This window comes from Strix aluco, chromosome 11 (genome assembly GCF_031877795.1).
Source record: "Strix aluco isolate bStrAlu1 chromosome 11, bStrAlu1.hap1, whole genome shotgun sequence".
NCBI classification, from domain to species: domain Eukaryota; kingdom Metazoa; phylum Chordata; class Aves; order Strigiformes; family Strigidae; genus Strix; species Strix aluco.
The window spans coordinates 26,320,428-26,597,823 of NC_133941.1; positions in this window are offsets into that span (position 1 = coordinate 26,320,428).

Genomic DNA, 277,396 nt, shown 5'->3' on the forward strand with positions numbered 1-277,396 from the left:
TTCTCTGCCTGCCTTTCCCCAGTGCTCTGCAAGCTCTCCAGAACAACAGAAAATCTGGGGCTCTGTGCTTTCTTTTGTTCTGAACAAGTGTTAGTGTTTTCTGCAGAAAAGCGATTCTGCGAAGCAATGTGAACACTTGTGCTTCCCAGACATAGAGAAGGTGCTAGCAGGGAATTCTCTGCCTGCCTTTCCCCAGTGCTCTGCAAGCTCTCCAGGACAACATAGAATCTGGGGCTCTGTGCTTTCTTTTGTTCTGAACAAGTGTTAGTGTTTTCTGCACAAAGGCGATTCTGCGAAGTAATGTGAACACTTCTGCTTCCCAGGCACAGAGAAGGTGCTAGCAGGGAATTCTCTGCCTGCCTTTCCCCAGTGCTCTGCAAGCTCTCCAGAACAACAGAAAATCTGGGGCTCTGTGCTTTCTTTTGTTCTGAACAAGTGTTAGTGTTTTCTGCACAAAGGCGATTCTGCGAAGCAATGTGAACACTTCTGCTTCCCAGGCACAGAGAAGGTGCTAGCAGGGAATTCTCTGCCTGCCTTTCCCCAGTGCTCTGCAAGCTCTCCAGGACAACATAGAATCTGGGGCTCTGTGCTTTCTTTTGTTCTGAACAAGTGTTAGTGTTTTCTGCACAAAGGCGATTCTGCGAAGCAATGTGAACACTTCTGCTTCCCAGGCACAGAGAAGGTGCTAGCAGGGAATTCTCTGCCTGCCTTTCCCCAGTGCTCTGCAAGCTCTCCAGAACAACAGCAAATCTGGGGCTCTGTGCTTTCTTTTGTTCTGAACAAGTGTTAGTGTTTTCTGCACAAAGGCAATTCTGCGAAGCAATGTGAACACTTCTGCTTCCCAGGCACAGAGAAGGTGCTATCAGGGAATTCTCTGCCTGCCTTTCCCCAGTGCTCTGCAAGCTCTCCGGAACAACAGCAAATCTGGGGCTCTGTGCTTTCTTTTGTTCTGAACAAGTGTTAGTGTTTTCTGCAGAAAAGCGATTCTGCGAAGCAATGTGAACACTTCTGCTTCCCAGACATAGAGAAGGTGCTAGCAGGGAATTCTCTGCCTGCCTTTCCCCAATGCTCTGCAAGCTCTCCAGGACAACATAGAATCTGGGGCTCTGTGCTTTCTTTTGTTCTGAACAAGTGTTAGTGTTTTCTGCACAAAGGCGATTCTGCGAAGTAATGTGAACACTTCTGCTTCCCAGGCACAGAGAAGGTGCTAGCAGGGAATTCCCTGCCTGCCTTTCCCCAGTGCTCTGCAAGCTCTCCAGAACAACAGCAAATCTGGGGCTCTGTGCTTTCTTTTGTTCTGAACAAGTGTTAGTGTTTTCTGCACAAAGGCAATTCTGCGAAGCAATGTGAACACTTCTGCTTCCCAGGCACAGAGAAGGTGCTATCAGGGAATTCTCTGCCTGCCTTTCCCCAGTGCTCTGCAAGCTCTCCAGAACAACAGAAAATCTGGGGCTCTGTGCTTTCTTTTGTTCTGAACAAGTGTTAGTGTTTTCTGCAGAAAAGCGATTCTGCGAAGCAATGTGAACACTTGTGCTTCCCAGACATAGAGAAGGTGCTAGCAGGGAATTCTCTGCCTGCCTTTCCCCAGTGCTCTGCAAGCTCTCCAGGACAACATAGAATCTGGGGCTCTGTGCTTTCTTTTGTTCTGAACAAGTGTTAGTGTTTTCTGCACAAAGGCGATTCTGCGAAGTAATGTGAACACTTCTGCTTCCCAGGCACAGAGAAGGTGCTAGCAGGGAATTCTCTGCCTGCCTTTCCCCAGTGCTCTGCAAGCTCTCCAGAACAACAGCAAATCTGGGGCTCTGTGCTTTCTTTTGTTCTGAACAAGTGTTAGTGTTTTCTGCACAAAGGCGATTCTGCGAAGCAATGTGAACACTTCTGCTTCCCAGGCACAGAGAAGGTGCTAACAGGGAATTCTCTGCCTGCCTTTCCCCAGTGCTCTGCAAGCTCTCCAGGACAACAGCAAATCTGGGGCTCCGTGCTTTCTTTTGTTCTGAACAAGTGTTAGTGTTTTCTGCAGAAAAGCGATTCTGCGAAGCAATGTGAACACTTCTGCTTCCCAGGCACAGAGAAGGTGCTAACAGGGAATTCTCTGCCTGCCTTTCCCCAGTGCTCTGCAAGCTCTCCAGGACAACATAGAATCTGGGGCTCTGTGCTTTCTTTTGTTCTGAACAAGTGTTAGTGTTTTCTGCACAAAAGCGATTCTGCGAACTAATGTGAACACTTCTGCTTCCCAGGCACAGAGAAGGTGCTAGCAGGGAATTCTCTGCCTGCCTTTCCCCAGTGCTCTGCAAGCTCTCCAGGACAACAGCAAATCTGGGGCTCTGTGCTTTCTTTTGTTCTGAACAAGTGTTAGTGTTTTCTGCACAAAGGCGATTCTGCGAACTAATGTGAACACTTCTGCTTCCCAGGCACAGAGAAGGTGCTAGCAGGGAATTCTCTGCCTGCCTTTCCCCAGTGCTCTGCAAGCTCTCCAGGACAACAGCAAATCTGGGGCTCTGTGCTTTCTTTCCTTCTGAACAAGTGTTAGTGTTTTCTGCACAAAGGCGATTCTGCGAAGCAATGTGAACACTTCTGCTTCCCAGGCACAGAGAAGGTGCTAGCAGGGAATTCCCTGCCTGCCTTTCCCCAGTGCTCTGCAAGCTCTCCAGGACAACATAGAATCTGGGGCTCTGTGCTTTCTTTTGTTCTGAACAAGTGTTAGTGTTTTCTGCACAAAGGCGATTCTGCGAAGCAATGTGAACACTTCTGCTTCCCAGGCACAGAGAAGGTGCTAACAGGGAATTCTCTGCCTGCCTTTCCCCAGTGCTCTGCAAGCTCTCCAGGACAACAGCAAATCTGGGGCTCTGTGCTTTCTTTTGTTCTGAACAAGTGTTAGTGTTTTCTGCAGAAAAGCGATTCTGCGAAGCAATGTGAACACTTCTGCTTCCCAGGCACAGAGAAGGTGCTAGCAGGGAATTCTCCGCCTGCCTTTCCCCAGTGCTCTGCAAGCTCTCCAGGACAACAGCAAATCTGGGGCTCTGTGCTTTCTTTTGTTCTGAACAAGTGTTAGTGTTTTCTGCAGAAAAGCGATTCTGCGAAGCAATGTGAACACTTCTGCTTCCCAGGCACAGAGAAGGTGCTAGCAGGGAATTCTCCGCCTGCCTTTCCCCAGTGCTCTGCAAGCTCTCCAGAACAACAGAAAATCTGGGGCTCTGTGCTTTCTTTTGTTCTGAACAAGTGTTAGTGTTTTCTGCACAAAGGCGATTCTGCGAACTAATGTGAACACTTCTGCTTCCCAGGCACAGAGAAGGTGCTAGCAGGGAATTCTCTGCCTGCCTTTCCCCAGTGCTCTGCAAGCTCTCCAGGACAACATAGAATCTGGGGCTCTGTGCTTTCTTTTGTTCTGAACAAGTGTTAGTGTTTTCTGCACAAAGGCGATTCTGCGAAGCAATGTGAACACTTCTGCTTCCCAGGCACAGAGAAGGTGCTAGCAGGGAATTCTCTGCCTGCCTTTCCCCAGTGCTCTGCAAGCTCTCCAGGACAACAGCAAATCTGGGGCTCTGTGCTTTCTTTTGTTCTGAACAAGTGTTAGTGTTTTCTGCACAAAGGCAATTCTGCGAAGCAATGTGAACACTTCTGCTTCCCAGGCACAGAGAAGGTGCTATCAGGGAATTCTCTGCCTGCCTTTCCCCAGTGCTCTGCAAGCTCTCCAGAACAACAGCAAATCTGGGGCTCTGTGCTTTCTTTTGTTCTGAACAAGTGTTAGTGTTTTCTGCAGAAAAGCGATTCTGCGAAGCAATGTGAACACTTCTGCTTCCCAGACATAGAGAAGGTGCTAGCAGGGAATTCTCTGCCTGCCTTTCCCCAGTGCTCTGCAAGCTCTCCAGGACAACATAGAATCTGGGGCTCTGTGCTTTCTTTTGTTCTGAACAAGTGTTAGTGTTTTCTGCACAAAGGCGATTCTGCGAAGTAATGTGAACACTTCTGCTTCCCAGGCACAGAGAAGGTGCTAGCAGGGAATTCCCTGCCTGCCTTTCCCCAGTGCTCTGCAAGCTCTCCAGAACAACAGCAAATCTGGGGCTCTGTGCTTTCTTTTGTTCTGAACAAGTGTTAGTGTTTTCTGCACAAAGGCAATTCTGCGAAGCAATGTGAACACTTCTGCTTCCCAGGCACAGAGAAGGTGCTATCAGGGAATTCTCTGCCTGCCTTTCCCCAGTGCTCTGCAAGCTCTCCAGAACAACAGAAAATCTGGGGCTCTGTGCTTTCTTTTGTTCTGAACAAGTGTTAGTGTTTTCTGCAGAAAAGCGATTCTGCGAAGCAATGTGAACACTTGTGCTTCCCAGACATAGAGAAGGTGCTAGCAGGGAATTCTCTGCCTGCCTTTCCCCAGTGCTCTGCAAGCTCTCCAGGACAACAGCAAATCTGGGGCTCTGTGCTTTCTTTTGTTCTGAACAAGTGTTAGTGTTTTCTGCACAAAGGCGATTCTGCGAAGTAATGTGAACACTTCTGCTTCCCAGGCACAGAGAAGGTGCTAGCAGGGAATTCTCTGCCTGCCTTTCCCCAGTGCTCTGCAAGTTCTCCAGAACAACAGAAAATCTGGGGCTCTGTGCTTTCTTTTGTTCTGAACAAGTGTTAGTGTTTTCTGCACAAAGGCGATTCTGCGAAGCAATGTGAACACTTCTGCTTCCCAGGCACAGAGAAGGTGCTAGCAGGGAATTCTCTGCCTGCCTTTCCCCAGTGCTCTGCAAGCTCTCCAGGACAACATAGAATCTGGGGCTCTGTGCTTTCTTTTGTTCTGAACAAGTGTTAGTGTTTTCTGCACAAAGGCGATTCTGCGAAGCAATGTGAACACTTCTGCTTCCCAGGCACAGAGAAGGTGCTAGCAGGGAATTCTCTGCCTGCCTTTCCCCAGTGCTCTGCAAGCTCTCCAGAACAACAGCAAATCTGGGGCTCTGTGCTTTCTTTTGTTCTGAACAAGTGTTAGTGTTTTCTGCACAAAGGCAATTCTGCGAAGCAATGTGAACACTTCTGCTTCCCAGGCACAGAGAAGGTGCTATCAGGGAATTCTCTGCCTGCCTTTCCCCAGTGCTCTGCAAGCTCTCCAGAACAACAGCAAATCTGGGGCTCTGTGCTTTCTTTTGTTCTGAACAAGTGTTAGTGTTTTCTGCAGAAAAGCGATTCTGCGAAGCAATGTGAACACTTCTGCTTCCCAGACATAGAGAAGGTGCTAGCAGGGAATTCTCTGCCTGCCTTTCCCCAGTGCTCTGCAAGCTCTCCAGGACAACATAGAATCTGGGGCTCTGTGCTTTCTTTTGTTCTGAACAAGTGTTAGTGTTTTCTGCACAAAGGCGATTCTGCGAAGTAATGTGAACACTTCTGCTTCCCAGGCACAGAGAAGGTGCTAGCAGGGAATTCCCTGCCTGCCTTTCCCCAGTGCTCTGCAAGCTCTCCAGAACAACAGCAAATCTGGGGCTCTGTGCTTTCTTTTGTTCTGAACAAGTGTTAGTGTTTTCTGCACAAAGGCAATTCTGCGAAGCAATGTGAACACTTCTGCTTCCCAGGCACAGAGAAGGTGCTATCAGGGAATTCTCTGCCTGCCTTTCCCCAGTGCTCTGCAAGCTCTCCAGAACAACAGAAAATCTGGGGCTCTGTGCTTTCTTTTGTTCTGAACAAGTGTTAGTGTTTTCTGCAGAAAAGCGATTCTGCGAAGCAATGTGAACACTTGTGCTTCCCAGACATAGAGAAGGTGCTAGCAGGGAATTCTCTGCCTGCCTTTCCCCAGTGCTCTGCAAGCTCTCCAGGACAACATAGAATCTGGGGCTCTGTGCTTTCTTTTGTTCTGAACAAGTGTTAGTGTTTTCTGCACAAAGGCGATTCTGCGAAGCAATGTGAACACTTCTGCTTCCCAGGCACAGAGAAGGTGCTAACAGGGAATTCTCTGCCTGCCTTTCCCCAGTGCTCTGCAAGCTCTCCAGGACAACATAGAATCTGGGGCTCTGTGCTTTCTTTTGTTCTGAACAAGTGTTAGTGTTTTCTGCACAAAAGCGATTCTGCGAACTAATGTGAACACTTCTGCTTCCCAGGCACAGAGAAGGTGCTAGCAGGGAATTCTCTGCCTGCCTTTCCCCAGTGCTCTGCAAGCTCTCCAGGACAACAGCAAATCTGGGGCTCTGTGCTTTCTTTTGTTCTGAACAAGTGTTAGTGTTTTCTGCAGAAAAGCGATTCTGCGAAGCAATGTGAACACTTCTGCTTCCCAGGCACAGAGAAGGTGCTAGCAGGGAATTCTCTGCCTGCCTTTCCCCAGTGCTCTGCAAGCTCTCCAGGACAACATAAACTCTGAGGCTCTGTGCTTTCTTTTGTTCTGAACAAGTGTTAGTGTTTTCTGCACAAAGGCGATTCTGCGAAGCAATGTGAACGCTTCTGCTTCCCAGGCACAGAGAAGGTGCTAGCAGGGAATTCTCTGCCTGCCTTTCCCCAGTGCTCTGCAAGCTCTCCAGAACAACAGAAAATCTGGGGCTCTGTGCTTTCTTTCGTTCTGAACAAGTGTTAGTGTTTTCTGCACAAAAGCGCTTCTGCGAAGCAATGTAAACACTTCTGCTTCCCAGGCACAGAGAAGGTGCTAGCAGGGAATTCTCTGCCTGCCTTTCCCCAGTGCTCTGCAAGCTCTCCAGAACAACAGCAAATCTGGGGCTCTGTGCTTTCTTTTGTTCTGAACAAGTGTTAGTGTTTTCTGCACCAAAGCGATTCTACGAAGCAATGTGAACACTTCTGCTTCCCAGGCACAGAGAAGGTGCTAGCAGGGAATTCTCTGCCTGCCTTTCCCCAGTGCTCTGCAAGCTCTCCAGGACAACATAAACTCTGAGGCTCTGTGCTTTCTTTTGTTCTGAACAAGTGTTAGTGTTTTCTGCACAAAGGCGATTCTGCGAAGCAATGTGAACGCTTCTGCTTCCCAGGCACAGAGAAGGTGCTAGCAGGGAATTCTCTGCCTGCCTTTCCCCAGTGCTCTGCAAGCTCTCCAGAACAACAGAAAATCTGGGGCTCTGTGCTTTCTTTCGTTCTGAACAAGTGTTACTGTTTTCTGCACAAAAGCGCTTCTGCGAAGCAATGTAAACACTTCTGCTTCCCAGGCACAGAGAAGGTGCTAGCAGGGAATTCTCTGCCTGCCTTTCCCCAGTGCTCTGCAAGCTCTCCAGAACAACAGCAAATCTGGGGCTCTGTGCTTTCTTTTGTTCTGAACAAGTGTTAGTGTTTTCTGCACCAAAGCGATTCTACGAAGCAATGTGAACACTTCTGCTTCCCAGGCACAGAGAAGGTGCTAGCAGGGAATTCTCTGCCTGCCTTTCCCCAGTGCTCTGCAAGCTCTCCAGGACAACATAAAATCTGGGGCTCTGTGCTTTCTTTTGTTCTGAACAAGTGTTAGTGTTTTCTGCACAAAGGCGATTCTGCGAAGCAATGTGAACACTTCTGCTTCCCAGGCACAGAGAAGGTGCTAGCAGGGAATTCTCTGCCTGCCTTTCCCCAGTGCTCTGCAAGCTCTCCAGGACAACATAGAATCTGGGGCTCTGTGCTTTCTTTTGTTCTGAACAAGTGTTAGTGCTTTCTGCACAAAAGCGATTCTGCGAAGCAATGTGAACACTTCTGCTTCCCAGGCACAGAGAAGGTGCTAGCAGGGAATTCCCTGCCTGCCTTTCCCCAGTGCTCTGCAAGCTCTCCAGGACAACATAGAATCTGGGGCTCTGTGCTTTCTTTTGTTCTGAACAAGTGTTAGTGTTTTCTGCACAAAGGCGATTCTGCGAACTAATGTGAACACTTCTGCTTCCCAGGCACAGAGAAGGTGCTAGCAGGGAATTCTCTGCCTGCCTTTCCCCAGTGCTCTGCAAGCTCTCCAGGACAACATAGAATCTGGGGCGCTGTGCTTTCTTTTGTTCTGAACAAGTGTTAGTGTTTTCTGCACAAAGGCGATTCTGCGAAGCAATGTGAACACTTCTGCTTCCCAGGCACAGAGAAGGTGCTAGCAGGGAATTCTCTGCCTGCCTTTCCCCAGTGCTCTGCAAGCTCTCCAGAACAACAGAAAATCTGGGGCTCTGTGCTTTCTTTTGTTCTGAACAAGTGTTAGTGTTTTCTGCAGAAAAGCGATTCTGCGAAGCAATGTGAACACTTGTGCTTCCCAGACATAGAGAAGGTGCTAGCAGGGAATTCTCTGCCTGCCTTTCCCCAGTGCTCTGCAAGCTCTCCAGGACAACATAGAATCTGGGGCTCTGTGCTTTCTTTTGTTCTGAACAAGTGTTAGTGTTTTCTGCACAAAGGCGATTCTGCGAAGTAATGTGAACACTTCTGCTTCCCAGGCACAGAGAAGGTGCTAGCAGGGAATTCTCTGCCTGCCTTTCCCCAGTGCTCTGCAAGCTCTCCAGAACAACAGAAAATCTGGGGCTCTGTGCTTTCTTTTGTTCTGAACAAGTGTTAGTGTTTTCTGCACAAAGGCGATTCTGCGAAGCAATGTGAACACTTCTGCTTCCCAGGCACAGAGAAGGTGCTAGCAGGGAATTCTCTGCCTGCCTTTCCCCAGTGCTCTGCAAGCTCTCCAGGACAACATAGAATCTGGGGCTCTGTGCTTTCTTTTGTTCTGAACAAGTGTTAGTGTTTTCTGCACAAAGGCGATTCTGCGAAGCAATGTGAACACTTCTGCTTCCCAGGCACAGAGAAGGTGCTAGCAGGGAATTCTCTGCCTGCCTTTCCCCAGTGCTCTGCAAGCTCTCCAGAACAACAGCAAATCTGGGGCTCTGTGCTTTCTTTTGTTCTGAACAAGTGTTAGTGTTTTCTGCACAAAGGCAATTCTGCGAAGCAATGTGAACACTTCTGCTTCCCAGGCACAGAGAAGGTGCTATCAGGGAATTCTCTGCCTGCCTTTCCCCAGTGCTCTGCAAGCTCTCCAGAACAACAGAAAATCTGGGGCTCTGTGCTTTCTTTTGTTCTGAACAAGTGTTAGTGTTTTCTGCAGAAAAGCGATTCTGCGAAGCAATGTGAACACTTGTGCTTCCCAGACATAGAGAAGGTGCTAGCAGGGAATTCTCTGCCTGCCTTTCCCCAGTGCTCTGCAAGCTCTCCAGGACAACATAGAATCTGGGGCTCTGTGCTTTCTTTTGTTCTGAACAAGTGTTAGTGTTTTCTGCACAAAGGCGATTCTGCGAAGTAATGTGAACACTTCTGCTTCCCAGGCACAGAGAAGGTGCTAGCAGGGAATTCTCTGCCTGCCTTTCCCCAGTGCTCTGCAAGCTCTCCAGAACAACAGCAAATCTGGGGCTCTGTGCTTTCTTTTGTTCTGAACAAGTGTTAGTGTTTTCTGCACAAAGGCGATTCTGCGAAGCAATGTGAACACTTCTGCTTCCCAGGCACAGAGAAGGTGCTAACAGGGAATTCTCTGCCTGCCTTTCCCCAGTGCTCTGCAAGCTCTCCAGGACAACATAGAATCTGGGGCTCTGTGCTTTCTTTTGTTCTGAACAAGTGTTAGTGTTTTCTGCACAAAAGCGATTCTGCGAACTAATGTGAACACTTCTGCTTCCCAGGCACAGAGAAGGTGCTAGCAGGGAATTCTCTGCCTGCCTTTCCCCAGTGCTCTGCAAGCTCTCCAGGACAACAGCAAATCTGGGGCTCTGTGCTTTCTTTTGTTCTGAACAAGTGTTAGTGTTTTCTGCAGAAAAGCGATTCTGCGAAGCAATGTGAACACTTCTGCTTCCCAGGCACAGAGAAGGTGCTAGCAGGGAATTCTCTGCCTGCCTTTCCCCAGTGCTCTGCAAGCTCTCCAGGACAACATAAACTCTGAGGCTCTGTGCTTTCTTTTGTTCTGAACAAGTGTTAGTGTTTTCTGCACAAAGGCGATTCTGCGAAGCAATGTGAACGCTTCTGCTTCCCAGGCACAGAGAAGGTGCTAGCAGGGAATTCTCTGCCTGCCTTTCCCCAGTGCTCTGCAAGCTCTCCAGAACAACAGAAAATCTGGGGCTCTGTGCTTTCTTTCGTTCTGAACAAGTGTTAGTGTTTTCTGCACAAAAGCGCTTCTGCGAAGCAATGTAAACACTTCTGCTTCCCAGGCACAGAGAAGGTGCTAGCAGGGAATTCTCTGCCTGCCTTTCCCCAGTGCTCTGCAAGCTCTCCAGAACAACAGCAAATCTGGGGCTCTGTGCTTTCTTTTGTTCTGAACAAGTGTTAGTGTTTTCTGCACCAAAGCGATTCTACGAAGCAATGTGAACACTTCTGCTTCCCAGGCACAGAGAAGGTGCTAGCAGGGAATTCTCTGCCTGCCTTTCCCCAGTGCTCTGCAAGCTCTCCAGGACAACATAAACTCTGAGGCTCTGTGCTTTCTTTTGTTCTGAACAAGTGTTAGTGTTTTCTGCACAAAGGCGATTCTGCGAAGCAATGTGAACGCTTCTGCTTCCCAGGCACAGAGAAGGTGCTAGCAGGGAATTCTCTGCCTGCCTTTCCCCAGTGCTCTGCAAGCTCTCCAGAACAACAGAAAATCTGGGGCTCTGTGCTTTCTTTCGTTCTGAACAAGTGTTACTGTTTTCTGCACAAAAGCGCTTCTGCGAAGCAATGTAAACACTTCTGCTTCCCAGGCACAGAGAAGGTGCTAGCAGGGAATTCTCTGCCTGCCTTTCCCCAGTGCTCTGCAAGCTCTCCAGAACAACAGCAAATCTGGGGCTCTGTGCTTTCTTTTGTTCTGAACAAGTGTTAGTGTTTTCTGCACCAAAGCGATTCTACGAAGCAATGTGAACACTTCTGCTTCCCAGGCACAGAGAAGGTGCTAGCAGGGAATTCTCTGCCTGCCTTTCCCCAGTGCTCTGCAAGCTCTCCAGGACAACATAAAATCTGGGGCTCTGTGCTTTCTTTTGTTCTGAACAAGTGTTAGTGTTTTCTGCACAAAGGCGATTCTGCGAAGCAATGTGAACACTTCTGCTTCCCAGGCACAGAGAAGGTGCTAGCAGGGAATTCTCTGCCTGCCTTTCCCCAGTGCTCTGCAAGCTCTCCAGGACAACATAGAATCTGGGGCTCTGTGCTTTCTTTTGTTCTGAACAAGTGTTAGTGCTTTCTGCACAAAAGCGATTCTGCGAAGCAATGTGAACACTTCTGCTTCCCAGGCACAGAGAAGGTGCTAGCAGGGAATTCCCTGCCTGCCTTTCCCCAGTGCTCTGCAAGCTCTCCAGGACAACATAGAATCTGGGGCTCTGTGCTTTCTTTTGTTCTGAACAAGTGTTAGTGTTTTCTGCACAAAGGCGATTCTGCGAACTAATGTGAACACTTCTGCTTCCCAGGCACAGAGAAGGTGCTAGCAGGGAATTCTCTGCCTGCCTTTCCCCAGTGCTCTGCAAGCTCTCCAGGACAACATAGAATCTGGGGCGCTGTGCTTTCTTTTGTTCTGAACAAGTGTTAGTGTTTTCTGCACAAAGGCGATTCTGCGAAGCAATGTGAACACTTCTGCTTCCCAGGCACAGAGAAGGTGCTAGCAGGGAATTCTCTGCCTGCCTTTCCCCAGTGCTCTGCAAGCTCTCCAGAACAACATAAAATCTGGGGCTCTGTGCTTTCTTTTGTTCTGAACAAGTGTTAGTGTTTTCTGCACAAAGGCGATTCTGCGAAGCAATGTGAACACTTCTGCTTCCCAGGCACAGAGAAGGTGCTAGCAGGGAATTCTCTGCCTGCCTTTCCCCAGTGCTCTGCAAGCTCTCCAGAACAACAGCAAATCTAGGGCTCTGTGCTTTCTTTTGTTCTGAACAAGTGTTAGTGTTTTCTGCAGAAAAGCGATTCTGCGAAGCAATGTGAACACTTCTGCTTCCCAGGCACAGAGAAGGTGCTAGCAGGGAATTCTCTGCCTGCCTTTCCCCAGTGCTCTGCAAGCTCTCCAGGACAACATAGAATCTGGGGCTCTGTGCTTTCTTTTGTTCTGAACAAGTGTTAGTGCTTTCTGCACAAAAGCGATTCTGCGAAGCAATGTGAACACTTCTGCTTCCCAGGCACAGAGAAGGTGCTAGCAGGGAATTCTCTGCCTGCCTTTCCCCAGTGCTCTGCAAGCTCTCCAGGACAACATAGAATCTGGGGCTCTGTGCTTTCTTTTGTTCTGAACAAGTGTTAGTGTTTTCTGCACAAAGGCGATTCTGCGAAGCAATGTGAACACTTCTGCTTCCCAGGCACAGAAAAGGTGCTAACAGGGAATTCTCTGCCTGCCTTTCCCCAGTGCTCTGCAAGCTCTCCAGGACAACATAGAATCTGGGGCTCTGTGCTTTCTTTTGTTCTGAACAAGTGTTAGTGTTTTCTGCACAAAGGCGATTCAGCGAAGCAAAGTGAACACTTCTGCTTCCCAGGCACAGAGAAGGTGCTAGCAGGGAATTCTCTGCCTGCCTTTCCCCAGTGCTCTGCAAGCTCTCCAGGACAACATAAAATCTGAGGCTCTGTGCTTTCTTTTGTTCTGAACAAGTGTTACTGTTTTCTGCACAAAGGCAATTCTGCGAAGCAATGTGAACACTTCTGCTTCCCAGGCACAGAGAAGGTGCTAGCAGGGAATTCTCTGCCTGCCTTTCCCCAGTGCTCTGCAAGCTCTCCAGAACAACAGCAAATCTGGGGCTCTGTGCTTTCTTTTGTTCTGAACAAGTGTTAGTGTTTTCTGCACAAAAGCGATTCTGCGAAGTAATGTGAACACTTCTGCTTCCCAGGCACAGAGAAGGTGCTAGCAGGGAATTCTCTGCCTGCCTTTCCCCAGTGCTCTGCAAGCTCTCCAGAACAACATCAAATCTGGGGCTCTGTGCTTTCTTTTGTTCTGAACAAGTGTTAGTGTTTTCTGCACAAAGGCGATTCTGCGAAGCAATGTGAACACTTCTGCTTCCCAGGCACAGAGAAGGTGCTATCAGGGAATTCTCTGCCTGCCTTTCCCCAGTGCTCTGCAAGCTCTCCAGGACAACAGCAAATCTGGGGCTCTGTGCTTTCTTTTGTTCTGAACAAGTGTTAGTGTTTTCTGCAGAAAAGCGATTCTGCGAAGCAATGTGAACACTTCTGCTTCCCAGGCACAGAGAAGGTGCTAGCAGGGAATTCTCTGCCTGCCTTTCCCCAGTGCTCTGGAAGCTCTCCAGGACAACATAGAATCTGGGGCTCTGTGCTTTCTTTTGTTCTGAACAAGTGTTAGTGCTTTCTGCACAAAAGCGATTCTGCGAAGCAATGTGAACACTTCTGCTTCCCAGGCACAGAGAAGGTGCTAGCAGGGAATTCTCTGCCTGCCTTTCCCCAGTGCTCTGCAAGCTCTCCAGGACAACATAGAATCTGGGGCTCTGTGCTTTCTTTTGTTCTGAACAAGTGTTAGTGTTTTCTGCACAAAGGCGATTCTGCGAAGCAATGTGAACACTTCTGCTTCCCAGGCACAGAAAAGGTGCTAACAGGGAATTCTCTGCCTGCCTTTCCCCAGTGCTCTGCAAGCTCTCCAGGACAACATAAAATCTGGGGCTCTGTGCTTTCTTTTGTTCTGAACAAGTGTTAGTGTTTTCTGCACAAAGGCGATTCTGCGAAGCAAAGTGAACACTTCTGCTTCCCAGGCACAGAGAAGGTGCTAGCAGGGAATTCTCTGCCTGCCTTTCCCCAGTGCTCTGCAAGCTCTCCAGGACAACATAAAATCTGAGGCTCTGTGCTTTCTTTTGTTCTGAACAAGTGTTACTGTTTTCTGCACAAAGGCAATTCTGCGAAGCAATGTGAACACTTCTGCTTCCCAGGCACAGAGAAGGTGCTAGCAGGGAATTCTCTGCCTGCCTTTCCCCAGTGCTCTGCAAGCTCTCCAGAACAACAGCAAATCTGGGGCTCTGTGCTTTCTTTTGTTCTGAACAAGTGTTAGTGTTTTCTGCACAAAAGCGATTCTGCGAAGTAATGTGAACACTTCTGCTTCCCAGGCACAGAGAAGGTGCTAGCAGGGAATTCTCTGCCTGCCTTTCCCCAGTGCTCTGCAAGCTCTCCAGAACAACAGCAAATCTGGGGCTCTGTGCTTTCTTTTGTTCTGAACAAGTGTTAGTGTTTTCTGCACAAAGGCGATTCTGCGAAGCAATGTGAACACTTCTGCTTCCCAGGCACAGAGAAGGTGCTAGCAGGGAATTCTCTGCCTGCCTTTCCCCAGTGCTCTGCAAGCTCTCCAGAACAACAGCAAATCTGGGGCTCTGTGCTTTCTTTTGTTCTGAACAAGTGTTAGTGTTTTCTGCACAAAGGCGATTCTGCGAAGCAATGTGAACACTTCTGCTTCCCAGGCACAGAGAAGGTGCTAGCAGGGAATTCTCTGCCTGCCTTTCCCCAGTGCTCTGCAAGCTCTCCAGGACAACAGCAAATCTGGGGCTCTGTGCTTTCTTTTGTTCTGAACAAGTGTTAGTGTTTTCTGCACAAAGGCGATTCTGCGAAGCAATGTGAACACTTCTGCTTCCCAGGCACAGAGAAGGCGATAGCAAGGAATTCTCTGCCTGCCTTTCCCCAGTGCTCTGCAAGCTCTCCAGAACAACAGCAAATCTGGGGCTCTGTGCTTTCTTTCCTTCTGAACAAGTGTTAGTGTTTTCTGCAGAAAAGCGATTCTGCGAAGCAATGTGAACACTTCTGCTTCCCAGGCACAGAGAAGGTGCTAGCAGGGAATTCTCTGCCTGCCTTTCCCCAGTGCTCTGCAAGCTCTCCAGGACAACATAGAATCTGGGGCTCTGTGCTTTCTTTTGTTCTGAACAAGTGTTAGTGTTTTCTGCACAAAGGCGATTCTGCGAAGCAATGTGAACACTTCTGCTTCCCAGGCACAGAGAAGGTGCTAGCAGGGAATTCTCTGCCTGCCTTTCCCCAGTGCTCTGCAAGCTCTCCAGGACAACATAGAATCTGGGGCTCTGTGTTTTTTTTTGTTCTGAACAAGTGTTAGTGCTTTCTGCACAAAAGCGATTCTGCGAAGCAATGTGAACACTTCTGCTTCCCAGGCACAGAGAAGGTGCTAGCAGGGAATTCCCTGCCTGCCTTTCCCCAGTGCTCTGCAAGCTCTCCAGGACAACAGCAAATCTGGGGCTCTGTGCTTTCTTTTGTTCTGAACAAGTGTTAGTGTTTTCTGCACAAAGGCGATTCTGCGAACTAATGTGAACACTTCTGCTTCCCAGGCACAGAGAAGGTGCTAGCAGGGAATTCTCTGCCTGCCTTTCCCCAGTGCTCTGCAAGCTCTCCAGAACAACAGCAAATCTGGGGCTCTGTGCTTTCTTTTGTTCTGAACAAGTGTTAGTGTTTTCTGCACAAAGGCGATTCTGCGAAGCAATGTGAACACTTCTGCTTCCCAGGCACAGAGAAGGTGCTAGCAGGGAATTCTCTGCCTGCCTTTCCCCAGTGCTCTGCAAGCTCTCCAGGACAACAGCAAATCTGGGGCTCTGTGCTTTCTTTTGTTCTGAACAAGTGTTAGTGTTTTCTGCACAAAGGCGATTCTGCGAAGCAATGTGAACACTTCTGCTTCCCAGGCACAGAGAAGGTGCTAGCAGGGAATTCTCTGCCTGCCTTTCCCCAGTGCTCTGCAAGCTCTCCAGAACAACAGCAAATCTGGGGCTCTGTGCTTTCTTTTGTTCTGAACAAGTGTTAGTGTTTTCTGCACAAAGGCAATTCTGCGAAGCAATGTGAACACTTCTGCTTCCCAGGCACAGAGAAGGTGCTATCAGGGAATTCTCTGCCTGCCTTTCCCCAGTGCTCTGCAAGCTCTCCAGAACAACAGCAAATCTGGGGCTCTGTGCTTTCTTTTGTTCTGAACAAGTGTTAGTGTTTTCTGCAGAAAAGCGATTCTGCGAAGCAATGTGAACACTTCTGCTTCCCACACATAGAGAAGGTGCTAGCAGGGAATTCTCTGCCTGCCTTTCCCCAGTGCTCTGCAAGCTCTCCAGGACAACATAGAATCTGGGGCTCTGTGCTTTCTTTTGTTCTGAACAAGTGTTAGTGTTTTCTGCACAAAGGCGATTCTGCGAAGTAATGTGAACACTTCTGCTTCCCAGGCACAGAGAAGGTGCTAGCAGGGAATTCCCTGCCTGCCTTTCCCCAGTGCTCTGCAAGCTCTCCAGAACAACAGCAAATCTGGGGCTCTGTGCTTTCTTTTGTTCTGAACAAGTGTTAGTGTTTTCTGCACAAAGGCGATTCTGCGAAGCAATGTGAACACTTCTGCTTCCCAGGCACAGAGAAGGTGCTAACAGGGAATTCTCTGCCTGCCTTTCCCCAGTGCTCTGCAAGCTCTCCAGGACAACATAGAATCTGGGGCTCTGTGCTTTCTTTTGTTCTGAACAAGTGTTAGTGTTGTCTGCACAAAGGCGATTCTGCGAAGCAATGTGAACACTTCTGCTTCCCAGGCACAGAGAAGGTGCTAGCAGGGAATTCTCTGCCTGCCTTTCCCCAGTGCTCTGCAAGCTCTCCAGAACAACAGCAGATCTGGGGCTCTGTGCTTTCTTTTGTTCTGAACAAGTGTTAGTGTTTTCTGCACAAAGGCGATTCTGCGAACTAATGTGAACACTTCTGCTTCCCAGGCACAGAGAAGGTGCTAGCAGGGAATTCTCTGCCTGCCTTTCCCCAGTGCTCTGCAAGCTCTCCAGGACAACATAAACTCTGAGGCTCTGTGCTTTCTTTTGTTCTGAACAAGTGTTAGTGTTTTCTGCACAAAGGCGATTCTGCGAAGCAATGTGAACGCTTCTGCTTCCCAGGCACAGAGAAGGTGCTAGCAGGGAATTCCCTGCCTGCCTTTCCCCAGTGCTCTGCAAGCTCTCCAGAACAACAGCAAATCTGGGGCTCTGTGCTTTCTTTTGTTCTGAACAAGTGTTAGTGTTTTCTGCACAAAGGCGATTCTGCGAAGCAATGTGAACACTTCTGCTTCCCAGGCACAGAGAAGGTGCTAACAGGGAATTCTCTGCCTGCCTTTCCCCAGTGCTCTGCAAGCTCTCCAGAACAACAGCAAATCTGGGGCTCTGTGCTTTCTTTTGTTCTGAACAAGTGTTAGTGTTTTCTGCAGAAAAGCGATTCTGCGAAGCAATGTGAACACTTCTGCTTCCCAGGCACAGAGAAGCTGCTAACAGGGAATTCTCTGCCTGCCTTTCCCCAGTGCTCTGCAAGCTCTCCAGGACAACATAGAATCTGGGGCTCTGTGCTTTCTTTTGTTCTGAACAAGTGTTAGTGTTTTCTGCACAAAAGCGATTCTGCGAACTAATGTGAACACTTCTGCTTCCCAGGCACAGAGAAGGTGCTAGCAGGGAATTCTCTGCCTGCCTTTCCCCAGTGCTCTGCAAGCTCTCCAGGACAACAGCAAATCTGGGGCTCTGTGCTTTCTTTTGTTCTGAACAAGTGTTAGTGTTTTCTGCAGAAAAGCGATTCTGCGAAGCAATGTGAACACTTCTGCTTCCCAGGCACAGAGAAGGTGCTAGCAGGGAATTCTCTGCCTGCCTTTCCCCAGTGCTCTGCAAGCTCTCCAGGACAACATAAACTCTGAGGCTCTGTGCTTTCTTTTGTTCTGAACAAGTGTTAGTGTTTTCTGCACAAAGGCGATTCTGCGAAGCAATGTGAACGCTTCTGCTTCCCAGGCACAGAGAAGGTGCTAGCAGGGAATTCTCTGCCTGCCTTTCCCCAGTGCTCTGCAAGCTCTCCAGAACAACAGAAAATCTGGGGCTCTGTGCTTTCTTTCGTTCTGAACAAGTGTTACTGTTTTCTGCACAAAAGCGCTTCCGCGAAGCAATGTAAACACTTCTGCTTCCCAGGCACAGAGAAGGTGCTAGCAGGGAATTCTCTGCCTGCCTTTCCCCAGTGCTCTGCAAGCTCTCCAGAACAACAGCAAATCTGGGGCTCTGTGCTTTCTTTTGTTCTGAACAAGTGTTAGTGTTTTCTGCACCAAAGCGATTCTACGAAGCAATATGAACACTTCTGCTTCCCAGGCACAGAGAAGGTGCTAGCAGGGAATTCTCTGCCTGCCTTTCCCCAGTGCTCTGCAAGCTCTCCAGGACAACATAAACTCTGAGGCTCTGTGCTTTCTTTTGTTCTGAACAAGTGTTAGTGTTTTCTGCACAAAGGCGATTCTGCGAAGCAATGTGAACGCTTCTGCTTCCCAGGCACAGAGAAGGTGCTAGCAGGGAATTCTCTGCCTGCCTTTCCCCAGTGCTCTGCAAGCTCTCCAGAACAACAGAAAATCTGGGGCTCTGTGCTTTCTTTCGTTCTGAACAACTGTTACTGTTTTCTGCACAAAAGCGCTTCTGCGAAGCAATGTAAACACTTCTGCTTCCCAGGCACAGAGAAGGTGCTAGCAGGGAATTCTCTGCCTGCCTTTCCCCAGTGCTCTGCAAGCTCTCCAGAACAACAGCAAATCTGGGGCTCTGTGCTTTCTTTTGTTCTGAACAAGTGTTAGTATTTTCTGCACCAAAGCGATTCTACGAAGCAATGTGAACACTTCTGCTTCCCAGGCACAGAGAAGGTGCTAGCAGGGAATTCTCTGCCTGCCTTTCCCCAGTGCTCTGCAAGCTCTCCAGAACAACATAAAATCTGGGGCTCTGTGCTTTCTTTTGTTTTGAACAAGTGTTAGTGTTTTCTGCACAAAGGCGATTCTGCGAAGCAATGTGAACACTTCTGCTTCCCAGGCACAGAGAAGGTGCTAGCAGGGAATTCTCTGCCTGCCTTTCCCCAGTGCTCTGCAAGCTCTCCAGGACAACAGCAAATCTGGGGCTCTGTGCTTTCTTTTGTTCTGAACAAGTGTTAGTGTTTTCTGCACAAAGGCGATTCTGCGAAGCAATGTGAACACTTCTGCTTCCCAGGCACAGAGAAGGTGCTAGCAGGGAATTCTCTGCCTGCCTTTCCCCAGTGCTCTACAAGCTCTCCAGGACAACAGCAAATCTGGGGCTCTGTGCTTTCTTTCCTTCTGAACAAGTGTTAGTGTTTTCTGCACAAAGGCGATTCTGCGAAGCAATGTGAACACTTCTGCTTCCCAGGCACAGAGAAGGTGCTAGCAGGGAATTCCCTGCCTGCCTTTCCCCAGTGCTCTGCAAGCTCTCCAGGACAACATAGAATCTGGGGCTCTGTGCTTTCTTTTGTTGTGAACAAGTGTTAGTGTTGTCTGCACAAAGGCGATTCTGCGAAGCAATGTGAACACTTCTGCTTCCCAGGCACAGAGAAGGTGCTAGCAGGGAATTCTCTGCCTGCCTTTCCCCAGTGCTCTGCAAGCTCTCCAGAACAACAGCAGATCTGGGGCTCTGTGCTTTCTTTTGTTCTGAACAAGTGTTAGTGTTTTCTGCACAAAGGCGATTCTGCGAACTAATGTGAACACTTCTGCTTCCCAGGCACAGAGAAGGTGCTAGCAGGGAATTCTCTGCCTGCCTTTCCCCAGTGCTCTGCAAGCTCTCCAGGACAACAGCAAATCTGGGGCTCTGTGCTTTCTTTCGTTCTGAACAAGTGTTACTGTTTTCTGCACAAAGGCGATTCTGCGAACTAATGTGAACACTTCTGCTTCCCAGGCACAGAGAAGGTGCTAGCAGGGAATTCTCTGCCTGCCTTTCCCCAGTGCTCTGCAAGCTCTCCAGGACAACATAGAATCTGGGGCGCTGTGCTTTCTTTTGTTCTGAACAAGTGTTAGTGTTTTCTGCACAAAGGCGATTCTGCGAAGCAATGTGAACACTTCTGCTTCCCAGGCACAGAGAAGGTGCTAGCAGGGAATTCTCTGCCTGCCTTTCCCCAGTGCTCTGCAAGCTCTCCAGAACAACATAGAATCTGGGGCTCTGTGCTTTCTTTTGTTCTGAACAAGTGTTAGTGTTTTCTGCACAAAGGCGATTCTGCGAAGCAATGTGAACACTTCTGCTTCCCAGGCACAGAGAAGGTGCTAGCAGGGAATTCTCTGCCTGCCTTTCCCCAGTGCTCTGCAAGCTCTCCAGAACAACAGCAAATCTAGGGCTCTGTGCTTTCTTTTGTTCTGAACAAGTGTTAGTGTTTTCTGCAGAAAAGCGATTCTGCGAAGCAATGTGAACACTTCTGCTTCCCAGGCACAGAGAAGGTGCTAGCAGGGAATTCTCTGCCTGCCTTTCCCCAGTGCTCTGCAAGCTCTCCAGGACAACATAGAATCTGGGGCTCTGTGCTTTCTTTTGTTCTGAACAAGTGTTAGTGCTTTCTGCACAAAAGCGATTCTGTGAAGCAATGTGAACACTTCTGCTTCCCAGGCACAGAGAAGGTGCTAGCAGGGAATTCTCTGCCTGCCTTTCCCCAGTGCTCTGCAAGCTCTCCAGGACAACATAGAATCTGGGGCTCTGTGCTTTCTTTTGTTCTGAACAAGTGTTAGTGTTTTCTGCACAAAGGCGATTCTGCGAAGCAATGTGAACACTTCTGCTTCCCAGGCACAGAGAAGGTGCTAACAGGGAATTCTCTGCCTGCCTTTCCCCAGTGCTCTGCAAGCTCTCCAGGACAACAGCAAATCTGGGGCTCTGTGCTTTCTTTCGTTCTGAACAAGTGTTAGTGTTTTCTGCAGAAAAGCGATTCTGCGAAGCAATGTGAACACTTCTGCTTCCCAGGCACAGAGAAGGTGCTAGCAGGGAATTCTCTGCCTGCCTTTCCCCAGTGCTCTGCAAGCTCTCCAGGACAACATAAAATCGGGGGCTCTGTGCTTTCTTTTGTTCTGAACAAGTGTTAGTGTTTTCTGCACAAAGGCGATTCTGCGAAGCAAAGTGAACACTTCTGCTTCCCAGGCACAGAGAAGGTGCTAGCAGGGAATTCTCTGCCTGCCTTTCCCCAGTGCTCTGCAAGCTCTCCAGAACAACAGCAAATCTGGGGCTCTGTGCTTTCTTTTGTTCTGAACAAGTGTTAGTGTTTTCTGCACAAAGGCGATTCTGCGAAGCAATGTGAACACTTCTGCTTCCCAGGCACAGAGAAGGTGCTAGCAGGGAATTCTCTGCCTGCCTTTCCCCAGTGCTCTGCAAGCTCTCCAGGACAACATAAAATCTGAGGCTCTGTGCTTTCTTTTGTTCTGAACAAGTGTTACTGTTTTCTGCACAAAGGCAATTCTGCGAAGCAATGTGAACACTTCTGCTTCCCAGGCACAGAGAAGGTGCTAGCAGGGAATTCTCTGCCTGCCTTTCCCCAGTGCTCTGCAAGCTCTCCAGGACAACAGCAAATCTGGGGCTCTGTGCTTTCTTTTGTTCTGAACAAGTGTTAGTGTTTTCTGCACAAAAGCGATTCTGCGAAGTAATGTGAACACTTCTGCTTCCCAGGCACAGAGAAGGTGCTAGCAGGGAATTCTCTGCCTGCCTTTCCCCAGTGCTCTGCAAGCTCTCCAGAACAACAGCAAATCTGGGGCTCTGTGCTTTCTTTTGTTCTGAACAAGTGTTAGTGTTTTCTGCACAAAGGCGATTCTGCGAAGCAATGTGAACACTTCTGCTTCCCAGGCACAGAGAAGGTGCTAGCAGGGAATTCTCTGCCTGCCTTTCCCCAGTGCTCTGCAAGCTCTCCAGGACAACATAGAATCTGGGGCTCTGTGCTTTCTTTTGTTCTGAACAAGTGTTAGTGCTTTCTGCACAAAAGCGATTCTGCGAAGCAATGTGAACACTTCTGCTTCCCAGGCACAGAGAAGGTGCTAGCAGGGAATTCTCTGCCTGCCTTTCCCCAGTGCTCTGCAAGCTCTCCAGGACAACATAGAATCTGGGGCTCTGTGCTTTCTTTTGTTCTGAACAAGTGTTAGTGCTTTCTGCACAAAAGCGATTCTGCGAAGCAATGTGAACACTTCTGCTTCCCAGGCACAGAGAAGGTGCTAGCGGGGAATTCTCTGCCTGCCTTTCCCCAGTGCTCTGCAAGCTCTCCAGGACAACATAGAATCTGGGGCTCTGTGCTTTCTTTTGTTCTGAACAAGTGTTAGTGCTTTCTGCACAAAAGCGATTCTGCGAAGCAATGTGAACACTTCTGCTTCCCAGGCACAGAGAAGGTGCTAGCAGGGAATTCTCTGCCTGCCTTTCCCCAGTGCTCTGCAAGCTCTCCAGGACAACATAGAATCTGGGGCTCTGTGCTTTCTTTTGTTCTGAACAAGTGTTAGTGTTTTCTGCACAAAGGCGATTCTGCGAAGCAATGTGAACACTTCTGCTTCCCAGGCACAGAGAAGGTGCTAACAGGGAATTCTCTGCCTGCCTTTCCCCAGTGCTCTGCAAGCTCTCCAGGACAACAGCAAATCTGGGGCTCTGTGCTTTCTTTCGTTCTGAACAAGTGTTAGTGTTTTCTGCAGAAAAGCGATTCTGCGAAGCAATGTGAACACTTCTGCTTCCCAGGCACAGAGAAGGTGCTAGCAGGGAATTCTCTGCCTGCCTTTCCCCAGTGCTCTGCAAGCTCTCCAGGACAACATAAAATCTGGGGCTCTGTGCTTTCTTTTGTTCTGAGCAAGTGTTAGTGTTTTCTGCACAAAGGCGATTCTGCGAAGCAAAGTGAACACTTCTGCTTCCCAGGCACAGAGAAGGTGCTAGCAGGGAATTCTCTGCCTGCCTTTCCCCAGTGCTCTGCAAGCTCTCCAGAACAACAGCAAATCTGGGGCTCTGTGCTTTCTTTTGTTCTGAACAAGTGTTACTGTTTTCTGCACAAAGGCGATTCTGCGAAGCAATGTGAACACTTCTGGTTCCCAGGCACAGAGAAGGTGCTAGCAGGGAATTCTCTGCCTGCCTTTCCCCAGTGCTCTGCAAGCTCTCCAGGACAACATAAAATCTGAGGCTCTGTGCTTTCTTTTGTTCTGAACAAGTGTTACTGTTTTCTGCACAAAGGCAATTCTGCGAAGCAATGTGAACACTTCTGCTTCCCAGGCACAGAGAAGGTGCTAGCAGGGAATTCTCAGCCTGCCTTTCCCCAGTGCTCTGCAAGCTCTCCAGAACAACAGCAAATCTGGGGCTCTGTGCTTTCTTTCGTTCTGAACAAGTGTTAGTGTTTTCTGCACAAAGGCGATTATGCGAAGCAATGTGAACACTTCTGCTTCGCAGGCACAGAGAAGGTGCTAGCAGGGAATTCCCTGCCTGCCTTTCCCCAGTGCTCTGCAAGCTCTCCAGGACAACATAGAATCTGGGGCTCTGTGCTTTCTTTTGTTCTGAACAAGTGTTAGTGTTTTCTGCACAAAGGCGATTCTGCGAAGCAATGTGAACACTTCTGCTTCCCAGGCACAGAGAAGGTGCTAGCAGGGAATTCTCTGCCTGCCTTTCCCCAGTGCTCTGCAAGCTCTCCAGAACAACAGCAAATCTAGGGCTCTGTGCTTTCTTTTGTTCTGAACAAGTGTTAGTGTTTTCTGCAGAAAAGCGATTCTGCGAAGCAATGTGAACACTTCTGCTTCCCAGGCACAGAGAAGGTGCTAGCAGGGAATTCTCTGCCTGCCTTTCCCCAGTGCTCTGCAAGCTCTCCAGGACAACATAGAATCTGGGGCTCTGTGCTTTCTTTTGTTCTGAACAAGTGTTAGTGTTTTCTGCACAAAGGCGATTCTGCGAAGCAATGTGAACACTTCTGCTTCCCAGGCACAGAGAAGGTGCTAACAGGGAATTCTCTGCCTGCCTTTCCCCAGTGCTCTGCAAGCTCTCCAGGACAACAGCAAATCTGGGGCTCTGTGCTTTCTTTCGTTCTGAACAAGTGTTAGTGTTTTCTGCAGAAAAGCGATTCTGCGAAGCAATGTGAACACTTCTGCTTCCCAGGCACAGAGAAGGTGCTAGCAGGGAATTCTCTGCCTGCCTTTCCCCAGTGCTCTGCAAGCTCTCCAGGACAACATAAAATCTGAGGCTCTGTGCTTTCTTTTGTTCTGAACAAGTGTTACTGTTTTCTGCACAAAGGCAATTCTGCGAAGCAATGTGAACACTTCTGCTTCCCAGGCACAGAGAAGGTGCTAGCAGGGAATTCTCTGCCTGCCTTTCCCCAGTGCTCTGCAAGCTCTCCAGAACAACAGCAAATCTGGGGCTCTGTGCTTTCTTTTGTTCTGAACAAGTGTTAGTGTTTTCTGCACAAAAGCGATTCTGCGAACTAATGTGAACACTTCTGCTTCCCAGGCACAGAGAAGGTGCTAGCAGGGAATTCTCTGCCTGCCTTTCCCCAGTGCTCTGCAAGCTCTCCAGAACAACAGCAAATCTGGGGCTCTGTGCTTTCTTTTGTTCTGAACAAGTGCTAGTGTTTTCTGCACAAAAGCGATTCTGCGAACTAATGTGAACACTTCTGCTTCCCAGGCACAGAGAAGGTGCTAGCAGGGAATTCTCTGCCTGCCTTTCCCCAGTGCTCTGCAAGCTCTCCAGGACAACAGCAAATCTGGGGCTCTGTGCTTTCTTTCGTTCTGAACAAGTGTTAGTGTTTTCTGCACAAAAGCGATTCTGCGAAGCAATGTGAACACTTCTGCTTCCCAGGCACAGAGAAGGTGCTAGCAGGGAATTCTCTGCCTGCCTTTCCCCAGTGCTCTGCAAGCTCTCCAGAACAACAGCAGATCTGGGGCTCTGTGCTTTCTTTTGTTCTGAACAAGTGTTAGTGTTTTCTGCACAAAGGCGATTCTGCGAACTAATGTGAACACTTCTGCTTCCCAGGCACAGAGAAGGTGCTAGCAGGGAATTCTCTGCCTGCCTTTCCCCAGTGCTCTGCAAGCTCTCCAGGACAACAGCAAATCTGGGGCTCTGTGCTTTCTTTCGTTCTGAACAAGTGTTACTGTTTTCTGCACAAAGGCGATTCTGCGAACTAATGTGAACACTTCTGCTTCCCAGGCACAGAGAAGGTGCTAGCAGGGAATTCTCTGCCTGCCTTTCCCCAGTGCTCTGCAAGCTCTCCAGGACAACATAGAATCTGGGGCGCTGTGCTTTCTTTTGTTCTGAACAAGTGTTAGTGTTTTCTGCACAAAGGCGATTCTGCGAAGCAATGTGAACACTTCTGCTTCCCAGGCACAGAGAAGGTGCTAGCAGGGAATTCTCTGCCTGCCTTTCCCCAGTGCTCTGCAAGCTCTCCAGAACAACATAGAATCTGGGGCTCTGTGCTTTCTTTTGTTCTGAACAAGTGTTAGTGTTTTCTGCACAAAGGCGATTCTGCGAAGCAATGTGAACACTTCTGCTTCCCAGGCACAGAGAAGGTGCTAGCAGGGAATTCTCTGCCTGCCTTTCCCCAGTGCTCTGCAAGCTCTCCAGAACAACAGCAAATCTAGGGCTCTGTGCTTTCTTTTGTTCTGAACAAGTGTTAGTGTTTTCTGCAGAAAAGCGATTCTGCGAAGCAATGTGAACACTTCTGCTTCCCAGGCACAGAGAAGGTGCTAGCAGGGAATTCTCTGCCTGCCTTTCCCCAGTGCTCTGCAAGCTCTCCAGGACAACATAGAATCTGGGGCTCTGTGCTTTCTTTTGTTCTGAACAAGTGTTAGTGCTTTCTGCACAAAAGCGATTCTGTGAAGCAATGTGAACACTTCTGCTTCCCAGGCACAGAGAAGGTGCTAGCAGGGAATTCTCTGCCTGCCTTTCCCCAGTGCTCTGCAAGCTCTCCAGGACAACATAGAATCTGGGGCTCTGTGCTTTCTTTTGTTCTGAACAAGTGTTAGTGTTTTCTGCACAAAGGCGATTCTGCGAAGCAATGTGAACACTTCTGCTTCCCAGGCACAGAGAAGGTGCTAACAGGGAATTCTCTGCCTGCCTTTCCCCAGTGCTCTGCAAGCTCTCCAGGACAACAGCAAATCTGGGGCTCTGTGCTTTCTTTCGTTCTGAACAAGTGTTAGTGTTTTCTGCAGAAAAGCGATTCTGCGAAGCAATGTGAACACTTCTGCTTCCCAGGCACAGAGAAGGTGCTAGCAGGGAATTCTCTGCCTGCCTTTCCCCAGTGCTCTGCAAGCTCTCCAGGACAACATAAAATCGGGGGCTCTGTGCTTTCTTTTGTTCTGAACAAGTGTTAGTGTTTTCTGCACAAAGGCGATTCTGCGAAGCAAAGTGAACACTTCTGCTTCCCAGGCACAGAGAAGGTGCTAGCAGGGAATTCTCTGCCTGCCTTTCCCCAGTGCTCTGCAAGCTCTCCAGAACAACAGCAAATCTGGGGCTCTGTGCTTTCTTTTGTTCTGAACAAGTGTTAGTGTTTTCTGCACAAAGGCGATTCTGCGAAGCAATGTGAACACTTCTGCTTCCCAGGCACAGAGAAGGTGCTAGCAGGGAATTCTCTGCCTGCCTTTCCCCAGTGCTCTGCAAGCTCTCCAGGACAACATAAAATCTGAGGCTCTGTGCTTTCTTTTGTTCTGAACAAGTGTTACTGTTTTCTGCACAAAGGCAATTCTGCGAAGCAATGTGAACACTTCTGCTTCCCAGGCACAGAGAAGGTGCTAGCAGGGAATTCTCTGCCTGCCTTTCCCCAGTGCTCTGCAAGCTCTCCAGGACAACAGCAAATCTGGGGCTCTGTGCTTTCTTTTGTTCTGAACAAGTGTTAGTGTTTTCTGCACAAAAGCGATTCTGCGAAGTAATGTGAACACTTCTGCTTCCCAGGCACAGAGAAGGTGCTAGCAGGGAATTCTCTGCCTGCCTTTCCCCAGTGCTCTGCAAGCTCTCCAGAACAACAGCAAATCTGGGGCTCTGTGCTTTCTTTTGTTCTGAACAAGTGTTAGTGTTTTCTGCACAAAGGCGATTCTGCGAAGCAATGTGAACACTTCTGCTTCCCAGGCACAGAGAAGGTGCTAGCAGGGAATTCTCTGCCTGCCTTTCCCCAGTGCTCTGCAAGCTCTCCAGGACAACATAGAATCTGGGGCTCTGTGCTTTCTTTTGTTCTGAACAAGTGTTAGTGCTTTCTGCACAAAAGCGATTCTGCGAAGCAATGTGAACACTTCTGCTTCCCAGGCACAGAGAAGGTGCTAGCAGGGAATTCTCTGCCTGCCTTTCCCCAGTGCTCTGCAAGCTCTCCAGGACAACATAGAATCTGGGGCTCTGTGCTTTCTTTTGTTCTGAACAAGTGTTAGTGCTTTCTGCACAAAAGCGATTCTGCGAAGCAATGTGAACACTTCTGCTTCCCAGGCACAGAGAAGGTGCTAGCGGGGAATTCTCTGCCTGCCTTTCCCCAGTGCTCTGCAAGCTCTCCAGGACAACATAGAATCTGGGGCTCTGTGCTTTCTTTTGTTCTGAACAAGTGTTAGTGCTTTCTGCACAAAAGCGATTCTGCGAAGCAATGTGAACACTTCTGCTTCCCAGGCACAGAGAAGGTGCTAGCAGGGAATTCTCTGCCTGCCTTTCCCCAGTGCTCTGCAAGCTCTCCAGGACAACATAGAATCTGGGGCTCTGTGCTTTCTTTTGTTCTGAACAAGTGTTAGTGTTTTCTGCACAAAGGCGATTCTGCGAAGCAATGTGAACACTTCTGCTTCCCAGGCACAGAGAAGGTGCTAACAGGGAATTCTCTGCCTGCCTTTCCCCAGTGCTCTGCAAGCTCTCCAGGACAACAGCAAATCTGGGGCTCTGTGCTTTCTTTCGTTCTGAACAAGTGTTAGTGTTTTCTGCAGAAAAGCGATTCTGCGAAGCAATGTGAACACTTCTGCTTCCCAGGCACAGAGAAGGTGCTAGCAGGGAATTCTCTGCCTGCCTTTCCCCAGTGCTCTGCAAGCTCTCCAGGACAACATAAAATCTGGGGCTCTGTGCTTTCTTTTGTTCTGAGCAAGTGTTAGTGTTTTCTGCACAAAGGCGATTCTGCGAAGCAAAGTGAACACTTCTGCTTCCCAGGCACAGAGAAGGTGCTAGCAGGGAATTCTCTGCATGCCTTTCCCCAGTGCTCTGCAAGCTCTCCAGAACAACAGCAAATCTGGGGCTCTGTGCTTTCTTTTGTTCTGAACAAGTGTTACTGTTTTCTGCACAAAGGCGATTCTGCGAAGCAATGTGAACACTTCTGCTTCCCAGGCACAGAGAAGGTGCTAGCAGGGAATTCTCTGCCTGCCTTTCCCCAGTGCTCTGCAAGCTCTCCAGGACAACATAAAATCTGAGGCTCTGTGCTTTCTTTTGTTCTGAACAAGTGTTACTGTTTTCTGCACAAAGGCAATTCTGCGAAGCAATGTGAACACTTCTGCTTCCCAGGCACAGAGAAGGTGCTAGCAGGGAATTCTCAGCCTGCCTTTCCCCAGTGCTCTGCAAGCTCTCCAGAACAACAGCAAATCTGGGGCTCTGTGCTTTCTTTCGTTCTGAACAAGTGTTAGTGTTTTCTGCACAAAGGCGATTATGCGAAGCAATGTGAACACTTCTGCTTCGCAGGCACAGAGAAGGTGCTAGCAGGGAATTCCCTGCCTGCCTTTCCCCAGTGCTCTGCAAGCTCTCCAGGACAACATAGAATCTGGGGCTCTGTGCTTTCTTTTGTTCTGAACAAGTGTTAGTGTTTTCTGCACAAAGGCGATTCTGCGAAGCAATGTGAACACTTCTGCTTCCCAGGCACAGAGAAGGTGCTAGCAGGGAATTCTCTGCCTGCCTTTCCCCAGTGCTCTGCAAGCTCTCCAGAACAACAGCAAATCTAGGGCTCTGTGCTTTCTTTTGTTCTGAACAAGTGTTAGTGTTTTCTGCAGAAAAGCGATTCTGCGAAGCAATGTGAACACTTCTGCTTCCCAGGCACAGAGAAGGTGCTAGCAGGGAATTCTCTGCCTGCCTTTCCCCAGTGCTCTGCAAGCTCTCCAGGACAACATAGAATCTGGGGCTCTGTGCTTTCTTTTGTTCTGAACAAGTGTTAGTGTTTTCTGCACAAAGGCGATTCTGCGAAGCAATGTGAACACTTCTGCTTCCCAGGCACAGAGAAGGTGCTAACAGGGAATTCTCTGCCTGCCTTTCCCCAGTGCTCTGCAAGCTCTCCAGGACAACAGCAAATCTGGGGCTCTGTGCTTTCTTTCGTTCTGAACAAGTGTTAGTGTTTTCTGCAGAAAAGCGATTCTGCGAAGCAATGTGAACACTTCTGCTTCCCAGGCACAGAGAAGGTGCTAGCAGGGAATTCTCTGCCTGCCTTTCCCCAGTGCTCTGCAAGCTCTCCAGGACAACATAAAATCTGAGGCTCTGTGCTTTCTTTTGTTCTGAACAAGTGTTACTGTTTTCTGCACAAAGGCAATTCTGCGAAGCAATGTGAACACTTCTGCTTCCCAGGCACAGAGAAGGTGCTAGCAGGGAATTCTCTGCCTGCCTTTCCCCAGTGCTCTGCAAGCTCTCCAGAACAACAGCAAATCTGGGGCTCTGTGCTTTCTTTTGTTCTGAACAAGTGTTAGTGTTTTCTGCACAAAAGCGATTCTGCGAACTAATGTGAACACTTCTGCTTCCCAGGCACAGAGAAGGTGCTAGCAGGGAATTCTCTGCCTGCCTTTCCCCAGTGCTCTGCAAGCTCTCCAGAACAACAGCAAATCTGGGGCTCTGTGCTTTCTTTTGTTCTGAACAAGTGCTAGTGTTTTCTGCACAAAAGCGATTCTGCGAACTAATGTGAACACTTCTGCTTCCCAGGCACAGAGAAGGTGCTAGCAGGGAATTCTCTGCCTGCCTTTCCCCAGTGCTCTGCAAGCTCTCCAGGACAACAGCAAATCTGGGGCTCTGTGCTTTCTTTCGTTCTGAACAAGTGTTAGTGTTTTCTGCACAAAAGCGATTCTGCGAAGCAATGTGAACACTTCTGCTTCCCAGGCACAGAGAAGGTGCTAGCAGGGAATTCCCTGCCTGCCTTTCCCCAGTGCTCTGCAAGCTCTCCAGGACAACATAGAATCTGGGGCTCTGTGCTTTCTTTTGTTCTGAACAAGTGTTAGTGTTTTCTGCACAAAGGCGATTATGCGAAGCAATGTGAACACTTCTGCTTCGCAGGCACAGAGAAGGTGCTAGCAGGGAATTCTCTGCCTGCCTTTCCCCAGTGCTCTGCAAGCTCTCCAGGACAACATAGAATCTGGGGCTCTGTGCTTTCTTTTGTTCTGAACAAGTGTTAGTGTTTTCTGCACAAAGGCGATTCTGCGAAGCAATGTGAACACTTCTGCTTCCCAGGCACAGAGAAGGTGCTAGCAGGGAATTCTCTGCCTGCCTTTCCCCAGTGCTCTGCAAGCTCTCCAGAACAACAGCAAATCTAGGGCTCTGTGCTTTCTTTTGTTCTGAACAAGTGTTAGTGTTTTCTGCAGAAAAGCGATTCTGCGAAGCAATGTGAACACTTCTGCTTCCCAGGCACAGAGAAGGTGCTAGCAGGGAATTCTCTGCCTGCCTTTCCCCAGTGCTCTGCAAGCTCTCCAGGACAACATAGAATCTGGGGCGCTGTGCTTTCTTTTGTTCTGAACAAGTGTTAGTGTTTTCTGCACAAAGGCGATTCTGCGAAGCAATGTGAACACTTCTGCTTCCCAGGCACAGAGAAGGTGCTAGCAGGGAATTCTCTGCCTGCCTTTCCCCAGTGCTCTGCAAGCTCTCCAGGACAACATAAAATCTGGGGCTCTGTGCTTTCTTTTGTTCTGAACAAGTGTTAGTGTTTTCTGCACAAAGGCGATTCTGCGAAGCAATGTGAACACTTCTGCTTCCCAGGCACAGAGAAGGTGCTAGCAGGGAATTCTCTGCCTGCCTTTCCCCAGTGCTCTGCAAGCTCTCCAGGACAACATAGAATCTGGGGCTCTGTGCTTTCTTTTGTTCTGAACAAGTGTTAGTGCTTTCTGCACAAAAGCGATTCTGCGAAGCAATGTGAACACTTCTGCTTCCCAGGCACAGAGAAGGTGCTAGCAGGGAATTCCCTGCCTACCTTTCCCCAGTGCTCTGCAAGCTCTCCAGGACAACAGCAAATCTGGGGCTCTGTGCTTTCTTTTGTTCTGAACAAGTGTTAGTGTTTTCTGCACAAAGGCGATTCTGCGAAGCAATGTGAACACTTCTGCTTCCCAGGCACAGAGAAGGTGCTAACAGGGAATTCTCTGCCTGCCTTTCCCCAGTGCTCTGCAAGCTCTCCAGGACAACATAGAATCTGGGGCTCTGTGCTTTCTTTCGTTCTGAACAAGTGTTAGTGTTTTCTGCAGAAAAGCGATTCTGCGAAGCAATGTGAACACTTCTGCTTCCCAGGCACAGAGAAGGTGCTAGCAGGGAATTCTCTGCCTGCCTTTCCCCAGTGCTCTGCAAGCTCTCCAGAACAACAGCAAATCTGGGGCTCTGTGCTTTCTTTTGTTCTGAACAAGTGTTAGTGTTTTCTGCACAAAGGCGATTCTGCGAAGCAAAGTGAACACTTCTGCTTCCCAGGCACAGAGAAGGTGCTAACAGGGAATTCTCTGCCTGCCTTTCCCCAGTGCTCTGCAAGCTCTCCAGAACAACAGCAAATCTGGGGCTCTGTGCTTTCTTTTGTTCTGAACAAGTGTTACTGTTTTCTGCACAAAGGCGATTCTGCGAACTAATGTGAACACTTCTGCTTCCCAGGCACAGAGAAGGTGCTAGCAGGGAATTCTCTGCCTGCCTTTCCCCAGTGCTCTGCAAGCTCTCCAGGACAACATAAAATCTGAGGCTCTGTGCTTTCTTTTGTTCTGAACAAGTGTTACTGTTTTCTGCACAAAGGCAATTCTGCGAAGCAATGTGAACACTTCTGCTTCCCAGGCACAGAGAAGGTGCTAGCAGGGAATTCTCTGCCTGCCTTTCCCCAGTGCTCTGCAAGCTCTCCAGAACAACAGCAAATCTGGGGCTCTGTGCTTTCTTTTGTTCTGAACAAGTGTTAGTGTTTTCTGCACAAAAGCGATTCTGCGAACTAATGTGAACACTTCTGCTTCCCAGGCACAGAGAAGGTGCTAGCAGGGAATTCTCTGCCTGCCTTTCCCCAGTGCTCTGCAAGCTCTCCAGGACAACATAGAATCTGGGGCTCTGTGCTTTCTTTTGTTCTGAACAAGTGTTAGTGTTTTCTGCACAAAGGCGATTCTGCGAAGCAATGTGAACACTTCTGCTTCCCAGGCACAGAGAAGGTGCTAGCGGGGAATTCTCTGCCTGCCTTTCCCCAGTGCTCTGCAAGCTCTCCAGAACAACAGCAAATCTGGGGCTCTGTGCTTTCTTTTGTTCTGAACAAGTGTTAGTGTTTTCTGCAGAAAAGCGATTCTGCGAAGCAATGTGAACACTTCTGCTTCCCAGGCACAGAGAAGGTGCTAGCAGGGAATTCTCTGCCTGCCTTTCCCCAGTGCTCTGCAAGCTCTCCAGGACAACATAGAATCTGGGGCTCTGTGCTTTCTTTTGTTCTGAACAAGTGTTAGTGCTTTCTGCACAAAAGCGATTCTGCGAAGCAATGTGAACACTTCTGCTTCCCAGGCACAGAGAAGGTGCTAGCAGGGAATTCCCTGCCTGCCTTTCCCCAGTGCTCTGCAAGCTCTCCAGGACAACAGCAAATCTGGGGCTCTGTGCTTTCTTTTGTTCTGAACAAGTGTTAGTGTTTTCTGCACAAAGGCGATTCTGCGAACTAATGTGAACACTTCTGCTTCCCAGGCACAGAGAAGGTGCTAGCAGGGAATTCTCTGCCTGCCTTTCCCCAGTGCTCTGCAAGCTCTCCAGGACAACATAGAATCTGGGGCGCTGTGCTTTCTTTTGTTCTGAACAAGTGTTAGCGTTTTCTGCACAAAGGCGATTCTGCGAAGCAATGTGAACACTTCTGCTTCCCAGGCACAGAGAAGGTGCTAGCAGGGAATTCTCTGCCTGCCTTTCCCCAGTGCTCTGCAAGCTCTCCAGAACAACATCAAATCTGGGGCTCTGTGCTTTCTTTTGTTCTGAACAAGTGTTAGTGTTTTCTGCACAAAGGCGATTCTGCGAAGCAATGTGAACACTTCTGCTTCCCAGGCACAGAGAAGGTGCTAGCAGGGAATTCTCTGCCTGCCTTTCCCCAGTGCTCTGCAAGCTCTCCAGAACAACAGCAAATCTAGGGCTCTGTGCTTTCTTTTGTTCTGAACAAGTGTTAGTGTTTTCTGCAGAAAAGCGATTCTGCGAAGCAATGTGAACACTTCTGCTTCCCAGGCACAGAGAAGGTGCTAGCAGGGAATTCTCTGCCTGCCTTTCCCCAGTGCTCTGCAAGCTCTCCAGGACAACATAGAATCTGGGGCTCTGTGCTTTCTTTTGTTCTGAACAAGTGTTAGTGCTTTCTGCACAAAAGCGATTCTGCGAAGCAATGTGAACACTTCTGCTTCCCAGGCACAGAGAAGGTGCTAGCAGGGAATTCTCTGCCTGCCTTTCCCCAGTGCTCTGCAAGCTCTCCAGGACAACATAGAATCTGGGGCTCTGTGCTTTCTTTTGTTCTGAACAAGTGTTAGTGTTTTCTGCACAAAGGCGATTCTGCGAAGCAATGTGAACACTTCTGCTTCCCAGGCACAGAAAAGGTGCTAACAGGGAATTCTCTGCCTGCCTTTCCCCAGTGCTCTGCAAGCTCTCCAGGACAACAGCAAATCTGGGGCTCTGTGCTTTCTTTCGTTCTGAACAAGTGTTAGTGTTTTCTGCAGAAAAGCGATTCTGCGAAGCAATGTGAACACTTCTGCTTCCCAGGCACAGAGAAGGTGCTAGCAGGGAATTCTCTGCCTGCCTTTCCCCAGTGCTCTGCAAGCTCTCCAGAACAACAGCAAATCTGGGGCTCTGTGCTTTCTTTTGTTCTGAACAAGTGTTAGTGTTTTCTGCACAAAAGCGATTCTGCGAAGTAATGTGAACACTTCTGCTTCCCAGGCACAGAGAAGGTGCTAGCAGGGAATTCTCTGCCTGCCTTTCCCCAGTGCTCTGCAAGCTCTCCAGAACAACAGCAAATCTGGGGCTCTGTGCTTTCTTTCGTTCTGAACAAGTGTTAGTGTTTTCTGCACAAAGGCGATTCTGCGAAGCAATGTGAACACTTCTGCTTCCCAGGCACAGAGAAGGTGCTAGCAGGGAATTCTCTGCCTGCCTTTCCCCAGTGCTCTGCAAGCTCTCCAGAACAACAGCAAATCTGGGGCTCTGTGCTTTCTTTTGTTCTGAACAAGTGTTAGTGTTTTCTGCACAAAGGCGATTCTGCGAAGCAATGTGAACACTTCTGCTTCCCAGGCACAGAGAAGGTGCTAGCAGGGAATTCTCTGCCTGCCTTTCCCCAGTGCTCTGCAAGCTCTCCAGGACAACAGCAAATCTGGGGCTCTGTGCTTTCTTTCGTTCTGAACAAGTGTTACTGTTTTCTGCACAAAAGCGATTCTGCGAAGCAATGTGAACACTTCTGCTTCCCAGGCACAGAGAAGGTGCTAGCAGGGAATTCCCTGCCTGCCTTTCCCCAGTGCTCTGCAAGCTCTCCAGGACAACATAGAATCTGGGGCTCTGTGCTTTCTTTTGTTCTGAACAAGTGTTAGTGTTTTCTGCACAAAGGTGATTATGCGAAGCAATGTGAACACTTCTGCTTCGCAGGCACAGAGAAGGTGCTAGCAGGGAATTCTCTGCCTGCCTTTCCCCAGTGCTCTGCAAGCTCTCCAGGACAACATAGAATCTGGGGCTCTGTGCTTTCTTTTGTTCTGAACAAGTGTTAGTGTTTTCTGCACAAAGGCGATTCTGCGAAGCAATGTGAACACTTCTGCTTCCCAGGCACAGAGAAGGTGCTAGCAGGGAATTCTCTGCCTGCCTTTCCCCACTGCTCTGCAAGCTCTCCAGAACAACAGCAAATCTGGGGCTCTGTGCTTTCTTTTGTTCTGAACAAGTGTTAGTGTTTTCTGCACAAAGGCGATTCTGCGAAGCAATGTGAACACTTCTGCTTCCCAGGCACAGAGAAGGTGCTAGCAGGGAATTCTCTGCCTGCCTTTCCCCAGTGCTCTGCAAGCTCTCCAGAACAACAGCAAATCTAGGGCTCTGTGCTTTCTTTTGTTCTGAACAAGTGTTAGTGTTTTCTGCAGAAAAGCGATTCTGCGAAGCAATGTGATCACTTCTGCTTCCCAGGCACAGAGAAGGTGCTAGCAGGGAATTCTCTGCCTGACTTTCCCCAGTGCTCTGCAAGCTCTCCAGGACAACATAGAATCTGGGGCTCTGTGCTTTCTTTTGTTCTGAACAAGTGTTAGTGTTTTCTGCACAAAGGCGATTCTGCGAAGCAATGTGAACACTTCTGCTTCCCAGGCACAGAGAAGGTGCTAACAGGGAATTCTCTGCCTGCCTTTCCCCAGTGCTCTGCAAGCTCTCCAGGACAACATAGAATCTGGGGCTCTGTGCTTTCTTTCGTTCTGAACAAGTGTTAGTGTTTTCTGCAGAAAAGCGATTCTGCGAAGCAATGTGAACACTTCTGCTTCCCAGGCACAGAGAAGGTGCTAGCAGGGAATTCTCTGCCTGCCTTTCCCCAGTGCTCTGCAAGCTCTCCAGAACAACAGCAAATCTGGGGCTCTGTGCTTTCTTTTGTTCTGAACAAGTGTTAGTGTTTTCTGCACAAAGGCGATTCTGCGAAGCAAAGTGAACACTTCTGCTTCCCAGGCACAGAGAAGGTGCTAACAGGGAATTCTCTGCCTGCCTTTCCCCAGTGCTCTGCAAGCTCTCCAGAACAACAGCAAATCTGGGGCTCTGTGCTTTCTTTTGTTCTGAACAAGTGTTACTGTTTTCTGCACAAAGGCGATTCTGCGAAGCAATGTGAACACTTCTGCTTCCCAGGCACAGAGAAGGTGCTAGCAGGGAATTCTCTGCCTGCCTTTCCCCAGTGCTCTGCAAGCTCTCCAGGACAACATAAAATCTGAGGCTCTGTGCTTTCTTTTGTTCTGAACAAGTGTTACTGTTTTCTGCACAAAGGCAATTCTGCGAAGCAATGTGAACACTTCTGCTTCCCAGGCACAGAGAAGGTGCTAGCAGGGAATTCTCTGCCTGCCTTTCCCCAGTGCTCTGCAAGCTCTCCAGAACAACAGCAAATCTGGGGCTCTGTGCTTTCTTTTGTTCTGAACAAGTGTTAGTGTTTTCTGCACAAAAGCGATTCTGCGAACTAATGTGAACACTTCTGCTTCCCAGGCACAGAGAAGGTGCTAGCAGGGAATTCTCTGCCTGCCTTTCCCCAGTGCTCTGCAAGCTCTCCAGGACAACATAGAATCTGGGGCTCTGTGCTTTCTTTTGTTCTGAACAAGTGTTAGTGTTTTCTGCACAAAGGCGATTCTGCGAAGCAATGTGAACACTTCTGCTTCCCAGGCACAGAGAAGGTGCTAGCGGGGAATTCTCTGCCTGCCTTTCCCCAGTGCTCTGCAAGCTCTCCAGAACAACAGCAAATCTGGGGCTCTGTGCTTTCTTTTGTTCTGAACAAGTGTTAGTGTTTTCTGCAGAAAAGCGATTCTGCGAAGCAATGTGAACACTTCTGCTTCCCAGGCACAGAGAAGGTGCTAGCAGGGAATTCCCTGCCTGCCTTTCCCCAGTGCTCTGCAAGCTCTCCAGGACAACATAGAATCTGGGGCTCTGTGCTTTCTTTTGTTCTGAACAAGTGTTAGTGTTTTCTGCACAAAGGCGATTCTGCGAAGCAATGTGAACACTTCTGCTTCCCAGGCACAGAGAAGGTGCTAGCAGGGAATTCTCTGCCTGCCTTTCCCCAGTGCTCTGCAAGCTCTCCAGGACAACAGCAAATCTGGGGCTCTGTGCTTTCTTTCGTTCTGAACAAGTGTTAGTGTTTTCTGCAGAAAAGCGATTCTGCGAAGCAATGTGAACACTTCTGCTTCCCAGGCACAGAGAAGGTGCTAGCAGGGAATTCTCTGCCTGCCTTTCCCCAGTGCTCTGCAAGCTCTCCAGGACAACAGCAAATCTGGGGCTCTGTGCTTTCTTTTGTTCTGAACAAGTGTTAGTGTTTTCTGCACAAAGGCGATTCTGCGAAGCAATGTGAACACTTCTGCTTCCCAGGCACAGAGAAGGTGCTAGCAGGGAATTCTCTGCCTGACTTTCCCCAGTGCTCTGCAAGCTCTCCAGGACAACATAGAATCTGGGGCTCTGTGCTTTCTTTTGTTCTGAACAAGTGTTAGTGTTTTCTGCACAAAAGCGATTCTGCGAACTAATGTGAACACTTCTGCTTCCCAGGCACAGAGAAGGTGCTAGCAGGGAATTCTCTGCCTGCCTTTCCCCAGTGCTCTGCAAGCTCTCCAGGACAACATAGAATCTGGGGCTCTGTGCTTTCTTTTGTTCTGAACAAGTGTTAGTGTTTTCTGCACAAAGGCGATTCTGCGAAGTAATGTGAACACTTCTGCTTCCCAGGCACAGAGAAGGTGCTAGCAGGGAATTCTCTGCCTGCCTTTCCCCAGTGCTCTGCAAGCTCTCCAGGACAACATCGAATCTGGGGCTCTGTGCTTTCTTTTGTTCTGAACAAGTGTTAGTGTTTTCTGCACAAAGGCGATTCTGCGAAGCAATGTGAACACTTCTGCTTCCCAGGCACAGAGAAGGTGCTAACAGGGAATTCTCTGCCTGCCTTTCCCCAGTGCTCTGCAAGCTCTCCAGGACAACAGCAAATCTGGGGCTCTGTGCTTTCTTTTGTTCTGAACAAGTGTTAGTGTTTTCTGCAGAAAAGCGATTCTGCGAAGCAATGTGAACACTTCTGCTTCCCAGGCACAGAGAAGCTGCTAACAGGGAATTCTCTGCCTGCCTTTCCCCAGTGCTCTGCAAGCTCTCCAGGACAACATAGAATCTGGGGCTCTGTGCTTTCTTTTGTTCTGAACAAGTGTTAGTGTTTTCTGCACAAAAGCGATTCTGCGAACTAATGTGAACACTTCTGCTTCCCAGGCACAGAGAAGGTGCTAGCAGGGAATTCTCTGCCTGCCTTTCCCCAGTGCTCTGCAAGCTCTCCAGAACAACAGAAAATCTGGGGCTCTGTGCTTTCTTTCGTTCTGAACAAGTGTTACTGTTTTCTGCACAAAAGCGCTTCTGTGAAGCAATGTAAACACTTCTGCTTCCCAGGCACAGAGAAGGTGCTAGCAGGGAATTCTCTGCCTGCCTTTCCCCAGTGCTCTGCAAGCTCTCCAGAACAACAGCAAATCTGGGGCTCTGTGCTTTCTTTTGTTCTGAACAAGTGTTAGTGTTTTCTGCACCAAAGCGATTCTACGAAGCAATGTGAACACTTCTGCTTCCCAGGCACAGAGAAGGTGCTAGCAGGGAATTCTCTGCCTGCCTTTCCCCAGTGCTCTGCAAGCTCTCCAGGACAACATAAAATCTGGGGCTCTGTGCTTTCTTTTGTTCTGAACAAGTGTTAGTGTTTTCTGCACAAAGGCGATTCTGCGAAGCAATGTGAACACTTCTGCTTCCCAGGCACAGAGAAGGTGCTAGCAGGGAATTCTCTGCCTGCCTTTCCCCAGTGCTCTGCAAGCTCTCCAGGACAACATAGAATCTGGGGCTCTGTGCTTTCTTTTGTTCTGAACAAGTGTTAGTGCTTTCTGCACAAAAGCGATTCTGCGAAGCAATGTGAACACTTCTGCTTCCCAGGCACAGAGAAGGTGCTAGCAGGGAATTCCCTGCCTGCCTTTCCCCAGTGCTCTGCAAGCTCTCCAGGACAACAGCAAATCTGGGGCTCTGTGCTTTCTTTTGTTCTGAACAAGTGTTAGTGTTTTCTGCACAAAGGCGATTCTGCGAACTAATGTGAACACTTCTGCTTCCCAGGCACAGAGAAGGTGCTAGCAGGGAATTCTCTGCCTGCCTTTCCCCAGTGCTCTGCAAGCTCTCCAGGACAACATAGAATCTGGGGCGCTGTGCTTTCTTTTGTTCTGAACAAGTGTTAGCGTTTTCTGCACAAAGGCGATTCTGCGAAGCAATGTGAACACTTCTGCTTCCCAGGCACAGAGAAGGTGCTAGCAGGGAATTCTCTGCCTGCCTTTCCCCAGTGCTCTGCAAGCTCTCCAGAACAACATCAAATCTGGGGCTCTGTGCTTTCTTTTGTTCTGAACAAGTGTTAGTGTTTTCTGCACAAAGGCGATTCTGCGAAGCAATGTGAACACTTCTGCTTCCCAGGCACAGAGAAGGTGCTAGCAGGGAATTCTCTGCCTGCCTTTCCCCAGTGCTCTGCAAGCTCTCCAGAACAACAGCAAATCTAGGGCTCTGTGCTTTCTTTTGTTCTGAACAAGTGTTAGTGTTTTCTGCAGAAAAGCGATTCTGCGAAGCAATGTGAACACTTCTGCTTCCCAGGCACAGAGAAGGTGCTAGCAGGGAATTCTCTGCCTGCCTTTCCCCAGTGCTCTGCAAGCTCTCCAGGACAACATAGAATCTGGGGCTCTGTGCTTTCTTTTGTTCTGAACAAGTGTTAGTGCTTTCTGCACAAAAGCGATTCTGCGAAGCAATGTGAACACTTCTGCTTCCCAGGCACAGAGAAGGTGCTAGCAGGGAATTCTCTGCCTGCCTTTCCCCAGTGCTCTGCAAGCTCTCCAGGACAACATAGAATCTGGGGCTCTGTGCTTTCTTTTGTTCTGAACAAGTGTTAGTGTTTTCTGCACAAAGGCGATTCTGCGAAGCAATGTGAACACTTCTGCTTCCCAGGCACAGAAAAGGTGCTAACAGGGAATTCTCTGCCTGCCTTTCCCCAGTGCTCTGCAAGCTCTCCAGGACAACAGCAAATCTGGGGCTCTGTGCTTTCTTTTGTTCTGAACAAGTGTTAGTGTTTTCTGCACAAAGGCGATTCTGCGAAGCAAAGTGAACACTTCTGCTTCCCAGGCACAGAGAAGGTGCTAGCAGGGAATTCTCTGCCTGCCTTTCCCCAGTGCTCTGCAAGCTCTCCAGGACAACATAAAATCTGAGGCTCTGTGCTTTCTTTTGTTCTGAACAAGTGTTACTGTTTTCTGCACAAAGGCAACTCTGCGAAGCAATGTGAACACTTCTGCTTCCCAGGCACAGAGAAGGTGCTAGCAGGGAATTCTCTGCCTGCCTTTCCCCAGTGCTCTGCAAGCTCTCCAGAACAACAGCAAATCTGGGGCTCTGTGCTTTCTTTTGTTCTGAACAAGTGTTAGTGTTTTCTGCACAAAAGCGATTCTGCGAAGTAATGTGAACACTTCTGCTTCCCAGGCACAGAGAAGGTGCTAGCAGGGAATTCTCTGCCTGCCTTTCCCCAGTGCTCTGCAAGCTCTCCAGAACAACAGCAAATCTGGGGCTCTGTGCTTTCTTTTGTTCTGAACAAGTGTTAGTGTTTTCTGCACAAAGGCGATTCTGCGAAGCAATGTGAACACTTCTGCTTCCCAGGCACAGAGAAGGTGCTAGCAGGGAATTCTCTGCCTGCCTTTCCCCAGTGCTCTGCAAGCTCTCCAGAACAACAGCAAATCTGGGGCTCTGTGCTTTCTTTTGTTCTGAACAAGTGTTAGTGTTTTCTGCACAAAGGCGATTCTGCGAAGCAATGTGAACACTTCTGCTTCCCAGGCACAGAGAAGGTGCTAGCAGGGAATTCTCTGCCTGCCTTTCCCCAGTGCTCTGCAAGCTCTCCAGGACAACAGCAAATCTGGGGCTCTGTGCTTTCTTTCGTTCTGAACAAGTGTTACTGTTTTCTGCACAAAAGCGATTCTGCGAAGCAATGTGAACACTTCTGCTTCCCAGGCACAGAGAAGGTGCTAGCAGGGAATTCCCTGCCTGCCTTTCCCCAGTGCTCTGCAAGCTCTCCAGGACAACATAGAATCTGGGGCTCTGTGCTTTCTTTTGTTCTGAACAAGTGTTAGTGTTTTCTGCACAAAGGCGATTATGCGAAGCAATGTGAACACTTCTGCTTCGCAGGCACAGAGAAGGTGCTAGCAGGGAATTCTCTGCCTGCCTTTCCCCAGTGCTCTGCAAGCTCTCCAGAACAACAGAAAATCTGGGGCTCTGTGCTTTCTTTTGTTCTGAACAAGTGTTAGTGTTTTCTGCACAAAGGCGATTCTGCGAAGCAATGTGAACACTTCTGCTTCCCAGGCACAGAGAAGGTGCTAGCAGGGAATTCTCTGCCTGCCTTTCCCCACTGCTCTGCAAGCTCTCCAGAACAACATCAAATCTGGGGCTCTGTGCTTTCTTTTGTTCTGAACAAGTGTTAGTGTTTTCTGCACAAAGGCGATTCTGCGAAGCAATGTGAACACTTCTGCTTCCCAGGCACAGAGAAGGTGCTAGCAGGGAATTCTCTGCCTGCCTTTCCCCAGTGCTCTGCAAGCTCTCCAGAACAACAGCAAATCTAGGGCTCTGTGCTTTCTTTTGTTCTGAACAAGTGTTAGTGTTTTCTGCAGAAAAGCGATTCTGCGAAGCAATGTGAACACTTCTGCTTCCCAGGCACAGAGAAGGTGCTAGCAGGGAATTCTCTGCCTGCCTTTCCCCAGTGCTCTGCAAGCTCTCCAGGACAACAGCAAATCTGGGGCTCTGTGCTTTCTTTTGTTCTGAACAAGTGTTAGTGTTTTCTGCACAAAGGCGATTCTGCGAAGCAATGTGAACACTTCTGCTTCCCAGGCACAGAGAAGGTGCTAACAGGGAATTCTCTGCCTGCCTTTCCCCAGTGCTCTGCAAGCTCTCCAGGACAACAGCAAATCTGGGGCTCTGTGCTTTCTTTCGTTCTGAACAAGTGTTAGTGTTTTCTGCAGAAAAGCGATTCTGCGAAGCAATGTGAACACTTCTGCTTCCCAGGCACAGAGAAGGTGCTAGCAGGGAATTCTCTGCCTGCCTTTCCCCAGTGCTCTGCAAGCTCTCCAGAACAACACAAATCTGGGGCTCTGTGCTTTCTTTTGTTCTGAACAAGTGTTAGTGTTTTCTGCACAAAGGCGATTCTGCGAAGCAAAGTGAACACTTCTGCTTCCCAGGCACAGAGAAGGTGCTAGCAGGGAATTCTCTGCCTGCCTTTCCCCAGTGCTCTGCAAGCTCTCCAGAACAACAGCAAATCTGGGGCTCTGTGCTTTCTTTTGTTCTGAACAAGTGTTACTGTTTTCTGCACAAAGGCGATTCTGCGAAGCAATGTGAACACTTCTGCTTCCCAGGCACAGAGAAGGTGCTAGCAGGGAATTCTCTGCCTGCCTTTCCCCAGTGCTCTGCAAGCTCTCCAGGACAACATAAAATCTGAGGCTCTGTGCTTTCTTTTGTTCTGAACAAGTGTTACTGTTTTCTGCACAAAGGCAATTCTGCGAAGCAATGTGAACACTTCTGCTTCCCAGGCACAGAGAAGGTGCTAGCAGGGAATTCTCTGCCTGCCTTTCCCCAGTGCTCTGCAAGCTCTCCAGAACAACAGCAAATCTGGGGCTCTGTGCTTTCTTTTGTTCTGAACAAGTGTTAGTGTTTTCTGCACAAAGGCGATTCTGCGAACTAATGTGAACACTTCTGCTTCCCAGGCACAGAGAAGGTGCTAGCAGGGAATTCTCTGCCTGCCTTTCCCCAGTGCTCTGCAAGCTCTCCAGGACAACAGCAAATCTGGGGCTCTGTGCTTTCTTTTGTTCTGAACAAGTGTTAGTGTTTTCTGCACAAAGGCGATTCTGCGAACTAATGTGAACACTTCTGCTTCCCAGGCACAGAGAAGGTGCTAGCGGGGAATTCTCTGCCTGCCTTTCCCCAGTGCTCTGCAAGCTCTCCAGAACAACAGCAAATCTGGGGCTCTGTGCTTTCTTTTGTTCTGAACAAGTGTTAGTGTTTTCTGCAGAAAAGCGATTCTGCGAAGCAATGTGAACACTTCTGCTTCCCAGGCACAGAGAAGGTGCTAGCAGGGAATTCCCTGCCTGCCTTTCCCCAGTGCTCTGCAAGCTCTCCAGGACAACATAGAATCTGGGGCTCTGTGCTTTCTTTTGTTCTGAACAAGTGTTAGTGTTTTCTGCACAAAGGCGATTCTGCGAAGCAATGTGAACACTTCTGCTTCCCAGGCACAGAGAAGGTGCTAGCAGGGAATTCTCTGCCTGCCTTTCCCCAGTGCTCTGCAAGCTCTCCAGGACAACAGCAAATCTGGGGCTCTGTGCTTTCTTTCGTTCTGAACAAGTGTTAGTGTTTTCTGCAGAAAAGCGATTCTGCGAAGCAATGTGAACACTTCTGCTTCCCAGGCACAGAGAAGGTGCTAGCAGGGAATTCTCTGCCTGCCTTTCCCCAGTGCTCTGCAAGCTCTCCAGGACAACAGCAAATCTGGGGCTCTGTGCTTTCTTTTGTTCTGAACAAGTGTTAGTGTTTTCTGCACAAAGGCGATTATGCGAAGCAATGTGAACACTTCTGCTTCGCAGGCACAGAGAAGGTGCTAGCAGGGAATTCTCTGCCTGCCTTTCCCCAGTGCTCTGCAAGCTCTCCAGAACAACAGCAAATCTGGGGCTCTGTGCTTTCTTTTGTTCTGAACAAGTGTTAGTGTTTTCTGCACAAAGGCGATTCTGCGAAGCAATGTGAACACTTCTGCTTCCCAGGCACAGAGAAGGTGCTAGCAGGGAATTCTCTGCCTGCCTTTCCCCACTGCTCTGCAAGCTCTCCAGAACAACATCAAATCTGGGGCTCTGTGCTTTCTTTTGTTCTGAACAAGTGTTAGTGTTTTCTGCACAAAGGCGATTCTGCGAAGCAATGTGAACACTTCTGCTTCCCAGGCACAGAGAAGGTGCTAGCAGGGAATTCTCTGCCTGCCTTTCCCCAGTGCTCTGCAAGCTCTCCAGAACAACAGCAAATCTAGGGCTCTGTGCTTTCTTTTGTTCTGAACAAGTGTTAGTGTTTTCTGCAGAAAAGCGATTCTGCGAAGCAATGTGAACACTTCTGCTTCCCAGGCACAGAGAAGGTGCTAGCAGGGAATTCTCTGCCTGCCTTTCCCCAGTGCTCTGCAAGCTCTCCAGGACAACAGCAAATCTGGGGCTCTGTGCTTTCTTTTGTTCTGAACAAGTGTTAGTGTTTTCTGCACAAAGGCGATTCTGCGAAGCAATGTGAACACTTCTGCTTCCCAGGCACAGAGAAGGTGCTAACAGGGAATTCTCTGCCTGCCTTTCCCCAGTGCTCTGCAAGCTCTCCAGGACAACAGCAAATCTGGGGCTCTGTGCTTTCTTTCGTTCTGAACAAGTGTTAGTGTTTTCTGCAGAAAAGCGATTCTGCGAAGCAATGTGAACACTTCTGCTTCCCAGGCACAGAGAAGGTGCTAGCAGGGAATTCTCTGCCTGCCTTTCCCCAGTGCTCTGCAAGCTCTCCAGAACAACACAAATCTGGGGCTCTGTGCTTTCTTTTGTTCTGAACAAGTGTTAGTGTTTTCTGCACAAAGGCGATTCTGCGAAGCAAAGTGAACACTTCTGCTTCCCAGGCACAGAGAAGGTGCTAGCAGGGAATTCTCTGCCTGCCTTTCCCCAGTGCTCTGCAAGCTCTCCAGAACAACAGCAAATCTGGGGCTCTGTGCTTTCTTTTGTTCTGAACAAGTGTTACTGTTTTCTGCACAAAGGCGATTCTGCGAAGCAATGTGAACACTTCTGCTTCCCAGGCACAGAGAAGGTGCTAGCAGGGAATTCTCTGCCTGCCTTTCCCCAGTGCTCTGCAAGCTCTCCAGGACAACATAAAATCTGAGGCTCTGTGCTTTCTTTTGTTCTGAACAAGTGTTACTGTTTTCTGCACAAAGGCAATTCTGCGAAGCAATGTGAACACTTCTGCTTCCCAGGCACAGAGAAGGTGCTAGCAGGGAATTCTCTGCCTGCCTTTCCCCAGTGCTCTGCAAGCTCTCCAGAACAACAGCAAATCTGGGGCTCTGTGCTTTCTTTTGTTCTGAACAAGTGTTAGTGTTTTCTGCACAAAGGCGATTCTGCGAACTAATGTGAACACTTCTGCTTCCCAGGCACAGAGAAGGTGCTAGCAGGGAATTCTCTGCCTGCCTTTCCCCAGTGCTCTGCAAGCTCTCCAGGACAACAGCAAATCTGGGGCTCTGTGCTTTCTTTTGTTCTGAACAAGTGTTAGTGTTTTCTGCACAAAGGCGATTCTGCGAACTAATGTGAACACTTCTGCTTCCCAGGCACAGAGAAGGTGCTAGCGGGGAATTCTCTGCCTGCCTTTCCCCAGTGCTCTGCAAGCTCTCCAGAACAACAGCAAATCTGGGGCTCTGTGCTTTCTTTTGTTCTGAACAAGTGTTAGTGTTTTCTGCAGAAAAGCGATTCTGCGAAGCAATGTGAACACTTCTGCTTCCCAGGCACAGAGAAGGTGCTAGCAGGGAATTCCCTGCCTGCCTTTCCCCAGTGCTCTGCAAGCTCTCCAGGACAACATAGAATCTGGGGCTCTGTGCTTTCTTTTGTTCTGAACAAGTGTTAGTGTTTTCTGCACAAAGGCGATTCTGCGAAGCAATGTGAACACTTCTGCTTCCCAGGCACAGAGAAGGTGCTAGCAGGGAATTCTCTGCCTGCCTTTCCCCAGTGCTCTGCAAGCTCTCCAGGACAACAGCAAATCTGGGGCTCTGTGCTTTCTTTCGTTCTGAACAAGTGTTAGTGTTTTCTGCAGAAAAGCGATTCTGCGAAGCAATGTGAACACTTCTGCTTCCCAGGCACAGAGAAGGTGCTAGCAGGGAATTCTCTGCCTGCCTTTCCCCAGTGCTCTGCAAGCTCTCCAGGACAACAGCAAATCTGGGGCTCTGTGCTTTCTTTTGTTCTGAACAAGTGTTAGTGTTTTCTGCACAAAGGCGATTCTGCGAAGCAATGTGAACACTTCTGCTTCCCAGGCACAGAGAAGGTGCTAGCAGGGAATTCTCTGCCTGCCTTTCCCCAGTGCTCTGCAAGCTCTCCAGGACAACATAGAATCTGGGGCTCTGTGCTTTCTTTTGTTCTGAACAAGTGTTAGTGTTTTCTGCACAAAAGCGATTCTGCGAACTAATGTGAACACTTCTGCTTCCCAGGCACAGAGAAGGTGCTAGCAGGGAATTCTCTGCCTGCCTTTCCCCAGTGCTCTGCAAGCTCTCCAGGACAACATAGAATCTGGGGCTCTGTGCTTTCTTTTGTTCTGAACAAGTGTTAGTGTTTTCTGCACAAAGGCGATTCTGCGAAGTAATGTGAACACTTCTGCTTCCCAGGCACAGAGAAGGTGCTAGCAGGGAATTCTCTGCCTGCCTTTCCCCAGTGCTCTGCAAGCTCTCCAGGACAACATCAAATCTGGGGCTCTGTGCTTTCTTTTGTTCTGAACAAGTGTTAGTGTTTTCTGCACAAAGGCGATTCTGCGAAGCAATGTGAACACTTCTGCTTACCAGGCACAGAGAAGGTGCTAACAGGGAATTCTCTGCCTGCCTTTCCCCAGTGCTCTGCAAGCTCTCCAGGACAACAGCAAATCTGGGGCTCTGTGCTTTCTTTTGTTCTGAACAAGTGTTAGTGTTTTCTGCAGAAAAGCGATTCTGCGAAGCAATGTGAACACTTCTGCTTCCCAGGCACAGAGAAGCTGCTAACAGGGAATTCTCTGCCTGCCTTTCCCCAGTGCTCTGCAAGCTCTCCAGGACAACATAGAATCTGGGGCTCTGTGCTTTCTTTTGTTCTGAACAAGTGTTAGTGTTTTCTGCAGAAAAGCGATTCTGCGAAGCAATGTGAACACTTCTGCTTCCCAGGCACAGAGAAGCTGCTAACAGGGAATTCTCTGCCTGCCTTTCCCCAGTGCTCTGCAAGCTCTCCAGGACAACATAGAATCTGGGGCTCTGTGCTTTCTTTTGTTCTGAACAAGTGTTAGTGTTTTCTGCACAAAAGCGATTCTGCGAACTAATGTGAACACTTCTGCTTCCCAGGCACAGAGAAGGTGCTAGCAGGGAATTCTCTGCCTGCCTTTCCCCAGTGCTCTGCAAGCTCTCCAGGACTACAGCAAATCTGGGGCTCTGTGCTTTCTTTTGTTCTGAACAAGTGTTAGTGTTTTCTGCACAAAAGCGATTCTGCGAAGCAATGTGAACACTTCTGCTTCCCAGGCACAGAGAAGGTGCTAACAGGGAATTCTCTGCCTGCCTTTCCCCAGTGCTCTGCAAGCTCTCCAGGACAACAGCAAATCTGGGGCTCTGTGCTTTCTTTCGTTCTGAACAAGTGTTAGTGTTTTCTGCAGAAAAGCGATTCTGCGAAGCAATGTGAACACTTCTGCTTCCCAGGCACAGAGAAGGTGCTAGCAGGGAATTCTCTGCCTGCCTTTCCCCAGTGCTCTGCAAGCTCTCCAGGACAACAGCAAATCTGGGGCTCTGTGCTTTCTTTTGTTCTGAACAAGTGTTAGTGTTTTCTGCACAAAGGCGATTCTGCGAAGCAATGTGAACACTTCTGCTTCCCAGGCACAGAGAAGGTGCTAGCAGGGAATTCTCTGCCTGCCTTTCCCCAGTGCTCTGCAAGCTCTCCAGGACAACATAAAATCTGAGGCTCTGTGCTTTCTTTTGTTCTGAACAAGTGTTAGTGTTTTCTGCACAAAGGCAATTCTGCGAAGCAATGTGAACACTTCTGCTTCCCAGGCACAGAGAAGGTGCTAGCAGGGAATTCTCTGCCTGCCTTTCCCCAGTGCTCTGCAAGCTCTCCAGAACAACAGCAAATCTGGGGCTCTGTGCTTTCTTTTGTTCTGAACAAGTGTTAGTATTTTCTGCACAAAAGCGATTCTGCGAACTAATGTGAACACTTCTGCTTCCCAGGCACAGAGAAGGTGCTAGCAGGGAATTCTCTGCCTGCCTTTCCCCAGTGCTCTGCAAGCTCTCCAGAACAACAGCAAATCTGGGGCTCTGTGCTTTCTTTTGTTCTGAACAAGTGTTAGTGTTTTCTGCACAAAGGCGATTCTGCGAAGCAATGTGAACACTTCTGCTTCCCAGGCACAGAGAAGGTGCTAGCAGGGAATTCTCTGCCTGCCTTTCCCCAGTGCTCTGCAAGCTCTCCAGAACAACAGCAAATCTGGGGCTCTCTGCTTTCTTTTGTTCTGAACAAGTGTTAGTGTTTTCTGCACAAAGGCGATTCTGCGAACTAATGTGAACACTTCTGCTTCCCAGGCACAGAGAAGGTGCTAGCGGGGAATTCTCTGCCTGCCTTTCCCCAGTGCTCTGCAAGCTCTCCAGAACAACAGCAAATCTGGGGCTCTGTGCTTTCTTTCATTCTGAACAAGTGTTACTGTTTTCTGCACAAAAGCGATTCTGCGAAGCAATGTGAACACTTCTGCTTCCCAGGCACAGAGAAGGTGCTAGCTGGGAATTCCCTGCCTGCCTTTCCCCAGTGCTCTGCAAGCTCTCCAGGACAACATAGAATATGGGGCTCTGTGCTTTCTTTTGTTCTGAACAAGTGTTAGTGTTTTCTGCACAAAGGCGATTCTGCGAAGCAATGTGAACACTTCTGCTTCCCAGGCACAGAGAAGGTGCTAGCAGGGAATTCTCTGCCTGCCTTTCCCCAGTGCTCTGCAAGCTCTCCAGGACAACAGCAAATCTGGGGCTCTGTGCTTTCTTTCGTTCTGAACAAGTGTTACTGTTTTCTGCACAAAGGCGATTCTGCGAAGCAATGTGAACACTTCTGCTTCCCAGGCACAGAGAAGGTGCTAGCAGGGAATTCTCTGCCTGCCTTTCCCCAGTGCTCTGCAAGCTCTCCAGAACAACAGCAAATCTGGGGCTCTGTGCTTTCTTTCGTTCTGAACAAGTGTTACTGTTTTCTGCACAAAGGCGATTCTGCGAAGCAATGTGAACACTTCTGCTTCCCAGGCACAGAGAAGGTGCTAGCAGGGAATTCTCTGCCTGCCTTTCCCCAGTGCTCTGCAAGCTCTCCAGGACAACATAAAATCTGGGGCTCTGTGCTTTCTTTTGTTCTGAACAAGTGTTAGTGTTTTCTGCACAAAGGCGATTCTGCGAAGCAATGTGAACACTTCTGCTTCCCAGGCACAGAGAAGGCGATAGCAAGGAATTCTCTGCCTGCCTTTCCCCAGTGCTCTGCAAGCTCTCCAGAACAACAGCAAATCTGGGGCTCTGTGCTTTCTTTTGTTCTGAACAAGTGTTACTGTTTTCTGCAGAAAAGCGATTCTGCGAAGCAATGTGAACACTTCTGCTTCCCAGGCACAGAGAAGCTGCTAACAGGGAATTCTCTGCCTGCCTTTCCCCAGTGCTCTGCAAGCTCTCCAGGACAACATAGAATCTGGGGCTCTGTGCTTTCTTTTGTTCTGAACAAGTGTTAGTGTTTTCTGCAGAAAAGCGATTCTGCGAAGCAATGTGAACACTTCTGCTTCCCAGGCACAGAGAAGCTGCTAACAGGGAATTCTCTGCCTGCCTTTCCCCAGTGCTCTGCAAGCTCTCCAGGACAACATAGAATCTGGGGCTCTGTGCTTTCTTTTGTTCTGAACAAGTGTTAGTGTTTTCTGCACAAAAGCGATTCTGCGAACTAATGTGAACACTTCTGCTTCCCAGGCACAGAGAAGGTGCTAGCAGGGAATTCTCTGCCTGCCTTTCCCCAGTGCTCTGCAAGCTCTCCAGGACAACAGCAAATCTGGGGCTCTGTGCTTTCTTTTGTTCTGAACAAGTGTTAGTGTTTTCTGCACAAAGGCGATTCTGCGAAGCAATGTGAACACTTCTGCTTCCCAGGCACAGAGAAGGTGCTAGCAGGGAATTCTCTGCCTGCCTTTCCCCAGTGCTCTGCAAGCTCTCCAGAACAACAGCAAATCTGGGGCTCTGTGCTTTCTTTTGTTCTGAACAAGTGTTACTGTTTTCTGCACAAAGGCGATTCTGTGAAGCAATGTGAACACTTCTGCTTCCCAGGCACAGAGAAGGTGCTAGCAGGGAATTCTCTGCCTGCCTTTCCCCAGTGCTCTGCAAGCTCTCCAGGACAACAGCAAATCTGGGGCTCTGTGCTTTCTTTTGTTCTGAACAAGTGTTAGTGTTTTCTGCACAAAGGCGATTCTGCGAAGCAATGTGAACACTTCTGCTTCCCAGGCACAGAGAAGGCGATAGCAAGGAATTCTCTGCCTGCCTTTCCCCAGTGCTCTGCAAGCTCTCCAGAACAACAGCAAATCTGGGGCTCTGTGCTTTCTTTTGTTCTGAACAAGTGTTACTGTTTTCTGCAGAAAAGCGATTCTGCGAAGCAATGTGAACACTTCTGCTTCCCAGGCACAGAGAAGGTGCTAGCAGGGAATTCTCTGCCTGCCTTTCCCCAGTGCTCTGCAAGCTCTCCAGGACAACATAGAATCTGGGGCTCTGTGCTTTCTTTTGTTCTGAACAAGTGTTAGTGTTTTCTGCACAAAGGCGATTCTGCGAAGTAATGTGAACACTTCTGCTTCCCAGGCACAGAGAAGGTGCTAGCAGGGAATTCTCTGCCTGCCTTTCCCCAGTGCTCTGCAAGCTCTCCAGGACAACATAGAATCTGGGGCTCTGTGCTTTCTTTTGTTCTGAACAAGTGTTAGTGTTTTCTGCACAAAGGCGATTCTGCGAAGCAATGTGAACACTTCTGCTTCCCAGGCACAGAGAAGGTGCTAACAGGGAATTCTCTGCCTGCCTTTCCCCAGTGCTCTGCAAGCTCTCCAGGACAACAGCAAATCTGGGGCTCTGTGCTTTCTTTTGTTCTGAACAAGTGTTAGTGTTTTCTGCAGAAAAGCGATTCTGCGAAGCAATGTGAACACTTCTGCTTCCCAGGCACAGAGAAGGTGCTAGCAGGGAATTCTCTGCCTGCCTTTCCCCAGTGCTCTGCAAGCTCTCCAGGACAACATAAAATCTGAGGCTCTATGCTTTCTTTTGTTCTGAACAAGTGTTACTGTTTTCTGCACAAAGGAAATTCTGCGAAGCAATGTGAACACTTCTGCTTCCCAGGCACAGAGAAGGTGCTAGCAGGGAATTCTCTGCCTGCCTTTCCCCAGTGCTCTGCAAGCTCTCCAGAACAACAGCAAATCTGGGGCTCTGTGCTTTCTTTTGTTCTGAACAAGTGTTAGTGTTTTCTGCACAAAAGCGATTCTGCGAACTAATGTGAACACTTCTGCTTCCCAGGCACAGAGAAGGTGCTAGCAGGGAATTCTCTGCCTGCCTTTCCCCAGTGCTCTGCAAGCTCTCCAGGACAACAGCAAATCTGGGGCTCTGTGCTTTCTTTTGTTCTGAACAAGTGTTAGTGTTTTCTGCACAAAGGCGATTCTGCGAACTAATGTGAACACTTCTGCTTCCCAGGCACAGAGAAGGTGCTAGCGGGGAATTCTCTGCCTGCCTTTCCCCAGTGCTCTGCAAGCTCTCCAGAACAACAGCAAATCTGGGGCTCTGTGCTTTCTTTCGTTCTGAACAAGTGTTACTGTTTTCTGCACAAAAGCGATTCTGCGAAGCAATGTGAACACTTCTGCTTCCCAGGCACAGAGAAGGTGCTAGCAGGGAATTCCCTGCCTGCCTTTCCCCAGTGCTCTGCAAGCTCTCCAGGACAACAGCAAATCTGGGGCTCTGTGCTTTCTTTTGTTCTGAACAAGTGTTAGTGTTTTCTGCACAAAGGCGATTCTGCGAAGCAATGTGAACACTTCTGCTTCCCAGGCACAGAGAAGGTGCTAGCAGGGAATTCTCTGCCTGCCTTTCCCCAGTGCTCTGCAAGCTCTCCAGAACAACAGCAAATCTGGGGCTCTGTGCTTTCTTTTGTTCTGAACAAGTGTTACTGTTTTCTGCACAAAGGCGATTCTGTGAAGCAATGAGAACACTTCTGCTTCCCAGGCACAGAGAAGGTGCTAGCAGGGAATTCTCTGCCTGCCTTTCCCCAGTGCTCTGCAAGCTCTCCAGGACAACATAAAATCTGGGGCTCTGTGCTTTCTTTTGTTCTGAACAAGTGTTAGTGTTTTCTGCACAAAGGCGATTCTGCGAAGTAATGTGAACACTTCTGCTTCCCAGGCACAGAGAAGGTGCTAGCAGGGAATTCTCTGCCTGCCTTTCCCCAGTGCTCTGCAAGCTCTCCAGGACAACATAGAATCTGGGGCTCTGTGCTTTCTTTTGTTCTGAACAAGTGTTAGTGTTTTCTGCACAAAGGCGATTCTGCGAAGCAATGTGAACACTTCTGCTTCCCAGGCACAGAGAAGGTGCTAACAGGGAATTCTCTGCCTGCCTTTCCCCAGTGCTCTGCAAGCTCTCCAGGACAACAGCAAATCTGGGGCTCTGTGCTTTCTTTTGTTCTGAACAAGTGTTAGTGTTTTCTGCAGAAAAGCGATTCTGCGAAGCAATGTGAACACTTCTGCTTCCCAGGCACAGAGAAGCTGCTAACAGGGAATTCTCTGCCTGCCTTTCCCCAGTGCTCTGCAAGCTCTCCAGGACAACAGCAAATCTGGGGCTCTGTGCTTTCTTTCGTTCTGAACAAGTGTTACTGTTTTCTGCACAAAAGCGATTCTGCGAAGCAATGTGAACACTTCTGCTTCCCAGGCACAGAGAAGGTGCTAGCAGGGAATTCCCTGCCTGCCTTTCCCCAGTGCTCTGCAAGCTCTCCAGGACAACATAGAATCTGGGGCTCTGTGCTTTCTTTTGTTCTGAACAAGTGTTAGTGTTTTCTGCACAAAGGCGATTCTGCGAAGCAATGTGAACACTTCTGCTTCGCAGGCACAGAGAAGGTGCTAGCAGGGAATTCTCTGCCTGCCTTTCCCCAGTGCTCTGCAAGCTCTCCAGGACAACATAGAATCTGGGGCTCTGTGCTTTCTTTTGTTCTGAACAAGTGTTAGTGTTTTCTGCACAAAGGCGATTCTGCGAAGCAATGTGAACACTTCTGCTTCCCAGGCACAGAGAAGGTGCTAGCAGGGAATTCTCTGCCTGCCTTTCCCCAGTGCTCTGCAAGCTCTCCAGGACAACAGCAAATCTGGGGCTCTGTGCTTTCTTTTGTTCTGAACAAGTGTTAGTGTTTTCTGCACAAAAGCGATTCTGCGAAGCAACGTAAACACTTCTGCTTCCCAGGCACAGAGAAGGTGCTAGCAGGGAATTCTCTGCCTGCCTTTCCCCAGTGCTCTGCAAGCTCTCCAGGACAACATAGAATCTGGGGCTCTGTGCTTTCTTTTGTTCTGAACAAGTGTTAGTGCTTTCTGCACAAAAGCGATTCTGCGAAGCAATGTGAACACTTCTGCTTCCCAGGCACAGAGAAGGTGCTAGCAGGGAATTCTCTGCCTGCCTTTCCCCAGTGCTCTGCAAGCTCTCCAGGACAACATAAAATCTGGGGCTCTGTGCTTTCTTTTGTTCTGAGCAAGTGTTAGTGTTTTCTGCACAAAGGCGATTCTGCGAAGCAAAGTGAACACTTCTGCTTCCCAGGCACAGAGAAGGTGCTAGCAGGGAATTCTCTGCCTGCCTTTCCCCAGTGCTCTGCAAGCTCTCCAGAACAACAGCAAATCTGGGGCTCTGTGCTTTCTTTTGTTCTGAACAAGTGTTAGTGTTTTCTGCACAAAGGCGATTCTGCGAAGCAATGTGAACACTTCTGCTTCCCAGGCACAGAGAAGGTGCTAGCAGGGAATTCTCTGCCTGCCTTTCCCCAGTGCTCTGCAAGCTCTCCAGGACAACATAAAATCTGAGGCTCTGTGCTTTCTTTTGTTCTGAACAAGTGTTACTGTTTTCTGCACAAAGGCAATTCTGCGAAGCAATGTGAACACTTCTGCTTCCCAGGCACAGAGAAGGTGCTAGCAGGGAATTCTCTGCCTGCCTTTCCCCAGTGCTCTGCAAGCTCTCCAGAACAACAGCAAATCTGGGGCTCTGTGCTTTCTTTTGTTCTGAACAAGTGTTAGTGTTTTCTGCACAAAAGCGATTCTGCGAAGTAATATGAACACTTCTACTTCCCAGGCACAGAGAAGGTGCTAGCAGGGAATTCTCTGCCTGCCTTTCCCCAGTGCTCTGCAAGCTCTCCAGAACAACAGCAAATCTGGAGCTCTGTGCTTTCTTTTGTTCTGAACAAGTGTTAGTGTTTTCTGCACAAAGGCGATTCTGCGAAGCAATGTGAACACTTCTGCTTCCCAGGCACAGAGAAGGTGCTAGCAGGGAATTCTCTGCCTGCCTTTCCCCAGTGCTCTGCAAGCTCTCCAGAACAACAGCAAATCTGGGGCTCTGTGCTTTCTTTTGTTCTGAACAAGTGTTAGTGTTTTCTGCACAAAGGCGATTCTGCGAAGCAATGTGAACACTTCTGCTTCCCAGGCACAGAGAAGGTGCTAACAGGGAATTCTCTGCCTGCCTTTCCCCAGTGCTCTGCAAGCTCTCCAGGACAACAGCAAATCTGGGGCTCTGTGCTTTCTTTCGTTCTGAACAAGTGTTAGTGTTTTCTGCACAAAAGCGATTCTGCGAAGCAATGTGAACACTTCTGCTTCCCAGGCACAGAGAAGGTGCTAGCAGGGAATTCCCTGCCTGCCTTTCCCCAGTGCTCTGCAAGCTCTCCAGGACAACATAGAATCTGGGGCTCTGTGCTTTCTTTTGTTCTGAACAAGTGTTAGTGTTTTCTGCACAAAGGCGATTATGCGAAGCAATGTGAACACTTCTGCTTCGCAGGCACAGAGAAGGTGCTAGCAGGGAATTCTCTGCCTGCCTTTCCCCAGTGCTCTGCAAGCTCTCCAGGACAACATAGAATCTGGGGCGCTGTGCTTTCTTTTGTTCTGAACAAGTGTTAGTGTTTTCTGCACAAAGGCGATTCTGCGAAGCAATGTGAACACTTCTGCTTCCCAGGCACAGAGAAGGTGCTAGCAGGGAATTCTCTGCCTGCCTTTCCCCAGTGCTCTGCAAGCTCTCCAGAACAACAGCAAATCTAGGGCTCTGTGCTTTCTTTTGTTCTGAACAAGTGTTAGTGTTTTCTGCAGAAAAGCGATTCTGCGAAGCAATGTGAACACTTCTGCTTCCCAGGCACAGAGAAGGTGCTAGCAGGGAATTCTCTGCCTGCCTTTCCCCAGTGCTCTGCAAGCTCTCCAGGACAACATAGAATCTGGGGCTCTGTGCTTTCTTTTGTTCTGAACAAGTGTTAGTGTTTTCTGCACAAAGGCGATTCTGCGAAGCAATGTGAACACTTCTGCTTCCCAGGCACAGAGAAGGTGCTAACAGGGAATTCTCTGCCTGCCTTTCCCCAGTGCTCTGCAAGCTCTCCAGGACAACAGCAAATCTGGGGCTCTGTGCTTTCTTTCGTTCTGAACAAGTGTTAGTGTTTTCTGCAGAAAAGCGATTCTGCGAAGCAATGTGAACACTTCTGCTTCCCAGGCACAGAGAAGGTGCTAGCAGGGAATTCTCTGCCTGCCTTTCCCCAGTGCTCTGCAAGCTCTCCAGGACAACATAAAATCTGGGGCTCTGTGCTTTCTTTTGTTCTGAACAAGTGTTAGTGTTTTCTGCACAAAGGCGATTCTGCGAAGCAAAGTGAACACTTCTGCTTCCCAGGCACAGAGAAGGTGCTAGCAGGGAATTCTCTGCCTGCCTTTCACCAGTGCTCTGCAAGCTCTCCAGAACAACAGCAAATCTGGGGCTCTGTGCTTTCTTTTGTTCTGAACAAGTGTTACTGTTTTCTGCACAAAGGCGATTCTGCGAAGCAATGTGAACACTTCTGCTTCCCAGGCACAGAGAAGGTGCTAGCAGGGAATTCTCTGCCTGCCTTTCCCCAGTGCTCTGCAAGCTCTCCAGGACAACATAAAATCTGAGGCTCTGTGCTTTCTTTTGTTCTGAACAAGTGTTACTGTTTTCTGCACAAAGGCAATTCTGCGAAGCAATGTGAACACTTCTGCTTCCCAGGCACAGAGAAGGTGCTAGCAGGGAATTCTCTGCCTGCCTTTCCCCAGTGCTCTGCAAGCTCTCCAGAACAACAGCAAATCTGGGGCTCTGTGCTTTCTTTTGTTCTGAACAAGTGTTAGTGTTTTCTGCACAAAAGCGATTCTGCGAACTAATGTGAACACTTCTGCTTCCCAGGCACAGAGAAGGTGCTAGCAGGGAATTCTCTGCCTGCCTTTCCCCAGTGCTCTGCAAGCTCTCCAGGACAACATAGAATCTGGGGCTCTGTGCTTTCTTTTGTTCTGAACAAGTGTTAGTGTTTTCTGCACAAAGGCGATTCTGCGAAGCAATGTGAACACTTCTGCTTCCCAGGCACAGAGAAGGTGCTAGCAGGGAATTCTCTGCCTGCCTTTCCCCAGTGCTCTGCAAGCTCTCCAGAACAACAGCAAATCTGGGGCTCTGTGCTTTCTTTTGTTCTGAACAAGTGTTAGTGTTTTCTGCACAAAGGCGATTCTGCGAACTAATGTGAACACTTCTGCTTCCCAGGCACAGAGAAGGTGCTAGCGGGGAATTCTCTGCCTGCCTTTCCCCAGTGCTCTGCAAGCTCTCCAGAACAACAGCAAATCTGGGGCTCTGTGCTTTCTTTCATTCTGAACAAGTGTTACTGTTTTCTGCACAAAAGCGATTCTGCGAAGCAATGTGAACACTTCTGCTTCCCAGGCACAGAGAAGGTGCTAGCAGGGAATTCCCTGCCTGCCTTTCCCCAGTGCTCTGCAAGCTCTCCAGGACAACAGCAAATCTGGGGCTCTGTGCTTTCTTTTGTTCTGAACAAGTGTTAGTGTTTTCTGCACAAAGGCGATTCTGCGAAGCAATGTGAACACTTCTGCTTCCCAGGCACAGAGAAGGTGCTAGCAGGGAATTCTCTGCCTGCCTTTCCCCAGTGCTCTGCAAGCTCTCCAGAACAACAGCAAATCTGGGGCTCTGTGCTTTCTTTTGTTCTGAACAAGTGTTACTGTTTTCTGCACAAAGGCGATTCTGTGAAGCAATGTGAACACTTCTGCTTCCCAGGCACAGAGAAGGTGCTAGCAGGGAATTCTCTGCCTGCCTTTCCCCAGTGCTCTGCAAGCTCTCCAGGACAACATAAAATCTGGGGCTCTGTGCTTTCTTTTGTTCTGAACAAGTGTTAGTGTTTTCTGCACAAAGGCGATTCTGCGAACTAATGTGAACACTTCTGCTTCCCAGGCACAGAGAAGGCGATAGCAAGGAATTCTCTGCCTGCCTTTCCCCAGTGCTCTGCAAGCTCTCCAGAACAACAGCAAATCTGGGGCTCTGTGCTTTCTTTTGTTCTGAACAAGTGTTACTGTTTTCTGCAGAAAAGCGATTCTGCGAAGCAATGTGAACACTTCTGCTTCCCAGGCACAGAGAAGGTGCTAGCAGGGAATTCTCTGCCTGCCTTTCCCCAGTGCTCTGCAAGCTCTCCAGGACAACATAGAATCTGGGGCTCTGTGCTTTCTTTTGTTCTGAACAAGTGTTAGTGTTTTCTGCACAAAGGCGATTCTGCGAAGTAATGTGAACACTTCTGCTTCCCAGGCACAGAGAAGGTGCTAGCAGGGAATTCTCTGCCTGCCTTTCCCCAGTGCTCTGCAAGCTCTCCAGGACAACATAGAATCTGGGGCTCTGTGCTTTCTTTTGTTCTGAACAAGTGTTAGTGTTTTCTGCACAAAGGCGATTCTGCGAAGCAATGTGAACACTTCTGCTTCCCAGGCACAGAGAAGGTGCTAACAGGGAATTCTCTGCCTGCCTTTCCCCAGTGCTCTGCAAGCTCTCCAGGACAACAGCAAATCTGGGGCTCTGTGCTTTCTTTTGTTCTGAACAAGTGTTAGTGTTTTCTGCACAAAGGCGATTCTGCGAAGCAATGTGAACACTTCTGCTTCCCAGGCACAGAGAAGGTGCTAGCAGGGAATTCTCTGCCTGCCTTTCCCCAGTGCTCTGCAAGCTCTCCAGGACAACAGCAAATCTGGGGCTCTGTGCTTTCTTTCGTTCTGAACAAGTGTTACTGTTTTCTGCACAAAAGCGATTCTGCGAAGCAATGTGAACACCTCTGCTTCCCAGGCACAGAGAAGGTGCTAGCAGGGAATTCTCTGCCTGCCTTTCCCCAGTGCTCTGCAAGCTCTCCAGGACAACATAGAATCTGGGGCTCTGTGCTTTCTTTTGTTCTGAACAAGTGTTAGTGTTTTCTGCACAAAGGCGATTCTGCGAAGTAATGTGAACACTTCTGCTTCCCAGGCACAGAGAAGGTGCTAGCAGGGAATTCTCTGCCTGCCTTTCCCCAGTGCTCTGCAAGCTCTCCAGGACAACATAGAATCTGGGGCTCTGTGCTTTCTTTTGTTCTGAACAAGTGTTAGTGTTTTCTGCACAAAGGCGATTCTGTGAAGCAATGTGAACACTTCTGCTTCCCAGGCACAGAGAAGGTGCTAACAGGGAATTCTCTGCCTGCCTTTCCCCAGTGCTCTGCAAGCTCTCCAGGACAACAGCAAATCTGGGGCTCTGTGCTTTCTTTCGTTCTGAACAAGTGTTAGTGTTTTCTGCAGAAAAGCGATTCTGCGAAGCAATGTGAACACTTCTGCTTCCCAGGCACAGAGAAGCTGCTAACAGGGAATTCTCTGCCTGCCTTTCCCCAGTGCTCTGCAAGCTCTCCAGGACAACAGCAAATCTGGGGCTCTGTGCTTTCTTTCGTTCTGAACAAGTGTTACTGTTTTCTGCACAAAAGCGATTCTGCGAAGCAATGTGAACACTTCTGCTTCCCAGGCACAGAGAAGGTGCTAGCAGGGAATTCCCTGCCTGCCTTTCCCCAGTGCTCTGCAAGCTCTCCAGGACAACATAGAATCTGGGGCTCTGTGCTTTCTTTTGTTCTGAACAAGTGTTAGTGTTTTCTGCACAAAGGCGATTATGCGAAGCAATGTGAACACTTCTGCTTCGCAGGCACAGAGAAGGTGCTAGCAGGGAATTCTCTGCCTGCCTTTCCCCAGTGCTCTGCAAGCTCTCCAGGACAACATAGAATCTGGGGCTCTGTGCTTTCTTTTGTTCTGAACAAGTGTTAGTGTTTTCTGCACAAAGGCGATTCTGCGAAGCAATGTGAACACTTCTGCTTCCCAGGCACAGAGAAGGTGCTAGCAGGGAATTCTCTGCCTGCCTTTCCCCAGTGCTCTGCAAGCTCTCCAGAACAACAGCAAATCTAGGGCTCTGTGCTTTCTTTTGTTCTGAACAAGTGTTAGTGTTTTCTGCAGAAAAGCGATTCTGCGAAGCAATGTGAACACTTCTGCTTCCCAGGCACAGAGAAGGTGCTAGCAGGGAATTCTCTGCCTGCCTTTCCCCAGTGCTCTGCAAGCTCTCCAGGACAACATAGAATCTGGGGCTCTGTGCTTTCTTTTGTTCTGAACAAGTGTTAGTGTTTTCTGCACAAAGGCGATTCTGCGAAGCAATGTGAACACTTCTGCTTCCCAGGCACAGAGAAGGTGCTAACAGGGAATTCTCTGCCTGCCTTTCCCCAGTGCTCTGCAAGCTCTCCAGAACAACAGCAAATCTGGGGCTCTGTGCTTTCTTTTGTTCTGAACAAGTGTTACTGTTTTCTGCACAAAGGCGATTCTGCGAAGCAATGTGAACACTTCTGCTTCCCAGGCACAGAGAAGGTGCTAGCAGGGAATTCTCTGCCTGCCTTTCCCCAGTGCTCTGCAAGCTCTCCAGGACAACATAAAATCTGAGGCTCTGTGCTTCCTTTTGTTCTGAACAAGTGTTACTGTTTTCTGCAAAAAGGCAATTCTGCGAAGCAATGTGAACACTTCTGCTTCCCAGGCACAGAGAAGGTGCTAGCAGGGAATTCTCTGCCTGCCTTTCCCCAGTGCTCTGCAAGCTCTCCAGAACAACAGCAAATCTGGGGCTCTGTGCTTTCTTTTGTTCTGAACAAGTGTTAGTGTTTTCTGCACAAAAGCGATTCTGCGAACTAATGTGAACACTTCTGCTTCCCAGGCACAGAGAAGGTGCTAGCAGGGAATTCTCTGCCTGCCTTTCCCCAGTGCTCTGCAAGCTCTCCAGGACAACATAGAATCTGGGGCTCTGTGCTTTCTTTTGTTCTGAACAAGTGTTAGTGTTTTCTGCACAAAGGCGATTCTGCGAAGCAATGTGAACACTTCTGCTTCCCAGGCACAGAGAAGGTGCTAGCAGGGAATTCTCTGCCTGCCTTTCCCCAGTGCTCTGCAAGCTCTCCAGAACAACAGCAAATCTGGGGCTCTGTGCTTTCTTTTGTTCTGAACAAGTGTTAGTGTTTTCTGCACAAAGGCGATTCTGCGAACTAATGTGAACACTTCTGCTTCCCAGGCACAGAGAAGGTGCTAGCGGGGAATTCTCTGCCTGCCTTTCCCCAGTGCTCTGCAAGCTCTCCAGAACAACAGCAAATCTGGGGCTCTGTGCTTTCTTTCGTTCTGAACAAGTGTTACTGTTTTCTGCACAAAAGCGATTCTGCGAAGCAATGTGAACACTTCTGCTTCCCAGGCACAGAGAAGGTGCTAGCAGGGAATTCCCTGCCTGCCTTTCCCCAGTGCTCTGCAAGCTCTCCAGGACAACAGCAAATCTGGGGCTCTGTGCTTTCTTTTGTTCTGAACAAGTGTTAGTGTTTTCTGCACAAAGGCGATTCTGCGAAGCAATGTGAACACTTCTGCTTCCCAGGCACAGAGAAGGTGCTAGCAGGGAATTCTCTGCCTGCCTTTCCCCAGTGCTCTGCAAGCTCTCCAGAACAACAGCAAATCTGGGGCTCTGTGCTTTCTTTTGTTCTGAACAAGTGTTACTGTTTTCTGCACAAAGGCGATTCTGTGAAGCAATGTGAACACTTCTGCTTCCCAGGCACAGAGAAGGTGCTAGCAGGGAATTCTCTGCCTGCCTTTCCCCAGTGCTCTGCAAGCTCTCCAGGACAACATAAAATCTGGGGCTCTGTGCTTTCTTTTGTTCTGAACAAGTGTTAGTGTTTTCTGCACAAAGGCGATTCTGCGAAGCAATGTGAACACTTCTGCTTCCCAGGCACAGAGAAGGCGATAGCAAGGAATTCTCTGCCTGCCTTTCCCCAGTGCTCTGCAAGCTCTCCAGAACAACAGCAAATCTGGGGCTCTGTGCTTTCTTTTGTTCTGAACAAGTGTTACTGTTTTCTGCAGAAAAGCGATTCTGCGAAGCAATGTGAACACTTCTGCTTCCCAGGCACAGAGAAGGTGCTAGCAGGGAATTCTCTGCCTGCCTTTCCCCAGTGCTCTGCAAGCTCTCCAGGACAACATAGAATCTGGGGCTCTGTGCTTTCTTTTGTTCTGAACAAGTGTTAGTGTTTTCTGCACAAAGGCGATTCTGCGAAGTAATGTGAACACTTCTGCTTCCCAGGCACAGAGAAGGTGCTAGCAGGGAATTCTCTGCCTGCCTTTCCCCAGTGCTCTGCAAGCTCTCCAGGACAACATAGAATCTGGGGCTCTGTGCTTTCTTTTGTTCTGAACAAGTGTTAGTGTTTTCTGCACAAAGGCGATTCTGCGAAGCAATGTGAACACTTCTGCTTCCCAGGCACAGAGAAGGTGCTAGCAGGGAATTCTCTGCCTGCCTTTCCCCAGTGCTCTGCAAGCTCTCCAGGACAACAGCAAATCTGGGGCTCTGTGCTTTCTTTTGTTCTGAACAAGTGTTAGTGTTTTCTGCAGAAAAGCGATTCTGCGAAGCAATGTGAACACTTCTGCTTCCCAGGCACAGAGAAGCTGCTAACAGGGAATTCTCTGCCTGCCTTTCCCCAGTGCTCTGCAAGCTCTCCAGGACAACATAGAATCTGGGGCTCTGTGCTTTCTTTTGTTCTGAACAAGTGTTAGTGTTTTCTGCAGAAAAGCGATTCTGCGAAGCAATGTGAACACTTCTGCTTCCCAGGCACAGAGAAGCTGCTAACAGGGAATTCTCTGCCTGCCTTTCCCCAGTGCTCTGCAAGCTCTCCAGGACAACATCAAATCTGGGGCTCTGTGCTTTCTTTTGTTCTGAACAAGTGTTAGTGTTTTCTGCACAAAAGCGATTCTGCGAACTAATGTGAACACTTCTGCTTCCCAGGCACAGAGAAGGTGCTAGCAGGGAATTCTCTGCCTGCCTTTCCCCAGTGCTCTGCAAGCTCTCCAGAACAACAGCAAATCTGGGGCTCTGTGCTTTCTTTTGTTCTGAACAAGTGTTAGTGTTTTCTGCACAAAGGCGATTCTGCGAAGCAATGTGAACACTTCTGCTTCCCAGGCACAGAGAAGGCGATAGCAAGGAATTCTCTGCCTGCCTTTCCCCAGTGCTCTGCAAGCTCTCCAGAACAACAGCAAATCTGGGGCTCTGTGCTTTCTTTTGTTCTGAACAAGTGTTAGTGTTTTCTGCAGAAAAGCGATTCTGCGAAGCAATGTGAACACTTCTGCTTCCCAGGCACAGAGAAGGTGCTAGCAGGGAATTCTCTGCCTGCCTTTCCCCAGTGCTCTGCAAGCTCTCCAGGACAACATAGAATCTGGGGCTCTGTGCTTTCTTTTGTTCTGAACAAGTGTTAGTGTTTTCTGCACAAAGGCGATTCTGCGAAGCAATGTGAACACTTCTGCTTCCCAGGCACAGAGAAGGTGCTAGCAGGGAATTCTCTGCCTGCCTTTCCCCAGTGCTCTGCAAGCTCTCCAGAACAACAGCAAATCTGGGGCTCTGTGCTTTCTTTTGTTCTGAACAAGTGTTAGTGTTTTCTGCACAAAGGCAATTCTGCGAAGCAATGTGAACACTTCTGCTTCCCAGGCACAGAGAAGGTGCTATCAGGGAATTCTCTGCCTGCCTTTCCCCAGTGCTCTGCAAGCTCTCCAGAACAACAGAAAATCTGGGGCTCTGTGCTTTCTTTCGTTCTGAACAAGTGTTAGTGTTTTCTGCAGAAAAGCGATTCTGCGAAGCAATGTGAACACTTGTGCTTCCCAGACATAGAGAAGGTGCTAGCAGGGAATTCTCTGCCTGCCTTTCCCCAGTGCTCTGCAAGCTCTCCAGGACAACATAGAATCTGGGGCTCTGTGCTTTCTTTTGTTCTGAACAAGTGTTAGTGTTTTCTGCACAAAGGCGATTCTGCGAAGTAATGTGAACACTTCTGCTTCCCAGGCACAGAGAAGGTGCTAGCAGGGAATTCCCTGCCTGCCTTTCCCCAGTGCTCTGCAAGCTCTCCAGAACAACAGCAAATCTGGGGCTCTGTGCTTTCTTTTGTTCTGAACAAGTGTTAGTGTTTTCTGCACAAAGGCGATTCTGCGAAGCAATGTGAACACTTCTGCTTCCCAGGCACAGAGAAGGTGCTAACAGGGAATTCTCTGCCTGCCTTTCCCCAGTGCTCTGCAAGCTCTCCAGGACAACATAAACTCTGAGGCTCTGTGCTTTCTTTTGTTCTGAACAAGTGTTAGTGTTTTCTGCACAAAGGCGATTCTGCGAAGCAATGTGAACGCTTCTGCTTCCCAGGCACAGAGAAGGTGCTAGCAGGGAATTCTCTGCCTGCCTTTCCCCAGTGCTCTGCAAGCTCTCCAGAACAACAGAAAATCTGGGGCTCTGTGCTTTCTTTCGTTCTGAACAAGTGTTACTGTTTTCTGCACAAAAGCGCTTCTGCGAAGCAATGTAAACACTTCTGCTTCCCAGGCACAGAGAAGGTGCTATCAGGGAATTCTCTGCCTGCCTTTCCCCAGTGCTCTGCAAGCTCTCCAGAACAACAGAAAATCTGGGGCTCTGTGCTTTCTTTCGTTCTGAACAAGTGTTAGTGTTTTCTGCAGAAAAGCGATTCTGCGAAGCAATGTGAACACTTGTGCTTCCCAGACATAGAGAAGGTGCTAGCAGGGAATTCTCTGCCTGCCTTTCCCCAGTGCTCTGCAAGCTCTCCAGGACAACATAGAATCTGGGGCTCTGTGCTTTCTTTTGTTCTGAACAAGTGTTAGTGTTTTCTGCACAAAAGCGATTCTGCGAAGTAATGTGAACACTTCTGCTTCCCAGGCACAGAGAAGGTGCTAGCAGGGAATTCCCTGCCTGCCTTTCCCCAGTGCTCTGCAAGCTCTCCAGAACAACAGCAAATCTGGGGCTCTGTGCTTTCTTTTGTTCTGAACAAGTGTTAGTGTTTTCTGCACAAAGGCGATTCTGCGAAGCAATGTGAACACTTCTGCTTCCCAGGCACAGAGAAGGTGCTAACAGGGAATTCTCTGCCTGCCTTTCCCCAGTGCTCTGCAAGCTCTCCAGGACAACATAAACTCTGAGGCTCTGTGCTTTCTTTTGTTCTGAACAAGTGTTAGTGTTTTCTGCACAAAGGCGATTCTGCGAAGCAATGTGAACGCTTCTGCTTCCCAGGCACAGAGAAGGTGCTAGCAGGGAATTCTCTGCCTGCCTTTCCCCAGTGCTCTGCAAGCTCTCCAGAACAACAGAAAATCTGGGGCTCTGTGCTTTCTTTTGTTCTGAACAAGTGTTACTGTTTTCTGCACAAAAGCGCTTCTGCGAAGCAATGTAAACACTTCTGCTTCCCAGGCACAGAGAAGGTGCTAGCAGGGAATTCTCTGCCTGCCTTTCCCCAGTGCTCTGCAAGCTCTCCAGAACAACAGCAAATCTGGGGCTCTGTGCTTTCTTTTGTTCTGAACAAGTGTTAGTGTTTTCTGCACCAAAGCGATTCTACGAAGCAATGTGAACACTTCTGCTTCCCAGACATAGAGAAGGTGCTAGCAGGGAATTCTCTGCCTGCCTTTCCCCAGTGCTCTGCAAGCTCTCCAGGACAACATAGAATCTGGGGCTCTGTGCTTTCTTTTGTTCTGAACAAGTGTTAGTGTTTTCTGCACAAAGGCGATTCTGCGAAGCAATGTGAACGCTTCTGCTTCCCAGGCACAGAGAAGGTGCTAGCAGGGAATTCTCTGCCTGCCTTTCCCCAGTGCTCTGCAAGCTCTCCAGAACAACAGAAAATCTGGGGCTCTGTGCTTTCTTTCGTTCTGAACAAGTGTTACTGTTTTCTGCACAAAAGCGCTTCTGCGAAGCAATGTAAACACTTCTGCTTCCCAGGCACAGAGAAGGTGCTAGCAGGGAATTCTCTGCCTGCCTTTCCCCAGTGCTCTGCAAGCTCTCCAGAACAACAGCAAATCTGGGGCTCTGTGCTTTCTTTTGTTCTGAACAAGTGTTAGTGTTTTCTGCACCAAAGCGATTCTACGAAGCAATGTGAACACTTCTGCTTCCCAGGCACAGAGAAGGTGCTAGCAGGGAATTCTCTGCCTGCCTTTCCCCAGTGCTCTGCAAGCTCTCCAGGACAACATAAAATCTGGGGCTCTGTGCTTTCTTTTGTTCTGAACAAGTGTTAGTGTTTTCTGCACAAAGGCGATTCTGCGAAGCAATGTGAACACTTCTGCTTCCCAGGCACAGAGAAGGTGCTAGCAGGGAATTCTCTGCCTGCCTTTCCCCAGTGCTCTGCAAGCTCTCCAGGACAACATAGAATCTGGGGCTCTGTGCTTTCTTTTGTTCTGAACAAGTGTTAGTGCTTTCTGCACAAAGGCGATTCTGCGAACTAATGTGAACACTTCTGCTTCCCAGGCACAGAGAAGGTGCTAGCAGGGAATTCTCTGCCTGCCTTTCCCCAGTGCTCTGCAAGCTCTCCAGGACAACATAGAATCTGGGGCGCTGTGCTTTCTTTTGTTCTGAACAAGTGTTAGCGTTTTCTGCACAAAGGCGATTCTGCGAAGCAATGTGAACACTTCTGCTTCCCAGGCACAGAGAAGGTGCTAGCAGGGAATTCTCTGCCTGCCTTTCCCCAGTGCTCTGCAAGCTCTCCAGAACAACATCAAATCTGGGGCTCTGTGCTTTCTTTTTTTCTGAACAAGTGTTAGTGTTTTCTGCACAAAGGCGATTCTGCGAAGCAATGTGAACACTTCTGCTTCCCAGGCACAGAGAAGGTGCTAGCAGGGAATTCTCTGCCTGCCTTTCCCCAGTGCTCTGCAAGCTCTCCAGAACAACAGCAAATCTAGGGCTCTGTGCTTTCTTTTGTTCTGAACAAGTGTTAGTGTTTTCTGCAGAAAAGCGATTCTGCGAAGCAATGTGAACACTTCTGCTTCCCAGGCACAGAGAAGGTGCTAGCAGGGAATTCTCTGCCTGCCTTTCCCCAGTGCTCTGCAAGCTCTCCAGGACAACATAGAATCTGGGGCTCTGTGCTTTCTTTTGTTCTGAACAAGTGTTAGTGCTTTCTGCACAAAAGCAATTCTGCGAAGCAATGTGAACACTTCTGCTTCCCAGGCACAGAGAAGGTGCTAGCAGGGAATTCTCTGCCTGCCTTTCCCCAGTGCTCTGCAAGCTCTCCAGGACAACATAGAATCTGGGGCTCTGTGCTTTCTTTTGTTCTGAACAAGTGTTAGTGTTTTCTGCACAAAGGCGATTCTGCGAAGCAATGTGAACACTTCTGCTTCCCAGGCACAGAAAAGGTGCTAACAGGGAATTCTCTGCCTGCCTTTCCCCAGTGCTCTGCAAGCTCTCCAGGACAACAGCAAATCTGGGGCTCTGTGCTTTCTTTCGTTCTGAACAAGTGTTAGTGTTTTCTGCAGAAAAGCGATTCTGCGAAGCAATGTGAACACTTCTGCTTCCCAGGCACAGAGAAGGTGCTAGCAGGGAATTCTCTGCCTGCCTTTCCCCAGTGCTCTGCAAGCTCTCCAGGACAACATAAAATCTGGGGCTCTGTGCTTTCTTTTGTTCTGAACAAGTGTTAGTGTTTTCTGCACAAAGGCGATTCTGCGAAGCAAAGCGAACACTTCTGCTTCCCAGGCACAGAGAAGGTGCTAGCAGGGAATTCTCTGCCTGCCTTTCCCCAGTGCTCTGCAAGCTCTCCAGGACAACATAAAATCTGAGGCTCTGTGCTTTCTTTTGTTCTGAACAAGTGTTACTGTTTTCTGCACAAAGGCAATTCTGCGAAGCAATGTGAACACTTCTGCTTCCCAGGCACAGAGAAGGTGCTAGCAGGGAATTCTCTGCCTGCCTTTCCCCAGTGCTCTGCAAGCTCTCCAGAACAACAGCAAATCTGGGGCTCTGTGCTTTCTTTTGTTCTGAACAAGTGTTAGTGTTTTCTGCACAAAGGCGATTCTGCGAAGCAATGTGAACACTTCTGCTTCCCAGGCACAGAGAAGGTGCTAGCAGGGAATTCTCTGCCTGCCTTTCCCCAGTGCTCTGCAAGCTCTCCAGGACAACATAGAATCTGGGGCTCTGTGCTTTCTTTTGTTCTGAACAAGTGTTAGTGCTTTCTGCACAAAGGCGATTATGCGAACTAATGTGAACACTTCTGCTTCCCAGGCACAGAGAAGGTGCTAGCAGGGAATTCTCTGCCTGCCTTTCCCCAGTGCTCTGCAAGCTCTCCAGGACAACATAGAATCTGGGGCGCTGTGCTTTCTTTTGTTCTGAACAAGTGTTAGTGTTTTCTGCACAAAGGCGATTCTGCGAAGCAATGTGAACACTTCTGCTTCCCAGGCACAGAGAAGGTGCTAGCAGGGAATTCTCTGCCTGCCTTTCCCCAGTGCTCTGCAAGCTCTCCAGAACAACATCAAATCTGGGGCTCTGTGCTTTCTTTTGTTCTGAACAAGTGTTAGTGTTTTCTGCACAAAGGCGATTCTGCGAAGCAATGTGAACACTTCTGCTTCCCAGGCACAGAGAAGGTGCTAGCAGGGAATTCTCTGCCTGCCTTTCCCCAGTGCTCTGCAAGCTCTCCAGAACAACAGCAAATCTAGGGCTCTGTGCTTTCTTTTGTTCTGAACAAGTGTTAGTGTTTTCTGCAGAAAAGCGATTCTGCGAAGCAATGTGAACACTTCTGCTTCCCAGGCACAGAGAAGGTGCTAGCAGGGAATTCTCTGCCTGCCTTTCCCCAGTGCTCTGCAAGCTCTCCAGGACAACATAGAATCTGGGGCTCTGTGCTTTCTTTTGTTCTGAACAAGTGTTAGTGCTTTCTGCACAAAAGCAATTCTGCGAAGCAATGTGAACACTTCTGCTTCCCAGGCACAGAGAAGGTGCTAGCAGGGAATTCTCTGCCTGCCTTTCCCCAGTGCTCTGCAAGCTCTCCAGGACAACATAAAATCTGAGGCTCTGTGCTTTCTTTTGTTCTGAACAAGTGTTAGTGTTTTCTGCACAAAGGCAATTCTGCGAAGCAATGTGAACACTTCTGCTTCCCAGGCACAGAGAAGGTGCTAGCAGGGAATTCTCTGCCTGCCTTTCCCCAGTGCTCTGCAAGCTCTCCAGGACAACAGCAAATCTGGGGCTCTGTGCTTTCTTTTGTTCTGAACAAGTGTTAGTGTTTTCTGCACAAAGGCGATTCTGCGAAGCAATGTGAACACTTCTGCTTCCCAGGCACAGAGAAGGCGATAGCAAGGAATTCTCTGCCTGCCTTTCCCCAGTGCTCTGCAAGCTCTCCAGGACAACAGCAAATCTGGGGCTCTGTGCTTTCTTTTGTTCTGAACAAGTGTTAGTGTTTTCTGCACAAAGGCGATTCTGCGAAGCAATGTGAACACTTCTGCTTCCCAGGCACAGAGAAGGCGATAGCAAGGAATTCTCTGCCTGCCTTTCCCCAGTGCTCTGCAAGCTCTCCAGAACAACAGCAAATCTGGGGCTCTGTGCTTTCTTTTGTTCTGAACAAGTGTTAGTGTTTTCTGCAGAAAAGCGATTCTGCGAAGCAATGTGAACACTTCTGCTTCCCAGGCACAGAGAAGGTGCTAGCAGGGAATTCTCTGCCTGCCTTTCCCCAGTGCTCTGCAAGCTCTCCAGGACAACATAGAATCTGGGGCTCTGTGCTTTCTTTTGTTCTGAACAAGTGTTAGTGTTTTCTGCACAAAGGCGATTCTGCGAAGCAATGTGAACACTTCTGCTTCCCAGGCACAGAGAAGGTGCTAGCAGGGAATTCTCTGCCTGCCTTTCCCCAGTGCTCTGCAAGCTCTCCAGGACAACATAGAATCTGGGGCTCTGTGTTTTTTTTTGTTCTGAACAAGTGTTAGTGCTTTCTGCACAAAAGCGATTCTGCGAAGCAATGTGAACACTTCTGCTTCCCAGGCACAGAGAAGGTGCTAGCAGGGAATTCCCTGCCTGCCTTTCCCCAGTGCTCTGCAAGCTCTCCAGGACAACAGCAAATCTGGGGCTCTGTGCTTTCTTTTGTTCTGAACAAGTGTTAGTGTTTTCTGCACAAAGGCGATTCTGCGAAGCAATGTGAACACTTCTGCTTCCCAGGCACAGAGAAGGTGCTAGCAGGGAATTCTCTGCCTGCCTTTCCCCAGTGCTCTGCAAGCTCTCCAGGACAACAGCAAATCTGGGGCTCTGTGCTTTCTTTCCTTCTGAACAAGTGTTAGTGTTTTCTGCACAAAGGCGATTCTGCGAAGCAATGTGAACACTTCTGCTTCCCAGGCACAGAGAAGGTGCTAGCAGGGAATTCCCTGCCTGCCTTTCCCCAGTGCTCTGCAAGCTCTCCAGGACAACATAGAATCTGGGGCTCTGTGCTTTCTTTTGTTCTGAACAAGTGTTAGTGTTTTCTGCACAAAGGCGATTCTGCGAAGCAATGTGAACACTTCTGCTTCCCAGGCACAGAGAAGGTGCTAACAGGGAATTCTCTGCCTGCCTTTCCCCAGTGCTCTGCAAGCTCTCCAGAACAACAGCAAATCTGGGGCTCTGTGCTTTCTTTCGTTCTGAACAAGTGTTAGTGTTTTCTGCAGAAAAGCGATTCTGCGAAGCAATGTGAACACTTCTGCTTCCCAGGCACAGAGAAGGTGCTAGCAGGGAATTCTCCGCCTGCCTTTCCCCAGTGCTCTGCAAGCTCTCCAGAACAACAGAAAATCTGGGGCTCTGTGCTTTCTTTTGTTCTGAACAAGTGTTAGTGTTTTCTGCACAAAGGCGATTCTGCGAAGCAATGTGAACACTTCTGCTTCCCAGGCACAGAGAAGGTGCTAGCAGGGAATTCTCTGCCTGCCTTTCCCCAGTGCTCTGCAAGCTCTCCAGGACAACATAGAATCTGGGGCTCTGTGCTTTCTTTTGTTCTGAACAAGTGTTAGTGTTTTCTGCACAAAGGCGATTCTGAGAAGCAATGTGAACACTTCTGCTTCCCAGGCACAGAGAAGGTGCTAGCAGGAAATTCTCTGCCTGCCTTTCCCCAGTGCTCTGCAAGCTCTCCAGAACAACAGCAAATCTGGGGCTCTGTGCTTTCTTTTGTTCTGAACAAGTGTTAGTGTTTTCTGCACAAAGGCAATTCTGCGAAGCAATGTGAACACTTCTGCTTCCCAGGCACAGAGAAGGTGCTATCAGGGAATTCTCTGCCTGCCTTTCCCCAGTGCTCTGCAAGCTCTCCAGAACAACAGCAAATCTGGGGCTCTGTGCTTTCTTTTGTTCTGAACAAGTGTTAGTGTTTTCTGCAGAAAAGCGATTCTGCGAAGCAATGTGAACACTTCTGCTTCCCAGACATAGAGAAGGTGCTAGCAGGGAATTCTCTGCCTGCCTTTCCCCAGTGCTCTGCAAGCTCTCCAGGACAACATAGAATCTGGGGCTCTGTGCTTTCTTTTGTTCTGAACAAGTGTTAGTGTTTTCTGCACAAAGGCGATTCTGCGAAGTAATGTGAACACTTCTGCTTCCCAGGCACAGAGAAGGTGCTAGCAGGGAATTCCCTGCCTGCCTTTCCCCAGTGCTCTGCAAGCTCTCCAGAACAACAGCAAATCTGGGGCTCTGTGCTTTCTTTTGTTCTGAACAAGTGTTAGTGTTTTCTGCACAAAGGCAATTCTGCGCAGCAATGTGAACACTTCTGCTTCCCAGGCACAGAGAAGGTGCTAAGAGGGAATTCTCTGCCTGCCTTTCCCCAGTGCTCTGCAAGCTCTCCAGAACAACAGAAAATCTGGGGCTCTGTGCTTTCTTTTGTTCTGAACAAGTGTTAGTGTTTTCTGCAGAACAGCGATTCTGCGAAGCAATGTGAACACTTGTGCTTCCCAGACATAGAGAAGGTGCTAGCAGGGAATTCTCTGCCTGCCTTTCCCCAGTGCTCTGCAAGCTCTCCAGGACAACATAGAATCTGGGGCTCTGTGCTTTCTTTTGTTCTGAACAAGTGTTAGCGTTTTCTGCACAAAGGCGATTCTGCGAAGCAATGTGAACACTTCTGCTTCCCAGGCACAGAGAAGGTGCTAGCAGGGAATTCTCTGCCTGCCTTTCCCCAGTGCTCTGCAAGCTCTCCAGAACAACATCAAATCTGGGGCTCTGTGCTTTCTTTTGTTCTGAACAAGTGTTAGTGTTTTCTGCACAAAGGCGATTCTGCGAAGCAATGTGAACACTTCTGCTTCCCAGGCACAGAGAAGGTGCTAGCAGGGAATTCTCTGCCTGCCTTTCCCCAGTGCTCTGCAAGCTCTCCAGAACAACAGCAAATCTAGGGCTCTGTGCTTTCTTTCCTTCTGAACAAGTGTTAGTGTTTTCTGCACAAAGGCGATTCTGCGAAGCAATGTGAACACTTCTGCTTCCCAGGCACAGAGAAGGTGCTAGCAGGGAATTCCCTGCCTGCCTTTCCCCAGTGCTCTGCAAGCTCTCCAGGACAACATAGAATCTGGGGCTCTGTGCTTTCTTTCGTTCTGAACAAGTGTTAGTGTTTTCTGCACAAAGGCGATTCTGCGAACTAATGTGAACACTTCTGCTTCCCAGGCACAGAGAAGGTGCTAACAGGGAATTCTCTGCCTGCCTTTCCCCAGTGCTCTGCAAGCTCTCCAGGACAACAGCAAATCTGGGGCTCTGTGCTTTCTTTCGTTCTGAACAAGTGTTAGTGTTTTCTGCAGAAAAGCGATTCTGCGAAGCAATGTGAACACTTCTGCTTCCCAGGCACAGAGAAGGTGCTAGCAGGGAATTCTCCGCCTGCCTTTCCCCAGTGCTCTGCAAGCTCTCCAGAACAACAGAAAATCTGGGGCTCTGTGCTTTCTTTTGTTCTGAACAAGTGTTAGTGTTTTCTGCACAAAGGCGATTCTGCGAAGCAATGTGAACACTTCTGCTTCCCAGGCACAGAGAAGGTGCTAGCAGGGAATTCTCTGCCTGCCTTTCCCCAGTGCTCTGCAAGCTCTCCAGGACAACATAGAATCTGGGGCTCTGTGCTTTCTTTTGTTCTGAACAAGTGTTAGTGTTTTCTGCACAAAGGCGATTCTGAGAAGCAATGTGAACACTTCTGCTTCCCAGGCACAGAGAAGGTGCTAGCAGGGAATTCTCTGCCTGCCTTTCCCCAGTGCTCTGCAAGCTCTCCAGAACAACAGCAAATCTGGGGCTCTGTGCTTTCTTTTGTTCTGAACAAGTGTTAGTGTTTTCTGCACAAAGGCAATTCTGCGAAGCAATGTGAACACTTCTGCTTCCCAGGCACAGAGAAGGTGCTATCAGGGAATTCTCTGCCTGCCTTTCCCCAGTGCTCTGCAAGCTCTCCAGAACAACAGCAAATCTGGGGCTCTGTGCTTTCTTTTGTTCTGAACAAGTGTTAGTGTTTTCTGCAGAAAAGCGATTCTGCGAAGCAATGTGAACACTTGTGCTTCCCAGACATAGAGAAGGTGCTAGCAGGGAATTCTCTGCCTGCCTTTCCCCAGTGCTCTGCAAGCTCTCCAGGACAACATAGAATCTGGGGCGCTGTGCTTTCTTTTGTTCTGAACAAGTGTTAGCGTTTTCTGCACAAAGGCGATTCTGCGAAGCAATGTGAACACTTCTGCTTCCCAGGCACAGAGAAGGTGCTAGCAGGGAATTCTCTGCCTGCCTTTCCCCAGTGCTCTGCAAGCTCTCCAGAACAACATCAAATCTGGGGCTCTGTGCTTTCTTTTGTTCTGAACAAGTGTTAGTGTTTTCTGCACAAAGGCGATTCTGCGAAGCAATGTGAACACTTCTGCTTCCCAGGCACAGAGAAGGTGCTAGCAGGGAATTCTCTGCCTGCCTTTCCCCAGTGCTCTGCAAGCTCTCCAGAACAACAGCAAATCTAGGGCTCTGTGCTTTCTTTTGTTCTGAACAAGTGTTAGTGTTTTCTGCAGAAAAGCGATTCTGCGAAGCAAAGTGAACACTTCTGCTTCCCAGGCACAGAGAAGGTGCTAGCAGGGAATTCTCTGCCTGCCTTTCCCCAGTGCTCTGCAAGCTCTCCAGGACAACATAGAATCTGGGGCTCTGTGCTTTCTTTTGTTCTGAACAAGTGTTAGTGCTTTCTGCACAAAAGCAATTCTGCGAAGCAATGTGAACACTTCTGCTTCCCAGGCACAGAGAAGGTGCTAGCAGGGAATTCTCTGCCTGCCTTTCCCCAGTGCTCTGCAAGCTCTCCAGGACAACATAGAATCTGGGGCTCTGTGCTTTCTTTTGTTCTGAACAAGTGTTAGTGTTTTCTGCACAAAGGCGATTCTGCGAAGCAATGTGAACACTTCTGCTTCCCAGGCACAGAAAAGGTGCTAACAGGGAATTCTCTGCCTGCCTTTCCCCAGTGCTCTGCAAGCTCTCCAGGACAACAGCAAATCTGGGGCTCTGTGCTTTCTTTCGTTCTGAACAAGTGTTAGTGTTTTCTGCAGAAAAGCGATTCTGCGAAGCAATGTGAACACTTCTGCTTCCCAGGCACAGAGAAGGTGCTAGCAGGGAATTCTCTGCCTGCCTTTCCCCAGTGCTCTGCAAGCTCTCCAGGACAACATAAAATCTGGGGCTCTGTGCTTTCTTTTGTTCTGAACAAGTGTTAGTGTTTTCTGCACAAAGGCGATTCTGCGAAGCAAAGCGAACACTTCTGCTTCCCAGGCACAGAGAAGGTGCTAGCAGGGAATTCTCTGCCTGCCTTTCCCCAGTGCTCTGCAAGCTCTCCAGGACAACATAAAATCTGAGGCTCTGTGCTTTCTTTTGTTCTGAACAAGTGTTACTGTTTTCTGCACAAAGGCAATTCTGCGAAGCAATGTGAACACTTCTGCTTCCCAGGCACAGAGAAGGTGCTAGCAGGGAATTCTCTGCCTGCCTTTCCCCAGTGCTCTGCAAGCTCTCCAGAACAACAGCAAATCTGGGGCTCTGTGCTTTCTTTTGTTCTGAACAAGTGTTAGTGTTTTCTGCACAAAAGCGATTCTGCGAAGTAATGTGAACACTTCTGCTTCCCAGGCACAGAGAAGGTGCTAGCAGGGAATTCTCTGCCTGCCTTTCCCCAGTGCTCTGCAAGCTCTCCAGAACAACAGCAAATCTGGGGCTCTGTGCTTTCTTTTGTTCTGAACAAGTGTTAGTGTTTTCTGCACAAAGGCGATTCTGCGAAGCAATGTGAACACTTCTGCTTCCCAGGCACAGAGAAGGTGCTAGCAGGGAATTCTCTGCCTGCCTTTCCCCAGTGCTCTGCAAGCTCTCCAGAACAACAGCAAATCTGGGGCTCTGTGCTTTCTTTTGTTCTGAACAAGTGTTAGTGTTTTCTGCACAAAGGCGATTCTGCGAAGCAATGTGAACACTTCTGCTTCCCAGGCACAGAGAAGGTGCTAGCAGGGAATTCTCTGCCTGCCTTTCCCCAGTGCTCTGCAAGCTCTCCAGGACAACAGCAAATCTGGGGCTCTGTGCTTTCTTTTGTTCTGAACAAGTGTTAGTGTTTTCTGCACAAAGGCGATTCTGCGAAGCAATGTGAACACTTCTGCTTCCCAGGCACAGAGAAGGCGATAGCAAGGAATTCTCTGCCTGCCTTTCCCCAGTGCTCTGCAAGCTCTCCAGAACAACAGCAAATCTGGGGCTCTGTGCTTTCTTTTGTTCTGAACAAGTGTTAGTGTTTTCTGCAGAAAAGCGATTCTGCGAAGCAATGTGAACACTTCTGCTTCCCAGGCACAGAGAAGGTGCTAGCAGGGAATTCTCTGCCTGCCTTTCCCCAGTGCTCTGCAAGCTCTCCAGGACAACATAGAATCTGGGGCTCTGTGCTTTCTTTTGTTCTGAACAAGTGTTAGTGTTTTCTGCACAAAGGCGATTCTGCGAAGCAATGTGAACACTTCTGCTTCCCAGGCACAGAGAAGGCGATAGCAAGGAATTCTCTGCCTGCCTTTCCCCAGTGCTCTGCAAGCTCTCCAGAACAACAGCAAATCTGGGGCTCTGTGCTTTCTTTTGTTCTGAACAAGTGTTAGTGTTTTCTGCAGAAAAGCGATTCTGCGAAGCAATGTGAACACTTCTGCTTCCCAGGCACAGAGAAGGTGCTAGCAGGGAATTCTCTGCCTGCCTTTCCCCAGTGCTCTGCAAGCTCTCCAGGACAACATAGAATCTGGGGCTCTGTGCTTTCTTTTGTTCTGAACAAGTGTTAGTGTTTTCTGCACAAAGGCGATTCTGCGAAGCAATGTGAACACTTCTGCTTCCCAGGCACAGAGAAGGTGCTAGCAGGGAATTCTCTGCCTGCCTTTCCCCAGTGCTCTGCAAGCTCTCCAGGACAACATAGAATCTGGGGCTCTGTGTTTTTTTTTGTTCTGAACAAGTGTTAGTGCTTTCTGCACAAAAGCGATTCTGCGAAGCAATGTGAACACTTCTGCTTCCCAGGCACAGAGAAGGTGCTAGCAGGGAATTCCCTGCCTGCCTTTCCCCAGTGCTCTTCAAGCTCTCCAGGACAACAGCAAATCTGGGGCTCTGTGCTTTCTTTTGTTCTGAACAAGTGTTAGTGTTTTCTGCACAAAGGCGATTCTGCGAACTAATGTGAACACTTCTGCTTCCCAGGCACAGAGAAGGTGCTAGCAGGGAATTCTCTGCCTGCCTTTCCCCAGTGCTCTGCAAGCTCTCCAGGACAACAGCAAATCTGGGGCTCTGTGCTTTCTTTCCTTCTGAACAAGTGTTAGTGTTTTCTGCACAAAGGCGATTCTGCGAAGCAATGTGAACACTTCTGCTTCCCAGGCACAGAGAAGGTGCTAGCAGGGAATTCCCTGCCTGCCTTTCCCCAGTGCTCTGCAAGCTCTCCAGGACAACATAGAATCTGGGGCTCTGTGCTTTCTTTTGTTCTGAACAAGTGTTAGTGTTTTCTGCACAAAGGCGATTCTGCGAAGCAATGTGAACACTTCTGCTTCCCAGGCACAGAGAAGGTGCTAACAGGGAATTCTCTGCCTGCCTTTCCCCAGTGCTCTGCAAGCTCTCCAGGACAACAGCAAATCTGGGGCTCTGTGCTTTCTTTCGTTCTGAACAAGTGTTAGTGTTTTCTGCAGAAAAGCGATTCTGCGAAGCAATGTGAACACTTCTGCTTCCCAGGCACAGAGAAGGTGCTAGCAGGGAATTCTCCGCCTGCCTTTCCCCAGTGCTCTGCAAGCTCTTCAGAACAACAGAAAATCTGGGGCTCTGTGCTTTCTTTTGTTCTGAACAAGTGTTAGTGTTTTCTGCACAAAGGCGATTCTGCGAAGCAATGTGAACACTTCTGCTTCCCAGGCACAGAGAAGGTGCTAGCAGGGAATTCTCTGCCTGCCTTTCCCCAGTGCTCTGCAAGCTCTCCAGGACAACATAGAATCTGGGGCTCTGTGCTTTCTTTTGTTCTGAACAAGTGTTAGTGTTTTCTGCACAAAGGCGATTCTGCGAAGCAATGTGAACACTTCTGCTTCCCAGGCACAGAGAAGGTGCTAGCAGGGAATTCTCTGCCTGCCTTTCCCCAGTGCTCTGCAAGCTCTCCAGAACAACAGCAAATCTGGGGCTCTGTGCTTTCTTTTGTTCTGAACAAGTGTTAGTGTTTTCTGCACAAAGGCAATTCTGCGAAGCAATGTGAACACTTCTGCTTCCCAGGCACAGAGAAGGTGCTATCAGGGAATTCTCTGCCTGCCTTTCCCCAGTGCTCTGCAAGCTCTCCAGAACAACAGCAAATCTGGGGCTCTGTGCTTTCTTTTGTTCTGAACAAGTGTTAGTGTTTTCTGCAGAAAAGCGATTCTGCGAAGCAATGTGAACACTTCTGCTTCCCAGACATAGAGAAGGTGCTAGCAGGGAATTCTCTGCCTGCCTTTCCCCAGTGCTCTGCAAGCTCTCCAGGACAACATAGAATCTGGGGCTCTGTGCTTTCTTTTGTTCTGAACAAGTGTTAGTGTTTTCTGCACAAAGGCGATTCTGCGAAGTAATGTGAACACTTCTGCTTCCCAGGCACAGAGAAGGTGCTAGCAGGGAATTCCCTGCCTGCCTTTCCCCAGTGCTCTGCAAGCTCTCCAGAACAACAGCAAATCTGGGGCTCTGTGCTTTCTTTTGTTCTGAACAAGTGTTAGTGTTTTCTGCACAAAGGCGATTCTGCGAAGCAATGTGAACACTTCTGCTTCCCAGGCACAGAGAAGGTGCTATCAGGGAATTCTCTGCCTGCCTTTCCCCAGTGCTCTGCAAGCTCTCCAGAACAACAGAAAATCTGGGGCTCTGTGCTTTCTTTTGTTCTGAACAAGTGTTAGTGTTTTCTGCAGAAAAGCGATTCTGCGAAGCAATGTGAACACTTGTGCTTCCCAGACATAGAGAAGGTGCTAGCAGGGAATTCTCTGCCTGCCTTTCCCCAGTGCTCTGCAAGCTCTCCAGGACAACATAGAATCTGGGGCTCTGTGCTTTCTTTTGTTCTGAACAAGTGTTAGTGTTTTCTGCACAAAGGCGATTCTGCGAAGTAATGTGAACACTTCTGCTTCCCAGGCACAGAGAAGGTGCTAGCAGGGAATTCTCTGCCTGCCTTTCCCCAGTGCTCTGCAAGCTCTCCAGAACAACAGAAAATCTGGGGCTCTGTGCTTTCTTTTGTTCTGAACAAGTGTTAGTGTTTTCTGCACAAAGGCGATTCTGCGAAGCAATGTGAACACTTCTGCTTCCCAGGCACAGAGAAGGTGCTAGCAGGGAATTCTCTGCCTGCCTTTCCCCAGTGCTCTGCAAGCTCTCCAGGACAACATAGAATCTGGGGCTCTGTGCTTTCTTTTGTTCTGAACAAGTGTTAGTGTTTTCTGCACAAAGGCGATTCTGCGAAGCAATGTGAACACTTCTGCTTCCCAGGCACAGAGAAGGTGCTAGCAGGGAATTCTCTGCCTGCCTTTCCCCAGTGCTCTGCAAGCTCTCCAGAACAACAGCAAATCTGGGGCTCTGTGCTTTCTTTTGTTCTGAACAAGTGTTAGTGTTTTCTGCACAAAGGCAATTCTGCGAAGCAATGTGAACACTTCTGCTTCCCAGGCACAGAGAAGGTGCTATCAGGGAATTCTCTGCCTGCCTTTCCCCAGTGCTCTGCAAGCTCTCCAGAACAACAGCAAATCTGGGGCTCTGTGCTTTCTTTTGTTCTGAACAAGTGTTAGTGTTTTCTGCAGAAAAGCGATTCTGCGAAGCAATGTGAACACTTCTGCTTCCCAGACATAGAGAAGGTGCTAGCAGGGAATTCTCTGCCTGCCTTTCCCCAATGCTCTGCAAGCTCTCCAGGACAACATAGAATCTGGGGCTCTGTGCTTTCTTTTGTTCTGAACAAGTGTTAGTGTTTTCTGCACAAAGGCGATTCTGCGAAGTAATGTGAACACTTCTGCTTCCCAGGCACAGAGAAGGTGCTAGCAGGGAATTCCCTGCCTGCCTTTCCCCAGTGCTCTGCAAGCTCTCCAGAACAACAGCAAATCTGGGGCTCTGTGCTTTCTTTTGTTCTGAACAAGTGTTAGTGTTTTCTGCACAAAGGCAATTCTGCGAAGCAATGTGAACACTTCTGCTTCCCAGGCACAGAGAAGGTGCTATCAGGGAATTCTCTGCCTGCCTTTCCCCAGTGCTCTGCAAGCTCTCCAGAACAACAGAAAATCTGGGGCTCTGTGCTTTCTTTTGTTCTGAACAAGTGTTAGTGTTTTCTGCAGAAAAGCGATTCTGCGAAGCAATGTGAACACTTGTGCTTCCCAGACATAGAGAAGGTGCTAGCAGGGAATTCTCTGCCTGCCTTTCCCCAGTGCTCTGCAAGCTCTCCAGGACAACATAGAATCTGGGGCTCTGTGCTTTCTTTTGTTCTGAACAAGTGTTAGTGTTTTCTGCACAAAGGCGATTCTGCGAAGTAATGTGAACACTTCTGCTTCCCAGGCACAGAGAAGGTGCTAGCAGGGAATTCTCTGCCTGCCTTTCCCCAGTGCTCTGCAAGCTCTCCAGAACAACAGCAAATCTGGGGCTCTGTGCTTTCTTTTGTTCTGAACAAGTGTTAGTGTTTTCTGCACAAAGGCGATTCTGCGAAGCAATGTGAACACTTCTGCTTCCCAGGCACAGAGAAGGTGCTAACAGGGAATTCTCTGCCTGCCTTTCCCCAGTGCTCTGCAAGCTCTCCAGGACAACAGCAAATCTGGGGCTCCGTGCTTTCTTTTGTTCTGAACAAGTGTTAGTGTTTTCTGCAGAAAAGCGATTCTGCGAAGCAATGTGAACACTTCTGCTTCCCAGGCACAGAGAAGGTGCTAACAGGGAATTCTCTGCCTGCCTTTCCCCAGTGCTCTGCAAGCTCTCCAGGACAACATAGAATCTGGGGCTCTGTGCTTTCTTTTGTTCTGAACAAGTGTTAGTGTTTTCTGCACAAAAGCGATTCTGCGAACTAATGTGAACACTTCTGCTTCCCAGGCACAGAGAAGGTGCTAGCAGGGAATTCTCTGCCTGCCTTTCCCCAGTGCTCTGCAAGCTCTCCAGGACAACAGCAAATCTGGGGCTCTGTGCTTTCTTTTGTTCTGAACAAGTGTTAGTGTTTTCTGCACAAAGGCGATTCTGCGAACTAATGTGAACACTTCTGCTTCCCAGGCACAGAGAAGGTGCTAGCAGGGAATTCTCTGCCTGCCTTTCCCCAGTGCTCTGCAAGCTCTCCAGGACAACAGCAAATCTGGGGCTCTGTGCTTTCTTTCCTTCTGAACAAGTGTTAGTGTTTTCTGCACAAAGGCGATTCTGCGAAGCAATGTGAACACTTCTGCTTCCCAGGCACAGAGAAGGTGCTAGCAGGGAATTCCCTGCCTGCCTTTCCCCAGTGCTCTGCAAGCTCTCCAGGACAACATAGAATCTGGGGCTCTGTGCTTTCTTTTGTTCTGAACAAGTGTTAGTGTTTTCTGCACAAAGGCGATTCTGCGAAGCAATGTGAACACTTCTGCTTCCCAGGCACAGAGAAGGTGCTAACAGGGAATTCTCTGCCTGCCTTTCCCCAGTGCTCTGCAAGCTCTCCAGGACAACAGCAAATCTGGGGCTCTGTGCTTTCTTTTGTTCTGAACAAGTGTTAGTGTTTTCTGCAGAAAAGCGATTCTGCGAAGCAATGTGAACACTTCTGCTTCCCAGGCACAGAGAAGGTGCTAGCAGGGAATTCTCCGCCTGCCTTTCCCCAGTGCTCTGCAAGCTCTCCAGGACAACAGCAAATCTGGGGCTCTGTGCTTTCTTTTGTTCTGAACAAGTGTTAGTGTTTTCTGCAGAAAAGCGATTCTGCGAAGCAATGTGAACACTTCTGCTTCCCAGGCACAGAGAAGGTGCTAGCAGGGAATTCTCCGCCTGCCTTTCCCCAGTGCTCTGCAAGCTCTCCAGAACAACAGAAAATCTGGGGCTCTGTGCTTTCTTTTGTTCTGAACAAGTGTTAGTGTTTTCTGCACAAAGGCGATTCTGCGAACTAATGTGAACACTTCTGCTTCCCAGGCACAGAGAAGGTGCTAGCAGGGAATTCTCTGCCTGCCTTTCCCCAGTGCTCTGCAAGCTCTCCAGGACAACATAGAATCTGGGGCTCTGTGCTTTCTTTTGTTCTGAACAAGTGTTAGTGTTTTCTGCACAAAGGCGATTCTGCGAAGCAATGTGAACACTTCTGCTTCCCAGGCACAGAGAAGGTGCTAGCAGGGAATTCTCTGCCTGCCTTTCCCCAGTGCTCTGCAAGCTCTCCAGGACAACAGCAAATCTGGGGCTCTGTGCTTTCTTTTGTTCTGAACAAGTGTTAGTGTTTTCTGCACAAAGGCAATTCTGCGAAGCAATGTGAACACTTCTGCTTCCCAGGCACAGAGAAGGTGCTATCAGGGAATTCTCTGCCTGCCTTTCCCCAGTGCTCTGCAAGCTCTCCAGAACAACAGCAAATCTGGGGCTCTGTGCTTTCTTTTGTTCTGAACAAGTGTTAGTGTTTTCTGCAGAAAAGCGATTCTGCGAAGCAATGTGAACACTTCTGCTTCCCAGACATAGAGAAGGTGCTAGCAGGGAATTCTCTGCCTGCCTTTCCCCAGTGCTCTGCAAGCTCTCCAGGACAACATAGAATCTGGGGCTCTGTGCTTTCTTTTGTTCTGAACAAGTGTTAGTGTTTTCTGCACAAAGGCGATTCTGCGAAGTAATGTGAACACTTCTGCTTCCCAGGCACAGAGAAGGTGCTAGCAGGGAATTCCCTGCCTGCCTTTCCCCAGTGCTCTGCAAGCTCTCCAGAACAACAGCAAATCTGGGGCTCTGTGCTTTCTTTTGTTCTGAACAAGTGTTAGTGTTTTCTGCACAAAGGCAATTCTGCGAAGCAATGTGAACACTTCTGCTTCCCAGGCACAGAGAAGGTGCTATCAGGGAATTCTCTGCCTGCCTTTCCCCAGTGCTCTGCAAGCTCTCCAGAACAACAGAAAATCTGGGGCTCTGTGCTTTCTTTTGTTCTGAACAAGTGTTAGTGTTTTCTGCAGAAAAGCGATTCTGCGAAGCAATGTGAACACTTGTGCTTCCCAGACATAGAGAAGGTGCTAGCAGGGAATTCTCTGCCTGCCTTTCCCCAGTGCTCTGCAAGCTCTCCAGGACAACAGCAAATCTGGGGCTCTGTGCTTTCTTTTGTTCTGAACAAGTGTTAGTGTTTTCTGCACAAAGGCGATTCTGCGAAGTAATGTGAACACTTCTGCTTCCCAGGCACAGAGAAGGTGCTAGCAGGGAATTCTCTGCCTGCCTTTCCCCAGTGCTCTGCAAGTTCTCCAGAACAACAGAAAATCTGGGGCTCTGTGCTTTCTTTTGTTCTGAACAAGTGTTAGTGTTTTCTGCACAAAGGCGATTCTGCGAAGCAATGTGAACACTTCTGCTTCCCAGGCACAGAGAAGGTGCTAGCAGGGAATTCTCTGCCTGCCTTTCCCCAGTGCTCTGCAAGCTCTCCAGGACAACATAGAATCTGGGGCTCTGTGCTTTCTTTTGTTCTGAACAAGTGTTAGTGTTTTCTGCACAAAGGCGATTCTGCGAAGCAATGTGAACACTTCTGCTTCCCAGGCACAGAGAAGGTGCTAGCAGGGAATTCTCTGCCTGCCTTTCCCCAGTGCTCTGCAAGCTCTCCAGAACAACAGCAAATCTGGGGCTCTGTGCTTTCTTTTGTTCTGAACAAGTGTTAGTGTTTTCTGCACAAAGGCAATTCTGCGAAGCAATGTGAACACTTCTGCTTCCCAGGCACAGAGAAGGTGCTATCAGGGAATTCTCTGCCTGCCTTTCCCCAGTGCTCTGCAAGCTCTCCAGAACAACAGCAAATCTGGGGCTCTGTGCTTTCTTTTGTTCTGAACAAGTGTTAGTGTTTTCTGCAGAAAAGCGATTCTGCGAAGCAATGTGAACACTTCTGCTTCCCAGACATAGAGAAGGTGCTAGCAGGGAATTCTCTGCCTGCCTTTCCCCAGTGCTCTGCAAGCTCTCCAGGACAACATAGAATCTGGGGCTCTGTGCTTTCTTTTGTTCTGAACAAGTGTTAGTGTTTTCTGCACAAAGGCGATTCTGCGAAGTAATGTGAACACTTCTGCTTCCCAGGCACAGAGAAGGTGCTAGCAGGGAATTCCCTGCCTGCCTTTCCCCAGTGCTCTGCAAGCTCTCCAGGACAACAGCAAATCTGGGGCTCTGTGCTTTCTTTTGTTCTGAACAAGTGTTAGTGTTTTCTGCACAAAGGCAATTCTGCGAAGCAATGTGAACACTTCTGCTTCCCAGGCACAGAGAAGGTGCTATCAGGGAATTCTCTGCCTGCCTTTCCCCAGTGCTCTGCAAGCTCTCCAGAACAACAGAAAATCTGGGGCTCTGTGCTTTCTTTTGTTCTGAACAAGTGTTAGTGTTTTCTGCAGAAAAGCGATTCTGCGAAGCAATGTGAACACTTGTGCTTCCCAGACATAGAGAAGGTGCTAGCAGGGAATTCTCTGCCTGCCTTTCCCCAGTGCTCTGCAAGCTCTCCAGGACAACATAGAATCTGGGGCTCTGTGCTTTCTTTTGTTCTGAACAAGTGTTAGTGTTTTCTGCACAAAGGCGATTCTGCGAAGTAATGTGAACACTTCTGCTTCCCAGGCACAGAGAAGGTGCTAGCAGGGAATTCTCTGCCTGCCTTTCCCCAGTGCTCTGCAAGCTCTCCAGAACAACAGCAAATCTGGGGCTCTGTGCTTTCTTTTGTTCTGAACAAGTGTTAGTGTTTTCTGCACAAAGGCGATTCTGCGAAGCAATGTGAACACTTCTGCTTCCCAGGCACAGAGAAGGTGCTAACAGGGAATTCTCTGCCTGCCTTTCCCCAGTGCTCTGCAAGCTCTCCAGGACAACATAGAATCTGGGGCTCTGTGCTTTCTTTTGTTCTGAACAAGTGTTAGTGTTTTCTGCACAAAAGCGATTCTGCGAAGCAATGTGAACACTTCTGCTTCCCAGGCACAGAGAAGGTGCTAGCAGGGAATTCTCTGCCTGCCTTTCCCCAGTGCTCTGCAAGCTCTCCAGGACAACAGCAAATCTGGGGCTCTGTGCTTTCTTTTGTTCTGAACAAGTGTTAGTGTTTTCTGCAGAAAAGCGATTCTGCGAAGCAATGTGAACACTTCTGCTTCCCAGGCACAGAGAAGGTGCTAGCAGGGAATTCTCTGCCTGCCTTTCCCCAGTGCTCTGCAAGCTCTCCAGGACAACAGCAAATCTGGGGCTCTGTGCTTTCTTTTGTTCTGAACAAGTGTTAGTGTTTTCTGCACAAAGGCGATTCTGCGAAGCAATGTGAACGCTTCTGCTTCCCAGGCACAGAGAAGGTGCTAGCAGGGAATTCTCTGCCTGCCTTTCCCCAGTGCTCTGCAAGCTCTCCAGAACAACAGAAAATCTGGGGCTCTGTGCTTTCTTTCGTTCTGAACAAGTGTTAGTGTTTTCTGCACAAAAGCGCTTCTGCGAAGCAATGTAAACACTTCTGCTTCCCAGGCACAGAGAAGGTGCTAGCAGGGAATTCTCTGCCTGCCTTTCCCCAGTGCTCTGCAAGCTCTCCAGAACAACAGCAAATCTGGGGCTCTGTGCTTTCTTTTGTTCTGAACAAGTGTTAGTGTTTTCTGCACCAAAGCGATTCTACGAAGCAATGTGAACACTTCTGCTTCCCAGGCACAGAGAAGGTGCTAGCAGGGAATTCTCTGTCTGCCTTTCCCCAGTGCTCTGCAAGCTCTCCAGGACAACATAAACTCTGAGGCTCTGTGCTTTCTTTTGTTCTGAACAAGTGTTAGTGTTTTCTGCACAAAGGCGATTCTGCGAAGCAATGTGAACGCTTCTGCTTCCCAGGCACAGAGAAGGTGCTAGCAGGGAATTCTCTGCCTGCCTTTCCCCAGTGCTCTGCAAGCTCTCCAGAACAACAGAAAATCTGGGGCTCTGTGCTTTCTTTTGTTCTGAACAAGTGTTACTGTTTTCTGCACAAAAGCGCTTCTGCGAAGCAATGTAAACACTTCTGCTTCCCAGGCACAGAGAAGGTGCTAGCAGGGAATTCTCTGCCTGCCTTTCCCCAGTGCTCTGCAAGCTCTCCAGAACAACAGCAAATCTGGGGCTCTGTGCTTTCTTTTGTTCTGAACAAGTGTTAGTGTTTTCTGCACCAAAGCGATTCTACGAAGCAATGTGAACACTTCTGCTTCCCAGGCACAGAGAAGGTGCTAGCAGGGAATTCTCTGCCTGCCTTTCCCCAGTGCTCTGCAAGCTCTCCAGGACAACATAAAATCTGGGGCTCTGTGCTTTCTTTTGTTCTGAACAAGTGTTAGTGTTTTCTGCACAAAGGCGATTCTGCGAAGCAATGTGAACACTTCTGCTTCCCAGGCACAGAGAAGGTGCTAGCAGGGAATTCTCTGCCTGCCTTTCCCCAGTGCTCTGCAAGCTCTCCAGGACAACATAGAATCTGGGGCTCTGTGCTTTCTTTTGTTCTGAACAAGTGTTAGTGCTTTCTGCACAAAAGCGATTCTGCGAAGCAATGTGAACACTTCTGCTTCCCAGGCACAGAGAAGGTGCTAGCAGGGAATTCCCTGCCTGCCTTTCCCCAGTGCTCTGCAAGCTCTCCAGGACAACATAGAATCTGGGGCTCTGTGCTTTCTTTTGTTCTGAACAAGTGTTAGTGTTTTCTGCACAAAGGCGATTCTGCGAACTAATGTGAACACTTCTGCTTCCCAGGCACAGAGAAGGTGCTAGCAGGGAATTCTCTGCCTGCCTTTCCCCAGTGCTCTGCAAGCTCTCCAGGACAACATAGAATCTGGGGCGCTGTGCTTTCTTTTGTTCTGAACAAGTGTTAGTGTTTTCTGCACAAAGGCGATTCTGCGAAGCAATGTGAACACTTCTGCTTCCCAGGCACAGAGAAGGTGCTAGCAGGGAATTCTCTGCCTGCCTTTCCCCAGTGCTCTGCAAGCTCTCCAGAACAACAGAAAATCTGGGGCTCTGTGCTTTCTTTTGTTCTGAACAAGTGTTAGTGTTTTCTGCAGAAAAGCGATTCTGCGAAGCAATGTGAACACTTGTGCTTCCCAGACATAGAGAAGGTGCTAGCAGGGAATTCTCTGCCTGCCTTTCCCCAGTGCTCTGCAAGCTCTCCAGGACAACATAGAATCTGGGGCTCTGTGCTTTCTTTTGTTCTGAACAAGTGTTAGTGTTTTCTGCACAAAGGCGATTCTGCGAAGTAATGTGAACACTTCTGCTTCCCAGGCACAGAGAAGGTGCTAGCAGGGAATTCTCTGCCTGCCTTTCCCCAGTGCTCTGCAAGCTCTCCAGAACAACAGAAAATCTGGGGCTCTGTGCTTTCTTTTGTTCTGAACAAGTGTTAGTGTTTTCTGCACAAAGGCGATTCTGCGAAGCAATGTGAACACTTCTGCTTCCCAGGCACAGAGAAGGTGCTAGCAGGGAATTCTCTGCCTGCCTTTCCCCAGTGCTCTGCAAGCTCTCCAGGACAACATCGAATCTGGGGCTCTGTGCTTTCTTTTGTTCTGAACAAGTGTTAGTGTTTTCTGCACAAAGGCGATTCTGCGAAGCAATGTGAACACTTCTGCTTCCCAGGCACAGAGAAGGTGCTAGCAGGGAATTCTCTGCCTGCCTTTCCCCAGTGCTCTGCAAGCTCTCCAGAACAACAGCAAATCTGGGGCTCTGTGCTTTCTTTTGTTCTGAACAAGTGTTAGTGTTTTCTGCACAAAGGCAATTCTGCGAAGCAATGTGAACACTTCTGCTTCCCAGGCACAGAGAAGGTGCTATCAGGGAATTCTCTGCCTGCCTTTCCCCAGTGCTCTGCAAGCTCTCCAGAACAACAGCAAATCTGGGGCTCTGTGCTTTCTTTTGTTCTGAACAAGTGTTAGTGTTTTCTGCAGAAAAGCGATTCTGCGAAGCAATGTGAACACTTCTGCTTCCCAGACATAGAGAAGGTGCTAGCAGGGAATTCTCTGCCTGCCTTTCCCCAGTGCTCTGCAAGCTCTCCAGGACAACATAGAATCTGGGGCTCTGTGCTTTCTTTTGTTCTGAACAAGTGTTAGTGTTTTCTGCACAAAGGCGATTCTGCGAAGTAATGTGAACACTTCTGCTTCCCAGGCACAGAGAAGGTGCTAGCAGGGAATTCCCTGCCTGCCTTTCCCCAGTGCTCTGCAAGCTCTCCAGAACAACAGCAAATCTGGGGCTCTGTGCTTTCTTTTGTTCTGAACAAGTGTTAGTGTTTTCTGCACAAAGGCAATTCTGCGAAGCAATGTGAACACTTCTGCTTCCCAGGCACAGAGAAGGTGCTATCAGGGAATTCTCTGCCTGCCTTTCCCCAGTGCTCTGCAAGCTCTCCAGAACAACAGAAAATCTGGGGCTCTGTGCTTTCTTTTGTTCTGAACAAGTGTTAGTGTTTTCTGCAGAAAAGCGATTCTGCGAAGCAATGTGAACACTTGTGCTTCCCAGACATAGAGAAGGTGCTAGCAGGGAATTCTCTGCCTGCCTTTCCCCAGTGCTCTGCAAGCTCTCCAGGACAACATAGAATCTGGGGCTCTGTGCTTTCTTTTGTTCTGAACAAGTGTTAGTGTTTTCTGCACAAAGGCGATTCTGCGAAGTAATGTGAACACTTCTGCTTCCCAGGCACAGAGAAGGTGCTAGCAGGGAATTCTCTGCCTGCCTTTCCCCAGTGCTCTGCAAGCTCTCCAGAACAACAGCAAATCTGGGGCTCTGTGCTTTCTTTTGTTCTGAACAAGTGTTAGTGTTTTCTGCACAAAGGCGATTCTGCGAAGCAATGTGAACACTTCTGCTTCCCAGGCACAGAGAAGGTGCTAACAGGGAATTCTCTGCCTGCCTTTCCCCAGTGCTCTGCAAGCTCTCCAGGACAACATAGAATCTGGGGCTCTGTGCTTTCTTTTGTTCTGAACAAGTGTTAGTGTTTTCTGCACAAAAGCGATTCTGCGAACTAATGTGAACACTTCTGCTTCCCAGGCACAGAGAAGGTGCTAGCAGGGAATTCTCTGCCTGCCTTTCCCCAGTGCTCTGCAAGCTCTCCAGGACAACAGCAAATCTGGGGCTCTGTGCTTTCTTTTGTTCTGAACAAGTGTTAGTGTTTTCTGCAGAAAAGCGATTCTGCGAAGCAATGTGAACACTTCTGCTTCCCAGGCACAGAGAAGGTGCTAGCAGGGAATTCTCTGCCTGCCTTTCCCCAGTGCTCTGCAAGCTCTCCAGGACAACATAAACTCTGAGGCTCTGTGCTTTCTTTTGTTCTGAACAAGTGTTAGTGTTTTCTGCACAAAGGCGATTCTGCGAAGCAATGTGAACGCTTCTGCTTCCCAGGCACAGAGAAGGTGCTAGCAGGGAATTCTCTGCCTGCCTTTCCCCAGTGCTCTGCAAGCTCTCCAGAACAACAGAAAATCTGGGGCTCTGTGCTTTCTTTCGTTCTGAACAAGTGTTAGTGTTTTCTGCACAAAAGCGCTTCTGCGAAGCAATGTAAACACTTCTGCTTCCCAGGCACAGAGAAGGTGCTAGCAGGGAATTCTCTGCCTGCCTTTCCCCAGTGCTCTGCAAGCTCTCCAGAACAACAGCAAATCTGGGGCTCTGTGCTTTCTTTTGTTCTGAACAAGTGTTAGTGTTTTCTGCACCAAAGCGATTCTACGAAGCAATGTGAACACTTCTGCTTCCCAGGCACAGAGAAGGTGCTAGCAGGGAATTCTCTGCCTGCCTTTCCCCAGTGCTCTGCAAGCTCTCCAGGACAACATAAACTCTGAGGCTCTGTGCTTTCTTTTGTTCTGAACAAGTGTTAGTGTTTTCTGCACAAAGGCGATTCTGCGAAGCAATGTGAACGCTTCTGCTTCCCAGGCACAGAGAAGGTGCTAGCAGGGAATTCTCTGCCTGCCTTTCCCCAGTGCTCTGCAAGCTCTCCAGAACAACAGAAAATCTGGGGCTCTGTGCTTTCTTTCGTTCTGAACAAGTGTTACTGTTTTCTGCACAAAAGCGCTTCTGCGAAGCAATGTAAACACTTCTGCTTCCCAGGCACAGAGAAGGTGCTAGCAGGGAATTCTCTGCCTGCCTTTCCCCAGTGCTCTGCAAGCTCTCCAGAACAACAGCAAATCTGGGGCTCTGTGCTTTCTTTTGTTCTGAACAAGTGTTAGTGTTTTCTGCACCAAAGCGATTCTACGAAGCAATGTGAACACTTCTGCTTCCCAGGCACAGAGAAGGTGCTAGCAGGGAATTCTCTGCCTGCCTTTCCCCAGTGCTCTGCAAGCTCTCCAGGACAACATAAAATCTGGGGCTCTGTGCTTTCTTTTGTTCTGAACAAGTGTTAGTGTTTTCTGCACAAAGGCGATTCTGCGAAGCAATGTGAACACTTCTGCTTCCCAGGCACAGAGAAGGTGCTAGCAGGGAATTCTCTGCCTGCCTTTCCCCAGTGCTCTGCAAGCTCTCCAGGACAACATAGAATCTGGGGCTCTGTGCTTTCTTTTGTTCTGAACAAGTGTTAGTGCTTTCTGCACAAAAGCGATTCTGCGAAGCAATGTGAACACTTCTGCTTCCCAGGCACAGAGAAGGTGCTAGCAGGGAATTCCCTGCCTGCCTTTCCCCAGTGCTCTGCAAGCTCTCCAGGACAACATAGAATCTGGGGCTCTGTGCTTTCTTTTGTTCTGAACAAGTGTTAGTGTTTTCTGCACAAAGGCGATTCTGCGAACTAATGTGAACACTTCTGCTTCCCAGGCACAGAGAAGGTGCTAGCAGGGAATTCTCTGCCTGCCTTTCCCCAGTGCTCTGCAAGCTCTCCAGGACAACATAGAATCTGGGGCGCTGTGCTTTCTTTTGTTCTGAACAAGTGTTAGTGTTTTCTGCACAAAGGCGATTCTGCGAAGCAATGTGAACACTTCTGCTTCCCAGGCACAGAGAAGGTGCTAGCAGGGAATTCTCTGCCTGCCTTTCCCCAGTGCTCTGCAAGCTCTCCAGAACAACAGAAAATCTGGGGCTCTGTGCTTTCTTTTGTTCTGAACAAGTGTTAGTGTTTTCTGCACAAAGGCGATTCTGCGAAGCAATGTGAACACTTCTGCTTCCCAGGCACAGAGAAGGTGCTAGCAGGGAATTCTCTGCCTGCCTTTCCCCAGTGCTCTGCAAGCTCTCCAGAACAACAGCAAATCTAGGGCTCTGTGCTTTCTTTTGTTCTGAACAAGTGTTAGTGTTTTCTGCAGAAAAGCGATTCTGCGAAGCAATGTGAACACTTCTGCTTCCCAGGCACAGAGAAGGTGCTAGCAGGGAATTCTCTGCCTGCCTTTCCCCAGTGCTCTGCAAGCTCTCCAGGACAACATAGAATCTGGGGCTCTGTGCTTTCTTTTGTTCTGAACAAGTGTTAGTGCTTTCTGCACAAAAGCGATTCTGCGAAGCAATGTGAACACTTCTGCTTCCCAGGCACAGAGAAGGTGCTAGCAGGGAATTCTCTGCCTGCCTTTCCCCAGTGCTCTGCAAGCTCTCCAGGACAACATAGAATCTGGGGCTCTGTGCTTTCTTTTGTTCTGAACAAGTGTTAGTGTTTTCTGCACAAAGGCGATTCTGCGAAGCAATGTGAACACTTCTGCTTCCCAGGCACAGAAAAGGTGCTAACAGGGAATTCTCTGCCTGCCTTTCCCCAGTGCTCTGCAAGCTCTCCAGGACAACATAGAATCTGGGGCTCTGTGCTTTCTTTTGTTCTGAACAAGTGTTAGTGTTTTCTGCACAAAGGCGATTCAGCGAAGCAAAGTGAACACTTCTGCTTCCCAGGCACAGAGAAGGTGCTAGCAGGGAATTCTCTGCCTGCCTTTCCCCAGTGCTCTGCAAGCTCTCCAGGACAACATAAAATCTGAGGCTCTGTGCTTTCTTTTGTTCTGAACAAGTGTTACTGTTTTCTGCACAAAGGCAATTCTGCGAAGCAATGTGAACACTTCTGCTTCCCAGGCACAGAGAAGGTGCTAGCAGGGAATTCTCTGCCTGCCTTTCCCCAGTGCTCTGCAAGCTCTCCAGAACAACAGCAAATCTGGGGCTCTGTGCTTTCTTTTGTTCTGAACAAGTGTTAGTGTTTTCTGCACAAAAGCGATTCTGCGAAGTAATGTGAACACTTCTGCTTCCCAGGCACAGAGAAGGTGCTAGCAGGGAATTCTCTGCCTGCCTTTCCCCAGTGCTCTGCAAGCTCTCCAGAACAACATCAAATCTGGGGCTCTGTGCTTTCTTTTGTTCTGAACAAGTGTTAGTGTTTTCTGCACAAAGGCGATTCTGCGAAGCAATGTGAACACTTCTGCTTCCCAGGCACAGAGAAGGTGCTATCAGGGAATTCTCTGCCTGCCTTTCCCCAGTGCTCTGCAAGCTCTCCAGGACAACAGCAAATCTGGGGCTCTGTGCTTTCTTTTGTTCTGAACAAGTGTTAGTGTTTTCTGCAGAAAAGCGATTCTGCGAAGCAATGTGAACACTTCTGCTTCCCAGGCACAGAGAAGGTGCTAGCAGGGAATTCTCTGCCTGCCTTTCCCCAGTGCTCTGGAAGCTCTCCAGGACAACATAGAATCTGGGGCTCTGTGCTTTCTTTTGTTCTGAACAAGTGTTAGTGCTTTCTGCACAAAAGCGATTCTGCGAAGCAATGTGAACACTTCTGCTTCCCAGGCACAGAGAAGGTGCTAGCAGGGAATTCTCTGCCTGCCTTTCCCCAGTGCTCTGCAAGCTCTCCAGGACAACATAGAATCTGGGGCTCTGTGCTTTCTTTTGTTCTGAACAAGTGTTAGTGTTTTCTGCACAAAGGCGATTCTGCGAAGCAATGTGAACACTTCTGCTTCCCAGGCACAGAAAAGGTGCTAACAGGGAATTCTCTGCCTGCCTTTCCCCAGTGCTCTGCAAGCTCTCCAGGACAACATAAAATCTGGGGCTCTGTGCTTTCTTTTGTTCTGAACAAGTGTTAGTGTTTTCTGCACAAAGGCGATTCTGCGAAGCAAAGTGAACACTTCTGCTTCCCAGGCACAGAGAAGGTGCTAGCAGGGAATTCTCTGCCTGCCTTTCCCCAGTGCTCTGCAAGCTCTCCAGGACAACATAAAATCTGAGGCTCTGTGCTTTCTTTTGTTCTGAACAAGTGTTACTGTTTTCTGCACAAAGGCAATTCTGCGAAGCAATGTGAACACTTCTGCTTCCCAGGCACAGAGAAGGTGCTAGCAGGGAATTCTCTGCCTGCCTTTCCCCAGTGCTCTGCAAGCTCTCCAGAACAACAGCAAATCTGGGGCTCTGTGCTTTCTTTTGTTCTGAACAAGTGTTAGTGTTTTCTGCACAAAAGCGATTCTGCGAAGTAATGTGAACACTTCTGCTTCCCAGGCACAGAGAAGGTGCTAGCAGGGAATTCTCTGCCTGCCTTTCCCCAGTGCTCTGCAAGCTCTCCAGAACAACAGCAAATCTGGGGCTCTGTGCTTTCTTTTGTTCTGAACAAGTGTTAGTGTTTTCTGCACAAAGGCGATTCTGCGAAGCAATGTGAACACTTCTGCTTCCCAGGCACAGAGAAGGTGCTAGCAGGGAATTCTCTGCCTGCCTTTCCCCAGTGCTCTGCAAGCTCTCCAGAACAACAGCAAATCTGGGGCTCTGTGCTTTCTTTTGTTCTGAACAAGTGTTAGTGTTTTCTGCACAAAGGCGATTCTGCGAAGCAATGTGAACACATCTGCTTCCCAGGCACAGAGAAGGTGCTAGCAGGGAATTCTCTGCCTGCCTTTCCCCAGTGCTCTGCAAGCTCTCCAGGACAACAGCAAATCTGGGGCTCTGTGCTTTCTTTTGTTCTGAACAAGTGTTAGTGTTTTCTGCACAAAGGCGATTCTGCGAAGCAATGTGAACACTTCTGCTTCCCAGGCACAGAGAAGGCGATAGCAAGGAATTCTCTGCCTGCCTTTCCCCAGTGCTCTGCAAGCTCTCCAGAACAACAGCAAATCTGGGGCTCTGTGCTTTCTTTCCTTCTGAACAAGTGTTAGTGTTTTCTGCAGAAAAGCGATTCTGCGAAGCAATGTGAACACTTCTGCTTCCCAGGCACAGAGAAGGTGCTAGCAGGGAATTCTCTGCCTGCCTTTCCCCAGTGCTCTGCAAGCTCTCCAGGACAACATAGAATCTGGGGCTCTGTGCTTTCTTTTGTTCTGAACAAGTGTTAGTGTTTTCTGCACAAAGGCGATTCTGCGAAGCAATGTGAACACTTCTGCTTCCCAGGCACAGAGAAGGTGCTAGCAGGGAATTCTCTGCCTGCCTTTCCCCAGTGCTCTGCAAGCTCTCCAGGACAACATAGAATCTGGGGCTCTGTGTTTTTTTTTGTTCTGAACAAGTGTTAGTGCTTTCTGCACAAAAGCGATTCTGCGAAGCAATGTGAACACTTCTGCTTCCCAGGCACAGAGAAGGTGCTAGCAGGGAATTCCCTGCCTGCCTTTCCCCAGTGCTCTGCAAGCTCTCCAGGACAACAGCAAATCTGGGGCTCTGTGCTTTCTTTTGTTCTGAACAAGTGTTAGTGTTTTCTGCACAAAGGCGATTCTGCGAACTAATGTGAACACTTCTGCTTCCCAGGCACAGAGAAGGTGCTAGCAGGGAATTCTCTGCCTGCCTTTCCCCAGTGCTCTGCAAGCTCTCCAGAACAACAGCAAATCTGGGGCTCTGTGCTTTCTTTTGTTCTGAACAAGTGTTAGTGTTTTCTGCACAAAGGCGATTCTGCGAAGCAATGTGAACACTTCTGCTTCCCAGGCACAGAGAAGGTGCTAGCAGGGAATTCTCTGCCTGCCTTTCCCCAGTGCTCTGCAAGCTCTCCAGGACAACAGCAAATCTGGGGCTCTGTGCTTTCTTTTGTTCTGAACAAGTGTTAGTGTTTTCTGCACAAAGGCGATTCTGCGAAGCAATGTGAACACTTCTGCTTCCCAGGCACAGAGAAGGTGCTAGCAGGGAATTCTCTGCCTGCCTTTCCCCAGTGCTCTGCAAGCTCTCCAGAACAACAGCAAATCTGGGGCTCTGTGCTTTCTTTTGTTCTGAACAAGTGTTAGTGTTTTCTGCACAAAGGCAATTCTGCGAAGCAATGTGAACACTTCTGCTTCCCAGGCACAGAGAAGGTGCTATCAGGGAATTCTCTGCCTGCCTTTCCCCAGTGCTCTGCAAGCTCTCCAGAACAACAGCAAATCTGGGGCTCTGTGCTTTCTTTTGTTCTGAACAAGTGTTAGTGTTTTCTGCAGAAAAGCGATTCTGCGAAGCAATGTGAACACTTCTGCTTCCCACACATAGAGAAGGTGCTAGCAGGGAATTCTCTGCCTGCCTTTCCCCAGTGCTCTGCAAGCTCTCCAGGACAACATAGAATCTGGGGCTCTGTGCTTTCTTTTGTTCTGAACAAGTGTTAGTGTTTTCTGCACAAAGGCGATTCTGCGAAGTAATGTGAACACTTCTGCTTCCCAGGCACAGAGAAGGTGCTAGCAGGGAATTCCCTGCCTGCCTTTCCCCAGTGCTCTGCAAGCTCTCCAGAACAACAGCAAATCTGGGGCTCTGTGCTTTCTTTTGTTCTGAACAAGTGTTAGTGTTTTCTGCACAAAGGCGATTCTGCGAAGCAATGTGAACACTTCTGCTTCCCAGGCACAGAGAAGGTGCTAACAGGGAATTCTCTGCCTGCCTTTCCCCAGTGCTCTGCAAGCTCTCCAGGACAACATAGAATCTGGGGCTCTGTGCTTTCTTTTGTTCTGAACAAGTGTTAGTGTTTTCTGCACAAAGGCGATTCTGCGAAGCAATGTGAACACTTCTGCTTCCCAGGCACAGAGAAGGTGCTAGCAGGGAATTCTCTGCCTGCCTTTCCCCAGTGCTCTGCAAGCTCTCCAGAACAACAGCAGATCTGGGGCTCTGTGCTTTCTTTTGTTCTGAACAAGTGTTAGTGTTTTCTGCACAAAGGCGATTCTGCGAACTAATGTGAACACTTCTGCTTCCCAGGCACAGAGAAGGTGCTAGCAGGGAATTCTCTGCCTGCCTTTCCCCAGTGCTCTGCAAGCTCTCCAGGACAACATAAACTCTGAGGCTCTGTGCTTTCTTTTGTTCTGAACAAGTGTTAGTGTTTTCTGCACAAAGGCGATTCTGCGAAGCAATGTGAACGCTTCTGCTTCCCAGGCACAGAGAAGGTGCTAGCAGGGAATTCCCTGCCTGCCTTTCCCCAGTGCTCTGCAAGCTCTCCAGAACAACAGCAAATCTGGGGCTCTGTGCTTTCTTTTGTTCTGAACAAGTGTTAGTGTTTTCTGCACAAAGGCGATTCTGCGAAGCAATGTGAACACTTCTGCTTCCCAGGCACAGAGAAGGTGCTAACAGGGAATTCTCTGCCTGCCTTTCCCCAGTGCTCTGCAAGCTCTCCAGAACAACAGCAAATCTGGGGCTCTGTGCTTTCTTTTGTTCTGAACAAGTGTTAGTGTTTTCTGCAGAAAAGCGATTCTGCGAAGCAATGTGAACACTTCTGCTTCCCAGGCACAGAGAAGCTGCTAACAGGGAATTCTCTGCCTGCCTTTCCCCAGTGCTCTGCAAGCTCTCCAGGACAACATAGAATCTGGGGCTCTGTGCTTTCTTTTGTTCTGAACAAGTGTTAGTGTTTTCTGCACAAAAGCGATTCTGCGAACTAATGTGAACACTTCTGCTTCCCAGGCACAGAGAAGGTGCTAGCAGGGAATTCTCTGCCTGCCTTTCCCCAGTGCTCTGCAAGCTCTCCAGGACAACAGCAAATCTGGGGCTCTGTGCTTTCTTTTGTTCTGAACAAGTGTTAGTGTTTTCTGCAGAAAAGCGATTCTGCGAAGCAATGTGAACACTTCTGCTTCCCAGGCACAGAGAAGGTGCTAGCAGGGAATTCTCTGCCTGCCTTTCCCCAGTGCTCTGCAAGCTCTCCAGGACAACATAAACTCTGAGGCTCTGTGCTTTCTTTTGTTCTGAACAAGTGTTAGTGTTTTCTGCACAAAGGCGATTCTGCGAAGCAATGTGAACGCTTCTGCTTCCCAGGCACAGAGAAGGTGCTAGCAGGGAATTCTCTGCCTGCCTTTCCCCAGTGCTCTGCAAGCTCTCCAGAACAACAGAAAATCTGGGGCTCTGTGCTTTCTTTCGTTCTGAACAAGTGTTACTGTTTTCTGCACAAAAGCGCTTCCGCGAAGCAATGTAAACACTTCTGCTTCCCAGGCACAGAGAAGGTGCTAGCAGGGAATTCTCTGCCTGCCTTTCCCCAGTGCTCTGCAAGCTCTCCAGAACAACAGCAAATCTGGGGCTCTGTGCTTTCTTTTGTTCTGAACAAGTGTTAGTGTTTTCTGCACCAAAGCGATTCTACGAAGCAATATGAACACTTCTGCTTCCCAGGCACAGAGAAGGTGCTAGCAGGGAATTCTCTGCCTGCCTTTCCCCAGTGCTCTGCAAGCTCTCCAGGACAACATAAACTCTGAGGCTCTGTGCTTTCTTTTGTTCTGAACAAGTGTTAGTGTTTTCTGCACAAAGGCGATTCTGCGAAGCAATGTGAACGCTTCTGCTTCCCAGGCACAGAGAAGGTGCTAGCAGGGAATTCTCTGCCTGCCTTTCCCCAGTGCTCTGCAAGCTCTCCAGAACAACAGAAAATCTGGGGCTCTGTGCTTTCTTTCGTTCTGAACAACTGTTACTGTTTTCTGCACAAAAGCGCTTCTGCGAAGCAATGTAAACACTTCTGCTTCCCAGGCACAGAGAAGGTGCTAGCAGGGAATTCTCTGCCTGCCTTTCCCCAGTGCTCTGCAAGCTCTCCAGAACAACAGCAAATCTGGGGCTCTGTGCTTTCTTTTGTTCTGAACAAGTGTTAGTATTTTCTGCACCAAAGCGATTCTACGAAGCAATGTGAACACTTCTGCTTCCCAGGCACAGAGAAGGTGCTAGCAGGGAATTCTCTGCCTGCCTTTCCCCAGTGCTCTGCAAGCTCTCCAGAACAACATAAAATCTGGGGCTCTGTGCTTTCTTTTGTTTTGAACAAGTGTTAGTGTTTTCTGCACAAAGGCGATTCTGCGAAGCAATGTGAACACTTCTGCTTCCCAGGCACAGAGAAGGTGCTAGCAGGGAATTCTCTGCCTGCCTTTCCCCAGTGCTCTGCAAGCTCTCCAGGACAACAGCAAATCTGGGGCTCTGTGCTTTCTTTTGTTCTGAACAAGTGTTAGTGTTTTCTGCACAAAGGCGATTCTGCGAAGCAATGTGAACACTTCTGCTTCCCAGGCACAGAGAAGGTGCTAGCAGGGAATTCTCTGCCTGCCTTTCCCCAGTGCTCTACAAGCTCTCCAGGACAACAGCAAATCTGGGGCTCTGTGCTTTCTTTCCTTCTGAACAAGTGTTAGTGTTTTCTGCACAAAGGCGATTCTGCGAAGCAATGTGAACACTTCTGCTTCCCAGGCACAGAGAAGGTGCTAGCAGGGAATTCCCTGCCTGCCTTTCCCCAGTGCTCTGCAAGCTCTCCAGGACAACATAGAATCTGGGGCTCTGTGCTTTCTTTTGTTCTGAACAAGTGTTAGTGTTGTCTGCACAAAGGCGATTCTGCGAAGCAATGTGAACACTTCTGCTTCCCAGGCACAGAGAAGGTGCTAGCAGGGAATTCTCTGCCTGCCTTTCCCCAGTGCTCTGCAAGCTCTCCAGAACAACAGCAGATCTGGGGCTCTGTGCTTTCTTTTGTTCTGAACAAGTGTTAGTGTTTTCTGCACAAAGGCGATTCTGCGAACTAATGTGAACACTTCTGCTTCCCAGGCACAGAGAAGGTGCTAGCAGGGAATTCTCTGCCTGCCTTTCCCCAGTGCTCTGCAAGCTCTCCAGGACAACAGCAAATCTGGGGCTCTGTGCTTTCTTTCGTTCTGAACAAGTGTTACTGTTTTCTGCACAAAGGCGATTCTGCGAACTAATGTGAACACTTCTGCTTCCCAGGCACAGAGAAGGTGCTAGCAGGGAATTCTCTGCCTGCCTTTCCCCAGTGCTCTGCAAGCTCTCCAGGACAACATAGAATCTGGGGCGCTGTGCTTTCTTTTGTTCTGAACAAGTGTTAGTGTTTTCTGCACAAAGGCGATTCTGCGAAGCAATGTGAACACTTCTGCTTCCCAGGCACAGAGAAGGTGCTAGCAGGGAATTCTCTGCCTGCCTTTCCCCAGTGCTCTGCAAGCTCTCCAGAACAACATAGAATCTGGGGCTCTGTGCTTTCTTTTGTTCTGAACAAGTGTTAGTGTTTTCTGCACAAAGGCGATTCTGCGAAGCAATGTGAACACTTCTGCTTCCCAGGCACAGAGAAGGTGCTAGCAGGGAATTCTCTGCCTGCCTTTCCCCAGTGCTCTGCAAGCTCTCCAGAACAACAGCAAATCTAGGGCTCTGTGCTTTCTTTTGTTCTGAACAAGTGTTAGTGTTTTCTGCAGAAAAGCGATTCTGCGAAGCAATGTGAACACTTCTGCTTCCCAGGCACAGAGAAGGTGCTAGCAGGGAATTCTCTGCCTGCCTTTCCCCAGTGCTCTGCAAGCTCTCCAGGACAACATAGAATCTGGGGCTCTGTGCTTTCTTTTGTTCTGAACAAGTGTTAGTGCTTTCTGCACAAAAGCGATTCTGTGAAGCAATGTGAACACTTCTGCTTCCCAGGCACAGAGAAGGTGCTAGCAGGGAATTCTCTGCCTGCCTTTCCCCAGTGCTCTGCAAGCTCTCCAGGACAACATAGAATCTGGGGCTCTGTGCTTTCTTTTGTTCTGAACAAGTGTTAGTGTTTTCTGCACAAAGGCGATTCTGCGAAGCAATGTGAACACTTCTGCTTCCCAGGCACAGAGAAGGTGCTAACAGGGAATTCTCTGCCTGCCTTTCCCCAGTGCTCTGCAAGCTCTCCAGGACAACAGCAAATCTGGGGCTCTGTGCTTTCTGTCGTTCTGAACAAGTGTTAGTGTTTTCTGCAGAAAAGCGATTCTGCGAAGCAATGTGAACACTTCTGCTTCCCAGGCACAGAGAAGGTGCTAGCAGGGAATTCTCTGCCTGCCTTTCCCCAGTGCTCTGCAAGCTCTCCAGGACAACATAAAATCGGGGGCTCTGTGCTTTCTTTTGTTCTGAACAAGTGTTAGTGTTTTCTGCACAAAGGCGATTCTGCGAAGCAAAGTGAACACTTCTGCTTCCCAGGCACAGAGAAGGTGCTAGCAGGGAATTCTCTGCCTGCCTTTCCCCAGTGCTCTGCAAGCTCTCCAGGACAACATAGAATCTGGGGCTCTGTGCTTTCTTTTGTTCTGAACAAGTGTTAGTGTTTTCTGCACAAAGGCGATTCTGCGAAGCAATGTGAACACTTCTGCTTCCCAGGCACAGAGAAGGTGCTAACAGGGAATTCTCTGCCTGCCTTTCCCCAGTGCTCTGCAAGCTCTCCAGGACAACAGCAAATCTGGGGCTCTGTGCTTTCTTTCGTTCTGAACAAGTGTTAGTGTTTTCTGCAGAAAAGCGATTCTGCGAAGCAATGTGAACACTTCTGCTTCCCAGGCACAGAGAAGGTGCTAGCAGGGAATTCTCTGCCTGCCTTTCCCCAGTGCTCTGCAAGCTCTCCAGGACAACATAAAATCGGGGGCTCTGTGCTTTCTTTTGTTCTGAACAAGTGTTAGTGTTTTCTGCACAAAGGCGATTCTGCGAAGCAAAGTGAACACTTCTGCTTCCCAGGCACAGAGAAGGTGCTAGCAGGGAATTCTCTGCCTGCCTTTCCCCAGTGCTCTGCAAGCTCTCCAGAACAACAGCAAATCTGGGGCTCTGTGCTTTCTTTTGTTCTGAACAAGTGTTAGTGTTTTCTGCACAAAGGCGATTCTGCGAAGCAATGTGAACACTTCTGCTTCCCAGGCACAGAGAAGGTGCTAGCAGGGAATTCTCTGCCTGCCTTTCCCCAGTGCTCTGCAAGCTCTCCAGAACAACAGCAAATCTGGGGCTCTGTGCTTTCTTTTGTTCTGAACAAGTGTTAGTGTTTTCTGCACAAAGGCAATTCTGCGAAGCAATGTGAACACTTCTGCTTCCCAGGCACAGAGAAGGTGCTATCAGGGAATTCTCTGCCTGCCTTTCCCCAGTGCTCTGCAAGCTCTCCAGAACAACAGCAAATCTGGGGCTCTGTGCTTTCTTTTGTTCTGAACAAGTGTTAGTGTTTTCTGCAGAAAAGCGATTCTGCGAAGCAATGTGAACACTTCTGCTTCCCACACATAGAGAAGGTGCTAGCAGGGAATTCTCTGCCTGCCTTTCCCCAGTGCTCTGCAAGCTCTCCAGGACAACATAGAATCTGGGGCTCTGTGCTTTCTTTTGTTCTGAACAAGTGTTAGTGTTTTCTGCACAAAGGCGATTCTGCGAAGTAATGTGAACACTTCTGCTTCCCAGGCACAGAGAAGGTGCTAGCAGGGAATTCCCTGCCTGCCTTTCCCCAGTGCTCTGCAAGCTCTCCAGAACAACAGCAAATCTGGGGCTCTGTGCTTTCTTTTGTTCTGAACAAGTGTTAGTGTTTTCTGCACAAAGGCGATTCTGCGAAGCAATGTGAACACTTCTGCTTCCCAGGCACAGAGAAGGTGCTAACAGGGAATTCTCTGCCTGCCTTTCCCCAGTGCTCTGCAAGCTCTCCAGGACAACATAGAATCTGGGGCTCTGTGCTTTCTTTTGTTCTGAACAAGTGTTAGTGTTGTCTGCACAAAGGCGATTCTGCGAAGCAATGTGAACACTTCTGCTTCCCAGGCACAGAGAAGGTGCTAGCAGGGAATTCTCTGCCTGCCTTTCCCCAGTGCTCTGCAAGCTCTCCAGAACAACAGCAGATCTGGGGCTCTGTGCTTTCTTTTGTTCTGAACAAGTGTTAGTGTTTTCTGCACAAAGGCGATTCTGCGAACTAATGTGAACACTTCTGCTTCCCAGGCACAGAGAAGGTGCTAGCAGGGAATTCTCTGCCTGCCTTTCCCCAGTGCTCTGCAAGCTCTCCAGGACAACATAAACTCTGAGGCTCTGTGCTTTCTTTTGTTCTGAACAAGTGTTAGTGTTTTCTGCACAAAGGCGATTCTGCGAAGCAATGTGAACGCTTCTGCTTCCCAGGCACAGAGAAGGTGCTAGCAGGGAATTCCCTGCCTGCCTTTCCCCAGTGCTCTGCAAGCTCTCCAGAACAACAGCAAATCTGGGGCTCTGTGCTTTCTTTTGTTCTGAACAAGTGTTAGTGTTTTCTGCACAAAGGCGATTCTGCGAAGCAATGTGAACACTTCTGCTTCCCAGGCACAGAGAAGGTGCTAACAGGGAATTCTCTGCCTGCCTTTCCCCAGTGCTCTGCAAGCTCTCCAGAACAACAGCAAATCTGGGGCTCTGTGCTTTCTTTTGTTCTGAACAAGTGTTAGTGTTTTCTGCAGAAAAGCGATTCTGCGAAGCAATGTGAACACTTCTGCTTCCCAGGCACAGAGAAGCTGCTAACAGGGAATTCTCTGCCTGCCTTTCCCCAGTGCTCTGCAAGCTCTCCAGGACAACATAGAATCTGGGGCTCTGTGCTTTCTTTTGTTCTGAACAAGTGTTAGTGTTTTCTGCACAAAAGCGATTCTGCGAACTAATGTGAACACTTCTGCTTCCCAGGCACAGAGAAGGTGCTAGCAGGGAATTCTCTGCCTGCCTTTCCCCAGTGCTCTGCAAGCTCTCCAGGACAACAGCAAATCTGGGGCTCTGTGCTTTCTTTTGTTCTGAACAAGTGTTAGTGTTTTCTGCAGAAAAGCGATTCTGCGAAGCAATGTGAACACTTCTGCTTCCCAGGCACAGAGAAGGTGCTAGCAGGGAATTCTCTGCCTGCCTTTCCCCAGTGCTCTGCAAGCTCTCCAGGACAACATAAACTCTGAGGCTCTGTGCTTTCTTTTGTTCTGAACAAGTGTTAGTGTTTTCTGCACAAAGGCGATTCTGCGAAGCAATGTGAACGCTTCTGCTTCCCAGGCACAGAGAAGGTGCTAGCAGGGAATTCTCTGCCTGCCTTTCCCCAGTGCTCTGCAAGCTCTCCAGAACAACAGAAAATCTGGGGCTCTGTGCTTTCTTTCGTTCTGAACAAGTGTTACTGTTTTCTGCACAAAAGCGCTTCCGCGAAGCAATGTAAACACTTCTGCTTCCCAGGCACAGAGAAGGTGCTAGCAGGGAATTCTCTGCCTGCCTTTCCCCAGTGCTCTGCAAGCTCTCCAGAACAACAGCAAATCTGGGGCTCTGTGCTTTCTTTTGTTCTGAACAAGTGTTAGTGTTTTCTGCACCAAAGCGATTCTACGAAGCAATATGAACACTTCTGCTTCCCAGGCACAGAGAAGGTGCTAGCAGGGAATTCTCTGCCTGCCTTTCCCCAGTGCTCTGCAAGCTCTCCAGGACAACATAAACTCTGAGGCTCTGTGCTTTCTTTTGTTCTGAACAAGTGTTAGTGTTTTCTGCACAAAGGCGATTCTGCGAAGCAATGTGAACGCTTCTGCTTCCCAGGCACAGAGAAGGTGCTAGCAGGGAATTCTCTGCCTGCCTTTCCCCAGTGCTCTGCAAGCTCTCCAGAACAACAGAAAATCTGGGGCTCTGTGCTTTCTTTCGTTCTGAACAACTGTTACTGTTTTCTGCACAAAAGCGCTTCTGCGAAGCAATGTAAACACTTCTGCTTCCCAGGCACAGAGAAGGTGCTAGCAGGGAATTCTCTGCCTGCCTTTCCCCAGTGCTCTGCAAGCTCTCCAGAACAACAGCAAATCTGGGGCTCTGTGCTTTCTTTTGTTCTGAACAAGTGTTAGTATTTTCTGCACCAAAGCGATTCTACGAAGCAATGTGAACACTTCTGCTTCCCAGGCACAGAGAAGGTGCTAGCAGGGAATTCTCTGCCTGCCTTTCCCCAGTGCTCTGCAAGCTCTCCAGAACAACATAAAATCTGGGGCTCTGTGCTTTCTTTTGTTTTGAACAAGTGTTAGTGTTTTCTGCACAAAGGCGATTCTGCGAAGCAATGTGAACACTTCTGCTTCCCAGGCACAGAGAAGGTGCTAGCAGGGAATTCTCTGCCTGCCTTTCCCCAGTGCTCTGCAAGCTCTCCAGGACAACAGCAAATCTGGGGCTCTGTGCTTTCTTTTGTTCTGAACAAGTGTTAGTGTTTTCTGCACAAAGGCGATTCTGCGAAGCAATGTGAACACTTCTGCTTCCCAGGCACAGAGAAGGTGCTAGCAGGGAATTCTCTGCCTGCCTTTCCCCAGTGCTCTACAAGCTCTCCAGGACAACAGCAAATCTGGGGCTCTGTGCTTTCTTTCCTTCTGAACAAGTGTTAGTGTTTTCTGCACAAAGGCGATTCTGCGAAGCAATGTGAACACTTCTGCTTCCCAGGCACAGAGAAGGTGCTAGCAGGGAATTCCCTGCCTGCCTTTCCCCAGTGCTCTGCAAGCTCTCCAGGACAACATAGAATCTGGGGCTCTGTGCTTTCTTTTGTTCTGAACAAGTGTTAGTGTTGTCTGCACAAAGGCGATTCTGCGAAGCAATGTGAACACTTCTGCTTCCCAGGCACAGAGAAGGTGCTAGCAGGGAATTCTCTGCCTGCCTTTCCCCAGTGCTCTGCAAGCTCTCCAGAACAACAGCAGATCTGGGGCTCTGTGCTTTCTTTTGTTCTGAACAAGTGTTAGTGTTTTCTGCACAAAGGCGATTCTGCGAACTAATGTGAACACTTCTGCTTCCCAGGCACAGAGAAGGTGCTAGCAGGGAATTCTCTGCCTGCCTTTCCCCAGTGCTCTGCAAGCTCTCCAGGACAACAGCAAATCTGGGGCTCTGTGCTTTCTTTCGTTCTGAACAAGTGTTACTGTTTTCTGCACAAAGGCGATTCTGCGAACTAATGTGAACACTTCTGCTTCCCAGGCACAGAGAAGGTGCTAGCAGGGAATTCTCTGCCTGCCTTTCCCCAGTGCTCTGCAAGCTCTCCAGGACAACATAGAATCTGGGGCGCTGTGCTTTCTTTTGTTCTGAACAAGTGTTAGTGTTTTCTGCACAAAGGCGATTCTGCGAACTAATGTGAACACTTCTGCTTCCCAGGCACAGAGAAGGTGCTAGCAGGGAATTCTCTGCCTGCCTTTCCCCAGTGCTCTGCAAGCTCTCCAGAACAACATAGAATCTGGGGCTCTGTGCTTTCTTTTGTTCTGAACAAGTGTTAGTGTTTTCTGCACAAAGGCGATTCTGCGAAGCAATGTGAACACTTCTGCTTCCCAGGCACAGAGAAGGTGCTAGCAGGGAATTCTCTGCCTGCCTTTCCCCAGTGCTCTGCAAGCTCTCCAGAACAACAGCAAATCTAGGGCTCTGTGCTTTCTTTTGTTCTGAACAAGTGTTAGTGTTTTCTGCAGAAAAGCGATTCTGCGAAGCAATGTGAACACTTCTGCTTCCCAGGCACAGAGAAGGTGCTAGCAGGGAATTCTCTGCCTGCCTTTCCCCAGTGCTCTGCAAGCTCTCCAGGACAACATAGAATCTGGGGCTCTGTGCTTTCTTTTGTTCTGAACAAGTGTTAGTGCTTTCTGCACAAAAGCGATTCTGTGAAGCAATGTGAACACTTCTGCTTCCCAGGCACAGAGAAGGTGCTAGCAGGGAATTCTCTGCCTGCCTTTCCCCAGTGCTCTGCAAGCTCTCCAGGACAACATAGAATCTGGGGCTCTGTGCTTTCTTTTGTTCTGAACAAGTGTTAGTGTTTTCTGCACAAAGGCGATTCTGCGAAGCAATGTGAACACTTCTGCTTCCCAGGCACAGAGAAGGTGCTAACAGGGAATTCTCTGCCTGCCTTTCCCCAGTGCTCTGCAAGCTCTCCAGGACAACAGCAAATCTGGGGCTCTGTGCTTTCTTTCGTTCTGAACAAGTGTTAGTGTTTTCTGCAGAAAAGCGATTCTGCGAAGCAATGTGAACACTTCTGCTTCCCAGGCACAGAGAAGGTGCTAGCAGGGAATTCTCTGCCTGCCTTTCCCCAGTGCTCTGCAAGCTCTCCAGGACAACATAAAATCGGGGGCTCTGTGCTTTCTTTTGTTCTGAACAAGTGTTAGTGTTTTCTGCACAAAGGCGATTCTGCGAAGCAAAGTGAACACTTCTGCTTCCCAGGCACAGAGAAGGTGCTAGCAGGGAATTCTCTGCCTGCCTTTCCCCAGTGCTCTGCAAGCTCTCCAGAACAACAGCAAATCTGGGGCTCTGTGCTTTCTTTTGTTCTGAACAAGTGTTAGTGTTTTCTGCACAAAGGCGATTCTGCGAAGCAATGTGAACACTTCTGCTTCCCAGGCACAGAGAAGGTGCTAGCAGGGAATTCTCTGCCTGCCTTTCCCCAGTGCTCTGCAAGCTCTCCAGGACAACATAAAATCTGAGGCTCTGTGCTTTCTTTTGTTCTGAACAAGTGTTACTGTTTTCTGCACAAAGGCAATTCTGCGAAGCAATGTGAACACTTCTGCTTCCCAGGCACAGAGAAGGTGCTAGCAGGGAATTCTCTGCCTGCCTTTCCCCAGTGCTCTGCAAGCTCTCCAGGACAACAGCAAATCTGGGGCTCTGTGCTTTCTTTTGTTCTGAACAAGTGTTAGTGTTTTCTGCACAAAAGCGATTCTGCGAAGTAATGTGAACACTTCTGCTTCCCAGGCACAGAGAAGGTGCTAGCAGGGAATTCTCTGCCTGCCTTTCCCCAGTGCTCTGCAAGCTCTCCAGAACAACAGCAAATCTGGGGCTCTGTGCTTTCTTTTGTTCTGAACAAGTGTTAGTGTTTTCTGCACAAAGGCGATTCTGCGAAGCAATGTGAACACTTCTGCTTCCCAGGCACAGAGAAGGTGCTAGCAGGGAATTCTCTGCCTGCCTTTCCCCAGTGCTCTGCAAGCTCTCCAGGACAACATAGAATCTGGGGCTCTGTGCTTTCTTTTGTTCTGAACAAGTGTTAGTGCTTTCTGCACAAAAGCGATTCTGCGAAGCAATGTGAACACTTCTGCTTCCCAGGCACAGAGAAGGTGCTAGCAGGGAATTCTCTGCCTGCCTTTCCCCAGTGCTCTGCAAGCTCTCCAGGACAACATAGAATCTGGGGCTCTGTGCTTTCTTTTGTTCTGAACAAGTGTTAGTGCTTTCTGCACAAAAGCGATTCTGCGAAGCAATGTGAACACTTCTGCTTCCCAGGCACAGAGAAGGTGCTAGCGGGGAATTCTCTGCCTGCCTTTCCCCAGTGCTCTGCAAGCTCTCCAGGACAACATAGAATCTGGGGCTCTGTGCTTTCTTTTGTTCTGAACAAGTGTTAGTGCTTTCTGCACAAAAGCGATTCTGCGAAGCAATGTGAACACTTCTGCTTCCCAGGCACAGAGAAGGTGCTAGCAGGGAATTCTCTGCCTGCCTTTCCCCAGTGCTCTGCAAGCTCTCCAGGACAACATAGAATCTGGGGCTCTGTGCTTTCTTTTGTTCTGAACAAGTGTTAGTGTTTTCTGCACAAAGGCGATTCTGCGAAGCAATGTGAACACTTCTGCTTCCCAGGCACAGAGAAGGTGCTAACAGGGAATTCTCTGCCTGCCTTTCCCCAGTGCTCTGCAAGCTCTCCAGGACAACAGCAAATCTGGGGCTCTGTGCTTTCTTTCGTTCTGAACAAGTGTTAGTGTTTTCTGCAGAAAAGCGATTCTGCGAAGCAATGTGAACACTTCTGCTTCCCAGGCACAGAGAAGGTGCTAGCAGGGAATTCTCTGCCTGCCTTTCCCCAGTGCTCTGCAAGCTCTCCAGGACAACATAAAATCTGGGGCTCTGTGCTTTCTTTTGTTCTGAGCAAGTGTTAGTGTTTTCTGCACAAAGGCGATTCTGCGAAGCAAAGTGAACACTTCTGCTTCCCAGGCACAGAGAAGGTGCTAGCAGGGAATTCTCTGCCTGCCTTTCCCCAGTGCTCTGCAAGCTCTCCAGAACAACAGCAAATCTGGGGCTCTGTGCTTTCTTTTGTTCTGAACAAGTGTTACTGTTTTCTGCACAAAGGCGATTCTGCGAAGCAATGTGAACACTTCTGCTTCCCAGGCACAGAGAAGGTGCTAGCAGGGAATTCTCTGCCTGCCTTTCCCCAGTGCTCTGCAAGCTCTCCAGGACAACATAAAATCTGAGGCTCTGTGCTTTCTTTTGTTCTGAACAAGTGTTACTGTTTTCTGCACAAAGGCAATTCTGCGAAGCAATGTGAACACTTCTGCTTCCCAGGCACAGAGAAGGTGCTAGCAGGGAATTCTCAGCCTGCCTTTCCCCAGTGCTCTGCAAGCTCTCCAGAACAACAGCAAATCTGGGGCTCTGTGCTTTCTTTCATTCTGAACAAGTGTTAGTGTTTTCTGCACAAAGGCGATTATGCGAAGCAATGTGAACACTTCTGCTTCGCAGGCACAGAGAAGGTGCTAGCAGGGAATTCCCTGCCTGCCTTTCCCCAGTGCTCTGCAAGCTCTCCAGGACAACATAGAATCTGGGGCTCTGTGCTTTCTTTTGTTCTGAACAAGTGTTAGTGTTTTCTGCACAAAGGCGATTCTGCGAAGCAATGTGAACACTTCTGCTTCCCAGGCACAGAGAAGGTGCTAGCAGGGAATTCTCTGCCTGCCTTTCCCCAGTGCTCTGCAAGCTCTCCAGAACAACAGCAAATCTAGGGCTCTGTGCTTTCTTTTGTTCTGAACAAGTGTTAGTGTTTTCTGCAGAAAAGCGATTCTGCGAAGCAATGTGAACACTTCTGCTTCCCAGGCACAGAGAAGGTGCTAGCAGGGAATTCTCTGCCTGCCTTTCCCCAGTGCTCTGCAAGCTCTCCAGGACAACATAGAATCTGGGGCTCTGTGCTTTCTTTTGTTCTGAACAAGTGTTAGTGTTTTCTGCACAAAGGCGATTCTGCGAAGCAATGTGAACACTTCTGCTTCCCAGGCACAGAGAAGGTGCTAACAGGGAATTCTCTGCCTGCCTTTCCCCAGTGCTCTGCAAGCTCTCCAGGACAACAGCAAATCTGGGGCTCTGTGCTTTCTTTCGTTCTGAACAAGTGTTAGTGTTTTCTGCAGAAAAGCGATTCTGCGAAGCAATGTGAACACTTCTGCTTCCCAGGCACAGAGAAGGTGCTAGCAGGGAATTCTCTGCCTGCCTTTCCCCAGTGCTCTGCAAGCTCTCCAGGACAACATAAAATCTGAGGCTCTGTGCTTTCTTTTGTTCTGAACAAGTGTTACTGTTTTCTGCACAAAGGCAATTCTGCGAAGCAATGTGAACACTTCTGCTTCCCAGGCACAGAGAAGGTGCTAGCAGGGAATTCTCTGCCTGCCTTTCCCCAGTGCTCTGCAAGCTCTCCAGAACAACAGCAAATCTGGGGCTCTGTGCTTTCTTTTGTTCTGAACAAGTGTTAGTGTTTTCTGCACAAAAGCGATTCTGCGAACTAATGTGAACACTTCTGCTTCCCAGGCACAGAGAAGGTGCTAGCAGGGAATTCTCTGCCTGCCTTTCCCCAGTGCTCTGCAAGCTCTCCAGAACAACAGAAAATCTGGGGCTCTGTGCTTTCTTTTGTTCTGAACAAGTGCTAGTGTTTTCTGCACAAAAGCGATTCTGCGAACTAATGTGAACACTTCTGCTTCCCAGGCACAGAGAAGGTGCTAGCAGGGAATTCTCTGCCTGCCTTTCCCCAGTGCTCTGCAAGCTCTCCAGGACAACAGCAAATCTGGGGCTCTGTGCTTTCTTTCGTTCTGAACAAGTGTTAGTGTTTTCTGCACAAAAGCGATTCTGCGAAGCAATGTGAACACTTCTGCTTACCAGGCACAGAGAAGGTGCTAGCAGGGAATTCCCTGCCTGCCTTTCCCCAGTGCTCTGCAAGCTCTCCAGGACAACATAGAATCTGGGGCTCTGTGCTTTCTTTTGTTCTGAACAAGTGTTAGTGTTTTCTGCACAAAGGCGATTATGCGAAGCAATGTGAACACTTCTGCTTCGCAGGCACAGAGAAGGTGCTAGCAGGGAATTCCCTGCCTGCCTTTCCCCAGTGCTCTGCAAGCTCTCCAGAACAACATCAAATCTGGGGCTCTGTGCTTTCTTTTGTTCTGAACAAGTGTTAGTGTTTTCTGCAGAAAAGCGATTCTGCGAAGCAATGTGAACACTTCTGCTTCCCAGGCACAGAGAAGGTGCTAGCAGGGAATTCTCTGCCTGCCTTTCCCCAGTGCTCTGCAAGCTCTCCAGGACAACATAGAATCTGGGGCTCTGTGCTTTCTTTTGTTCTGAACAAGTGTTAGTGCTTTCTGCACAAAAGCGATTCTGCGAAGCAATGTGAACACTTCTGCTTCCCAGGCACAGAGAAGGTGCTAGCAGGGAATTCTCTGCCTGCCTTTCCCCAGTGCTCTGCAAGCTCTCCAGGACAACATAGAATCTGGGGCTCTGTGCTTTCTTTTGTTCTGAACAAGTGTTAGTGTTTTCTGCACAAAGGCGATTCTGCGAAGCAATGTGAACACTTCTGCTTCCCAGGCACAGAAAAGGTGCTAACAGGGAATTCTCTGCCTGCCTTTCCCCAGTGCTCTGCAAGCTCTCCAGGACAACAGCAAATCTGGGGCTCTGTGCTTTCTTTCGTTCTGAACAAGTGTTAGTGTTTTCTGCAGAAAAGCGATTCTGCGAAGCAATGTGAACACTTCTGCTTCCCAGGCACAGAGAAGGTGCTAGCAGGGAATTCTCTGCCTGCCTTTCCCCAGTGCTCTGCAAGCTCTCCAGGACAACATAAAATCTGGGGCTCTGTGCTTTCTTTTGTTCTGAACAAGTGTTAGTGTTTTCTGCACAAAGGCGATTCTGCGAAGCAAAGTGAACACTTCTGCTTCCCAGGCACAGAGAAGGTGCTAGCAGGGAATTCTCTGCCTGCCTTTCCCCAGTGCTCTGCAAGCTCTCCAGGACAACATAAAATCTGAGGCTCTGTGCTTTCTTTTGTTCTGAACAAGTGTTACTGTTTTCTGCACAAAGGCAACTCTGCGAAGCAATGTGAACACTTCTGCTTCCCAGGCACAGAGAAGGTGCTAGCAGGGAATTCTCTGCCTGCCTTTCCCCAGTGCTCTGCAAGCTCTCCAGAACAACAGCAAATCTGGGGCTCTGTGCTTTCTTTTGTTCTGAACAAGTGTTAGTGTTTTCTGCACAAAAGCGATTCTGCGAAGTAATGTGAACACTTCTGCTTCCCAGGCACAGAGAAGGTGCTAGCAGGGAATTCTCTGCCTGCCTTTCCCCAGTGCTCTGCAAGCTCTCCAGAACAACAGCAAATCTGGGGCTCTGTGCTTTCTTTTGTTCTGAACAAGTGTTAGTGTTTTCTGCACAAAGGCGATTCTGCGAAGCAATGTGAACACTTCTGCTTCCCAGGCACAGAGAAGGTGCTAGCAGGGAATTCTCTGCCTGCCTTTCCCCAGTGCTCTGCAAGCTCTCCAGAACAACAGCAAATCTGGGGCTCTGTGCTTTCTTTTGTTCTGAACAAGTGTTAGTGTTTTCTGCAGAAAAGCGATTCTGCGAAGCAATGTGAACACTTCTGCTTCCCAGGCACAGAGAAGGTGCTAGCAGGGAATTCTCTGCCTGCCTTTCCCCAGTGCTCTGCAAGCTCTCCAGGACAACAGCAAATCTGGGGCTCTGTGCTTTCTTTCGTTCTGAACAAGTGTTAGTGTTTTCTGCACAAAAGCGATTCTGCGAAGCAATGTGAACACTTCTGCTTCCCAGGCACAGAGAAGGTGCTAGCAGGGAATTCCCTGCCTGCCTTTCCCCAGTGCTCTGCAAGCTCTCCAGAACAACAGCAAATCTGGGGCTCTGTGCTTTCTTTTGTTCTGAACAAGTGTTAGTGTTTTCTGCACAAAGGCGATTCTGCGAAGCAATGTGAACACTTCTGCTTCCCAGGCACAGAGAAGGTGCTAACAGGGAATTCTCTGCCTGCCTTTCCCCAGTGCTCTGCAAGCTCTCCAGGACAACAGCAAATCTGGGGCTCCGTGCTTTCTTTTGTTCTGAACAAGTGTTAGTGTTTTCTGCAGAAAAGCGATTCTGCGAAGCAATGTGAACACTTCTGCTTCCCAGGCACAGAGAAGGTGCTAACAGGGAATTCTCTGCCTGCCTTTCCCCAGTGCTCTGCAAGCTCTCCAGGACAACATAGAATCTGGGGCTCTGTGCTTTCTTTTGTTCTGAACAAGTGTTAGTGTTTTCTGCACAAAAGCGATTCTGCGAACTAATGTGAACACTTCTGTTTCCCAGGCACAGAGAAGGTGCTAGCAGGGAATTCTCTGCCTGCCTTTCCCCAGTGCTCTGCAAGCTCTCCAGGACAACAGCAAATCTGGGGCTCTGTGCTTTCTTTTGTTCTGAACAAGTGTTAGTGTTTTCTGCAGAAAAGCGATTCTGCGAAGCAATGTGAACACTTCTGCTTCCCAGGCACAGAGAAGGTGCTAGCAGGGAATTCTCTGCCTGCCTTTCCCCAGTGCTCTGCAAGCTCTCCAGGACAACATAAACTCTGAGGCTCTGTGCTTTCTTTTGTTCTGAACAAGTGTTAGTGTTTTCTGCAGAAAAGCGATTCTGCGAAGCAATGTGAACGCTTCTGCTTCCCAGGCACAGAGAAGGTGCTAGCAGGGAATTCTCTGCCTGCCTTTCCCCAGTGCTCTGCAAGCTCTCCAGAACAACAGAAAATCTGGGGCTCTGTGCTTTCTTTCGTTCTGAACAAGTGTTACTGTTTTCTGCACAAAAGCGCTTCTGCGAAGCAATGTAAACACTTCTGCTTCCCAGGCACAGAGAAGGTGCTAGCAGGGAATTCTCTGCCTGCCTTTCCCCAGTGCTCTGCAAGCTCTCCAGAACAACAGCAAATCTGGGGCTCTGTGCTTTCTTTTGTTCTGAACAAGTGTTAGTGTTTTCTGCACCAAAGCGATTCTACGAAGCAATGTGAACACTTCTGCTTCCCAGGCACAGAGAAGGTGCTAGCAGGGAATTCTCTGCCTGCCTTTCCCCAGTGCTCTGCAAGCTCTCCAGGACAACATAAACTCTGAGGCTCTGTGCTTTCTTTTGTTCTGAACAAGTGTTAGTGTTTTCTGCACAAAGGCGATTCTGCGAAGCAATGTGAACGCTTCTGCTTCCCAGGCACAGAGAAGGTGCTAGCAGGGAATTCTCTGCCTGCCTTTCCCCAGTGCTCTGCAAGCTCTCCAGAACAACAGAAAATCTGGGGCTCTGTGCTTTCTTTCGTTCTGAACAAGTGTTACTGTTTTCTGCACAAAAGCGCTTCTGCGAAGCAATGTGAACACTTCTGCTTCCCAGGCACAGAGAAGGTGCTAGCAGGGAATTCTCTGCCTGCCTTTCCCCAGTGCTCTGCAAGCTCTCCAGAACAACAGCAAATCTGGGGCTCTGTGCTTTCTTTTGTTCTGAACAAGTGTTAGTGTTTTCTGCACCAAAGCGATTCTACGAAGCAATGTGAACACTTCTGCTTCCCAGGCACAGAGAAGGTGCTAGCAGGGAATTCTCTGCCTGCCTTTCCCCAGTGCTCTGCAAGCTCTCCAGGACAACAGCAAATCTGGGGCTCTGTGCTTTCTTTTGTTCTGAACAAGTGTTAGTGTTTTCTGCACAAAGGCGATTCTGCGAAGCAATGTGAACACTTCTGCTTCCCAGGCACAGAGAAGGTGCTAGCAGGGAATTCTCTGCCTGCCTTTCCCCAGTGCTCTGCAAGCTCTCCAGGACAACATAGAATCTGGGGCTCTGTGCTTTCTTTTGTTCTGAACAAGTGTTAGTGCTTTCTGCACAAAAGCGATTCTGCGAAGCAATGTGAACACTTCTGCTTCCCAGGCACAGAGAAGGTGCTAGCAGGGAATTCTCTGCCTGCCTTTCCCCAGTGCTCTGCAAGCTCTCCAGAACAACAGCAAATCTGGGGCTCTGTGCTTTCTTTTGTTCTGAACAAGTGTTAGTGTTTTCTGCACAAAGGCGATTCTGCGAAGCAATGTGAACACTTCTGCTTCCCAGGCACAGAGAAGGTGCTAGCAGGGAATTCTCTGCCTGCCTTTCCCCAGTGCTCTGCAAGCTCTCCAGAACAACAGCAAATCTAGGGCTCTGTGCTTTCTTTTGTTCTGAACAAGTGTTAGTGTTTTCTGCAGAAAAGCGATTCTGCGAAGCAATGTGAACACTTCTGCTTCCCAGGCACAGAGAAGGTGCTAGCAGGGAATTCTCTGCCTGCCTTTCCCCAGTGCTCTGCAAGCTCTCCAGGACAACATAGAATCTGGGGCTCTGTGCTTTCTTTTGTTCTGAACAAGTGTTAGTGTTTTCTGCACAAAGGCGATTCTGCGAAGCAATGTGAACACTTCTGCTTCCCAGGCACAGAAAAGGTGCTAACAGGGAATTCTCTGCCTGCCTTTCCCCAGTGCTCTGCAAGCTCTCCAGGACAACAGCAAATCTGGGGCTCTGTGCTTTCTTTCGTTCTGAACAAGTGTTAGTGTTTTCTGCAGAAAAGCGATTCTGCGAAGCAATGTGAACACTTCTGCTTCCCAGGCACAGAGAAGGTGCTAGCAGGGAATTCTCTGCCTGCCTTTCCCCAGTGCTCTGCAAGCTCTCCAGGACAACATAAAATCTGGGGCTCTGTGCTTTCTTTTGTTCTGAACAAGTGTTAGTGTTTTCTGCACAAAGGCGATTCTGCGAAGCAAAGTGAACACTTCTGCTTCCCAGGCACAGAGAAGGTGCTAGCAGGGAATTCTCTGCCTGCCTTTCCCCAGTGCTCTGCAAGCTCTCCAGGACAACATAAAATCTGAGGCTCTGTGCTTTCTTTTGTTCTGAACAAGTGTTACTGTTTTCTGCACAAAGGCAACTCTGCGAAGCAATGTGAACACTTCTGCTTCCCAGGCACAGAGAAGGTGCTAGCAGGGAATTCTCTGCCTGCCTTTCCCCAGTGCTCTGCAAGCTCTCCAGAACAACAGCAAATCTGGGGCTCTGTGCTTTCTTTTGTTCTGAACAAGTGTTAGTGTTTTCTGCACAAAAGCGATTCTGCGAAGTAATGTGAACACTTCTGCTTCCCAGGCACAGAGAAGGTGCTAGCAGGGAATTCTCTGCCTGCCTTTCCCCAGTGCTCTGCAAGCTCTCCAGAACAACAGCAAATCTGGGGCTCTGTGCTTTCTTTTGTTCTGAACAAGTGTTAGTGTTTTCTGCACAAAGGCGATTCTGCGAAGCAATGTGAACACTTCTGCTTCCCAGGCACAGAGAAGGTGCTAGCAGGGAATTCTCTGCCTGCCTTTCCCCAGTGCTCTGCAAGCTCTCCAGAACAACAGCAAATCTGGGGCTCTGTGCTTTCTTTTGTTCTGAACAAGTGTTAGTGTTTTCTGCACAAAGGCGATTCTGCGAAGCAATGTGAACACTTCTGCTTCCCAGGCACAGAGAAGGTGCTAGCAGGGAATTCTCTGCCTGCCTTTCCCCAGTGCTCTGCAAGCTCTCCAGGACAACAGCAAATCTGGGGCTCTGTGCTTTCTTTCGTTCTGAACAAGTGTTACTGTTTTCTGCACAAAAGCGATTCTGCGAAGCAATGTGAACACTTCTGCTTCCCAGGCACAGAGAAGGTGCTAGCAGGGAATTCCCTGCCTGCCTTTCCCCAGTGCTCTGCAAGCTCTCCAGGACAACATAGAATCTGGGGCTCTGTGCTTTCTTTTGTTCTGAACAAGTGTTAGTGTTTTCTGCACAAAGGCGATTATGCGAAGCAATGTGAACACTTCTGCTTCGCAGGCACAGAGAAGGTGCTAGCAGGGAATTCTCTGCCTGCCTTTCCCCAGTGCTCTGCAAGCTCTCCAGGACAACATAGAATCTGGGGCTCTGTGCTTTCTTTTGTTCTGAACAAGTGTTAGTGTTTTCTGCACAAAGGCGATTCTGCGAAGCAATGTGAACACTTCTGCTTCCCAGGCACAGAGAAGGTGCTAGCAGGGAATTCTCTGCCTGCCTTTCCCCACTGCTCTGCAAGCTCTCCAGAACAACAGCAAATCTGGGGCTCTGTGCTTTCTTTTGTTCTGAACAAGTGTTAGTGTTTTCTGCACAAAGGCGATTCTGCGAAGCAATGTGAACACTTCTGCTTCCCAGGCACAGAGAAGGTGCTAGCAGGGAATTCTCTGCCTGCCTTTCCCCAGTGCTCTGCAAGCTCTCCAGAACAACAGCAAATCTAGGGCTCTGTGCTTTCTTTTGTTCTGAACAAGTGTTAGTGTTTTCTGCAGAAAAGCGATTCTGCGAAGCAATGTGATCACTTCTGCTTCCCAGGCACAGAGAAGGTGCTAGCAGGGAATTCTCTGCCTGCCTTTCCCCAGTGCTCTGCAAGCTCTCCAGGACAACATAGAATCTGGGGCTCTGTGCTTTCTTTTGTTCTGAACAAGTGTTAGTGTTTTCTGCACAAAGGCGATTCTGCGAAGCAATGTGAACACTTCTGCTTCCCAGGCACAGAGAAGGTGCTAACAGGGAATTCTCTGCCTGCCTTTCCCCAGTGCTCTGCAAGCTCTCCAGGACAACATAGAATCTGGGGCTCTGTGCTTTCTTTCGTTCTGAACAAGTGTTAGTGTTTTCTGCAGAAAAGCGATTCTGCGAAGCAATGTGAACACTTCTGCTTCCCAGGCACAGAGAAGGTGCTAGCAGGGAATTCTCTGCCTGCCTTTCCCCAGTGCTCTGCAAGCTCTCCAGAACAACAGCAAATCTGGGGCTCTGTGCTTTCTTTTGTTCTGAACAAGTGTTAGTGTTTTCTGCACAAAGGCGATTCTGCGAAGCAAAGTGAACACTTCTGCTTCCCAGGCACAGAGAAGGTGCTAACAGGGAATTCTCTGCCTGCCTTTCCCCAGTGCTCTGCAAGCTCTCCAGAACAACAGCAAATCTGGGGCTCTGTGCTTTCTTTTGTTCTGAACAAGTGTTACTGTTTTCTGCACAAAGGCGATTCTGCGAACTAATGTGAACACTTCTGCTTCCCAGGCACAGAGAAGGTGCTAGCAGGGAATTCTCTGCCTGCCTTTCCCCAGTGCTCTGCAAGCTCTCCAGGACAACATAAAATCTGAGGCTCTGTGCTTTCTTTTGTTCTGAACAAGTGTTACTGTTTTCTGCACAAAGGCAATTCTGCGAAGCAATGTGAACACTTCTGCTTCCCAGGCACAGAGAAGGTGCTAGCAGGGAATTCTCTGCCTGCCTTTCCCCAGTGCTCTGCAAGCTCTCCAGAACAACAGCAAATCTGGGGCTCTGTGCTTTCTTTTGTTCTGAACAAGTGTTAGTGTTTTCTGCACAAAAGCGATTCTGCGAACTAATGTGAACACTTCTGCTTCCCAGGCACAGAGAAGGTGCTAGCAGGGAATTCTCTGCCTGCCTTTCCCCAGTGCTCTGCAAGCTCTCCAGGACAACATAGAATCTGGGGCTCTGTGCTTTCTTTTGTTCTGAACAAGTGTTAGTGTTTTCTGCACAAAGGCGATTCTGCGAAGCAATGTGAACACTTCTGCTTCCCAGGCACAGAGAAGGTGCTAGCGGGGAATTCTCTGCCTGCCTTTCCCCAGTGCTCTGCAAGCTCTCCAGAACAACAGCAAATCTGGGGCTCTGTGCTTTCTTTTGTTCTGAACAAGTGTTAGTGTTTTCTGCAGAAAAGCGATTCTGCGAAGCAATGTGAACACTTCTGCTTCCCAGGCACAGAGAAGGTGCTAGCAGGGAATTCCCTGCCTGCCTTTCCCCAGTGCTCTGCAAGCTCTCCAGGACAACATAGAATCTGGGGCTCTGTGCTTTCTTTTGTTCTGAACAAGTGTTAGTGTTTTCTGCACAAAGGCGATTCTGCGAAGCAATGTGAACACTTCTGCTTCCCAGGCACAGAGAAGGTGCTAACAGGGAATTCTCTGCCTGCCTTTCCCCAGTGCTCTGCAAGCTCTCCAGGACAACAGCAAATCTGGGGCTCTGTGCTTTCTTTCGTTCTGAACAAGTGTTAGTGTTTTCTGCAGAAAAGCGATTCTGCGAAGCAATGTGAACACTTCTGCTTCCCAGGCACAGAGAAGGTGCTAGCAGGGAATTCTCTGCCTGCCTTTCCCCAGTGCTCTGCAAGCTCTCCAGGACAACAGCAAATCTGGGGCTCTGTGCTTTCTTTTGTTCTGAACAAGTGTTAGTGTTTTCTGCACAAAGGCGATTCTGCGAAGCAATGTGAACACTTCTGCTTCCCAGGCACAGAGAAGGTGCTAGCAGGGAATTCTCTGCCTGACTTTCCCCAGTGCTCTGCAAGCTCTCCAGGACAACATAGAATCTGGGGCTCTGTGCTTTCTTTTGTTCTGAACAAGTGTTAGTGTTTTCTGCACAAAAGCGATTCTGCGAACTAATGTGAACACTTCTGCTTCCCAGGCACAGAGAAGGTGCTAGCAGGGAATTCTCTGCCTGCCTTTCCCCAGTGCTCTGCAAGCTCTCCAGGACAACATAGAATCTGGGGCTCTGTGCTTTCTTTTGTTCTGAACAAGTGTTAGTGTTTTCTGCACAAAGGCGATTCTGCGAAGTAATGTGAACACTTCTGCTTCCCAGGCACAGAGAAGGTGCTAGCAGGGAATTCTCTGCCTGCCTTTCCCCAGTGCTCTGCAAGCTCTCCAGGACAACATCGAATCTGGGGCTCTGTGCTTTCTTTTGTTCTGAACAAGTGTTAGTGTTTTCTGCACAAAGGCGATTCTGCGAAGCAATGTGAACACTTCTGCTTCCCAGGCACAGAGAAGGTGCTAACAGGGAATTCTCTGCCTGCCTTTCCCCAGTGCTCTGCAAGCTCTCCAGGACAACAGCAAATCTGGGGCTCTGTGCTTTCTTTTGTTCTGAACAAGTGTTAGTGTTTTCTGCAGAAAAGCGATTCTGCGAAGCAATGTGAACACTTCTGCTTCCCAGGCACAGAGAAGCTGCTAACAGGGAATTCTCTGCCTGCCTTTCCCCAGTGCTCTGCAAGCTCTCCAGGACAACATAGAATCTGGGGCTCTGTGCTTTCTTTTGTTCTGAACAAGTGTTAGTGTTTTCTGCAGAAAAGCGATTCTGCGAAGCAATGTGAACACTTCTGCTTCCCAGGCACAGAGAAGCTGCTAACAGGGAATTCTCTGCCTGCCTTTCCCCAGTGCTCTGCAAGCTCTCCAGGACAACATAGAATCTGGGGCTCTGTGCTTTCTTTTGTTCTGAACAAGTGTTAGTGTTTTCTGCACAAAAGCGATTCTGCGAACTAATGTGAACACTTCTGCTTCCCAGGCACAGAGAAGGTGCTAGCAGGGAATTCTCTGCCTGCCTTTCCCCAGTGCTCTGCAAGCTCTCCAGAACAACAGAAAATCTGGGGCTCTGTGCTTTCTTTCGTTCTGAACAAGTGTTACTGTTTTCTGCACAAAAGCGCTTCTGTGAGGCAATGTAAACACTTCTGCTTCCCAGGCACAGAGAAGGTGCTAGCAGGGAATTCTCTGCCTGCCTTTCCCCAGTGCTCTGCAAGCTCTCCAGAACAACAGCAAATCTGGGGCTCTGTGCTTTCTTTTGTTCTGAACAAGTGTTAGTGTTTTCTGCACCAAAGCGATTCTACGAAGCAATGTGAACACTTCTGCTTCCCAGGCACAGAGAAGGTGCTAGCAGGGAATTCTCTGCCTGCCTTTCCCCAGTGCTCTGCAAGCTCTCCAGAACAACAGCAAATCTGGGGCTCTGTGCTTTCTTTTGTTCTGAACAAGTGTTAGTGTTTTCTGCACAAAGGCGATTCTGCGAAGCAATGTGAACACTTCTGCTTCCCAGGCACAGAGAAGGTGCTAGCAGGGAATTCTCTGCCTGCCTTTCCCCAGTGCTCTGCAAGCTCTCCAGGACAACATAGAATCTGGGGCTCTGTGCTTTCTTTTGTTCTGAACAAGTGTTAGTGCTTTCTGCACAAAAGCGATTCTGCGAAGCAATGTGAACACTTCTGCTTCCCAGGCACAGAGAAGGTGCTAGCAGGGAATTCCCTGCCTGCCTTTCCCCAGTGCTCTGCAAGCTCTCCAGGACAACAGCAAATCTGGGGCTCTGTGCTTTCTTTTGTTCTGAACAAGTGTTAGTGTTTTCTGCACAAAGGCGATTCTGCGAAGTAATGTGAACACTTCTGCTTCCCAGGCACAGAGAAGGTGCTAGCAGGGAATTCTCTGCCTGCCTTTCCCCAGTGCTCTGCAAGCTCTCCAGGACAACATAGAATCTGGGGCGCTGTGCTTTCTTTTGTTCTGAACAAGTGTTAGCGTTTTCTGCACAAAGGCGATTCTGCGAAGCAATGTGAACACTTCTGCTTCCCAGGCACAGAGAAGGTGCTAGCAGGGAATTCTCTGCCTGCCTTTCCCCAGTGCTCTGCAAGCTCTCCAGAACAACATCAAATCTGGGGCTCTGTGCTTTCTTTTGTTCTGAACAAGTGTTAGTGTTTTCTGCACAAAGGCGATTCTGCGAAGCAATGTGAACACTTCTGCTTCCCAGGCACAGAGAAGGTGCTAGCAGGGAATTCTCTGCCTGCCTTTCCCCAGTGCTCTGCAAGCTCTCCAGAACAACAGCAAATCTAGGGCTCTGTGCTTTCTTTTGTTCTGAACAAGTGTTAGTGTTTTCTGCAGAAAAGCGATTCTGCGAAGCAATGTGAACACTTCTGCTTCCCAGGCACAGAGAAGGTGCTAGCAGGGAATTCTCTGCCTGCCTTTCCCCAGTGCTCTGCAAGCTCTCCAGGACAACATAGAATCTGGGGCTCTGTGCTTTCTTTTGTTCTGAACAAGTGTTAGTGCTTTCTGCACAAAAGCGATTCTGCGAAGCAATGTGAACACTTCTGCTTCCCAGGCACAGAGAAGGTGCTAGCAGGGAATTCTCTGCCTGCCTTTCCCCAGTGCTCTGCAAGCTCTCCAGGACAACATAGAATCTGGGGCTCTGTGCTTTCTTTTGTTCTGAACAAGTGTTAGTGTTTTCTGCACAAAGGCGATTCTGCGAAGCAATGTGAACACTTCTGCTTCCCAGGCACAGAAAAGGTGCTAACAGGGAATTCTCTGCCTGCCTTTCCCCAGTGCTCTGCAAGCTCTCCAGGACAACAGCAAATTTGGGGCTCTGTGCTTTCTTTCGTTCTGAACAAGTGTTAGTGTTTTCTGCAGAAAAGCGATTCTGCGAAGCAATGTGAACACTTCTGCTTCCCAGGCACAGAGAAGGTGCTAGCAGGGAATTCTCTGCCTGCCTTTCCCCAGTGCTCTGCAAGCTCTCCAGAACAACAGCAAATCTGGGGCTCTGTGCTTTCTTTTGTTCTGAACAAGTGTTAGTGTTTTCTGCACAAAAGCGATTCTGCGAAGTAATGTGAACACTTCTGCTTCCCAGGCACAGAGAAGGTGCTAGCAGGGAATTCTCTGCCTGCCTTTCCCCAGTGCTCTGCAAGCTCTCCAGAACAACAGCAAATCTGGGGCTCTGTGCTTTCTTTCGTTCTGAACAAGTGTTAGTGTTTTCTGCACAAAGGCGATTCTGCGAAGCAATGTGAACACTTCTGCTTCCCAGGCACAGAGAAGGTGCTAGCAGGGAATTCTCTGCCTGCCTTTCCCCAGTGCTCTGCAAGCTCTCCAGAACAACAGCAAATCTGGGGCTCTGTGCTTTCTTTTGTTCTGAACAAGTGTTAGTGTTTTCTGCACAAAGGCGATTCTGCGAAGCAATGTGAACACTTCTGCTTCCCAGGCACAGAGAAGGTGCTAGCAGGGAATTCTCTGCCTGCCTTTCCCCAGTGCTCTGCAAGCTCTCCAGGACAACAGCAAATCTGGGGCTCTGTGCTTTCTTTCGTTCTGAACAAGTGTTACTGTTTTCTGCACAAAAGCGATTCTGCGAAGCAATGTGAACACTTCTGCTTCCCAGGCACAGAGAAGGTGCTAGCAGGGAATTCCCTGCCTGCCTTTCCCCAGTGCTCTGCAAGCTCTCCAGGACAACATAGAATCTGGGGCTCTGTGCTTTCTTTTGTTCTGAACAAGTGTTAGTGTTTTCTGCACAAAGGCGATTATGCGAAGCAATGTGAACACTTCTGCTTCGCAGGCACAGAGAAGGTGCTAGCAGGGAATTCTCTGCCTGCCTTTCCCCAGTGCTCTGCAAGCTCTCCAGGACAACATAGAATCTGGGGCTCTGTGCTTTCTTTTGTTCTGAACAAGTGTTAGTGTTTTCTGCACAAAGGCGATTCTGCGAAGCAATGTGAACACTTCTGCTTCCCAGGCACAGAGAAGGTGCTAGCAGGGAATTCTCTGCCTGCCTTTCCCCACTGCTCTGCAAGCTCTCCAGAACAACAGCAAATCTGGGGCTCTGTGCTTTCTTTTGTTCTGAACAAGTGTTAGTGTTTTCTGCACAAAGGCGATTCTGCGAAGCAATGTGAACACTTCTGCTTCCCAGGCACAGAGAAGGTGCTAGCAGGGAATTCTCTGCCTGCCTTTCCCCAGTGCTCTGCAAGCTCTCCAGAACAACAGCAAATCTAGGGCTCTGTGCTTTCTTTTGTTCTGAACAAGTGTTAGTGTTTTCTGCAGAAAAGCGATTCTGCGAAGCAATGTGATCACTTCTGCTTCCCAGGCACAGAGAAGGTGCTAGCAGGGAATTCTCTGCCTGACTTTCCCCAGTGCTCTGCAAGCTCTCCAGGACAACATAGAATCTGGGGCTCTGTGCTTTCTTTTGTTCTGAACAAGTGTTAGTGTTTTCTGCACAAAGGCGATTCTGCGAAGCAATGTGAACACTTCTGCTTCCCAGGCACAGAGAAGGTGCTAACAGGGAATTCTCTGCCTGCCTTTCCCCAGTGCTCTGCAAGCTCTCCAGGACAACATAGAATCTGGGGCTCTGTGCTTTCTTTCGTTCTGAACAAGTGTTAGTGTTTTCTGCAGAAAAGCGATTCTGCGAAGCAATGTGAACACTTCTGCTTCCCAGGCACAGAGAAGGTGCTAGCAGGGAATTCTCTGCCTGCCTTTCCCCAGTGCTCTGCAAGCTCTCCAGAACAACAGCAAATCTGGGGCTCTGTGCTTTCTTTTGTTCTGAACAAGTGTTAGTGTTTTCTGCACAAAGGCGATTCTGCGAAGCAAAGTGAACACTTCTGCTTCCCAGGCACAGAGAAGGTGCTAACAGGGAATTCTCTGCCTGCCTTTCCCCAGTGCTCTGCAAGCTCTCCAGAACAACAGCAAATCTGGGGCTCTGTGCTTTCTTTTGTTCTGAACAAGTGTTACTGTTTTCTGCACAAAGGCGATTCTGCGAAGCAATGTGAACACTTCTGCTTCCCAGGCACAGAGAAGGTGCTAGCAGGGAATTCTCTGCCTGCCTTTCCCCAGTGCTCTGCAAGCTCTCCAGGACAACATAAAATCTGAGGCTCTGTGCTTTCTTTTGTTCTGAACAAGTGTTACTGTTTTCTGCACAAAGGCAATTCTGCGAAGCAATGTGAACACTTCTGCTTCCCAGGCACAGAGAAGGTGCTAGCAGGGAATTCTCTGCCTGCCTTTCCCCAGTGCTCTGCAAGCTCTCCAGAACAACAGCAAATCTGGGGCTCTGTGCTTTCTTTTGTTCTGAACAAGTGTTAGTGTTTTCTGCACAAAAGCGATTCTGCGAACTAATGTGAACACTTCTGCTTCCCAGGCACAGAGAAGGTGCTAGCAGGGAATTCTCTGCCTGCCTTTCCCCAGTGCTCTGCAAGCTCTCCAGGACAACATAGAATCTGGGGCTCTGTGCTTTCTTTTGTTCTGAACAAGTGTTAGTGTTTTCTGCACAAAGGCGATTCTGCGAAGCAATGTGAACACTTCTGCTTCCCAGGCACAGAGAAGGTGCTAGCGGGGAATTCTCTGCCTGCCTTTCCCCAGTGCTCTGCAAGCTCTCCAGAACAACAGCAAATCTGGGGCTCTGTGCTTTCTTTTGTTCTGAACAAGTGTTAGTGTTTTCTGCAGAAAAGCGATTCTGCGAAGCAATGTGAACACTTCTGCTTCCCAGGCACAGAGAAGGTGCTAGCAGGGAATTCCCTGCCTGCCTTTCCCCAGTGCTCTGCAAGCTCTCCAGGACAACATAGAATCTGGGGCTCTGTGCTTTCTTTTGTTCTGAACAAGTGTTAGTGTTTTCTGCACAAAGGCGATTCTGCGAAGCAATGTGAACACTTCTGCTTCCCAGGCACAGAGAAGGTGCTAGCAGGGAATTCTCTGCCTGCCTTTCCCCAGTGCTCTGCAAGCTCTCCAGGACAACAGCAAATCTGGGGCTCTGTGCTTTCTTTCGTTCTGAACAAGTGTTAGTGTTTTCTGCAGAAAAGCGATTCTGCGAAGCAATGTGAACACTTCTGCTTCCCAGGCACAGAGAAGGTGCTAGCAGGGAATTCTCTGCCTGCCTTTCCCCAGTGCTCTGCAAGCTCTCCAGGACAACAGCAAATCTGGGGCTCTGTGCTTTCTTTTGTTCTGAACAAGTGTTAGTGTTTTCTGCACAAAGGCGATTCTGCGAAGCAATGTGAACACTTCTGCTTCCCAGGCACAGAGAAGGTGCTAGCAGGGAATTCTCTGCCTGACTTTCCCCAGTGCTCTGCAAGCTCTCCAGGACAACATAGAATCTGGGGCTCTGTGCTTTCTTTTGTTCTGAACAAGTGTTAGTGTTTTCTGCACAAAAGCGATTCTGCGAACTAATGTGAACACTTCTGCTTCCCAGGCACAGAGAAGGTGCTAGCAGGGAATTCTCTGCCTGCCTTTCCCCAGTGCTCTGCAAGCTCTCCAGGACAACATAGAATCTGGGGCTCTGTGCTTTCTTTTGTTCTGAACAAGTGTTAGTGTTTTCTGCACAAAGGCGATTCTGCGAAGTAATGTGAACACTTCTGCTTCCCAGGCACAGAGAAGGTGCTAGCAGGGAATTCTCTGCCTGCCTTTCCCCAGTGCTCTGCAAGCTCTCCAGGACAACATCGAATCTGGGGCTCTGTGCTTTCTTTTGTTCTGAACAAGTGTTAGTGTTTTCTGCACAAAGGCGATTCTGCGAAGCAATGTGAACACTTCTGCTTCCCAGGCACAGAGAAGGTGCTAACAGGGAATTCTCTGCCTGCCTTTCCCCAGTGCTCTGCAAGCTCTCCAGGACAACAGCAAATCTGGGGCTCTGTGCTTTCTTTTGTTCTGAACAAGTGTTAGTGTTTTCTGCAGAAAAGCGATTCTGCGAAGCAATGTGAACACTTCTGCTTCCCAGGCACAGAGAAGCTGCTAACAGGGAATTCTCTGCCTGCCTTTCCCCAGTGCTCTGCAAGCTCTCCAGGACAACATAGAATCTGGGGCTCTGTGCTTTCTTTTGTTCTGAACAAGTGTTAGTGTTTTCTGCAGAAAAGCGATTCTGCGAAGCAATGTGAACACTTCTGCTTCCCAGGCACAGAGAAGCTGCTAACAGGGAATTCTCTGCCTGCCTTTCCCCAGTGCTCTGCAAGCTCTCCAGGACAACATAGAATCTGGGGCTCTGTGCTTTCTTTTGTTCTGAACAAGTGTTAGTGTTTTCTGCACAAAAGCGATTCTGCGAACTAATGTGAACACTTCTGCTTCCCAGGCACAGAGAAGGTGCTAGCAGGGAATTCTCTGCCTGCCTTTCCCCAGTGCTCTGCAAGCTCTCCAGAACAACAGAAAATCTGGGGCTCTGTGCTTTCTTTCGTTCTGAACAAGTGTTACTGTTTTCTGCACAAAAGCGCTTCTGTGAAGCAATGTAAACACTTCTGCTTCCCAGGCACAGAGAAGGTGCTAGCAGGGAATTCTCTGCCTGCCTTTCCCCAGTGCTCTGCAAGCTCTCCAGAACAACAGCAAATCTGGGGCTCTGTGCTTTCTTTTGTTCTGAACAAGTGTTAGTGTTTTCTGCACCAAAGCGATTCTACGAAGCAATGTGAACACTTCTGCTTCCCAGGCACAGAGAAGGTGCTAGCAGGGAATTCTCTGCCTGCCTTTCCCCAGTGCTCTGCAAGCTCTCCAGGACAACATAAAATCTGGGGCTCTGTGCTTTCTTTTGTTCTGAACAAGTGTTAGTGTTTTCTGCACAAAGGCGATTCTGCGAAGCAATGTGAACACTTCTGCTTCCCAGGCACAGAGAAGGTGCTAGCAGGGAATTCTCTGCCTGCCTTTCCCCAGTGCTCTGCAAGCTCTCCAGGACAACATAGAATCTGGGGCTCTGTGCTTTCTTTTGTTCTGAACAAGTGTTAGTGCTTTCTGCACAAAAGCGATTCTGCGAAGCAATGTGAACACTTCTGCTTCCCAGGCACAGAGAAGGTGCTAGCAGGGAATTCTCTGCCTGCCTTTCCCCAGTGCTCTGCAAGCTCTCCAGGACAACAGCAAATCTGGGGCTCTGTGCTTTCTTTTGTTCTGAACAAGTGTTAGTGTTTTCTGCACAAAGGCGATTCTGCGAACTAATGTGAACACTTCTGCTTCCCAGGCACAGAGAAGGTGCTAGCAGGGAATTCTCTGCCTGCCTTTCCCCAGTGCTCTGCAAGCTCTCCAGGACAACATAGAATCTGGGGCGCTGTGCTTTCTTTTGTTCTGAACAAGTGTTAGCGTTTTCTGCACAAAGGCGATTCTGCGAAGCAATGTGAACACTTCTGCTTCCCAGGCACAGAGAAGGTGCTAGCAGGGAATTCTCTGCCTGCCTTTCCCCAGTGCTCTGCAAGCTCTCCAGAACAACATCAAATCTGGGGCTCTGTGCTTTCTTTTGTTCTGAACAAGTGTTAGTGTTTTCTGCACAAAGGCGATTCTGCGAAGCAATGTGAACACTTCTGCTTCCCAGGCACAGAGAAGGTGCTAGCAGGGAATTCTCTGCCTGCCTTTCCCCAGTGCTCTGCAAGCTCTCCAGAACAACAGCAAATCTAGGGCTCTGTGCTTTCTTTTGTTCTGAACAAGTGTTAGTGTTTTCTGCAGAAAAGCGATTCTGCGAAGCAATGTGAACACTTCTGCTTCCCAGGCACAGAGAAGGTGCTAGCAGGGAATTCTCTGCCTGCCTTTCCCCAGTGCTCTGCAAGCTCTCCAGGACAACATAGAATCTGGGGCTCTGTGCTTTCTTTTGTTCTGAACAAGTGTTAGTGCTTTCTGCACAAAAGCGATTCTGCGAAGCAATGTGAACACTTCTGCTTCCCAGGCACAGAGAAGGTGCTAGCAGGGAATTCTCTGCCTGCCTTTCCCCAGTGCTCTGCAAGCTCTCCAGGACAACATAGAATCTGGGGCTCTGTGCTTTCTTTTGTTCTGAACAAGTGTTAGTGTTTTCTGCACAAAGGCGATTCTGCGAAGCAATGTGAACACTTCTGCTTCCCAGGCACAGAAAAGGTGCTAACAGGGAATTCTCTGCCTGCCTTTCCCCAGTGCTCTGCAAGCTCTCCAGGACAACAGCAAATCTGGGGCTCTGTGCTTTCTTTTGTTCTGAACAAGTGTTAGTGTTTTCTGCACAAAGGCGATTCTGCGAAGCAAAGTGAACACTTCTGCTTCCCAGGCACAGAGAAGGTGCTAGCAGGGAATTCTCTGCCTGCCTTTCCCCAGTGCTCTGCAAGCTCTCCAGGACAACATAAAATCTGAGGCTCTGTGCTTTCTTTTGTTCTGAACAAGTGTTACTGTTTTCTGCACAAAGGCAACTCTGCGAAGCAATGTGAACACTTCTGCTTCCCAGGCACAGAGAAGGTGCTAGCAGGGAATTCTCTGCCTGCCTTTCCCCAGTGCTCTGCAAGCTCTCCAGAACAACAGCAAATCTGGGGCTCTGTGCTTTCTTTTGTTCTGAACAAGTGTTAGTGTTTTCTGCACAAAAGCGATTCTGCGAAGTAATGTGAACACTTCTGCTTCCCAGGCACAGAGAAGGTGCTAGCAGGGAATTCTCTGCCTGCCTTTCCCCAGTGCTCTGCAAGCTCTCCAGAACAACAGCAAATCTGGGGCTCTGTGCTTTCTTTTGTTCTGAACAAGTGTTAGTGTTTTCTGCACAAAGGCGATTCTGCGAAGCAATGTGAACACTTCTGCTTCCCAGGCACAGAGAAGGTGCTAGCAGGGAATTCTCTGCCTGCCTTTCCCCAGTGCTCTGCAAGCTCTCCAGAACAACAGCAAATCTGGGGCTCTGTGCTTTCTTTTGTTCTGAACAAGTGTTAGTGTTTTCTGCACAAAGGCGATTCTGCGAAGCAATGTGAACACTTCTGCTTCCCAGGCACAGAGAAGGTGCTAGCAGGGAATTCTCTGCCTGCCTTTCCCCAGTGCTCTGCAAGCTCTCCAGGACAACAGCAAATCTGGGGCTCTGTGCTTTCTTTCGTTCTGAACAAGTGTTACTGTTTTCTGCACAAAAGCGATTCTGCGAAGCAATGTGAACACTTCTGCTTCCCAGGCACAGAGAAGGTGCTAGCAGGGAATTCCCTGCCTGCCTTTCCCCAGTGCTCTGCAAGCTCTCCAGGACAACATAGAATCTGGGGCTCTGTGCTTTCTTTTGTTCTGAACAAGTGTTAGTGTTTTCTGCACAAAGGCGATTATGCGAAGCAATGTGAACACTTCTGCTTCGCAGGCACAGAGAAGGTGCTAGCAGGGAATTCTCTGCCTGCCTTTCCCCAGTGCTCTGCAAGCTCTCCAGGACAACATAGAATCTGGGGCTCTGTGCTTTCTTTTGTTCTGAACAAGTGTTAGTGTTTTCTGCACAAAGGCGATTCTGCGAAGCAATGTGAACACTTCTGCTTCCCAGGCACAGAGAAGGTGCTAGCAGGGAATTCTCTGCCTGCCTTTCCCCACTGCTCTGCAAGCTCTCCAGAACAACATCAAATCTGGGGCTCTGTGCTTTCTTTTGTTCTGAACAAGTGTTAGTGTTTTCTGCACAAAGGCGATTCTGCGAAGCAATGTGAACACTTCTGCTTCCCAGGCACAGAGAAGGTGCTAGCAGGGAATTCTCTGCCTGCCTTTCCCCAGTGCTCTGCAAGCTCTCCAGAACAACAGCAAATCTAGGGCTCTGTGCTTTCTTTTGTTCTGAACAAGTGTTAGTGTTTTCTGCAGAAAAGCGATTCTGCGAAGCAATGTGAACACTTCTGCTTCCCAGGCACAGAGAAGGTGCTAGCAGGGAATTCTCTGCCTGCCTTTCCCCAGTGCTCTGCAAGCTCTCCAGGACAACAGCAAATCTGGGGCTCTGTGCTTTCTTTTGTTCTGAACAAGTGTTAGTGTTTTCTGCACAAAGGCGATTCTGCGAAGCAATGTGAACACTTCTGCTTCCCAGGCACAGAGAAGGTGCTAACAGGGAATTCTCTGCCTGCCTTTCCCCAGTGCTCTGCAAGCTCTCCAGGACAACAGCAAATCTGGGGCTCTGTGCTTTCTTTCGTTCTGAACAAGTGTTAGTGTTTTCTGCAGAAAAGCGATTCTGCGAAGCAATGTGAACACTTCTGCTTCCCAGGCACAGAGAAGGTGCTAGCAGGGAATTCTCTGCCTGCCTTTCCCCAGTGCTCTGCAAGCTCTCCAGAACAACACAAATCTGGGGCTCTGTGCTTTCTTTTGTTCTGAACAAGTGTTAGTGTTTTCTGCACAAAGGCGATTCTGCGAAGCAAAGTGAACACTTCTGCTTCCCAGGCACAGAGAAGGTGCTAGCAGGGAATTCTCTGCCTGCCTTTCCCCAGTGCTCTGCAAGCTCTCCAGAACAACAGCAAATCTGGGGCTCTGTGCTTTCTTTTGTTCTGAACAAGTGTTACTGTTTTCTGCACAAAGGCGATTCTGCGAAGCAATGTGAACACTTCTGCTTCCCAGGCACAGAGAAGGTGCTAGCAGGGAATTCTCTGCCTGCCTTTCCCCAGTGCTCTGCAAGCTCTCCAGGACAACATAAAATCTGAGGCTCTGTGCTTTCTTTTGTTCTGAACAAGTGTTACTGTTTTCTGCACAAAGGCAATTCTGCGAAGCAATGTGAACACTTCTGCTTCCCAGGCACAGAGAAGGTGCTAGCAGGGAATTCTCTGCCTGCCTTTCCCCAGTGCTCTGCAAGCTCTCCAGAACAACAGCAAATCTGGGGCTCTGTGCTTTCTTTTGTTCTGAACAAGTGTTAGTGTTTTCTGCACAAAGGCGATTCTGCGAACTAATGTGAACACTTCTGCTTCCCAGGCACAGAGAAGGTGCTAGCAGGGAATTCTCTGCCTGCCTTTCCCCAGTGCTCTGCAAGCTCTCCAGGACAACAGCAAATCTGGGGCTCTGTGCTTTCTTTTGTTCTGAACAAGTGTTAGTGTTTTCTGCACAAAGGCGATTCTGCGAACTAATGTGAACACTTCTGCTTCCCAGGCACAGAGAAGGTGCTAGCGGGGAATTCTCTGCCTGCCTTTCCCCAGTGCTCTGCAAGCTCTCCAGAACAACAGCAAATCTGGGGCTCTGTGCTTTCTTTTGTTCTGAACAAGTGTTAGTGTTTTCTGCAGAAAAGCGATTCTGCGAAGCAATGTGAACACTTCTGCTTCCCAGGCACAGAGAAGGTGCTAGCAGGGAATTCCCTGCCTGCCTTTCCCCAGTGCTCTGCAAGCTCTCCAGGACAACATAGAATCTGGGGCTCTGTGCTTTCTTTTGTTCTGAACAAGTGTTAGTGTTTTCTGCACAAAGGCGATTCTGCGAAGCAATGTGAACACTTCTGCTTCCCAGGCACAGAGAAGGTGCTAGCAGGGAATTCTCTGCCTGCCTTTCCCCAGTGCTCTGCAAGCTCTCCAGGACAACAGCAAATCTGGGGCTCTGTGCTTTCTTTCGTTCTGAACAAGTGTTAGTGTTTTCTGCAGAAAAGCGATTCTGCGAAGCAATGTGAACACTTCTGCTTCCCAGGCACAGAGAAGGTGCTAGCAGGGAATTCTCTGCCTGCCTTTCCCCAGTGCTCTGCAAGCTCTCCAGGACAACAGCAAATCTGGGGCTCTGTGCTTTCTTTTGTTCTGAACAAGTGTTAGTGTTTTCTGCACAAAGGCGATTCTGCGAAGCAATGTGAACACTTCTGCTTCCCAGGCACAGAGAAGGTGCTAGCAGGGAATTCTCTGCCTGCCTTTCCCCAGTGCTCTGCAAGCTCTCCAGGACAACATAGAATCTGGGGCTCTGTGCTTTCTTTTGTTCTGAACAAGTGTTAGTGTTTTCTGCACAAAAGAGATTCTGCGAACTAATGTGAACACTTCTGCTTCCCAGGCACAGAGAAGGTGCTAGCAGGGAATTCTCTGCCTGCCTTTCCCCAGTGCTCTGCAAGCTCTCCAGGACAACATAGAATCTGGGGCTCTGTGCTTTCTTTTGTTCTGAACAAGTGTTAGTGTTTTCTGCACAAAGGCGATTCTGCGAAGTAATGTGAACACTTCTGCTTCCCAGGCACAGAGAAGGTGCTAGCAGGGAATTCTCTGCCTGCCTTTCCCCAGTGCTCTGCAAGCTCTCCAGGACAACATCAAATCTGGGGCTCTGTGCTTTCTTTTGTTCTGAACAAGTGTTAGTGTTTTCTGCACAAAGGCGATTCTGCGAAGCAATGTGAACACTTCTGCTTACCAGGCACAGAGAAGGTGCTAACAGGGAATTCTCTGCCTGCCTTTCCCCAGTGCTCTGCAAGCTCTCCAGGACAACAGCAAATCTGGGGCTCTGTGCTTTCTTTTGTTCTGAACAAGTGTTAGTGTTTTCTGCAGAAAAGCGATTCTGCGAAGCAATGTGAACACTTCTGCTTCCCAGGCACAGAGAAGCTGCTAACAGGGAATTCTCTGCCTGCCTTTCCCCAGTGCTCTGCAAGCTCTCCAGGACAACATAGAATCTGGGGCTCTGTGCTTTCTTTTGTTCTGAACAAGTGTTAGTGTTTTCTGCAGAAAAGCGATTCTGCGAAGCAATGTGAACACTTCTGCTTCCCAGGCACAGAGAAGCTGCTAACAGGGAATTCTCTGCCTGCCTTTCCCCAGTGCTCTGCAAGCTCTCCAGGACAACATAGAATCTGGGGCTCTGTGCTTTCTTTTGTTCTGAACAAGTGTTAGTGTTTTCTGCACAAAAGCGATTCTGCGAACTAATGTGAACACTTCTGCTTCCCAGGCACAGAGAAGGTGCTATCAGGGAATTCTCTGCCTGCCTTTCCCCAGTGCTCTGCAAGCTCTCCAGGACTACAGCAAATCTGGGGCTCTGTGCTTTCTTTTGTTCTGAACAAGTGTTAGTGTTTTCTGCACAAAAGCGATTCTGCGAAGCAATGTGAACACTTCTGCTTCCCAGGCACAGAGAAGGTGCTAACAGGGAATTCTCTGCCTGCCTTTCCCCAGTGCTCTGCAAGCTCTCCAGGACAACAGCAAATCTGGGGCTCTGTGCTTTCTTTCGTTCTGAACAAGTGTTAGTGTTTTCTGCAGAAAAGCGATTCTGCGAAGCAATGTGAACACTTCTGCTTCCCAGGCACAGAGAAGGTGCTAGCAGGGAATTCTCTGCCTGCCTTTCCCCAGTGCTCTGCAAGCTCTCCAGGACAACAGCAAATCTGGGGCTCTGTGCTTTCTTTTGTTCTGAACAAGTGTTAGTGTTTTCTGCACAAAGGCGATTCTGCGAAGCAATGTGAACACTTCTGCTTCCCAGGCACAGAGAAGGTGCTAGCAGGGAATTCTCTGCCTGCCTTTCCCCAGTGCTCTGCAAGCTCTCCAGGACAACATAAAATCTGAGGCTCTGTGCTTTCTTTTGTTCTGAACAAGTGTTAGTGTTTTCTGCACAAAGGCAATTCTGCGAAGCAATGTGAACACTTCTGCTTCCCAGGCACAGAGAAGGTGCTAGCAGGGAATTCTCTGCCTGCCTTTCCCCAGTGCTCTGCAAGCTCTCCAGAACAACAGCAAATCTGGGGCTCTGTGCTTTCTTTTGTTCTGAACAAGTGTTAGTATTTTCTGCACAAAAGCGATTCTGCGAACTAATGTGAACACTTCTGCTTCCCAGGCACAGAGAAGGTGCTAGCAGGGAATTCTCTGCCTGCCTTTCCCCAGTGCTCTGCAAGCTCTCCAGAACAACAGCAAATCTGGGGCTCTGTGCTTTCTTTTGTTCTGAACAAGTGTTAGTGTTTTCTGCACAAAGGCGATTCTGCGAAGCAATGTGAACACTTCTGCTTCCCAGGCACAGAGAAGGTGCTAGCAGGGAATTCTCTGCCTGCCTTTCCCCAGTGCTCTGCAAGCTCTCCAGAACAACAGCAAATCTGGGGCTCTCTGCTTTCTTTTGTTCTGAACAAGTGTTAGTGTTTTCTGCACAAAGGCGATTCTGCGAACTAATGTGAACACTTCTGCTTCCCAGGCACAGAGAAGGTGCTAGCGGGGAATTCTCTGCCTGCCTTTCCCCAGTGCTCTGCAAGCTCTCCAGAACAACAGCAAATCTGGGGCTCTGTGCTTTCTTTCATTCTGAACAAGTGTTACTGTTTTCTGCACAAAAGCGATTCTGCGAAGCAATGTGAACACTTCTGCTTCCCAGGCACAGAGAAGGTGCTAGCAGGGAATTCCCTGCCTGCCTTTCCCCAGTGCTCTGCAAGCTCTCCAGGACAACATAGAATATGGGGCTCTGTGCTTTCTTTTGTTCTGAACAAGTGTTAGTGTTTTCTGCACAAAGGCGATTCTGCGAAGCAATGTGAACACTTCTGCTTCCCAGGCACAGAGAAGGTGCTAGCAGGGAATTCTCTGCCTGCCTTTCCCCAGTGCTCTGCAAGCTCTCCAGGACAACAGCAAATCTGGGGCTCTGTGCTTTCTTTCGTTCTGAACAAGTGTTACTGTTTTCTGCACAAAGGCGATTCTGCGAAGCAATGTGAACACTTCTGCTTCCCAGGCACAGAGAAGGTGCTAGCAGGGAATTCTCTGCCTGCCTTTCCCCAGTGCTCTGCAAGCTCTCCAGAACAACAGCAAATCTGGGGCTCTGTGCTTTCTTTCGTTCTGAACAAGTGTTACTGTTTTCTGCACAAAGGCGATTCTGCGAAGCAATGTGAACACTTCTGCTTCCCAGGCACAGAGAAGGTGCTAGCAGGGAATTCTCTGCCTGCCTTTCCCCAGTGCTCTGCAAGCTCTCCAGGACAACATAAAATCTGGGGCTCTGTGCTTTCTTTTGTTCTGAACAAGTGTTAGTGTTTTCTGCACAAAGGCGATTCTGCGAAGCAATGTGAACACTTCTGCTTCCCAGGCACAGAGAAGGCGATAGCAAGGAATTCTCTGCCTGCCTTTCCCCAGTGCTCTGCAAGCTCTCCAGAACAACAGCAAATCTGGGGCTCTGTGCTTTCTTTTGTTCTGAACAAGTGTTACTGTTTTCTGCAGAAAAGCGATTCTGCGAAGCAATGTGAACACTTCTTCTTCCCAGGCACAGAGAAGGTGCTAGCAGGGAATTCTCTGCCTGCCTTTCCCCAGTGCTCTGCAAGCTCTCCAGGACAACATAGAATCTGGGGCTCTGTGCTTTCTTTTGTTCTGAACAAGTGTTAGTGTTTTCTGCACAAAAGCGATTCTGCGAACTAATGTGAACACTTCTGCTTCCCAGGCACAGAGAAGGTGCTAGCAGGGAATTCTCTGCCTGCCTTTCCCCAGTGCTCTGCAAGCTCTCCAGGACAACATAGAATCTGGGGCTCTGTGCTTTCTTTTGTTCTGAACAAGTGTTAGTGTTTTCTGCACAAAGGCGATTCTGCGAAGTAATGTGAACACTTCTGCTTCCCAGGCACAGAGAAGGTGCTAGCAGGGAATTCTCTGCCTGCCTTTCCCCAGTGCTCTGCAAGCTCTCCAGGACAACAGCAAATCTGGGGCTCTGTGCTTTCTTTTGTTCTGAACAAGTGTTAGTGTTTTCTGCAGAAAAGCGATTCTGCGAAGCAATGTGAACACTTCTGCTTCCCAGGCACAGAGAAGCTGCTAACAGGGAATTCTCTGCCTGCCTTTCCCCAGTGCTCTGCAAGCTCTCCAGGACAACATAGAATCTGGGGCTCTGTGCTTTCTTTTGTTCTGAACAAGTGTTAGTGTTTTCTGCAGAAAAGCGATTCTGCGAAGCAATGTGAACACTTCTGCTTCCCAGGCACAGAGAAGCTGCTAACAGGGAATTCTCTGCCTGCCTTTCCCCAGTGCTCTGCAAGCTCTCCAGGACAACATAGAATCTGGGGCTCTGTGCTTTCTTTTGTTCTGAACAAGTGTTAGTGTTTTCTGCACAAAAGCGATTCTGCGAACTAATGTGAACACTTCTGCTTCCCAGGCACAGAGAAGGTGCTAGCAGGGAATTCTCTGCCTGCCTTTCCCCAGTGCTCTGCAAGCTCTCCAGGACAACAGCAAATCTGGGGCTCTGTGCTTTCTTTTGTTCTGAACAAGTGTTAGTGTTTTCTGCAGAAAAGCGATTCTGCGAAGCAATGTGAACACTTCTGCTTCCCAGGCACAGAGAAGGTGCTAGCAGGGAATTCTCTGCCTGCCTTTCCCCAGTGCTCTGCAAGCTCTCCAGGACAACATAAACTCTGAGGCTCTGTGCTTTCTTTTGTTCTGAACAAGTGTTAGTGTTTTCTGCACAAAGGCGATTCTGCGAAGCAATGTGAACGCTTCTGCTTCCCAGGCACAGAGAAGGTGCTAGCAGGGAATTCTCTGCCTGCCTTTCCCCAGTGCTCTGCAAGCTCTCCAGAACAACAGCAAATCTGGGGCTCTGTGCTTTCTTTTGTTCTGAACAAGTGTTAGTGTTTTCTGCACAAAGGCGATTCTGCGAACTAATGTGAACACTTCTGCTTCCCAGGCACAGAGAAGGTGCTAGCAGGGAATTCTCTGCCTGCCTTTCCCCAGTGCTCTGCAAGCTCTCCAGAACAACAGCAAATCTGGGGCTGTGTGCTTTCTTTCGTTCTGAACAAGTGTTACTGTTTTCTGCACAAAAGCGATTCTGCGAAGCAATGTGAACACTTCTGCTTCCCAGGCACAGAGAAGGTGCTAGCAGGGAATTCCCTGCCTGCCTTTCCCCAGTGCTCTGCAAGCTCTCCAGGACAACATAGAATATGGGGCTCTGTGCTTTCTTTTGTTCTGAACAAGTGTTAGTGTTTTCTGCACAAAGGCGATTCTGCGAAGCAATGTGAACACTTCTGCTTCCCAGGCACAGAGAAGGTGGTAGCAGGGAATTCTCTGCCTGCCTTTCCCCAGTGCTCTGCAAGCTCTCCAGAACAACAGCAAATCTGGGGCTCTGTGCTTTCTTTTGTTCTGAACAAGTGTTAGTGTTTTCTGCACAAAGGCAATTCTGCGAAGCAATGTGAACACTTCTGCTTCCCAGGCACAGAGAAGGTGCTAGCAGGGAATTCTCTGCCTGCCTTTCCCCAGTGCTCTGCAAGCTCTCCAGAACAACAGCAAATCTGGGGCTCTGTGCTTTCTTTTGTTCTGAACAAGTGTTAGTGTTTTCTGCAGAAAAGCAATTCTGCGAAGCAATGTGAACACTTCTGCTTCCCAGGCACAGAGAAGCTGCTAACAGGGAATTCTCTGCCTGCCTTTCCCCAGTGCTCTGCAAGCTCTCCAGGACAACATAGAATCTGGGGCTCTGTGCTTTCTTTTGTTCTGAACAAGTGTTAGTGTTTTCTGCACAAAAGTGATTCTGCGAACTAATGTGAACACTTCTGCTTCCCAGGCACAGAGAAGGTGCTAGCAGGGAATTCTCTGCCTGCCTTTCCCCAGTGCTCTGCAAGCTCTCCAGGACAACAGCAAATCTGGGGCTCTGTGCTTTCTTTTGTTCTGAACAAGTGTTAGTGTTTTCTGCAGAAAAGCGATTCTGCGAAGCAATGTGAACACTTCTGCTTCCCAGGCACAGAGAAGGTGCTAGCAGGGAATTCTCTGCCTGCCTTTCCCCAGTGCTCTGCAAGCTCTCCAGGACAACATAAACTCTGAGGCTCTGTGCTTTCTTTTGTTCTGAACAAGTGTTAGTGTTTTCTGCACAAAGGCGATTCTGCGAAGCAATGTGAACGCTTCTGCTTCCCAGGCACAGAGAAGGTGCTAGCAGGGAATTCTCTGCCTGCCTTTCCCCAGTGCTCTGCAAGCTCTCCAGAACAACAGAAAATCTGGGGCTCTGTGCTATCTTTCGATCTGAACAAGTGTTACTGTTTTCTGCACAAAAGCGCTTCTGCGAAGCAATGTAAACACTTCTGCTTCCCAGGCACAGAGAAGGTGCTAGCAGGGAATTCTCTGCCTGCCTTTCCCCAGTGCTCTGCAAGCTCTCCAGAACAACAGCAAATCTGGGGCTCTGTGCTTTCTTTCATTCTGAACAAGTGTTAGTGTTTTCTGCACAAAAGCGATTCTACGAAGCAATGTGAACACTTCTGCTTCCCAGGCACAGAGAAGGCGCTAGCAGGGAATTCTCTGCCTGCCTTTCCCCAGTGCTCTGCAAGCTCTCCAGGACAACATAAAATCTGGGGCTCTGTGCTTTCTTTCGTTCTGAACAAGTGTTAGTGTTTTCTGCAGAAAAGCGATTCTGCGAAGCAATGTGAACACTTCTGCTTCCCAGGCACAGAGAAGGTGCTAGCAGGGAATTCTCTGCCTGCCTTTCCCCAGTGCTCTGCAAGCTCTCCAGGACAACAGCAAATCTGGGGCTCTGTGCTTTCTTTTGTTCTGAACAAGTGTTAGTGTTTTCTGCAGAAAAGCGATTCCGCGAAGCAATGTGAACACTTCTGCTTCCCAGGCACAGAGAAGCTGCTAACAGGGAATTCTCTGCCTGCCTTTCCCCAGTGCTCTGCAAGCTCTCCAGGACAACATAGAATCTGGGGCTCTGTGCTTTCTTTTGTTCTGAACAAGTGTTAGTGTTTTCTGCACAAAAGCGATTCTGCGAAGCAATGTGAACACTTCTGCTTCCCAGGCACAGAGAAGCTGCTAACAGGGAATTCTCTGCCTGCCTTTCCCCAGTGCTCTGCAAGCTCTCCAGGACAACATAGAATCTGGGGCTCTGTGCTTTCTTTTGTTCTGAACAAGTGTTAGTGTTTTCTGCACAAAAGCGATTCTGCGAACTAATGTGAACACTTCTGCTTCCCAGGCACAGAGAAGGTGCTAGCAGGGAATTCTCTGCCTGCCTTTCCCCAGTGCTCTGCAAGCTCTCCAGGACAACATCAAATCTGGGGCTCTGTGCTTTCTTTTGTTCTGAACAAGTGTTAGTGTTTTCTGCACAAAGGCGATTCTGCGAAGCAATGTGAACACTTCTGCTTACCAGGCACAGAGAAGGTGCTAACAGGGAATTCTCTGCCTGCCTTTCCCCAGTGCTCTGCAAGCTCTCCAGGACAACAGCAAATCTGGGGCTCTGTGCTTTCTTTTGTTCTGAACAAGTGTTAGTGTTTTCTGCAGAAAAGCGATTCTGCGAAGCAATGTGAACACTTCTGCTTCCCAGGCACAGAGAAGCTGCTAACAGGGAATTCTCTGCCTGCCTTTCCCCAGTGCTCTGCAAGCTCTCCAGGACAACATAGAATCTGGGGCTCTGTGCTTTCTTTTGTTCTGAACAAGTGTTAGTGTTTTCTGCAGAAAAGCGATTCTGCGAAGCAATGTGAACACTTCTGCTTCCCAGGCACAGAGAAGCTGCTAACAGGGAATTCTCTGCCTGCCTTTCCCCAGTGCTCTGCAAGCTCTCCAGGACAACATAGAATCTGGGGCTCTGTGCTTTCTTTTGTTCTGAACAAGTGTTAGTGTTTTCTGCACAAAAGCGATTCTGCGAACTAATGTGAACACTTCTGCTTCCCAGGCACAGAGAAGGTGCTAGCAGGGAATTCTCTGCCTGCCTTTCCCCAGTGCTCTGCAAGCTCTCCAGGACTACAGCAAATCTGGGGCTCTGTGCTTTCTTTTGTTCTGAACAAGTGTTAGTGTTTTCTGCACAAAAGCGATTCTGCGAAGCAATGTGAACACTTCTGCTTCCCAGGCACAGAGAAGGTGCTAACAGGGAATTCTCTGCCTGCCTTTCCCCAGTGCTCTGCAAGCTCTCCAGGACAACAGCAAATCTGGGGCTCTGTGCTTTCTTTCGTTCTGAACAAGTGTTAGTGTTTTCTGCAGAAAAGCGATTCTGCGAAGCAATGTGAACACTTCTGCTTCCCAGGCACAGAGAAGGTGCTAGCAGGGAATTCTCTGCCTGCCTTTCCCCAGTGCTCTGCAAGCTCTCCAGGACAACAGCAAATCTGGGGCTCTGTGCTTTCTTTTGTTCTGAACAAGTGTTAGTGTTTTCTGCACAAAGGCGATTCTGCGAAGCAATGTGAACACTTCTGCTTCCCAGGCACAGAGAAGGTGCTAGCAGGGAATTCTCTGCCTGCCTTTCCCCAGTGCTCTGCAAGCTCTCCAGGACAACATAAAATCTGAGGCTCTGTGCTTTCTTTTGTTCTGAACAAGTGTTAGTGTTTTCTGCACAAAGGCAATTCTGCGAAGCAATGTGAACACTTCTGCTTCCCAGGCACAGAGAAGGTGCTAGCAGGGAATTCTCTGCCTGCCTTTCCCCAGTGCTCTGCAAGCTCTCCAGAACAACAGCAAATCTGGGGCTCTGTGCTTTCTTTTGTTCTGAACAAGTGTTAGTATTTTCTGCACAAAAGCGATTCTGCGAACTAATGTGAACACTTCTGCTTCCCAGGCACAGAGAAGGTGCTAGCAGGGAATTCTCTGCCTGCCTTTCCCCAGTGCTCTGCAAGCTCTCCAGAACAACAGCAAATCTGGGGCTCTGTGCTTTCTTTTGTTCTGAACAAGTGTTAGTGTTTTCTGCACAAAGGCGATTCTGCGAAGCAATGTGAACACTTCTGCTTCCCAGGCACAGAGAAGGTGCTAGCAGGGAATTCTCTGCCTGCCTTTCCCCAGTGCTCTGCAAGCTCTCCAGAACAACAGCAAATCTGGGGCTCTCTGCTTTCTTTTGTTCTGAACAAGTGTTAGTGTTTTCTGCACAAAGGCGATTCTGCGAACTAATGTGAACACTTCTGCTTCCCAGGCACAGAGAAGGTGCTAGCGGGGAATTCTCTGCCTGCCTTTCCCCAGTGCTCTGCAAGCTCTCCAGAACAACAGCAAATCTGGGGCTCTGTGCTTTCTTTCATTCTGAACAAGTGTTACTGTTTTCTGCACAAAAGCGATTCTGCGAAGCAATGTGAACACTTCTGCTTCCCAGGCACAGAGAAGGTGCTAGCAGGGAATTCCCTGCCTGCCTTTCCCCAGTGCTCTGCAAGCTCTCCAGGACAACATAGAATATGGGGCTCTGTGCTTTCTTTTGTTCTGAACAAGTGTTAGTGTTTTCTGCACAAAGGCGATTCTGCGAAGCAATGTGAACACTTCTGCTTCCCAGGCACAGAGAAGGTGCTAGCAGGGAATTCTCTGCCTGCCTTTCCCCAGTGCTCTGCAAGCTCTCCAGGACAACAGCAAATCTGGGGCTCTGTGCTTTCTTTCGTTCTGAACAAGTGTTACTGTTTTCTGCACAAAGGCGATTCTGCGAAGCAATGTGAACACTTCTGCTTCCCAGGCACAGAGAAGGTGCTAGCAGGGAATTCTCTGCCTGCCTTTCCCCAGTGCTCTGCAAGCTCTCCAGAACAACAGCAAATCTGGGGCTCTGTGCTTTCTTTCGTTCTGAACAAGTGTTACTGTTTTCTGCACAAAGGCGATTCTGCGAAGCAATGTGAACACTTCTGCTTCCCAGGCACAGAGAAGGTGCTAGCAGGGAATTCTCTGCCTGCCTTTCCCCAGTGCTCTGCAAGCTCTCCAGGACAACATAAAATCTGGGGCTCTGTGCTTTCTTTTGTTCTGAACAAGTGTTAGTGTTTTCTGCACAAAGGCGATTCTGCGAAGCAATGTGAACACTTCTGCTTCCCAGGCACAGAGAAGGCGATAGCAAGGAATTCTCTGCCTGCCTTTCCCCAGTGCTCTGCAAGCTCTCCAGAACAACAGCAAATCTGGGGCTCTGTGCTTTCTTTTGTTCTGAACAAGTGTTACTGTTTTCTGCAGAAAAGCGATTCTGCGAAGCAATGTGAACACTTCTTCTTCCCAGGCACAGAGAAGGTGCTAGCAGGGAATTCTCTGCCTGCCTTTCCCCAGTGCTCTGCAAGCTCTCCAGGACAACATAGAATCTGGGGCTCTGTGCTTTCTTTTGTTCTGAACAAGTGTTAGTGTTTTCTGCACAAAAGCGATTCTGCGAACTAATGTGAACACTTCTGCTTCCCAGGCACAGAGAAGGTGCTAGCAGGGAATTCTCTGCCTGCCTTTCCCCAGTGCTCTGCAAGCTCTCCAGGACAACATAGAATCTGGGGCTCTGTGCTTTCTTTTGTTCTGAACAAGTGTTAGTGTTTTCTGCACAAAGGCGATTCTGCGAAGTAATGTGAACACTTCTGCTTCCCAGGCACAGAGAAGGTGCTAGCAGGGAATTCTCTGCCTGCCTTTCCCCAGTGCTCTGCAAGCTCTCCAGGACAACAGCAAATCTGGGGCTCTGTGCTTTCTTTTGTTCTGAACAAGTGTTAGTGTTTTCTGCAGAAAAGCGATTCTGCGAAGCAATGTGAACACTTCTGCTTCCCAGGCACAGAGAAGCTGCTAACAGGGAATTCTCTGCCTGCCTTTCCCCAGTGCTCTGCAAGCTCTCCAGGACAACATAGAATCTGGGGCTCTGTGCTTTCTTTTGTTCTGAACAAGTGTTAGTGTTTTCTGCAGAAAAGCGATTCTGCGAAGCAATGTGAACACTTCTGCTTCCCAGGCACAGAGAAGCTGCTAACAGGGAATTCTCTGCCTGCCTTTCCCCAGTGCTCTGCAAGCTCTCCAGGACAACATAGAATCTGGGGCTCTGTGCTTTCTTTTGTTCTGAACAAGTGTTAGTGTTTTCTGCACAAAAGCGATTCTGCGAACTAATGTGAACACTTCTGCTTCCCAGGCACAGAGAAGGTGCTAGCAGGGAATTCTCTGCCTGCCTTTCCCCAGTGCTCTGCAAGCTCTCCAGGACAACAGCAAATCTGGGGCTCTGTGCTTTCTTTTGTTCTGAACAAGTGTTAGTGTTTTCTGCAGAAAAGCGATTCTGCGAAGCAATGTGAACACTTCTGCTTCCCAGGCACAGAGAAGGTGCTAGCAGGGAATTCTCTGCCTGCCTTTCCCCAGTGCTCTGCAAGCTCTCCAGGACAACATAAACTCTGAGGCTCTGTGCTTTCTTTTGTTCTGAACAAGTGTTAGTGTTTTCTGCACAAAGGCGATTCTGCGAAGCAATGTGAACGCTTCTGCTTCCCAGGCACAGAGAAGGTGCTAGCAGGGAATTCTCTGCCTGCCTTTCCCCAGTGCTCTGCAAGCTCTCCAGAACAACAGCAAATCTGGGGCTCTGTGCTTTCTTTTGTTCTGAACAAGTGTTAGTGTTTTCTGCACAAAGGCGATTCTGCGAACTAATGTGAACACTTCTGCTTCCCAGGCACAGAGAAGGTGCTAGCAGGGAATTCTCTGCCTGCCTTTCCCCAGTGCTCTGCAAGCTCTCCAGAACAACAGCAAATCTGGGGCTGTGTGCTTTCTTTCGTTCTGAACAAGTGTTACTGTTTTCTGCACAAAAGCGATTCTGCGAAGCAATGTGAACACTTCTGCTTCCCAGGCACAGAGAAGGTGCTAGCAGGGAATTCCCTGCCTGCCTTTCCCCAGTGCTCTGCAAGCTCTCCAGGACAACATAGAATATGGGGCTCTGTGCTTTCTTTTGTTCTGAACAAGTGTTAGTGTTTTCTGCACAAAGGCGATTCTGCGAAGCAATGTGAACACTTCTGCTTCCCAGGCACAGAGAAGGTGGTAGCAGGGAATTCTCTGCCTGCCTTTCCCCAGTGCTCTGCAAGCTCTCCAGAACAACAGCAAATCTGGGGCTCTGTGCTTTCTTTTGTTCTGAACAAGTGTTAGTGTTTTCTGCACAAAGGCAATTCTGCGAAGCAATGTGAACACTTCTGCTTCCCAGGCACAGAGAAGGTGCTAGCAGGGAATTCTCTGCCTGCCTTTCCCCAGTGCTCTGCAAGCTCTCCAGAACAACAGCAAATCTGGGGCTCTGTGCTTTCTTTTGTTCTGAACAAGTGTTAGTGTTTTCTGCAGAAAAGCAATTCTGCGAAGCAATGTGAACACTTCTGCTTCCCAGGCACAGAGAAGCTGCTAACAGGGAATTCTCTGCCTGCCTTTCCCCAGTGCTCTGCAAGCTCTCCAGGACAACATAGAATCTGGGGCTCTGTGCTTTCTTTTGTTCTGAACAAGTGTTAGTGTTTTCTGCACAAAAGTGATTCTGCGAACTAATGTGAACACTTCTGCTTCCCAGGCACAGAGAAGGTGCTAGCAGGGAATTCTCTGCCTGCCTTTCCCCAGTGCTCTGCAAGCTCTCCAGGACAACAGCAAATCTGGGGCTCTGTGCTTTCTTTCGTTCTGAACAAGTGTTAGTGTTTTCTGCAGAAAAGCGATTCTGCGAAGCAATGTGAACACTTCTGCTTCCCAGGCACAGAGAAGGTGCTAGCAGGGAATTCTCTGCCTGCCTTTCCCCAGTGCTCTGCAAGCTCTCCAGGACAACATAAACTCTGAGGCTCTGTGCTTTCTTTTGTTCTGAACAAGTGTTAGTGTTTTCTGCACAAAGGCGATTCTGCGAAGCAATGTGAACGCTTCTGCTTCCCAGGCACAGAGAAGGTGCTAGCAGGGAATTCTCTGCCTGCCTTTCCCCAGTGCTCTGCAAGCTCTCCAGAACAACAGAAAATCTGGGGCTCTGTGCTATCTTTCGATCTGAACAAGTGTTACTGTTTTCTGCACAAAAGCGCTTCTGCGAAGCAATGTAAACACTTCTGCTTCCCAGGCACAGAGAAGGTGCTAGCAGGGAATTCTCTGCCTGCCTTTCCCCAGTGCTCTGCAAGCTCTCCAGAACAACAGCAAATCTGGGGCTCTGTGCTTTCTTTCATTCTGAACAAGTGTTAGTGTTTTCTGCACAAAAGCGATTCTACGAAGCAATGTGAACACTTCTGCTTCCCAGGCACAGAGAAGGCGCTAGCAGGGAATTCTCTGCCTGCCTTTCCCCAGTGCTCTGCAAGCTCTCCAGGACAACATAAAATCTGGGGCTCTGTGCTTTCTTTCGTTCTGAACAAGTGTTAGTGTTTTCTGCAGAAAAGCGATTCTGCGAAGCAATGTGAACACTTCTGCTTCCCAGGCACAGAGAAGGTGCTAGCAGGGAATTCTCTGTCTGCCTTTCCCCAGTGCTCTGCAAGCTCTCCAGGACAACAGCAAATCTGGGGCTCTGTGCTTTCTTTTGTTCTGAACAAGTGTTAGTGTTTTCTGCAGAAAAGCGATTCCGCGAAGCAATGTGAACACTTCTGCTTCCCAGGCACAGAGAAGCTGCTAACAGGGAATTCTCTGCCTGCCTTTCCCCAGTGCTCTGCAAGCTCTCCAGGACAACATAGAATCTGGGGCTCTGTGCTTTCTTTTGTTCTGAACAAGTGTTAGTGTTTTCTGCACAAAAGCGATTCTGCGAAGCAATGTGAACACTTCTGCTTCCCAGGCACAGAGAAGCTGCTAACAGGGAATTCTCTGCCTGCCTTTCCCCAGTGCTCTGCAAGCTCTCCAGGACAACATAGAATCTGGGGCTCTGTGCTTTCTTTTGTTCTGAACAAGTGTTAGTGTTTTCTGCACAAAAGCGATTCTGCGAACTAATGTGAACACTTCTGCTTCCCAGGCACAGAAAAGGTGCTAGCAGGGAATTCTCTGCCTGCCTTTCGCCAGTGCTCTGCAAGCTCTCCAGGACAACAGCAAATCTGGGGCTCTGTGCTTTCTTTTGTTCTGAACAAGTGTTAGTGTTTTCTGCACAAAAGCGATTCTGCGAAGCAATGTGAACACTTCTGCTTCCCAGGCACAGAGAAGGTGCTAGCAGGGAATTCTCTGCCTGCCTTTCCCCAGTGCTCTGCAAGCTCTCCAGGACAACATAGAATCTGGGGCTCTGTGCTTTCTTTTGTTCTGAACAAGTGTTAGTGTTTTCTGCACAAAGGCGATTCTGCGAAGCAATGTGAACACTTCTGCTTCCCAGGCACAGAGAAGGTGCTAACAGGGAATTCTCTGCCTGCCTTTCCCCAGTGCTCTGCAAGATCTCCAGGACAACAGCAAATCTGGGGCTCTGTGCTTTCTTTCGTTCTGAACAAGTGTTAGTGTTTTCTGCAGAAAAGCGATTCTGCGAAGCAATGTGAACACTTCTGCTTCCCAGGCACAGAGAAGGTGGTAGCAGGGAATTCTCTGCCTGCCTTTCCCCAGTGCTCTGCAAGCTCTCCAGGACAACAGCAAATCTGGGGCTCTGTGCTTTCTTTTGTTCTGAACAAGTGTTAGTGTTTTCTGCACAAAGGCAATTCTGCGAAGCAATGTGAACACTTCTGCTTCCCAGGCACAGAGAAGGTGCTAGCAGGGAATTCTCTGCCTGCCTTTCCCCAGTGCTCTGCAAGCTCTCCAGAACAACAGCAAATCTGGGGCTCTGTGCTTTCTTTTGTTCTGAACAAGTGTTAGTGTTTTCTGCACAAAGGCGATTCTGCGAACTAATGTGAACACTTCTGCTTCCCAGGCACAGAGAAGGTGCTAGCGGGGAATTCTCTGCCTGCCTTTCCCCAGTGCTCTGCAAGCTCTCCAGAACAACAGCAAATCTGGGGCTCTGTGCTTTCTTTCGTTCTGAACAAGTGTTACTGTTTTCTGCACAAAAGCGATTCTGCGAAGCAATGTGAACACTTCTGCTTCCCAGGCACAGAGAAGGTGCTAGCAGGGAATTCCCTGCCTGCCTTTCCGCAGTGCTCTGCAAGCTCTCCAGGACAACATAGAATCTGGGGCTCTGTGCTTTCTTTCGTTCTGAACAAGTGTTAGTGTTTTCTGCACAAAGGCGATTCTGCGAAGCAAAGTGAACACTTCTGCTTCCCAGGCACAGAGAAGGTGCTAGCAGGGAATTCTCTGCCTGCCTTTCCCCAGTGCTCTGCAAGCTCTCCAGAACAACAGCAAATCTGGGGCTCTGTGCTTTCTTTTGTTCTGAACAAGTGTTAGTGTTTTCTGCACAAAGGCGATTCTGCGAAGCAATGTGAACACTTCTGCTTCCCAGGCACAGAGAAGGTGCTAGCAGGGAATTCTCTGCCTGCCTTTCCCCAGTGCTCTGCAAGCTCTCCAGGACAACATAGAATCTGGGGCTCTGTGCTTTCTTTTGTTCTGAACAAGTGTTAGTGTTTTCTGCACAAAAGCGATTCTGCGAAGCAATGTGAACACTTCTTCTTCCCAGGCACAGAGAAGCTGCTAACAGGGAATTCTCTGCCTGCCTTTCCCCAGTGCTCTGCAAGCTCTCCAGGACAACATAGAATCTGGGGCTCTGTGCTTTCTTTTGTTCTGAACAAGTGTTAGTGTTTTCTGCACAAAAGCGATTCTGCGAACTAATGTGAACACTTCTGCTTCCCAGGCACAGAGAAGGTGCTAGCAGGGAATTCTCTGCCTGCCTTTCCCCAGTGCTCTGCAAGCTCTCCAGGACAACAGCAAATCTGGGGCTCTGTGCTTTCTTTTGTTCTGAACAAGTGTTAGTGTTTTCTGCAGAAAAGCGATTCTGCGAAGCAATGTGAACACTTCTGCTTCCCAGGCACAGAGAAGGTGCTAGCAGGGAATTCTCTGCCTGCCTTTCCCCAGTGCTCTGCAAGCTCTCCAGGACAACATAGAATCTGGGGCTCTGTGCTTTCTTTTGTTCTGAACAAGTGTTAGTGTTTTCTGCACAAAGGCGATTCTGCGAAGCAATGTGAACACTTCTGCTTCCCAGGCACAGAGAAGGTGCTAACAGGGAATTCTCTGCCTGCCTTTCCCCAGTGCTCTGCAAGCTCTCCAGGACAACATAAAATCTGGGGCTCTGTGCTTTCTTTCGTTCTGAACAAGTGTTAGTGTTTTCTGCAGAAAAGCGATTCTGCGAAGTAATGTGAACACTTCTGCTTCCCAGGCACAGAGAAGGTGCTAGCAGGGAATTCTCTGTCTGCCTTTCCCCAGTGCTCTGCAAGCTCTCCAGGACAACAGCAAATCTGGGGCTCTGTGCTTTCTTTTGTTCTGAACAAGTGTTAGTGTTTTCTGCAGAAAAGCGATTCCGCGAAGCAATGTGAACACTTCTGCTTCCCAGGCACAGAGAAGCTGCTAACAGGGAATTCTCTGCCTGCCTTTCCCCAGTGCTCTGCAAGCTCTCCAGGACAACATAGAATCTGGGGCTCTGTGCTTTCTTTTGTTCTGAACAAGTGTTAGTGTTTTCTGCACAAAAGCGATTCTGCGAAGCAATGTGAACACTTCTGCTTCCCAGGCACAGAGAAGCTGCTAACAGGGAATTCTCTGCCTGCCTTTCCCCAGTGCTCTGCAAGCTCTCCAGGACAACATAGAATCTGGGGCTCTGTGCTTTCTTTTGTTCTGAACAAGTGTTAGTGTTTTCTGCACAAAAGCGATTCTGCGAACTAATGTGAACACTTCTGCTTCCCAGGCACAGAAAAGGTGCTAGCAGGGAATTCTCTGCCTGCCTTTCGCCAGTGCTCTGCAAGCTCTCCAGGACAACAGCAAATCTGGGGCTCTGTGCTTTCTTTTGTTCTGAACAAGTGTTAGTGTTTTCTGCACAAAAGCGATTCTGCGAAGCAATGTGAACACTTCTGCTTCCCAGGCACAGAGAAGGTGCTAGCAGGGAATTCTCTGCCTGCCTTTCCCCAGTGCTCTGCAAGCTCTCCAGGACAACATAGAATCTGGGGCTCTGTGCTTTCTTTTGTTCTGAACAAGTGTTAGTGTTTTCTGCACAAAGGCGATTCTGCGAAGCAATGTGAACACTTCTGCTTCCCAGGCACAGAGAAGGTGCTAACAGGGAATTCTCTGCCTGCCTTTCCCCAGTGCTCTGCAAGATCTCCAGGACAACAGCAAATCTGGGGCTCTGTGCTTTCTTTCGTTCTGAACAAGTGTTAGTGTTTTCTGCAGAAAAGCGATTCTGCGAAGCAATGTGAACACTTCTGCTTCCCAGGCACAGAGAAGGTGCTAGCAGGGAATTCTCTGCCTGCCTTTCCCCAGTGCTCTGCAAGCTCTCCAGGACAACAGCAAATCTGGGGCTCTGTGCTTTCTTTTGTTCTGAACAAGTGTTAGTGTTTTCTGCACAAAGGCAATTCTGCGAAGCAATGTGAACACTTCTGCTTCCCAGGCACAGAGAAGGTGCTAGCAGGGAATTCTCTGCCTGCCTTTCCCCAGTGCTCTGCAAGCTCTCCAGAACAACAGCAAATCTGGGGCTCTGTGCTTTCTTTTGTTCTGAACAAGTGTTAGTGTTTTCTGCACAAAGGCGATTCTGCGAACTAATGTGAACACTTCTGCTTCCCAGGCACAGAGAAGGTGCTAGCGGGGAATTCTCTGCCTGCCTTTCCCCAGTGCTCTGCAAGCTCTCCAGGACAACATAGAATCTGGGGCTCTGTGCTTTCTTTCGTTCTGAACAAGTGTTACTGTTTTCTGCACAAAAGCGATTCTGCGAAGCAATGTGAACACTTCTGCTTCCCAGGCACAGAGAAGGTGCTAGCAGGGAATTCCCTGCCTGCCTTTCCCCAGTGCTCTGCAAGCTCTCCAGGACAACATAGAATCTGGGGCTCTGTGCTTTCTTTCGTTCTGAACAAGTGTTAGTGTTTTCTGCACAAAGGCGATTCTGCGAAGCAAAGTGAACACTTCTGCTTCCCAGGCACAGAGAAGGTGCTAGCAGGGAATTCTCTGCCTGCCTTTCCCCAGTGCTCTGCAAGCTCTCCAGAACAACAGCAAATCTGGGGCTCTGTGCTTTCTTTTGTTCTGAACAAGTGTTAGTGTTTTCTGCACAAAGGCGATTCTGCGAAGCAATGTGAACACTTCTGCTTCCCAGGCACAGAGAAGGTGCTAGCAGGGAATTCTCTGCCTGCCTTTCCCCAGTGCTCTGCAAGCTCTCCAGGACAACATAAAATCTGAGGCTCTGTGCTTTCTTTTGTTCTGAACAAGTGTTACTGTTTTCTGCACAAAGGCAATTCTGCGAAGCAATGTGAACACTTCTGCTTCCCAGGCACAGAGAAGGTGCTAGCAGGGAATTCTCTGCCTGCCTTTCCCCAGTGCTCTGCAAGCTCTCCAGAACAACAGCAAATCTGGGGCTCTGTGCTTTCTTTTGTTCTGAACAAGTGTTAGTGTTTTCTGCACAAAAGCGATTCTGCGAAGTAATGTGAACACTTCTGCTTCCCAGGCACAGAGAAGGTGCTAGCAGGGAATTCTCTGCCTGCCTTTCCCCAGTGCTCTGCAAGCTCTCCAGAACAACAGCAAATCTGGGGCTCTGTGCTTTCTTTTGTTCTGAACAAGTGTTAGTGTTTTCTGCACAAAGGCGATTCTGCGAAGCAATGTGAACACTTCTGCTTCCCAGGCACAGAGAAGGTGCTAGCAGGGAATTCTCTGCCTGCCTTTCCCCAGTGCTCTGCAAGCTCTCCAGAACAACAGCAAATCTGGGGCTCTGTGCTTTCTTTTGTTCTGAACAAGTGTTAGTGTTTTCTGCACAAAGGCGATTCTGCGAAGCAATGTGAACACTTCTGCTTCCCAGGCACAGAGAAGGCGATAGCAAGGAATTCTCTGCCTGCCTTTCCCCAGTGCTCTGCAAGCTCTCCAGAACAACAGAAAATCTGGGGCTCTGTGCTATCTTTCGATCTGAACAAGTGTTAGTGTTTTCTGCAGAAAAGCGATTCTGCGAAGCAATGTGAACACTTCTGCTTCCCAGGCACAGAGAAGGTGCTAGCAGGGAATTCTCTGCCTGCCTTTCCCCAGTGCTCTGCAAGCTCTCCAGGACAACAGCAAATCTGGGGCTCTGTGCTTTCTTTTGTTCTGAACAAGTGTTAGTGTTTTCTGCACAAAGGCGATTCTGCGAAGCAATGTGAACACTTCTGCTTCCCAGGCACAGAGAAGGTGCTAGCAGGGAATTCTCTGCCTGCCTTTCCCCAGTGCTCTGCAAGCTCTCCAGGACAACATAAAATCTGAGGCTCTGTGCTTTCTTTTGTTCTGAACAAGTGTTAGTGTTTTCTGCACAAAGGCAATTCTGCGAAGCAATGTGAACACTTCTGCTTCCCAGGCACAGAGAAGGTGCTAGCAGGGAATTCTCTGCCTGCCTTTCCCCAGTGCTCTGCAAGCTCTCCAGAACAACAGCAAATCTGGGGCTCTGTGCTTTCTTTTGTTCTGAACAAGTGTTAGTGTTTTCTGCACAAAGGCGATTCTGCGAACTAATGTGAACACTTCTGCTTCCCAGGCACAGAGAAGGTGCTAGCGGGGAATTCTCTGCCTGCCTTTCCCCAGTGCTCTGCAAGCTCTCCAGGACAACATAGAATCTGGGGCTCTGTGCTTTCTTTCGTTCTGAACAAGTGTTAGTGTTTTCTGCACAAAGGCGATTCTGCGAAGCAAAGTGAACACTTCTGCTTCCCAGGCACAGAGAAGGTGCTAGCAGGGAATTCTCTGCCTGCCTTTCCCCAGTGCTCTGCAAGCTCTCCAGAACAACATAAAATCTGAGGCTCTGTGCTTTCTTTTGTTCTGAACAAGTGTTACTGTTTTCTGCACAAAGGCAATTCTGCGAAGCAATGTGAACACTTCTGCTTCCCAGGCACAGAGAAGGTGCTAGCAGGGAATTCTCTGCCTGCCTTTCCCCAGTGCTCTGCAAGCTCTCCAGGACAACATAAAATCTGGGGCTCTGTGCTTTCTTTTGTTCTGAACAAGTGTTAGTGTTTTCTGCACAAAAGCGATTCTGCGAAGTAATGTGAACACTTCTGCTTCCCAGGCACAGAGAAGGTGCTAGCAGGGAATTCTCTGCCTGCCTTTCCCCAGTGCTCTGCAAGCTCTCCAGAACAACAGCAAATCTGAGGCTCTGTGCTTTCTTTTGTTCTGAACAAGTGTTAGTGTTTTCTGCACAAAGGCGATTCTGCGAAGCAATGTGAACACTTCTGCTTCCCAGGCACAGAGAAGGTGCTAGCAGGGAATTCTCTGCCTGCCTTTCCCCAGTGCTCTGCAAGCTCTCCAGAACAACAGCAAATCTGGGGCTCTGTGCTTTCTTTTGTTCTGAACAAGTGTTAGTGTTTTCTGCACAAAGGCGATTCTGCGAAGCAATGTGAACACTTCTGCTTCCCAGGCACAGAGAAGGCGATAGCAAGGAATTCTCTGCCTGCCTTTCCCCAGTGCTCTGCAAGCTCTCCAGAACAACAGAAAATCTGGGGCTCTGTGCTATCTTTCGATCTGAACAAGTGTTACTGTTTTCTGCACAAAAGCGCTTCTGCGAAGCAATGTAAACACTTCTGCTTCCCAGGCACAGAGAAGGTGCTAGCAGGGAATTCTCTGCCTGCCTTTCCCCAGTGCTCTGCAAGCTCTCCAGAACAACAGCAAATCTGGGGCTCTGTGCTTTCTTTTGTTCTGAACAAGTGTTAGTGTTTTCTGCACCAAAGCGATTCTACGAAGCAATGTGAACACTTCTGCTTCCCAGGCACAGAGAAGGCGCTAGCAGGGAATTCTCTGCCTGCCTTTCCCCAGTGCTCTGCAAGCTCTCCAGGACAACATAAAATCTGGGGCTCTGTGCTTTCTTTTGTTCTGAACAAGTGTTAGTGTTTTCTGCACAAAGGCGATTCTGCGAAGCAATGTGAACACTTCTGCTTCCCAGGCACAGAGAAGGTGCTAGCAGGGAATTCTCTGCCTGCCTTTCCCCAGTGCTCTGCAAGCTCTCCAGGACAACATAGAATCTGGGGCTCTGTGCTTTCTTTTGTTCTGAACAAGTGTTAGTGCTTTCTGCACAAAAGCGATTCTGCGAAGCAATGTGAACACTTCTGCTTCCCAGGCACAGAGAAGGTGCTAGCAGGGAATTCCCTGCCTGCCTTTCCCCAGTGCTCTGCAAGCTCTCCAGGACAACAGCAAATCTGGGGCTCTGTGCTTTCTTTTGTTCTGAACAAGTGTTAGTGTTTTCTGCACAAAAGCGATTCTGCGAAGCAATGTGAACACTTCTGCTTCCCAGGCACAGAGAAGGTGCTAGCAGGGAATTCTCTGCCTGCCTTTCCCCAGTGCTCTGCAAGCTCTCCAGGACAACAGCAAATCTGGGGCTCTGTGCTTTCTTTCGTTCTGAACAAGTGTTAGTGTTTTCTGCACAAAGGCGATTCTGCGAAGCAATGTGAACACTTCTGCTTCCCAGGCACAGAGAAGGTGCTAGCAGGGAATTCCCTGCCTGCCTTTCCCCAGTGCTCTGCAAGCTCTCCAGGACAACATAGAATCTGGGGCTCTGTGCTTTCTTTTGTTCTGAACAAGTGTTAGTGTTTTCTGCACAAAGGCGATTCTGCGAAGCAATGTGAACACTTCTGCTTCCCAGGCACAGAGAAGGTGCTAACAGGGAATTCTCTGCCTGCCTTTCCCCAGTGCTCTGCAAGCTCTCCAGGACAACAGCAAATCTGGGGCTCTGTGCTTTCTTTCGTTCTGAACAAGTGTTAGTGTTTTCTGCAGAAAAGCGATTCTGCGAAGCAATGTGAACACTTCTGCTTCCCAGGCACAGAGAAGGTGCTAGCAGGGAATTCTCCGCCTGCCTTTCCCCAGTGCTCTGCAAGCTCTCCAGAACAACATAGAATCTGGGGCTCTGTGCTTTCTTTTGTTCTGAACAAGTGTTAGTGTTTTCTGCACAAAGGCGATTCTGCGAAGCAAAGTGAACACTTCTGCTTCCCAGGCACAGAGAAGGTGCTAGCAGGGAATTCTCTGCCTGCCTTTCCCCAGTGCTCTGCAAGCTCTCCAGGACAACATAGAATCTGGGGCTCTGTGCTTTCTTTTGTTCTCAACAATTGTTAGTGTTTTCTGCACAAAGGCGATTCTGCGAAGCAATGTGAACACTTCTGCTTCCCAGGCACAGAGAAGGTGCTAGCAGGGAATTCTCTGCCTGCCTTTCCCCAGTGCTCTGCAAGCTCTCCAGGACAACATAAAATCTGAGGCTCTGTGCTTTCTTTTGTTCTGAACAAGTGTTAGTGTTTTCTGCACAAAGGCAATTCTGCGAAGCAATGTGAACACTTCTGCTTCCCAGGCACAGAGAAGGTGCTAGCAGGGAATTCTCTGCCTGCCTTTCCCCAGTGCTCTGCAAGCTCTCCAGAACAACAGCAAATCTGGGGCTCTGTGCTTTCTTTTGTTCTGAACAAGTGTTAGTGTTTTCTGCACCAAAGCGATTCTACGAAGCAATGTGAACACTTCTGCTTCCCAGGCACAGAGAAGGCGCTAGCAGGGAATTCTCTGCCTGCCTTTCCCCAGTGCTCTGCAAGCTCTCCAGGACAACATAAAATCTGGGGCTCTGTGCTTTCTTTTGTTCTGAACAAGTGTTAGTGTTTTCTGCACAAAGGCGATTCTGCGAAGCAATGTGAACACTTCTGCTTCCCAGGCACAGAGAAGGTGCTAGCAGGGAATTCTCTGCCTGCCTTTCCCCAGTGCTCTGCAAGCTCTCCAGGACAACATAGAATCTGGGGCTCTGTGCTTTCTTTTGTTCTGAACAAGTGTTAGTGCTTTCTGCACAAAAGCGATTCTGCGAAGCAATGTGAACACTTCTGCTTCCCAGGCACAGAGAAGGTGCTAGCAGGGAATTCCCTGCCTGCCTTTCCCCAGTGCTCTGCAAGCTCTCCAGGACAACAGCAAATCTGGGGCTCTGTGCTTTCTTTTGTTCTGAACAAGTGTTAGTGTTTTCTGCACAAAAGCGATTCTGCGAACTAATGTGAACACTTCTGCTTCCCAGGCACAGAGAAGGTGCTAGCAGGGAATTCTCTGCCTGCCTTTCCCCAGTGCTCTGCAAGCTCTCCAGGACAACAGCAAATCTGGGGCTCTGTGCTTTCTTTCGTTCTGAACAAGTGTTAGTGTTTTCTGCACAAAGGCGATTCTGCGAAGCAATGTGAACACTTCTGCTTCCCAGGCACAGAGAAGGTGCTAGCAGGGAATTCCCTGCCTGCCTTTCCCCAGTGCTCTGCAAGCTCTCCAGGACAACATAGAATCTGGGGCTCTGTGCTTTCTTTTGTTCTGAACAAGTGTTAGTGTTTTCTGCACAAAGGCGATTCTGCGAAGCAATGTGAACACTTCTGCTTCCCAGGCACAGAGAAGGTGCTAGCAGGGAATTCTCTGCCTGCCTTTCCCCAGTGCTCTGCAAGCTCTCCAGGACAACAGCAAATCTGGGGCTCTGTGCTTTCTTTCGTTCTGAACAAGTGTTAGTGTTTTCTGCAGAAAAGCGATTCTGCGAAGCAATGTGAACACTTCTGCTTCCCAGGCACAGAGAAGGTGCTAGCAGGGAATTCTCCGCCTGCCTTTCCCCAGTGCTCTGCAAGCTCTCCAGAACAACATAGAATCTGGGGCTCTGTGCTTTCTTTTGTTCTGAACAAGTGTTAGTGTTTTCTGCACAAAGGCGATTCTGCGAAGCAAAGTGAACACTTCTGCTTCCCAGGCACAGAGAAGGTGCTAGCAGGGAATTCTCTGCCTGCCTTTCCCCAGTGCTCTGCAAGCTCTCCAGGACAACAGCAAATCTGGGGCTCTGTGCTTTCTTTTGTTCTCAACAATTGTTAGTGTTTTCTGCACAAAGGCGATTCTGCGAAGCAATGTGAACACTTCTGCTTCCCAGGCACAGAGAAGGTGCTAGCAGGGAATTCTCTGCCTGCCTTTCCCCAGTGCTCTGCAAGCTCTCCAGGACAACATAAAATCTGAGGCTCTGTGCTTTCTTTTGTTCTGAACAAGTGTTACTGTTTTCTGCACAAAGGCAATTCTGCGAAGCAATGTGAACACTTCTGCTTCCCAGGCACAGAGAAGGTGCTAGCAGGGAATTCTCTGCCTGCCTTTCCCCAGTGCTCTGCAAGCTCTCCAGAACAACAGCAAATCTGGGGCTCTGTGCTTTCTTTTGTTCTGAACAAGTGTTAGTGTTTTCTGCACAAAGGCGATTCTGCGAAGCAATGTGAACACTTCTGCTTCCCAGGCACAGAGAAGGTGCTAGCAGGGAATTCTCTGCCTGCCTTTCCCCAGTGCTCTGCAAGCTCTCCAGAACAACAGCAAATCTGGGGCTCTGTGCTTTCTTTTGTTCTGAACAAGTGTTAGTGTTTTCTGCACAAAGGCGATTCTGCGAACTAATGTGAACACTTCTGCTTCCCAGGCACAGAGAAGGTGCTAGCGGGGAATTCTCTGCCTGCCTTTCCCCAGTGCTCTGCAAGCTCTCCAGAACAACAGCAAATCTGGGGCTCTGTGCTTTCTTTCGTTCTGAACAAGTGTTACTGTTTTCTGCACAAAAGCGATTCTGCGAAGCAATGTGAACACTTCTGCTTCCCAGGCACAGAGAAGGTGCTAGCAGGGAATTCTCTGCCTGCCTTTCCCCAGTGCTCTGCAAGCTCTCCAGGACAACATAGAATATGGGGCTCTGTGCTTTCTTTTGTTCTGAACAAGTGTTAGTGTTTTCTGCACAAAGGCGATTCTGCGAAGCAATGTGAACACTTCTGCTTCCCAGGCACAGAGAAGGTGCTAGCAGGGAATTCTCTGCCTGCCTTTCCCCAGTGCTCTGCAAGCTCTCCAGAACAACAGCAAATCTGGGGCTCTGTGCTTTCTTTTGTTCTGAACAAGTGTTAGTGTTTTCTGCACAAAGGCAATTCTGCGAAGCAATGTGAACACTTCTGCTTCCCAGGCACAGAGAAGGTGCTAGCAGGGAATTCTCTGCCTGCCTTTCCCCAGTGCTCTGCAAGCTCTCCAGGACAACAGCAAATCTGGGGCTCTGTGCTTTCTTTTGTTCTGAACAAGTGTTAGTGTTTTCTGCACAAAGGCGATTCTGCGAACTAATGTGAACACTTCTGCTTCCCAGGCACAGAGAAGGTGCTAGCAGGGAATTCTCTGCCTGCCTTTCCCCAGTGCTCTGCAAGCTCTCCAGGACAACATAGAATCTGGGGCTCTGTGCTTTCTTTCCTTCTGAACAAGTGTTAGTGTTTTCTGCACAAAGGCGATTCTGCGAAGCAATGTGAACACTTCTGCTTCCCAGGCACAGAGAAGGTGCTAGCAGGGAATTCCCTGCCTGCCTTTCCCCAGTGCTCTGCAAGCTCTCCAGGACAACATAGAATATGGGGCTCTGTGCTTTCTTTTGTTCTGAACAAGTGTTAGTGCTTTCTGCAGAAAGGCGATTCTGCGAAGCAATGTGAACACTTCTGCTTCCCAGGCACAGAGAAGGTGCTAACAGGGAATTCTCTGCCTGCCTTTCCCCAGTGCTCTGCAAGCTCTCCAGGACAACAGCAAATCTGGGGCTCTGTGCTTTCTTTCGTTCTGAACAAGTGTTAGTGTTTTCTGCAGAAAAGCGATTCTGCGAAGCAATGTGAACACTTCTGCTTCCCAGGCACAGAGAAGGTGCTAGCAGGGAATTCTCCGCCTGCCTTTCCCCAGTGCTCTGCAAGCTCTCCAGAACAACAGCAAATCTGGGGCTCTGTGCTTTCTTTTGTTCTGAACAAGTGTTAGTGTTTTCTGCACAAAGGCGATTCTGCGAAGTAATGTGAACACTTCTGCTTCCCAGGCACAGAGAAGGTGCTAGCAGGGAATTCTCTGCCTGCCTTTCCCCAGTGCTCTGCAAGCTCTCCAGGACAACATAGAATCTGGGGCTCTGTGCTTTCTTTTGTTCTGAACAAGTGTTAGTGTTTTCTGCACAAAGGCGATTCTGCGAAGCAATGTGAACACTTCTGCTTCCCAGGCACAGAGAAGGTGCTAGCAGGGAATTCTCTGCCTGCCTTTCCCCAGTGCTCTGCAAGCTCTCCAGAACAACAGCAAATCTGGGGCTCTGTGCATTCTTTCGTTCTGAACAAGTGTTACTGTTTTCTGCACAAAGGCGATTCTGCGAAGCAATGTGAACACTTCTGCTTCCCAGGCACAGAGAAGGTGCTAGCAGGGAATTCTCTGCCTGCCTTTCCCCAGTGCTCTGCAAGCTCTCCAGGACAACAGCAAATCTGGGGCTCTGTGCTTTCTTTTGTTCTGAACAAGTGTTAGTGTTTTCTGCACAAAGGCGATTCTGCGAAGCAATGTGAACACTTCTGCTTCCCAGGCACAGAGAAGGTGCTAGCAGGGAATTCTCTGCCTGCCTTTCCCCAGTGCTCTGCAAGCTCTCCAGAACAACAGCAAATCTGGGGCTCTGTGCTTTCTTTTGTTCTGAACAAGTGTTAGTGTTTTCTGCACAAAGGCGATTCTGCGAACTAATGTGAACACTTCTGCTTCCCAGGCACAGAGAAGGTGCTAGCGGGGAATTCTCTGCCTGCCTTTCCCCAGTGCTCTGCAAGCTCTCCAGAACAACAGCAAATCTGGGGCTCTGTGCTTTCTTTCGTTCTGAACAAGTGTTACTGTTTTCTGCACAAAAGCGATTCTGCGAAGCAATGTGAACACTTCTGCTTCCCAGGCACAGAGAAGGTGCTAGCAGGGAATTCCCTGCCTGCCTTTCCCCAGTGCTCTGCAAGCTCTCCAGGACAACATAGAATATGGGGCTCTGTGCTTTCTTTTGTTCTGAACAAGTGTTAGTGTTTTCTGCACAAAGGCGATTCTGCGAAGCAATGTGAACACTTCTGCTTCCCAGGCACAGAGAAGGTGCTAGCAGGGAATTCTCTGCCTGCCTTTCCCCAGTGCTCTGCAAGCTCTCCAGAACAACAGCAAATCTGGGGCTCTGTGCTTTCTTTTGTTCTGAACAAGTGTTAGTGTTTTCTGCACAAAGGCAATTCTGCGAAGCAATGTGAACACTTCTGCTTCCCAGGCACAGAGAAGGTGCTAGCAGGGAATTCTCTGCCTGCCTTTCCCCAGTGCTCTGCAAGCTCTCCAGGACAACAGCAAATCTGGGGCTCTGTGCTTTCTTTTGTTCTGAACAAGTGTTAGTGTTTTCTGCACAAAGGCGATTCTGCGAACTAATGTGAACACTTCTGCTTCCCAGGCACAGAGAAGGTGCTAGCAGGGAATTCTCTGCCTGCCTTTCCCCAGTGCTCTGCAAGCTCTCCAGGACAACAGCAAATCTGGGGCTCTGTGCTTTCTTTCCTTCTGAACAAGTGTTAGTGTTTTCTGCACAAAGGCGATTCTGCGAAGCAATGTGAACACTTCTGCTTCCCAGGCACAGAGAAGGTGCTAGCAGGGAATTCCCTGCCTGCCTTTCCCCAGTGCTCTGCAAGCTCTCCAGGACAACATAGAATATGGGGCTCTGTGCTTTCTTTTGTTCTGAACAAGTGTTAGTGCTTTCTGCAGAAAGGCGATTCTGCGAAGCAATGTGAACACTTCTGCTTCCCAGGCACAGAGAAGGTGCTAACAGGGAATTCTCTGCCTGCCTTTCCCCAGTGCTCTGCAAGCTCTCCAGGACAACAGCAAATCTGGGGCTCTGTGCTTTCTTTCGTTCTGAACAAGTGTTAGTGTTTTCTGCAGAAAAGCGATTCTGCGAAGCAATGTGAACACTTCTGCTTCCCAGGCACAGAGAAGGTGCTAGCAGGGAATTCTCCGCCTGCCTTTCCCCAGTGCTCTGCAAGCTCTCCAGAACAACAGCAAATCTGGGGCTCTGTGCTTTCTTTTGTTCTGAACAAGTGTTAGTGTTTTCTGCACAAAGGCGATTCTGCGAAGCAAAGTGAACACTTCTGCTTCCCAGGCACAGAGAAGGTGCTAGCAGGGAATTCTCTGCCTGCCTTTCCCCAGTGCTCTGCAAGCTCTCCAGGACAACATAAAATCTGGGGCTCTGTGCTTTCTTTTGTTCTCAACAAGTGTTAGTGTTTTCTGCACAAAGGCGATTCTGCGAAGCAATGTGAACACTTCTGCTTCCCAGGCACAGAGAAGGTGCTAGCAGGGAATTCTCTGCCTGCCTTTCCCCAGTGCTCTGCAAGCTCTCCAGGACAACATAAAATCTGAGGCTCTGTGCTTTCTTTTGTTCTGAACAAGTGTTACTGTTTTCTGCACAAAGGCAATTCTGCGAAGCAATGTGAACACTTCTGCTTCCTAGGCACAGAGAAGGTGCTAGCAGGGAATTCTCTGCCTGCCTTTCCCCAGTGCTCTGCAAGCTCTCCAGAACAACAGCAAATCTGGGGCTCTGTGCTTTCTTTTGTTCTGAACAAGTGTTAGTGTTTTCTGCACAAAAGCGATTCTGCGAAGTAATGTGAACACTTCTGCTTCCCAGGCACAGAGAAGGTGCTAGCAGGGAATTCCCTGCCTGCCTTTCCCCAGTGCTCTGCAAGCTCTCCAGGACAACAGCAAATCTGGGGCTCTGTGCTTTCTTTTGTTCTGAACAAGTGTTAGTGTTTTCTGCACAAAGGCGATTCTGCGAAGCAATGTGAACACTTCTGCTTCCCAGGCACAGAGAAGGTGCTAGCAGGGAATTCTCTGCCTGCCTTTCCCCAGTGCTCTGCAAGCTCTCCAGAACAACAGCAAATCTGGGGCTCTGTGCTTTCTTTCGTTCTGAACAAGTGTTACTGTTTTCTGCACAAAGGCGATTCTGCGAAGCAATGTGAACACTTCTGCTTCCCAGGCACAGAGAAGGTGCTAGCAGGGAATTCTCTGCCTGCCTTTCCCCAGTGCTCTGCAAGCTCTCCAGGACAACATAAAATCTGGGGCTCTGTGCTTTCTTTTGTTCTGAACAAGTGTTAGTGTTTTCTGCACAAAAGCGATTCTGCGAAGTAATGTGAACACTTCTGCTTCCCAGGCACAGAGAAGGTGCTAGCAGGGAATTCCCTGCCTGCCTTTCCCCAGTGCTCTGCAAGCTCTCCAGGACAACATAGAATCTGGGGCTCTGTGCTTTCTTTTGTTCTGAACAAGTGTTAGTGTTTTCTGCACAAAGGCGATTCTGCGAAGCAATGTGAACACTTCTGCTTCCCAGGCACAGAGAAGGTGCTAGCAGGGAATTCTCTGCCTGCCTTTCCCCAGTGCTCTGCAAGCTCTCCAGAACAACAGCAAATCTGGGGCTCTGTGCTTTCTTTCGTTCTGAACAAGTGTTACTGTTTTCTGCACAAAGGCGATTCTGCGAAGCAATGTGAACACTTCTGCTTCCCAGGCACAGAGAAGGTGCTAGCAGGGAATTCTCTGCCTGCCTTTCCCCAGTGCTCTGCAAGCTCTCCAGGACAACATAAAATCTGGGGCTCTGTGCTTTCTTTTGTTCTGAACAAGTGTTAGTGTTTTCTGCACAAAGGCGATTCTGCGAAGCAATGTGAACACTTCTGCTTCCCAGGCACAGAGAAGGCGATAGCAAGGAATTCTCTGCCTGCCTTTCCCCAGTGCTCTGCAAGCTCTCCAGGACAACAGCAAATCTGGGGCTCTGTGCTTTCTTTTGTTCTGAACAAGTGTTACTGTTTTCTGCAGAAAAGCGATTCTGCGAAGCAATGTGAACACTTCTGCTTCCCAGGCACAGAGAAGGTGCTAGCAGGGAATTCTCTGCCTGCCTTTCCCCAGTGCTCTGCAAGCTCTCCAGGACAACATAGAATCTGGGGCTCTGTGCTTTCTTTTGTTCTGAACAAGTGTTAGTGTTTTCTGCACAAAGGCGATTCTGCGAAGCAATGTGAACACTTCTGCTTCCCAGGCACAGAGAAGGTGCTAGCAGGGAATTCTCTGCCTGCCTTTCCCCAGTGCTCTGCAAGCTCTCCAGGACAACAGCAAATCTGGGGCTCTGTGCTTTCTTTTGTTCTGAACAAGTGTTAGTGTTTTCTGCACAAAGGCGATTCTGCGAAGCAATGTGAACACTTCTGCTTCCCAGGCACAGAGAAGGTGCTAACAGGGAATTCTCTGCCTGCCTTTCCCCAGTGCTCTGCAAGCTCTCCAGGACAACAGCAAATCTGGGGCTCTGTGCTTTCTTTTGTTCTGAACAAGTGTTAGTGTTTTCTGCAGAAAAGCGATTCTGCGAAGCAATGTGAACACTTCTGCTTCCCAGGCACAGAGAAGCTGCTAACAGGGAATTCTCTGCCTGCCTTTCCCCAGTGCTCTGCAAGCTCTCCAGGACAACATAGAATCTGGGGCTCTGTGCTTTCTTTTGTTCTGAACAAGTGTTAGTGTTTTCTGCAGAAAAGCGATTCTGCGAAGCAATGTGAACACTTCTGCTTCCCAGGCACAGAGAAGCTGCTAACAGGGAATTCTCTGCCTGCCTTTCCCCAGTGCTCTGCAAGCTCTCCAGGACAACATAGAATCTGGGGCTCTGTGCTTTCTTTTGTTCTGAACAAGTGTTAGTGTTTTCTGCACAAAAGCGATTCTGTGAACTAATGTGAACACTTCTGCTTCCCAGGCACAGAGAAGGTGCTAGCAGGGAATTCTCTGCCTGCCTTTCCCCAGTGCTCTGCAAGCTCTCCAGGACAACAGCAAATCTGGGGCTCTGTGCTTTCTTTTGTTCTGAACAAGTGTTAGTGTTTTTTGCAGAAAAGCGATTCTGCGAAGCAATGTGAACACTTCTGCTTCCCAGGCACAGAGAAGGTGCTAGCAGGGAATTCTCTGCCTGCCTTTCCCCAGTGCTCTGCAAGCTCTCCAGGACAACATAGAATCTGGGGCTCTGTGCTTTCTTTTGTTCTGAACAAGTGTTAGTGTTTTCTGCACAAAGGCGATTCTGCGAAGCAATGTGAACACTTCTGCTTCCCAGGCACAGAGAAGGTGCTAACAGGGAATTCTCTGCCTGCCTTTCCCCAGTGCTCTGCAAGCTCTCCAGGACAACATAAAATCTGGGGCTCTGTGCTTTCTTTCGTTCTGAACAAGTGTTAGTGTTTTCTGCAGAAAAGCGATTCTGCGAAGTAATGTGAACACTTCTGCTTCCCAGGCACAGAGAAGGTGCTAGCAGGGAATTCTCTGTCTGCCTTTCCCCAGTGCTCTGCAAGCTCTCCAGGACAACAGCAAATCTGGGGCTCTGTGCTTTCTTTTGTTCTGAACAAGTGTTAGTGTTTTCTGCAGAAAAGCGATTCCGCGAAGCAATGTGAACACTTCTGCTTCCCAGGCACAGAGAAGCTGCTAACAGGGAATTCTCTGCCTGCCTTTCCCCAGTGCTCTGCAAGCTCTCCAGGACAACATAGAATCTGGGGCTCTGTGCTTTCTTTTGTTCTGAACAAGTGTTAGTGTTTTCTGCACAAAAGCGATTCTGCGAACTAATGTGAACACTTCTGCTTCCCAGGCACAGAGAAGGTGCTAGCAGGGAATTCTCTGCCTGCCTTTCCCCAGTGCTCTGCAAGCTCTCCAGGACAACAGCAAATCTGGGGCTCTGTGCTTTCTTTTGTTCTGAACAAGTGTTAGTGTTTTCTGCACAAAAGCGATTCTGCGAAGCAATGTGAACACTTCTGCTTCCCAGGCACAGAGAAGGTGCTAGCAGGGAATTCTCTGCCTGCCTTTCCCCAGTGCTCTGCAAGCTCTCCAGGACAACATAGAATCTGGGGCTCTGTGCTTTCTTTTGTTCTGAACAAGTGTTAGTGTTTTCTGCACAAAGGCGATTCTGCGAAGCAATGTGAACACTTCTGCTTCCCAGGCACAGAGAAGGTGCTAACAGGGAATTCTCTGCCTGCCTTTCCCCAGTGCTCTGCAAGATCTCCAGGACAACAGCAAATCTGGGGCTCTGTGCTTTCTTTCGTTCTGAACAAGTGTTAGTGTTTTCTGCAGAAAAGCGATTCTGCGAAGCAATGTGAACACTTCTGCTTCCCAGGCACAGAGAAGGTGCTAGCAGGGAATTCTCTGTCTGCCTTTCCCCAGTGCTCTGCAAGCTCTCCAGGACAACAGCAAATCTGGGGCTCTGTGCTTTCTTTTGTTCTGAACAAGTGTTAGTGTTTTCTGCACAAAGGCGATTCTGCGAAGCAATGTGAACACTTCTGCTTCCCAGGCACAGAGAAGGTGCTAGCAGGGAATTCTCTGCCTGCCTTTCCCCAGTGCTCTGCAAGCTCTCCAGGAAAACATAAAATCTGAGGCTCTGTGCTTTCTTTTGTTCTGAACAAGTGTTAGTGTTTTCTGCACAAAGGCAATTCTGCGAAGCAATGTGAACACTTCTGCTTCCCAGGCACAGAGAAGGTGCTAGCAGGGAATTCTCTGCCTGCCTTTCCCCAGTGCTCTGCAAGCTCTCCAGAACAACAGCAAATCTGGGGCTCTGTGCTTTCTTTTGTTCTGAACAAGTGTTAGTGTTTTCTGCACAAAAGCGATTCTGCGAACTAATGTGAACACTTCTGCTTCCCAGGCACAGAGAAGGTGCTAGCAGGGAATTCTCTGCCTGCCTTTCCCCAGTGCTCTGCAAGCTCTCCAGAACAACAGCAAATCTGGGGCTCTGTGCTTTCTTTTGTTCTGAACAAGTGTTAGTGTTTTCTGCACAAAGGCGATTCTGCGAAGCAAAGTGAACACTTCTGCTTCCCAGGCACAGAGAAGGTGCTAGCAGGGAATTCTCTGCCTGCCTTTCCCCAGTGCTCTGCAAGCTCTCCAGAACAACAGCAAATCTGGGGCTCTGTGCTTTCTTTTGTTCTGAACAAGTGTTAGTGTTTTCTGCACAAAGGCGATTCTGCGAAGCAATGTGAACACTTCTGCTTCCCAGGCACAGAGAAGGTGCTAGCAGGGAATTCTCTGCCTGCCTTTCCCCAGTGCTCTGCAAGCTCTCCAGGACAACATAAAATCTGAGGCTCTGTGCTTTCTTTTGTTCTGAACAAGTGTTACTGTTTTCTGCACAAAGGCAATTCTGCGAAGCAATGTGAACACTTCTGCTTCCCAGGCACAGAGAAGGTGCTAGCAGGGAATTCTCTGCCTGCCTTTCCCCAGTGCTCTGCAAGCTCTCCAGAACAACAGCAAATCTGGGGCTCTGTGCTTTCTTTTGTTCTGAACAAGTGTTAGTGTTTTCTGCACAAAAGCGATTCTGCGAAGTAATGTGAACACTTCTGCTTCCCAGGCACAGAGAAGGTGCTAGCAGGGAATTCTCTGCCTGCCTTTCCCCAGTGCTCTGCAAGCTCTCCAGAACAACAGCAAATCTGAGGCTCTGTGCTTTCTTTTGTTCTGAACAAGTGTTAGTGTTTTCTGCACAAAGGCGATTCTGCGAAGCAATGTGAACACTTCTGCTTCCCAGGCACAGAGAAGGTGCTAGCAGGGAATTCTCTGCCTGCCTTTCCCCAGTGCTCTGCAAGCTCTCCAGAACAACAGCAAATCTGGGGCTCTGTGCTTTCTTTTGTTCTGAACAAGTGTTAGTGTTTTCTGCACAAAGGCGATTCTGCGAACTAATGTGAACACTTCTGCTTCCCAGGCACAGAGAAGGTGCTAGCAGGGAATTCTCTGCCTGCCTTTCCCCAGTGCTCTGCAAGCTCTCCAGGACAACAGCAAATCTGGGGCTCTGTGCTTTCTTTCCTTCTGAACAAGTGTTAGTGTTTTCTGCACAAAGGCGATTCTGCGAAGCAATGTGAACACTTCTGCTTCCCAGGCACAGAGAAGGTGCTAGCAGGGAATTCCCTGCCTGCCTTTCCCCAGTGCTCTGCAAGCTCTCCAATACAACATAGAATATGGGGCTCTGTGCTTTCTTTTGTTCTGAACAAGTGTTAGTGCTTTCTGCAGAAAGGCGATTCTGCGAAGCAATGTGAACACTTCTGCTTCCCAGGCACAGAGAAGGTGCTAACAGGGAATTCTCTGCCTGCCTTTCCCCAGTGCTCTGCAAGCTCTCCAGAACAACAGCAAATCTGGGGCTCTGTGCTTTCTTTTGTTCTGAACAAGTGTTACTGTTTTCTGCACAAAGGCAATTCTGCGAAGCAATGTGAACACTTCTGCTTCCCAGGCACAGAGAAGGTGCTAGCAGGGAATTCTCTGCCTGCCTTTCCCCAGTGCTCTGCAAGCTCTCCAGAACAACAGCAAATCTGGGGCTCTGTGCTTTCTTTTGTTCTGAACAAGTGTTAGTGTTTTCTGCACAAAAGCGATTCTGCGAAGTAATGTGAACACTTCTGCTTCCCAGGCACAGAGAAGGTGCTAGCAGGGAATTCCCTGCCTGCCTTTCCCCAGTGCTCTGCAAGCTCTCCAGGACAACATAGAATCTGGGGCTCTGTGCTTTCTTTTGTTCTGAACAAGTGTTAGTGTTTTCTGCACAAAGGCGATTCTGCGAAGCAATGTGAACACTTCTGCTTCCCAGGCACAGAGAAGGTGCTAGCAGGGAATTCTCTGCCTGCCTTTCCCCAGTGCTCTGCAAGCTCTCCAGAACAACAGCAAATCTGGGGCTCTGTGCTTTCTTTCGTTCTGAACAAGTGTTACTGTTTTCTGCACAAAGGCGATTCTGCGAAGCAATGTGAACACTTCTGCTTCCCAGGCACAGAGAAGGTGCTAGCAGGGAATTCTCTGCCTGCCTTTCCCCAGTGCTCTGCAAGCTCTCCAGGACAACATAAAATCTGGGGCTCTGTGCTTTCTTTTGTTCTGAACAAGTGTTAGTGTTTTCTGCACAAAGGCGATTCTGCGAAGCAATGTGAACACTTCTGCTTCCCAGGCACAGAGAAGGCGATAGCAAGGAATTCTCTGCCTGCCTTTCCCCAGTGCTCTGCAAGCTCTCCAGAACAACAGCAAATCTGGGGCTCTGTGCTTTCTTTTGTTCTGAACAAGTGTTACTGTTTTCTGCAGAAAAGCGATTCTGCGAAGCAATGTGAACACTTCTGCTTCCCAGGCACAGAGAAGGTGCTAGCAGGGAATTCTCTGCCTGCCTTTCCCCAGTGCTCTGCAAGCTCTCCAGGACAACATAGAATCTGGGGCTCTGTGCTTTCTTTTGTTCTGAACAAGTGTTAGTGTTTTCTGCACAAAAGCGATTCCGCGAACTAATGTGAACACTTCTGCTTCCCAGGCACAGAGAAGGTGCTAGCAGGGAATTCTCTGCCTGCCTTTCCCCAGTGCTCTGCAAGCTCTCCAGGACAACAGCAAATCTGGGGCTCTGTGCTTTCTTTTGTTCTGAACAAGTGTTAGTGTTTTCTGCACAAAGGCGATTCTGCGAAGCAATGTGAACACTTCTGCTTCCCAGGCACAGAGAAGGTGCTAACAGGGAATTCTCTGCCTGCCTTTCCCCAGTGCTCTGCAAGCTCTCCAGGACAACAGCAAATCTGGGGCTCTGTGCTTTCTTTTGTTCTGAACAAGTGTTAGTGTTTTCTGCAGAAAAGCGATTCTGCGAAGCAATGTGAACACTTCTGCTTCCCAGGCACAGAGAAGGTGCTAACAGGGAATTCTCTGCCTGCCTTTCCCCAGTGCTCTGCAAGCTCTCCAGGACAACATAGAATCTGGGGCTCTGTGCTTTCTTTCGTTCTGAACAAGTGTTACTGTTTTCTGCACAAAAGCGATTCTTGCGAAGCAATGTGAACACTTCTGCTTCCCAGGCACAGAGAAGGTGCTAGCAGGGAATTCTCTGCCTGCCTTTCCCCAGTGCTCTGCAAGCTCTCCAGGACAACATAAAATCTGGGGCTCTGTGCTTTCTTTCCTTCTGAACAAGTGTTACTGTTTTCTGCACAAAAGCGATTCTGCGAAGCAATGTGAACACTTCTGCTTCCCAGGCACAGAGAAGGTGCTAGCAGGGAATTCTCTGCCTGCCTTTCCCCAGTGCTCTGCAAGCTCTCCAGGACAACATAAAATCTGGGGCTCTGTGCTTTCTTTCGTTCTGAACAAGTGTTACTGTTTTCTGCACAAAAGCGATTCTGCGAAGCAATGTGAACAGGCACAGAGAAGGTGCTAGCAGGGAATTCTCTGCCTGCCTTTCCCTAGTGCTCTGCAAGCTCTCCAGGACAACATAGAATCTGGGGCTCTGTGCTTTCTTTCGTTCTGAACAAGTGTTACTGTTTTCTGCACAAAAGCGATTCTGCGAAGCAATGTGAACAGGCACAGAGAAGGTGCTAGCAGGGAATTCTCTGCCTGCCTTTCCCCAGTGCTCTGCAAGCTCTCCAGGACAACATAAAATCTGGGGCTCTGTGCTTTCTTTCCTTCTGAACAAGTGTTAGTGTTATCTGCACAAAAGCGATTCTGCGAAGCAATGTGAACACTTCTGCTTCCCAGGCACAGAGAAGGTGCTAGCAGGGAATTCTCTGCCTGCCTTTCCCCAGTGCTCTGCAAGCTCTCCAGGACAACATAAAATCTGGGGCTCTGTGCTTTCTTTCGTTCTGAACAAGTGTTACTGTTTTCTGCACAAAAGCGATTCTTGCGAAGCAATGTGAACACTTCTGCTTCCCAGGCACAGAGAAGGTGCTAGCAGGGAATTCTCTGCCTGCCTTTCCCCAGTGCTCTGCAAGCTCTCCAAGACAACATAGAATCTGGGGCTCTGTGCTTTCTTTCCTTCTGAACAAGTGTTACTGTTTTCTGCACAAAAGCGATTCTGCGAAGCAATGTGAACAGGCACAGAGAAGGTGCTATCAGGGAATTCTCTGCCTGTCTTTCCCCAGTGCTCTGCAAGCTCTCCAGGACAACATAAAATCTGGGGCTCTGTTCTTTCTTTCGTTCTGAACAAGTGTTACTGTTTTCTGCACAAAAGCGATTCTTGCGAAGCAATGTGAACACTTCTGCTTCCCAGGCACAGAGAAGGTGCTAGCAGGGAATTCTCTGCCTGCCTTTCCCCAGTGCTCTGCAAGCTCTCCAGGACAACATAGAATCTGGGGCTCTGTGCTTTCTTTCCTTCTGAACAAGTGTTACTGTTTTCTGCACAAATGCGATTCTGCGAAGCAATGTGAACAATTCTGCTTCCCAGGCACAGAGAAGGTGCTAGCAAGGAATTCTCTGCCTGCCTTTCCCCAGTGCTCTGCAAGCTCTCCAGGACAACATAGAATCTGGGGCTCTGTGCTTTCTTTCGTTCTGAACAAGTGTTACTGTTTTCTGCACAAAAGCGATTCTGCGAAACAATGTGAACAGGCACAGAGAAGGTGCTATCAGGGAATTGTCTGCCTGCCTTTCCCCAGTGCTCTGCAAGCTCTCCAGGACAACATAAAATCTGGGGCTCTGTGCTTTCTTTCGTTCTGAACAAGTATTACTGTTTTCTGCACAAAAGCGACTCTTGCGAAGCAATGTGAACACTTCTGCTTCCCAGGCACAGAGAAGGTGCTAGCAGGGAATTCTCTGCCTGCCTTTCCCCAGTGCTCTGCAAGCTCTCCAGGACAACATAAAATCTGGGGCTCTGTGCTTTCTTTCCTTCTGAAAAAGTGTTAGTGTTTTCTGCACAAAAGCGATTCTGCGAAGCAATGTGAACACTTCTGCTTCCCAGGCACAGAGAAGGTGCTATCAGGGAATTCTCTGCCTGCCTTTCCCCAGTGCTCTGCAAGCTCTCCAGGACAACATAAAATCTGGGGCTCTGTGCTTTCTTTCGTTCTGAACAAGTGTTACTGTTTTCTGCACAAAAGCGATTCTGCGAAACAATGTGAACAGGCACAGAGAAGGTGCTAGCAGGGAATTCTCTGCCTGCCTTTCCCCAGTGCTCTGCAAGCTCTCCAGGACAACATAGAATCTGGGGCTCTGTGCTTTCTTTCGTTCTGAACAAGTGTTACTGTTTTCTGCACAAAAGCGATTCTTGCGAAGCAATGTGAACACTTCTGCTTCCCAGGCACAGAGAAGGTGCTAGCAGGGAATTCTCTGCCTGCCTTTCCCCAGTGCTCTGCAAGCTCTCCAGGACAACATAAAATCTGGGGCTCTGTGCTTTCTTTCCTTCTGAACAAGTGTTACTGTTTTCTGCACAAAAGCGATTCTGCGAAGCAATGTGAACACTTCTGCTTCCCAGGCACAGAGAAGGTGCTAGCAGGGAATTCTCTGCCTGCCTTTCCCCAGTGCTCTGCAAGCTCTCCAGGACAACATAAAATCTGGGGCTCTGTGCTTTCTTTCGTTCTGAACAAGTGTTACTGTTTTCTGCACAAAAGCGATTCTGCGAAACAATGTGAACAGGCACAGAGAAGGTGCTAGCAGGGAATTCTCTGCCTGCCTTTCCCCAGTGCTCTGCAAGCTCTCCAGGACAACATAGAATCTGGGGCTCTGTGCTTTCTTTCGTTCTGAACAAGTGTTACTGTTTTCTGCACAAAAGCGATTCTTGCGAAGCAATGTGAACACTTCTGCTTCCCAGGCACAGAGAAGGTGCTAGCAGGGAATTCTCTGCCTGCCTTTCCCAGTGCTCTGCAAGCTCTCCAGGACAACATAAAATCTGGGGCTCTGTGCTTTCTTTCGTTCTGAACAAGTGTTACTGTTTTCTGCACAAAAGCGATTCTTGCGAAGCAATGTGAACACTTCTGCTTCCCAGGCACAGAGAAGGTGCTAGCAGGGAATTCTCTGCCTGCCTTTCCCCAGTGCTCTGCAAGCTCTCCAGGACAACATAGAATCTGGGGCTCTGTGCTTTCTTTTGTTCTGAACAAGTGTTACTGTTTTCTGCACAAAAGCGATTCTGCGAAGCAATGTGAACAGGCACAGAGAAGGTGCTAGCAGGGAATTCTCTGCCTGCCTTTCCCCAGTGCTCTGCAAGCTCTCCAGGACAACATAGAATCTGGGGCTCTGTGCTTTCTTTCCTTCTGAACAAGTGTTACTGTTTTCTGCACAAATGCGATTCTGCGAAGCAATGTGAACAATTCTGCTTCCCAGGCACAGAGAAGGTGCTAGCAAGGAATTCTCTGCCTGCCTTTCCCCAGTGCTCTGCAAGCTCTCCAGGACAACATAAAATCTGGGGCTCTGTGCTTTCTTTCCTTCTGAACAAGTGTTACTGTTTTCTGCACAAAAGCGATTCTGCGAAGCAATGTGAACACTTCTGCTTCCCAGGCACAGAGAAGGTGCTAGCAAGGAATTCTCTGCCTGCCTTTCCCCAGTGCTCTGCAAGTTCTCCAGGACAACATTAAATCTGGGGCTCTGTGCTTTCTTTCGTTCTGAACAAGTGTTACTGTTTTCTGCACAAAAGCGATTCTGCGAAGCAATGTGAACACTTCTGCTTCCCAGGCACAGAGAAGGTGCTAGCAAGGAATTCTCTGCCTGCCTTTCCCCAGTGCTCTGCAAGCTCTCCAGGACAACATAGAATCTGGGGCTCTGTGCTGTCTTTCGTTCTGAACAAGTGTTACTGTTTTCTGCACAAAAGCGATTCTGCGAAGCAATGTGAACAGGCACAGAGAAGGTGCTAGCAGGGAATTCTCTGCCTGCCTTTCCCTAGTGCTCTGCAAGCTCTCCAGGACAACATAGAATCTGGGGCTCTGTGCTTTCTTTCGTTCTGAACAAGTGTTACTGTTTTCTGCACAAAAGCGATTCTGCGAAGCAATGTGAACAGGCACAGAGAAGGTGCTAGCAGGGAATTCTCTGCCTGCCTTTCCCCAGTGCTCTGCAAGCTCTCCAGGACAACATAAAATCTGGGGCTCTGTGCTTTCTTTCCTTCTGAACAAGTGTTAGTGTTATCTGCACAAAAGCGATTCTGCGAAGCAATGTGAACACTTCTGCTTCCCAGGCACAGAGAAGGTGCTAGCAGGGAATTCTCTGCCTGCCTTTCCCCAGTGCTCTGCAAGCTCTCCAGGACAACATAAAATCTGGGGCTCTGTGCTTTCTTTCGTTCTGAACAAGTGTTACTGTTTTCTGCACAAAAGCGATTCTGCGAAGCAATGTGAACACTTCTGCTTCCCAGGCACAGAGAAGGTGCTATCAGGGAATTCTCTGCCTGCCTTTCCCTAGTGCTCTGCAAGCTCTCCAGGACAACATAAAATCTGGGGCTCTGTGCTTTCTTTCCTTCTGAACAAGTGTTACTGTTTTCTGCACAAAAGCGATACAGCGAAGCAATGTGAACAGGCACAGAGAAGGTGCTATCAGGGAATTCTCTGCCTGCCTTTCCCCAGTCCTCTGCAAGCTCTCCAGGACAACATAAAATCTGGGGCTCTGTGCTTTCTTTCCTTCTGAACAAGTGTTACTGTTTTCTGCACAAAAGCGATTCTTGCGAAGCAATGTGAACACTTCTGCTTCCCAGGCACAGAGAAGGTGCTAGCAGGGAATTCTCTGCCTGCCTTTCCCCAGTGCTCTGCAAGCTCTCCAAGACAACATAGAATCTGGGGCTCTGTGCTTTCTTTCCTTCTGAACAAGTGTTACTGTTTTCTGCACAAAAGCGATTCTGCGAAGCAATGTGAACAGGCACAGAGAAGGTGCTATCAGGGAATTCTCTGCCTGCCTTTCCCCAGTGCTCTGCAAGCTCTCCAGGACAACATAAAATCTGGGGCTCTGTTCTTTCTTTCGTTCTGAACAAGTGTTACTGTTTTCTGCACAAAAGCGATTCTTGCGAAGCAATGTGAACACTTCTGCTTCCCAGGCACAGAGAAGGTGCTAGCAGGGAATTCTCTGCCTGCCTTTCCCCAGTGCTCTGCAAGCTCTCCAGGACAACATAGAATCTGGGGCTCTGTGCTTTCTTTCCTTCTGAACAAGTGTTACTGTTTTCTGCACAAAAGCGATTCTGCGAAGCAATGTGAACAATTCTGCTTCCCAGGCACAGAGAAGGTGCTAGCAAGGAATTCTCTGCCTGCCTTTCCCCAGTGCTCTGCAAGCTCTCCAGGACAACATAAAATCTGGGGCTCTGTGCTTTCTTTCGTTCTGAACAAGTGTTACTGTTTTCTGCACAAAAGCGATTCTGCGAAGCAATGTGAACACTTCTGCTTCCCAGGCACAGAGAAGGTGCTAGCAAGGAATTCTCTGCCTGCCTTTCCCCAGTGCTCTGCAAGCTCTCCAGGACAACATAAAATCTGGGGCTCTGTGCTTTCTTTCGTTCTGAACAAGTGTTACTGTTTTCTGCACAAAAGCGATTCTGCGAAGCAGTGTGAACAGGCACAGAGAAGGTGCTAGCAGGGAATTCTCTGCCTGCCTTTCCCCAGTGCTCTGCAAGCTCTCCAGGACAACATAAAATCTGGGGCTCTGTGCTTTCTTTCCTTCTGAACAAGTGTTACTGTTTTCTGCACAAAAGCGATTCTTGCGAAGCAATGTGAACACTTCTGCTTCCCAGGCACAGAGAAGGTGCTATCAGGGAATTCTCTGCCTGCCTTTCCCCAGTGCTCTGCAGGCTCTCCAGGACAACATAAAATCTGGGGCTCTGTGCTTTCTTTCCTTCTGATCAAGTGTTACTGTTTTCTGCACAAAAGCGATTCTGCGAAGCAATGTGAACACTTCTGCTTCCCAGGCACAGAGAAGGTGCTAGCAGGGAATTCTCTGCCTGCCTTTCCCCAGTGCTCTGCAAGCTCTCCAGGACAACATAGAATCTGGGGCTCTGTGCTTTCTTTCGTTCTGAACAAGTGTTACTGTTTTCTGCACAAAAGCGATTCTGCGAAGCAATGTGAACAGGCACAGAGAAGGTGCTATCAGGGAATTCTCTGCCTGCCTTTCCCCAGTGCTCTGCAAGCTCTCCAGGACAACATAAAATCTGGGGCTCTGTGCTTTCTTTCCTTCTGAACAAGTATTACTGTTTTCTGCACAAAAGCGACTCTTGCGAAGCAATGTGAACACTTCTGCTTCCCAGGCACAGAGAAGGTGCTAGCAGGGAATTCTCTGCCTGCCTTTCCCCAGTGCTCTGCAAGCTCTCCAGGACAACATAAAATCTGGGGCTCTGTGCTTTCTTTCCTTCTGAACAAGTGTTAGTGTTTTCTGCACAAAAGCGATTCTGCGAAGCAATGTGAACAATTCTGCTTCCCAGGCACAGAGAAGGTGCTATCAGGGAATTCTCTGCCTGCCTTTCCCCAGTGCTCTGCAAGCTCTCCAGGACAACATAAAATCTGGGGCTCTGTGCTTTCTTACGTTCTGAACAAGTGTTACTGTTTTCTGCACAAAAGCGATTCTGCGAAACAATGTGAACAGGCACAGAGAAGGTGCTAGCAGGGAATTCTCTGCCTGCCTTTCCCCAGTGCTCTGCAAGCTCTCCAGGACAACATAGAATCTGGGGCTCTGTGCTTTCTTTCGTTCTGAACAAGTGTTACTGTTTTCTGCACAAAAGCGATTCTTGCGAAGCAATGTGAACACTTCTGCTTCCCAGGCACAGAGAAGGTGCTAGCAGGGAATTCTCTGCCTGCCTTTCCCCAGTGCTCTGCAAGCTCTCCAGGACAACATAAAATCTGGGGCTCTGTGCTTTCTTTCCTTCTGAACAAGTGTTACTGTTTTCTGCACAAAAGCGATTCTGCGAAGCAATGTGAACACTTCTGCTTCCCAGGCACAGAGAAGGTGCTAGCAGGGAATTCTCTGCCTGCCTTTCCCCAGTGCTCTGCAAGCTCTCCAGGACAACATAAAATCTGGGGCTCTGTGCTTTCTTTCGTTCTGAACAAGTGTTAGTGTTTTCTGCACAAAAGCGATTCTGCGAAACAATGTGAACAGGCACAGAGAAGGTGCTAGCAGGGAATTCTCTGCCTGCCTTTCCCCAGTGCTCTGCAAGCTCTCCAGGACAACATAGAATCTGGGGCTCTGTGCTTTCTTTCGTTCTGAACAAGTGTTACTGTTTTCTGCACAAAAGCGATTCTTGCGAAGCAATGTGAACACTTCTGCTTCCCAGGCACAGAGAAGGTGCTAGCAGGGAATTCTCTGCCTGCCTTTCCCCAGTGCTCTGCAAGCTCTCCAGGACAACATAGAATCTGGGGCTCTGTGCTTTCTTTCCTTCTGAACAAGTGTTACTGTTTTCTGCAAAAAAGCGATTCTGCGAAGCAATGTGAACAGGCACAGAGAAGGTGCTAGCAGGGAATTCTCTGCCTGCCTTTCCCCAGTGCTCTGCAAGCTCTCCAGGACAACATAAAATCTGGGGCTCTGTGCTTTCTTTCCTTCTGAACAAGTGTTACTGTTTTCTGCACAAAAGCGATTCTGCGAAGCAATGTGAACACTTCTGCTTCCCAGGCACAGAGAAGGTGCTAGCAAGGAATTCTCTGCCTGCCTTTCCCCAGTGCTCTGCAAGCTCTCCAGGACAACATAGAATCTGGGGCTCTGTGCTTTCTTTCGTTCTGAACAAGTGTTACTGTTTTCTGCACAAAAGCGATTCTTGCGAAGCAATGTGAACACTTCTGCTTCCCAGGCACAGAGAAGGTGCTAGCAGGGAATTCTCTGCCTGCCTTTCCCCAGTGCTCTGCAAGCTCTCCAGGACAACATAGAATCTGGGGCTCTGTGCTTTCTTTCCTTCTGAACAAGTGTTACTGTTTTCTGCACAAAAGCGATTCTGCGAAGCAATGTGAACAGGCACAGAGAAGGTGCTAGCAGGGAATTCTCTGCCTGCCTTTCCCCAGTGCTCTGCAAGTTCTCCAGGACAACATAAAATCTGGGGCTCTGTGCTTTCTTTCCTTCTGAACAAGTGTTACTGTTTTCTGCACAAAAGCGATTCTGCGAAGCAATGTGAACACTCCTGCTTCCCAGGCACAGAGAAGGTGCTAGCAAGGAATTCTCTGCCTGCCTTTCCCCAGTGCTCTGCAAGCTCTCCAGGACAACATAGAATCTGGGGCTCTGTGCTTTCTTTCGTTCTGAACAAGTGTTACTGTTTTCTGCACAAAAGCGATTCTGCGAAGCAATGTGAACAGGCACAGAGAAGGTGCTAGCAGGGAATTCTCTGCCTGCCTTTCCCCAGTGCTCTGCAAGCTCTCCAGGACAACATAGAATCTGGGGCTCTGTGCTTTCTTTCGTTTTGAACAAGTGTTACTGTTTTCTGCACAAAAGCGATTCTTGCGAAGCAATGTGAACACTTCTGCTTCCCAGGCACAGAGAAGGTGCTAGCAGGGAATTCTCTGCCTGCCTTTCCCAGTGCTCTGCAAGCTCTCCAGGACAACATAAAATCTGGGGCTCTGTGCTTTCTTTCGTTCTGAACAAGTGTTACTGTTTTCTGCACAAAAGCGATTCTTGCGAAGCAATGTGAACACTTCTGCTTCCCAGGCACAGAGAAGGTGCTAGCAGGGAATTCTCTGCCTGCCTTTCCCCAGTGCTCTGCAAGCTCTCCAAGACAACATAGAATCTGGGGCTCTGTGCTTTCTTTCGTTCTGAACAAGTGTTACTGTTTTCTGCACAAAAGCGATTCTGCGAAGCAATGTGAACAGGCACAGAGAAGGTGCTATCAGGGAATTCTCTGCCTGCCTTTCCCCAGTGCTCTGCAAGCTCTCCAGGACAACATAAAATCTGGGGCTCTGTGCTTTCTTTCGTTCTGAACAAGTGTTACTGTTTTCTGCACAAAAGCGACTCTTGCGAAGCAATGTGAACACTTCTGCTTCCCAGGCACAGAGAAGGTGCTAGCAGGGAATTCTCTGCCTGCCTTTCCCCAGTGCTCTGCAAGCTCTCCAGGACAACATAAAATCTGGGGCTCTGTGCTTTCTTTCCTTCTGAACAAGTGTTAGTGTTTTCTGCACAAAAGCGATTCTGCGAAGCAATGTGAACAATTCTGCTTCCCAGGCACAGAGAAGGTGCTATCAGGGAATTCTCTGCCTGCCTTTCCCCAGTGCTCTGCAAGCTCTCCAGGACAACATAAAATCTGGGGCTCTGTGCTTTCTTACGTTCTGAACAAGTGTTACTGTTTTCTGCACAAAAGCGATTCTGCGAAACAATGTGAACAGGCACAGAGAAGGTGCTAGCAGGGAATTCTCTGCCTGCCTTTCCCCAGTGCTCTGCAAGCTCTCCAGGACAACATAGAATCTGGGGCTCTGTGCTTTCTTTCCTTCTGAACAAGTGTTACTGTTTTCTGCACAAAAGCGATTCTTGCGAAGCAATGTGAACACTTCTGCTTCCCAGGCACAGAGAAGGTGCTAGCAGGGAATTCTCTGCCTGCCTTTCCCCAGTGCTCTGCAAGCTCTCCAGGACAACATAAAATCTGGGGCTCTGTGCTTTCTTTCCTTCTGAACAAGTGTTACTGTTTTCTGCACAAAAGCGATTCTGCGAAGCAATGTGAACACTTCTGCTTCCCAGGCACAGAGAAGGTGCTAGCAGGGAATTCTCTGCCTGCCTTTCCCCAGTGCTCTGCAAGCTCTCCAGGACAACATAAAATCTGGGGCTCTGTGCTTTCTTTCGTTCTGAACAAGTGTTACTGTTTTCTGCACAAAAGCGATTCTGCGAAACAATGTGAACAGGCACAGAGAAGGTGCTAGCAGGGAATTCTCTGCCTGCCTTTCCCCAGTGCTCTGCAAGCTCTCCAGGACAACATAGAATCTGGGGCTCTGTGCTTTCTTTCGTTCTGAACAAGTGTTACTGTTTTCTGCACAAAAGCGATTCTTGCGAAGCAATGTGAACACTTCTGCTTCCCAGGCACAGAGAAGGTGCTAGCAGGGAATTCTCTGCCTGCCTTTCCCCAGTGCTCTGCAAGCTCTCCAGGACAACATAGAATCTGGGGCTCTGTGCTTTCTTTCCTTCTGAACAAGTGTTACTGTTTTCTGCACAAAAGCGATTCTGCGAAGCAATGTGAACAGGCACAGAGAAGGTGCTAGCAGGGAATTCTCTGCCTGCCTTTCCCCAGTGCTCTGCAAGCTCTCCAGGACAACATAAAATCTGGGGCTCTGTGCTTTCTTTCCTTCTGAACAAGTGTTACTGTTTTCTGCACAAAAGCGATTCTGCGAAGCAATGTGAACACTTCTGCTTCCCAGGCACAGAGAAGGTGCTAGCAAGGAATTCTCTGCCTGCCTTTCCCCAGTGCTCTGCAAGCTCTCCAGGACAACATAGAATCTGGGGCTCTGTGCTTTCTTTCGTTCTGAACAAGTGTTACTGTTTTCTGCACAAAAGCGATTCTTGCGAAGCAATGTGAACACTTCTGCTTCCCAGGCACAGAGAAGGTGCTAGCAGGGAATTCTCTGCCTGCCTTTCCCCAGTGCTCTGCAAGCTCTCCAGGACAACATAGAATCTGGGGCTCTGTGCTTTCTTTCGTTCTGAACAAGTGTTACTGTTTTCTGCACAAAAGCGATTCTGCGAAGCAATGTGAACAGGCACAGAGAAGGTGCTAGCAGGGAATTCTCTGCCTGCCTTTCCCCAGTGCTCTGCAAGTTCTCCAGGACAACATTAAATCTGGGGCTCTGTGCTTTCTTTCCTTCTGAACAAGTGTTACTGTTTTCTGCACAAAAGCGATTCTGCGAAGCAATGTGAACACTCCTGCTTCCCAGGCACAGAGAAGGTGCTAGCAAGGAATTCTCTGCCTGCCTTTCCCCAGTGCTCTGCAAGCTCTCCAGGACAACATAGAATCTGGGGCTCTGTGCTTTCTTTCGTTCTGAACAAGTGTTACTGTTTTCTGCACAAAAGCGATTCTGCGAAGCAATGTGAACAGGCACAGAGAAGGTGCTAGCAGGGAATTCTCTGCCTGCCTTTCCCTAGTGCTCTGCAAACTCTCCAGGACAACATAGAATCTGGGGCTCTGTGCTTTCTTTCCTTCTGAACAAGTGTTACTGTTTTCTGCACAAAAGCGATTCTGCGAAGCAATGTGAACAGGCACAGAGAAGGTGCTAGCAGGGAATTCTCTGCCTGCCTTTCCCCAGTGCTCTGCAAGCTCTCCAGGACAACATAGAATCTGGGGCTCTGTGCTTTCTTTCGTTCTGAACAAGTGTTACTGTTTTCTGCACAAAAGCGATTCTTGCGAAGCAATGTGAACACTTCTGCTTCCCAGGCACAGAGAAGGTGCTAGCAGGGAATTCTCTGCCTGCCTTTCCCAGTGCTCTGCAAGCTCTCCAGGACAACATAAAATCTGGGGCTCTGTGCTTTCTTTCGTTCTGAACAAGTGTTACTGTTTTCTGCACAAAAGCGATTCTTGCGAAGCAATGTGAACACTTCTGCTTCCCAGGCACAGAGAAGGTGCTAGCAGGGAATTCTCTGCCTGCCTTTCCCCAGTGCTCTGCAAGCTCTCCAAGACAACATAGAATCTGGGGCTCTGTGCTTTCTTTCGTTCTGAACAAGTGTTACTGTTTTCTGCACAAAAGCGATTCTGCGAAGCAAAGTGAACAGGCACAGAGAAGGTGCTAGCAGGGAATTCTCTGCCTGCCTTTCCCCAGTGCTCTGCAAGCTCTCCAGGACAACATAAAATCTGGGGCTCTGTTCTTTCTTTCGTTCTGAACAAGTGTTACTGTTTTCTGCACAAAAGCGATTCTTGCGAAGCAATGTGAACACTTCTGCTTCCCAGGCACAGAGAAGGTGCTAGCAGGGAATTCTCTGCCTGCCTTTCCCCAGTGCTCTGCAAGCGCTCCAGGACAACATAGAATCTGGGGCTCTGTGCTTTCTTTCCTTCTGAACAAGTGTTACTGTTTTCTGCACAAAAGCGATTCTGCGAAGCAATGTGAACAGGCACAGAGAAGGTGCTATCAGGGAATTCTCTGCCTGCCTTTCCCCAGTGCTCTGCAAGCTCTCCAGGACAACATAAAATCTGGGGCTCTGTGCTTTCTTTCCTTCTGAACAAGTGTTACTGTTTTCTGCACAAATGCGATTCTGCGAAGCAATGTGAACACTTCTGCTTCCCAGGCACAGAGAAGGTGCTAGCAAGGAATTCTCTGCCTGCCTTTCCCCAGTGCTCTGCAAGCTCTCCAGGACAACATAGAATCTGGGGCTCTGTGCTTTCTTTCCTTCTGAACAAGTGTTACTGTTTTCTGCACAAAAGCGATTCTGCGAAGCAATGTGAACAGGCACAGAGAAGGTGCTATCAGGGAATTGTCTGCCTGCCTTTCCCCAGTGCTCTGCAAGCTCTCCAGGACAACATAAAATCTGGGGCTCTGTGCTTTCTTTCGTTCTGAACAAGTATTACTGTTTTCTGCACAAAAGCGATTCTTGCGAAGCAATGTGAACACTTCTGCTTCCCAGGCACAGAGAAGGTGCTAGCAGGGAATTCTCTGCCTGCCTTTCCCCAGTGCTCTGCAAGCTCTCCAGGACAACATAGAATCTGGGGCTCTGTGCTTTCTTTCCTTCTGAACAAGTGTTACTGTTTTCTGCACAAATGCGATTCTGCGAAGCAATGTGAACAATTCTGCTTCCCAGGCACAGAGAAGGTGCTAGCAAGGAATTCTCTGCCTGCCTTTCCCCAGTGCTCTGCAAGCTCTCCAGGACAACATAAAATCTGGGGCTCTGTGCTTTCTTTCGTTCTGAACAAGTGTTACTGTTTTCTGCACAAAAGCGATTCTGCGAAGCAATGTGAACACTTCTGCTTCCCAGGCACAGAGAAGGTGCTAGCAAGGAATTCTCTGCCTGCCTTTCCCCAGTGCTCTGCAAGCTCTCCAGGACAACATAAAATCTGGGGCTCTGTGCTTTCTTCCGTTCTGAACAAGTGTTACTGTTTTCTGCACAAAAGCGATTCTGCGAAGCAGTGTGAACAGGCACAGAGAAGGTGCTAGCAGGGAATTCTCTGCCTGCCTTTCCCTAGTGCTCTGCAAGCTCTCCAGGACAACATAGAATCTGGGGCTCTGTGCTTTCTTTCCTTCTGAACAAGTGTTAGTGTTTTCTGCACAAAAGCGATTCTGCGAAGCAATGTGAACAGGCACAGAGAAGGTGCTATCAGGGAATTCTCTGCCTGCCTTTCCCCAGTGCTCTGCAAGCTCTCCAGGACAACATAAAATCTGGGGCTCTGTGCTTTCTTTCCTTCTGAACAAGTGTTAGTGTTTTCTGCACAAAAGCGATTCTGCGAAGCAATGTGAACACTTCTGCTTCCCAGGCACAGAGAAGGTGCTAGCAGGGAATTCTCTGCCTGCCTTTCCCCAGTGCTCTGCAAGCTCTCCAGGACAACATAAAATCTGGGGCTCTGTGCTTTCTTTCCTTCTGAACAAGTGTTACTGTTTTCTGCACAAAAGCGATTCTTGCGAAGCAATGTGAACACTTCTGCTTCCCAGGCACAGAGAAGGTGCTAGCAGGGAATTCTCTGCCTGCCTTTCCCCAGTGCTCTGCAGGCTCTCCAGGACAACATAAAATCTGGGGCTCTGTGCTTTCTTTCCTTCTGAACAAGTGTTACTGTTTTCTGCACAAAAGCGATTCTGCGAAGCAATGTGAACACTTCTGCTTCCCAGGCACAGAGAAGGTGCTAGCAGGGAATTCTCTGCCTGCCTTTCCCCAGTGCTCTGCAAGCTCTCCAGGACAACATAAAATCTGGGGCTCTGTGCTTTCTTTCGTTCTGAACAAGTGTTACTGTTTTCTGCACAAAAGCGATTCTGCGAAACAATGTGAACAGGCACAGAGAAGGTGCTAGCAGGGAACTCTCTGCCTGCCTTTCCCCAGTGCTCTGCAAGCTCTCCAGGACAACATAGAATCTGGGGCTCTGTGCTTTCTTTCCTTCTGAACAACTGTTACTGTTTTCTGCACAAAAGCGATTCTTGCGAAGCAATGTGAACACTTCTGCTTCCCAGGCACAGAGAAGGTGCTAGCAGGGAATTCTCTGCCTGCCTTTCCCAGTGCTCTGCAAGCTCTCCAGGACAACAGCAAATCTGGGGCTCTGTGCTTTCTTTCGTTCTGAACAAGTGTTACTGTTTTCTGCACAAAAGCGATTCTTGCGAAGCAATGTGAACACTTCTGCTTCCCAGGCACAGAGAAGGTGCTAGCAGGGAATTCTCTGCCTGCCTTTCCCCAGTGCTCTGCAAGCTCTCCAGGACAACATAGAATCTGGGGCTCTGTGCTTTCTTTCCTTCTGAACAAGTGTTACTGTTTTCTGCACAAAAGCGATTCTGCGAAGCAATGTGAACAGGCACAGAGAAGGTGCTATCAGGGAATTGTCTGCCTGCCTTTCCCCAGTGCTCTGCAAGCTCTCCAGGACAACATAAAATCTGGGGCTCTGTGCTTTCTTTCCTTCTGAACAAGTGTTACTGTTTTCTGCACAAAAGCGATTCTGCGAAGCAATGTGAACACTTCTGCTTCCCAGGCACAGACAAGGTGCTAGCAAGGAATTCTCTGCCTGCCTTTCCCCAGTGCTCTGCAAGCTCTCCAGGACAACATTAAATCTGGGGCTCTGTGCTTTCTTTCGTTCTGAACAAGTGTTACTGTTTTCTGCACAAAAGCGATTCTGCGAAGCAACGTAAACACTTCTGCTTCCCAGGCACAGAGAAGGTGCTAGCAGGGAATTCTCTGCCTGCCTTTCCCCAGTGCTCTGCAAGCTCTCCAGGACAACATAGAATCTGGGGCTCTGTGCTTTCTTTCCTTCTGAACAAGTGTTACTGTTTTCTGCACAAAAGCGATTCTGCGAAGCAATGTGAACAGGCACAGAGAAGGTGCTAGCAGGGAATTCTCTGCCTGCCTTTCCCCAGTGCTCTGCAAGCTCTCCAGGACAACATAAAATCTGGGGCTCTGTGCTTTCTTTCCTTCTGAACAAGTGTTACTGTTTTCTGCACAAAAGCGATTCTGCGAAGCAATGTGAACACTTCTGCTTCCCAGGCACAGAGAAGGTGCTAGCAGGGAATTCTCTGCCTGCCTTTCCCCAGTGCTCTGCAAGCTCTCCAGGACAACATAGAATCTGGGGCTCTGTGCTTTCTTTCGTTCTGAACAAGTGTTACTGTTTTCTGCACAAAAGCGATTCTGCGAAGCAATGTGAACACTTCTGCTTCCCAGGCACAGAGAAGGTGCTAGCAAGGAATTCTCTGCCTGCCTTTCCCCAGTGCTCTGCAAGCTCTCCAGGACAACATAGAATCTGGGGCTCTGTGCTTTCTTTCCTTCTGAACAAGTGTTACTGTTTTCTGCACAAAAGCGATTCTGCGAAGCAATGTGAACAGGCACAGAGAAGGTGCTAGCAGGGAATTCTCTGCCTGCCTTTCCCTAGTGCTCTGCAAGCTCTCCAGGACAACATAGAATCTGGGGCTCTGTGCTTTCTTTCGTTCTGAACAAGTGTTACTGTTTTCTGCACAAAAGCGATTCTGCGAAGCAATGTGAACAGGCACAGAGAAGGTGCTAGCAAGGAATTCTCTGCCTGCCTTTCCCCAGTGCTCTGCAAGCTCTCCAGGACAACATAAAATCTGGGGCTCTGTGCTTTCTTTCCTTCTGAACAAGTGTTAGTGTTTTCTGCACAAAAGCGATTCTGCGAAGCAATGTGAACACTTCTGCTTCCCAGGCACAGAGAAGGTGCTAGCAGGGAATTCTCTGCCTGCCTTTCCCCAGTGCTCTGTAAGCTCTCCAGGACAACATAGAATCTGGGGCTCTGTGCTTTCTTTCCTTCTGAACAAGTGTTACTGTTTTCTGCACAAAAGCGATTCTTGCGAAGCAATGTGAACACTTCTGCTTCCCAGGCACAGAGAAGGTGCTATCAGGGAATTCTCTGCCTGCCTTTCCCTAGTGCTCTGCAAGCTCTCCAGGACAACATAGAATCTGGGGCTCTGTGCTTTCTTTCCTTCTGAACAAGTGTTAGTGTTTTCTGCACAAAAGCGATTCTGCGAAGCAATGTGAACAGGCACAGAGAAGGTGCTATCAGGGAATTCTCTGCCTGCCTTTCCCCAGTGCTCTGCAAGCTCTCCAGGACAACATAAAATCTGGGGCTCTGTGCTTTCTTTCCTTCTGAACAAGTGTTACTGTTTTCTGCACAAAAGCGATTCTTGCGAAGCAATGTGAACACTTCTGCTTCCCAGGCACAGAGAAGGTGCTATCAGGGAATTCTCTGCCTGCCTTTCCCCAATGCTCTGCAAGCTCTCCAAGACAACATAGAATCTGGGGCTCTGTGCTTTCTTTCCTTCTGAACAAGTGTTACTGTTTTCTGCACAAAAGCGATTCTGCGAAGCAATGTGAACAGGCATAGAGAAGGTGCTATCAGGGAATTCTCTGCCTGCCTTTCCCCAGTGCTCTGCAAGCTCTCCAGGACAACATAAAATCTGGGGCTCTGTTCTTTCTTTCGTTCTGAACAAGTGTTACTGTTTTCTGCACAAAAGCGATTCTTGCGAAGCAATGTGAACACTTCTGCTTCCCAGGCACAGAGAAGGTGCTAGCAGGGAATTCTCTGCCTGCCTTTCCCCAGTGCTCTGCAAGCTCTCCAGGACAACATAGAATCTGGGGCTCTGTGCTTTCTTTCCTTCTGAACAAGTGTTACTGTTTTCTGCACAAAAGCGATTCTGCGAAGCAATGTGAACAGGCACAGAGAAGGTGCTAGCAGGGAATTGTCTGCCTGCCTTTCCCCAGTGCTCTGCAAGCTCTCCAGGACAACATAAAATCTGGGGCTCTGTGCTTTCTTTCGTTCTGAACAAGTATTACTGTTTTCTGCACAAAAGCGATTCTTGCGAAGCAATGTGAACACTTCTGCTTCCCATGCACAGAGAAGGTGCTAGCAGGGAATTCTCTGCCTGCCTTTCCCCAGTGCTCTGCAAGCTCTCCAGGACAACATAGAATCTGGGGCTCTGTGCTTTCTTTCCTTCTGAACAAGTGTTACTGTTTTCTGCACAAAAGCGATTCTGCGAAGCAATGTGAACAATTCTGCTTCCCAGGCACAGAGAAGGTGCTAGCAAGGAATTCTCTGCCTGCCTTTCCCCAGTGCTCTGCAAGCTCTCCAGGACAACATTAAATCTGGGGCTCTGTGCTTTCTTTCGTTCTGAACAAGTGTTACTGTTTTCTGCACAAAAGCGATTCTGCGAAGCAATGTGAACACTTCTGCTTCCCAGGCACAGAGAAGGTGCTAGCAAGGAATTCTCTGCCTGCCTTTCCCCAGTGCTCTGCAAGCTCTCCAGGACAACATAAAATCTGGGGCTCTGTGCTTTCTTTCGTTCTGAACAAGTGTTACTGTTTTCTGCACAAAAGCGATTCTGCGAAGCAGTGTGAACAGGCACAGAGAAGGTGCTAGGAGGGAATTCTCTGCCTGCCTTTCCCTAGTGCTCTGCAAGCTCTCCAGGACAACATAGAATCTGGGGCTCTGTGCTTTCTTTCCTTCTGAACAAGTGTTAGTGTTTTCTGCACAAAAGCGATTCTGCGAAGCAATGTGAACAGGCACAGAGAAGGTGCTATCAGGGAATTCTCTGCCTGCCTTTCCCCAGTGCTCTGCAAGCTCTCCAGGACAACATAAAATCTGGGGCTCCGTGCTTTCTTTCCTTCTGAACAAGTGTTAGTGTTTTCTGCACAAAAGCGATTCTGCGAAGCAATGTGAACACTTCTGCTTCCCAGGCACAGAGAAGGTGCTAGCAGGGAATTCTCTGCCTGCCTTTCCCCAGTGCTCTGCAAGCTCTCCAGGACAACATAGAATCTGGGGCTCTGTGCTTTCTTTCGTTCTGAACAAGTGTTACTGTTTTCTGCACAAAAGCGATTCTTGCGAAGCAATGTGAACACTTCTGCTTCCCAGGCACAGAGAAGGTGCTAGCAGGGAATTCTCTGCCTGCCTTTCCCAGTGCTCTGCAAGCTCTCCAGGACAACATAAAATCTGGGGCTCTGTGCTTTCTTTCGTTCTGAACAAGTGTTACTGTTTTCTGCACAAAAGCGATTCTTGCGAAGCAATGTGAACACTTCTGCTTCCCAGGCACAGAGAAGGTGCTAGCAGGGAATTCTCTGCCTGCCTTTCCCCAGTGCTCTGCAAGCTCTCCAAGACAACATAGAATCTGGGGCTCTGTGCTTTCTTTCCTTCTGAACAAGTGTTACTGTTTTCTGCACAAAAGCGATTCTGCGAAGCAATGTGAACAGGCACAGAGAAGGTGCTATCAGGGAATTCTCTGCCTGCCTTTCCCCAGTGCTCTGCAAGCTCTCCAGGACAACATAAAATCTGGGGCTCTGTGCTTTCTTTCGTTCTGAACAAGTGTTACTGTTTTCTGCACAAAAGCGATTCTTGCGAAGCAATGTGAACACTTCTGCTTCCCAGGCACAGAGAAGGTGCTAGCAGGGAATTCTCTGCCTGCCTTTCCCCAGTGCTCTGCAAGCTCTCCAGGACAACATAGAATCTGGGGCTCTGTGCTTTCTTTCCTTCTGAACAAGTGTTACTGTTTTCTGCACAAAAGCGATTCTGCGAAGCAATGTGAACAGGCACAGAGAAGGTGCTATCAGGGAATTGTCTGCCTGCCTTTCCCCAGTGCTCTGCAAGCTCTCCAGGACAACATAAAATCTGGGGCTCTGTGCTTTCTTTCGTTCTGAACAAGTATTACTGTTTTCTGCACAAAAGCGATTCTTGCGAAGCAATGTGAACACTTCTGCTTCCCATGCACAGAGAAGGTGCTAGCAGGGAATTCTCTGCCTGCCTTTCCCCAGTGCTCTGCAAGCTCTCCAGGACAACATAGAATCTGGGGCTCTGTGCTTTCTTTCCTTCTGAACAAGTGTTACTGTTTTCTGCACAAAAGCGATTCTGCGAAGCAATGTGAACAATTCTGCTTCCCAGGCACAGAGAAGGTGCTAGCAAGGAATTCTCTGCCTGCCTTTCCCCAGTGCTCTGCAAGCTCTCCAGGACAACATAAAATCTGGGGCTCTGTGCTTTCTTTCGTTCTGAACAAGTGTTACTGTTTTCTGCACAAAAGCGATTCTGCGAAGCAATGTGAACACTTCTGCTTCCCAGGCACAGAGAAGGTGCTAGCAAGGAATTCTCTGCCTGCCTTTCCCCAGTGCTCTGCAAGCTCTCCAGGACAACATAAAATCTGGGGCTCTGTGCTTTCTTTCGTTCTGAACAAGTGTTACTGTTTTCTGCACAAAAGCGATTCTGCGAAGCAGTGTGAACAGGCACAGAGAAGGTGCTAGGAGGGAATTCTCTGCCTGCCTTTCCCTAGTGCTCTGCAAGCTCTCCAGGACAACATAGAATCTGGGGCTCTGTGCTTTCTTTCCTTCTGAACAAGTGTTAGTGTTTTCTGCACAAAAGCGATTCTGCGAAGCAATGTGAACAGGCACAGAGAAGGTGCTATCAGGGAATTCTCTGCCTGCCTTTCCCCAGTGCTCTGCAAGCTCTCCAGGACAACATAAAATCTGGGGCTCTGTGCTTTCTTTCCTTCTGAACAAGTGTTAGTGTTTTCTGCACAAAAGCGATTCTGCGAAGCAATGTGAACACTTCTGCTTCCCAGGCACAGAGAAGGTGCTAGCAGGGAATTCTCTGCCTGCCTTTCCCCAGTGCTCTGCAAGCTCTCCAGGACAACATAAAATCTGGGGCTCTGTGCTTTCTTTCCTTCTGAACAAGTGTTACTGTTTTCTGCACAAAAGCGATTCTTGCGAAGCAATGTGAACACTTTGCTTCCCAGGCACAGAGAAGGTGCTATCAGGGAATTCTCTGCCTGCCTTTCCCCAGTGCTCTGCAGGCTCTCCAGGACAACATAAAATCTGGGGCTCTGTGCTTTCTTTCCTTCTGAACAAGTGTTACTGTTTTCTGCACAAAAGCGATTCTGCGAAGCAATGTGAACACTTCTGCTTCCCAGGCACAGAGAAGGTGCTAGCAGGGAATTCTCTGCCTGCCTTTCCCCAGTGCTCTGCAAGCTCTCCAGGACAACATAAAATCTGGGGCTCTGTGCTTTCTTTCCTTCTGAACAAGTGTTACTGTTTTCTGCACAAAAGCGATTCTGCGAAGCAATGTGAACAGGCACAGAGAAGGTGCTAGCAGGGAATTCTCTGCCTGCCTTTCCCCAGTGCTCTGCAAGCTCTCCAGGACAACATAGAATCTGGGGCTCTGTGCTTTCTTTCGTTCTGAACAAGTGTTACTGTTTTCTGCACAAAAGCGATTCTTGCGAAGCAATGTGAACACTTCTGCTTCCCAGGCACAGAGAAGGTGCTAGCAGGGAATTCTCTGCCTGCCTTTCCCAGTGCTCTGCAAGCTCTCCAGGACAACATAAAATCTGGGGCTCTGTGCTTTCTTTCGTTCTGAACAAGTGTTACTGTTTTCTGCACAAAAGCGATTCTTGCGAAGCAATGTGAACACTTCTGCTTCCCAGGCACAGAGAAGGTGCTAGCAGGGAATTCTCTGCCTGCCTTTCCCCAGTGCTCTGCAAGCTCTCCAAGACAACATAGAATCTGGGGCTCTGTGCTTTCTTTCGTTCTGAACAAGTGTTACTGTTTTCTGCACAAAAGCGATTCTGCGAAGCAAAGTGAACAGGTACAGAGAAGGTGCTAGCAGGGAATTCTCTGCCTGCCTTTCCCCAGTGCTCTGCAAGCTCTCCAGGACAACATAAAATCTGGGGCTCTGTTCTTTCTTTCGTTCTGAACAAGTGTTACTGTTTTCTGCACAAAAGCGATTCTTGCGAAGCAATGTGAACACTTCTGCTTCCCAGGCACAGAGAAGGTGCTAGCAGGGAATTCTCTGCCTGCCTTTCCCCAGTGCTCTGCAAGCTCTCCAGGACAACATAAAATCTGGGGCTCTGTGCTTTCTTTCCTTCTGAACAAGTGTTACTGTTTTCTGCACAAAAGCGATTCTGCGAAGCAATGTGAACAGGCACAGAGAAGGTGCTATCAGGGAATTCTCTGCCTGCCTTTCCCCAGTGCTCTGCAAGCTCTCCAGGACAACATAGAATCTGGGGCTCTGTGCTTTCTTTCCTTCTGAACAAGTGTTACTGTTTTCTGCACAAATGCGATTCTGCGAAGCAATGTGAACAATTCTGCTTCCCAGGCACAGAGAAGGTGCTAGCAAGGAATTCTCTGCCTGCCTTTCCCCAGTGCTCTGCAAGCTCTCCAGGACAACATAAAATCTGGGGCTCTGTGCTTTCTTTCGTTCTGAACAAGTGTTACTGTTTTCTGCACAAAAGCGATTCTGCGAAGCAATGTGAACACTTCTGCTTCCCAGGCACAGAGAAGGTGCTAGCAAGGAATTCTCTGCCTGCCTTTCCCCAGTGCTCTGCAAGCTCTCCAGGACAACATAAAATCTGGGGCTCTGTGCTTTCTTCCGTTCTGAACAAGTGTTACTGTTTTCTGCACAAAAGCGATTCTGCGAAGCAGTGTGAACAGGCACAGAGAAGGTGCTAGCAGGGAATTCTCTGCCTGCCTTTCCCTAGTGCTCTGCAAGCTCTCCAGGACAACATAGAATCTGGGGCTCTGTGCTTTCTTTCGTTCTGAACAAGTGTTACTGTTTTCTGCACAAAAGCGATTCTGCGAAGCAATGTGAACAGGCACAGAGAAGGTGCTATCAGGGAATTCTCTGCCTGCCTTTCCCCAGTGCTCTGCAAGCTCTCCAGGACAACATAAAATCTGGGGCTCTGTGCTTTCTTTCCTTCTGAACAAGTGTTAGTGTTTTCTGCACAAAAGCGATTCTGCGAAGCAATGTGAACACTTCTGCTTCCCAGGCACAGAGAAGGTGCTAGCAGGGAATTCTCTGCCTGCCTTTCCCCAGTGCTCTGCAAGCTCTCCAGGACAACATAAAATCTGGGGCTCTGTGCTTTCTTTCGTTCTGAACAAGTGTTACTGTTTTCTGCACAAAAGCGATTCTTGCGAAGCAATGTGAACACTTCTGCTTCCCAGGCACAGAGAAGGTGCTAGCAGGGAATTCTCTGCCTGCCTTTCCCCAGTGCTCTGCAAGCTCTCCAGGACAACATAGAATCTGGGGCTCTGTGCTTTCTTTCCTTCTGAACAAGTGTTACTGTTTTCTGCACAAAAGCGATTCTGCGAAGCAATGTGAACAGGCACAGAGAAGGTGCTATCAGGGAATTCTCTGCCTGCCTTTCCCCAGTGCTCTGCAAGCTCTCCAGGACAACATAAAATCTGGGGCTCTGTGCTTTCTTTCCTTCTGAACAAGTGTTACTGTTTTCTGCACAAAAGCGATTCTGCGAAGCAATGTGAACACTTCTGCTTCCCAGGCACAGACAAGGTGCTAGCAAGGAATTCTCTGCCTGCCTTTCCCCAGTGCTCTGCAAGCTCTCCAGGACAACATTAAATCTGGGGCTCTGTGCTTTCTTTCGTTCTGAACAAGTGTTACTGTTTTCTGCACAAAAGCGATTCTGCGAAGCAACGTAAACACTTCTGCTTCCCAGGCACAGAGAAGGTGCTAGCAGGGAATTCTCTGCCTGCCTTTCCCCAGTGCTCTGCAAGCTCTCCAGGACAACATAGAATCTGGGGCTCTGTGCTTTCTTTCCTTCTGAACAAGTGTTACTGTTTTCTGCACAAAAGCGATTCTGCGAAGCAATGTGAACAGGCACAGAGAAGGTGCTAGCAGGGAATTCTCTGCCTGCCTTTCCCCAGTGCTCTGCAAGCTCTCCAGGACAACATAAAATCTGGGGCTCTGTGCTTTCTTTCCTTCTGAACAAGTGTTACTGTTTTCTGCACAAAAGCGATTCTGCGAAGCAATGTGAACACTTCTGCTTCCCAGGCACAGAGAAGGTGCTAGCAGGGAATTCTCTGCCTGCCTTTCCCCAGTGCTCTGCAAGCTCTCCAGGACAACATAGAATCTGGGGCTCTGTGCTTTCTTTCGTTCTGAACAAGTGTTACTGTTTTCTGCACAAAAGCGATTCTGCGAAGCAATGTGAACACTTCTGCTTCCCAGGCACAGAGAAGGTGCTAGCAAGGAATTCTCTGCCTGCCTTTCCCCAGTGCTCTGCAAGCTCTCCAGGACAACATAGAATCTGGGGCTCTGTGCTTTCTTTCGTTCTGAACAAGTGTTACTGTTTTCTGCACAAAAGCGATTCTGCGAAGCAATGTGAACAGGCACAGAGAAGGTGCTAGCAGGGAATTCTCTGCCTGCCTTTCCCTAGTGCTCTGCAAGCTCTCCAGGACAACATAGAATCTGGGGCTCTGTGCTTTCTTTCGTTCTGAACAAGTGTTACTGTTTTCTGCACAAAAGCGATTCTGCGAAGCAATGTGAACAGGCACAGAGAAGGTGCTAGCAAGGAATTCTCTGCCTGCCTTTCCCCAGTGCTCTGCAAGCTCTCCAGGACAACATAAAATCTGGGGCTCTGTGCTTTCTTTCCTTCTGAACAAGTGTTAGTGTTTTCTGCACAAAAGCGATTCTGCGAAGCAATGTGAACACTTCTGCTTCCCAGGCACAGAGAAGGTGCTAGCAGGGAATTCTCTGCCTGCCTTTCCCCAGTGCTCTGTAAGCTCTCCAGGACAACATAGAATCTGGGGCTCTGTGCTTTCTTTCCTTCTGAACAAGTGTTACTGTTTTCTGCACAAAAGCGATTCTTGCGAAGCAATGTGAACACTTCTGCTTCCCAGGCACAGAGAAGGTGCTATCAGGGAATTCTCTGCCTGCCTTTCCCTAGTGCTCTGCAAGCTCTCCAGGACAACATAGAATCTGGGGCTCTGTGCTTTCTTTCCTTCTGAACAAGTGTTAGTGTTTTCTGCACAAAAGCGATTCTGCGAAGCAATGTGAACAGGCACAGAGAAGGTGCTATCAGGGAATTCTCTGCCTGCCTTTCCCCAGTGCTCTGCAAGCTCTCCAGGACAACATAAAATCTGGGGCTCTGTGCTTTCTTTCCTTCTGAACAAGTGTTACTGTTTTCTGCACAAAAGCGATTCTTGCGAAGCAATGTGAACACTTCTGCTTCCCAGGCACAGAGAAGGTGCTATCAGGGAATTCTCTGCCTGCCTTTCCCCAATGCTCTGCAAGCTCTCCAAGACAACATAGAATCTGGGGCTCTGTGCTTTCTTTCCTTCTGAACAAGTGTTACTGTTTTCTGCACAAAAGCGATTCTGCGAAGCAATGTGAACAGGCATAGAGAAGGTGCTATCAGGGAATTCTCTGCCTGCCTTTCCCCAGTGCTCTGCAAGCTCTCCAGGACAACATAAAATCTGGGGCTCTGTTCTTTCTTTCGTTCTGAACAAGTGTTACTGTTTTCTGCACAAAAGCGATTCTTGCGAAGCAATGTGAACACTTCTGCTTCCCAGGCACAGAGAAGGTGCTAGCAGGGAATTCTCTGCCTGCCTTTCCCCAGTGCTCTGCAAGCTCTCCAGGACAACATAGAATCTGGGGCTCTGTGCTTTCTTTCCTTCTGAACAAGTGTTACTGTTTTCTGCACAAAAGCGATTCTGCGAAGCAATGTGAACAGGCACAGAGAAGGTGCTATCAGGGAATTGTCTGCCTGCCTTTCCCCAGTGCTCTGCAAGCTCTCCAGGACAACATAAAATCTGGGGCTCTGTGCTTTCTTTCGTTCTGAACAAGTATTACTGTTTTCTGCACAAAAGCGATTCTTGCGAAGCAATGTGAACACTTCTGCTTCCCAGGCACAGAGAAGGTGCTAGCAGGGAATTCTCTGCCTGCCTTTCCCCAGTGCTCTGCAAGCTCTCCAGGACAACATAGAATCTGGGGCTCTGTGCTTTCTTTCCTTCTGAACAAGTGTTACTGTTTTCTGCACAAAAGCGATTCTGCGAAGCAATGTGAACAATTCTGCTTCCCAGGCACAGAGAAGGTGCTAGCAAGGAATTCTCTGCCTGCCTTTCCCCAGTGCTCTGCAAGCTCTCCAGGACAACATAAAATCTGGGGCTCTGTGCTTTCTTTCGTTCTGAACAAGTGTTACTGTTTTCTGCACAAAAGCGATTCTGCGAAGCAATGTGAACACTTCTGCTTCCCAGGCACAGAGAAGGTGCTAGCAAGGAATTCTCTGCCTGCCTTTCCCCAGTGCTCTGCAAGCTCTCCAGGACAACATAAAATCTGGGGCTCTGTGCTTTCTTTCGTTCTGAACAAGTGTTACTGTTTTCTGCACAAAAGCGATTCTGCGAAGCAGTGTGAACAGGCACAGAGAAGGTGCTAGGAGGGAATTCTCTGCCTGCCTTTCCCTAGTGCTCTGCAAGCTCTCCAGGACAACATAGAATCTGGGGCTCTGTGCTTTCTTTCCTTCTGAACAAGTGTTAGTGTTTTCTGCACAAAAGCGATTCTGCGAAGCAATGTGAACAGGCACAGAGAAGGTGCTATCAGGGAATTCTCTGCCTGCCTTTCCCCAGTGCTCTGCAAGCTCTCCAGGACAACATAAAATCTGGGGCTCTGTGCTTTCTTTCCTTCTGAACAAGTGTTAGTGTTTTCTGCACAAAAGCGATTCTGCGAAGCAATGTGAACACTTCTGCTTCCCAGGCACAGAGAAGGTGCTAGCAGGGAATTCTCTGCCTGCCTTTCCCCAGTGCTCTGCAGGCTCTCCAGGACAACATAAAATCTGGGGCTCTGTGCTTTCTTTCCTTCTGAACAAGTGTTACTGTTTTCTGCACAAAAGCGATTCTGCGAAGCAATGTGAACACTTCTGCTTCCCAGGCACAGAGAAGGTGCTAGCAGGGAATTCTCTGCCTGCCTTTCCCCAGTGCTCTGCAAGCTCTCCAGGACAACATAAAATCTGGGGCTCTGTGCTTTCTTTCCTTCTGAACAAGTGTTACTGTTTTCTGCACAAAAGCGATTCTTGCGAAGCAATGTGAACACTTCTGCTTCCCAGGCACAGAGAAGGTGCTAGCAGGGAATTCTCTGCCTGCCTTTCCCCAGTGCTCTGCAGGCTCTCCAGGACAACATAAAATCTGGGGCTCTGTGCTTTCTTTCCTTCTGAACAAGTGTTACTGTTTTCTGCACAAAAGCGATTCTGCGAAGCAATGTGAACACTTCTGCTTCCCAGGCACAGAGAAGGTGCTAGCAGGGAATTCTCTGCCTGCCTTTCCCCAGTGCTCTGCAAGCTCTCCAGGACAACATAAAATCTGGGGCTCTGTGCTTTGTTTCGTTCTGAACAAGTGTTACTGTTTTCTGCACAAAAGCGATTCTGCGAAACAATGTGAACAGGCACAGAGAAGGTGCTATCAGGGAATTCTCTGCCTGCCTTTCCCCAGTGCTCTGCAAGCTCTCCAGGACAACATAGAATCTGGGGCTCTGTGCTTTCTTTCGTTCTGAACAACTGTTACTGTTTTCTGCACAAAAGCGATTCTTGCGAAGCAATGTGAACACTTCTGCTTCCCAGGCAGAGAGAAGGTGCTAGCAGGGAATTCTCTGCCTGCCTTTCCCAGTGCTCTGCAAGCTCTCCAGGACAACATAAAATCTGGGGCTCTGTGCTTTCTTTCGTTCTGAACAAGTGTTACTGTTTTCTGCACAAAAGCGATTCTTGCGAAGCAATGTGAACACTTCTGCTTCCCAGGCACAGAGAAGGTGCTAGCAGGGAATTCTCTGCCTGCCTTTCCCCAGTGCTCTGCAAGCTCTCCAGGACAACATAGAATCTGGGGCTCTGTGCTTTCTTTCCTTCTGAACAAGTGTTACTGTTTTCTGCACAAAAGCGATTCTGCGAAGCAATGTGAACAGGCACAGAGAAGGTGCTAGCAGGGAATTCTCTGCCTGCCTTTCCCCAGTGCTCTGCAAGCTCTCCAGGACAACATAAAATCTGGGGCTCTGTGCTTTCTTTCCTTCTGAACAAGTGTTACTGTTTTCTGCACAAAAGCGATTCTGCGAAGCAATGTGAACACTTCTGCTTCCCAGGCACAGACAAGGTGCTAGCAAGGAATTCTCTGCCTGCCTTTCCCCAGTGCTCTGCAAGCTCTCCAGGACAACATTAAATCTGGGGCTCTGTGCTTTCTTTCGTTCTGAACAAGTGTTACTGTTTTCTGCACAAAAGCGATTCTGCGAAGCAACGTAAACACTTCTGCTTCCCAGGCACAGAGAAGGTGCTAGCAGGGAATTCTCTGCCTGCCTTTCCCCAGTGCTCTGCAAGCTCTCCAGAACAACAGCAAATCTGGGGCTCTGTGCTTTCTTTTGTTCTGAACAAGTGTTAGTGTTTTCTGCACAAAAGCGATTCTGCGAAGCAATGTGAACACTTCTGCTTCCCAGGCACAGAGAAGGTGCTAGCAGGGAATTCTCTGCCTGCCTTTCCCCAGTGCTCTGCAAGCTCTCCAGGACAACAGCAAATCTGGGGCTCTGTGCTTTCTTTTGTTCTGAACAAGTGTTAGTGTTTTCTGCAGAAAAGCGATTCTGCGAAGCAATGTGAACACTTCTGCTTCCCAGGCACAGAGAAGGTGCTAGCAGGGAATTCTCTGCCTGCCTTTCCCCAGTGCTCTGCAAGCTCTCCAGGACAACATAAACTCTGAGGCTCTGTGCTTTCTTTTGTTCTTAACAAGTGTTAGTGTTTTCTGCACAAAGGCGATTCTGCGAAGCAATGTGAACACTTCTGCTTCCCAGGCACAGAGAAGGTGCTAGCAGGGAATTCTCTGCCTGCCTTTCCCCAGTGCTCTGCAAGCTCTCCAGGACAACATAAAATCTGGGGCTCTGTGCTTTCTTTCGTTCTGAACAAGTGTTACTGTTTTCTACACAAAAGCGCTTCTGCGAAGCAATGTAAACACTTCTGCTTCCCAGGCACAGAGAAGGTGCTAGCAGGGAATTCTCTGCCTGCCTTTCCCCAGTGCTCTGCAAGCTCTCCAGAACAACAGCAAATCTGGGGCTCTGTGCTTTCTTTTGTTCTGAACAAGTGTTAGTGTTTTCTGCACCAAAGCGATTCTGCGAAGCAATGTGAACACTTCTGCTTCCCAGGCACAGAGAAGGTGCTAGCAGGGAATTCTCTGCCTGCCTTTCCCCAGTGCTCTGCAAGCTCTCCAGGACAACATAAAATCTGGGGCTCTGTGCTTTCTTTTGTTCTGAACAAGTGTTAGTGTTTTCTGCACAAAAGCGATTCTGCGAAGCAATGTGAACACTTCTGCTTCCCAGGCACAGAGAAGGTGCTAGCAGGGAATTCTCTGCCTGCCTTTCCCCAGTGCTCTGCAAGCTCTCCAGGACAACATAAAATCTGGGGCTCTGTGCTTTCTTTCCTTCTGAACAAGTGTTACTGTTTTCTGCACAAAAGCGATTCTGCGAAGCAATGTGAACAGGCACAGAGAAGGTGCTAGCAGGGAATTCTCTGCCTGCCTTTCCCCAGTGCTCTGCAAGCTCTCCAGGACAACATAGAATCTGGGGCTCTGTGCTTTCTTTCGTTCTGAACAAGTGTTACTGTTTTCTGCACAAAAGCGATTCTTGCGAAGCAATGTGAACACTTCTGCTTCCCAGGCACAGAGAAGGTGCTAGCAGGGAATTCTCTGCCTGCCTTTCCCAGTGCTCTGCAAGCTCTCCAGGACAACATAAAATCTGGGGCTCTGTGCTTTCTTTCGTTCTGAACAAGTGTTACTGTTTTCTGCACAAAAGCGATTCTTGCGAAGCAATGTGAACACTTCTGCTTCCCAGGCACAGAGAAGGTGCTAGCAGGGAATTCTCTGCCTGCCTTTCCCCAGTGCTCTGCAAGCTCTCCAAGACAACATAGAATCTGGGGCTCTGTGCTTTCTTTCGTTCTGAACAAGTGTTACTGTTTTCTGCACAAAAGCGATTCTGCGAAGCAAAGTGAACAGGTACAGAGAAGGTGCTAGCAGGGAATTCTCTGCCTGCCTTTCCCCAGTGCTCTGCAAGCTCTCCAGGACAACATAAAATCTGGGGCTCTGTTCTTTCTTTCGTTCTGAACAAGTGTTACTGTTTTCTGCACAAAAGCGATTCTTGCGAAGCAATGTGAACACTTCTGCTTCCCAGGCACAGAGAAGGTGCTAGCAGGGAATTCTCTGCCTGCCTTTCCCCAGTGCTCTGCAAGCTCTCCAGGACAACATAGAATCTGGGGCTCTGTGCTTTCTTTCCTTCTGAACAAGTGTTACTGTTTTCTGCACAAAAGCGATTCTGCGAAGCAATGTGAACAGGCACAGAGAAGGTGCTATCAGGGAATTCTCTGCCTGCCTTTCCCCAGTGCTCTGCAAGCTCTCCAGGACAACATAGAATCTGGGGCTCTGTGCTTTCTTTCCTTCTGAACAAGTGTTACTGTTTTCTGCACAAATGCGATTCTGCGAAGCAATGTGAACAATTCTGCTTCCCAGGCACAGAGAAGGTGCTAGCAAGGAATTCTCTGCCTGCCTTTCCCCAGTGCTCTGCAAGCTCTCCAGGACAACATAAAATCTGGGGCTCTGTGCTTTCTTTCGTTCTGAACAAGTGTTACTGTTTTCTGCACAAAAGCGATTCTGCGAAGCAATGTGAACACTTCTGCTTCCCAGGCACAGAGAAGGTGCTAGCAAGGAATTCTCTGCCTGCCTTTCCCCAGTGCTCTGCAAGCTCTCCAGGACAACATAAAATCTGGGGCTCTGTGCTTTCTTCCGTTCTGAACAAGTGTTACTGTTTTCTGCACAAAAGCGATTCTGCGAAGCAGTGTGAACAGGCACAGAGAAGGTGCTAGCAGGGAATTCTCTGCCTGCCTTTCCCTAGTGCTCTGTAAGCTCTCCAGGACAACATAGAATCTGGGGCTCTGTGCTTTCTTTCGTTCTGAACAAGTGTTACTGTTTTCTGCACAAAAGCGATTCTGCGAAGCAATGTGAACAGGCACAGAGAAGGTGCTATCAGGGAATTCTCTGCCTGCCTTTCCCCAGTGCTCTGCAAGCTCTCCAGGACAACATAAAATCTGGGGCTCTGTGCTTTCTTTCCTTCTGAACAAGTGTTAGTGTTTTCTGCACAAAAGCGATTCTGCGAAGCAATGTGAACACTTCTGCTTCCCAGGCACAGAGAAGGTGCTAGCAGGGAATTCTCTGCCTGCCTTTCCCCAGTGCTCTGCAAGCTCTCCAGGACAACATAAAATCTGGGGCTCTGTGCTTTCTTTCGTTCTGAACAAGTGTTACTGTTTTCTGCACAAAAGCGATTCTTGCGAAGCAATGTGAACACTTCTGCTTCCCAGGCACAGAGAAGGTGCTAGCAGGGAATTCTCTGCCTGCCTTTCCCCAGTGCTCTGCAAGCTCTCCAGGACAACATAGAATCTGGGGCTCTGTGCTTTCTTTCCTTCTGAACAAGTGTTACTGTTTTCTGCACAAAAGCGATTCTGCGAAGCAATGTGAACAGGCACAGAGAAGGTGCTATCAGGGAATTCTCTGCCTGCCTTTCCCCAGTGCTCTGCAAGCTCTCCAGGACAACATAAAATCTGGGGCTCTGTGCTTTCTTTCCTTCTGAACAAGTGTTACTGTTTTCTGCACAAAAGCGATTCTGCGAAGCAATGTGAACACTTCTGCTTCCCAGGCACAGACAAGGTGCTAGCAAGGAATTCTCTGCCTGCCTTTCCCCAGTGCTCTGCAAGCTCTCCAGGACAACATTAAATCTGGGGCTCTGTGCTTTCTTTCGTTCTGAACAAGTGTTACTGTTTTCTGCACAAAAGCGATTCTGCGAAGCAACGTAAACACTTCTGCTTCCCAGGCACAGAGAAGGTGCTAGCAGGGAATTCTCTGCCTGCCTTTCCCCAGTGCTCTGCAAGCTCTCCAGGACAACATAGAATCTGGGGCTCTGTGCTTTCTTTCCTTCTGAACAAGTGTTACTGTTTTCTGCACAAAAGCGATTCTGCGAAGCAATGTGAACAGGCACAGAGAAGGTGCTAGCAGGGAATTCTCTGCCTGCCTTTCCCCAGTGCTCTGCAAGCTCTCCAGGACAACATAAAATCTGGGGCTCTGTGCTTTCTTTCCTTCTGAACAAGTGTTACTGTTTTCTGCACAAAAGCGATTCTGCGAAGCAATGTGAACACTTCTGCTTCCCAGGCACAGAGAAGGTGCTAGCAGGGAATTCTCTGCCTGCCTTTCCCCAGTGCTCTGCAAGCTCTCCAGGACAACATAGAATCTGGGGCTCTGTGCTTTCTTTCGTTCTGAACAAGTGTTACTGTTTTCTGCACAAAAGCGATTCTGCGAAGCAATGTGAACACTTCTGCTTCCCAGGCACAGAGAAGGTGCTAGCAAGGAATTCTCTGCCTGCCTTTCCCCAGTGCTCTGCAAGCTCTCCAGGACAACATAGAATCTGGGGCTCTGTGCTTTCTTTCGTTCTGAACAAGTGTTACTGTTTTCTGCACAAAAGCGATTCTGCGAAGCAATGTGAACAGGCACAGAGAAGGTGCTAGCAGGGAATTCTCTGCCTGCCTTTCCCTAGTGCTCTGCAAGCTCTCCAGGACAACATAGAATCTGGGGCTCTGTGCTTTCTTTCGTTCTGAACAAGTGTTACTGTTTTCTGCACAAAAGCGATTCTGCGAAGCAATGTGAACAGGCACAGAGAAGGTGCTAGCAAGGAATTCTCTGCCTGCCTTTCCCCAGTGCTCTGCAAGCTCTCCAGGACAACATAAAATCTGGGGCTCTGTGCTTTCTTTCCTTCTGAACAAGTGTTAGTGTTTTCTGCACAAAAGCGATTCTGCGAAGCAATGTGAACACTTCTGCTTCCCAGGCACAGAGAAGGTGCTAGCAGGGAATTCTCTGCCTGCCTTTCCCCAGTGCTCTGTAAGCTCTCCAGGACAACATAGAATCTGGGGCTCTGTGCTTTCTTTCCTTCTGAACAAGTGTTACTGTTTTCTGCACAAAAGCGATTCTTGCGAAGCAATGTGAACACTTCTGCTTCCCAGGCACAGAGAAGGTGCTATCAGGGAATTCTCTGCCTGCCTTTCCCTAGTGCTCTGCAAGCTCTCCAGGACAACATAGAATCTGGGGCTCTGTGCTTTCTTTCCTTCTGAACAAGTGTTAGTGTTTTCTGCACAAAAGTGATTCTGCGAAGCAATGTGAACAGGCACAGAGAAGGTGCTATCAGGGAATTCTCTGCCTGCCTTTCCCCAGTGCTCTGCAAGCTCTCCAGGACAACATAAAATCTGGGGCTCTGTGCTTTCTTTCCTTCTGAACAAGTGTTACTGTTTTCTGCACAAAAGCGATTCTTGCGAAGCAATGTGAACACTTCTGCTTCCCAGGCACAGAGAAGGTGCTATCAGGGAATTCTCTGCCTGCCTTTCCCCAATGCTCTGCAAGCTCTCCAAGACAACATAGAATCTGGGGCTCTGTGCTTTCTTTCCTTCTGAACAAGTGTTACTGTTTTCTGCACAAAAGCGATTCTGCGAAGCAATGTGAACAGGCATAGAGAAGGTGCTATCAGGGAATTCTCTGCCTGCCTTTCCCCAGTGCTCTGCAAGCTCTCCAGGACAACATAAAATCTGGGGCTCTGTTCTTTCTTTCGTTCTGAACAAGTGTTACTGTTTTCTGCACAAAAGCGATTCTTGCGAAGCAATGTGAACACTTCTGCTTCCCAGGCACAGAGAAGGTGCTAGCAGGGAATTCTCTGCCTGCCTTTCCCCAGTGCTCTGCAAGCTCTCCAGGACAACATAGAATCTGGGGCTCTGTGCTTTCTTTCCTTCTGAACAAGTGTTACTGTTTTCTGCACAAAAGCGATTCTGCGAAGCAATGTGAACAGGCACAGAGAAGGTGCTATCAGGGAATTGTCTGCCTGCCTTTCCCCAGTGCTCTGCAAGCTCTCCAGGACAACATAAAATCTGGGGCTCTGTGCTTTCTTTCGTTCTGAACAAGTATTACTGTTTTCTGCACAAAAGCGATTCTTGCGAAGCAATGTGAACACTTCTGCTTCCCAGGCACAGAGAAGGTGCTAGCAGGGAATTCTCTGCCTGCCTTTCCCCAGTGCTCTGCAAGCTCTCCAGGACAACATAGAATCTGGGGCTCTGTGCTTTCTTTCCTTCTGAACAAGTGTTACTGTTTTCTGCACAAAAGCGATTCTGCGAAGCAATGTGAACAATTCTGCTTCCCAGGCACAGAGAAGGTGCTAGCAAGGAATTCTCTGCCTGCCTTTCCCCAGTGCTCTGCAAGCTCTCCAGGACAACATAAAATCTGGGGCTCTGTGCTTTCTTTCGTTCTGAACAAGTGTTACTGTTTTCTGCACAAAAGCGATTCTGCGAAGCAATGTGAACACTTCTGCTTCCCAGGCACAGAGAAGGTGCTAGCAAGGAATTCTCTGCCTGCCTTTCCCCAGTGCTCTGCAAGCTCTCCAGGACAACATAAAATCTGGGGCTCTGTGCTTTCTTTCGTTCTGAACAAGTGTTACTGTTTTCTGCACAAAAGCGATTCTGCGAAGCAGTGTGAACAGGCACAGAGAAGGTGCTAGGAGGGAATTCTCTGCCTGCCTTTCCCTAGTGCTCTGCAAGCTCTCCAGGACAACATAGAATCTGGGGCTCTGTGCTTTCTTTCCTTCTGAACAAGTGTTAGTGTTTTCTGCACAAAAGCGATTCTGCGAAGCAATGTGAACAGGCACAGAGAAGGTGCTATCAGGGAATTCTCTGCCTGCCTTTCCCCAGTGCTCTGCAAGCTCTCCAGGACAACATAAAATCTGGGGCTCTGTGCTTTCTTTCCTTCTGAACAAGTGTTAGTGTTTTCTGCACAAAAGCGATTCTGCGAAGCAATGTGAACACTTCTGCTTCCCAGGCACAGAGAAGGTGCTAGCAGGGAATTCTCTGCCTGCCTTTCCCCAGTGCTCTGCAGGCTCTCCAGGACAACATAAAATCTGGGGCTCTGTGCTTTCTTTCCTTCTGAACAAGTGTTACTGTTTTCTGCACAAAAGCGATTCTGCGAAGCAATGTGAACACTTCTGCTTCCCAGGCACAGAGAAGGTGCTAGCAGGGAATTCTCTGCCTGCCTTTCCCCAGTGCTCTGCAAGCTCTCCAGGACAACATAAAATCTGGGGCTCTGTGCTTTCTTTCCTTCTGAACAAGTGTTACTGTTTTCTGCACAAAAGCGATTCTTGCGAAGCAATGTGAACACTTCTGCTTCCCAGGCACAGAGAAGGTGCTAGCAGGGAATTCTCTGCCTGCCTTTCCCCAGTGCTCTGCAGGCTCTCCAGGACAACATAAAATCTGGGGCTCTGTGCTTTCTTTCCTTCTGAACAAGTGTTACTGTTTTCTGCACAAAAGCGATTCTGCGAAGCAATGTGAACACTTCTGCTTCCCAGGCACAGAGAAGGTGCTAGCAGGGAATTCTCTGCCTGCCTTTCCCCAGTGCTCTGCAAGCTCTCCAGGACAACATAAAATCTGGGGCTCTGTGCTTTGTTTCGTTCTGAACAAGTGTTACTGTTTTCTGCACAAAAGCGATTCTGCGAAACAATGTGAACAGGCACAGAGAAGGTGCTATCAGGGAATTCTCTGCCTGCCTTTCCCCAGTGCTCTGCAAGCTCTCCAGGACAACATAGAATCTGGGGCTCTGTGCTTTCTTTCGTTCTGAACAACTGTTACTGTTTTCTGCACAAAAGCGATTCTTGCGAAGCAATGTGAACACTTCTGCTTCCCAGGCAGAGAGAAGGTGCTAGCAGGGAATTCTCTGCCTGCCTTTCCCAGTGCTCTGCAAGCTCTCCAGGACAACATAAAATCTGGGGCTCTGTGCTTTCTTTCGTTCTGAACAAGTGTTACTGTTTTCTGCACAAAAGCGATTCTTGCGAAGCAATGTGAACACTTCTGCTTCCCAGGCACAGAGAAGGTGCTAGCAGGGAATTCTCTGCCTGCCTTTCCCCAGTGCTCTGCAAGCTCTCCAGGACAACATAGAATCTGGGGCTCTGTGCTTTCTTTCCTTCTGAACAAGTGTTACTGTTTTCTGCACAAAAGCGATTCTGCGAAGCAATGTGAACAGGCACAGAGAAGGTGCTAGCAGGGAATTCTCTGCCTGCCTTTCCCCAGTGCTCTGCAAGCTCTCCAGGACAACATAAAATCTGGGGCTCTGTGCTTTCTTTCCTTCTGAACAAGTGTTACTGTTTTCTGCACAAAAGCGATTCTGCGAAGCAATGTGAACACTTCTGCTTCCCAGGCACAGACAAGGTGCTAGCAAGGAATTCTCTGCCTGCCTTTCCCCAGTGCTCTGCAAGCTCTCCAGGACAACAGCAAATCTGGGGCTCTGTGCTTTCTTTCGTTCTGAACAAGTGTTACTGTTTTCTGCACAAAAGCGATTCTGCGAAGCAACGTAAACACTTCTGCTTCCCAGGCACAGAGAAGGTGCTAGCAGGGAATTCTCTGCCTGCCTTTCCCCAGTGCTCTGCAAGCTCTCCAGAACAACAGCAAATCTGGGGCTCTGTGCTTTCTTTTGTTCTGAACAAGTGTTAGTGTTTTCTGCACAAAAGCGATTCTGCGAAGCAATGTGAACACTTCTGCTTCCCAGGCACAGAGAAGGTGCTAGCAGGGAATTCTCTGCCTGCCTTTCCCCAGTGCTCTGCAAGCTCTCCAGGACAACAGCAAATCTGGGGCTCTGTGCTTTCTTTTGTTCTGAACAAGTGTTAGTGTTTTCTGCAGAAAAGCGATTCTGCGAAGCAATGTGAACACTTCTGCTTCCCAGGCACAGAGAAGGTGCTAGCAGGGAATTCTCTGCCTGCCTTTCCCCAGTGCTCTGCAAGCTCTCCAGGACAACATAAACTCTGAGGCTCTGTGCTTTCTTTTGTTCTTAACAAGTGTTAGTGTTTTCTGCACAAAGGCGATTCTGCGAAGCAATGTGAACACTTCTGCTTCCCAGGCACAGAGAAGGTGCTAGCAGGGAATTCTCTGCCTGCCTTTCCCCAGTGCTCTGCAAGCTCTCCAGGACAACATAAAATCTGGGGCTCTGTGCTTTCTTTCGTTCTGAACAAGTGTTACTGTTTTCTACACAAAAGCGCTTCTGCGAAGCAATGTAAACACTTCTGCTTCCCAGGCACAGAGAAGGTGCTAGCAGGGAATTCTCTGCCTGCCTTTCCCCAGTGCTCTGCAAGCTCTCCAGAACAACAGCAAATCTGGGGCTCTGTGCTTTCTTTTGTTCTGAACAAGTGTTAGTGTTTTCTGCACCAAAGCGATTCTGCGAAGCAATGTGAACACTTCTGCTTCCCAGGCACAGAGAAGGTGCTAGCAGGGAATTCTCTGCCTGCCTTTCCCCAGTGCTCTGCAAGCTCTCCAGGACAACATAAAATCTGGGGCTCTGTGCTTTCTTTTGTTCTGAACAAGTGTTAGTGTTTTCTGCACAAAAGCGATTCTGCGAAGCAATGTGAACACTCCTGCTTCCCAGGCACAGAGAAGGTGCTAGCAGGGAATTCTCTGCCTGCCTTTCCCCAGTGCTCTGCAAGCTCTCCAGAACAACAGCAAATCTGGGGCTCTGTGCTGTCTTTCGTTCTGAACAAGTGTTAGTGTTTTCTGCAGAAAAGCCTTTCTGCGAAGCAATGTGAACACTTCTGCTTCCCAGGCACAGAGAAGGTGCTAGCAGGGAATTCTCTGCCTGCCTTTCCCCAGTGCTCTGCAAGCTCTCCAGAACAACAGCAAATCTGGGGCTCTGTGCTTTCTTTCGTTCTGAACAAGTGTTAGTGTTTTCTGCACAAAGGCGATTCTGCGAAGCAATGTGAACACTTCTGCTTCCCAGGCACAGAGAAGGTGCTAGCAGGGAATTCTCTGCCTGCCTTTCCCCAGTGCTCTGCAAGCTCTCCAGGACAACAGCAAATCTGGGGCTCTGTGCTTTCTTTTGTTCTGAACAAGTGTTAGTGTTTTCTGCACAAAGGCGATTCTGCGAAGCAATGTGAACACTTCTGCTTCCCAGGCACAGAGAAGGTGCTAGCAGGGAATTCTCTGCCTGCCTTTCCCCAGTGCTCTGCAAGCTCTCCAGGACAACAGCAAATCTGGGGCTCTGTGCTTTCTTTTGTTCTGAACAAGTGTTAGTGTTTTCTGCACAAAGGCGATTCTGCGAAGCAATGTGAACACTTCTGCTTCCCAGGCACAGAGAAGGGGCTAGCAGGGAATTCTCTGCCTGCCTTTCCCCAGTGCTCTGCAAGCTCTCCAGGACAACATAAAATCTGAGGCTCTGTGCTTTCTTTTGTTCTGAACAAGTGTTAGTGTTTTCTGCACAAAGGCGATTCTGCGAAGCAATGTGAACACTTCTGCTTCCCAGGCACAGAGAAGGTGCTAGCAGGGAATTCCCTGCCTGCCTTTCCCCAGTGCTCTGCAAGCTCTCCAGGACAACATAGAATCTGGGGCTCTGTGCTTTCTTTTGTTCTGAACAAGTGTTAGTGTTTTCTGCACAAAAGCGATTCTGCGAAGCAATGTGAACACATCTGCTTCCCAGGCACAGAGAAGGTGCTAGCAGGGAATTCTCTGCCTGCCTTTGCCCAGTTCTCTGCAAGCTCTCCAGAACAACAGCAAATCAGGGGCTCTGTGCTTTCTTTTGTTCTGAACAAGTGTTAGTGTTTTCTGCAGAAAAGCGATTCTGCGAAGCAATGTGAACACTTCTGCTTCCCAGGCACAGAGAAGGGGCTAGCAGGGAATTCTCTGCCTGCCTTTCCCCAGTGCTCTGCAAGCTCTCCAGAACAACAGCAAATCTGGGGCTCTGTGCTTTCTTTTGTTCTGAAGAAGTGTTAGTGTTTTCTGCACAAAAGCGATTCTGCGAAGCAATGTGAACACTTCTGCTTCCCAGGCACAGAGAAGGTGCTAGCAGGGAATTCTCTGCCTGCCTTTCCCCAGTGCTCTGCAAGCTCTCCAGGACAACATAAAATCTGGGGCTCTGTGCTTTCTTTCGTTCTGAACAAGTGTTAGTGTTTTCTGCACAAAGGCGATTCTGCGAAGCAATGTGAACACTTCTGCTTCCCAGGCACAGAGAAGGTGCTAGCAGGGAATTCTCTGCCTGCCTTTCCCCAGTGCTCTGCAAGCTCTCCAGGACAACATAAAATCTGGGGCTCTGTGCTTTCTTTTGTTCTGAACAAGTGTTAGTGTTTTCTGCAGAAAAGCGATTCTGCGAAGCAATGTGAACACTTCTGCTTCCCAGGCACAGAGAAGGTGCTAGCAGGGAATTCTCTGCCTGCCTTTCCCCAGTGCTCTGCAAGCTCTCCAGGACAACAGCAAATCTGGGGCTCTGTGCTTTCTTTAGTTCTGAACAGTTGTTAGTGTTTTTTGCACATAAGCGATTCTGCGAAGCAATGTAAACACTTCTGCTTCCCAGACACAGAGAAGGTGCTAGCAGGGAATTCTCTGCCTGCCTTTCCCCAGTGCTCTGCAAGCTCTCCAGGACAACAGCAAATCTGGGGCTCTGTGCTTTCTTTTGTTCTGAACAAGTGTTAGTGTTTTCTGCAGAAAAGCGATTCTGCAAAGCAACGTAAACACTTCTGCTTCCCAGGCACAGAGAAGGTGCTAGCAGGGAATTCTCTGCCTGCCTTTCCCCAGTGCTCTGCAAGCTCTCCAGGACAACATAGAATCTGGGGCTCTGTGCTTTCTTTTGTTCTGAACAAGTGTTAGTGTTTTCTGCACAAAGGCGATTCTGCGAAGTAATGTGAACACTTCTGCTTCCCAGGCACAGAGAAGGTGCTAGCAGGGAATTCTCTGCCTGCCTTTCCCCAGTGCTCTGCAAGCTCTCCAGAACAACAGCAAATCTGGGGCTCTGTGCTTTCTTTTGTTCTGAACAAGTGTTAGTGATTTCTGCACAAAGGCGATTCTGCGAAGCAATGTGAACACTTCTGCTTCCCAGGCACAGAGAAGGTGCTAGCAGGGAATTCTCTGCCTGCCTTTCCCCAGTGCTCTGCAAGCTCTCCAGCACAACAGCAAATCTGGGGCTCTGTGCTTTCTTTTGTTCTGAACAAGTGTTAGTGTTTTCTGCACAAAGGCGATTCTGCGAAGCAATGTGAACACTTCTGCTTCCCAGGCACAGAGAAGGTGCTAGCAGGGAATTCTCTGCCTGCCTTTCCCCAGTGCTCTGCAAGCTCTCCAGAACAACAGCAAATCTGGGGCTCTGTGCTTTCTTTCGTTCTGAACAAGTGTTAGTGTTTTCTGCACAAAAGCGATTCTGCGAAGCAACGTAAACACTTCTGCTGCCCAGGCACAGAGAAGGTGCTAGCAGGGAATTCTCTGCCTGCCTTTCCCCAGTGCTCTGCAAGCTCTCCAGGACAACATAGAATCTGGGGCTCTGTGCTTTCTTTTGTTCTGAACAAGTGTTAGTGTTTTCTGCACAAAGGCGATTCTGCGAAGTAATGTGAACACTTCTGCTTCCCATGCACAGAGAAGGTGCTAGCAGGGAATTCTCTGCCTGCCTTTCCCCAGTGCTCTGCAAGCTCTCCAGAACAACAGCAAATCTGGGGCTCTGTGCTTTCTTTTGTTCTGAACAAGTGTTAGTGTTTTCTGCACAAAGGCGATTCTGCGAAGCAATGTGAACACTTCTGCTTCCCAGGCACAGAGAAGGTGCTAGCAGGGAATTCTCTGCCTGCCTTTCCCCAGTGCTCTGCAAGCTCTCCAGAACAACAGCAAATCTGGGGCTCTGTGCTTTCTTTTGTTCTGAACAAGTGTTAGTGTTTTCTGCACAAAGGCGATTCTGCGAAGCAATGTGAACACTTCTGCTTCCCAGGCACAGAGAAGGTGCTAGCAGGGAATTCTCTGCCTGCCTTTCCCCAGTGCTCTGCAAGCTCTCCAGAACAACAGCAAATCTGGGGCTCTGTGCTTTCTTTTGTTCTGAACAAGTGTTAGTGTTTTCTGCACAAAGGCGATTCTGCGAAGCAATGTGAACACTTCTGCTTCCGAGACATAGAGAAGGTGCTAGCAGGGAATTCTCTGCCTGCCTTTCCCCAGTGCTCTGCAAGCTCTCCAGTACAACATAAAATCTGGGGCTCTGTGCTTTCTTTCGTTCTGAACAAGTGTTAGTGTTTTCTGCACAAAGGCGATTCTGCGAAGCAATGTGAACACTTCTGCTTCCCAGGCACAGAGAAGGTGCTAGCAGGGAATTCTCTGCCTGCCTTTCCCCAGTGCTCTGCAAGCTCTCCAGGACAACAGCAAATCTGGGGCTCTGTGCTTTCTTTTGTTCTGAACAAGTGTTAGTGTTTTCTGCACAAAGGCGATTCTGCGAAGTAATGTGAACACTTCTGCTTCCCACGCACAGAGAAGGTGCTAGCAGGGAATTCTCTGCCTGCCTTTCCCCAGTGCTCTGCAAGCTCTCCAGAACAACAGCAAATCTGGGGCTCTGTGCTTTCTTTTGTTCTGAACAAGTGTTAGTGTTTTCTGCACAAAGGCGATTCTGCGAAGCAATGTGAACACTTCTGCTTCCCAGGCACAGAGAAGGTGCTAGCAGGGAATTCTCTGCCTGCCTTTCCCCAGTGCTCTGCAAGCTCTCCAGGACAACATAGAATCTGGGGCTCTGTGCTTTCTTTTGTTCTGAACAAGTGTTAGTGTTTTCTGCACAAAGGCGATTCTGCGAAGTAATGTGAACACTTCTGCTTCCCACGCACAGAGAAGGTGCTAGCAGGGAATTCTCTGCCTGCCTTTCCCCAGTGCTCTGCAAGCTCTCCAGAACAACAGCAAATCTGGGGCTCTGTGCTTTCTTTTGTTCTGAACAAGTGTTAGTGTTTTCTGCACAAAGGCGATTCTGCGAAGCAATGTGAACACTTCTGCTTCCCAGGCACAGAGAAGGTGCTAGCAGGGAATTCTCTGCCTGCCTTTCCCCAGTGCTCTGCAAGCTCTCCAGAACAACAGCAAATCTGGGGCTCTGTGCTTTCTTTTGTTCTGAACAAGTGTTAGTGTTTTCTGCACAAAGGCGATTCTGCGAAGCAATGTGAACACTTCTGCTTCCCAGACATAGAGAAGGTGCTAGCAGGGAATTCTCTGCCTGCCTTTCCCCAGTGCTCTGCAAGCTCTCCAGGACAACATAAAATCTGGGGCTCTGTGCTTTCTTTCGTTCTGAACAAGTGTTAGTGTTTTCTGCACAAAAGCGATTCTGCGAAGCAACGTAAACACTTCTGCTTCCCAGGCACAGAGAAGGTGCTAGCAGGGAATTCTCTGCCTGCCTTTCCCCAGTGCTCTGCAAGCTCTCCAGGACAACATAGAATCTGGGGCTCTGTGCTTTCTTTTGTTCTGAACAAGTGTTAGTGTTTTCTGCACAAAGGCGATTCTGCGAAGTAATGTGAACACTTCTGCTTCCCACGCACAGAGAAGGTGCTAGCAGGGAATTCTCTGCCTGCCTTTCCCCAGTGCTCTGCAAGCTCTCCAGAACAACAGCAAATCTGGGGCTCTGTGCTTTCTTTTGTTCTGAACAAGTGTTAGTGTTTTCTGCACAAAGGCGATTCTGCGAAGCAATGTGAACACTTCTGCTTCCGAGACATAGAGAAGGTGCTAGCAGGGAATTCTCTGCCTGCCTTTCCCCAGTGCTCTGCAAGCTCTCCAGGACAACATAAAATCTGGGGCTCTGTGCTTTCTTTCGTTCTGAACAAGTGTTAGTGTTTTCTGCACAAAAGCGATTCTGCGAAGCAACGTAAACACTTCTGCTTCCCAGGCACAGAGAAGGTGCTAGCAGGGAATTCTCTGCCTGCCTTTCCCCAGTGCTCTGCAAGCTCTCCAGGACAACATAGAATCTGGGGCTCTGTGCTTTCTTTTGTTCTGAACAAGTGTTAGTGTTTTCTGCACAAAGGCGATTCTGCGAAGTAATGTGAACACTTCTGCTTCCCACGCACAGAGAAGGTGCTAGCAGGGAATTCTCTGCCTGCCTTTCCCCAGTGCTCTGCAAGCTCTCCAGAACAACAGCAAATCTGGGGCTCTGTGCTTTCTTTTGTTCTGAACAAGTGTTAGTGTTTTCTGCACAAAGGCGATTCTGCGAAGCAATGTGAACACTTCTGCTTCCCAGGCACAGAGAAGGTGCTAGCAGGGAATTCTCTGCCTGCCTTTCCCCAGTGCTCTGCAAGCTCTCCAGAACAACAGCAAATCTGGGGCTCTGTGCTTTCTTTTGTTCTGAACAAGTGTTAGTGTTTTCTGCACAAAGGCGATTCTGCGAAGCAATGTGAACACTTCTGCTTCCCAGGCACAGAGAAGGTGCTAGCAGGGAATTCTCTGCCTGCCTTTCCCCAGTGCTCTGCAAGCTCTCCAGCACAACAGCAAATCTGGGGCTCTGTGCTTTCTTTTGTTCTGAACAAGTGTTAGTGTTTTCTGCACAAAGGCGATTCTGCGAAGCAATGTGAACACTTCTGCTTCCCAGACATAGAGAAGGTGCTAGCAGGGAATTCTCTGCCTGCCTTTCCCCAGTGCTCTGCAAGCTCTCCAGGACAACATAAAATCTGGGGCTCTGTGCTTTCTTTCGTTCTGAACAAGTGTTAGTGTTTTCTGCACAAAAGCGATTCCGCGAAGCAACGTAAACACTTCTGCTTCCCAGGCACAGAGAAGGTGCTAGCAGGGAATTCTCTGCCTGCTTTTCCCCAGTGCTCTGCAAGCTCTCCAGAACAACAGCAAATCTGGGGCTCTGTGCTTTCTTTTGTTCTGAACAAGTGTTAGTGTTTTCTGCACAAAGGCGATTCTGCGAAGCAATGTGAACACTTCTGCTTCCCAGGCACAGAGAAGGTGCTAGCAGGGAATTCTCTGCCTGCCTTTCCCCAGTGCTCTGCAAGCTCTCCAGAACAACAGCAAATCTGGGGCTCTGTGCTTTCTTTTGTTCTGAACAAGTGTTAGTGTTTTCTGCACAAAGGCGATTCTGCGAAGCAATGTGAACACTTCTGCTTCCCAGGCACAGAGAAGGTGCTAGCAGGGAATTCTCTGCCTGCCTTTCCCCAGTGCTCTGCAAGCTCTCCAGAACAACAGCAAATCTGGGGCTCTGTGCTTTCTTTTGTTCTGAACAAGTGTTAGTGTTTTCTGCACAAAGGCGATTCTGCGAAGCAATGTGAACACTTCTGCTTCCCAGACATAGAGAAGGTGCTAGCAGGGAATTCTCTGCCTGCCTTTCCCCAGTGCTCTGCAAGCTCTCCAGGACAACATAAAATCTGGGGCTCTGTGCTTTCTTTCGTTCTGAACAAGTGTTAGTGTTTTCTGCACAAAAGCGATTCTGCGAAGCAACGTAAACACTTCTGCTTCCCAGGCACAGAGAAGGTGCTAGCAGGGAATTCTCTGCCTGCCTTTCCCCAGTGCTCTGCAAGCTCTCCAGGACAACATAGAATCTGGGGCTCTGTGCTTTCTTTTGTTCTGAACAAGTGTTAGTGTTTTCTGCACAAAGGCGATTCTGCGAAGTAATGTGAACACTTCTGCTTCCCACGCACAGAGAAGGTGCTAGCAGGGAATTCTCTGCCTGCCTTTCCCCAGTGCTCTGCAAGCTCTCCAGAACAACAGCAAATCTGGGGCTCTGTGCTTTCTTTTGTTCTGAACAAGTGTTAGTGTTTTCTGCACAAAGGCGATTCTGCGAAGCAATGTGAACACTTCTGCTTCCCAGGCACAGAGAAGGTGCTAGCAGGGAATTCTCTGCCTGCCTTTCCCCAGTGCTCTGCAAGCTCTCCAGAACAACAGCAAATCTGGGGCTCTGTGCTTTCTTTTGTTCTGAACAAGTGTTAGTGTTTTCTGCACAAAGGCGATTCTGCGAAGCAATGTGAACACTTCTGCTTCCCAGGCACAGAGAAGGTGCTAGCAGGGAATTCTCTGCCTGCCTTTCCCCAGTGCTCTGCAAGCTCTCCAGAACAACAGCAAATCTGGGGCTCTGTGCTTTCTTTTGTTCTGAACAAGTGTTAGTGTTTTCTGCACAAAGGCGATTCTGCGAAGCAATGTGAACACTTCTGCTTCCCAGACATAGAGAAGGTGCTAGCAGGGAATTCTCTGCCTGCCTTTCCCCAGTGCTCTGCAAGCTCTCCAGGACAACATAGAATCTGGGGCTCTGTGCTTTCTGTCGTTCTGAACAAGTGTTAGTGTTTTCTGCACAAAAGCGATTCTGCGAAGCAACGTAAACACTTCTGCTTCCCAGGCACAGAGAAGGTGCTAGCAGGGAATTCTCTGCCTGCCTTTCCCCAGTGCTCTGCAAGCTCTCCAGGACAACATAGAATCTGGGGCTCTGTGCTTTCTTTCCTTCTGAACAAGTGTTAGTGTTTTCTGCACAAAGGCGATTCTGCGAAGTAATGTGAACACTTCTGCTTCCCACGCACAGAGAAGGTGCTAGCAGGGAATTCTCTGCCTGCCTTTCCCCAGTGCTCTGCAAGCTCTCCAGAACAACAGCAAATCTGGGGCTCTGTGCTTTCTTTTGTTCTGAACAAGTGTTAGTGTTTTCTGCACAAAGGCGATTCTGCGAAGCAATGTGAACACTTCTGCTTCCCAGGCACAGAGAAGGTGCTAGCAGGGAATTCTCTGCCTGCCTTTCCCCAGTGCTCTGCAAGCTCTCCAGAACAACAGCAAATCTGGGGCTCTGTGATTTCTTTTGTTCTGAACAAGTGTTAGTGTTTTCTGCACAAAGGCGATTCTGCGAAGCAATGTGAACACTTCTGCTTCCCAGGCACAGAGAAGGTGCTAGCAGGGAATTCTCTGCCTGCCTTTCCCCAGTGCTCTGCAAGCTGTCCAGCACAACAGCAAATCTGGGGCTCTGTGCTTTCTTTCGTTCTGAACAAGTGTTACTGTTTTCTGCACAAAGGCGATTCTGCGAAGCAATGTGAACACTTCTGCTTCCCAGGCACAGAGAAGGTGCTAGCAGGGAATTCACTGCCTGCCTTTCCCCAGTGCTCTGCAAGCTCTCCAGAACAACAGCAAATCTGGGGCTCTGTGCTTTCTTTTGTTCTGAACAAGTGTTAGTGTTTTCTGCAGAAAAGCGATTCTGCGAAGCAATGTGAACACTTCTGCTTCCCAGGCACAGAGAAGGTGCTAGCAGGGAATTCTCTGCCTGCCTTTCCCCAGTGCTCTGCAAGCTCTCCAGGACAACATAAAATCTGAGGCTCTGTGCTTTCTTTTGTTCTCAACAAGTGTTAGTGTTTTCTGCACAAAGGCAATTCTGCGAAGCAATGTGAACACTTCTGCTTCCCACGCACAGAGAAGGTGCTAGCAGGGAATTCTCTGCCTGCCTTTCCCCAGTGCTCTGCAAGCTCTCCAGAACAACAGCAAATCTGGGGCTCTGTGCTTTCTTTTGTTCTGAACAAGTGTTAGTGTTTTCTGCACAAAAGCGATTCTGCGAAGCAATGTGAACACTTCTGCTTCCCAGGCACAGAGAAGGTGCTAGCAGGGAATTCTCTGCCTGCCTTTCCCCAGTGCTCTGCAAGCTCTCCAGGACAACATAGAATCTGGGGCTCTGTGCTTTCTTTTGTTCTGAACAAGTGTTAGTGTTTTCTGCACAAAGGCAATTCTGCGAAGCAATGTGAACACTTCTGCTTCCCAGGCACAGAGAAGGTGCTAGCAGGGAATTCTCTGCCTGCCTTTCCCCAGTGCTCTGCAAGCTCTCCAGAACAACAGCAAATCTGGGGCTCTGTGCTTTCTTTTGTTCTGAACAAGTGTTAGTGTTTTCTGCACAAAGGCGATTCTGCGAAGCAATGTGAACACTTCTGCTTCCCAGGCACAGAGAAGGTGCTAGCAGGGAATTCTCTGCCTGCCTTTCCCCAGTGCTCTGCAAGCTCTCCAGAACAACAGCAAATCTGGGGCTCTGTGCTTTCTTTTGTTCTGAACAAGTGTTAGTGTTTTCTGCACAAAGGCGATTCTGCGAAGCAATGTGAACACTTCTGCTTCCGAGACATAGAGAAGGTGCTAGCAGGGAATTCTCTGCCTGCCTTTCCCCAGTGCTCTGCAAGCTCTCCAGGACAACATAAAATCTGGGGCTCTGTGCTTTCTTTCGTTCTGAACAAGTGTTAGTGTTTTCTGCACAAAAGCGATTCTGCGAAGCAACGTAAACACTTCTGCTTCCCAGGCACAGAGAAGGTGCTAGCAGGGAATTCTCTGCCTGCCTTTCCCCAGTGCTCTGCAAGCTCTCCAGGACAACATAGAATCTGGGGCTCTGTGCTTTCTTTTGTTCTGAACAAGTGTTAGTGTTTTCTGCACAAAGGCGATTCTGCGAAGTAATGTGAACACTTCTGCTTCCCACGCACAGAGAAGGTGCTAGCAGGGAATTCTCTGCCTGCCTTTCCCCAGTGCTCTGCAAGCTCTCCAGAACAACAGCAAATCTGGGGCTCTGTGCTTTCTTTTGTTCTGAACAAGTGTTAGTGTTTTCTGCACAAAGGCGATTCTGCGAAGCAATGTGAACACTTCTGCTTCCCAGGCACAGAGAAGGTGCTAGCAGGGAATTCTCTGCCTGCCTTTCCCCAGTGCTCTGCAAGCTCTCCAGGACAACAGCAAATCTGGGGCTCTGTGCTTTCTTTTGTTCTGAACAAGTGTTAGTGTTTTCTGCACAAAGGCGATTCTGCGAAGCAATGTGAACACTTCTGCTTCCCAGGCACAGAGAAGGTGCTAGCAGGGAATTCTCTGCCTGCCTTTCCCCAGTGCTCTGCAAGCTCTCCAGAACAACAGCAAATCTGGGGCTCTGTGCTTTCTTTTGTTCTGAACAAGTGTTAGTGTTTTCTGCACAAAGGCGATTCTGCGAAGCAATGTGAACACTTCTGCTTCCCAGACATAGAGAAGGTGCTAGCAGGGAATTCTCTGCCTGCCTTTCCCCAGTGCTCTGCAAGCTCTCCAGGACAACATAAAATCTGGGGCTCTGTGCTTTCTTTCGTTCTGAACAAGTGTTAGTGTTTTCTGCACAAAAGCGATTCTGCGAAGCAACGTAAACACTTCTGCTTCCCAGGCACAGAGAAGGTGCTAGCAGGGAATTCTCTGCCTGCCTTTCCCCAGTGCTCTGCAAGCTCTCCAGGACAACATAGAATCTGGGGCTCTGTGCTTTCTTTTGTTCTGAACAAGTGTTAGTGTTTTCTGCACAAAGGCGATTCTGCGAAGTAATGTGAACACTTCTGCTTCCCACGCACAGAGAAGGTGCTAGCAGGGAATTCTCTGCCTGCCTTTCCCCAGTGCTCTGCAAGCTCTCCAGAACAACAGCAAATCTGGGGCTCTGTGCTTTCTTTTGTTCTGAACAAGTGTTAGTGTTTTCTGCACAAAGGCGATTCTGCGAAGCAATGTGAACACTTCTGCTTCCCAGGCACAGAGAAGGTGCTAGCAGGGAATTCTCTGCCTGCCTTTCCCCAGTGCTCTGCAAGCTCTCCAGAACAACAGCAAATCTGGGGCTCTGTGATTTCTTTTGTTCTGAACAAGTGTTAGTGTTTTCTGCACAAAGGCGATTCTGCGAAGCAATGTGAACACTTCTGCTTCCCAGGCACAGAGAAGGTGCTAGCAGGGAATTCTCTGCCTGCCTTTCCCCAGTGCTCTGCAAGCTGTCCAGCACAACAGCAAATCTGGGGCTCTGTGCTTTCTTTCGTTCTGAACAAGTGTTAGTGTTTTCTGCACAAAGGCGATTCTGCGAAGCAATGTGAACACTTCTGCTTCCCAGGCACAGAGAAGGTGCTAGCAGGGAATTCTCTGCCTGCCTTTCCCCAGTGCTCTGCAAGCTCTCCAGAACAACAGCAAATCTGGGGCTCTGTGCTTTCTTTTGTTCTGAACAAGTGTTAGTGTTTTCTGCACAAAGGCGATTCTGCGAAGCAATGTGAACACTTCTGCTTCCCAGGCACAGAGAAGGTGCTAGCAGGGAATTCTCTGCCTGCCTTTCCCCAGTGCTCTGCAAGCTCTCCAGGACAACATAAAATCTGAGGCTCTGTGCTTTCTTTTGTTCTCAACAAGTGTTAGTGTTTTCTGCACAAAGGCAATTCTGCCAAGCAATGTGAACACTTCTGCTTCCCACGCACAGAGAAGGTGCTAGCAGGGAATTCTCTGCCTGCCTTTCCCCAGTGCTCTGCAAGCTCTCCAGAACAACAGCAAATCTGGGGCTCTGTGCTTTCTTTTGTTCTGAACAAGTGTTAGTGTTTTCTGCACAAAAGCGATTCTGCGAAGTAATGTGAACACTTCTGCTTCCCAGGCACAGAGAAGGTGCTAGCAGGGAATTCTCTGCCTGCCTTTCCCCAGTGCTCTGCAAGCTCTCCAGGACAACATAAAATCTGAGGCTCTGTGCTTTCTTTTGTTCTGAACAAGTGTTAGTGTTTTCTGCACAAAGGCAATTCTGCGAAGCAATGTGAACACTTCTGCTTCCCAGGCACAGAGAAGGTGCTAGCAGGGAATTCTCTGCCTGCCTTTCCCCAGTGCTCTGCAAGCTCTCCAGAACAACAGCAAATCTGGGGCTCTGTGCTTTCTTTTGTTCTGAACAAGTGTTAGTGTTTTCTGCACAGAGGCGATTCTGCGAAGCAATGTGAACACTTCTGCTTCCCAGGCACAGAGAAGGTGCTAGCAGGGAATTCTCTGCCTGCCTTTCCCCAGTGCTCTGCAAGCTCTCCAGGACAACATAAAATCTGAGGCTCTGTGCTTTCTTTTGTTCTCAACAAGTGTTAGTGTTTTCTGCACAAAGGCAATTCTGCGAAGCAATGTGAACACTTCTGCTTCCCACGCACAGAGAAGGTGCTAGCAGGGAATTCTCTGCCTGCCTTTCCCCAGTGCTCTGCAAGCTCTCCAGAACAACAGCAAATCTGGGGCTCTGTGCTTTCTTTTGTTCTGAACAAGTGTTAGTGTTTTCTGCACAAAAGCGATTCTGCGAAGTAATGTGAACACTTCTGCTTCCCAGGCACAGAGAAGGTGCTAGCAGGGAATTCTCTGCCTGCCTTTCCCCAGTGCTCTGCAAGCTCTCCAGGACAACATAAAATCTGAGGCTCTGTGCTTTCTTTTGTTCTGAACAAGTGTTAGTGTTTTCTGCACAAAGGCAATTCTGCGAACTAATGTGAACACTTCTGCTTCCCAGGCACAGAGAAGGTGCTAGCAGGGAATTCTCTGCCTGCCTTTCCCCAGTGCTCTGCAAGCTCTCCAGAACAACAGCAAATCTGGGGCTCTGTGCTTTCTTTTGTTCTGAACAAGTGTTAGTGTTTTCTGCACAAAAGCGATTCTGCGAACTAATGTGAACACTTCTGCTTCCCAGGCACAGAGAAGGTGCTAGCAGGGAATTCTCTGCCTGCCTTTCCCCAGTGCTCTGCAAGCTCTCCAGAACAACAGCAAATCTGGGGCTCTGTGCTTTCTTTTGTTCTGAACAAGTGTTAGTGTTTTCTGCACAAAGGCGATTCTGCGAAGCAATGTGAACACTTCTGCTTCCCAGGCACAGAGAAGGTGCTAGCAGGGAATTCTCTGCCTGCCTTTCCCCAGTGCTCTGCAAGCTCTCCAGGACAACATAGAATCTGGGGCTCTGTGCTTTCTTTTGTTCTGAACAAGTGTTAGTGTTTTCTGCACAGAGGCGATTCTGCGAAGCAATGTGAACACTTCTGCTTCCCAGGCACAGAGAAGGTGCTAGCAGGGAATTCTCTGCCTGCCTTTCCCCAGTGCTCTGCAAGCTCTCCAGAACAACAGCAAATCTGGGGCTCTGTGCTTTCTTTTGTTCTGAACAAGTGTTAGTGTTTTCTGCACAAAGGCGATTCTGCGAAGCAATGTGAACACTTCTGCTTCCCAGGCACAGAGAAGGGGCTAGCAGGGAATTCTCTGCCTGCCTTTCCCCAGTGCTCTGCAAGCTCTCCAGGACAACATAAAATCTGGGGCTCTGTGCTTTCTTTCGTTCTGAACAAGTGTTAGTGTTTTCTGCACAAAAGCGATTCTGCGAAGCAACGTAAACACTTCTGCTTCCCAGGCACAGAGAAGGTGCTAGCAGGGAATTCTCTGCCTGCCTTTCCCCAGTGCTCTGCAAGCTCTCCAGGACAACATAGAATCTGGGGCTCTGTGCTTTCTTTTGTTCTGAACAAGTGTTAGTGTTTTCTGCACAAAGGCGATTCTGCGAAGTAATGTGAACACTTCTGCTTCCCACGCACAGAGAAGGTGCTAGCAGGGAATTCTCTGCCTGCCTTTCCCCAGTGCTCTGCAAGCTCTCCAGAACAACAGCAAATCTGGGGCTCTGTGCTTTCTTTTGTTCTGAACAAGTGTTAGTGTTTTCTGCAGAAAAGCGATTCTGCGAAGCAATGTGAACACTTCTGCTTCCCAGGCACAGAGAAGGTGCTAGCAGGGAATTCTCTGCCTGCCTTTCCCCAGTGCTCTGCAAGCTCTCCAGGACAACAGCAAATCTGGGGCTCTGTGCTTTCTTTCGTTCTGAACAAGTGTTTGTGTTTTCTGCACAAAAGCGATTCTGCGAAGCAACGTAAACACTTCTGCTTCCCAGGCACAGAGAAGGTGCTAGCAGGGAATTCTCTGCCTGCCTTTCCCCAGTGCTCTGCAAGCTCTCCAGCACAACAGCAAATCTGGGGCTCTGTGCTTTCTTTTGTTCTGAACAAGTGTTAGTGTTTTCTGCACAAAGGCGATTCTGCGAAGCAATGTGAACACTTCTGCTTCCCAGGCACAGAGAAGGTGCTAGCAGGGAATTCTCTGCCTGCCTTTCCCCAGTGCTCTGCAAGCTCTCCAGAACAACAGCAAATCTGGGGCTCTGTGCTTTCTTTTGTTCTGAACAAGTGTTAGTGTTTTCTGCACAAAGGCGATTCTGCGAAGCAATGTGAACACTTCTGCTTCCCAGGCACAGAGAAGGTGCTAGCAGGGAATTCTCTGCCTGCCTTTCCCCAGTGCTCTGCAAGCTCTCCAGAACAACAGCAAATCTGGGGCTCTGTGCTTTCTTTTGTTCTGAACAAGTGTTAGTGTTTTCTGCACAAAGGCGATTCTGCGAAGCAATGTGAACACTTCTGCTTCCCATACATAGAGAAGGTGCTAGCAGGGAATTCTCTGCCTGCCTTTCCCCAGTGCTCTGCAAGCTCTCCAGGACAACATAAAATCTGGGGCTCTGTGCTTTCTTTTGTTCTGAACAAGTGTTAGTGTTTTCTGCACAAAAGCGATTCTGCGAAGCAACGTAAACCCTTCTGCTTCCCAGGCACAGAGAAGGTGCTAGCAGGGAATTCTCTGCCTGCCTTTCCCCAGTGCTCTGCAAGCTCTCCAGAACAACAGCAAATCTGGGGCTCTGTGCTTTCTTTTGTTCTGAACAAGTGTTAGTGTTTTCTGCACAAAGGCGATTCTGCGAAGTAATGTGAACACTTCTGCTTCCCAGGCACAGAGAAGGTGCTAGCAGGGAATTCTCTGCCTGCCTTTCCCCAGTGCTCTGCAAGCTCTCCAGAACAACAGCAAATCTGGGGCTCTGTGCTTTCTTTTGTTCTGAACAAGTGTTAGTGTTGTCTGCACAAAGGCGATTCTGCGAAGCAATGTGAACACTTCTGCTTCCCAGGCACAGAGAAGGTGCTAGCAGGGAATTCTCTGCCTGCCTTTCCCCAGTGCTCTGCAAGCTCTCCAGAACAACAGCAAATCTGGGGCTCTGTGCTTTCTTTTGTTCTGAACAAGTGTTAGTGTTTTCTGCACAAAGGCGATTCTGCGAAGCAATGTGAACACTTCTGCTTCCCAGGCACAGAGAAGGTGCTAGCAGGGAATTCTCTGCCTGCCTTTCCCCAGTGCTCTGCAAGCTCTCCAGCACAACAGCAAATCTGGGGCTCTGTGCTTTCTTTTGTTCTGAACAAGTGTTACTGTTTTCTGCACAAAGGCGATTCTGCGAAGCAATGTGAACACTTCTGCTTCCCAGGCACAGAGAAGGTGCTAGCAGGGAATTCTCTGCCTGCCTTTCCCCAGTGCTCTGCAAGCTCTCCAGGACAACAGCAAATCTGGGGCTCTGTGCTTTCTTTTGTTCTGAACAAGTGTTAGTGTTTTCTGCACAAAGGCGATTCTGCGAAGCAATGTGAACACTTCTGCTTCCCAGGCACAGAGAAGGTGCTAGCAGGGAATTCTCTGCCTGCCTTTCCCCAGTGCTCTGCAAGCTCTCCAGAACAACAGCAAATCTGGGGCTCTGTGCTTTCTTTTGTTCTGAACAAGTGTTAGTGTTTTCTGCAGAAAAGCGATTCTGCGAAGCAATGTGAACACTTCTGCTTCCCAGGCACAGAGAAGGTGCTAGCAGGGAATTCTCTGCCTGCCTTTCCCCAGTGCTCTGCAAGCTCTCCAGGACAACAGCAAATCTGGGGCTCTGTGCTTTCTTTCGTTCTGAACAAGTGTTAGTGTTTTCTGCACAAAAGCGATTCTGCGAAGCAACGTAAACACTTCTGCTTCCCAGGCACAGAGAAAATGCTAGCAGGGAATTCTCTGCCTGCCTTTCCCCAGTGCTCTGCAAGCTCTCCAGGACAACATAGAATCTGGGGCTCTGTGCTTTCTTTTGTTCTGAACAAGTGTTAGTGTTTTCTGCACAAAAGCGATTCTGCGAAGTAATGTGAACACTTCTGCTTCCCAGGCACAGAGAAGGTGCTAGCAGGGAATTCTCTGCCTGCCTTTCCCCAGTGCTCTGCAAGCTCTCCAGAACAACAGCAAATCTGGGGCTCTGTGCTTTCTTTTGTTCTGAACAAGTGTTAGTGTTTTCTGCACAAAGGCAATTCTGCGAAGCAATGTGAACACTTCTGCTTCCCAGGCACAGAGAAGGTGCTATCAGGGAATTCTCTGCCTGCCTTTCCCCAGTGCTCTGCAAGCTCTCCAGAACAACAGCAAATCTGGGGCTCTGTGCTTTCTTTTGTTCTGAACAAGTGTTAGTGTTTTCTGCAGAAAAGCGATTCTGCGAAGCAATGTGAACACTTCTGCTTCCCAGACATAGAGAAGGTGCTAGCAGGGAATTCTCTGCCTGCCTTTCCCCGGTGCTCTGCAAGCTCTCCAGGACAACATAGAATCTGGGGCTCTGTGCTTTCTTTTGTTCTGAACAAGTGTTAGTGTTTTCTGCACAAAGGCGATTCTGCGAAGCAATGTGAACACTTCTGCTTCCCAGGCACAGAGAAGGTGCTAGCAGGGAATTCTCTGCCTGCCTTTCCCCAGTGCTCTGCAAGCTCTCCAGGACAACAGCAAATCTGGGGCTCTGTGCTTTCTTTTGTTCTGAACAAGTGTTAGTGTTTTCTGCACAAAGGCGATTCTGCGAAGCAATGTGAACACTTCTGCTTCCCAGGCACAGAGAAGGTGCCAGCAGGGAATTCTCTGCCTGCCTTTCCCCAGTGCTCTGCAAGCTCTCCAGAACAACAGCAAATCTGGGGCTCTGTGCTTTCTTTTGTTCTGAGCAAGTGTTAGTGTTTTCTGCACAAAAGCGATTCTGCGAAGTAATGTGAACACTTCTGCTTCCCAGGCACAGAGAAGGTGCTAGCAGGGAATTCTCTGCCTGCCTTTCCCCAGTGCTCTGCAAGCTCTCCAGAACAACAGCAAATCTGGGGCTCTGTGCTTTCTTTTGTTCTGAACAAGTGTTAGTGTTTTCTGCACAAAGGCGATTCTGCGAACTAATGTGAACACTTCTGCTTCCCAGGCACAGAGAAGGTGCTAGAAGGGAATTCTCTGCCTGCCTTTCCCCAGTGCTCTGCAAGCTCTCCAGGACAACATAGAATCTGGGGCTCTGTGCTTTCTTTTGTTCTGAACAAGTGTTAGTGTTTTCTGCACAAAGGCGATTCTGCGAAGCAATGTGAACACTTCTGCTTCCCAGGCACAGAGAAGGTGCTAGCAGGGAATTCTCTGCCTGCCTTTCCCCAGTGCTCTGCAAGCTCTCCAGCACAACAGCAAATCTGGGGCTCTGTGCTTTCTTTCGTTCTGAACAAGTGTTACTGTTTTCTGCACAAAGGCGATTCTGCGAAGCAATGTGAACACTTCTGCTTCCCAGGCACAGAGAAGGTGCTAGCAGGGAATTCTCTGCCTGCCTTTCCCCAGTGCTCTGCAAGCTCTCCAGCACAACAGCAAATCTGGGGCTCTGTGCTTTCTTTCGTTCTGAACAAGTGTTACTGTTTTCTGCACAAAGGCGATTCTGCGAAGCAATGTGAACACTTCTGCTTCCCAGGCACAGAGAAGGTGCTATCAGGGAATTCTCTGCCTGCCTTTCCCCAGTGCTCTGCAAGCTCTCCAGCACAACAGCAAATCTGGGGCTCTGTGCTTTCTTTTGTTCTGAACAAGTGTTAGTGTTTTCTGCACAAAGGCGATTCTGCGAAGCAATGTGAACACTTCTGCTTCCCAGACATAGAGAAGGTGCTAGCAGGGAATTCTCTGCCTGCCTTTCCCCGGTGCTCTGCAAGCTCTCCAGGACAACATAGAATCTGGGGCTCTGTGCTTTCTTTTGTTCTGAACAAGTGTTAGTGTTTTCTGCACAAAGGCGATTCTGCGAAGCAATGTGAACACTTCTGCTTCCCAGGCACAGAGAAGGTGCTAGCAGGGAATTCTCTGCCTGCCTTTCCCCAGTGCTCTGCAAGCTCTCCAGGACAACAGCAAATCTGGGGCTCTGTGCTTTCTTTTGTTCTGAACAAGTGTTAGTGTTTTCTGCACAAAGGCGATTCTGCGAAGCAATGTGAACACTTCTGCTTCCCAGGCACAGAGAAGGTGCCAGCAGGGAATTCTCTGCCTGCCTTTCCCCAGTGCTCTGCAAGCTCTCCAGAACAACAGCAAATCTGGGGCTCTGTGCTTTCTTTTGTTCTGAACAAGTGTTAGTGTTTTCTGCACAAAAGCGATTCTGCGAAGTAATGTGAACACTTCTGCTTCCCAGGCACAGAGAAGGTGCTAGCAGGGAATTCTCTGCCTGCCTTTCCCCAGTGCTCTGCAAGCTCTCCAGAACAACAGCAAATCTGGGGCTCTGTGCTTTCTTTTGTTCTGAACAAGTGTTAGTGTTTTCTGCACAAAAGCGATTCTGCGAAGTAATGTGAACACTTCTGCTTCCCAGGCACAGAGAAGGTGCTAGCAGGGAATTCTCTGCCTGCCTTTCCCCAGTGCTCTGCAAGCTCTCCAGGACAACATAAAATCTGAGGCTCTGTGCTTTCTTTTGTTCTGAACAAGTGTTAGTGTTTTCTGCACAAAGGCAATTCTGCGAACTAATGTGAACACTTCTGCTTCCCAGGCACAGAGAAGGTGCTAGCAGGGAATTCTCTGCCTGCCTTTCCCCAGTGCTCTGCAAGCTCTCCAGAACAACAGCAAATCTGGGGCTCTGTGCTTTCTTTTGTTCTGAACAAGTGTTAGTGTTTTCTGCACAAAAGCGATTCTGCGAACTAATGTGAACACTTCTGCTTCCCAGGCACAGAGAAGGTGCTAGCAGGGAATTCTCTGCCTGCCTTTCCCCAGTGCTCTGCAAGCTCTCCAGAACAACAGCAAATCTGGGGCTCTGTGCTTTCTTTTGTTCTGAACAAGTGTTAGTGTTTTCTGCACAAAGGCGATTCTGCGAAGCAATGTGAACACTTCTGCTTCCCAGGCACAGAGAAGGTGCTAGCAGGGAATTCTCTGCCTGCCTTTCCCCAGTGCTCTGCAAGCTCTCCAGGACAACATAGAATCTGGGGCTCTGTGCTTTCTTTTGTTCTGAACAAGTGTTAGTGTTTTCTGCACAGAGGCGATTCTGCGAAGCAATGTGAACACTTCTGCTTCCCAGGCACAGAGAAGGTGCTAGCAGGGAATTCTCTGCCTGCCTTTCCCCAGTGCTCTGCAAGCTCTCCAGAACAACAGCAAATCTGGGGCTCTGTGCTTTCTTTTGTTCTGAACAAGTGTTAGTGTTTTCTGCACAAAGGCGATTCTGCGAAGCAATGTGAACACTTCTGCTTCCCAGGCACAGAGAAGGGGCTAGCAGGGAATTCTCTGCCTGCCTTTCCCCAGTGCTCTGCAAGCTCTCCAGGACAACATAAAATCTGGGGCTCTGTGCTTTCTTTCGTTCTGAACAAGTGTTAGTGTTTTCTGCACAAAAGCGATTCTGCGAAGCAACGTAAACACTTCTGCTTCCCAGGCACAGAGAAGGTGCTAGCAGGGAATTCTCTGCCTGCCTTTCCCCAGTGCTCTGCAAGCTCTCCAGGACAACATAGAATCTGGGGCTCTGTGCTTTCTTTTGTTCTGAACAAGTGTTAGTGTTTTCTGCACAAAGGCGATTCTGCGAAGTAATGTGAACACTTCTGCTTCCCACGCACAGAGAAGGTGCTAGCAGGGAATTCTCTGCCTGCCTTTCCCCAGTGCTCTGCAAGCTCTCCAGAACAACAGCAAATCTGGGGCTCTGTGCTTTCTTTTGTTCTGAACAAGTGTTAGTGTTTTCTGCAGAAAAGCGATTCTGCGAAGCAATGTGAACACTTCTGCTTCCCAGGCACAGAGAAGGTGCTAGCAGGGAATTCTCTGCCTGCCTTTCCCCAGTGCTCTGCAAGCTCTCCAGGACAACAGCAAATCTGGGGCTCTGTGCTTTCTTTCGTTCTGAACAAGTGTTTGTGTTTTCTGCACAAAAGCGATTCTGCGAAGCAACGTAAACACTTCTGCTTCCCAGGCACAGAGAAGGTGCTAGCAGGGAATTCTCTGCCTGCCTTTCCCCAGTGCTCTGCAAGCTCTCCAGCACAACAGCAAATCTGGGGCTCTGTGCTTTCTTTTGTTCTGAACAAGTGTTAGTGTTTTCTGCACAAAGGCGATTCTGCGAAGCAATGTGAACACTTCTGCTTCCCAGGCACAGAGAAGGTGCTAGCAGGGAATTCTCTGCCTGCCTTTCCCCAGTGCTCTGCAAGCTCTCCAGAACAACAGCAAATCTGGGGCTCTGTGCTTTCTTTTGTTCTGAACAAGTGTTAGTGTTTTCTGCACAAAGGCGATTCTGCGAAGCAATGTGAACACTTCTGCTTCCCAGGCACAGAGAAGGTGCTAGCAGGGAATTCTCTGCCTGCCTTTCCCCAGTGCTCTGCAAGCTCTCCAGAACAACAGCAAATCTGGGGCTCTGTGCTTTCTTTTGTTCTGAACAAGTGTTAGTGTTTTCTGCACAAAGGCGATTCTGCGAAGCAATGTGAACACTTCTGCTTCCCAGACATAGAGAAGGTGCTAGCAGGGAATTCTCTGCCTGCCTTTCCCCAGTGCTCTGCAAGCTCTCCAGGACAACATAAAATCTGGGGCTCTGTGCTTTCTTTTGTTCTGAACAAGTGTTAGTGTTTTCTGCACAAAAGCGATTCTGCGAAGCAACGTAAACCCTTCTGCTTCCCAGGCACAGAGAAGGTGCTAGCAGGGAATTCTCTGCCTGCCTTTCCCCAGTGCTCTGCAAGCTCTCCAGAACAACAGCAAATCTGGGGCTCTGTGCTTTCTTTTGTTCTGAACAAGTGTTAGTGTTTTCTGCACAAAGGCGATTCTGCGAAGTAATGTGAACACTTCTGCTTCCCAGGCACAGAGAAGGTGCTAGCAGGGAATTCTCTGCCTGCCTTTCCCCAGTGCTCTGCAAGCTCTCCAGAACAACAGCAAATCTGGGGCTCTGTGCTTTCTTTTGTTCTGAACAAGTGTTAGTGTTGTCTGCACAAAGGCGATTCTGCGAAGCAATGTGAACACTTCTGCTTCCCAGGCACAGAGAAGGTGCTAGCAGGGAATTCTCTGCCTGCCTTTCCCCAGTGCTCTGCAAGCTCTCCAGAACAACAGCAAATCTGGGGCTCTGTGCTTTCTTTTGTTCTGAACAAGTGTTAGTGTTTTCTGCACAAAGGCGATTCTGCGAAGCAATGTGAACACTTCTGCTTCCCAGGCACAGAGAAGGTGCTAGCAGGGAATTCTCTGCCTGCCTTTCCCCAGTGCTCTGCAAGCTCTCCAGCACAACAGCAAATCTGGGGCTCTGTGCTTTCTTTTGTTCTGAACAAGTGTTACTGTTTTCTGCACAAAGGCGATTCTGCGAAGCAATGTGAACACTTCTGCTTCCCAGGCACAGAGAAGGTGCTAGCAGGGAATTCTCTGCCTGCCTTTCCCCAGTGCTCTGCAAGCTCTCCAGGACAACAGCAAATCTGGGGCTCTGTGCTTTCTTTTGTTCTGAACAAGTGTTAGTGTTTTCTGCACAAAGGCGATTCTGCGAAGCAATGTGAACACTTCTGCTTCCCAGGCACAGAGAAGGTGCTAGCAGGGAATTCTCTGCCTGCCTTTCCCCAGTGCTCTGCAAGCTCTCCAGAACAACAGCAAATCTGGGGCTCTGTGCTTTCTTTTGTTCTGAACAAGTGTTAGTGTTTTCTGCAGAAAAGCGATTCTGCGAAGCAATGTGAACACTTCTGCTTCCCAGGCACAGAGAAGGTGCTAGCAGGGAATTCTCTGCCTGCCTTTCCCCAGTGCTCTGCAAGCTCTCCAGGACAACAGCAAATCTGGGGCTCTGTGCTTTCTTTCGTTCTGAACAAGTGTTAGTGTTTTCTGCACAAAAGCGATTCTGCGAAGCAACGTAAACACTTCTGCTTCCCAGGCACAGAGAAAATGCTAGCAGGGAATTCTCTGCCTGCCTTTCCCCAGTGCTCTGCAAGCTCTCCAGGACAACATAGAATCTGGGGCTCTGTGCTTTCTTTTGTTCTGAACAAGTGTTAGTGTTTTCTGCACAAAAGCGATTCTGCGAAGTAATGTGAACACTTCTGCTTCCCAGGCACAGAGAAGGTGCTAGCAGGGAATTCTCTGCCTGCCTTTCCCCAGTGCTCTGCAAGCTCTCCAGAACAACAGCAAATCTGGGGCTCTGTGCTTTCTTTTGTTCTGAACAAGTGTTAGTGTTTTCTGCACAAAGGCAATTCTGCGAAGCAATGTGAACACTTCTGCTTCCCAGGCACAGAGAAGGTGCTATCAGGGAATTCTCTGCCTGCCTTTCCCCAGTGCTCTGCAAGCTCTCCAGAACAACAGCAAATCTGGGGCTCTGTGCTTTCTTTTGTTCTGAACAAGTGTTAGTGTTTTCTGCAGAAAAGCGATTCTGCGAAGCAATGTGAACACTTCTGCTTCCCAGACATAGAGAAGGTGCTAGCAGGGAATTCTCTGCCTGCCTTTCCCCGGTGCTCTGCAAGCTCTCCAGGACAACATAGAATCTGGGGCTCTGTGCTTTCTTTTGTTCTGAACAAGTGTTAGTGTTTTCTGCACAAAGGCGATTCTGCGAAGCAATGTGAACACTTCTGCTTCCCAGGCACAGAGAAGGTGCTAGCAGGGAATTCTCTGCCTGCCTTTCCCCAGTGCTCTGCAAGCTCTCCAGGACAACAGCAAATCTGGGGCTCTGTGCTTTCTTTTGTTCTGAACAAGTGTTAGTGTTTTCTGCACAAAGGCGATTCTGCGAAGCAATGTGAACACTTCTGCTTCCCAGGCACAGAGAAGGTGCCAGCAGGGAATTCTCTGCCTGCCTTTCCCCAGTGCTCTGCAAGCTCTCCAGAACAACAGCAAATCTGGGGCTCTGTGCTTTCTTTTGTTCTGAGCAAGTGTTAGTGTTTTCTGCACAAAAGCGATTCTGCGAAGTAATGTGAACACTTCTGCTTCCCAGGCACAGAGAAGGTGCTAGCAGGGAATTCTCTGCCTGCCTTTCCCCAGTGCTCTGCAAGCTCTCCAGAACAACAGCAAATCTGGGGCTCTGTGCTTTCTTTTGTTCTGAACAAGTGTTAGTGTTTTCTGCACAAAGGCGATTCTGCGAACTAATGTGAACACTTCTGCTTCCCAGGCACAGAGAAGGTGCTAGAAGGGAATTCTCTGCCTGCCTTTCCCCAGTGCTCTGCAAGCTCTCCAGGACAACATAGAATCTGGGGCTCTGTGCTTTCTTTTGTTCTGAACAAGTGTTAGTGTTTTCTGCACAAAGGCGATTCTGCGAAGCAATGTGAACACTTCTGCTTCCCAGGCACAGAGAAGGTGCTAGCAGGGAATTCTCTGCCTGCCTTTCCCCAGTGCTCTGCAAGCTCTCCAGCACAACAGCAAATCTGGGGCTCTGTGCTTTCTTTCGTTCTGAACAAGTGTTACTGTTTTCTGCACAAAGGCGATTCTGCGAAGCAATGTGAACACTTCTGCTTCCCAGGCACAGAGAAGGTGCTAGCAGGGAATTCTCTGCCTGCCTTTCCCCAGTGCTCTGCAAGCTCTCCAGCACAACAGCAAATCTGGGGCTCTGTGCTTTCTTTCGTTCTGAACAAGTGTTACTGTTTTCTGCACAAAGGCGATTCTGCGAAGCAATGTGAACACTTCTGCTTCCCAGGCACAGAGAAGGTGCTATCAGGGAATTCTCTGCCTGCCTTTCCCCAGTGCTCTGCAAGCTCTCCAGCACAACAGCAAATCTGGGGCTCTGTGCTTTCTTTTGTTCTGAACAAGTGTTAGTGTTTTCTGCACAAAGGCGATTCTGCGAAGCAATGTGAACACTTCTGCTTCCCAGACATAGAGAAGGTGCTAGCAGGGAATTCTCTGCCTGCCTTTCCCCGGTGCTCTGCAAGCTCTCCAGGACAACATAGAATCTGGGGCTCTGTGCTTTCTTTTGTTCTGAACAAGTGTTAGTGTTTTCTGCACAAAGGCGATTCTGCGAAGCAATGTGAACACTTCTGCTTCCCAGGCACAGAGAAGGTGCTATCAGGGAATTCTCTGCCTGCCTTTCCCCAGTGCTCTGCAAGCTCTCCAGGACAACAGCAAATCTGGGGCTCTGTGCTTTCTTTTGTTCTGAACAAGTGTTAGTGTTTTCTGCACAAAGGCGATTCTGCGAAGCAATGTGAACACTTCTGCTTCCCAGGCACAGAGAAGGTGCCAGCAGGGAATTCTCTGCCTGCCTTTCCCCAGTGCTCTGCAAGCTCTCCAGAACAACAGCAAATCTGGGGCTCTGTGCTTTCTTTTGTTCTGAACAAGTGTTAGTGTTTTCTGCACAAAAGCGATTCTGCGAAGTAATGTGAACACTTCTGCTTCCCAGGCACAGAGAAGGTGCTAGCAGGGAATTCTCTGCCTGCCTTTCCCCAGTGCTCTGCAAGCTCTCCAGAACAACAGCAAATCTGGGGCTCTGTGCTTTCTTTTGTTCTGAACAAGTGTTAGTGTTTTCTGCACAAAGGCGATTCTGCGAACTAATGTGAACACTTCTGCTTCCCAGGCACAGAGAAGGTGCTAGAAGGGAATTCTCTGCCTGCCTTTCCCCAGTGCTCTGCAAGCTCTCCAGGACAACATAGAATCTGGGGCTCTGTGCTTTCTTTTGTTCTGAACAAGTGTTAGTGTTTTCTGCACAAAGGCGATTCTGCGAAGCAATGTGAACACTTCTGCTTCCCAGGCACAGAGAAGGTGCTAGCAGGGAATTCTCTGCCTGCCTTTCCCCAGTGCTCTGCAAGCTCTCCAGCACAACAGCAAATCTGGGGCTCTGTGCTTTCTTTCGTTCTGAACAAGTGTTAGTGTTTTCTGCACAAAGGCGATTCTGCGAAGCAATGTGAACACTTCTGCTTCCCAGGCACAGAGAAGGTGCTAGCAGGGAATTCTCTGCCTGCCTTTCCCCAGTGCTCTGCAAGCTCTCCAGAACAACAGCAAATCTGGGGCTCTGTGCTTTCTTTTGTTCTGAACAAGTGTTAATGTTTTCTGCAGAAAAGCGATTCTGCGAAGCAATGTGAACACTTCTGCTTCCCAGGCACAGAGAAGGTGCTAGCAGGGAATTCTCTGCCTGCCTTTCCCCAGTGCTCTGCAAGCTCTCCAGGACAACAGCAAATCTGGGGCTCTGTGCTTTCTTTCGTTCTGAACAAGTGTTAGTGTTTTCTGCACAAAAGCGATTCTGCGAAGCAACGTAAACACTTCTGCTTCCCAGGCACAGAGAAGGTGCTAGCAGGGAATTCTCTGCCTGCCTTTCCCCAGTGCTCTGCAAGCTCTCCAGGACAACATAGAATCTGGGGTCTGTGCTTTCTTCTGTTCTGAACAAGTGTTAGTGTTTTCTGCACAAAAGCGATTCTGCGAAGTAATGTGAACACTTCTGCTTCCCAGGCACAGAGAAGGTGCTAGCAGGGAATTCTCTGCCTGCCTTTCCCCAGTGCTCTGCAAGCTCTCTAGAACAACAGCAAATCTGGGGCTCTGTGCTTTCTTTTGTTCTGAACAAGTGTTAGTGTTTTCTGCACAAAGGCGATTCTGCGAAGCAATGTGAACACTTCTGCTTCCCAGGCACAGAGAAGGTGCTAGCAGGGAATTCTCTGCCTGCCTTTCCCCAGTGCTCTGCAAGCTCTCCAGAACAACAGCAAATCTGGGGCTCTGTGCTTTCTTTTGTTCTGAACAAGTGTTAGTGTTTTCTGCAGAAAAGCGATTCTGCGAACTAATGTGAACACTTCTGCTTCCCAGGCACAGAGAAGGTGCTAGCAGGGAATTCTCTGCCTGCCTTTCCCCAGTGCTCTGCAAGCTCTCCAGAACAACAGCAAATCTGGGGCTCTGTGCTTTCTTTTGTTCTGAACAAGTGTTAGTGTTTTCTGCACAAAGGCGATTCTGCGAACTAATGTGAACACTTCTGCTTCCCAGGCACAGAGAAGGTGCTAGCAGGGAATTCTCTGCCTGCCTTTCCCCAGTGCTCTGCAAGCTCTCCAGGACAACATAGAATCTGGGGCTCTGTGCTTTCTTTTGTTCTGAACAAGTGTTAGTGTTTTCTGCACAAAGGCAATTCTGCGAAGCAATGCGAACACTTCTGCTTCCCAGGCACAGAGAAGGTGCTAGCAGGGAATTCTCTGCCTGCCTTTCCCCAGTGCTCTGCAAGCTCTCCAGAACAACAGCAAATCTGGGGCTCTGTGCTTTCTTTTGTTCTGAACAAGTGTTAGTGTTTTCTGCACAAAGGCGATTCTGCGAAGCAATGTGAACACTTCTGCTTCCCAGGCACAGAGAAGGTGCTAGCAGGGAATTCTCTGCCTGCCTTTCCCCAGTGCTCTGCAAGCTCTCCAGAACAACAGCAAATCTGGGGCTCTGTGCTTTCTTTTGTTCTGAACAAGTGTTAGTGTTTTCTGCACAAAGGCGATTCTGCGAAGCAATGTGAACACTTCTGCTTCCCAGGCACAGAGAAGGGGCTAGCAGGGAATTCTCTGCCTGCCTTTCCCCAGTGCTCTGCAAGCTCTCCAGGACAACATAAAATCTGGGGCTCTGTGCTTTCTTTCGTTCTGAACAAGTGTTAGTGTTTTCTGCACAAAAGCGATTCTGCGAAGCAACGTAAACACTTCTGCTTCCCAGGCACAGAGAAGGTGCTAGCAGGGAATTCTCTGCCTGCCTTTCCCCAGTGCTCTGCAAGCTCTCCAGGACAACATAGAATCTGGGGCTCTGTGCTTTCTTTTGTTCTGAACAAGTGTTAGTGTTTTCTGCAGAAAAGCGATTCTGCGAAGCAATGTGAACACTTCTGCTTCCCAGGCACAGAGAAGGTGCTAGCAGGGAATTCTCTGCCTGCCTTTCCCCAGTGCTCTGCAAGCTCTCCAGGACAACAGCAAATCTGGGGCTCTGTGCTTTCTTTCGTTCTGAACAAGTGTTTGTGTTTTCTGCACAAAAGCGATTCTGCGAAGCAACGTAAACACTTCTGCTTCCCAGGCACAGAGAAGGTGCTAGCAGGGAATTCTCTGCCTGCCTTTCCCCAGTGCTCTGCAAGCTCTCCAGCACAACATAGAATCTGGGGCTCTGTGCTTTCTTTTGTTCTGAACAAGTGTTAGTGTTTTCTGCACAAAGGCGATTCTGCGAAGTAATGTGAACACTTCTGCTTCCCAGGCACAGAGAAGGTGCTAGCAGGGAATTCTCTGCCTGCCTTTCCCCAGTGCTCTGCAAGCTCTCCAGAACAACAGCAAATCTGGGGCTCTGTGCTTTCTTTTGTTCTGAACAAGTGTTAGTGTTTTCTGCACAAAGGCGATTCTGCGAAGCAATGTGAACACTTCTGCTTCCCAGGCACAGAGAAGGTGCTAGCAGGGAATTCTCTGCCTGCCTTTCCCCAGTGCTCTGCAAGCTCTCCAGAACAACAGCAAATCTGGGGCTCTGTGCTTTCTTTTGTTCTGAACAAGTGTTAGTGTTTTCTGCACAAAGGCGATTCTGCGAAGCAATGTGAACACTTCTGCTTCCCAGACATAGAGAAGGTGCTAGCAGGGAATTCTCTGCCTGCCTTTCCCCAGTGCTCTGCAAGCTCTCCAGGACAACATAAAATCTGGGGCTCTGTGCTTTCTTTTGTTCTGAACAAGTGTTAGTGTTTTCTGCACAAAAGCGATTCTGCGAAGCAACGTAAACACTTCTGCTTCCCAGGCACAGAGAAGGTGCTAGCAGGGAATTCTCTGCCTGCCTTTCCCCAGTGCTCTGCAAGCTCTCCAGGACAACATAGAATCTGGGGCTCTGTGCTTTCTTTTGTTCTGAACAAGTGTTAGTGTTTTCTGCACAAAGGCGATTCTGCGAAGTAATGTGAACACTTCTGCTTCCCAGGCACAGAGAAGGTGCTAGCAGGGAATTCTCTGCCTGCCTTTCCCCAGTGCTCTGCAAGCTCTCCAGAACAACAGCAAATCTGGGGCTCTGTGCTTTCTTTTGTTCTGAACAAGTGTTAGTGTTTTCTGCACAAAGGCGATTCTGCGAAGCAATGTGAACACTTCTGCTTCCCAGGCACAGAGAAGGTGCTAGCAGGGAATTCTCTGCCTGCCTTTCCCCAGTGCTCTGCAAGCTCTCCAGAACAACAGCAAATCTGGGGCTCTGTGCTTTCTTTTGTTCTGAACAAGTGTTAGTGTTTTCTGCACAAAGGCGATTCTGCGAAGCAATGTGAACACTTCTGCTTCCCAGGCACAGAGAAGGTGCTAGCAGGGAATTCTCTGCCTGCCTTTCCCCAGTGCTCTGCAAGCTCTCCAGCACAACAGCAAATCTGGGGCTCTGTGCTTTCTTTCGTTCTGAACAAGTGTTACTGTTTTCTGCACAAAGGCGATTCTGCGAAGCAATGTGAACACTTCTGCTTCCCAGGCACAGAGAAGGTGCTAGCAGGGAATTCTCTGCCTGCCTTTCCCCAGTGCTCTGCAAGCTCTCCAGGACAACATAGAATCTGGGGCTCTGTGCTTTCTTTTGTTCTGAACAAGTGTTAGTGTTTTCTGCACAAAGGCGATTCTGCGAAGCAATGTGAACACTTCTGCTTCCCAGGCACAGAGAAGGTGCTAGCAGGGAATTCTCTGCCTGCCTTTCCCCAGTGCTCTGCAAGCTCTCCAGAACAACAGCAAATCTGGGGCTCTGTGCTTTCTTTTGTTCTGAACAAGTGTTAGTGTTTTCTGCACAAAGGCGATTCTGCGAAGCAATGTGAACACTTCTGCTTCCCAGGCACAGAGAAGGTGCTAGCAGGGAATTCTCTGCCTGCCTTTCCCCAGTGCTCTGCAAGCTCTCCAGAACAACAGCAAATCTGGGGCTCTGTGCTTTCTTTTGTTCTGAACAAGTGTTAGTGTTTTCTGCAGAAAAGCGATTCTGCGAAGCAATGTGAACACTTCTGCTTCCCAGGCACAGAGAAGGTGCTAGCAGGGAATTCTCTGCCTGCCTTTCCCCAGTGCTCTGCAAGCTCTCCAGGACAACAGCAAATCTGGGGCTCTGTGCTTTCTTTCGTTCTGAACAAGTGTTAGTGTTTTCTGCACAAAAGCGATTCTGCGAAGCAACGTAAACACTTCTGCTTCCCAGGCACAGAGAAGGTGCTAGCAGGGAATTCTCTGCCTGCCTTTCCCCAGTGCTCTGCAAGCTCTCCAGGACAACATAGAATCTGGGGCTCTGTGCTTTCTTTTGTTCTGAACAAGTGTTAGTGTTTTCTGCACAAAAGCGATTCTGCGAAGTAATGTGAACACTTCTGCTTCCCAGGCACAGAGAAGGTGCTAGCAGGGAATTCTCTGCCTGCCTTTCCCCAGTGCTCTGCAAGCTCTCCAGAACAACAGCAAATCTGGGGCTCTGTGCTTTCTTTTGTTCTGAACAAGTGTTAGTGTTTTCTGCACAAAGGCAATTCTGCGAAGCAATGTGAACACTTCTGCTTCCCAGGCACAGAGAAGGTGCTATCAGGGAATTCTCTGCCTGCCTTTCCCCAGTGCTCTGCAAGCTCTCCAGAACAACAGCAAATCTGGGGCTCTGTGCTTTCTTTTGTTCTGAACAAGTGTTAGTGTTTTCTGCAGAAAAGCGATTCTGCGAAGCAATGTGAACACTTCTGCTTCCCAGACATAGAGAAGGTGCTAGCAGGGAATTCTCTGCCTGCCTTTCCCCGGTGCTCTGCAAGCTCTCCAGGACAACATAGAATCTGGGGCTCTGTGCTTTCTTTTGTTCTGAACAAGTGTTAGTGTTTTCTGCACAAAGGCGATTCTGCGAAGCAATGTGAACACTTCTGCTTCCCAGGCACAGAGAAGGTGCTAGCAGGGAATTCTCTGCCTGCCTTTCCCCAGTGCTCTGCAAGCTCTCCAGGACAACAGCAAATCTGGGGCTCTGTGCTTTCTTTTGTTCTGAACAAGTGTTAGTGTTTTCTGCACAAAGGCGATTCTGCGAAGCAATGTGAACACTTCTGCTTCCCAGGCACAGAGAAGGTGCTAGCAGGGAATTCTCTGCCTGCCTTTCCCCAGTGCTCTGCAAGCTCTCCAGCACAACAGCAAATCTGGGGCTCTGTGCTTTCTTTCGTTCTGAACAAGTGTTACTGTTTTCTGCACAAAGGCGATTCTGCGAAGCAATGTGAACACTTCTGCTTCCCAGGCACAGAGAAGGTGCTAGCAGGGAATTCTCTGCCTGCCTTTCCCCAGTGCTCTGCAAGCTCTCCAGGACAACATAAAATCTGGGGCTCTGTGCTTTCTTTTGTTCTGAAAAAGTGTTAGTGTTTTCTGCACAAAGGCGATTCTGCGAAGCAATGTGAACACTTCTGCTTCCCAGGCACAGAGAAGGTGCTATCAGGGAATTCTCTGCCTGCCTTTCCCCAGTGCTCTGCAAGCTCTCCAGAACAACAGCAAATCTGGGGCTCTGTGCTTTCTTTTGTTCTGAACAAGTGTTAGTGTTTTCTGCAGAAAAGCGATTCTGCGAAGCAATGTGAACACTTCTGCTTCCCAGACATAGAGAAGGTGCTAGCAGGGAATTCTCTGCCTGCCTTTCCCCGGTGCTCTGCAAGCTCTCCAGGACAACATAGAATCTGGGGCTCTGTGCTTTCTTTTGTTCTGAACAAGTGTTAGTGTTTTCTGCACAAAGGCGATTCTGCGAAGCAATGTGAACACTTCTGCTTCCCAGGCACAGAGAAGGTGCTAGCAGGGAATTCTCTGCCTGCCTTTCCCCAGTGCTCTGCAAGCTCTCCAGGACAACAGCAAATCTGGGGCTCTGTGCTTTCTTTTGTTCTGAACAAGTGTTAGTGTTTTCTGCACAAAGGCGATTTTGCGAAGCAATGTGAACACTTCTGCTTCCCAGGCACAGAGAAGGTGCCAGCAGGGAATTCTCTGCCTGCCTTTCCCCAGTGCTCTGCAAGCTCTCCAGAACAACAGCAAATCTGGGGCTCTGTGCTTTCTTTTGTTCTGAACAAGTGTTAGTGTTTTCTGCACAAAAGCGATTCTGCGAAGTAATGTGAACACTTCTGCTTCCCAGGCACAGAGAAGGTGCTAGCAGGGAATTCTCTGCCTGCCTTTCCCCAGTGCTCTGCAAGCTCTCCAGAACAACAGCAAATCTGGGGCTCTGTGCTTTCTTTTGTTCTGAACAAGTGTTAGTGTTTTCTGCACAAAGGCGATTCTGCGAACTAATGTGAACACTTCTGCTTCCCAGGCACAGAGAAGGTGCTAGAAGGGAATTCTCTGCCTGCCTTTCCCCAGTGCTCTGCAAGCTCTCCAGGACAACATAGAATCTGGGGCTCTGTGCTTTCTTTTGTTCTGAACAAGTGTTAGTGTTTTCTGCACAAAGGCGATTCTGCGAAGCAATGTGAACACTTCTGCTTCCCAGGCACAGAGAAGGTGCTAGCAGGGAATTCTCTGCCTGCCTTTCCCCAGTGCTCTGCAAGCTCTCCAGGACAACATAAAATCTGGGGCTCTGTGCTTTCTTTTGTTCTGAACAAGTGTTAGTGTTTTCTGCACAAAGGCGATTCTGCGAAGCAATGTGAACACTTCTGCTTCCCAGGCACAGAGAAGGTGCTAGCAGGGAATTCTCTGCCTGCCTTTCCCCAGTGCTCTGCAAGCTCTCCAGAACAACAGCAAATCTGGGGCTCTGTGCTTTCTTTTGTTCTGAACAAGTGTTAATGTTTTCTGCAGAAAAGCGATTCTGCGAAGCAATGTGAACACTTCTGCTTCCCAGGCACAGAGAAGGTGCTAGCAGGGAATTCTCTGCCTGCCTTTCCCCAGTGCTCTGCAAGCTCTCCAGGACAACAGCAAATCTGGGGCTCTGTGCTTTCTTTCGTTCTGAACAAGTGTTAGTGTTTTCTGCACAAAAGCGATTCTGCGAAGCAACGTAAACACTTCTGCTTCCCAGGCACAGAGAAGGTGCTAGCAGGGAATTCTCTGCCTGCCTTTCCCCAGTGCTCTGCAAGCTCTCCAGGACAACATAGAATCTGGGGCTCTGTGCTTTCTTCTGTTCTGAACAAGTGTTAGTGTTTTCTGCACAAAAGCGATTCTGCGAAGTAATGTGAACACTTCTGCTTCCCAGGCACAGAGAAGGTGCTAGCAGGGAATTCTCTGCCTGCCTTTCCCCAGTGCTCTGCAAGCTCTCCAGAACAACAGCAAATCTGGGGCTCTGTGCTTTCTTTTGTTCTGAACAAGTGTTAGTGTTTTCTGCAGAAAAGCGATTCTGCGAAGCAATGTGAACACTTCTGCTTCCCAGACATAGAGAAGGTGCTAGCAGGGAATTCTCTGCCTGCCTTTCCCCAGTGCTCTGCAAGCTCTCCAGGACAACATAAAATCTGGGGCTCTGTGCTTTCTTTCGTTCTGAACAAGTGTTAGTGTTTTCTGCACAAAAGCGATTCTGCGAAGCAATGTGAACACTTCTGCTTCCCAGGCACAGAGAAGGTGCTAGCAGGGAATTCTCTGCCTGCCTTTCCCCAGTGCTCTGCAAGCTCTCCAGGACAACATAGAATCTGGGGCTCTGTGCTTTCTTTTGTTCTGAACAAGTGTTAGTGTTTTCTGCACAAAGGCGATTCTGCGAAGTAATGTGAACACTTCTGCTTCCCAGGCACAGAGAAGGTGCTAGCAGGGAATTCTCTGCCTGCCTTTCCCCAGTGCTCTGCAAGCTCTCCAGAACAACAGCAAATCTGGGGCTCTGTGCTTTCTTTTGTTCTGAACAAGTGTTAGTGTTTTCTGCACAAAGGCGATTCTGCGAAGCAATGTGAACACTTCTGCTTCCCAGGCACAGAGAAGGTGCTAGCAGGGAATTCTCTGCCTGCCTTTCCCCAGTGCTCTGCAAGCTCTCCAGAACAACAGCAAATCTGGGGCTCTGTGCTTTCTTTTGTTCTGAACAAGTGTTAGTGTTTTCTGCACAAAGGCGATTCTGCGAAGCAATGTGAACACTTCTGCTTCCCAGGCACAGAGAAGGTGCTAGCAGGGAATTCTCTGCCTGCCTTTCCCCAGTGCTCTGCAAGCTCTCCAGAACAACAGCAAATCTGGGGCTCTGTGCTTTCTTTTGTTCTGAACAAGTGTTAGTGTTTTCTGCACAAAGGCGATTCTGCGAAGCAATGTGAACACTTCTGCTTCCCAGGCACAGAGAAGGTGCTAGCAGGGAATTCTCTGCCTGCCTTTCCCCAGTGCTCTGCAAGCTCTCCAGAACAACAGCAAATCTGGGGCTCTGTGCTTTCTTTTGTTCTGAACAAGTGTTAGTGTTTTCTGCACAAAGGCGATTCTGCGAAGCAATGTGAACACTTCTGCTTCCCAGGCACAGAGAAGGTGCTAGCAGGGAATTCTCTGCCTGCCTTTCCCCAGTGCTCTGCAAGCTCTCCAGGACAACAGCAAATCTGGGGCTCTGTGCTTTCTTTTGTTCTGAACAAGTGTTAGTGTTTTCTGCAGAAAAGCGATTCTGCGAAGCAATGTGAACACTTCTGCTTCCCAGGCACAGAGAAGGTGCTAGCAGGGAATTCTCTGCCTGCCTTTCCCCAGTGCTCTGCAAGCTCTCCAGGACAACATAAACTCTGAGGCTCTGTGCTTTCTTTTGTTCTGAACAAGTGTTAGTGTTTTCTGCACAAAGGCGATTCTGCGAAGCAATGTGAACACTTCTGCTTCCCAGGCACAGAGAAGGTGCTAGCAGGGAATTCTCTGCCTGCCTTTCCCCAGTGCTCTGCAAGCTCTCCAGGACAACATAAAATCTGGGGCTCTGTGCTTTCTTTCGTTCTGAACAAGTGTTACTGTTTTCTACACAAAAGCGCTTCTGCGAAGCAATGTAAACACTTCTGCTTCCCAGGCACAGAGAAGGTGCTAGCAGGGAATTCTCTGCCTGCCTTTCCCCAGTGCTCTGCAAGCTCTCCAGAACAACAGCAAATCTGGGGCTCTGTGCTTTCTTTTGTTCTGAACAAGTGTTAGTGTTTTCTGCACCAAAGCGATTCTGCGAAGCAATGTGAACACTTCTGCTTCCCAGGCACAGAGAAGGTGCTAGCAGGGAATTCTCTGCCTGCCTTTCCCCAGTGCTCTGCAAGCTCTCCAGGACAACAGCAAATCTGGGGCTCTGTGCTTTCTTTTGTTCTGAACAAGTGTTAGTGTTTTCTGCACAAAGGCGATTCTGCGAAGCAATGTGAACACTTCTGCTTCCCAGGCACAGAGAAGGTGCTAGCAGGGAATTCTCTGCCTGCCTTTCCCCAGTGCTCTGCAAGCTCTCCAGAACAACAGCAAATCTGGGGCTCTGTGCTTTCTTTTGTTCTGAACAAGTGTTAGTGTTTTCTGCACAAAGGCGATTCTGCGAAGCAATGTGAACACTTCTGCTTCCCAGGCACAGAGAAGGTGCTAGCAGGGAATTCTCTGCCTGCCTTTCCCCAGTGCTCTGCAAGCTCTCCAGAACAACAGCAAATCTGGGGCTCTGTGCTTTCTTTTGTTCTGAACAAGTGTTAGTGTTTTCTGCACAAAAGCGATTCTGCGAAGTAATGTGAACACTTCTGCTTCCCAGGCACAGAGAAGGTGCTAGCAGGGAATTCTCTGCCTGCCTTTCCCCAGTGCTCTGCAAGCTCTCCAGAACAACAGCAAATCTGGGGCTCTGTGCTTTCTTTTGTTCTGAACAAGTGTTAATGTTTTCTGCAGAAAAGCGATTCTGCGAAGCAATGTGAACACTTCTGCTTCCCAGGCACAGAGAAGGTGCTAGCAGGGAATTCTCTGCCTGCCTTTCCCCAGTGCTCTGCAAGCTCTCCAGGACAACAGCAAATCTGGGGCTCTGTGCTTTCTTTCGTTCTGAACAAGTGTTAGTGTTTTCTGCACAAAAGCGATTCTGCGAAGCAACGTAAACACTTCTGCTTCCCAGGCACAGAGAAGGTGCTAGCAGGGAATTCTCTGCCTGCCTTTCCCCAGTGCTCTGCAAGCTCTCCAGGACAACATAGAATCTGGGGCTCTGTGCTTTCTTCTGTTCTGAACAAGTGTTAGTGTTTTCTGCACAAAAGCGATTCTGCGAAGTAATGTGAACACTTCTGCTTCCCAGGCACAGAGAAGGTGCTAGCAGGGAATTCTCTGCCTGCCTTTCCCCAGTGCTCTGCAAGCTCTCTAGAACAACAGCAAATCTGGGGCTCTGTGCTTTCTTTTGTTCTGAACAAGTGTTAGTGTTTTCTGCACAGAGGCGATTCTGCGAAGCAATGTGAACACTTCTGCTTCCCAGGCACAGAGAAGGTGCTAGCAGGGAATTCTCTGCCTGCCTTTCCCCAGTGCTCTGCAAGCTCTCCAGGACAACAGCAAATCTGGGGCTCTGTGCTTTCTTTTGTTCTGAACAAGTGTTAGTGTTTTCTGCAGAAAAGCGATTCTGCGAAGCAATGTGAACACTTCTGCTTCCCAGACATAGAGAAGGTGCTAGCAGGGAATTCTCTGCCTGCCTTTCCCCAGTGCTCTGCAAGCTCTCCAGGACAACATAAAATCTGGGGCTCTGTGCTTTCTTTCGTTCTGAACAAGTGTTAGTGTTTTCTGCACAAAAGCGATTCTGCGAAGCAATGTGAACACTTCTGCTTCCCAGGCACAGAGAAGGTGCTAGCAGGGAATTCTCTGCCTGCCTTTCCCCAGTGCTCTGCAAGCTCTCCAGGACAACATAGAATCTGGGGCTCTGTGCTTTCTTTTGTTCTGAACAAGTGTTAGTGTTTTCTGCACAAAGGCGATTCTGCGAAGTAATGTGAACACTTCTGCTTCCCAGGCACAGAGAAGGTGCTAGCAGGGAATTCTCTGCCTGCCTTTCCCCAGTGCTCTGCAAGCTCTCCAGAACAACAGCAAATCTGGGGCTCTGTGCTTTCTTTTGTTCTGAACAAGTGTTAGTGTTTTCTGCACAAAGGCGATTCTGCGAAGCAATGTGAACACTTCTGCTTCCCAGGCACAGAGAAGGTGCTAGCAGGGAATTCTCTGCCTGCCTTTCCCCAGTGCTCTGCAAGCTCTCCAGAACAACAGCAAATCTGGGGCTCTGTGCTTTCTTTTGTTCTGAACAAGTGTTAGTGTTTTCTGCACAAAGGCGATTCTGCGAAGCAATGTGAACACTTCTGCTTCCCAGGCACAGAGAAGGTGCTAGCAGGGAATTCTCTGCCTGCCTTTCCCCAGTGCTCTGCAAGCTCTCCAGCACAACAGCAAATCTGGGGCTCTGTGCTTTCTTTTGTTCTGAACAAGTGTTAGTGTTTTCTGCACAAAGGCGATTCTGCGAAGCAATGTGAACACTTCTGCTTCCCAGGCACAGAGAAGGTGCTAGCAGGGAATTCTCTGCCTGCCTTTCCCCAGTGCTCTGCAAGCTCTCCAGGACAACATAGAATCTGGGGCTCTGTGCTTTCTTTTGTTCTGAACAAGTGTTAGTGTTTTCTGCACAAAGGCGATTCTGCGAAGCAATGTGAACACTTCTGCTTCCCAGGCACAGAGAAGGTGCTAGCAGGGAATTCTCTGCCTGCCTTTCCCCAGTGCTCTGCAAGCTCTCCAGAACAACAGCAAATCTGGGGCTCTGTGCTTTCTTTTGTTCTGAACAAGTGTTAGTGTTTTCTGCACAAAGGCGATTCTGCGAAGCAATGTGAACACTTCTGCTTCCCAGGCACAGAGAAGGTGCTAGCAGGGAATTCTCTGCCTGCCTTTCCCCAGTGCTCTGCAAGCTCTCCAGAACAACAGCAAATCTGGGGCTCTGTGCTTTCTTTTGTTCTGAACAAGTGTTAGTGTTTTCTGCACAAAGGCGATTCTGCGAAGCAATGTGAACACTTCTGCTTCCCAGGCACAGAGAAGGTGCTAGCAGGGAATTCTCTGCCTGCCTTTCCCCAGTGCTCTGCAAGCTCTCCAGGACAACAGCAAATCTGGGGCTCTGTGCTTTCTTTTGTTCTGAACAAGTGTTAGTGTTTTCTGCAGAAAAGCGATTCTGCGAAGCAATGTGAACACTTCTGCTTCCCAGGCACAGAGAAGGTGCTAGCAGGGAATTCTCTGCCTGCCTTTCCCCAGTGCTCTGCAAGCTCTCCAGGACAACATAAACTCTGAGGCTCTGTGCTTTCTTTTGTTCTGAACAAGTGTTAGTGTTTTCTGCACAAAGGCGATTCTGCGAAGCAATGTGAACACTTCTGCTTCCCAGACACAGAGAAGGTGCTAGCAGGGAATTCTCTGCCTGCCTTTCCCCAGTGCTCTGCAAGCTCTCCAGGACAACATAAAATCTGGGGCTCTGTGCTTTCTTTCGTTCTGAACAAGTGTTACTGTTTTCTACACAAAAGCGCTTCTGCGAAGCAATGTAAACACTTCTGCTTCCCAGGCACAGAGAAGGTGCTAGCAGGGAATTCTCTGCCTGCCTTTCCCCAGTGCTCTGCAAGCTCTCCAGAACAACAGCAAATCTGGGGCTCTGTGCTTTCTTTTGTTCTGAACAAGTGTTAGTGTTTTCTGCACCAAAGCGATTCTGCGAAGCAATGTGAACACTTCTGCTTCCCAGGCACAGAGAAGGTGCTAGCAGGGAATTCTCTGCCTGCCTTTCCCCAGTGCTCTGCAAGCTCTCCAGGACAACAGCAAATCTGGGGCTCTGTGCTTTCTTTTGTTCTGAACAAGTGTTAGTGTTTTCTGCACAAAGGCAATTCTGCGAAGCAATGTGAACACTTCTGCTTCCCAGGCACAGAGAAGGTGCTAGCAGGGAATTCTCTGCCTGCCTTTCCCCAGTGCTCTGCAAGCTCTCCAGAACAACAGCAAATCTGGGGCTCTGTGCTTTCTTTTGTTCTGAACAAGTGTTAGTGTTTTCTGCACAAAAGCGATTCTGCGAAGTAATGTGAACACTTCTGCTTCCCAGGCACAGAGAAGGTGCTAGCAGGGAATTCTCCGCCTGCCTTTCCCCAGTGCTCTGCAAGCTCTCCAGAACAACAGCAAATCTGGGGCTCTGTGCTTTCTTTTGTTCTGAACAAGTGTTACTGTTTTCTGCACAAAGGCGATTCTGCGAAGCAATGTGAACACTTCTGCTTCCCAGGCACAGAGAAGGTGCTAGCAGGGAATTCTCTGCCTGCCTTTCCCCAGTGCTCTGCAAGCTCTCCAGAACAACAGCAAATCTGGGGCTCTGTGCTTTCTTTTGTTCTGAACAAGTGTTAGTGTTTTCTGCACAAAGGCGATTCTGCGAAGCAATGTGAACACTTCTGCTTCCCAGGCACAGAGAAGGTGCTAGCAGGGAATTCTCTGCCTGCCTTTCCCCAGTGCTCTGCAAGCTCTCCAGAACAACAGCAAATCTGGGGCTCTGTGCTTTCTTTTGTTCTGAACAAGTGTTAGTGTTTTCTGCACAAAGGCGATTCTGCGAACTAATGTGAACACTTGTGCTTCCCAGGCACAGAGAAGGTGCTAGCAGGGAATTCTCTGCCTGCCTTTCCCCAGTGCTCTGCAAGCTCTCCAGGACAACAGCAAATCTGGGGCTCTGTGCTTTCTTTTGTTCTGAACAAGTGTTAGTGTTTTCTGCACAAAAGCGATTCTGCGAAGTAATGTGAACACTTCTGCTTCCCAGGCACAGAGAAGGTGCTAGCAGGGAATTCTCTGCCTGCCTTTCCCCAGTGCTCTGCAAGCTCTCCAGAACAACAGCAAATCTGGGGCTCTGTGCTTTCTTTTGTTCTGAACAAGTGTTAGTGTTTTCTGCACAAAGGCGATTCTGCGAAGCAATGTGAACACTTCTGCTTCCCAGGCACAGAGAAGGTGCTAGCAGGGAATTCTCTGCCTGCCTTTCCCCAGTGCTCTGCAAGCTCTCCAGCACAACAGCAAATCTGGGGCTCTGTGCTTTCTTTCGTTCTGAACAAGTGTTACTGTTTTCTGCACAAAGGCGATTCTGCGAAGCAATGTGAACACTTCTGCTTCCCAGGCACAGAGAAGGTGCTAGCAGGGAATTCTCTGCCTGCCTTTCCCCAGTGCTCTGCAAGCTCTCCAGGACAACATAAAATCTGGGGCTCTGTGCTTTCTTTTGTTCTGAACAAGTGTTAGTGTTTTCTGCACAAAGGCGATTCTGCGAAGCAATGTGAACACTTCTGCTTCCCAGGCACAGAGAAGGTGCTAGCAGGGAATTCTCTGCCTGCCTTTCCCCAGTGCTCTGCAAGCTCTCCAGAACAACAGCAAATCTGGGGCTCTGTGCTTTCTTTTGTTCTGAACAAGTGTTAATGTTTTCTGCAGAAAAGCGATTCTGCGAAGCAATGTGAACACTTCTGCTTCCCAGGCACAGAGAAGGTGCTAGCAGGGAATTCTCTGCCTGCCTTTCCCCAGTGCTCTGCAAGCTCTCCAGGACAACAGCAAATCTGGGGCTCTGTGCTTTCTTTCGTTCTGAACAAGTGTTAGTGTTTTCTGCACAAAAGCGATTCTGCGAAGCAACGTAAACACTTCTGCTTCCCAGGCACAGAGAAGGTGCTAGCAGGGAATTCTCTGCCTGCCTTTCCCCAGTGCTCTGCAAGCTCTCCAGGACAACATAGAATCTGGGGCTCTGTGCTTTCTTCTGTTCTGAACAAGTGTTAGTGTTTTCTGCACAAAAGCGATTCTGCGAAGTAATGTGAACACTTCTGCTTCCCAGGCACAGAGAAGGTGCTAGCAGGGAATTCTCTGCCTGCCTTTCCCCAGTGCTCTGCAAGCTCTCTAGAACAACAGCAAATCTGGGGCTCTGTGCTTTCTTTTGTTCTGAACAAGTGTTAGTGTTTTCTGCACAGAGGCGATTCTGCGAAGCAATGTGAACACTTCTGCTTCCCAGGCACAGAGAAGGTGCCAGCAGGGAATTCTCTGCCTGCCTTTCCCCAGTGCTCTGCAAGCTCTCCAGAACAACAGCAAATCTGGGGCTCTGTGCTTTCTTTTGTTCTGAACAAGTGTTAGTGTTTTCTGCAGAAAAGCGATTCTGCGAAGCAATGTGAACACTTCTGCTTCCCAGACATAGAGAAGGTGCTAGCAGGGAATTCTCTGCCTGCCTTTCCCCAGTGCTCTGCAAGCTCTCCAGGACAACATAAAATCTGGGGCTCTGTGCTTTCTTTCGTTCTGAACAAGTGTTAGTGTTTTCTGCACAAAAGCGATTCTGCGAAGCAATGTGAACACTTCTGCTTCCCAGGCACAGAGAAGGTGCTAGCAGGGAATTCTCTGCCTGCCTTTCCCCAGTGCTCTGCAAGCTCTCCAGGACAACATAGAATCTGGGGCTCTGTGCTTTCTTTTGTTCTGAACAAGTGTTAGTGTTTTCTGCACAAAGGCGATTCTGCGAAGTAATGTGAACACTTCTGCTTCCCAGGCACAGAGAAGGTGCTAGCAGGGAATTCTCTGCCTGCCTTTCCCCAGTGCTCTGCAAGCTCTCCAGAACAACAGCAAATCTGGGGCTCTGTGCTTTCTTTTGTTCTGAACAAGTGTTAGTGTTTTCTGCACAAAGGCGATTCTGCGAAGCAATGTGAACACTTCTGCTTCCCAGGCACAGAGAAGGTGCTAGCAGGGAATTCTCTGCCTGCCTTTCCCCAGTGCTCTGCAAGCTCTCCAGAACAACAGCAAATCTGGGGCTCTGTGCTTTCTTTTGTTCTGAACAAGTGTTAGTGTTTTCTGCACAAAGGCGATTCTGCGAAGCAATGTGAACACTTCTGCTTCCCAGGCACAGAGAAGGTGCTAGCAGGGAATTCTCTGCCTGCCTTTCCCCAGTGCTCTGCAAGCTCTCCAGCACAACAGCAAATCTGGGGCTCTGTGCTTTCTTTTGTTCTGAACAAGTGTTAGTGTTTTCTGCACAAAGGCGATTCTGCGAAGCAATGTGAACACTTCTGCTTCCCAGGCACAGAGAAGGTGCTAGCAGGGAATTCTCTGCCTGCCTTTCCCCAGTGCTCTGCAAGCTCTCCAGGACAACATAGAATCTGGGGCTCTGTGCTTTCTTTTGTTCTGAACAAGTGTTAGTGTTTTCTGCACAAAGGCGATTCTGCGAAGCAATGTGAACACTTCTGCTTCCCAGGCACAGAGAAGGTGCTAGCAGGGAATTCTCTGCCTGCCTTTCCCCAGTGCTCTGCAAGCTCTCCAGAACAACAGCAAATCTGGGGCTCTGTGCTTTCTTTTGTTCTGAACAAGTGTTAGTGTTTTCTGCACAAAGGCGATTCTGAGAAGCAATGTGAACACTTCTGCTTCCCAGGCACAGAGAAGGTGCTAGCAGGGAATTCTCTGCCTGCCTTTCCCCAGTGCTCTGCAAGCTCTCCAGCACAACAGCAAATCTGGGGCTCTGTGCTTTCTTTTGTTCTGAACAAGTGTTAGTGTTTTCTGCACAAAAGCGATTCTGCGAAGCAATGTGAACACTTCTGCTTCCCAGGCACAGAGAAGGTGCTAGCAGGGAATTCTCTGCCTGCCTTTCCCCAGTGCTCTGCAAGCTCTCCAGAACAACAGCAAATCTGGGGCTCTGTGCTTTCTTTTGTTCTGAACAAGTGTTAGTGTTTTCTGCACAAAAGCGATTCTGCGAAGTAATGTGAACACTTCTGCTTCCCAGGCACAGAGAAGGTGCTAGCAGGGAATTCTCCGCCTGCCTTTCCCCAGTGCTCTGCAAGCTCTCCAGAACAACAGCAAATCTGGGGCTCTGTGCTTTCTTTTGTTCTGAACAAGTGTTACTGTTTTCTGCACAAAGGCGATTCTGCGAAGCAATGTGAACACTTCTGCTTCCCAGGCACAGAGAAGGTGCTAGCAGGGAATTCTCTGCCTGCCTTTCCCCAGTGCTCTGCAAGCTCTCCAGAACAACAGCAAATCTGGGGCTCTGTGCTTTCTTTTGTTCTGAACAAGTGTTAGTGTTTTCTGCACAAAGGCGATTCTGCGAAGCAATGTGAACACTTCTGCTTCCCAGGCACAGAGAAGGTGCTAGCAGGGAATTCTCTGCCTGCCTTTCCCCAGTGCTCTGCAAGCTCTCCAGAACAACAGCAAATCTGGGGCTCTGTGCTTTCTTTTGTTCTGAACAAGTGTTAGTGTTTTCTGCACAAAGGCGATTCTGCGAACTAATGTGAACACTTGTGCTTCCCAGGCACAGAGAAGGTGCTAGCAGGGAATTCTCTGCCTGCCTTTCCCCAGTGCTCTGCAAGCTCTCCAGGACAACAGCAAATCTGGGGCTCTGTGCTTTCTTTTGTTCTGAACAAGTGTTAGTGTTTTCTGCACAAAAGCGATTCTGCGAAGTAATGTGAACACTTCTGCTTCCCAGGCACAGAGAAGGTGCTAGCAGGGAATTCTCTGCCTGCCTTTCCCCAGTGCTCTGCAAGCTCTCCAGAACAACAGCAAATCTGGGGCTCTGTGCTTTCTTTTGTTCTGAACAAGTGTTAGTGTTTTCTGCACAAAGGCGATTCTGCGAAGCAATGTGAACACTTCTGCTTCCCAGGCACAGAGAAGGTGCTAGCAGGGAATTCTCTGCCTGCCTTTCCCCAGTGCTCTGCAAGCTCTCCAGCACAACAGCAAATCTGGGGCTCTGTGCTTTCTTTCGTTCTGAACAAGTGTTACTGTTTTCTGCACAAAGGCGATTCTGCGAAGCAATGTGAACACTTCTGCTTCCCAGGCACAGAGAAGGTGCTAGCAGGGAATTCTCTGCCTGCCTTTCCCCAGTGCTCTGCAAGCTCTCCAGGACAACATAAAATCTGGGGCTCTGTGCTTTCTTTTGTTCTGAACAAGTGTTAGTGTTTTCTGCACAAAGGCGATTCTGCGAAGCAATGTGAACACTTCTGCTTCCCAGGCACAGAGAAGGTGCTAGCAGGGAATTCTCTGCCTGCCTTTCCCCAGTGCTCTGCAAGCTCTCCAGAACAACAGCAAATCTGGGGCTCTGTGCTTTCTTTTGTTCTGCACAAGTGTTAATGTTTTCTGCAGAAAAGCGATTCTGCGAAGCAATGTGAACACTTCTGCTTCCCAGGCACAGAGAAGGTGCTAGCAGGGAATTCTCTGCCTGCCTTTCCCCAGTGCTCTGCAAGCTCTCCAGGACAACAGCAAATCTGGGGCTCTGTGCTTTCTTTCGTTCTGAACAAGTGTTAGTGTTTTCTGCACAAAAGCGATTCTGCGAAGCAACGTAAACACTTCTGCTTCCCAGGCACAGAGAAGGTGCTAGCAGGGAATTCTCTGCCTGCCTTTCCCCAGTGCTCTGCAAGCTCTCCAGGACAACATAGAATCTGGGGCTCTGTGCTTTCTTCTGTTCTGAACAAGTGTTAGTGTTTTCTGCACAAAAGCGATTCTGCGAAGTAATGTGAACACTTCTGCTTCCCAGGCACAGAGAAGGTGCTAGCAGGGAATTCTCTGCCTGCCTTTCCCCAGTGCTCTGCAAGCTCTCTAGAACAACAGCAAATCTGGGGCTCTGTGCTTTCTTTTGTTCTGAACAAGTGTTAGTGTTTTCTGCACAGAGGCGATTCTGCGAAGCAATGTGAACACTTCTGCTTCCCAGGCACAGAGAAGGTGCCAGCAGGGAATTCTCTGCCTGCCTTTCCCCAGTGCTCTGCAAGCTCTCCAGAACAACAGCAAATCTGGGGCTCTGTGCTTTCTTTTGTTCTGAACAAGTGTTAGTGTTTTCTGCAGAAAAGCGATTCTGCGAAGCAATGTGAACACTTCTGCTTCCCAGACATAGAGAAGGTGCTAGCAGGGAATTCTCTGCCTGCCTTTCCCCAGTGCTCTGCAAGCTCTCCAGGACAACATAAAATCTGGGGCTCTGTGCTTTCTTTCGTTCTGAACAAGTGTTAGTGTTTTCTGCACAAAAGCGATTCTGCGAAGCAATGTGAACACTTCTGCTTCCCAGGCACAGAGAAGGTGCTAGCAGGGAATTCTCTGCCTGCCTTTCCCCAGTGCTCTGCAAGCTCTCCAGGACAACATAGAATCTGGGGCTCTGTGCTTTCTTTTGTTCTGAACAAGTGTTAGTGTTTTCTGCACAAAGGCGATTCTGCGAAGTAATGTGAACACTTCTGCTTCCCAGGCACAGAGAAGGTGCTAGCAGGGAATTCTCTGCCTGCCTTTCCCCAGTGCTCTGCAAGCTCTCCAGAACAACAGCAAATCTGGGGCTCTGTGCTTTCTTTTGTTCTGAACAAGTGTTAGTGTTTTCTGCACAAAGGCGATTCTGCGAAGCAATGTGAACACTTCTGCTTCCCAGGCACAGAGAAGGTGCTAGCAGGGAATTCTCTGCCTGCCTTTCCCCAGTGCTCTGCAAGCTCTCCAGAACAACAGCAAATCTGGGGCTCTGTGCTTTCTTTTGTTCTGAACAAGTGTTAGTGTTTTCTGCACAAAGGCGATTCTGCGAAGCAATGTGAACACTTCTGCTTCCCAGGCACAGAGAAGGTGCTAGCAGGGAATTCTCTGCCTGCCTTTCCCCAGTGCTCTGCAAGCTCTCCAGCACAACAGCAAATCTGGGGCTCTGTGCTTTCTTTTGTTCTGAACAAGTGTTAGTGTTTTCTGCACAAAGGCGATTCTGCGAAGCAATGTGAACACTTCTGCTTCCCAGGCACAGAGAAGGTGCTAGCAGGGAATTCTCTGCCTGCCTTTCCCCAGTGCTCTGCAAGCTCTCCAGGACAACATAGAATCTGGGGCTCTGTGCTTTCTTTTGTTCTGAACAAGTGTTAGTGTTTTCTGCACAAAGGCGATTCTGCGAAGCAATGTGAACACTTCTGCTTCCCAGGCACAGAGAAGGTGCTAGCAGGGAATTCTCTGCCTGCCTTTCCCCAGTGCTCTGCAAGCTCTCCAGAACAACAGCAAATCTGGGGCTCTGTGCTTTCTTTTGTTCTGAACAAGTGTTAGTGTTTTCTGCACAAAGGCGATTCTGAGAAGCAATGTGAACACTTCTGCTTCCCAGGCACAGAGAAGGTGCTAGCAGGGAATTCTCTGCCTGCCTTTCCCCAGTGCTCTGCAAGCTCTCCAGCACAACAGCAAATCTGGGGCTCTGTGCTTTCTTTTGTTCTGAACAAGTGTTAGTGTTTTCTGCACAAAAGCGATTCTGCGAAGCAATGTGAACACTTCTGCTTCCCAGGCACAGAGAAGGTGCTAGCAGGGAATTCTCTGCCTGCCTTTCCCCAGTGCTCTGCAAGCTCTCCAGGACAACATAAAATCTGGGGCTCTGTGCTTTCTTTTGTTCTGAACAAGTGTTAGTGTTTTCTGCAGAAAAGCGATTCTGCGAAGCAATGTGAACACTTCTGCTTCCCAGGCACAGAGAAGGTGCTAGCAGGGAATTCTCTGCCTGCCTTTCCCCAGTGCTCTGCAAGCTCTCCAGGACAACATAAACTCTGAGGCTCTGTGCTTTCTTTTGTTCTGAACAAGTGTTAGTGTTTTCTGCACAAAGGCGATTCTGCGAAGCAATGTGAACACTTCTGCTTCCCAGGCACAGAGAAGGTGCTAGCAGGGAATTCTCTGCCTGCCTTTCCCCAGTGCTCTGCAAGCTCTCCAGGACAACATAAAATCTGGGGCTCTGTGCTTTCTTTCGTTCTGAACAAGTGTTACTGTTTTCTACACAAAAGCGCTTCTGCGAAGCAATGTAAACACTTCTGCTTCCCAGGCACAGAGAAGGTGCTAGCAGGGAATTCTCTGCCTGCCTTTCCCCAGTGCTCTGCAAGCTCTCCAGAACAACAGCAAATCTGGGGCTCTGTGCTTTCTTTTGTTCTGAACAAGTGTTAGTGTTTTCTGCACCAAAGCGATTCTGCGAAGCAATGTGAACACTTCTGCTTCCCAGGCACAGAGAAGGTGCTAGCAGGGAATTCTCTGCCTGCCTTTCCCCAGTGCTCTGCAAGCTCTCCAGGACAACATAAAATCTGGGGCTCTGTGCTTTCTTTTGTTCTGAACAAGTGTTAGTGTTTTCTGCACAAAGGCGATTCTGCGAAGCAATGTGAACACTTCTGCTTCCCAGGCACAGAGAAGGTGCTAGCAGGGAATTCTCTGCCTGCCTTTCCCCAGTGCTCTGCAAGCTCTCCAGAACAACAGCAAATCTGGGGCTCTGTGCTTTCTTTTGTTCTGAACAAGTGTTAGTGTTTTCTGCACAAAAGCGATTCTGCGAAGTAATGTGAACACTTCTGCTTCCCAGGCACAGAGAAGGTGCTAGCAGGGAATTCTCCGCCTGCCTTTCCCCAGTGCTCTGCAAGCTCTCCAGAACAACAGCAAATCTGGGGCTCTGTGCTTTCTTTTGTTCTGAACAAGTGTTACTGTTTTCTGCACAAAGGCGATTCTGCGAAGCAATGTGAACACTTCTGCTTCCCAGGCACAGAGAAGGTGCTAGCAGGGAATTCTCTGCCTGCCTTTCCCCAGTGCTCTGCAAGCTCTCCAGAACAACAGCAAATCTGGGGCTCTGTGCTTTCTTTTGTTCTGAACAAGTGTTAGTGTTTTCTGCACAAAGGCGATTCTGCGAAGCAATGTGAACACTTCTGCTTCCCAGGCACAGAGAAGGTGCTAGCAGGGAATTCTCTGCCTGCCTTTCCCCAGTGCTCTGCAAGCTCTCCAGAACAACAGCAAATCTGGGGCTCTGTGCTTTCTTTTGTTCTGAACAAGTGTTAGTGTTTTCTGCACAAAGGCGATTCTGCGAACTAATGTGAACACTTGTGCTTCCCAGGCACAGAGAAGGTGCTAGCAGGGAATTCTCTGCCTGCCTTTCCCCAGTGCTCTGCAAGCTCTCCAGGACAACAGCAAATCTGGGGCTCTGTGCTTTCTTTTGTTCTGAACAAGTGTTAGTGTTTTCTGCACAAAAGCGATTCTGCAAAGTAATGTGAACACTTCTGCTTCCCAGGCACAGAGAAGGTGCTAGCAGGGAATTCTCTGCCTGCCTTTCCCCAGTGCTCTGCAAGCTCTCCAGAACAACAGCAAATCTGGGGCTCTGTGCTTTCTTTTGTTCTGAACAAGTGTTAGTGTTTTCTGCACAAAGGCGATTCTGCGAAGCAATGTGAACACTTCTGCTTCCCAGGCACAGAGAAGGTGCTAGCAGGGAATTCTCTGCCTGCCTTTCCCCGGTGCTCTGCAAGCTCTCCAGGACAACATAGAATCTGGGGCTCTGTGCTTTCTTTTGTTCTGAACAAGTGTTAGTGTTTTCTGCACAAAGGCGATTCTGCGAAGCAATGTGAACACTTCTGCTTCCCAGGCACAGAGAAGGTGCTAGCAGGGAATTCTCTGCCTGCCTTTCCCCAGTGCTCTGCAAGCTCTCCAGAACAACAGCAAATCTGGGGCTCTGTGCTTTCTTTTGTTCTGAGCAAGTGTTAGTGTTTTCTGCACAAAAGCGATTCTGCGAAGTAATGTGAACACTTCTGCTTCCCAGGCACAGAGAAGGTGCTAGCAGGGAATTCTCTGCCTGCCTTTCCCCAGTGCTCTGCAAGCTCTCCAGAACAACAGCAAATCTGGGGCTCTGTGCTTTCTTTTGTTCTGAACAAGTGTTAGTGTTTTCTGCACAAAGGCGATTCTGCGAAGCAATGTGAACACTTCTGCTTCCCAGGCACAGAGAAGGTGCTAGAAGGGAATTCTCTGCCTGCCTTTCCCCAGTGCTCTGCAAGCTCTCCAGGACAACATAGAATCTGGGGCTCTGTGCTTTCTTTTGTTCTGAACAAGTGTTAGTGTTTTCTGCACAAAGGCGATTCTGCGAAGCAATGTGAACACTTCTGCTTCCCAGGCACAGAGAAGGTGCTAGCAGGGAATTCTCTGCCTGCCTTTCCCCAGTGCTCTGCAAGCTCTCCAGCACAACAGCAAATCTGGGGCTCTGTGCTTTCTTTCGTTCTGAACAAGTGTTACTGTTTTCTGCACAAAGGCGATTCTGCGAAGCAATGTGAACACTTCTGCTTCCCAGGCACAGAGAAGGTGCTAGCAGGGAATTCTCTGCCTGCCTTTCCCCAGTGCTCTGCAAGCTCTCCAGGACAACATAGAATCTGGGGCTCTGTGCTTTCTTTTGTTCTGAACAAGTTTTAGTGTTTTCTGCACAAAGGCGATTCTGCGAAGCAATGTGAACACTTCTGCTTCCCAGGCACAGAGAAGGTGCTAGCAGGGAATTCTCTGCCTGCCTTTCCCCAGTGCTCTGCAAGCTCTCCAGGACAACAGCAAATCTGGGGCTCTGTGCTTTCTTTTGTTCTGAACAAGTGTTAGTGTTTTCTGCACAAAGGCGATTCTGCGAAGCAATGTGAACACTTCTGCTTCCCAGGCACAGAGAAGGTGCCAGCAGGGAATTCTCTGCCTGCCTTTCCCCAGTGCTCTGCAAGCTCTCCAGAACAACAGCAAATCTGGGGCTCTGTGCTTTCTTTTGTTCTGAACAAGTGTTAGTGTTTTCTGCACAAAAGCGATTCTGCGAAGTAATGTGAACACTTCTGCTTCCCAGGCACAGAGAAGGTGCTAGCAGGGAATTCTCTGCCTGCCTTTCCCCAGTGCTCTGCAAGCTCTCCAGAACAACAGCAAATCTGGGGCTCTGTGCTTTCTTTTGTTCTGAACAAGTGTTAGTGTTTTCTGCACAAAGGCGATTCTGCGAACTAATGTGAACACTTCTGCTTCCCAGGCACAGAGAAGGTGCTAGAAGGGAATTCTCTGCCTGCCTTTCCCCAGTGCTCTGCAAGCTCTCCAGGACAACATAGAATCTGGGGCTCTGTGCTTTCTTTTGTTCTGAACAAGTGTTAGTGTTTTCTGCACAAAGGCGATTCTGCGAAGCAATGTGAACACTTCTGCTTCCCAGGCACAGAGAAGGTGCTAGCAGGGAATTCTGTGCCTGCCTTTCCCCAGTGCTCTGCAAGCTCTCCAGAACAACAGCAAATCTGGGGCTCTGTGCTTTCTTTTGTTCTGAACAAGTGTTAATGTTTTCTGCAGAAAAGCGATTCTGCGAAGCAATGTGAACACTTCTGCTTCCCAGGCACAGAGAAGGTGCTAGCAGGGAATTCTCTGTCTGCCTTTCCCCAGTGCTCTGCAAGCTCTCCAGCACAACAGCAAATCTGGGGCTCTGTGCTTTCTTTCGTTCTGAACAAGTGTTAGTGTTTTCTGCACAAAAGCGATTCTGCGAAGCAACGTAAACACTTCTGCTTCCCAGGCACAGAGAAGGTGCTAGCAGGGAATTCTCTGCCTGCCTTTCCCCAGTGCTCTGCAAGCTCTCCAGGACAACATAGAATCTGGGGCTCTGTGCTTTCTTCTGTTCTGAACAAGTGTTAGTGTTTTCTGCAGAAAAGCGATTCTGCGAAGCAATGTGAACACTTCTGCTTCCCAGGCACAGAGAAGGTGCTAGCAGGGAATTCTCTGTCTGCCTTTCCCCAGTGCTCTGCAAGCTCTCCAGGACAACAGCAAATCTGGGGCTCTGTGCTTTCTTTTGTTCTGAACAAGTGTTAGTGTTTTCTGCAGAAAAGCGATTCTGCGAAGCAATGTGAACACTTCTGCTTCCCAGACATAGAGAAGGTGCTAGCAGGGAATTCTCTGCCTGCCTTTCCCCAGTGCTCTGCAAGCTCTCCAGGACAACATAAAATCTGGGGCTCTGTGCTTTCTTTCGTTCTGAACAAGTGTTAGTGTTTTCTGCACAAAAGCGATTCTGCGAAGCAATGTAAACACTTCTGCTTCCCAGGCACAGAGAAGGTGCTAGCAGGGAATTCTCTGCCTGCCTTTCCCCAGTGCTCTGCAAGCTCTCCAGGACAACATAAAATCTGGGGCTCTGTGCTTTCTTTTGTTCTGAACAAGTGTTAGTGTTTTCTGCACAAAGGCGATTCTGCGAAGTAATGTGAACACTTCTGCTTCCCAGGCACAGAGAAGGTGCTAGCAGGGAATTCTCTGCCTGCCTTTCCCCAGTGCTCTGCAAGCTCTCCAGAACAACAGCAAATCTGGGGCTCTGTGCTTTCTTTTGTTCTGAACAAGTGTTAGTGTTTTCTGCACAAAGGCGATTCTGCGAAGCAATGTGAACACTTCTGCTTCCCAGGCACAGAGAAGGTGCTAGCAGGGAATTCTCTGCCTGCCTTTCCCCAGTGCTCTGCAAGCTCTCCAGCACAACAGCAAATCTGGGGCTCTGTGCTTTCTTTCGTTCTGAACAAGTGTTACTGTTTTCTGCACAAAGGCGATTCTGCGAAGCAATGTGAACACTTCTGCTTCCCAGGCACAGAGAAGGTGCTAGCAGGGAATTCTCTGCCTGCCTTTCCCCAGTGCTCTGCAAGCTCTCCAGGACAACATAGAATCTGGGGCTCTGTGCTTTCTTTTGTTCTGAACAAGTGTTAGTGTTTTCTGCACAAAGGCGATTCTGCGAAGCAATGTGAACACTTCTGCTTCCCAGGCACAGAGAAGGTGCTAGCAGGGAATTCTCTGCCTGCCTTTCCCCAGTGCTCTGCAAGCTCTCCAGGACAACAGCAAATCTGGGGCTCTGTGCTTTCTTTTGTTCTGAACAAGTGTTAGTGTTTTCTGCACAAAGGCGATTCTGCGAAGCAATGTGAACACTTCTGCTTCCCAGGCACAGAGAAGGTGCCAGCAGGGAATTCTCTGCCTGCCTTTCCCCAGTGCTCTGCAAGCTCTCCAGAACAACAGCAAATCTGGGGCTCTGTGCTTTCTTTTGTTCTGAACAAGTGTTAGTGTTTTCTGCACAAAAGCGATTCTGCGAAGTAATGTGAACACTTCTGCTTCCCAGGCACAGAGAAGGTGCTAGCAGGGAATTCTCTGCCTGCCTTTCCCCAGTGCTCTGCAAGCTCTCCAGAACAACAGCAAATCTGGGGCTCTGTGCTTTCTTTTGTTCTGAACAAGTGTTAGTGTTTTCTGCACAAAGGCGATTCTGCGAACTAATGTGAACACTTCTGCTTCCCAGGCACAGAGAAGGTGCTAGAAGGGAATTCTCTGCCTGCCTTTCCCCAGTGCTCTGCAAGCTCTCCAGGACAACATAGAATCTGGGGCTCTGTGCTTTCTTTTGTTCTGAACAAGTGTTAGTGTTTTCTGCACAAAGGCGATTCTGCGAAGCAATGTGAACACTTCTGCTTCCCAGGCACAGAGAAGGTGCTAGCAGGGAATTCTCTGCCTGCCTTTCCCCAGTGCTCTGCAAGCTCTCCAGCACAACAGCAAATCTGGGGCTCTGTGCTTTCTTTCGTTCTGAACAAGTGTTACTGTTTTCTGCACAAAGGCGATTCTGCGAAGCAATGTGAACACTTCTGCTTCCCAGGCACAGAGAAGGTGCTAGCAGGGAATTCTCTGCCTGCCTTTCCCCAGTGCTCTGCAAGCTCTCCAGGACAACATAAAATCTGGGGCTCTGTGCTTTCTTTTGTTCTGAACAAGTGTTAGTGTTTTCTGCACAAAGGCGATTCTGCGAAGCAATGTGAACACTTCTGCTTCCCAGGCACAGAGAAGGTGCTAGCAGGGAATTCTCTGCCTGCCTTTCCCCAGTGCTCTGCAAGCTCTCCAGAACAACAGCAAATCTGGGGCTCTGTGCTTTCTTTTGTTCTGAACAAGTGTTAATGTTTTCTGCAGAAAAGCGATTCTGCGAAGCAATGTGAACACTTCTGCTTCCCAGGCACAGAGAAGGTGCTAGCAGGGAATTCTCTGTCTGCCTTTCCCCAGTGCTCTGCAAGCTCTCCAGCACAACAGCAAATCTGGGGCTCTGTGCTTTCTTTCGTTCTGAACAAGTGTTAGTGTTTTCTGCACAAAAGCGATTCTGCGAAGCAACGTAAACACTTCTGCTTCCCAGGCACAGAGAAGGTGCTAGCAGGGAATTCTCTGCCTGCCTTTCCCCAGTGCTCTGCAAGCTCTCCAGGACAACATAGAATCTGGGGCTCTGTGCTTTCTTCTGTTCTGAACAAGTGTTAGTGTTTTCTGCAGAAAAGCGATTCTGCGAAGCAATGTGAACACTTCTGCTTCCCAGGCACAGAGAAGGTGCTAGCAGGGAATTCTCTGTCTGCCTTTCCCCAGTGCTCTGCAAGCTCTCCAGGACAACAGCAAATCTGGGGCTCTGTGCTTTCTTTTGTTCTGAACAAGTGTTAGTGTTTTCTGCAGAAAAGCGATTCTGCGAAGCAATGTGAACACTTCTGCTTCCCAGACATAGAGAAGGTGCTAGCAGGGAATTCTCTGCCTGCCTTTCCCCAGTGCTCTGCAAGCTCTCCAGGACAACATAAAATATGGGGCTCTGTGCTTTCTTTCGTTCTGAACAAGTGTTAGTGTTTTCTGCACAAAAGCGATTCTGCGAAGCAATGTAAACACTTCTGCTTCCCAGGCACAGAGAAGGTGCTAGCAGGGAATTCTCTGCCTGCCTTTCCCCAGTGCTCTGCAAGCTCTCCAGGACAACATAAAATCTGGGGCTCTGTGCTTTCTTTTGTTCTGAACAAGTGTTAGTGTTTTCTGCACAAAGGCGATTCTGCGAAGTAATGTGAACACTTCTGCTTCCCAGGCACAGAGAAGGTGCTAGCAGGGAATTCTCTGCCTGCCTTTCCCCAGTGCTCTGCAAGCTCTCCAGGACAACAGCAAATCTGGGGCTCTGTGCTTTCTTTTGTTCTGAACAAGTGTTAGTGTTTTCTGCACAAAGGCGATTCTGCGAAGCAATGTGAACACTTCTGCTTCCCAGGCACAGAGAAGGTGCTAGCAGGGAATTCTCTGCCTGCCTTTCCCCAGTGCTCTGCAAGCTCTCCAGCACAACAGCAAATCTGGGGCTCTGTGCTTTCTTTCGTTCTGAACAAGTGTTACTGTTTTCTGCACAAAGGCGATTCTGCGAAGCAATGTGAACACTTCTGCTTCCCAGGCACAGAGAAGGTGCTAGCAGGGAATTCTCTGCCTGCCTTTCCCCAGTGCTCTGCAAGCTCTCCAGGACAACATAGAATCTGGGGCTCTGTGCTTTCTTTTGTTCTGAACAAGTGTTAGTGTTTTCTGCACAAAGGCGATTCTGCGAAGCAATGTGAACACTTCTGCTTCCCAGGCACAGAGAAGGTGCTAGCAGGGAATTCTCTGCCTGCCTTTCCCCAGTGCTCTGCAAGCTCTCCAGGACAACATAGAATCTGGGGCTCTGTGCTTTCTTTTGTTCTGAACAAGTGTTAGTGTTTTCTGCACAAAGGCGATTCTGAGAAGCAATGTGAACACTTCTGCTTCCCAGGCACAGAGAAGGTGCTAGCAGGGAATTCTCTGCCTGCCTTTCCCCAGTGCTCTGCAAGCTCTCCAGCACAACAGCAAATCTGGGGCTCTGTGCTTTCTTTTGTTCTGAACAAGTGTTAGTGTTTTCTGCACAAAAGCGATTCTGCGAACTAATGTGAACACTTCTGCTTCCCAGGCACAGAGAAGGTGCTAGCAGGGAATTCTCTGCCTGCCTTTCCCCAGTGCTCTGCAAGCTCTCCAGGACAACAGCAAATCTGGGGCTCTGTGCTTTCTTTTGTTCTGAATAAGTGTTAGTGTTTTCTGCAGAAAAGCGATTCTGCGAAGCAATGTGAACACTTCTGCTTCCCAGGCACAGAGAAGGTGCTAGCAGGGAATTCTCTGCCTGCCTTTCCCCAGTGCTCTGCAAGCTCTCCAGGACAACATAAACTCTGAGGCTCTGTGCTTTCTTTTGTTCTGAACAAGTGTTAGTGTTTTCTGCACAAAGGCGATTCTGCGAAGCAATGTGAACGCTTCTGCTTCCCAGGCACAGAGAAGGTGCTAGCAGGGAATTCTCTGCCTGCCTTTCCCCAGTGCTCTGCAAGCTCTCCAGGACAACATAAAATCTGGGGCTCTGTGCTTTCTTTCGTTCTGAACAAGTGTTACTGTTTTCTACACAAAAGCGCTTCTGCGAAGCAATGTAAACACTTCTGCTTCCCAGGCACAGAGAAGGTGCTAGCAGGGAATTCTCTGCCTGCCTTTCCCCAGTGCTCTGCAAGCTCTCCAGAACAACAGCAAATCTGGGGCTCTGTGCTTTCTTTTGTTCTGAACAAGTGTTAGTGTTTTCTGCACCAAAGCGATTCTGCGAAGCAATGTGAACACTTCTGCTTCCCAGGCACAGAGAAGGTGCTAGCAGGGAATTCTCTGCCTGCCTTTCCCCAGTGCTCTGCAAGCTCTCCAGGACAACATAAAATCTGGGGCTCTGTGCTTTCTTTTGTTCTGAACAAGTGTTAGTGTTTTCTGCACAAAGGCGATTCTGCGAAGCAATGTGAACACTTCTGCTTCCCAGGCACAGAGAAGGTGCTAGCAGGGAATTCTCTGCCTGCCTTTCCCCAGTGCTCTGCAAGCTCTCCAGAACAACAGCAAATCTGGGGCTCTGTGCTTTCTTTCGTTCTGAACAAGTGTTACTGTTTTCTGCACAAAGGCGATTCTGCGAAGCAATGTGAACACTTCTGCTTCCCAGGCACAGAGAAGGTGCTAGCAGGGAATTCTCTGCCTGCCTTTCCCCAGTGCTCTGCAAGCTCTCCAGAACAACAGCAAATCTGGGGCTCTGTGCTTTCTTTTGTTCTGAACAAGTGTTACTGTTTTCTGCACAAAGGCGATTCTGCGAAGCAATGTGAACACTTCTGCTTCCCAGGCACAGAGAAGGTGCTAGCAGGGAATTCTCTGCCTGCCTTTCCCCAGTGCTCTGCAAGCTCTCCAGGACAACATAAAATCTGGGGCTCTGTGCTTTCTTTTGTTCTGAACAAGTGTTAGTGTTTTCTGCACAAAGGCGATTCTGCGAAGCAATGTGAACACTTCTGCTTCCCAGGCACAGAGAAGGTGCTAGCAGGGAATTCTCTGCCTGCCTTTCCCCAGTGCTCTGCAAGCTCTCCAGAACAACAGCAAATCTGGGGCTCTGTGCTTTCTTTTGTTCTGAACAAGTGTTAGTGTTTTCTGCACAAAGGCGATTCTGCGAAGCAATGTGAACACTTCTGCTTCCCAGGCACAGAGAAGGTGCTAGCAGGGAATTCCCTGCCTGCCTTTCCCCAGTGCTCTGCAAGCTCTCCAGGACAACAGCAAATCTGGGGCTCTGTGCTTTCTTTTGTTCTGAACAAGTGTTAGTGTTTTCTGCAGAAAAGCGATTCTGCGAAGCAATGTGAACACTTCTGCTTCCCAGGCACAGAGAAGGTGCTAGCAGGGAATTCTCTGCCTGCCTTTCCCCAGTGCTCTGCAAGCTCTCCAGCACAACAGCAAATCTGGGGCTCTGTGCTTTCTTTCGTTCTGAACAAGTGTTAGTGTTTTCTGCAGAAAAGCGATTCTGCGAAGCAACGTGAACACTTCTGCTTCCCAGACATAGAGAAGGTGCTAGCAGGGAATTCTCTGCCTGCCTTTCCCCAGTGCTCTGCAAGCTCTCCAGGACAACATAAAATCTGGGGCTCTGTGCTTTCTTTTGTTCTGAACAAGTGTTAGTGTTTTCTGCACAAAAGCGATTCTGCGAAGCAACGTAAACACTTCTGCTTCCCAGGCACAGAGAAGGTGCTAGCAGGGAATTCTCTGCCTGCCTTTCCCCAGTGCTCTGCAAGCTCTCCAGGACAACATAGAATCTGGGGCTCTGTGCTTTCTTTTGTTCTGAACAAGTGTTAGTGTTTTCTGCACAAAGGCGATTCTGCGAAGTAATGTGAACACTTCTGCTTCCCAGGCACAGAGAAGGTGCTAGCAGGGAATTCTCTGCCTGCCTTTCCCCAGTGCTCTGCAAGCTCTCCAGGACAACATAGAATCTGGGGCTCTGTGCTTTCTTTTGTTCTGAACAAGTGTTAGTGTTTTCTGCACAAAGGCGATTCTGCGAAGTAATGTGAACACTTCTGCTTCCCAGGCACAGAGAAGGTGCTAGCAGGGAATTCTCTGCCTGCCTTTCCCCAGTGCTCTGCAAGCTCTCCAGAACAACAGCAAATCTGGGGCTCTGTGCTTTCTTTCGTTCTGAACAAGTGTTAGTGTTTTCTGCACAAAGGCGATTCTGCGAAGCCATGTGAACACTTCTGATTCCCAGGCACAGAGAAGGTGCTAGCAGGGAATTCTCTGCCTGCCTTTCCCCAGTGCTCTGCAAGCTCTCCAGAACAACAGCAAATCTGGGGCTCTGTGCTTTCTTTTGTTCTGAAGAAGTGTTAGTGTTTTCTGCACAAAAGCGATTCTGCGAAGTAATGTGAACACTTCTGCTTCCCAGGCACAGAGAAGGTGCTAGCAGGGAATTCTCTGCCTGCCTTTCCCCAGTGCTCTGCAAGCTCTCCAGAACAACATAAAATCTGGGGCTCTGTGCTTTCTTTTGTTCTGAACAAGTGTTAGTGTTTTCTGCACAAAGGCGATTCTGCGAACTAATGTGAACACTTCTGCTTCCCAGGCACAGAGAAGGTGCTAGCAGGGAATTCTCTGCCTGCCTTTCCCCAGTGCTCTGCAAGCTCTCCAGGACAACATAAACTCTGAGGCTCTGTGCTTTCTTTTGTTCTGAACAAGTGTTAGTGTTTTCTGCACAAAGGCGATTCTGCGAAGCAATGTGAACACTTCTGCTTCCCAGGCACAGAGAAGGTGCTAGCAGGGAATTCTCTGCCTGCCTTTCCCCAGTGCTCTGCAAGCTCTCCAGGACAACATAAAATCTGGGGCTCTGTGCTTTCTTTTGTTCTGAACAAGTGTTAGTGTTTTCTGCACAAAGGCGATTCTGCGAAGCAATGTGAACACTTCTGCTTCCCAGGCACAGAGAAGGTGCTAGCAGGGAATTCTCTGCCTGCCTTTCCCCAGTGCTCTGCAAGCTCTCCAGAACAACAGCAAATCTGGGGCTCTGTGCTTTCTTTTGTTCTGAACAAGTGTTAATGTTTTCTGCAGAAAAGCGATTCTGCGAAGCAATGTGAACACTTCTGCTTCCCAGGCACAGAGAAGGTGCTAGCAGGGAATTCTCTGCCTGCCTTTCCCCAGTGCTCTGCAAGCTCTCCAGGACAACAGCAAATCTGGGGCTCTGTGCTTTCTTTCGTTCTGAACAAGTGTTAGTGTTTTCTGCACAAAAGCGATTCTGCGAAGCAACGTAAACACTTCTGCTTCCCAGGCACAGAGAAGGTGCTAGCAGGGAATTCTCTGCCTGCCTTTCCCCAGTGCTCTGCAAGCTCTCCAGGACAACATAGAATCTGGGGCTCTGTGCTTTCTTTTGTTCTGAACAAGTGTTAGTGTTTTCTGCACAAAAGCGATTCTGCGAAGTAATGTGAACACTTCTGCTTCCCAGGCACAGAGAAGGTGCTAGCAGGGAATTCTCTGCCTGCCTTTCCCCAGTGCTCTGCAAGCTCTCCAGAACAACAGCAAATCTGGGGCTCTGTGCTTTCTTTTGTTCTGAACAAGTGTTAGTGTTTTCTGCACAAAGGCGATTCTGCGAAGCAATGTGAACACTTCTGCTTCCCAGGCACAGAGAAGGTGCTAGCAGGGAATTCTCTGCCTGCCTTTCCCCAGTGCTCTGCAAGCTCTCCAGAACAACAGCAAATCTGGGGCTCTGTGCTTTCTTTTGTTCTGAACAAGTGTTAGTGTTTTCTGCACAAAGGCGATTCTGCGAAGCAATGTGAACACTTCTGCTTCCGAGACATAGAGAAGGTGCTAGCAGGGAATTCTCTGCCTGCCTTTCCCCAGTGCTCTGCAAGCTCTCCAGGACAACATAAAATCTGGGGCTCTGTGCTTTCTTTCGTTCTGAACAAGTGTTAGTGTTTTCTGCACAAAAGCGATTCTGCGAAGCAACGTAAACACTTCTGCTTCCCAGGCACAGAGAAGGTGCTAGCAGGGAATTCTCTGCCTGCCTTTCCCCAGTGCTCTGCAAGCTCTCCAGGACAACATAGAATCTGGGGCTCTGTGCTTTCTTTTGTTCTGAACAAGTGTTAGTGTTTTCTGCACAAAGGCGATTCTGCGAAGTAATGTGAACACTTCTGCTTCCCAGGCACAGAGAAGGTGCTAGCAGGGAATTCTCTGCCTGCCTTTCCCCAGTGCTCTGCAAGCTCTCCAGAACAACAGCAAATCTGGGGCTCTGTGCTTTCTTTTGTTCTGAACAAGTGTTAGTGTTTTCTGCACAAAAGCGATTCTGCGAAGTAATGTGAACACTTCTGCTTCCCAGGCACAGAGAAGGTGCTAGCAGGGAATTCTCTGCCTGCCTTTCCCCAGTGCTCTGCAAGCTCTCCAGGACAACAGCAAATCTGGGGCTCTGTGCTTTCTTTTGTTCTGAACAAGTGTTACTGTTTTCTGCACAAAGGCGATTCTGCGAAGCAATGTGAACACTTCTGCTTCCCAGGCACAGAGAAGGTGCTAGCAGGGAATTCTCTGCCTGCCTTTCCCCAGTGCTCTGCAAGCTCTCCAGGACAACATAAAATCTGGGGCTCTGTGCTTTCTTTTGTTCTGAAAAAGTGTTAGTGTTTTCTGCACAAAGGCGATTCTGCGAAGCAATGTGAACACTTCTGCTTCCCAGGCACAGAGAAGGTGCTATCAGGGAATTCTCTGCCTGCCTTTCCCCAGTGCTCTGCAAGCTCTCCAGAACAACAGCAAATCTGGGGCTCTGTGCTTTCTTTTGTTCTGAACAAGTGTTAGTGTTTTCTGCAGAAAAGCGATTCTGCGAAGCAATGTGAACACTTCTGCTTCCCAGACATAGAGAAGGTGCTAGCAGGGAATTCTCTGCCTGCCTTTCCCCGGTGCTCTGCAAGCTCTCCAGGACAACATAGAATCTGGGGCTCTGTGCTTTCTTTTGTTCTGAACAAGTGTTAGTGTTTTCTGCACAAAGGCGATTCTGCGAAGCAATGTGAACACTTCTGCTTCCCAGGCACAGAGAAGGTGCTAGCAGGGAATTCTCTGCCTGCCTTTCCCCAGTGCTCTGCAAGCTCTCCAGGACAACAGCAAATCTGGGGCTCTGTGCTTTCTTTTGTTCTGAACAAGTGTTAGTGTTTTCTGCACAAAGGCGATTTTGCGAAGCAATGTGAACACTTCTGCTTCCCAGGCACAGAGAAGGTGCCAGCAGGGAATTCTCTGCCTGCCTTTCCCCAGTGCTCTGCAAGCTCTCCAGAACAACAGCAAATCTGGGGCTCTGTGCTTTCTTTTGTTCTGAACAAGTGTTAGTGTTTTCTGCACAAAAGCGATTCTGCGAAGTAATGTGAACACTTCTGCTTCCCAGGCACAGAGAAGGTGCTAGCAGGGAATTCTCTGCCTGCCTTTCCCCAGTGCTCTGCAAGCTCTCCAGAACAACAGCAAATCTGGGGCTCTGTGCTTTCTTTTGTTCTGAACAAGTGTTAGTGTTTTCTGCACAAAGGCGATTCTGCGAACTAATGTGAACACTTCTGCTTCCCAGGCACAGAGAAGGTGCTAGAAGGGAATTCTCTGCCTGCCTTTCCCCAGTGCTCTGCAAGCTCTCCAGGACAACATAGAATCTGGGGCTCTGTGCTTTCTTTTGTTCTGAACAAGTGTTAGTGTTTTCTGCACAAAGGCGATTCTGCGAAGCAATGTGAACACTTCTGCTTCCCAGGCACAGAGAAGGTGCTAGCAGGGAATTCTCTGCCTGCCTTTCCCCAGTGCTCTGCAAGCTCTCCAGGACAACATAAAATCTGGGGCTCTGTGCTTTCTTTTGTTCTGAACAAGTGTTAGTGTTTTCTGCACAAAGGCGATTCTGCGAAGCAATGTGAACACTTCTGCTTCCCAGGCACAGAGAAGGTGCTAGCAGGGAATTCTCTGCCTGCCTTTCCCCAGTGCTCTGCAAGCTCTCCAGAACAACAGCAAATCTGGGGCTCTGTGCTTTCTTTTGTTCTGAACAAGTGTTAATGTTTTCTGCAGAAAAGCGATTCTGCGAAGCAATGTGAACACTTCTGCTTCCCAGGCACAGAGAAGGTGCTAGCAGGGAATTCTCTGCCTGCCTTTCCCCAGTGCTCTGCAAGCTCTCCAGGACAACAGCAAATCTGGGGCTCTGTGCTTTCTTTCGTTCTGAACAAGTGTTAGTGTTTTCTGCACAAAAGCGATTCTGCGAAGCAACGTAAACACTTCTGCTTCCCAGGCACAGAGAAGGTGCTAGCAGGGAATTCTCTGCCTGCCTTTCCCCAGTGCTCTGCAAGCTCTCCAGGACAACATAGAATCTGGGGCTCTGTGCTTTCTTCTGTTCTGAACAAGTGTTAGTGTTTTCTGCACAAAAGCGATTCTGCGAAGTAATGTGAACACTTCTGCTTCCCAGGCACAGAGAAGGTGCTAGCAGGGAATTCTCTGCCTGCCTTTCCCCAGTGCTCTGCAAGCTCTCTAGAACAACAGCAAATCTGGGGCTCTGTGCTTTCTTTTGTTCTGAACAAGTGTTAGTGTTTTCTGCACAGAGGCGATTCTGCGAAGCAATGTGAACACTTCTGCTTCCCAGGCACAGAGAAGGTGCTAGCAGGGAATTCTCTGCCTGCCTTTCCCCAGTGCTCTGCAAGCTCTCCAGAACAACAGCAAATCTGGGGCTCTGTGCTTTCTTTTGTTCTGAACAAGTGTTAGTGTTTTCTGCATAAAAGCGATTCTGCGAAGCAATGTGAACACTTCTGCTTCCCAGACATAGAGAAGGTGCTAGCAGGGAATTCTCTGCCTGCCTTTCCCCAGTGCTCTGCAAGCTCTCCAGGACAACATAAAATCTGGGGCTCTGTGCTTTCTTTCGTTCTGAACAAGTGTTAGTGTTTTCTGCACAAAAGCGATTCTGCGAAGCAATGTGAACACTTCTGCTTCCCAGGCACAGAGAAGGTGCTAGCAGGGAATTCTCTGCCTGCCTTTCCCCAGTGCTCTGCAAGCTCTCCAGGACAACATAGAATCTGGGGCTCTGTGCTTTCTTTTGTTCTGAACAAGTGTTAGTGTTTTCTGCACAAAGGCGATTCTGCGAAGTAATGTGAACACTTCTGCTTCCCAGGCACAGAGAAGGTGCTAGCAGGGAATTCTCTGCCTGCCTTTCCCCAGTGCTCTGCAAGCTCTCCAGAACAACAGCAAATCTGGGGCTCTGTGCTTTCTTTTGTTCTGAACAAGTGTTAGTGTTTTCTGCACAAAGGCGATTCTGAGAAGCAATGTGAACACTTCTGCTTCCCAGGCACAGAGAAGGTGCTAGCAGGGAATTCTCTGCCTGCCTTTCCCCAGTGCTCTGCAAGCTCTCCAGAACAACAGCAAATCTGGGGCTCTGTGCTTTCTTTTGTTCTGAACAAGTGTTAGTGTTTTCTGCACAAAGGCGATTCTGCGAAGCAATGTGAACACTTCTGCTTCCCAGGCACAGAGAAGGTGCTAGCAGGGAATTCTCTGCCTGCCTTTCCCCAGTGCTCTGCAAGCTCTCCAGCACAACAGCAAATCTGGGGCTCTGTGCTTTCTTTTGTTCTGAACAAGTGTTAGTGTTTTCTGCACAAAGGCGATTCTGCGAAGCAATGTGAACACTTCTGCTTCCCAGGCACAGAGAAGGTGCTAGCAGGGAATTCTCTGCCTGCCTTTCCCCAGTGCTCTGCAAGCTCTCCAGGACAACATAGAATCTGGGGCTCTGTGCTTTCTTTTGTTCTGAACAAGTGTTAGTGTTTTCTGCACAAAGGCGATTCTGCGAAGCAATGTGAACACTTCTGCTTCCCAGGCACAGAGAAGGTGCTAGCAGGGAATTCTCTGCCTGCCTTTCCCCAGTGCTCTGCAAGCTCTCCAGAACAACAGCAAATCTGGGGCTCTGTGCTTTCTTTTGTTCTGAACAAGTGTTAGTGTTTTCTGCACAAAGGCGATTCTGAGAAGCAATGTGAACACTTCTGCTTCCCAGGCACAGAGAAGGTGCTAGCAGGGAATTCTCTGCCTGCCTTTCCCCAGTGCTCTGCAAGCTCTCCAGCACAACAGCAAATCTGGGGCTCTGTGCTTTCTTTTGTTCTGAACAAGTGTTAGTGTTTTCTGCACAAAAGCGATTCTGCGAAGCAATGTGAACACTTCTGCTTCCCAGGCACAGAGAAGGTGCTAGCAGGGAATTCTCTGCCTGCCTTTCCCCAGTGCTCTGCAAGCTCTCCAGGACAACAGCAAATCTGGGGCTCTGTGCTTTCTTTTGTTCTGAACAAGTGTTAGTGTTTTCTGCAGAAAAGCGATTCTGCGAAGCAATGTGAACACTTCTGCTTCCCAGGCACAGAGAAGGTGCTAGCAGGGAATTCTCTGCCTGCCTTTCCCCAGTGCTCTGCAAGCTCTCCAGGACAACATAAACTCTGAGGCTCTGTGCTTTCTTTTGTTCTGAACAAGTGTTAGTGTTTTCTGCACAAAGGCGATTCTGCGAAGCAATGTGAACACTTCTGCTTCCCAGGCACAGAGAAGGTGCTAGCAGGGAATTCTCTGCCTGCCTTTCCCCAGTGCTCTGCAAGCTCTCCAGGACAACATAAAATCTGGGGCTCTGTGCTTTCTTTCGTTCTGAACAAGTGTTACTGTTTTCTACACAAAAGCGCTTCTGCGAAGCAATGTAAACACTTCTGCTTCCCAGGCACAGAGAAGGTGCTAGCAGGGAATTCTCTGCCTGCCTTTCCCCAGTGCTCTGCAAGCTCTCCAGAACAACAGCAAATCTGGGGCTCTGTGCTTTCTTTTGTTCTGAACAAGTGTTAGTGTTTTCTGCACCAAAGCGATTCTGCGAAGCAATGTGAACACTTCTGCTTCCCAGGCACAGAGAAGGTGCTAGCAGGGAATTCTCTGCCTGCCTTTCCCCAGTGCTCTGCAAGCTCTCCAGGACAACAGCAAATCTGGGGCTCTGTGCTTTCTTTTGTTCTGAACAAGTGTTAGTGTTTTCTGCACAAAGGCGATTCTGCGAAGCAATGTGAACACTTCTGCTTCCCAGGCACAGAGAAGGTGCTAGCAGGGAATTCTCTGCCTGCCTTTCCCCAGTGCTCTGCAAGCTCTCCAGAACAACAGCAAATCTGGGGCTCTGTGCTTTCTTTTGTTCTGAACAAGTGTTAGTGTTCTCTGCACAAAAGCGATTCTGCGAAGTAATGTGAACACTTCTGCTTCCCAGGCACAGAGAAGGTGCTAGCAGGGAATTCTCCGCCTGCCTTTCCCCAGTGCTCTGCAAGCTCTCCAGAACAACAGCAAATCTGGGGCTCTGTGCTTTCTTTTGTTCTGAACAAGTGTTACTGTTTTCTGCACAAAGGCGATTCTGCGAAGCAATGTGAACACTTCTGCTTCCCAGGCACAGAGAAGGTGCTAGCAGGGAATTCTCTGCCTGCCTTTCCCCAGTGCTCTGCAAGCTCTCCAGCACAACAGCAAATCTGGGGCTCTGTGCTTTCTTTTGTTCTGAACAAGTGTTAGTGTTTTCTGCACAAAGGCGATTCTGCGAAGCAATGTGAACACTTCTGCTTCCCAGGCACAGAGAAGGTGCTAGCAGGGAATTCTCTGCCTGCCTTTCCCCAGTGCTCTGCAAGCTCTCCAGGACAACAGCAAATCTGGGGCTCTGTGCTTTCTTTTGTTCTGAACAAGTGTTAGTGTTTTCTGCACAAAAGCGATTCTGCGAAGTAATGTGAACACTTCTGCTTCCCAGGCACAGAGAAGGTGCTAGCAGGGAATTCTCTGCCTGCCTTTCCCCAGTGCTCTGCAAGCTCTCCAGAACAACAGCAAATCTGGGGCTCTGTGCTTTCTTTTGTTCTGAACAAGTGTTAGTGTTTTCTGCACAAAGGCGATTCTGCGAAGCAATGTGAACACTTCTGCTTCCCAGGCACAGAGAAGGTGCTAGCAGGGAATTCTCTGCCTGCCTTTCCCCAGTGCTCTGCAAGCTCTCCAGCACAACAGCAAATCTGGGGCTCTGTGCTTTCTTTCGTTCTGAACAAGTGTTACTGTTTTCTGCACAAAGGCGATTCTGCGAAGCAATGTGAACACTTCTGCTTCCCAGGCACAGAGAAGGTGCTAGCAGGGAATTCTCTGCCTGCCTTTCCCCAGTGCTCTGCAAGCTCTCCAGGACAACATAAAATCTGGGGCTCTGTGCTTTCTTTTGTTCTGAACAAGTGTTAGTGTTTTCTGCACAAAGGCGATTCTGCGAAGCAATGTGAACACTTCTGCTTCCCAGGCACAGAGAAGGTGCTAGCAGGGAATTCTCTGCCTGCCTTTCCCCAGTGCTCTGCAAGCTCTCCAGAACAACAGCAAATCTGGGGCTCTGTGCTTTCTTTTGTTCTGAACAAGTGTTAATGTTTTCTGCAGAAAAGCGATTCTGCGAAGCAATGTGAACACTTCTGCTTCCCAGGCACAGAGAAGGTGCTAGCAGGGAATTCTCTGCCTGCCTTTCCCCAGTGCTCTGCAAGCTCTCCAGGACAACAGCAAATCTGGGGCTCTGTGCTTTCTTTCGTTCTGAACAAGTGTTAGTGTTTTCTGCACAAAAGCGATTCTGCGAAGCAACGTAAACACTTCTGCTTCCCAGGCACAGAGAAGGTGCTAGCAGGGAATTCTCTGCCTGCCTTTCCCCAGTGCTCTGCAAGCTCTCCAGGACAACATAGAATCTGGGGCTCTGTGCTTTCTTCTGTTCTGAACAAGTGTTAGTGTTTTCTGCACAAAAGCGATTCTGCGAAGTAATGTGAACACTTCTGCTTCCCAGGCACAGAGAAGGTGCTAGCAGGGAATTCTCTGCCTGCCTTTCCCCAGTGCTCTGCAAGCTCTCTAGAACAACAGCAAATCTGGGGCTCTGTGCTTTCTTTTGTTCTGAACAAGTGTTAGTGTTTTCTGCACAGAGGCGATTCTGCGAAGCAATGTGAACACTTCTGCTTCCCAGGCACAGAGAAGGTGCCAGCAGGGAATTCTCTGCCTGCCTTTCCCCAGTGCTCTGCAAGCTCTCCAGAACAACAGCAAATCTGGGGCTCTGTGCTTTCTTTTGTTCTGAACAAGTGTTAGTGTTTTCTGCAGAAAAGCGATTCTGCGAAGCAATGTGAACACTTCTGCTTCCCAGACATAGAGAAGGTGCTAGCAGGGAATTCTCTGCCTGCCTTTCCCCAGTGCTCTGCAAGCTCTCCAGGACAACATAAAATCTGGGGCTCTGTGCTTTCTTTCGTTCTGAACAAGTGTTAGTGTTTTCTGCACAAAAGCGATTCTGCGAAGCAATGTGAACACTTCTGCTTCCCAGGCACAGAGAAGGTGCTAGCAGGGAATTCTCTGCCTGCCTTTCCCCAGTGCTCTGCAAGCTCTCCAGGACAACATAGAATCTGGGGCTCTGTGCTTTCTTTTGTTCTGAACAAGTGTTAGTGTTTTCTGCACAAAGGCGATTCTGCGAAGTAATGTGAACACTTCTGCTTCCCAGGCACAGAGAAGGTGCTAGCAGGGAATTCTCTGCCTGCCTTTCCCCAGTGCTCTGCAAGCTCTCCAGAACAACAGCAAATCTGGGGCTCTGTGCTTTCTTTTGTTCTGAACAAGTGTTAGTGTTTTCTGCACAAAGGCGATTCTGCGAAGCAATGTGAACACTTCTGCTTCCCAGGCACAGAGAAGGTGCTAGCAGGGAATTCTCTGCCTGCCTTTCCCCAGTGCTCTGCAAGCTCTCCAGAACAACAGCAAATCTGGGGCTCTGTGCTTTCTTTTGTTCTGAACAAGTGTTAGTGTTTTCTGCACAAAGGCGATTCTGCGAAGCAATGTGAACACTTCTGCTTCCCAGGCACAGAGAAGGTGCTAGCAGGGAATTCTCTGCCTGCCTTTCCCCAGTGCTCTGCAAGCTCTCCAGCACAACAGCAAATCTGGGGCTCTGTGCTTTCTTTTGTTCTGAACAAGTGTTAGTGTTTTCTGCACAAAGGCGATTCTGCGAAGCAATGTGAACACTTCTGCTTCCCAGGCACAGAGAAGGTGCTAGCAGGGAATTCTCTGCCTGCCTTTCCCCAGTGCTCTGCAAGCTCTCCAGGACAACATAGAATCTGGGGCTCTGTGCTTTCTTTTGTTCTGAACAAGTGTTAGTGTTTTCTGCACAAAGGCGATTCTGCGAAGCAATGTGAACACTTCTGCTTCCCAGGCACAGAGAAGGTGCTAGCAGGGAATTCTCTGCCTGCCTTTCCCCAGTGCTCTGCAAGCTCTCCAGAACAACAGCAAATCTGGGGCTCTGTGCTTTCTTTTGTTCTGAACAAGTGTTAGTGTTTTCTGCACAAAGGCGATTCTGAGAAGCAATGTGAACACTTCTGCTTCCCAGGCACAGAGAAGGTGCTAGCAGGGAATTCTCTGCCTGCCTTTCCCCAGTGCTCTGCAAGCTCTCCAGCACAACAGCAAATCTGGGGCTCTGTGCTTTCTTTTGTTCTGAACAAGTGTTAGTGTTTTCTGCACAAAAGCGATTCTGCGAAGCAATGTGAACACTTCTGCTTCCCAGGCACAGAGAAGGTGCTAGCAGGGAATTCTCTGCCTGCCTTTCCCCAGTGCTCTGCAAGCTCTCCAGGACAACATAAAATCTGGGGCTCTGTGCTTTCTTTTGTTCTGAACAAGTGTTAGTGTTTTCTGCAGAAAAGCGATTCTGCGAAGCAATGTGAACACTTCTGCTTCCCAGGCACAGAGAAGGTGCTAGCAGGGAATTCTCTGCCTGCCTTTCCCCAGTGCTCTGCAAGCTCTCCAGGACAACATAAACTCTGAGGCTCTGTGCTTTCTTTTGTTCTGAACAAGTGTTAGTGTTTTCTGCACAAAGGCGATTCTGCGAAGCAATGTGAACACTTCTGCTTCCCAGGCACAGAGAAGGTGCTAGCAGGGAATTCTCTGCCTGCCTTTCCCCAGTGCTCTGCAAGCTCTCCAGTTCAACATAAAATCTGGGGCTCTGTGCTTTCTTTCGTTCTGAACAAGTGTTACTGTTTTCTACACAAAAGCGCTTCTGCGAAGCAATGTAAACACTTCTGCTTCCCAGGCACAGAGAAGGTGCTAGCAGGGAATTCTCTGCCTGCCTTTCCCCAGTGCTCTGCAAGCTCTCCAGAACAACAGCAAATCTGGGGCTCTGTGCTTTCTTTTGTTCTGAACAAGTGTTAGTGTTTTCTGCACCAAAGCGATTCTGCGAACTAATGTGAACACTTCTGCTTCCCAGGCACAGAGAAGGTGCTAGAAGGGAATTCTCTGCCTGCCTTTCCCCAGTGCTCTGCAAGCTCTCCAGGACAACATAGAATCTGGGGCTCTGTGCTTTCTTTTGTTCTGAACAAGTGTTAGTGTTTTCTGCACAAAGGCGATTCTGCGAAGCAATGTGAACACTTCTGCTTCCCAGGCACAGAGAAGGTGCTAGCAGGGAATTCTCTGCCTGCCTTTCCCCAGTGCTCTGCAAGCTCTCCAGAACAACAGCAAATCTGGGGCTCTGTGCTTTCTTTTGTTCTGAACAAGTGTTAGTGTTTTCTGCACAAAAGCGATTCTGCGAAGTAATGTGAACACTTCTGCTTCCCAGGCACAGAGAAGGTGCTAGCAGGGAATTCTCCGCCTGCCTTTCCCCAGTGCTCTGCAAGCTCTCCAGAACAACAGCAAATCTGGGGCTCTGTGCTTTCTTTTGTTCTGAACAAGTGTTACTGTTTTCTGCACAAAGGCGATTCTGCGAAGCAATGTGAACACTTCTGCTTCCCAGGCACAGAGAAGGTGCTAGCAGGGAATTCTCTGCCTGCCTTTCCCCAGTGCTCTGCAAGCTCTCCAGAACAACAGCAAATCTGGGGCTCTGTGCTTTCTTTTGTTCTGAACAAGTGTTAGTGTTTTCTGCACAAAGGCGATTCTGCGAAGCAATGTGAACACTTCTGCTTCCCAGGCACAGAGAAGGTGCTAGCAGGGAATTCTCTGCCTGCCTTTCCCCAGTGCTCTGCAAGCTCTCCAGAACAACAGCAAATCTGGGGCTCTGTGCTTTCTTTTGTTCTGAACAAGTGTTAGTGTTTTCTGCACAAAGGCGATTCTGCGAACTAATGTGAACACTTGTGCTTCCCAGGCACAGAGAAGGTGCTAGCAGGGAATTCTCTGCCTGCCTTTCCCCAGTGCTCTGCAAGCTCTCCAGGACAACAGCAAATCTGGGGCTCTGTGCTTTCTTTTGTTCTGAACAAGTGTTAGTGTTTTCTGCACAAAAGCGATTCTGCGAAGTAATGTGAACACTTCTGCTTCCCAGGCACAGAGAAGGTGCTAGCAGGGAATTCTCTGCCTGCCTTTCCCCAGTGCTCTGCAAGCTCTCCAGAACAACAGCAAATCTGGGGCTCTGTGCTTTCTTTTGTTCTGAACAAGTGTTAGTGTTTTCTGCACAAAGGCGATTCTGCGAAGCAATGTGAACACTTCTGCTTCCCAGGCACAGAGAAGGTGCTAGCAGGGAATTCTCTGCCTGCCTTTCCCCGGTGCTCTGCAAGCTCTCCAGGACAACATAGAATCTGGGGCTCTGTGCTTTCTTTTGTTCTGAACAAGTGTTAGTGTTTTCTGCACAAAGGCGATTCTGCGAAGCAATGTGAACACTTCTGCTTCCCAGGCACAGAGAAGGTGCTAGCAGGGAATTCTCTGCCTGCCTTTCCCCAGTGCTCTGCAAGCTCTCCAGAACAACAGCAAATCTGGGGCTCTGTGCTTTCTTTTGTTCTGAGCAAGTGTTAGTGTTTTCTGCACAAAAGCGATTCTGCGAAGTAATGTGAACACTTCTGCTTCCCAGGCACAGAGAAGGTGCTAGCAGGGAATTCTCTGCCTGCCTTTCCCCAGTGCTCTGCAAGCTCTCCAGAACAACAGCAAATCTGGGGCTCTGTGCTTTCTTTTGTTCTGAACAAGTGTTAGTGTTTTCTGCACAAAGGCGATTCTGCGAAGCAATGTGAACACTTCTGCTTCCCAGGCACAGAGAAGGTGCTAGAAGGGAATTCTCTGCCTGCCTTTCCCCAGTGCTCTGCAAGCTCTCCAGGACAACATAGAATCTGGGGCTCTGTGCTTTCTTTTGTTCTGAACAAGTGTTAGTGTTTTCTGCACAAAGGCGATTCTGCGAAGCAATGTGAACACTTCTGCTTCCCAGGCACAGAGAAGGTGCTAGCAGGGAATTCTCTGCCTGCCTTTCCCCAGTGCTCTGCAAGCTCTCCAGCACAACAGCAAATCTGGGGCTCTGTGCTTTCTTTCGTTCTGAACAAGTGTTACTGTTTTCTGCACAAAGGCGATTCTGCGAAGCAATGTGAACACTTCTGCTTCCCAGGCACAGAGAAGGTGCTAGCAGGGAATTCTCTGCCTGCCTTTCCCCAGTGCTCTGCAAGCTCTCCAGGACAACATAGAATCTGGGGCTCTGTGCTTTCTTTTGTTCTGAACAAGTGTTAGTGTTTTCTGCACAAAGGCGATTCTGCGAAGCAATGTGAACACTTCTGCTTCCCAGGCACAGAGAAGGTGCTAGCAGGGAATTCTCTGCCTGCCTTTCCCCAGTGCTCTGCAAGCTCTCCAGGACAACAGCAAATCTGGGGCTCTGTGCTTTCTTTTGTTCTGAACAAGTGTTAGTGTTTTCTGCACAAAGGCGATTCTGCGAAGCAATGTGAACACTTCTGCTTCCCAGGCACAGAGAAGGTGCCAGCAGGGAATTCTCTGCCTGCCTTTCCCCAGTGCTCTGCAAGCTCTCCAGAACAACAGCAAATCTGGGGCTCTGTGCTTTCTTTTGTTCTGAACAAGTGTTAGTGTTTTCTGCACAAAAGCGATTCTGCGAAGTAATGTGAACACTTCTGCTTCCCAGGCACAGAGAAGGTGCTAGCAGGGAATTCTCTGCCTGCCTTTCCCCAGTGCTCTGCAAGCTCTCCAGAACAACAGCAAATCTGGGGCTCTGTGCTTTCTTTTGTTCTGAACAAGTGTTAGTGTTTTCTGCACAAAGGCGATTCTGCGAACTAATGTGAACACTTCTGCTTCCCAGGCACAGAGAAGGTGCTAGAAGGGAATTCTCTGCCTGCCTTTCCCCAGTGCTCTGCAAGCTCTCCAGGACAACATAGAATCTGGGGCTCTGTGCTTTCTTTTGTTCTGAACAAGTGTTAGTGTTTTCTGCACAAAGGCGATTCTGCGAAGCAATGTGAACACTTCTGCTTCCCAGGCACAGAGAAGGTGCTAGCAGGGAATTCTCTGCCTGCCTTTCCCCAGTGCTCTGCAAGCTCTCCAGCACAACAGCAAATCTGGGGCTCTGTGCTTTCTTTCGTTCTGAACAAGTGTTACTGTTTTCTGCACAAAGGCGATTCTGCGAAGCAATGTGAACACTTCTGCTTCCCAGGCACAGAGAAGGTGCTAGCAGGGAATTCTCTGCCTGCCTTTCCCCAGTGCTCTGCAAGCTCTCCAGGACAACATAAAATCTGGGGCTCTGTGCTTTCTTTTGTTCTGAACAAGTGTTAGTGTTTTCTGCACAAAGGCGATTCTGCGAAGCAATGTGAACACTTCTGCTTCCCAGGCACAGAGAAGGTGCTAGCAGGGAATTCTCTGCCTGCCTTTCCCCAGTGCTCTGCAAGCTCTCCAGAACAACAGCAAATCTGGGGCTCTGTGCTTTCTTTTGTTCTGAACAAGTGTTAATGTTTTCTGCAGAAAAGCGATTCTGCGAAGCAATGTGAACACTTCTGCTTCCCAGGCACAGAGAAGGTGCTAGCAGGGAATTCTCTGTCTGCCTTTCCCCAGTGCTCTGCAAGCTCTCCAGCACAACAGCAAATCTGGGGCTCTGTGCTTTCTTTCGTTCTGAACAAGTGTTAGTGTTTTCTGCACAAAAGCGATTCTGCGAAGCAACGTAAACACTTCTGCTTCCCAGGCACAGAGAAGGTGCTAGCAGGGAATTCTCTGCCTGCCTTTCCCCAGTGCTCTGCAAGCTCTCCAGGACAACATAGAATCTGGGGCTCTGTGCTTTCTTCTGTTCTGAACAAGTGTTAGTGTTTTCTGCAGAAAAGCGATTCTGCGAAGCAATGTGAACACTTCTGCTTCCCAGGCACAGAGAAGGTGCTAGCAGGGAATTCTCTGTCTGCCTTTCCCCAGTGCTCTGCAAGCTCTCCAGGACAACAGCAAATCTGGGGCTCTGTGCTTTCTTTTGTTCTGAACAAGTGTTAGTGTTTTCTGCAGAAAAGCGATTCTGCGAAGCAATGTGAACACTTCTGCTTCCCAGACATAGAGAAGGTGCTAGCAGGGAATTCTCTGCCTGCCTTTCCCCAGTGCTCTGCAAGCTCTCCAGGACAACATAAAATCTGGGGCTCTGTGCTTTCTTTCGTTCTGAACAAGTGTTAGTGTTTTCTGCACAAAAGCGATTCTGCGAAGCAATGTAAACACTTCTGCTTCCCAGGCACAGAGAAGGTGCTAGCAGGGAATTCTCTGCCTGCCTTTCCCCAGTGCTCTGCAAGCTCTCCAGGACAACATAAAATCTGGGGCTCTGTGCTTTCTTTTGTTCTGAACAAGTGTTAGTGTTTTCTGCACAAAGGCGATTCTGCGAAGTAATGTGAACACTTCTGCTTCCCAGGCACAGAGAAGGTGCTAGCAGGGAATTCTCTGCCTGCCTTTCCCCAGTGCTCTGCAAGCTCTCCAGAACAACAGCAAATCTGGGGCTCTGTGCTTTCTTTTGTTCTGAACAAGTGTTAGTGTTTTCTGCACAAAGGCGATTCTGCGAAGCAATGTGAACACTTCTGCTTCCCAGGCACAGAGAAGGTGCTAGCAGGGAATTCTCTGCCTGCCTTTCCCCAGTGCTCTGCAAGCTCTCCAGCACAACAGCAAATCTGGGGCTCTGTGCTTTCTTTCGTTCTGAACAAGTGTTACTGTTTTCTGCACAAAGGCGATTCTGCGAAGCAATGTGAACACTTCTGCTTCCCAGGCACAGAGAAGGTGCTAGCAGGGAATTCTCTGCCTGCCTTTCCCCAGTGCTCTGCAAGCTCTCCAGGACAACATAGAATCTGGGGCTCTGTGCTTTCTTTTGTTCTGAACAAGTGTTAGTGTTTTCTGCACAAAGGCGATTCTGCGAAGCAATGTGAACACTTCTGCTTCCCAGGCACAGAGAAGGTGCTAGCAGGGAATTCTCTGCCTGCCTTTCCCCAGTGCTCTGCAAGCTCTCCAGGACAACATAGAATCTGGGGCTCTGTGCTTTCTTTTGTTCTGAACAAGTGTTAGTGTTTTCTGCACAAAGGCGATTCTGAGAAGCAATGTGAACACTTCTGCTTCCCAGGCACAGAGAAGGTGCTAGCAGGGAATTCTCTGCCTGCCTTTCCCCAGTGCTCTGCAAGCTCTCCAGCACAACAGCAAATCTGGGGCTCTGTGCTTTCTTTTGTTCTGAACAAGTGTTAGTGTTTTCTGCACAAAAGCGATTCTGCGAAGTAATGTGAACACTTCTGCTTCCCAGGCACAGAGAAGGTGCTAGCAGGGAATTCTCTGCCTGCCTTTCCCCAGTGCTCTGCAAGCTCTCCAGGACAACATAAAATCTGGGGCTCTGTGCTTTCTTTAGTTCTGAACAAGTGTTACTGTTTTCTGCACAAAAGCGATTCTGCGAAGCAATGTGAACACTTCTGCTTCCCAGGCACAGAGAAGGTGCTAGCAGGGAATTCTCTGCCTGCCTTTCCCCAGTGCTCTGCAAGCTCTCCAGGACAACATAAACTCTGAGGCTCTGTGCTTTCTTTTGTTCTGAACAAGTGTTAGTGTTTTCTGCACAAAGGCGATTCTGCGAAGCAATGTGAACGCTTCTGCTTCCCAGGCACAGAGAAGGTGCTAGCAGGGAATTCTCTGCCTGCCTTTCCCCAGTGCTCTGCAAGCTCTCCAGGACAACATAAAATCTGGGGCTCTGTGCTTTCTTTCGTTCTGAACAAGTGTTACTGTTTTCTACACAAAAGCGCTTCTGCGAAGCAATGTAAACACTTCTGCTTCCCAGGCACAGAGAAGGTGCTAGCAGGGAATTCTCTGCCTGCCTTTCCCCAGTGCTCTGCAAGCTCTCCAGAACAACAGCAAATCTGGGGCTCTGTGCTTTCTTTTGTTCTGAACAAGTGTTAGTGTTTTCTGCACCAAAGCGATTCTGCGAAGCAATGTGAACACTTCTGCTTCCCAGGCACAGAGAAGGTGCTAGCAGGGAATTCTCTGCCTGCCTTTCCCCAGTGCTCTGCAAGCTCTCCAGGACAACATAAAATCTGGGGCTCTGTGCTTTCTTTTGTTCTGAACAAGTGTTAGTGTTTTCTGCACAAAGGCGATTCTGCGAAGCAATGTGAACACTTCTGCTTCCCAGGCACAGAGAAGGTGCTAGCAGGGAATTCTCTGCCTGCCTTTCCCCAGTGCTCTGCAAGCTCTCCAGAACAACAGCAAATCTGGGGCTCTGTGCTTTCTTTCGTTCTGAACAAGTGTTACTGTTTTCTGCACAAAGGCGATTCTGCGAAGCAATGTGAACACTTCTGCTTCCCAGGCACAGAGAAGGTGCTAGCAGGGAATTCTCTGCCTGCCTTTCCCCAGTGCTCTGCAAGCTCTCCAGAACAACAGCAAATCTGGGGCTCTGTGCTTTCTTTTGTTCTGAACAAGTGTTAGTGTTTTCTGCACAAAGGCGATTCTGCGAAGCAATGTGAACACTTCTGCTTCCCAGGCACAGAGAAGGTGCTAGCAGGGAATTCTCTGCCTGCCTTTCCCCAGTGCTCTGCAAGCTCTCCAGAACAACAGCAAATCTGGGGCTCTGTGCTTTCTTTTGTTCTGAACAAGTGTTAGTGTTTTCTGCACAAAGGCGATTCTGCGAAGCAATGTGAACACTTCTGCTTCCCAGGCACAGAGAAGGTGCTAGCAGGGAATTCTCTGCCTGCCTTTCCCCAGTGCTCTGCAAGCTATCCAGCACAACAGCAAATCTGGGGCTCTGTGCTTTCTTTCGTTCTGAACAAGTGTTACTGTTTTCTGCACAAAGGCGATTCTGCGAAGCAATGTGAACACTTCTGCTTCCCAGGCACAGAGAAGGTGCTAGCAGGGAATTCTCTGCCTGCCTTTCCCCAGTGCTCTGCAAGCTCTCCAGGACAACATAAAATCTGGGGCTCTGTGCTTTCTTTTGTTCTGAACAAGTGTTAGTGTTTTCTGCACAAAGGCGATTCTGCGAAGCAATGTGAACACTTCTGCTTCCCAGGCACAGAGAAGGTGCTAGCAGGGAATTCTCTGCCTGCCTTTCCCCAGTGCTCTGCAAGCTCTCCAGGACAACATAGAATCTGGGGCTCTGTGCTTTCTTTTGTTCTGAACAAGTGTTAGTGTTTTCTGCACAAAGGCGATTCTGCGAAGCAATGTGAACACTTCTGCTTCCCAGGCACAGAGAAGGTGCTAGCAGGGAATTCTCTGCCTGCCTTTCCCCAGTGCTCTGCAAGCTCTCCAGAACAACAGCAAATCTGGGGCTCTGTGCTTTCTTTTGTTCTGAACAAGTGTTAGTGTTTTCTGCACAAAGGCGATTCTGCGAAGCAATGTGAACACTTCTGCTTCCCAGGCACAGAGAAGGTGCTAGCAGGGAATTCTCTGCCTGCCTTTCCCCAGTGCTCTGCAAGCTCTCCAGGACAACAGCAAATCTGGGGCTCTGTGCTTTCTTTTGTTCTGAACAAGTGTTAGTGTTTTCTGCAGAAAAGCGATTCTGCGAAGCAATGTGAACACTTCTGCTTCCCAGGCACAGAGAAGGTGCTAGCAGGGAATTCTCTGCCTGCCTTTCCCCAGTGCTCTGCAAGCTCTCCAGCACAACAGCAAATCTGGGGCTCTGTGCTTTCTTTCGTTCTGAACAAGTGTTAGTGTTTTCTGCAGAAAAGCGATTCTGCGAAGCAACGTGAACACTTCTGCTTCCCAGACATAGAGAAGGTGCTAGCAGGGAATTCTCTGCCTGCCTTTCCCCAGTGCTCTGCAAGCTCTCCAGGACAACATAAAATCTGGGGCTCTGTGCTTTCTTTTGTTCTGAACAAGTGTTAGTGTTTTCTGCACAAAAGCGATTCTGCGAAGCAACGTAAACACTTCTGCTTCCCAGGCACAGAGAAGGTGCTAGCAGGGAATTCTCTGCCTGCCTTTCCCCAGTGCTCTGCAAGCTCTCCAGGACAACATAGAATCTGGGGCTCTGTGCTTTCTTTTGTTCTGAACAAGTGTTAGTGTTTTCTGCACAAAGGCGATTCTGCGAAGTAATGTGAACACTTCTGCTTCCCAGGCACAGAGAAGGTGCTAGCAGGGAATTCTCTGCCTGCCTTTCCCCAGTGCTCTGCAAGCTCTCCAGGACAACATAGAATCTGGGGCTCTGTGCTTTCTTTTGTTCTGAACAAGTGTTAGTGTTTTCTGCACAAAGGCGATTCTGCGAAGTAATGTGAACACTTCTGCTTCCCAGGCACAGAGAAGGTGCTAGCAGGGAATTCTCTGCCTGCCTTTCCCCAGTGCTCTGCAAGCTCTCCAGAACAACAGCAAATCTGGGGCTCTGTGCTTTCTTTTGTTCTGAAGAAGTGTTAGTGTTTTCTGCACAAAAGCGATTCTGCGAAGTAATGTGAACACTTCTGCTTCCCAGGCACAGAGAAGGTGCTAGCAGGGAATTCTCTGCCTGCCTTTCCCCAGTGCTCTGCAAGCTCTCCAGGACAACATAGAATCTGGGGCTCTGTGCTTTCTTTTGTTCTGAACAAGTGTTAGTGTTTTCTGCACAAAGGCGATTCTGCGAAGCAATGTGAACACTTCTGCTTCCCAGGCACAGAGAAGGTGCTAGCAGGGAATTCTCTGCCTGCCTTTCCCCAGTGCTCTGCAAGCTCTCCAGGACAACATAAAATCTGAGGCTCTGTGCTTTCTTTTGTTCTGAACAAGTGTTAGTGTTTTCTGCACAAAGGCGATTCTGCGAAGCAATGTGAACACTTCTGCTTCCCAGGCACAGAGAAGGTGCTAGCAGGGAATTCTCTGCCTGCCTTTCCCCAGTGCTCTGCAAGCTCTCCAGGACAACATAAAATCTGGGGCTCTGTGCTTTCTTTTGTTCTGAACAAGTGTTAGTGTTTTCTGCACAAAGGCGATTCTGCGAAGCAATGTGAACACTTCTGCTTCCCAGGCACAGAGAAGGTGCTAGCAGGGAATTCTCTGCCTGCCTTTCCCCAGTGCTCTGCAAGCTCTCCAGAACAACAGCAAATCTGGGGCTCTGTGCTTTCTTTTGTTCTGAACAAGTGTTAATGTTTTCTGCAGAAAAGCGATTCTGCGAAGCAATGTGAACACTTCTGCTTCCCAGGCACAGAGAAGGTGCTAGCAGGGAATTCTCTGCCTGCCTTTCCCCAGTGCTCTGCAAGCTCTCCAGGACAACAGCAAATCTGGGGCTCTGTGCTTTCTTTCGTTCTGAACAAGTGTTAGTGTTTTCTGCACAAAAGCGATTCTGCGAAGCAACGTAAACACTTCTGCTTCCCAGGCACAGAGAAGGTGCTAGCAGGGAATTCTCTGCCTGCCTTTCCCCAGTGCTCTGCAAGCTCTCCAGGACAACATAGAATCTGGGGCTCTGTGCTTTCTTCTGTTCTGAACAAGTGTTAGTGTTTTCTGCACAAAAGCGATTCTGCGAAGTAATGTGAACACTTCTGCTTCCCAGGCACAGAGAAGGTGCTAGCAGGGAATTCTCTGCCTGCCTTTCCCCAGTGCTCTGCAAGCTCTCCAGAACAACAGCAAATCTGGGGCTCTGTGCTTTCTTTTGTTCTGAACAAGTGTTAGTGTTTTCTGCACAAAGGCGATTCTGCGAAGCAATGTGAACACTTCTGCTTCCCAGGCACAGAGAAGGTGCTAGCAGGGAATTCTCTGCCTGCCTTTCCCCAGTGCTCTGCAAGCTCTCCAGAACAACAGCAAATCTGGGGCTCTGTGCTTTCTTTTGTTCTGAACAAGTGTTAGTGTTTTCTGCACAAAGGCGATTCTGCGAAGCAATGTGAACACTTCTGCTTCCGAGACATAGAGAAGGTGCTAGCAGGGAATTCTCTGCCTGCCTTTCCCCAGTGCTCTGCAAGCTCTCCAGGACAACATAAAATCTGGGGCTCTGTGCTTTCTTTCGTTCTGAACAAGTGTTAGTGTTTTCTGCACAAAAGCGATTCTGCGAAGCAACGTAAACACTTCTGCTTCCCAGGCACAGAGAAGGTGCTAGCAGGGAATTCTCTGCCTGCCTTTCCCCAGTGCTCTGCAAGCTCTCCAGGACAACATAGAATCTGGGGCTCTGTGCTTTCTTTTGTTCTGAACAAGTGTTAGTGTTTTCTGCACAAAGGCGATTCTGCGAAGTAATGTGAACACTTCTGCTTCCCAGGCACAGAGAAGGTGCTAGCAGGGAATTCTCTGCCTGCCTTTCCCCAGTGCTCTGCAAGCTCTCCAGAACAACATAGAATCTGGGGCTCTGTGCTTTCTTTTGTTCTGAACAAGTGTTAGTGTTTTCTGCACAAAAGCGATTCTGCGAAGTAATGTGAACACTTCTGCTTCCCAGGCACAGAGAAGGTGCTAGCAGGGAATTCTCTGCCTGCCTTTCCCCAGTGCTCTGCAAGCTCTCCAGGACAACAGCAAATCTGGGGCTCTGTGCTTTCTTTTGTTCTGAACAAGTGTTAGTGTTTTCTGCACAAAGGCGATTCTGCGAAGCAATGTGAACACTTCTGCTTCCCAGGCACAGAGAAGGTGCTAGCAGGGAATTCTCTGCCTGCCTTTCCCCAGTGCTCTGCAAGCTCTCCAGCACAACAGCAAATCTGGGGCTCTGTGCTTTCTTTTGTTCTGAACAAGTGTTAGTGTTTTCTGCACAAAAGCGATTCTGCGAACTAATGTGAACACTTCTGCTTCCCAGGCACAGAGAAGGTGCTAGCAGGGAATTCTCTGCCTGCCTTTCCCCAGTGCTCTGCAAGCTCTCCAGGACAACAGCAAATCTGGGGCTCTGTGCTTTCTTTTGTTCTGAACAAGTGTTAGTGTTTTCTGCACAAAAGCGATTCTGCGAAGCAATGTGAACACTTCTGCTTCCCAGGCACAGAGAAGGTGCTAGCAGGGAATTCTCTGCCTGCCTTTCCCCAGTGCTCTGCAAGCTCTCCAGAACAACAGCAAATCTGGGGCTCTGTGCTTTCTTTTGTTCTGAACAAGTGTTAGTGTTTTCTGCACAAAAGCGA